General features: G+C 42.3%; 3 protein-coding genes across 16 annotated transcripts in view; 2 read left to right on the top strand and 1 right to left on the bottom strand.

The window, feature by feature from the left end:
- The window catches only part of MECOM (MDS1 and EVI1 complex locus), a 299,911-nt gene extending 262,038 nt beyond the window's left edge, over nt 1–37,873 (top strand). For 2 of the 10 annotated variants that reach the window (XM_048954823.1, XM_048954833.1), the window contains 14 exons: nt 2,967–3,069; nt 4,344–4,560; nt 7,171–7,318; nt 8,130–8,286; nt 13,428–14,784; nt 16,394–16,481; nt 18,952–18,978; nt 26,288–26,454; nt 27,696–27,773; nt 30,371–30,540; nt 31,575–31,719; nt 34,081–34,317; nt 35,127–35,313; nt 36,201–37,873. In XM_048954823.1, the coding sequence (XP_048810780.1) occupies nt 2,967–3,069; nt 4,344–4,560; nt 7,171–7,318; nt 8,130–8,286; nt 13,428–14,784; nt 16,394–16,481; nt 18,952–18,978; nt 26,288–26,454; nt 27,696–27,773; nt 30,371–30,540; nt 31,575–31,719; nt 34,081–34,317; nt 35,127–35,313; nt 36,201–36,335 (3,216 nt within the window). In that variant the 3' untranslated portion in view covers nt 36,336–37,873. Of the gene's footprint in view, nt 1–2,663; nt 2,687–2,794; nt 2,883–2,966; nt 3,070–3,659; nt 3,793–4,343; nt 4,561–7,170; nt 7,319–8,129; nt 8,287–13,427; nt 14,785–16,393; nt 16,482–18,951; nt 18,979–26,287; nt 26,455–27,695; nt 27,774–30,370; nt 30,541–31,574; nt 31,720–34,080; nt 34,318–35,126; nt 35,314–36,200 lie in introns of those variants that run through there. The other 8 variants (XM_048954829.1, XM_048954830.1, XM_048954824.1 and 5 more) reach the window with 8 other exon arrangements.
- A 37,453-nt stretch (nt 37,874–75,326) lies between these two features.
- LOC125697653 (multiple epidermal growth factor-like domains protein 6) lies at nt 75,327–235,775 on the bottom strand. Of its 4 annotated transcripts, none has more exons than XM_048955128.1 (35): nt 235,675–235,775; nt 222,317–222,451; nt 221,930–222,039; nt 220,013–220,117; nt 147,249–147,371; nt 129,928–130,050; nt 121,052–121,174; nt 117,828–117,950; nt 115,600–115,737; nt 113,338–113,460; nt 112,785–112,907; nt 111,971–112,117; nt 109,936–110,067; nt 107,867–107,995; nt 107,387–107,515; nt 106,304–106,438; nt 105,322–105,456; nt 104,952–105,077; nt 103,167–103,295; nt 100,882–101,013; nt 98,914–99,042; nt 96,710–96,838; nt 92,418–92,546; nt 91,387–91,515; nt 90,586–90,714; nt 90,311–90,439; nt 89,305–89,433; nt 84,919–85,050; nt 83,816–83,941; nt 83,230–83,358; nt 81,340–81,468; nt 80,993–81,121; nt 80,225–80,350; nt 77,371–77,499; nt 75,327–76,883 (listed from the first exon to the last, which is right to left on the bottom strand). In XM_048955128.1, the coding sequence occupies exons 1-35, from the start codon at nt 235,761–235,763 to the stop codon at nt 76,804–76,806; spliced, it is 4,392 nt and encodes a 1,463-aa protein (XP_048811085.1). In that variant the 5' UTR covers nt 235,764–235,775; the 3' UTR covers nt 75,327–76,803. The 4 variants fall into 4 exon arrangements, 3 of the variants coding, with proteins under 3 accessions (XP_048811085.1, XP_048811086.1, XP_048811087.1); XM_048955129.1 differs by having other exon boundaries at nt 84,919–85,047; XM_048955130.1 differs by lacking the exon at nt 235,675–235,775 and adding an exon at nt 235,204–235,657.
- A 24,786-nt stretch (nt 235,776–260,561) lies between these two features.
- GOLIM4 (golgi integral membrane protein 4) lies at nt 260,562–287,848 on the top strand. 2 transcript variants are annotated; one of them, XM_048954751.1, is made up of 16 exons: nt 260,562–260,904; nt 271,864–271,938; nt 272,718–272,767; nt 273,561–273,614; nt 274,124–274,274; nt 275,453–275,535; nt 275,960–276,043; nt 278,837–279,001; nt 279,328–279,657; nt 280,587–280,825; nt 281,285–281,364; nt 281,828–281,940; nt 282,895–283,062; nt 283,786–283,854; nt 285,557–285,637; nt 285,983–287,848. In XM_048954751.1, the coding sequence occupies exons 1-16, from the start codon at nt 260,718–260,720 to the stop codon at nt 286,142–286,144; spliced, it is 2,091 nt and encodes a 696-aa protein (XP_048810708.1). In that variant the 5' UTR covers nt 260,562–260,717; the 3' UTR covers nt 286,145–287,848. The 2 variants fall into 2 exon arrangements, with proteins under 2 accessions (XP_048810708.1, XP_048810709.1); XM_048954752.1 differs by lacking the exon at nt 275,960–276,043.
- Nucleotides 287,849–288,358: the final 510 nt, after the last annotated feature.

Below are 288,358 nucleotides of genomic sequence, written 5' to 3'. Positions count from 1 at the left end.
AGGCTGCCTCCTCAGACCCCTGAACTCAGAAAGTGCTTCCAGACCTGGATCCGATGCTTCTCTTCATATATAAACTGCAGTCACACACCAGTGATCCCAGGGCATGTGAAAAGCGCGTCTGGACTTGGCCTTTTTTTTCTTTCTTTTGGTTACATTTCTCCCTTGCATTTCACAGGGCAGGTCGGTGCCTTCTCAGAGAGGGTAGTTCCTTTGAGGTTTTAGGTGGGAAGAGTGAAAATAAAGCCTTAAACAATAAGGACATGTGTTGAAATCAGGCTATGCTTACCTGCAGGATCATTTTTTTTTTCCTGATGTTCAGTATGTTTCATTTCTGTGGAAAGCAATTGGATATATAAACTCTTGGAGCAGGTGGGTTTTTTGTATGCACAGGGCTTTGCTATTTTTAGTAATCGTTATAGTTGTTTCTTTAATAATAAGAATGTCAGAATGCCAGAGCTGGAAATCTGAGACTCAGACCTTGTTTTAGTGGGCCTTGAGGTGCCAAATAAAACACTTCACTCATCCTCATCAAAGGAGTTTTGCCCCTCAGTCTCTCTCCCCACAGAGGCTGGCCTGGCAATTTCTGATCAGTTGCTTCATCATCTCTGATATTTCAGTATTTTTGAGTACCAACACAGCCAGGCTGGACAGCTGGCTCCAGAGTTTGCACCCTGTTGAGTGATGCGTCCCATGGCTGCAGGGAAGATGCTGCATCACACCAGGACTTTACAGCTGGATGAGATGCAGCACAGCACAGTGCTGGACAAAGAAGACCCTCCTTGTTGGTCCATGCGTCCTTACCTTGCAACAAGAGGTGAAGAGATCAGTCAGAGTGCTCTGGATGGGACAGCAAGAGCACTGGAGGAAAAATACTGGGGAGAGTCACTCTGGTTTCTGTTAATGACTTTGTGCGGATGCACTGCTGACCTCAGAAAAAAGGTGTTGCTTGAAGCACATGCTCTCTGCAGCACTGACATCAACAAGGAGCTGCAGGACCGTGAGTGTGAGCATCACCTGTGTCCTCTTTTGTGTGATCTCAAAGAACATTAACTAGACACCGTCGGCATTATTTTTGCTCATGACTTAGTGGCAGGGTGCTGAATGCTCTGATTTGGTTCTGTGTCCACGTAAATTAGTGAAAAACAAGATTAATGCAGGGGGAATGCCCCGAGTCTGCAAACACAGCACTGTTGACCTCGGAACCACGCTCCTGATTTTTGGGAAGCTGAGCTGGGATAAGTCTGCAGTGCCCCAGCAGTGCTGCTGCTGTCAATGAGGGCTGCAGGGTGCTGGGGCTTGCAGCACCGGGGGCTGGTGTGTCACATTTCAGAGTCTAATGTGCTTTCAGAAAGGAAGCTGAAAAGTTGACAAAAAATGGTGTTGTTTGTTGCTGAGGGAAGCCCATTGTTTTCTAAGGGGAAACAGAACTAGAGAATGAACCATGCAGCTTGTGTACAATTATCTGACTGACAAGGGGAAAAAAGAGCCCAAGCAAGCCCTTCTGACAGCTGGGCAAGACAATGTGGAAGAAGAAGAACATCCTTAGGAGGGGAGGTTGCATGTGAATGCCTGCTCCTGTCTTTTTGGAGTGATACTCCCTGTAAGCAGGAGGCTACAGTGCAAGTTTGTTGTGCCTGACATGGGATATTGAGTGGTGGGACACAATGACTCCAGCAGTCTCTAGGCTAGCATCTGCCAGAGCAGCTTTTGGGGCAAGGCAAAGAAAAGAAAACAAATCAGAGAGGAAATGCGTCTTCTTTAGTTAGTTTTAGGCAGTTAGCACATATCTATGGGCTGGGGCTGCCTGTGCAGCAATAACCATTAGGCTGTACAGCCACCTCCTGGAGGCCCTGGGTAGCTGCTCTGTGCTGTGTAGAGCTGGGTGATGTGCCGTGCAGGGGGAGTATGCTGTGCAATAGGCTGTGCAAGGGAGGTACGCTGTGTGAGTTACTCTGTGCAAGAGGGATACCTGCATCTGGCCTGTGGCAAAGCAGCTGCTGACTTTTTGCCTTTCTCTCACAGCACTAGAATGGGTCTTGAGAGTTAGTAGTTTGAGGGTAAAACCTTTAAAAATACACTAGACAGAGAGAATGCAAATATGTCTTTTGTTGGGGTAGGAAACATAGCTTTTGTGTGTTTTTGTTTAACAAGGCCTGAGAAAGTTACTAATATTTATTTGAACGGCTTCTTGGAGATTTTTAGTGTTCCTTATGTTTTCTCCTGAGAGAAAAAGCAGCCAGATGGATTTTTTAGGAGCTTCCTTCTGGCAGAGCCTGGCAGCAAGGCACGATCTTGCTGTGGGTGTGTGGTACCAAGGGTGCATGGCCCCTGCCTCGCTGCTGGACTCCTTCCCAGTGACAGGCATGGGGCTCATGGAGAGAGGAGCAGCTGCCACTTGTGGCTGAGGCTGCTGACAAGCATCTGTGCATATCTTCATCCTGGATGAGTTGTTCCTTTGGTTTCCATTTGAAACTTAAGAGCAAAGAAGCATGCTGCATTGTACAAGCCCCCTCCCTTGTTACTGGCTGAGCTACCTAAGTAATAGAAGCAGGTGGGGTTGGATGCCCACACGCTGATCAGCAGAATTTCCTCAGGTGTGATTTAATTACTTTCTTCAGTGCAACCAAGAGGAGAAATGTTCTCTATGTTGCTCACTCAGGGACATGTTTTATGGGTGCCTTGGCTGGTAAATTTAGTATAATTGAGCATGTGAATTGCTGGTGATGTTTGCAGTCATCATGCAGCTTGCTTGCAGCAGAGGCTGTTGAAAGCAACTTTCTCTTTATCTTCAAGATAAGGCAGAAACAGCTCTGGGGCTGAAAGAGCCTACCTGCACAGCCCAGGCCGCCCATCCCCAGCACTTTGCAGCCCCTGTGCCAGGGGTTGGTTGGGCACTCAGTGTCAGCCCTGCAGCACTAACTGCCTCTTTGCCTTTCATGGTATTCACCTCGCTTTCTCTTTTTCAGATATTCTACAGAGTAGTGGCAGACATTGAGCCAGGAGAGGAGCTATTACTGTTCATGAAGAGTGAAGATTATTCACATGAAACAATGGCTCCGGACATTCATGGTTAGCCACTTCTTATCTAACATGAAATACCATTGAAATTAAGCAAAAATGTAGCAAGATTTCTCCTCTGTTGCAATACCTTTGAATTCCAGAATAGCCTGCCAGCAGCTGAAGAGGACAGCTGGACCATGATTGCATTTGTTTACCACCTGCCCTTAGCAGACCTGCCAGTCTGCTAAGCTCTACTTTTCAAAGATGACTTTTCTCAGCATTGCAATCCTGCACCTCTTGATGTTTTTCAGTCCTCATATACTCAAACCTCCATGGCAGAAATGGGGTTTGCAGATGTAACTGAAGGCAGCAGTAAGGCGTTGGAATTGAAACTTGATCTGGTTTTGGGTATTGCAAGAGGAGGAATGGAATCCATGTCATTATCTCCAGGCTGTGCTGGTCCTTCAAGACTAAAATGTTTGGACCCCAATTAGAATCTGGTTTTGGTTGGTTGTGGGTTTTTTGATGTTTATGTTGTAGTTTTGTCAAAAAAGAGAAAATCTCAGGTTGTTAATGTTGCTGTCACTTTTGAGAGCGCAGCCAACCCTCCTCCTCGTGCTCATTCATTATTCAAGCAGCACACAGGTGTTGCATCTTCAGTTCCTGAGCTGTGCCCAAAACAGGGCATGTGGCTGCCCATGTGGGCCGTCAGTAGAAAATCCTACAGAGCACTGTGAGCTGCTTTTCTTCACCTCTTCATTTTGGGATTTTCTTCAGCGAATTAATTATTTGGTAAGAGCTAATAATTAACGGAATGAAATATTCACCCCTAAGTAGTACTCCAGTGATCTTCGTTTTCAGTGAGAAAAACTTTGTGACTGTTTTATTGGATATCTGGCTCACCTTGGGTGCTGGAAGAGAGCTCTAAAGGAAGTAGAAAGATTTCTACAAACCGTAAATGCCTTTTTGGCTATTGCAGTAGCTGATGTTTGTGTAAGTTTGCTTCATTCAGGAAGTCAGAGACTGTCAGCCTCTTGTAGATATCCACCTCAGGACATGGATATCCCCTTTTAAAGTAACTTGAAACACGCTGACTTCTGTCCCAAGCTAACGTTAGGGGTTCCCATAGGATGTATCACCCAGGCAGTTAACAGGTAACACTGCATTTATATATTACAGAATTGAAGTATTAGCATCATAAAGCATATTTTTTATTATTATTACCAATAATATTTTTCCCAGAATAACTCTTTATTTAACTATACAGTCGTGGAACTGCTGAGGGTAACTAAAAATGACCCCAAACTGGTGTTACCTCCCTATGCCAACCCTTTTTCTTGCAGAGGAGCGCCAGTATCGCTGTGAGGATTGCGACCAGCTCTTTGAGTCCAAGGCTGAGCTGGTGGACCACCAGAAGTTCCCCTGCAGCACACCACACTCCGCCTTCTCCATGGTGGAGGAGGACTTCCAGAAAAAGCTTGAGAATGAGAGTGACCTTCGGGATGTGCACGAAATCCAGGAGTGTAAAGAGTGTGATCAAGTCTTCCCAGACTTACAAAGGTAGGATTAAGTGCTTAGAACGTGACTGAGTAAGGCAAATCCTCTAATGGCTTCAGTCAAATCACAGGGCATCAGGCAGGGCAGAATTGGGTATCTTGTGTACAAACCAATAGTAAAGGTAAATAAGTTTCTGTGCTCATTGGTTTTAGAGCATGGAAATAATGGTGTCTTGATAGATCAGAAATTAACCCCTAATAGGTAACTTAAATTAAGAACTGGATCTTCTGATAATGGCATGTTTAGTTGGATTGAGTAGGGCTGGTGGCAGTGAAGTCAGAGGAGTCATTATAGTTCAAGTGAATTGAGGTTTGGTCTCCTTATTTTTAGGTAGGGATAAATTAGAGTACCTCTGAGTGGTGTTCATTTATCGTTGCAAACAAGGCATGCTAGGCAGAAGCAAGTTGGTTAGATTGTGTTCAAGATATTAACATATGTGAACATACGTATATATAGACATACACGTGTGTATACACAGCTCTTCTGTTTTGAAACACTGGGATTCATTGTTTTCTTGTATATTCCTGTTTGTTTAAACAGGCAGACCTATATGCCTACATCCCCAACATATGTATAGGTAGGAATGTGAATAAAAAGTTCAGCTTTATATGCTGAAGACGATTCCCATCACTGTAGTTCTTTTGTGGCTGCTTATAATGTATCACATTGTAGGAAAGTTTGCAAATTACTGAAAGATATTAGGAGTGCTCAGGAGCTTCTGTAGTACATTGCTCACAAATTCATGTTTTGGTAAGTTCAGTCTGAGAATGCAGGAAGGTTGACCTCAGCCAACATATAGCAGTTGGGCTGAGCTATCTTAATAGGCAGATCCTGGATGAGATCCCAGCTGTGAGGATGCAGTGTCACACAACTGCTTGTTACAGTTGCACAGAGTGAATGATAACAAAATGAAAGCACAGTGTACCAAACACTGCTCTTGTGCATCAGCCCTGTGTTTGTGCAGGTACAGTGTTATCTTCATTGGCTGCTTGGGCTGTATTCAGTTCCACATGTCTGATTTTCAGTCTGAGTGACTGATTCAGGTCAGTAGATGAAGTCAGAAGAGCTGCAGCAGTGGTGGGTGCAGCATAGGTTGGGACTGTGACATCTTTCCACTCTGTGAGTTATTTGGTGTTGAAGTTCTTTTCTGCCTGTGAACCAGAGGACAATATCAAACATATGGGAATCATTGAGCAAATGTAAATTTAGCTTAAAATATTAAATATTGAAGAGAAAGGGCAGAAAACAAAGAACGAGTCATCATAAATAGATGGGCAGTACTGTGAGAAAGTGAAAAATGAGAAAGAATGCAGTCATTCTCCAAACTCTTGAATTATTGAGAAGCTAATACACCACAAAGACAGTTCACAGCAAAAAAAAAAAAGTACAGAAGCATGTTATATAGGGATTATATAAAACAAAAGGCTCGAATGAGCCGTGCTTGAGGGTGTGTGTAATTAAATTGAGAAAGAGCTGAGTGTGAAGATTGAGGTCTGTGGGTGGTGCAGCCACATCAGGTGCCTGGGTGCCTCTCTAGGTCTTATGGCTGGTTCGTTTACCAGGGCGTGATGGAGATACAACTGTTAGCTGAGTGCTAGGAAGTGAAGCAGGAAGTATTTTTCCCTGAAGGAGAAAGCCTAACAGGGGTAGAGCTTAGGAGCATCAGCAGGATGAAAGAGTTTCTGTTGCTTGTAGCTGAGCGTGCAAGTTGCCATTTGGACTGCGCAACAGAGGGCAAACCGAACCCCTCAGGTTTTGTCTACAGATTCAGCAGAGATCAGTGGGAGCGTTGACAAGGAAGCACTGATCTGTGTTGGCTGGAAACCCTTTTCCAATGGCATTTCTGTGAATCCCCATCTATGTTATATATGGATCTCTCTGCAAGCAATAGTGTGAGCTGTGGCTTGATATATGAGCAATGTATTCAAACGTATATTTGCAGCTGATTAATTCTAAAAGAGAAATTCAGAAAGCTCAGAGGTGAAAAAGAATTCAAAGATGAACAACAGAAATTAGGTGAGGATTGAGCATGCTACTAATAGACTGAACCAACTGCTAAGAAATGAATGAATAAACAACTAGAATTGAACGCACTTAAACATCTAATATAACTTTGCATTAAGTGTTCTCCATTCAGAAGCTTTGCTCTGTTCACTTACGCTCCTTGTGTTTCACTAGTGGAGTTATTTCTGATCTACCCCTGCTGCAAGAAAAATAGACTCTCATCAAAGGAGTGAAGCTCCATCAGATAGTAGGTTCCTAGGTGTGTTTGGAGTGAAAGCAATAAGGCAGAAACGATTCAGACTGCAGGGAGGAATTACCGGGGTGAAATATTGAGAGGTGTATGAAATAGTCTCCTTTGGGAGTGATGGAAGCATAATCTTCTGGAGCTTTTGCAAGTGGCCTGGCGAAACATCAGACAGTGTTACTGTGGGGTGGAGGGGATGCTTTGCCTCCTGGTGTGGTGTGCCTGGGGCTCAAAGGACCTGGGTTTGTCAGGAGTGGGCCTTTGGGGCTTGGGTTTTTTTTCCTCTTTTTGTTGTTGTTTGGAGGTTATGCACTCTGCTGCCTCCTCTTCCTGCTCTGATGTACTGCTCATTCCTGTTTCTGCAGCCTGGAGAAGCACATGCTGTCCCACAGCGAGGAGCGGGAGTACAAGTGTGACCAGTGCCCCAAAGCTTTCAACTGGAAGTCCAACTTGATACGTCACCAAATGTCGCATGACAGCGGCAAGCACTACGAGTGTGAGAACTGTGCCAAGGTACAGTGAATTTGTAGGCTGTTTCTGTGGCACTGAGCACATGGGGGCAGCTGAGGGTGGGTGAGGGCATAGAGCTTCTGCAGTGCCTGTTTCTTAAGGATTTAAACCTTCAGTTTGTATATGTTAGCTTTCTACCCTGTTTGATTTAGAAGGATGCTGCTGCAATAGAAAGCAAGATAAGAAAATAATGCCAGGTTCTGGTTGTTCTAAGTGAGTGCAACCATCTCATCTCCAGAGCATCTGCTTTACCTCCCAGCACTGGGCTTGCTACCTAGATTATTGGTAGAAGATGTGGTGCTCTGTGTTTCTTTTCACAAGATTCTTAAAGCCTGGGCCTTTTACATAAGGGCTTTGTTGTTTTTAAGTAGATTTGCTGCAATAATGGAGATTTTACATTGACCTGATACTCAAAAGATGCAGCCAAGCCCTAGATTTCATGCTGCCATGCACTCAGCCAAGCATTTCTATTGCAGTCGTGTTTGGAGGTTTCAGATAGCTATGTTTTGACTTTCTGTGAGGATGCCAAGCAGGAAATCACTGGCCTCAAAGGCATGACTTCCAATTGCAGGGGTAATTGCATCTGCTGTGGTGGTTGCAAAGGGGTTAACCGCTCCACCAAATATTTGGCTGACCCTGGAAAAATGAGGCCCCATTTTGTAGGCACAGCTCCCATTGATGCCCTTTGGCCAGGCTGCAGTGCAACAAGCAGCCACTGGTTTTAGTCCTACAAATCTCCCAGTAGTTGTGGATTTTGTGCTAAGTGGCTTCTTCCGCAGTTAAGTTTCTTGGTTAATCAGTACTCATTTCCTAGCAGGTTTTCACGGACCCCAGCAACCTCCAGAGGCACATTCGTTCCCAGCATGTTGGGGCTCGTGCTCACGCTTGTCCAGAGTGTGGCAAAACCTTTGCCACATCTTCAGGCCTCAAACAGCATAAACACATCCACAGCAGTGTCAAACCCTTTATATGTAAGTCTTCCACTAAGCGTCTTCGGTTAAGTGTGGTTTTTTTTTGGTCGAAAAACAGTGTAACCTGCGAGCAGGAGGTTGTGTTGTGCTTCCTTGGCATTTCCCACAGGTTTCATGGGGGCTGTGAGTTACTGAATGAGAACTGAGTAATTCACAGTCTGATGCAAAGCATTATTTTCATATGATTTTCCTTTCCAGGCAGACACTGCATGCTGTATAAATGTACCTTTTGTCCCTGGGATATTTTTCCATGCATAGATGCAAAGAGCAAGCGGGGAGGGAGTTTTGGCAAGGAGGAGCTGTGCTTTGCACCGTGCTGAGCTGGCTGATCTCTGTGCTCCTTTGCAGCAGCACCAGCCCCTGTGCTGCAGGCGGTGCTGGACCCAGATGCATTGGGCATTAGGCAGAGCCAGCAGGACCGGAAAGGCTGCTTTGCTTTAGAAATTAATTAATTTGGGGCCACTGAATCTCAACAGCAGATAGCATGGCTTTGGTGGGAATTGGAAAGAAAACCTTAAAGCCAGTGTATTTCAGCCAGAGGAGCTTGCCTCGCTCCTCGAAGCTCTTTTGCATGCCCTGAAGTTAAGTATTGGGTTTAGCTATAAGAGCTTTGCCAACAGCTGCTCCAGCAATAAAACTTGCCTCCCATGTGGGCCTGACTACACTGGGCTATAAATCAGGTCCTCAGAGTCCTCCCAGGCGTTATGTTTGCTACTTGGCCAGATTCTGCTATGAGATGGAGGAATCTGGGTACACAGTAGTGTTGCAAGTTGCTTTCTCTTCCTTTCACCAGGAAAGGAGATGCAGAAAATATTTCAAGAGTACTGTTCTGGCAAGTGCTAATCTCCACGATGGTCTTCTCAGGCACGTGTTATGGCTCAGAAAGCACTTTATGACCTTCTCTCTTTGTTTTCTAAACTTCAACTTTTGCTATTCTCAACAAGAATTTACCAAAATGTCACCTTGATACTTTTTTCCAGCTGACTGTATTTTCTGTACTCGTAATGCACTCTAAGTCTGACAGAGGTGGCACCTCACCCAGGTGAGTTGTAGCAGCAGAGGACAGCAAGGCTGGAGTTCTACCTCACACTGCATGGTCCCACTCAATGGAGTGGGCACCTGTAGCTGATGCATTTAGCTCCTCAGTGAAAACACCTGCTTAGGAGCTCTACAATGCTGCTTTGACATGTGCTTTGAGTCTTATAAAACCTCAGTGCATGGCTTGAAAGAGTCGTTTGTGGGAAGCCTGTATATCTGCCAGTGAGTTAGATAATCTTTTTGTTTGGGCTTCTTCAGTAAGAAAATGTATAACTAAGTCTAATAATAAATGTCACTAAAAAATTCTTACAATCTAGGATTACAGGTTAAATAATTGCATTTTACATTAATAACTATTAGACCACATTAACTTCTGGATGGATTAACATGGATGAAACCTTCGGCTTGTTCTCTTGCAGTCCATGCCCTACAAAGAAGTGTAAAAGTGGTGCCTATCTTAAATGAAATAATTCCTAACTTGTTTTTTTTTGTGGTTGTTGTTACTGTTTACTCTGATAAATCAAACCAGCAACCAGTATTCTTGAAATGCACAGAATGAGAGATGAAAACCCACTGAGCAATCTCTGAATAATAGCCATGTAATTACAGAACAAAAGGGTTTGGAGACCACATGTTCAGTGGGCTTTGCTGAGCAATGGGAGGGAGGTAGGGTAGGGTCACCTCAAGGAGATATCTGTTTTCCACCAGGAGGCCACACACCATGATTTACTCTACCAGTCTGTTTATGGCAACTGTCTCTTATTACAGTGCACCGCCCAAGCTTGAGTGAAAACTCACCAACACTAAGGTAATTACTCACTGCCTTTGCAGAATGTCCAGCCTCTCCAAATAGAAACCACATGCCATAATAGGTCAAATGCACTCAAAATAGTACTTACAGTCATTTTTTTTTTTTAATAAGCAGAAAATATGCAAACTTAACTGCTAGCTAATTCGGGTTCCAGAGATGATTGCAGTGCAGAGGGTGCTTTAGCATATGATTTTTTTCACTTTGGGACACAGGCTGGGAGTTTGTGTTAAACCTGGGCCTGTGCAGCAATAAAAGCTGCGAGGAGGGAAGCTTCCCTTACAAGTTAGTTGCTTAAAAGTACGGTGCTAAGATTTAAAGGATGTAATAAGGTGTAACAGGAGAAATCAAACCCAGCTTCTGTTGCTTTGATATGTGGAAGCAATTAAAGTTGATAACTGTCCCCCATCTACTAAATTTTAAGCAAAGCTTTGCTTGGGAGTAAAAGTCATGTGGTGAAAAAGAGGGTCTTGTAACAGGGACTTGCCTGGGCGGTCCTGGCTCCTCACGCTTAGTAGAAGTCAAGGCAGTATGGTTGACTTGCACCCTTCATCTGCAGAACCGGCAGCTTCTGCCACATCCCACCTGACTTCCCCAAGGTAGTTCCCAAGAGTAAGGCACCTCTGGAGGGAAAGAACTTTGGGCCTGGCTCCAAAACTTCTTGGTCAACCTTGAAAGCCCACTTTTTAATAGACTGTTAAATGGAAGAAACCTCCCTTCAAATAGTTTTAAATAACTGGTGGGCTCAAAGAGGTGAACTCCTCAGTACAGCTGTTAGTTGTTTGATCAAGATGATAGTAAAGATTTCCATATTTTAATGTTATTGCCATTATCAATTTAATTTCAAAGCTAAGATCAAATATATTAGCTAAGTGGTTAATTTGCATCCCCCTTTAACAGTCTGTAAGGATCTCTCTCAATTCTTAGTATGTAATTTTGCATTTCTGCAGAAGTAGAATATTTCTTGGTTTCTTTGACTTTTAATGGAGGATAATAAGTTTTAATGGAGAGTAATAATTGATAATTATTCATGTTCCTTAAAAGAGAACGTTCTGAACTTCAAGGAAAACCAGATCTGTGCCATCCTCTCCTCTCCTCTCCTCTCCTCTCCTCTCCTCTCCTCTCCTCTCCTCTCCTCTCCTCTCCTCTCCTCTCCTCTCCTCTCCTCTCCTCTCCTCTCCTCTCCTCTCCTCTCCTCTCCTCTCCTCTCCTCTCCTCTCCTCTCCTCTCCTCTCCTCTCCTCTCCTCTCCTCTCCTCTCCTCTCCTCTCCTCTCCGTTGTTTTTTTTTCTTTTTTTCCTTCAGTTTCTTTCCTTGTGAATGAAGATTTCCAACAGGAACACTGACTGATACACAGCAACAGACATTCTTCCTGAATTACTGCATTGCAAATTTCCTGTCTTTGGGCCTAATTCTGCGTTCTTTACCCCATGAATTGTCAATGAGACATGAATAGGGAAAAGGGGTGGGTGCAGCATGGGCAGGATCAGGCCCTCAAACAATGGGAGCATTGTTGCAGAGATACGGAGCAGCCTGCTGAAGAGGTAAACAGTTGAGACATGACAACAAGTGGTCAAGTTTCTCAAGGGCAGAGATTAGGACGAGCAGGAAGGTTAGTGCAGGCCCCGGTGTGAGTGGAAGTCAGAGGACGTGATTGCAGTTCATGGGAACCAACAGTGCAGGATGGGATACATTCAATTCAGTTTCCTCTGCGGGCTTAAAATAGAGCCATTGTAAATTATGTCAGTCTGTCTCAAATCTTGAAAATGATTGTTAAAAAGGCCTCAGAATACACAATGTGTATTGTTGTGTGGCTTTGATGTGTGAAAGATGAGAGCTTATGATATAACGCAAATTAAATAAAAATACAGTAACCACTTGCTTTTTCCTGGCTGGAAAAAAAGAGGGGGGGGGGGATTTATTACAGAGGGATAATCACTGCTTACCGTTACTGTTGTTGCCTTGTTTTCAAACAAAGCTAGAGCTGATACCAGTAGAAGCAAGTTAGTCCAGAGGTGCTGACAAATGTTAATGTATTGAAAGGGCACAGCCCATAGCACAGCCTGGGGACCTGCCTGCTGTCCCGGCTGGCCAAGAGGATGGGAAAAGAAGACAAAAATAATTAAAATGGTAACCTAAGTTAAACGCAAGAAGGAAAAGAAATGTGTTATGAAGCTGTTCTAGGGAACTAAAAAAATCCCACTTGGTTCAGCGACGTGGTTCACTCTCTGTAGTTGTGTGCCTTACCCTGTACTGGTGATGGAGATGCTTTCAGCCTCTTGCTACTAAAGCTGCTGTCTGGAAGCTATGCTGTGGCACAGTGAGTGTTGCAGTTTAGCTCAGGCCTCCCCTCCAGGCCTTCAGGCTTTCTCCAAGTGCTTCGAGGCTGAAGTTGCTCTCATCCCAGAGGAGTTTGAAAGGAAATCCATTGAGCTGTTCCAAGTATTGGACGTGCAAATAAATACAGCTGCAATTTTAAAGGAAAATGTTGTTGAAATAGAGTGTATTTTTTCATGTGCAAAAGAGAAATATGCAAAATTAAGACTAGTAAAGTTGTTAAGACATGGAATTCATAGTTATGGCTTCCAAGGCGCCGTGTGCGTTGCATGTATAGAAATGCTTTGGGCATGTGAGAGTACCAGACTGTGGTTACTCTAGAAGTTATAGCCTAGACTTTCATGAGTTTAATGTCATTAATTGTAAATGGAAAATGACGCTTGTTGATAATGGTATGCACTTGGAAATATCTGATTGTCTTCTCCTTCACCTCTGTCATATCTTTGGGTATTGCAGGCCAAAGGCTCTGACAGGCAGATCTGTCTGTCACATTCCTGGTCTTGCAAATGTTTATGACTAACTTCTCATTTGTGCGTAGTGACACTGATGGATATCATTTGGAGGCATAAGTGCTCACTCAGGAGCACCGTGACTGTACAGTGTCAAAGCACTGAGCCACAGCTCTTGGCAGGGCTTTGGGTGCTCATGCAATGCAAAATAATGGTATCAGATGTGCAAAACTGCAATGAAAGGAGTAAACGAGGAACAAAAATGGTATCTTTTAGTCACTACATGCCTTTTCTGGTTTGCTGGAGGGATTCTTTGTTGCTATCTTTAGACATTTGTCTCCTCTGATGCCTTGCTTTGGAATAGTACAATATCTTTTGTGCACACAGGCTTCTTATGGCTTCCTGAGAGACACTTGGAGGGTGAAAAAAATGGTTTTATTTGCAGAATTTGGAGGGTGGGGGCAATTATCATAAAGCCTGAGATTTGTTGTTGTTGTTGTTTACATACAGGTGAGGTCTGCCATAAATCCTATACTCAGTTTTCAAACCTTTGTCGTCATAAGCGCATGCATGCTGATTGCAGAACCCAAATCAAGTGCAAAGACTGTGGACAAATGTTCAGCACTACGTCTTCCTTAAATAAACACAGGAGATTTTGTGAGGGCAAGAACCATTTTGCAGCAGGAGGATTTTTTGGCCAAGGCATTTCACTTCCTGGAACCCCAGCTATGGATAAAACGTCCATGGTTAATATGAATCATGCAAATCCGGGCCTTGCTGACTATTTTGGAGCCAATAGGCATCCTGCTGGTCTTACCTTTCCAACAGCTCCTGGATTTTCTTTTAGCTTCCCCGGTCTGTTTCCTTCAGGCTTGTACCACAGGCCACCTTTGCTACCTACTAGCTCTCCTGTTAAAGGACTACCAAGCGCAGATCAGACAAACAAAAGTCAAAGTCCCCTCATGACCAACCCTCAGATACTGCCAGCCACCCAGGATATTTTGAAGGCACTAAATAAGCAACCATCTGTAGGGGAAAATAAGCCAGTGGAGCTTCAACCAGAGAGGTCCTCTGAAGAGAGGCCGCATGAGAAACTCAGTGACCAGTCAGAGAGTAGTGACCTTGACGATGTCAGTACCCCCAGTGGCAGTGACCTGGAAACCACCTCTGGCTCTGATCTGGAAAGTGACATTGAAAGTGAGAAAGAGAAATTTAAAGAAAATGGTAAAATGTTCAAAGACAAAGTAAGCTCTCTGCAGAGTTTGGCTTCAATAAATAATAAGAAAGAACACAGCAATCATTCCATTTTCTCACCATCTTTAGAGGAGCAGACTGCGGTGTCAGGAGCGGTGAATGATTCTATAAAGGCTATTGCTTCTATTGCTGAAAAATACTTTGGTTCAACAGGACTTGTGGGGCTGCAAGACAAAAAAGTTGGAGCCTTACCTTACCCTTCCATGTTTCCCCTCCCATTTTTTCCAGCATTCTCTCAATCAATGTATCCATTTCCTGATAGAGACTTGAGACCGTTACCCTTGAAAGTGGAGCCCCAATCACCCAGTGAACTCAAGAAGATCCCAAAGGGAAGCTCTGAGTCTCCCTTTGACCTCACCACTAAGCGTAAGGAGGAGAAGCCAGTTACTCCCATACCCTCAAAGCCAGCAGCTCCTCCTGCAGCAAGCCAGGACCAGCCTCTAGATCTGAGCATGGGCAGTAGAAGTCGAGCCAGCGGCACAAAACAGGCCGAGCCCCGGAAAAACCACGTCTTTGGTGAGAAGAAAGGAGGTGACCTCGAGCAGAGGAAAACGTCGGAGGCCTCTTTGCAGCACGCCCGACCGACTCCCTTCTTTATGGATCCTATTTACAGGTAACTGACCATGTGCTGTGTCCTGGCACCCTTTGGCACAGCAGTGAGGTCTACCAGGCTGACCTGCACTGCCTGGCTCCGGTAACGTCATAATTAGCAAGTCTTCATTACTGCCTTGCTTTCAGTGGGTTACCAGTTAAACCTGTGTAGCATGGTGTGCAGTAGTGTAGCCTCTTAGCCAAAAATGAATTGGTGTCATTGATTTGTATTTACTGTTTATTTGGCAATACCAGTTGGCCACAAATTGCTTCTTGCCAAGTGGCTTTACTGCTCTCTGCATCTTCCTTCCCCGGGGATTAGAGGGCGTCTCGAAAGTCGCCATTGCACACCACCTCTTTGTTCTTCCTAAATTAAATAGCAGTATCTCAAATAAGCAGATTTGTCCCAGGATGTATAAACCTGTGGAAATTGAGAGTGATTTCTGCCCTTTATAACACTGATTTGAGTAACGGGTGGATTTATCTAGGCATTGCATTAGTATAATTGGAGGCACAATGGCCTTGTGTGTACAAAGCCTAACCAGTGGGTTGGTTAATCTGATCTACCTTATTAAATCAATGGGAGCCTTTGTGTTGGCTTCGACGGGCACAGAAGCAGACGCTGTTTGTCAAGTGAGGTTTTAAAAATGAGTTGTAAAATCCTGACCCCTCGGTGTCTTCCAGTAGTGCTGACACCGAAGCCACTGGGAGCTGGATTTCACCTACATCCCGTGTGCGTCAGCCCCTGGTTGCCCTTTGCCTTTCTGCTTGCATATCTGCAGTCAGCTGAAGTCATGCATCTAAATTAGTCCAAGGAAATATTAGCCAAAAAAATAAAATGTTTATTACCTAAGTGACTGATTTTACAGCCTACTGTTAAAAAAAAGGGCTGTGAAAATGATTTTAATTTATTATTGCTTTATCTAAGAAAGAAGTGCTGTAGGCAGAGCTTTTGCAGAATGCTCTTACAGAAGACAACAGGCATTCATTTTGAAGAAATGTAACGTGATGCTGTTTATTGAGATGATCTTGCTTATGCCTGTTTGATATCTGTATTGGACCATAGATTCTCTTTGTGTCTTTAAATACTTGAAGCAGTGAAAATGAGTCGTGTTTCATGGTCCTGTGCTACGAACTAACAAGAGCCATAGAAATTCTGGCAACATAGCATGAGGTTGTTAGAGAGCCTTCCTTTGCTGTGAGTTACATCTGCATTAGGACAGCAGGATCACTGGTCACAGCAAGGTCTTGCACGGGCAGCACCTCAGCTCAGAGCTCCTGCTGCCTTCAGTTCTACTCTCCCAACAGAAGAACACGCTTGGTTGCCTTATTTCTTCATGAAAGTCCATAGTAATTAGTCATTGGTTCTTACTGTCATAATTACTGGCATTTTGAAGTGGAATTACTTCCTCTGTAAATGGCACCATTGCCTTTAATAGCAATTCACAGCCCCCACCATAGCAGTGGACTGTGTGCAGGAACTGAGAGCTGACGTACTGTCCTTTTTGGCCATTACCTCTGAGAAACAAATTGCCTGATATGTAACTGGACGTTTTAAACATGAGTAGCTGTGTAATTATTAATGTCTGAGACTGATTCATCATAAGAAAATCTAATTTTAACATTTACAGAGTAGAGAAAAGAAAGCTAACTGACCCACTCGAAGCTTTAAAAGAGAAATACTTGAGACCTTCCCCGGGATTCTTGTTTCATCCACAAGTAAGTATTTTGGGAATTTCGATGTTGTAAACAAGCCTGTTGATGCTTCAAAGCAGGTGCAGATAAATGAATGCAGCCTTAGTCATTTTTGGATTTCCTAAAGCACAAAGTTTTTGCTTCACCATTGTGGTGGAAAAGCGTAAGCATTGTTCTGGGCTTCTTGATGTTTTGCAGATGAAACAACATGTTTTGATTAGAGAGGAAGCCAGATTCAAACTACATGCATGTTTGAGAACTGCGTTCTTCCAAAACCAGAACATAACCACCAAGACTTGCAGCTGCCCTGTCTTCTTCAGGGCCGTTGTGGTGGAGTCCATATTACCTGCAGGGAGATGATGTAGGTTCAAGGCTGGGCAAGCAAAGCTGAGCCTTCCAGCTATTTGCCTGCTCTTGTAAGATCCATTGCTTTTGTCAGTATTGAAGGATTCTAAGAAAGGAGATAACACCTTCTACCCAATGCATTCGGGCCTCCTAATGCAAACACTCCATCTCTTTTAGGCAGTAGTCACTTGCAGTGATCTTGTAGGATCCCTTCTCTTTCATGCCCAAAGCCATGCTATACTAGAGCTGCTGTCTCATTCGTAGGCCTTAATCATACTTTTTATTTGCTGAATAACAATAATTTGTAAGTCTTTTTTTTCTTTTTCCTTCAATGACAACAATAGTTGTAATGTTAAGTTCTGTGGAATGTATTCTGAAATATGGGACTTAAGGAGTCCTGGGAAGGACAGCTGATGAGCTGATGGCATGTGTAGTTGCAGGTATGCAGTCATAACGCTCTTCCATGAGGGGAAAGTGTAGCAAAACAGCCCTTTTCAGTTCCAGTGCCTGTGGAAAGTGAAGGGTCTATTAAGTATTAAAATTGTGGAGAATTTATGTACAGGATTTAATAGCAGCTCAGCACCTCCTGCTGAGTTATGTTTTTTTGTCAGGGTTGCAAAGCGATCAGTGAAAATTCCTATTTTGTAGCAGACAGGACTAATGCACCAGTGCCCAAATGAGGCCTGAATCCTCCTTGTGTCCCCTGGTGTAAAACTGAGCTGATTCCTCTCCATCAAGTGAGTGATCCTGTTAGAGCAGATAAATGGTTGTAAATGAATGGTGAATTATTTAAATGAAGATACTTAAAGTGGAAGAAATGATACAATTTTGACGAGTCCCTTGATGGATCTTCAGGTGTGCATCTGTGTTGTTTAATTAAATTGGGTTTGAGGGACTTTGTGAGTTTTAGCGCGTGATGGTGTGATGATGCCAGTGGTTGGTGGTGTGGAAGGAGGCTGCTTGTGCCAAATTGCCTTGCTAGGAGGGTGTTTGGGGGTGAGAAGGAGTTGGGTACTGCCTTATGAAGCCAAGGAGACCTGGAGGAAGGTCAGTAGAGGATGCTGGGAGAGGTTAACGTGGTGAAATGGAAACAGCAGTGGGTGCTCTACTATCAGTGAGCAGGACCTGCCCCACTGTGCTGATGCATGAGGACAGTGCCAGTGTGAACAGCATGTCAGGTGTCAGGGGCCAGTTCTGTGCCATGAGGCCAGCAGGGATGGCTCCCACTGCTGAATGCCACCCCAGGGTTCTCCTGTTGCGTGCACAGATGGCTGCGTTGCACCTCTTGGCCCATCCCTCCACATTTCTCATTTGCAATAGAAAATAATTCCATGGTATAGTACTGGCTTTTGTGTTACCAGTTACCTGTCTGTTAGGGTAACCTCATGGGAGATAGGTGGATGGAAAAGTCCTGAGCGTAATGTGTGCTCTAAATTCGTTGTAAAAGAAAAATAAATCACCATCACGTGTCATGTCAAAAAAGCAAATGTCCAGATCTGCTTTCTTGCTGACTTTAATAAAAAGGAGCCTCTTGTTTGCAAAAGCAGAGCTTGGCTCGGTGTTTATAGAGGGCTGGGGAATGCCTTGCAGAAAAGCTGCTTTTGTTTAACAGCCCCATTCACCCCTGTAAAGTACAGGTGTGGACTGCCCCGTAACTTTTCATTTTCTGCTGGCAGGTTCTGTCTCTGTAAGATAGGAACAAAATATTTTTATCATTCCTGTCCTACAAACGTGTATTTCTGTAGGTTGTTTCTGGAACAGTTTGATTGAACTGAGTCTAACCAAAAGTTTGACTTCGTTCTTTTAAACTGGATAATAGGAGCAGTAACAGACTAATCATTAAAATAGGCTTTGGAGTAGAGATGAAGGTCATAAACTGTGCTGTCCTTACCCTGCTTTTGCCTGGGCAGAACCCTCCCAGTGCCGGTGACCCCAAAGCTGTGAGAGATTGAGGCAGATAATTGTGTGTTCACAATAATTTACTGTAACAAGGATTGCCTTTTTAGGGAGAGAATGCCCCAGTGTAACAGATCATTCAGGATAATGTCTTAATTAGTATCTTTAAATGCGATCTTAATTAGTAGTTTGATTGCAGTGAGGATTCCAGCGCAGGAATAATGTGTTGTTTTTGTTTCAATTTTGCTCCCAGTTCCAATTGCCTGATCAAAGAATTTGGGTAAGTTCATGCTTATATTTTTGATTTAATCGCTGTGAAATAAATTGCATAAGAAAAATATAATATGAAGGATAACTTCCCACACAATTACAGAGCACGCCACGCTTTCCCACAGAGCGCTGTAGCGGGTAAATGCTGTGATGTCCAATTGGCTTTATTTTCACTGATCTAATCCTGCAGCTTTTATTTGGTGATGGCAATGGGAGCTTTACCTAAGTGAGGGTTTCAGAATGCGCTCTTTGTTTGTACCAAACTGAAAATGTTCCAAGCTGTTTTCCTTCAGAGATTGTAGTGACAATTTTCAGGCTGAAATATTGTTAGCTTGCAAGAATTAGAAATATTTAATCTATGTTCTAGAACATTAAAACACAGAGCCTCGGAGGACTTCGCACTTGTTATTGACTTCAGAGGGAGTCAGTCACTTTAATAGCTTCGAAGTTTGGAGTTTAATTGCTATATTTAAAGCCCGAATAAAACACCCACTTATTTGCAGTGCTGGGTTCAAACTTGTCCTGTGTGTATAGTTACACACAGTCCCCCCTCGTGTGAACAGAAATTCTGCTTTTAGTATCTGGGATGCATTCAAGCAGGCTCATCTATTTTTATAAAACTTATTTTTAATACATCTAAATTGCTCTTGAAAAAAAAAAACAACAAAAAAAGAGCCACAGCAACTGCTTTTACAGATGCAAGTGGAATAGCACCGAGATTTGCTCCTCTTATCGCTGAACCCATCAATACTTGTCCCAGATTTTTTCCACCCTCACGGCTGTGGGTCTCAGAGGGAAGACTTGGGGCTGACTCATGCTTGCTCATGGCTTGCAGTGGGATGTGGGCTGGTTGCATGAGCTGAAGCCAGGATTTCCCAGACAGAGATGGCAATGTGCTCCTGCCTGCATGCATGAGGCCCCAGGGATGTCTGCACACTGCTCTCCTCCACGGCAGCCATGGGGCTTTGCTTTGTGCACATGTGGCTTTGGATGCCCGTTTTGTCTCCTTGAAATGCTGGTGTCTAAGATCCTGAGGACAGATCCTGAATGAGCTCAGTCACAGAGAGGTGACTGGAGCTGTGGGAATGTCTGTACCCAAAACCCCGTTGCAGCGATGCTGGCCTTAGTGAAAACCAGTAGAAGAACCAAAGGGAAAGCTGCAGGGATTTCCATCATTAGTCCTATGCAAGCAGATGACAAGCCCCTAGGACGTAGGATCGGGTGCCAGGCTTGGAGGAGTTCCCAAGCATCTTCTTTGCAGCAGTTCAGAGCGGCCATATCCAGAGCCCATGGAGGGACGTGATTTGGTCTGTGCACCCTGCATCTCAGAGATGCTCTGTTTGGGGATATTTGGGGAGCTGAAAACCCCAGCGCAGCCTGTTTCTTCGGTCTACTTTCTTTGGCATTGGCTTGGTCTTTGGATTTCCTTTGTTCTGTTGTTGTTGTGTGAGCGTGAATCTCCAGGCCATGCTAGTGCTTGAGCAGCTGCAGCAATAGGTATGTAAGGCATAAAATGCCTTGCACGGGATGCTGATTCATGGGTGAATCTTCATCTTGAGAAATCTGAACGTCACATGTGCCTTTCTGTCTCAATTCACAGTTGCCTGTGCCGCATATTTCAAGATTATTTCACATTGTTTCTCATTGTTTGGCAGGAATGCTGTAGTCTGACTCAATGGGGAGCATCCTCTCTTGAGCGGACCATAATTTATTTAGTCTGTGAACTTTTTCATTCCCTACTGGTCCCATCAAGAGAAAGTTGCTATAAAGAGATTGTCTAATGAGATTCAAATTTCATTTGCGATCCCCTTGTGGAGCATAATCATTAAGTAATTAAATTAATTTAAAAATAAATGATAAGAACTTTAATGAGTACATTAACAAAGCTTTTATTTTACGGGATGTATTTTAAGACATGATCCATTCTGTTAGATTTAGATAAACGCTCACCAACAGCATTAACCCAAGTAGAGATTTTGTGGGTCTGAGCTGGAGGTCAGCTGAAGTTTTTTACAGCCATGTGTGAGTTCAGCCATGTGTGCAAGGCCTTTGGGCATGGTACAAGTGGCTGGATGGCCAGATACATTACAAGCAATTCACAAGTTGTAATTTTTAGAGAAAGCAGCATGACTTGAACTGGGGAGGAAGAAATTCTGAACTTCGGTAGTTGGGTCTTCAGGATTTCTCTAAATAACAGTAGTAAAAATAGAAAGCAAACGTTTGAACCATTTTTTTCCCATGAGTTGTGACCATAAAGTCAGTTGTTTTTATGATAATAGCATCGAAGGAGTCTCGTTAGTAAAACATTAGGTCATGTAATTGATGACATTGTCTGCTAGATTATTTCATATCATCAGGTTATTCTTAAAAAGCAGCAACAACAAACCTTGCTTTATTTATGCCACTTTCTCTGTGGTTGGTTAATAAATTTTAAGACAAATATTCAGGACCCCTGCTGATGGTATCTTGCCCGTTGAAATGTTTATAAATACTTGTTTTAGCCGATTATGGTAATGTCTGCATTTCTGAGTCTGAGCTGGGGAATTGTGACTACATATTAGTTTGCGTCAGTAGGAGGTTAATGGGCTCTCAGGGAGCAGGAGGGAGGTGGGGGGAAGCTGCTTCCTTTTCCAGACATCTGGACGTAGATTGAATCAACAACTCCTATATGTAAATCAAAAGTTACTGCTCCCTATAAAACGCTGTCAGTCACCAATCTCAGATTAGGAGCAGACATGACTTGTCCGTAAGGCCGTAACTGCAGTGTAAAATATGTAACGGGACCTCCTTGCTCTCCTGCCTCCTCAGAGGGCTTTCTCCATGGATGTGGCAATTAACTGATCCCCTCCTTGGGGTCATACCTTCCTCCCTGTGCCCAGTACGGGATGGTTGCAGCCCTGGGTGCCTGCTGGGGCTCAGATCCCCAAAAGTTTCCATGCCTGGTGGTGTTCAAGCACCATCCCTGGAACAAAGCACCCTGCTGAGGCTTGATGCTGTAGCAGTTTGCACCAGGAGCTCGGGGTTTTGGAGGAGTAAAGGCTGCTTGGGTTGTGTTTCAGCTGAAGGAAGGGTTCTCCCTGATTGCTCCTAAAGAAGCTCTGCAGAACAGGGAAAGTCTTCTGGATTAATAATTATCTAAACAAACAAACAAAAACCAAACACACCAACAACAGGAAAACAAAGGTAAGAATACATCAGCAGTTTTTGCAGCAGTTGGATTGTATCACCAGCTTCACCCAGGGGTGTCAATAGGATGTGAAGGATTAAATCTGTTTGTAAACAGCACGGGAAAGGGAGCAAACAGGCTAAGAGCAGAGAGCCAGCAGTTTATTGAGAATAGCTAAACGCAGAGCTAACTGCAGGAGTTCCACCAAAAGCTGAGTCACCAGGGATTAAAATAGCAGAGAAACTCCATGTTAGTAAGTACCTAGTTACACAGAGGGGAAGGTACAACTCTTAGCTCGGGTCATTCAGGAAAAGCATCTTGAAGTCAATGGTTTTATGAAAATATTATCTGAGTGCTTAACAGAAATGAACTGAAAATGTCATTATGTTATATTGTTTTCAGGTCTTGAATACAGCTGAAACCCCTCTCAAAAAAGGCAGAGTAGAATTAGAAAAGACGCAGAAAAGTGCAACAGTGATGATCAGAGGTAGGGAACAGCTTCCCCACAAAAGGAGCCTTAAGTAGATCTTGATTTTTGAGCTTGGAAAAAAAATGCCTGAGAGCGCTGTGGCACAACTCTGTAACGTGGTGATTGGTGAGCAGGACCTGAGTGAGAAATGGTTATTCATTAGTTTTTACAATACAGAAAAAATGAGGGACACCCAGTTGAATTATCAGGCAAAAGGATTTTGTTCAAAGGAACAAAAGCCAGTGTATTTCATATGCACCTAATTGTGCTGGTGGACTCCTTGACAAAAATGCAAATGGATTCAAAGTGGGTTTAGAGAGATGAATGGGAGCTAAAGCCATCACCTCTCAGTGCAGTAATCGAGATGCAACTACTAATTAAAGCTCTTACACGTCTCATTTCTGGCATGTGACAGACAGTGGGCAGAAGGTCTGGTCCTTGGAGGACCCTTTGTGTATCCCTGGGGCCACTGCTTAAAACCATGGCACTGGTTCCCCAGAATTGTATGTCAGAGTGTTTGTAATTCCTGCTTGGTCTTACTACTTCTGTCCTAAGCACCACAAATGCTGGATTTCACATCACTCTGTTCAGATTTTGCAAATGGATTGATGACTGGTGGATGTTAACTGAAATTTAAGTAGGTGAGACCCTGTTGTTGGGCAGGGATGACAGATTTTGTATGGGCTGTAACAAACCCATGCTGCATGTGTGTGTATCATCCCCATGGCAGTTTCTGTGCCAGGTGCTGTGCAGCACTGGGGGCATCCCAAATATGCTAGGGAGAGAGGAGCAGAGGGCAAGAGCTGAGAAGCAGCTGGGATGTGACAGAGAAGAGCATCCTGAAGGTTGCAAACCCTTCAGTGGTTTGCAGCTCGCTTCCCTATATCTGCATTGTTGATGCCTTCCAAACTTTTGTGTAGGATTTCCTTTTCCTACTGCTGGTGTCAGCTTTTAGCCTCGGGGTTCTTAGCCAAGTTTTCTGTGGAGGAGCATCAGCTTCTGCATGGAGCTGGTGACCTTCACGGTGGTGCGCAGTCTGGGCAGGAAGGCTGACAGGGAGCAAACTCATCTCTCATCTTCACCCTGCTTTAATCAGAGCTGGCTTGTGTGATGTTGCAACCTCTGCAAAAAGAATTTACTGCCCGTTATTCTTAAGAAAATGCTCCAATATTGTGAGCCCCATCTCCATCGGATAGACACTGCTGTAATCGTACCGACAGCAGCGGAGTGACACTGATTCATATCAGGAAAGACTTTGGGCTGAGCATTTCCCTTTGTTGTATTTCTTGAAACACATAAATCATACCAGGTAACTACAGGGATCAGTCTTTAAAAAACACAATAGTCATTCCTGTGGTGAGAAACATATTTTAGGAAATCTCGTAATGCTTTATAATAATTGGAAGTGCTTGTATTTCCTCTGAATGAGGGATTTAAGATTAGATCCTGATTTCATACCTGTCTCAGGACTGATGTAGTCCTGGTGGCAGAGAAGGGTTGGTACTGACCTACAGCACTGTACATGAGAGAAGATTCATTCTCCATTTCTCCTCTGCAAAATCCCAAAGATAATAAAAAGAAATAAGCATGACTAAGCCATTTTAAATGGAAAGGGGAAAATAGTTGCTTTAATATATTACTGAAGGGAACCACGTACGTGAGAAATGATGATCCAAAAATGATTTAAAACCACTAGATAATGAAACTGACTTGAATATTAAATATACATAAATAAAACATTTATTATACTTCTCGATGCCCTTATTATTCTTCACTATAAATATGTGCTATCATAACCCATACACTGTCTTGTCACTGCTAATCAGCCTGAAGGCCAAAGGTCATTTTTCATTCAAACCATTAATTTTCCACAATTGCAAAACTGATAAATGATTTCTTGCAGGGAACAATTAGAAGGAGTTACAGGCAGCGGAAGAACTATTATAAAAGGTTTAAGAATCAATTCTTACTGCAGAAAAATATGAAGTCCTATAAAAATAAATGTATGGTAATGTTGAGTCATATGGGTTGATAATGACATCTCTCTGCCGAGATAGAATTACCTCCTCTCCCAGCAGCATCATCATTACATATCTCATGCCTGTGATCAGTACATGTCAAAATCCTTCATATTGACAAATGTGCTGTCCACTTGCATCTGTGGAGAATGTTTTAGCAGCTGAGTGATTATGAATCAAACCCCAGAGCTTACAGCCCCTACTGCCTCGCAATGCTTTCCCATTTGTTGCCTGACAAGTAAATGTATCTTGACTTCCCTCTGAGATTTTCTTTTTTTTTTTTTTTTTTTTTTTTGCAGTGTGTTTGATGAAAGACATTTGGCAAATTGGCAGTGGTACTCTGTACATTGCAATTTGTACTCAGCATTAGGAGCCTGAGCATGAAATGAGAGGGCAGGCTGTGGGCTAAAGGGAAAAAAAAAGACCAAAGCCAGAGCTAGCCAGCACCTGCAGAGCCCTGTCTGGAGACAAACGTGCAGTTCTTCCCATTAAAATAACAGCAAAGGGAATCAGAGTAGTCCTCGTGGATTCTGAAGAATGTGCTGCAGAGGTGTTCTGATAGATAGCACTTGATTAATGCTGTGGTTTATGATGAAGCAATTTGCATGCTCGTGGCATGGGATCTCCGGTGCACCCACCTTCTTCAAGTGCAGTTCTTGCATTTCTATTGTTTGTTTATTTTTTTCCATTTGTTTATGGTGACAGTAGGAGGCAGGCAGCTATTTTACCTGTCAGGAGGCTCAGCAGCGATCTTCAGCTCTTTACGTGACAATGTTGGAAGTTTTGGAGCCATTTCTTGTGGTCATTTCCAGACACTTTGAAGGGAAACAATCTTCAGAAATTATTTAATACCCCCTCCCTGAAAATAAAAGCCGTTTTGTACAGCTACAGGAAGAGGCAGCATCCCAAAGTGCATAGGGTTTACAAGCAACTGAAGGTAGAGTAGAAATATTAAGAGGTTGTAAGAAAGCCTGACAGGCATCTAGTGGGTAATGTGAATGAATAAATAGCACCAAACCCACCAGAGCTTCATTTCTGATGGATTTATGTCATGATGTTTGACTCTGATCTGCAAGATTTGACTGAATGCTTGGATGTGGCTGGGACAATGATGGAGCTTCTCGGCTTGTTGCATCTGCTAGTTTAGCTGGAGTGCTTTGTGTCCTTTGAGATACTTGTCCTCTGAAAGTCCATAATTTAAAAAAAAAAGTAGGAATTCATCTCTTACCGAATTCTCTATTCTATTGATTTGGTCTAAAGAGGCCAATGGTTTCAGTAGATGGGCTGCACACTCATACGCACCCACAGAGTACGGCTGCACAGCTCTGTTTCTGTAGCTGTTGAGGCTTAAAAATAACATGAAATGGCTGATTTAGACTTTGTATGGAAGCAGCTTTACTTGTAGCCATTAGAGCAGTTCTGCTGTGTACTGGTCTTGCAGTGGATCAGACCCATTGCAGCAGTTATGGGGGTTACTCTGAGAGGGCCATCATCATGGCCACCTCATTGCATACTCTGCCCAGTAGTTTTTGTGACTGCAGCTCTACATTTGCTATTTTGTATGTCTTCTGGGAAGTCTGTGTCCTTTATGCTTAGCACTTTGACCACAGACACAAACCCACAGCGGTACTGACCGTGCCGACTGTTGTGCCATCTTCCATTGCAGATGTCAGCTATAGAAAACATGGCCGAAAAGCTGGAGAGTTTCAGTGCCTTGAAGCCAGAGGCCAATGAGATGATCCAGTCAATGCCATCCATGTTCAACTTCCGAGCCCCTCCAAGTGCTCTGCCTGAGACCCTCCTGCGCAAGGGCAAGGAGCGCTACACCTGCAGGTAACAACACAAACCTACTCCATAAACAACTCCTTGTCTAGATTGCCTTGTCACTTTCATATTCACGAGTGTGCTTTCGTTATTGATTGATGTATTTTTTTTAATTGTAAACTACAGAATTGTTCTTCTCATGTTTTCCTCCCTTTGGCATCCAAAGGAATCAGTGATAAAACAGATGACTTATTAGGACATAAAATGAAGATGACTGTACATAGAACCAACATGAATAGGAGCTTTGTCAAGGAGAGCAGAATTAGCTGTCTTGAGGGCTTGCACGTCATGTAAAAAAAGTAAATGCAGTCTTAAAAACTAAGGAATGCAATGTTCAAAGCCAACATGTTAAGCAACCACCAGCCTCATTCTCCTGTGAGCTGTGTGTGCTCTGTCCCCATACAAAAATGAGCTGAATGTGATTAATAGAACTGGAACAATTATAAACTGAATAGTAATATGCTTCTTAAATGAGCAGGAAGGGCTCACGTTATCTGTACATAGATAGATAATATCTGTATCTATCAGGATGTATCCACATTATGTATTTTACATTATATAGTATGTATTTCATGTATCACATATATTTATGCACGTTGTATATATAAAATCATTATTATTCCTGTGCCATATTATAGAGTTTGGAGATTTTTTAAATGTAGATCTCTGTATCATCTCCAGAATGCACAGGTATTTGACATTGGCATATTGGTTTATCTGATCTTTCTGAAAACATGCAACCTTCTTTCAAGACGTGTTGTTATAGAAATATACCTTGATGGATTAAATCTTTGAGTCTTGTCAGGTCTGATCCTATTCAGTGCACAAGATGGTGTCACGTTTGCTGACACGTAGAATTGGCTGAAAGGTTTGAAATTTGCTTACATTGAAGTTGAAATCCAAGACTTTAATAGCAGATCCTCATGATTCCAAATCTGAATGTGACAGATAAGCACTTAGTGAGATTAGAGATTTTGTGCAATCTCTGAAACTAGTATGTTTCCACGTGCCATTTGCTTATGCAGAAAAAAAGCTGGTTGGTGCCAGCAATTCCAGTTCCATTCCTACGTGTGTGTATGTCTCAATCACTTATATTTATTTGATGCTTTTATTGAGGTGTCATTACACCAAAGCAGTGCCAATAGTACCACGTAGCTGTGATTCCATTAGGGCTGTGCCTGTAGCACATCTCAGACTGGAACAAAGCCAGCATTGCTTGCATTACCTTACGGAACCTCTTCTCACCACAGATACTGTGGCAAGATTTTCCCCAGATCTGCAAACCTAACCCGCCACCTGAGGACGCACACTGGAGAGCAGCCCTACAGGTACCACAGCCAGTTACACACATTGGTGGTTGTGCATTTTATGTGAATAAAGCAAGGGGACACGTGTGCAAGAGTGGATATTAATGGTGGCTTTGTCACTGACCTCAGTGAATTCGGGGGGTGGGACACATTGCCATTGGAAAAGGCATGTCCTCATGGCTAAGCAGAGCTGTTCCCACGTGGTTGCTGTCGTGTCAAGGTGTGTGCATGATGCTGGAGAGGTGCTTCAGCATCACTCACCCGTCTGCTCAGCTGTGGCACCTTGTGCATGAGCCTGAGCCCTTTCAATTATCTAGATAATCCCCACTGATACCAGCAGGCACATTTTGCTGCCCAAACCTTGGAAATCTCATTGCTGCCCACCATTGCATTTTGATTTTGTATCTAAAAATAGGCAGTCCTTGCTAAGCAGGGTTGCCTGTGGTCAGGCAGGTCACTGCTAGGAGAGCTGGGGTGGACTTTTTGACTTGATGTTGGAAGTGGGCTGCCTCATGCCAGCGGAACATTTCTCCCCAATTAACTCACCAGGAAACTTCTATTCTTTGTGGGAATGTATCTTTGTTTCTCAGAACCTTTTGAGGATGGCAAACATGAAAACTTGCCTTTGTTTAAAAAAGGGCTTTTTAGAATCATAGAATCATAGAATCACCAAGGTTGGAAAAGACCTAAAAGATCATCCAGTCCAACCGTTCACCTATTCCCAACAGCTCCCACTAAACGATGTCCCTCAACACAACATCCAGCCTTTCCTTGAACACCCCCAGGCTCGGTGACTCCACCACCTCCCTGGGCAGTCCATTCCAGTGCCTGACCACCCTTTCTGAACAGTAATACTTCCTGATGTCCAGCCTGAATCTTCCCTGCCGTAGCTTGAAACCATTCCCTCTGGTCCTATCACTAATGACACGAGAGGAGAGGCCGACCCCCAGCTCACTTTTTGTACTCCTCTGGGCAAGGGTGGCTGCATGCAGTGCTGCTGTTCTGTATTTACACTGCAGAGATGGCGGGAGGTTTTGGTCATAGCCTGTGGAATTCTTTTGGCATAAGCAGCCACCCAGGCACCATTTGCAGTCCTGTCTTTGCCATGTGGGATGGATGGCACTTTGAAGGGTGTAGGGCGAAGTGATTTTGAAGAGGGTTCACAGCCATGTTTTGCCTTGCAAAAACCAAGTGGGCTTTTGTTGTTGTTGGTGTTTGTTTGTTTGTTTTGGTAAGAACTCTGTGGTGTTGTTTTAAGCCTAAAGTTGGGTGTTTTGTCAATCATTTGATTTCTGAAAGATCCCAGTTGCAAAAACATGACTGCATTTATATCTGGATGCTTTCTGAGGTCTGAGTAACCAAAACCCATGTGGGTGTACTCTCTTGTTGATAAGGATATGTATGTGATATTTTATCCAGGACAGTTACACACAGAAATGCATATGGAAGCTTTGCCTTATTGAAAATGAAAGATTAATTTAAATCAGCTGGAAAGAAGCCAGCTCATGTTCCAGTAAAACAAATGCACAAATTTCTGCATCACAGTTTTATGACCTGTAAAGAGCAGACTAAGCTCATTGTTTGGGAGGAAACAGTATGGTGGGGTTGTTGGTTTTTTGGTGTTTTTTTTTTGCCTCCAGTCTCTTTGGGAAATGCGATTCACATCTGATTTTATTGAAGAAATGTCTTGATGCACGTAATGCCTGTCCGTGACATAAAAGCCAGGAACAATTAGTAGCATAATGGGTGATTTCAGCACTAAAAAATTGACATCATTGACAAGCATAAGAGACATGTAGAGAAGTACAGGAGAAATGAAAGATTGAGAAACTAAAGTGGTGAAGACTGCTGGCTGGTTGCCAGCAAGAGAATTTGGAATAGTTATAGTATGACTTAGTAATGGCTTAAAGAGCAATGCAGTAAAGGCTTTAGGGACTCCAAATCACTGCCGAGTATGAAAATTGATGCCTCTGGTACCAGAGTGATAGACTAAACTACTCACATTGGCACAGTATTAAAGGTTGGAATTGTTTATTGCTGGTTTTTGCAAGATAACCAAATTTCCTCTGGGATTAGCAATCAAGCAAGCTAATTCCTCAAGAAAAGATTTAATCACACAGTATAATTTAGAATAGGAAAAGAAATAGCCCTTTTTACCTTATTTGAGCATTAGAAGAGATCTGTTTCATGTTTTTTTCCAAAAGTGTTTAATTGTATTGTATTGGCAGCACATGAAACAATAGAGTTATTGCTCTACTGTTTTCAAACTTCCCAACTTTGCGTGCAACAGTTTAAAAAACATGGGAATCAATTACCCAGGCTAATTCGATGCCATTAACTCTGAAATACGATGCTCATTCCTAAGAGTAGTATTGAAGAGATAAAGACTAATGTGAATTAAAGATTAAAACCAATTGTAAAAGTGATGTCTTCTTTCCAAGAGCACGGCTCTCCAGTTATTCAGCCAGAACACTTTGGAGGGAGGGTTTTGGCACAAGAGGGACCAAGAGTTTGAGTAGTTAGGCAAAGCTTGGAAGGTGCTTCATGTCTCTTAGAGTAAATCTGATGTTTTAAGCAACTAACAAACGCTTTTCTCCCCACCTGTTCTGCCTTTTTAGATGCAAATACTGTGACAGGTCCTTTAGCATATCTTCCAACCTGCAGAGACATGTCCGTAATATCCACAATAAAGAGAAGCCATTCAAGTGTCACTTGTGTGACAGGTGTTTTGGTCAACAAACCAATCTTGACAGACATCTAAAAAAGCATGAGAATGGCAACATGTCTGGTATGTATGCCTTTTCCCTTTCCATTGCCCCCTGTGTGCAGCTCACGTATGCATACAAGGACTTCACATTCCCATTCAGTGCTGACTTTGAGCTCTGAGAGTGTCAATAGGCACAAGTTATTCTGCACTGTCTGCTCTGGTGAGGGGATTTTTGGAAAATATGTAAGTGCCTAAGCTCTGCAGACATTTAAAGTGCTTTGAAAATCCCAGCATTAACTCTACCCTTGTATAACTTAATACCACTGGATGATGACTTTTCTTTTGGCTTTAATTAAGCCAACCAGAACATTGTGAGAGCAGTCTGGGAAAATTGGTTGAATCCCAGCGATTTGGCTGTCGATAGACATCCCAGCTTTAGAGTCTCAGGGGGTACCCTAAAAGATTTTCTTGGCACACTGTAAAATATTCCCACTGTCAGGAGCTGAAAATCCCCGTGATGGAGGTAAATGCCCCAGAGCAAGTTTGTCACCTCACAGCAGCAGCAGAGGCAGCACTCTGTGCTGAGAATCGTTGGCCTGGTTTAGGTATCTGCAGGGTTTCATAAACCTCTGCAGTCTTTTCAGTTTACTTTTTGCTCCAGTGGAAATAACCAGGTGCACGTACTGAAGGCAGAGCTGTGTGTTCCCCAGTTCACAAAGATGTCTTCAGCTGGTCTCAGTGCTAACAAACCTGGGTGATGATGTCAATGCCTGCTTCATACTTGATGGAAACCTACAGAATTCATAACTAAACTTAAGCTCCATTTGCTCAGTTCAGCCATTGGTTATTGATTGATGGTTCTGAAGCTGCAGGGTAATGGGGAAGATAAGTGGAAAGAGTCATTTTGACTGGGAACCACCTTCATCTGTGGATAGTAACTCTTCCCTTCAAAATGCCAGTTTTACAGCTGAAAGCTGGCAGAGCACCATGAACAGCTCTCACTGGGTCTCACCCAGTTAAAACATCATTTCAGTTTTGTTTCAATTTGATTTAGAAGATTCAGCATAGCAAATGTAAATGAGGAACAACAGATGTCCTTTATTTCTCCTGTTAAGGTACTGCAACATCTTCACCTCACTCAGAACTGGAAAGCACAGGGGCCATCCTAGACGACAAGGAAGATTCTTACTTCACAGAAATTAGGAATTTTATTGGAAACAGCAACCACAACAATCAGTCCCCCCGAAACTCAGAGGAGAGGTAAGTTGTGACTGTTACAGTTTCCTTTGTTTTACATTCACAGCAGAACAGGTGGACTCTACATCCAATAGCTAAACCTGGAAGGATTACTTAAATGTAATTTAAATGTGTAGTTAGTAAAGAAGGGTAAGCTGAATTCTTAAATGAGATGGAGCATTATATCTAAGAAGTCCTGTTCTGCAACTGACTCAGTGCCTAGAAGGATGCTTGCTAGCAAAAAGTCAGTAAGGCTGTGGGTAGGTGAGAACACCTGGTAAGATTTATTAAGTGTACGTGTTTCGGTTCTTTTAAGCTAGTAGAAGAGAGGCCATTTCGAAGTATTTTCAGCTAATAAAGATTACAGCTAAGCTAAAAAGGCTGTAAAGGGATACACATATCAACTATACATATTTCTGTGAGGCTGGTTTTGCGTTATGAATTATTTATGCTTTTGAGTTGGCATTACATTATCGACATCAAAACTTTCTTACTGTTGGTGACAAACTTCACTGTCTTCTCAATTTCCAGATGTCTTTGTGAAGGAATAAAAATGGTGGACGTAACAAAAATTTCCCTGCAAGTATTGGATTAAGTGATTACATGCATATTCAAATTTCATTCCTTCTTGATTGGCAATGAGGGCTTGGGATTTTTTCTTTGCACATCTGGTCTCAACATGTCCTCCAACAGGAAGTCAGCAAAGTGAAAAGGTTGCTGGGTTATGCAGTGTTTCCTTTCTAAATTTGGCACTTCAGACTGCTTTTGATGGATATTTTATCCCTGGCAAATTGCTGCATTTGAAAGCATAATTAGAGAATCTGTTTTCTTAATCACATGGCTTTTGTTACTTTGGTTGTAGTCCATCTCCCTTTCATTCCTTGCAGCCTCAATCGAGCATAACAAGCAAGTTGGCAGCCTAAGCTATACTCAGCAATTTCTTATATCTGCCTATTTAAATAAAAGATGATAAAGAGATACTGCCCTGATTAACTTAGAGAGGGGGTGGTTGCTCCAGCTCTCCCGACTCTGGATAGCCTCAGATGTTTCAAAACTGTGATATAAACAGACCATTCCCTAACTTTTCTTAATGCTTGTCACAATCAGCTGGAATTTGCTCAGAAAATAGATGAAATTACGCTATTGTGTAATAAACTATCTTTCACTTGTATGTCCTCCATAGAGAAGAAAAGTACATCTGTTATGACTGTGAGTCTTACATTAGATATCAAGCATGTTCATAGGCCTCATCCTTATCTAGCTAAAACTTTTGCTGTATCCCACACTGTCCCACACAGTTTGAAGCACATGCAGTCACCAACTGTAGGCAGACAATAACGTTTCCATTTTTGTAACTGTATTCCTGGAAGAGTAGGGACCTTTAGCACAGTTAGAACAATAGCTGAATCAAGGCCGCCATGCTACGTAAAGCAGTGGAGCAGATAGGCTGGTGGCTGCATTCATGTGGCCCCATCGGTTCAGCCCAGTCGTATCCTCAGCTCTTCTGGCCTTGTGTTTGCTGATGCCACAGTTGTGCTGATTACTGTTGGCCCTCTATGAATGCAGTGGATGTGATGTGGCTGCAGATAGATCCAATCCTGGTGGTTGAGGCCGTTTGCAAGTGAGCCCCTACTACAGCGTGGATGTTATACCCTTGAAAAGATCCCATAGGAAGTAGTTGAGGAAAGTTTGGATGCAACAGACAATGCAGTAACCTTGTGTGGAGCAAAGGGTTCTCCACATGCTCGTTTTGTAAGACTAAAGACTTCTCATTTCAAACATGTTATGATCTTTCTTTAATTCTTCAAATCAGTCAGTAATGCAGTTCAGTCTGGAGGCAATATTACGGACAACTGTTTGGGTCTTCAGCTGAATCACTTAGGTTCCCATGTATGTAATCCATACGTTTGGTTAAGTAATATGGCTTCCAAATGGATGGTGGTGTGCAAAATTAATTATGCATGTAATTTGGACTTTAAAACGCTGAACACGGTATTGGATGTCACTGCTGAAAATGCCAGATCTGATTTTCCGAGTTTCTCGACCCCTTATGGCTTCTGCAAAAAGTCAATGAGTTGTTTTGCCTAGACTACATACATGATTGGAAATATGAGATGAAATAATGCGTGAGAAAATTTGGAATGGATATCTGAACATCCTTCCTCTTGAACAGTGGTTTAGGCTCTCAGAATGACAGGAAAATCTCGTGCTGATTGCACTGTAATGCCCCACTGATTTCTAGTGGAATTTTCTACAATAGTGCCTAAATGAAATGCTGTTATTTTACTGGTACATCTTTTTTAGATCTGTCTCTGGCAGCCCGTTGGCATGGAGTTTTCATGAGTGATTTCTGATGATCGCATTTGTTTCTTTTGGTACTTTCAGAATGAATGGCAGCCACTTTAAGGATGAAAAAGCCATGGTAAACAGCCAGAACTCAGATTTGTTGGATGACGAAGAGGTAGAAGATGAAGTAATGATGGACGAAGAAGAAGAAGAAAGTGAAATGGCAGGGAAAACGGTCAAAGAGCCTGTTACAAGTGACATACACGAGGGGACTCCTGAGGAGGATTATGAGGAAACGAGTACTTTGGACATGAACTGCAAAGCTTCCCCTGGCAGGTTGGTTCCTTCCTAGTATTGGTTTGCTCAATACACAAATAAAAACAATAAACCATACAAGAGTGCCAGCACCAAACTGTGTGCCGTGGGAACCTGTCTGAGGTAGCCAACTTTCCCGTTACGATAGCAACATCCGTCCGTGTTTTGGTCAATACCAGCCCTGTTTTCAGTCTCTTCATGCAAACTGTGGCCTCCAAGGGGAAAAATAAGTTTGCCTAGGGAACTATTGTCATGTTCTGGGTGAGACAGGAAATGTTCATGGGAGATATGTTATCTGCTCCTTAAACATACCCTAATATTCCATAACGGTCTCAAGAAAGGCTGTGGAGACACCACAGAAGAGAGACAGCCTCTCCCACTTCTGCTCCTGCTGCCCACTTGCTCCTTTTTAGAATAGAAAACGTGGTTCCTTTTGTTTCAGGACCATGGTGCCACAGCACAAGGTGGTTTATGAACCTGTAAAAGGAGAAAAATCAGAGGTGTAAATGTGAGAGGAAGAGGGATTGCAGTTAGGATCAGCCTTAAACGCTAAGTTGGTGATGGTGGGCAGCACTAAATGCTACCAAGGGTGGTTTGGCCAACATGACCGTGCACTGCAGTTCACCAGCAGGACATCAAGGGGCTCTGGGGGCTCCTTCCAACCTCCTGCTTACCAGGCTGCTCTGCAGCACACATGGTTTTTGGTGCAGGTGGTTAAAAACCTGGGAGTAAACGTGAATGCCTGAATAGTGTTGAGTGGCAGCAGTTCACTGGCAGCCTCCAGTTAACTGATGTTAAAAGTCCCTGTAACCTCTGTGGTGTTTTTGTAGGTATAAAGAGGAGGAATATAATAAGACTGGACTTTCAGCTTTGGACCACATAAGGCACTTCACAGATAGCCTCAAAATGAGGAAAATGGAAGAAAATCAATATAGTGAAGCTGAATTGGCAGCTTTCAATACTTCCCAGCTGCCAGAGGACCTAAAACAACCATTGTACAGGAAATCCAAATCCCAGGTAAAAGCTTAACTCAGTTAAAATGTTATTGTCACCCAATACCTAAAGGATTAAGCTGTTAGTCTGTGGCAGGCAAAGTCTTTTCAGATTGGTCAGGCAGGGCTGGGCTTCACCTCCGTTAATCTGAGCGTCCCTCAGCTTCCCACTGCACTCCCACTACAGTGAGACAGCACAGGGTGCTCTGGCCTTGGTACCAGGGGATTTTCTTACTTCTGTGTTGCTTTTCTTCCTGTCTGCCACCTGCCGTGATAAGAAATCTGCTCCCTGCTTTCAGGCATCCCACGTGTTTATGTGGATGCTATGCAGTTTAACTGTAGGGATGCTACTTGCTCTTCTGGCTTGTCTTTGTGGTGGTTTTTTTTTATAGTCTGTTAATGTTACCTCATCGAGCATGACTTAGAGACAGTGATAATTGAGCTAACATTCAAGGGGCATTTCTTAAAAAGGATCTTTTTAGCCCTTGTGAAAGATTTGTATTTTAAAAACTGCGGAATATAGCTGTGGAGAAGGTCACAGCAAAGGAGACTGTGGTATTTGGTGAGATACCATAGCAGCCAAAAGATAATGTGATGCTTCAAGCTCTTGAAAGAAGCCTATTTACTGTAACATGAAGGCAAATGAGAGTCTCTGGGACCTTGCCTTTTATCAGCGCTTTTTTCAGAGCTTCATGAAGCCAGGGGAAGGCTCAGATAATTAATAGTATCAGTGGGGCAAAAACATCAGTGGAAATGTTGACAGGTTTCACCTGATGCACTGCGATTTTTTTGCCATTGAACTTAGCAGACCAGTCGCGGTCTAAAAGACGCCGTAAGCAGATGGAAGCTGAAGGTTTTAAGCTCAGAGAACTTGCAGCATGACCTCTTCTTTTTCCTTCTTTCCCCATCCAGGCGTACGCCATGATGCTCTCTCTCTCTGACAAGGACTCCCTTCATTCTGCATCCCACAATTCTCCCAATATGTGGCACAGCATGGCGAGAGCTGCTGCAGAATCCAGCGCCATCCAATCCATCAGTCACGTATGACATTGTGAAGTCTTACCAAGAATGGGACCAAGTCCAAACCAGTAGCATGGCTCTTTCATATATGACTATTTAAAAGACTGCTGAGCAGAATGCCTTATAAATCTGCAGGGTCACTCATTTAAAGTCCGGTGACCTTAAACTGAATAATTTTAAAAAGAAAGAAACTATTTATTCTCAATATTTTGTTTTGCACAGCAAAGGCAGCTGCTGACTTCTGGAGGATCAATGCGACTTAAAAAAAAGAGTTTCAGTGGATTATGTAAACTGGGGCCAGGAAAAAGTGTCTTCCAGTTCACCCGGCTTTGAGAGGCAGGGGCAAAAGGGTTAAGACTGCATTGATACACACACGGGCACTCCTTTAAAGTAGGAACTGAATTGATTTTCTTTTTGTGTAAAATAGTTTGACACAGGATTGGGAACAGTTGCTTTTATGTACAAATCTCTTCATTAAAGCTTTATGCATTTTAGCCCTTCAGAGAAAGAAAGAAAACAGCTACATGAAATGCACACTATCCATCAGAAACGTAGAAAGAAGTAACAGGGAATATTTTGTTCTCTCCGTAATTCTTTTGCCTTCTCAACTGCATTGTTTAAAAAAAAAAAAAAAAAAAAAAAGGAAAAATGAGGAAAAAAAAAAAAAGAACTATGAGAAACAATACATAGGAGGCTTGTGTATATTGTAAACTATGAATGTTCACTACTCCAAGAAGCTGAATCATCCCGATAATTCCGTGGAAGCACCGCGTCCATCGACAGCACCACTAGTTCCAATCATTGTAAGGAGGTTTTAATTTTAGACAATCATGTCGCTCTTCTGTTGTGTCGCTTCCTTTCCCCCTTCCCTCTCATCTCTTCTTTGTGTTGTGTGTACCATGTATTTATTTGTTGGCAAACAAACGTTTGTTGGTTAAGAATAGCACTGTTCCTGTAACAAACAGCACTGCTCCAGTCCCCCACTGCGCTATGATGTAGGCACCCATGTACTTAAAAACACAAGTGAGGTGAACTGATCTGTGTATATGGGAGTGCAAAACAGTGTTTGAAATTTTCTTACATTCCTCTTTTATTTTATTTGTTTTTTTTTCCTTTTAATGAACTAAATAACTAATAGATGCGACTTAGTTTTTTGTTTTGTAATACGGTAAATTGATTCAATTGTATAAACAGTTATAATTTCTTCATGAAAGCATGATTCTTCTGATTAAAAACTGTACCCAATATTTTATGCTGGTTGTCTGCGAGCTTGTGTGATGTTATGTTCATGTTAATCCTATTTGTAAGATGAAGTGTTCCAAATTTATGTTTAAAAAGAAAATAAATAAAGAATGGAAGGCATTCAGTTATTTTTGGGGGTTTTTTTGGCCTTTAGTGAGGGACCAGATTTCTTTTTCCTTTTGTTTATAATCTCATTTTGAAATAATCGGCAAGTTGAGGTACTTTCTTTAAATGCTTTGTACAATGTAACTGTTACGCATTTCAGTACATTACTATGGGAGGATCAACTTTAAAAAAAAAAAATAAAGGACTACAAAACTGAAGGAATCTTTTTTCTTTTTGCTTGTTCTTGTTTTTTTACCTGGGTCAGGTCGGAAATGTCATTTTTCATCTGCAGTTTGGGGAGTGAAGAGCGCACGCCTGTGTGTCTGCAGCGCTGTGAGTAACCAGTGCTTGGGGTACAGCAGCTTGAGTCATAGAGTCATGGAATCACAGGATGGCCTGGGCTGAAAAGGAGCACAGTGCTCATCCAGTTTCAACCCCCTGCTGTGTGCAGGTCGCCAACCAGCAGCCCAGGCTGCCCAGAGCCACATCCAGCCTGGCCTTGAATGCCTGCAGGTATGGGGCATCCACAGCCTCCTTGGGCAACCTGTTCCAGTGCCTCACCACCCTCTGGGTGAAAAACCTCCTCATATCTAACCTAAACCTCCCGTATTCCAGCTTAAAACCATTCCCCCTTGCCATGTAACTGTCCGCCCTTGTAAACAGCCATTACCCATCTTCTTTATATGCTCCCTTCAAGTACTGGAAGGCCACACTGAGGTCTCCCCAGAGCCTTCTCTAAACTGAACAAAGTTTCCTCAACCTTTCTTCATAGGAGAGGTGCTCCAGCCCTCTGATATCTTAGTAGTAAGACAATCTCTGCTCTCTGATCATCTTAGCTTGGTCTTGGTCTGGTCTTTTCAATCCCAACCTCAAATCTCAGTATACTTCTGGAGGGCTGAAAGGGAATAGTGAGGATGACCCTCCCCACCACTCCCCAGTGTTGCCCTTTGCAGCTGCAGCACATGGCTGTCCTTTGTGTTTAAATGTCGAGTCTTTTTTTTGCAATAGGACCAAGGGTTGCTGTCACCAGACGGAAGGAAGCTGGCATAAGACTGTTCACATTGTCCCAGTGCAGTAACCGCATGCAAAAAGCAGCGCTGTTCAGTGGGAAAGGAGCATTGAGGGGCTATGATTTGTGGGAAGTTTGGTTAAATTTGGCACCAGCGAAGCCAAAAGTACTTCCAAAACCAGAGGCCTTTAGTTCAGTGCAAAGGCATGGGAAGGTGCTGCTGGCCAGATATCCCCCCAGGCAGCACAACTGCATTTGCAGGTGCTAAATTGCATTTCAGAATACCAGGGTGTCGTTCTTGCCTTCTGGTCTCACTTACTTGATATCACCAGGCAGAAACATGGGCGTTGTTATGGCTGAACACAGCAAGGACAGGCGCGGGCTGCCTTGGGTAGCACTGCCAGCTCCTGAGCGCATGTCAGTGGCAAGCTGTGACCTACAGGCCTGTGATTTTCACCTAAACCACACCTGGAAAAGAAGGAAAAATCAATTAAAAAAAAAAAGCCAGCTTTCATGGTTTTGTCCTCACTTCATTGGCTTGAGCCAATGGTCAGGTACGTGCAGACAATTGCATAAATAGCCCATTATTTTTCATGCAGTTCAAGTCACTGAGGAACTCGGTTTTAAGTTTCTGCCAAGTAAAGGGAACAAATAGATTAATCAGTCAAGTTTTATCTGCAAACAACTTTCCAGATCGTTTTCTCCTTTAATTTGATGCAGTGACAGTTCTTATCAGCTCTGCCCTCACCTGACCTAGATGAAAGGGGGTTTTTGGAAGGTGGGGATAGGGTGGGACAGCTTCCCCTGGGTTTCATGTTCTGGGTTACTTAGCACCCTCCCATCACATAACTGTCAAGGAAAGGCCTTGTTTAGCTGAGCTGCGGGACTATTTTAACCTATGCATTCCTGTGTCTGCAGACCCTTGGGGAGGTTCCCCATGTAAGGGGAGGGTCTGTGTATGGGATGGGGTAGACAGAGGGGGAAGACAACATGCCAGGCTTGGAACCATGTTGAGAAGGGCCAGTTAAAACATAGGGATTTCAAAGAGAAGGAAGAAAATCCACCACTTTGATCATCTTGATGTATGACTGTTATTCACCTAGGCTTACTTGAGAAGGACTTTTTTTCTCCTTAATTTATTACGGTCCCTGCAGGGCAGTAAAAAATATTTTGCAATGTACCAAGAAACAAATGAGTTTGTAGTATAGAAAACAGTAGTGTAAGCCTGTCTTGTACTCCTCTAGTGCTGGTGAGATACTTTGAAATGAAAACACAAAGCTTGGAACAAAGGGAGACAGATTTATCTGTAGGGGTCCTTCAACTTCATTCAGGTACCTTACCATGACCTTGACTTTCATTGCCTTTTCTCAGCAGCATTGTTAGTTACAGAGAGGAGCAACTGAAATGCAAACCAGGATTTCATCAGCTACCTCACCTCACACATAACTGAAGAGAACTGGGCAGTTTTTTTGTTTGTGGTAACTTCCCTCAACCTCCCCTTGTAGATAGGAACAAATGCACTTGTCCAGACGAACAGCTTGCTAAGCAAGGACCCCAGTTTCTGGCTTTTTGTTGCAGTTATTACTTTTTTTTTTTTATTAAGAGTTATTTGAGGAGTAGTTTAATAAAAAAAATCCCTTCAGCTTGTTTCAGCATCATCCTACCGTTCAGCCCACTGTAGTAGTTTTCCATAAGTCAACAAATCGTTCCCATGTGATACAGCAGACTCACTACAGGATGGAGCAGCGTATTAGCGCCTCAATTTCCATCTACAGAATATAACAAAGCACCAGCATGACAAGATGATTAATCAATAGCTCACCCTGGCCCAGACCCTCACCAGCACACAAGTCCGAGCCGCTGCTCCTGTGTCAGCCCCACTGCCTCACTGCGTTAACAGCCGCCGTTTGCAGCATAATGGGAGGGGAAGTTATTATAAAACCATTTGAGAGGCTGCTTTAGCTCAGAGGTTCAGTTTGGCCGGTTGCTGCGTTCACGTCTTGAACTTTAAAGCTTTCTGTCAGTTCCCCCTTTCTCAGGCACACGCAGGATCACTGCGAGCTCCTGGATCCCTTCCCCGCACCGCGCTGCCTTCCAGCCGCATTAAGTCTCATTTGTGGTTTTGCTGGTCAGTCACGGAGCGGCGCAGAAAAGCTGCTTGAGTTTAAAGATGCTTCCAGTAATGATTTAAACAAAACACATCCATCTAGCACCAAACAGAAGATCCTTTCTCCATGTCAAAGACCACATACCTTGCCAGGATTCCAGTTGTAAGAAAAATGTATCCTGAATCCTGGCCAAAACCATCCTCTTCCCATCCCATTGAAAGTCTGTGTAAGTTTTATGAGTATACCTACTATGCGGCTTCCACTCGTCCTATTAATTCATCTTTTGTTTCGATACAGAAAATGGTGCCAACATTAGGAAATGCTCAGCTTTACAGTTCAGATTCACTTAACGAAGGCTGGGGAGCGGGATAAGGGGAGAACAAGCAACAAAGCCTAAAAAATATTACTAGGATCCTTTTTTCTTTTCCGTCACTTCTCCCCAGTTTAGATCCATTTGTTATTAGAGGAACACAATTTAGCAAAGCAAAGTTTACTATTACTCCTGAATTGAGATTTTAATCAGAATAACATTTAAATAAGCCTTCAAATGAGGCCCTACTGCCAGGAACATGCAAGACTGGAGCTGATGTCCCATATCTGCGGCAGGATTTTTTGGGGACTAGCTGCCCCTGAGGACTACCATGAGCCACACAGACCTCTGTGCCATGGCATCCTGCAAGGAGAGGCTCCTTTTAATTTGATGCAGGATGACTGTGTGACAGCGGAGGCTGTCTGCATCTATAAATCCACTCTGGGAAGTTTTTAGAACCTCTTATTGTGAAAGGTGCTGTGGAAATAAGAAGCACTGAGACAATTGGCTGGGCAGGAGCTGTAGCAGTATCTGCCCTGCCTGCTTGACTCGAGGATCGGCAAGAAGGCACCTTCAGAAAAGATCCTTCTTTTTCTAGCTTTATTTGAATGCTAATTAATTCCAGAAAAGCTAAAGAAATGTGATGAAATGTTGCACTGCTAAGGAGAAGCTTTGCCTGAGAGCCTGGAAGCAGAACTCCCCTCGAAGGAGGGTCTAGTGGGAGAAAGGGGTTAGTGGTCATTTTGATGCTAAATTATCAGTAATTAAGAAGTTGATTTTTCTGGGATTGAAGAAAATTTTAAACAGCTGCTTCTTTCAAGCCCTTATTCCTCGTTTTCATTAGCATGCGCTGAGGCAATCTGGGAAATATATTTCAATGTGCATTATGCTATGTCAAGACCTCAGCATCTGTACCTTGGGGCAGATACGTGTGAGATAGCAAGGGTGGGTTTGCCAGCACGCACATGTGGAAATGTTCAATTTGTAATATGATTATAGCCCCCAAACAAAGCCCGCTTGATACCTGTGGCATATTTGTTTCATGGTAAGTGCAGAAAATTCTCAAAATCGTGTCATGTTTCGCATCCCCAGCCAACTCAAACTGTAGAAGTAGCACTTCAATTCCTGGGGAGTCTCTTTAAACAGGCATATGTCAGGCCCAATTAAGGTCTGGGAAGCCCCATGCTAATTGGGCTGAGGCCCACAGCAGCAGGACGTGGTCACTCAGCATCGTGGCCCTGGCCCAGGCATGTGCTGGGGTTCTGCTTAGCCATGGTGCTCCTCAGGGCTGCTGCATGGGAAGCCGTGCTCCAAAAGCACCTGGAAGAGGTTAAGTGGAGTGAGAACTTTTACTAGCAGTGGATAGATAAAGCAGCTCAGGGTGGTAAGCCACCAGATCGCTGTGTGGTCCTGCATCCAAAGAAGCCTTCAGGTACCTGCGGCAGGATTTGGGGCTGGGCTTTGTGCCCCCCACCCTCCATGTCTGTCTCTCATCGGGAGTGTGGGCTGGCCTGGTGACATCCAGGTGTGAGCACAGCCTTTTGTCACAAGTCAAACATGTGAAACATGACATGGTTTTGAGAATTTTCTGCACTTCATTTGATTTCCGTTTCCCGAGACATGTTGTCTCATCTACTCAGTAGGCTCCCAAAATATAGGGTAACTGCTCTTATTGCAACTCACGTGCTAAGGCACCCAGAAAAAAAAAAGGCAAGAGCTAAGATGTGGAGATGAACTGAAGCATACTGAGATTTTAAACCCAGAATTTCATCAGGATTTGTGTTGGAACCCCAAGCAGTGGTCTCCATTTCAGATCCCTACAAACAACAAACATGAAACCGAAACACTGCAGGGCAGAGACTCAGGGTCTTCATTTAAAGATGAGTCTTCCAAATTATGAAGCCACGTGTTTCATTGCACCCAAACTTCCCTCCTGCTTCCAGCAGGCCTGTTATTCACCCACCTGCTGCATCTTCTCACTTATGTGCCTGTAGGCTGAGCACGGCCGAGGATCTTTTTGAGCTTCCACTCTCTCCTGGCTGGCACCAATCAGACAAACAGCGGCTGGGTTCTTCCCAAACGTCCCCACAGGCCCCAAGAGAACACGGTGTGCCTTTGTCCTTTCAGAGGAGGAAAACATCAGCAACAAAAAAGCAAGGACCTCTTACGGCATTACATTGTTCCTCAGCAAAAATTGATCTGCGAAAACAACTTCAGTACTTTTAAACATTGAATAGGACACAAGGCCAACATTAAACTTAGAAGAATCATCCTGCTGCAGCTCATTCCTTACGATTCACTGAACAAACTGGATAAAAGCAAAATATTCCAAAGAAGACATAGAAAACGTGCCTGTAATATCCAGCACCATGCTCACACCTTAAAAGAAGATCTTTGCAACCCTAGGAGCAACCTGAAGTCCCTGTGCTACGTAACAGTGCGATGCACTGCCGTGCTTGCCCTATCTCAGCAGGGGACTGCCAAAGATGTGAAGTCTATTCGGCTGCAATCACAACTGTGCAGTAAAAACTTCATCCAAAGGGTCCCCAGAACCTCTGCTCAACGCAACCACAAGCCACAAAACCCTTTGCAATTCACTCTAACAAAGTAAAGACCTTTATTACTTTTAGAGTTGATTCCCTGGTACTCCTTTTGGAAGCCGTTATGCTAGTTTTATTACTTAAGAGCTATTAAAACCTTAACCACTGCATGGAGCAGCTTGCTCCAGCTTTACACTCATCCATAAAAACCTTGAATGGGAGATCAAGAACTAGCTTTTGGAGCTGACACCTTGTCAGCTGAAGAATGCCAGAATCAGGTCAGAATTTGTCCCTGCCCCAGCTCAGTATACAGACCAGGGTGAGAAGCTGAAGTGGAGGAGCAGGACTGGTAACTGGATTTTTGCCATGCTTTCCTTCATTGCTTGTAAGGAAGGACAAGTGGAAAGTCGTGGTGACCTTTCCTTCCACCTGGAGCCAATTGTAAAACAAGCTCTGCTTGTGCCACCCTCTGTTAGCTTAGCAAGGAGCAATGGTGGAAGGAACTTTGATGCAAGATCTAGGAGAGCAGGAACAGGGACTGGGGCGCATCTAAATACTGACACCACCATAAAACAACAGAAATCCTTACCCAGTCTGAATGTGGTGTGCTGCTAGGAGAGAAGAAACGTGCTTAAGTCATCATCAGGATGGCACGGCAGTGTTGGAATGGCTCAGCCACCCCCAAATATCCCTCAAAGGCATGAGTGCAAAACTGAAGCAACCTGACATGGTGTAATGGAACTGGTACGGGCCAAAAGCATCTACAAGGGAACTCCTTATATCAGTCTTTCTGTTGCTCAGATACTGGTGGTGTGTGTAATACAGGAGCTAGCTCAAAGCCTCTCATTATTTTCACTTTTTATTATAGAGTCCAAAAATCTGGCTTTCTCAGCTTGCCGTTGGTTCCAAAACATAACTTCCTTCTCCTCTACCCTGCCACTGAATTTTTAATATTTCCTCTTTGGAAAATGTCAGAAGCCTCAGCAGGGTGTTGGTTTCTGCTATAGCACAGCTCTGCTGGGGATGAAAGAGGCTGGGGGCAGCACTTTGCCATCAGAAAAATTCTTCCCTTTTTCCCCACCATAACAAAAAAAAAAAGAGGAAAAAAAAAAAAAATCTCCCAAACCTGAAAGACCAGCCTCACAAATTATCCATTCATCATGTTTCTTCGTTTCAGCTGAAACAATGATCCCGGTACATTTTCTTTTAAACTTTGTCTCCCAGTCAGAGTGGCCACCTACTTTGTTGTCCAAATTTCTCGTGCAGCTCGAATCCTACAATGCATAATCTCAGTAGGGTTATCAGTTATGTCATGCATTATAAAGCCTCCAATCAGCGTAGTGGGAAACAACATTTTCATTTAATACCAGGAGAAACAGTGGAAGTCAGCGATTGATACCAACACAATGATGGGAAAAAGTGTCCAGAGGTGCTACTCACATAATCTCACTTTACAACATCTTGAAAATTCAATAGAAAGGACTTTGCTAACAATACCAGAATGACATACCACTGATTATTGTTCCTAAAGCTCTTAACAATAAGAAAGCTCTCTAAATATATCTCAACAAAAAAACATATAACAGTTTGTTTCTTCTCTCTCTTTTTTTTCCTTCACAAAGCACACAGTATTAGTCAACAATTGCTCTGCGGTGTAAACCCATAAAGGCTGTTGGCTGGCAATGTTCTGGGAAATGAGCTCTTGAAAGATCCTTTTTTTCTTTTTTAAACATGCCTAACAATTGTATCTTGAAACAATCCTGGAAGCACAAGTATCTGCAAGCTGCAAGGACCCACTCTAACTTATTTTCTCGAGGCTGAGGAAAGAACCAGCTACTCACGCATTTTCTTCGCACACTTCAGAGTTCAGACACGAGAAGTAATGTTTAGCTCGGAGCAGGAATGAAAACCTTTTTAAGCACCAAGTGTTTCTTGTTAAGCCCCCGGTCTCTGCAGAGTTGGGTGAGTTATCCAAATGACACGTGAGCGCTTTTCTGCTTAATCTCAGCAGCCAGAGCCCTCAGTTTAACAGGACTTAAAGAAAGGGTTAAAATGCAATTAAGCATACATTAAATACACCAGGACGTTTCCCTCGGAGGCGAAGTTGAAACAGGCATCTTTACTGCTAAAACCACACTTAAGAGCCTGAGCTAGCAACCACTTAGTAGTCAGTGTCTGCTGCACAAGGGCCCTAAAATAATTCATTGCTCAGCACCTTCCAAAAGCAGCCCCTGCCTCTGGGGCCACTGCTGCTAATACAGAAGCACACATGAAGCCACGTACAGCAATAAATCACTTACTTGCCTTGCAGCATCAGGCCTGCAGCAACATTTCATTGCGGCGTTATTGCATCGGTGCGTATGGCCATCCCAAAAGTGGCTGATAAAGATTAAATAATAATTTAAATTCCTTTGATAGTGTTTACATTTAAGAAAGCAAACCCAACCCTTATGTCACGCGAATCTCAGCTGCAGTTATAGCATTTATGGCATTAAACGACCAACGAAAGGTCTCTAAAAATCATTAACTGAAGTAAACATTGAATCACGTTACAGAGTCAACAACAGAGGTTTTTTCTGAAGGAAATAAACGTGTCGCTCTCGAGGATATCGAGTGAAATATTCGCTGGATCTTCTTTTATTACGGGCTCTTAATCTCTCTGTTTACTATTGAAGTGGTTAATAAGCAATTCCTAAAACAGATCCAGAAGGTGTGTTTAGCAGCCTGCCTGTTAGCCCACACCATCACCTACCCTCATTTGGCAATCCTAGCTCCATTCCACCTTAAGCACTTATTGGGACCATTATTTTTGTTCTGTGAACACAGACGTCAGTTGTATAGATTCAGTTAAGATCTGTTTGCTGTTGATGTATATAAACAGCATTTCCTGGCTACAAGATATATCTGAAGGAAGAACTTCTGCAAACACTGCAGGATGATCCAGCGGATGGAGTGAGAAATGTGAAAAGCCTTCCTCGAGCACTGGCTGTTTGGCACTGCTTTCCCTGCAGCATCACCTGTGGCATTTGTTATTGCTGTTCAGTAACCCCCAAATTTATGTAACAAGGTAGATTCATTATATATTCTCACTTGGAGAGTTTCTCCTCTTCCCAGTAAACATTATGGATGTCTTTTAAAGCACATTCTGCTACGTTTTTTGGAGCCTGGTATTGAATCAACCGTACCATCTCCACCAGTTGAATATATCTACACTACTTAAACCCTTTGGATTAAGTAAGATCTTGTTTTCTCATCCTCTCTCTAATACGCAAGTACAGTCCTAATTAGGGGTCTTCCTCCATACAGTACATAACAGCTGAGTTAGGGGCTGACTCTCCCAAAGGCAGGATTGGAAATACTCCTGGACTTGACATGGTTTCAAACACGGCTTTGCACGTTCTGCAGTTTTTCACTCCTCTCTGATTTTATAGACTTACACTTGCACATTTTAGTAGATACCATTCACTGCTCACCCGACAGACGGCAGCAGCTACAGCGGCTGGGAGTAACTCCGGGAGCAGGGAGATGCTTTCAAATTAGCCCTGCTTAAAGGTCCCTGTGCTCATGCCCGAGTGTGTGCACTGCTGTACCAGTGCAGGCAGGTGCATGGCAGAGCTTCTGATGGTGTTTTGTTTTGAACTCAAGTATAGGAAGCTGTTTCAATAGCAGGAGCCAGAGCATCTCCGCAGTGGGCAGGCAAATACAAAACGAGCTGTATCTCATCACTTTGCTGTTTTAAATTTTTTTAAAATTCCTGTTGAAATGTTCCACCTTGACATTGCTGGACAGCAGAGCTGCCAAATGCTCCTCACCAGGAATCGGGTGCCTTGAGGCTGTGGGGCAAACCATCCCATCTCCTTTACAAATCCTTCAGCCGCATGCATCTTCTCTCTGCCACACCGACCATCAGTGCTCCCAACTTCTGACCCAGGAGAGCAGCCACCTGCCCAGCAGGAGGACAGGGAGCCCAGCCTGGCCTCTTGGTGATGCTCGGGGCTGGCACGGCGTTTGGCTGGGCACCAGACCTGCACTGCAGCCTCACAGCCACTCTGACATGCCTGCAAAAATATGTTCCCCACTGACCGCACGAACAAACGCGCACTTCGTGAGCAACATGATTCATTTGTGATCTGAGGTTTAGAGGCAGAGCTTTCTGCAATTTTTTTTTTTTTTTAATGCTATCTGGCATGTTTGAAAGCACTGTCCAAGAACATGAAACCTTTATGTAAAAGATTTTCCATTACTTCTTATTTGTGCGTCGTCTTCTCGGTGCTCACCCCAGTCCTTACGGTAAAACTGGCATCAGCTTTTTGAAAACAACAGAGGCTTTGGCTGCTGCCACGAATGCTGCAATTCTTCTTGTGAGAGCCCAGAAATGTGCCCCGTGGGGATGGAGAAGAGTGAAAGACCCTTCCTCCCTTCCTGCCCGTAAGCACAGCATTTCTTGTCTGTATCGACGTATCTAACATGAGAGAAATAAAGTGTGGAAAACTTCTTTCAGCTGCATTTCATGGGCAGGCTCTTTGATCATCTGATGCCTGAGTTTTATTCAGCACACAAGAAAACGGACAAGTTAGGTACGAGCTAGCTGCTGCTAAACGGCTGTCGACGTTGCCAGCAGTCATTAGGCAGCATTTGGCTTTGACCAGGAATACCATAAAATGGGAGCAAACCCTTCCACCTCCTGCACTGGGGCAGTATTTCACAGCTGCTGCCCCGATGTGCAGCTCCACAGCTAAACCTCAGAGCAAACTGGGTCTGCAAACAGGTAACGAGGCGTTAGTGAACTGTGCCTTGCGTGTCTGATTGCAGTTTGGTTTACAGACAGTGGTGCGAGGATGGAATCCTGTGACAGATTTCTCTTAACGTTGTCTGTGGTTTATTTTTCTTTGCAGAGAAGCGCGGCACCTTCCCAGCCCTAATTGCCGGCTGCTCTCTCGTGGCTGTTTGGGGGAACTGCTGGCGTTCCCTCCTGCGGGTCAAAAGTGGCTTTTTTCACAACAAATTACAGTAAAGAGCCAGTTGCCAACTGGAAGTGACCCTAGGCAATTACACATTCTCCAGAAAGAGGATTTCCAACTGTTTTCAGGGCTCTTTACAGCCGAGTACACAAGCTCTGGGCTACCGCAGCTCCTTGTTGGCTGGTACTGGGGAGCAAATTCATTTTTTTGCCTATCCACTGCCTGCTTGAGAAGCCAAGAAACAGGCAGGAGCTAAGGCACTCCTGCCTGCTTGCCTTGCTGGGCAGACAGCAGCAGTGATGCACTCGTGATGCTCCCAGGCATTGGCAGCAAGTTTTGCTTAATTAGCTGGTAGCAACTGTCCCAATTTGGAAATCCTGCCTTGCAATTCTTTTCAATTACGCCAAGTATAAGAAACAGAGCGTGCATTCGTACGTGGAGCATTACACACGAGCCAGACCTGAGCAGTGCAGAAAGGCTGCCTTGATTCATTGCACTCATATGATTTTGGCTGCAGTAAATTCACTCTCCCGCTACAGCATGCAATTTGAGGGATTACTGAATACTGGCACAAACAGAAGGAATCATCAAAGTCTAGATAATTGCAGGCTTTTTTTTTCCCCTTCCACTGTCATTGCTTTACCAGCTATTGTCTCTCTGTTTGGGAAAGCACGGCCAAATACCTCTCATAAGAAATAAAATATTAAACAAGTAAATTTTATTCCTTCTTCTGTTTCTTTTCCTTGTGGTAGGACTCACTCTTATGTGCCGTCCTTTACAGCCTCCAGGAAGTTTTTGGTTTCTTCTCCTATTTCAGTATTCCTTGCTTCATCTCTGCCTCTGAAAAATGTTATACAAGATCTGGTCCTTTTTTTTTTTTTGTTAGCACCAAAACTCTTGGCCCCTTTAAGTTACAGACAGAAATCCAACACCTCTTCTTCAGCAGAAGGAGTTTGCTTTTTATGACCGTCACAGCAGCCTGTGAAATCACTGGAAAAGCTTTCTGCTCACCCCAGTGAGCAGCAGGCTGACAGACAGGAGAGCGCCTTCCCTCTCAGCCTTCGCCTGCCATTTGTCTTCCCTGCAATCCCCACACTTCGGTTCCCCTCAGAATCACTGGGAGATCATTGGCCGTTTCAGAAAAGACAACTGCTCCATCAGAGTGGAAATCTGAGCTTGCACATATGTTTGAAGTTAAGGTCTTCTTCCCAGAAACGCTTTGTGAAGCTCTTCTCCAGGCAAGCCTTTTCCAGTAAGATAGTGTCTCCTTGCCTGATATTTTGCTTAGTCTCATTTTCTTTTATCTTCCTTGTCGAACTTAAATGTCGCCATTCACTGCTAGCAGATGTGGTTTGGGATTCCTACATTCTTTTATGCCTTTATTTCAGAGCTTTCATCACAGCTTCTCTTTCAGCTAGGTGAATCAAAGGCCTTTCCATAGTCCAGTCAATGCAAGCTATACATGATGGCTTGTTTTATTTGGCAATCTTCTCCAGTATGTGATTCATTGTCTGCAGGTGATTCATAGTTAGGAAATTACTTCTGAACCCTGCCAGTGCTTGTGGTTGATTAAAGTTCAGAAGTCCCTGTAGTCTGTTCACCAGTGCTTTTTTGTCAACTCAAATATTTGTGTGCAGTAAAGAACAGTAAAAAGTGGATGTGCTATTGACATGAGCAATTTACTTGAATGCTTGCATCTTTAGAAAGTTCTACCAGAATCTCTAGAACTGGCATGAAACTGTTTCACAATGTCTGACTAAATGAATCACGTTTTACAAATAAATATCTGTCAAATTGTTCAATTACTTGAGATCCAGTCATTAAGCAATAAAATAAAGCAGTAAATAGGAGACATCTGCTGCAAAGTGCTACAGAAACATAAGCATCTTTCTCAAGTTACCTTCTTTGCATTTCGGTATAATGATTCACCAAAAATGTCTTACCCAAGGCAATCAAATGTCAGAAAATTGTCCCCCGCAAAACAATATAGGCATAGCTTGGTATCTTACCCAAAGCAAACAGAGCTGAACGTCTTGGTGGAGCCTACCTAGGAACAAAGACGGCTGCACCGATCGGTCGGCGTGCTGCAGCGTTATTAGGTGAGATCAGATAGTTTGGATTGCTGAAACCTGAAAAGAAAAATAATACTGGGAGTCATTCCTTCTGATCTTGAATTAATTTTTTAAAGATGTAAATGCTCCCTTTCCTTTGAAAGATAATATTTCCCATAACGGCCTAGAGAGAACCCAACCTCCTCTTCGGAAGACTGCTGTGCTTTACATCAGAGCTCGTAGCAATAACATTAATATTCAGGGCATGGATGGTTGAAGAGTTTAAACACCGAGTCTCTAAAGACTGCCTGGTCAAATCCACTGCAGCAGTAACTGAATACTGAAGTTTGGTAACTCATAGGTGGCTGCTGCCAGACCGAAGGGGATAACAGCTTGTTCCCATCAGGCACATCTCTGCATCAAGTCTGCCTCTTTCCCCAGAAGGACAACGGGCGTTTTTGGCAGCACCAGCACTCAGTGATGATGCAGAAAGCATTTTTTCCAAGAATACAAATTCATTAAAATATTTTTGGAAACGCATCTCCAGATAACAGAAAAATTAAAGAACTGCAGCCTTTTCCATAGGCTTTCAGGAAGCTCAAACTCATTGCTTCATCTGGAGTATCACTTTGCAAGCACTGCTTGATTCATGTTTCTTTGAAAAAGAAAATATTTTCTAAACTTATCTTGATAGTTACAGAATTTCCTGTCAAAGATACATTTTTCCTGCCAAAAGATTCCTACCATGCTGAAGAAGTACTTCAAAAAACTGTAACGCTGGCATGGTGCTTGCATATTTTACTTGTAATGGAGCATATTACAAATATAAATGGAAAGAATGGTCAAGCATCCAAATCTGCATCATCACAGAAGTATTGGTTTCTTTCAGATCTCTGAGTACAACATTTCAGCACCAGCTCCATCTAGTTAATGGCTCCCAGTTAATGGTTAAAACTGGAATTGCACAACTTCAACCCAGGCAATGCAAAAGTTTCTTTGCATACGTCACAATTCTTTTCTAAACAGAATCGCTGTTACTTCTCCACGCTTCAGGTTGGGACAGTTTCTCTGCACGTACCTCCATTCAGATATAAAAACGTATTCAGTGACCATAGTTGTTTCCATATCCCTCACACACCTCTCTCTGAACAGACAGGAATGCTCCCACGTAGGTGATGTTTTCCAAAAGCCATCAGCTCCTTTCCATCGGTTGCCATTTGTGTTTTCAACTCTTGCTGGCTCAGCAAAACTTCAGCTTGCGGTGCGTGCTGAGATGTGGCTGCTTTTGTAAAACCTCCTGCAAACAACAACAACGAGCTTTTTTTTCTTTCCAGTCTTTCTTTCTTTTAAACACAGTGCTCAACATTGAATTCCTGCTTCATTTTGCCAAAGGTATTTGGCTTGGTCACTCAGCCGCTCTGATAGCTGAGATATCAGCAAACTTTGCCTTTCTCCAACATGTGCTTTTTATTTTAGGCTATGCAAAAACTATGTCATGACACCAGGGGAAATATATCCTCCCACGTCCTGGGAAAAAAAGGATGGTAGTTGATTCAAATTGGTATCCACTCTTCCGTGACATCAAGTGCATACACATCTAGCTGATAAACATATTTATCTGCAGTGTTTCTCTGTGGCTCAGACACCAAGAGAAGCATGAAATCCACCATGAGCAGTAGATGGACCTCCACAAGGAACCATAACTCTGGCTCATTGACTTTATTTCTATATGTCTTGTTGTTGTTTTGTTTGTTTGTTTTTAAATTAACCCAAAAATGTCCAAAACAACAAATGTGTTGTTTTTTAAAGTAGGACTCAAAAGACAAAGCATGTGCACAGATAAAACAAAAGACCTCCGTGATTTTGCCTCTATTTCTCTGAAATAGTTACTGTAGAACTCCAGTCTAACTAGTTATAGCATAGGGATGAAGCCTCATCACACACTAAGGAGAGAGAGGAGGTGGAAAGATGATTTTCTGAAACAAAACCGCATGATTGCACATCGTGCTCAATTACATGCAATAGGAGAGTCAGCCTGCACATGCAGACCAACACCACCAATGTTCACGTGTCTGCTGGCTTTCCAAAGGCAGTGATGCAGGAGGAACTGACCGCTCTCACTGGCACATTTCTAGGACCTGTAAAATAATTCCATAACCGTGAGCCCAACCCACTAGAGTGGTGGGATCCCTTCTGAGAGCCTGGAGATGCTTCTTCGAAACAACAGCTCTTCAGAATCATTTACAAATGTTGCCCCATCTGTAAACACAAGAAACATCCCTAATATAAACAGCGTCCCTCGCTCTGCAAGTGAGAGGAGAAATGAACAGGAAGCAGTGCACTAGAAGGAGGAATAAATCAACGACAGACTTTTATGAAACAAGACATCTTGGTCCTTATGCATGCACTCACACACCAAAATCACTTATTAACTCCACATGGATCAAGCAAACCCTTTGGAAAAGAGAGCCTAAAAAGATGAAGAACATGAAAGGAGCATCTAGAAACAGATGGGACATAACGTTTTCAATAAACCCTAACATAGATGGGAATCTCACATAGCAGCAGCTAAACTACCTCGTGCTGTGAGCCCATCAAATTTCACAAGCTTAACAACATTGGTCCGAATCTATACATGTGGATGAGAGTTTGCAGAGGATAAATCTTGCATGTTATTCAAAGCTGATGAGCTGTGTGGTTCAGCAGTAGGGATGCTCCCCATAGGTTAATACAAGGTGCTCATGTAGCATAGCACTGGAAGGAGCAGCTTTTCAGTGTGATTTGAGAGCAGGGGTATCATCATTCATCAGTGCAACTTGCCTGGTTTATGACTGATTTACCCATCTGCCAATTTTCCATTCCCTTGCTCTGAACTTTGACTGGGCCAAATTTTTTTTTGTTCTATGCCTCAATCTGGGCCTTAATTTTAAATTAAAAAAGAAAAAAAAAATCCCCAAACTCTGGTAATATTTTGTAGTTACTATTTTCATTACAGAAAGACCATCAAGCCCCAAAATAAGACTGGAGCCAATATGCTCAGCTCTGCACAAACAGAGTGCAATTCTCCTTCCCTTGAATACTTTGCAGCCAAAATATGCAGACAGGACCAGAAGTTCAAAACACAGGTAAAGAATCATAGAATCATAGAATCACCAAGGTTGGAAAAGACCTAAAAGATCATCCAGTCCAACCGTTCACCTATTCCCAACAGCTCCCACTAAACCATGTCCCTCAACACAAGAGCAATACAGAGAATAAAATTCCCAGTTCCCTGTATACTGCCCAAGCTATCTGTTCATCCAAGCCCTTCTAATGCCTGCTAATAACTACTGAGGGATAGTTTTTAATTGAGAACTACTGTAGTACTGAGGAATACATGAGTTCCCTATGACAAAGATGAGAAACATTCTTGACTGAGGAGAGAAAGATGCCCCAAGGTATGATCATATTTCCCATTAAAAAGCTTTGTGTATCTTCCGATGTAACTGAACATTAATAGTCACCAATTAAACCTGACAAAACAGATAATAAAAATCTACAGATATCTTTAATAAGCGACAACTTAATTACCTTAATCACATTTTCTGTTACTGCATGGCTGGCAGTTCATAACCAACCACCCCACCTACCTCCTCCAAGTGTTTGGTATAAAGCACCTTCACAAAAAGCCTTCACTTTGCAGGAAAGCTCTATTCATCTGTGTATTAAGCAAGGAAATTTGTATCCAGGGTCAGATCACTTTGGTATTATTTGCAATGGAATGGGGCTCCCTGGCAATATTATCTCCTCACAAGGTGCTTGTTGCCAGTGCTGGGCCAGAAGTCAGGACCTCAAGGCCAGACTGGAAGATGCTTTGAGCAACCTTCTAGAGGAAGGTGTCCCTGCTGTAGCAGGCGGTTGGAATTAGGTGATCTTAAAAGTCCCTCCCAACCCAAAACATTCTATGATTCTATGATGCATCCTCTGCATCTAAGGCATTAGTGTGAAATCCTGGGAGGTGTGACAGACCAGGTCAGCCCTTCCTTACCATGCCCAACAGGTATGGAAGAGAAGAGCATGGTGATGGGGATGGCCACCCTGCTCGAAGATCTTTGTGGGACTGCTCTTGCCACCCTGCATCCTTCTGAGAAACAAGGTTGTGTTGATGACTGATTGTCTTTTACTGTGATTCCCTGCAGTCCTGACCTATTTAGGAGGGGAAGGGTGATGCCAAAGCAAAGAGCTCCCAGTTCAAAGCACATCTGAGCTGCTGTCATGAGCAATCCCCAATAGAGCTGGTGCCTGGATCATTGTGCTGCCTTCCATGGACAGAATCTGGGAAGCGACTTGGCTAAGTCCATGCAGTTCTGCAGTATGCATTCATTCACAATAAGCTTTTGGGAGAAAGAACAGAAATTATTTGTTTCCCACTTCTGAAACCACATACCAGTCAGACGCAAGGATGTTTCTGAAAATAGATGGCACAGTGAGAATAGTTCAACAAGGAAATCTATTATTACTCTCCTAATCAAAATATTAGCAGGACTTAAGATTATGCCTTCCACTATTGTTGCTACAACTGCTGTTTCTACACAGCCTATGAATATTGTTTTTCTGGGGGGAAGATTTAAGAGTCTTTCATAGGAAATAAATACAATTATCCTCTTTTTACTATTGGAGAAACAGAGACAGAGAGCAAAGACTTCAGATCTTCCCCAGAACCTGGTCTGTGAAATGTCCATGCTGGATAACCACAGTGCTCAGAAAAAAACAGAAGACATGGGATCTAAGAAAGCTTCAACTGTTTTATAGACACATTTACGCATATCAGAACATTTCATCTCAGGCAGCTGACACTGCAGGTAGCTGCTAATTAAAATCTGGTGTGCTGTGGCTACTGTCTTTAAAATTCTGGCCAGCACATGTTTTATTTCTCTTCATATTTTCTTGTTGTTTTAGTTTCTGAGCTCATCTGAAGCTATTTTCAAAAGGCAGGTTTATGTTTAAAGATTGAGTTTAATAAGCTTGTACAATATATAAAGAGATTACAATTTATTATTTAAAAAGTTTCCTGACAAGATGTCTACAAGAAACATGACCCAAACCACACCGCCTTGTAATAATACCTCTTAAAAATTCCTGACCTCCCACTAAACACTCCTGCAGACTTCCCTGGTTCAGTCCTCACTGAATATCTCATATATGTCCCCTATAACATTACACAGGAGGAAATGAAACGGGAAAGCCATCAGCTCAGACAGACACAAAAATGCTTCCAGGTCGGTCTGCTATCTGCCAGCCACCTTCCTGACTGGGGCTCACCAACCCGAGCCAGAGCAACCTGCACAATCACATCGTACCAGCAACCTTCTGTTAGCTAGGAGTAGTGGCCAAGCACCAGCAGCATGGCAGCCTGTGGGAGACCTGCAGAGACACGGCTCAAGCAAGGACACCTAAAGCATGGTGCCCAGGGCCATGGCCAGGTGACTTTTGAAAGTCTCCAAGGGGGGAGAACCCACAGGCTTTCTGGGCAACCTATGCCAGTGCTCAGTTACCCAGACACTAAAGAAATAATTCCTGATCCTCAAACACAACCTCGTGTGTTTCTGTTTGAACACAAAGCTTGTCATCCTATTGTTAGGCACCACTAAAAATAATCACAGACCAGAATCGTAAAATGGTTTGGGTTGGAATGGACCTTAAACAGCACCTAGTTCCAAACTCGTGCCATGGGCAGGTACACCTCAAAGTCGATAAGGTTTGAAGCCCCGTTCAACCTGGCTTTGAACACTTCCAGGGACTGGACATCCACAGATTCTCACCAGGAGGATGGAAAAGAGCCTGGCTCTGCTTTCTTTGCATTCTCCCTTCAAATTGCCATCACTGCTGGCCCCGGTTTTCCATCCTACACAAATCTGAGGCGATGAGTCTGTGCCCTGACCACGGCCAGCACACAGCTTCAAGTATGCAGAGCTGGAACCAGTCGAGATCTGGTGGGGAAATAGGGAAGGAAACAATGCTGGACAGGGCGAGCTGCTTCCCAGCCTCCAGAGATTGCAACCGATACACACAGCCAGCCTTGGTGCACCATGAGTGCTGATCATGGGCTGGTGGTTCATGGCCCACCTCAGCCTCTCACTTGAGCTTCATTGTCCCCGTGGGTCTCACAAGAGCTAAAAGAGACTTGCTTTTCTAGCTGGAGAAGAGCCTTTATCTACTTTTTTCTTTTTAATTCCTCACGGCAGGATTTTGCAATCTTAGCAATGTTGCTGTGAGGGGACAGCTTGTCCCAAAGTCTGCCAACAGCCATTCATGATCACTAATAGGTAAAATCTACTCTGGGATTTTTAAAGCTTTTAAGCAAGACAGCGTCTAGACTGGTATTTAGTGGCAATACAATTAAATCATACTGAAAAAAGAAAAAGAAAGAGAGATGAAATTATTTTAATTACTTTTTGAAGCCACTTCTCCCCTGCAGAAGTCAGGACTTGATGTGATTTAAATCAGTGCAAATCAGGTGTTACTCACTGACTCTGCAACAGCGTACAGATTAAAGGGATCACAGTGTCAGCCTATAAGCCTACCTAAAGCCTGGTCTACGTTACAGCTACATTTACAATAAATTATTTTATGTGCTTTTTTTTTTTTTTGATACAGCACTTGCCAAAGCAGTGCCACAGCACCATGCGGTGACTCAGGAATTCATGTAACATGCCCTAGGTGCAAATTCCATGCTTAAAGCCCCCCAGTGAGTCATGGACATGCTTTCTCTGCCTGTTCTCAATAGGCATCTCGTCCCCTGAAGTACCACCCTGCCTGCTGACCCCCAGCAGGGAGCAGAGGCCAACCACGGCTGTGCTGAAGGCAGATGCCAACGGTCTCTCACCAGGCGGCTGAGGCCCATTTTTTGTGGCACCAACCCAGGGACTATTTCACAACTGAAATGGACTCGTAGTCCCCAGCCCGGATATGGAGAGGGTTGCTCCTTATATATTTCCCCTATACTGTCACATTTATTGTTTCCCCTTTATGCTGGGGTGGATGATCCAATGGCATTGATTTACTCCTTGGGCTTAGGCGACCCTCTGCATCAGATGCATCTCCAATGCCTAATGCTCTTCTCTTAGATAATTAAACCTTCTTTTGTTGCTTCCTTGCAATTCCAGCTTTTAAAATTAGACTATTTTTTTTTCCTGTTAGGTTAGGATCTCTTCCAACTTCCAATCCCCAATTTAGATTACATGCTCAGAAACTAACTCCAAACATTTACTGCGTTTGAAGGTCACAGTGCTATTGATTGATTTCCAGTTATAATGTATGTTGTCCTAACATGAGTTAAAAACATTCTGGGCTAAATCCAAAAATGCTGGGATCAAAGCATCTGGACTTGTTGCTTTCATGTTTGGCACTTAAAGGGGCTGGCAGTCACCAATGTGGTCTTGGCTGGGCTATAGTTGTTTTCATTCTCTGATGTGAAACAGTTGGGAATCACAGACCCTCCAACAGTTATAGTGGACTAAATAAAAATTGGCTTAATAACCTGCCAAGCATTTGAAAGTGCCAGTCTCCACAGTTTTTCACAACTTATTGGCCATGGCATGTTTTTCTTTTCATTTCTCTCTCTCTCTTTTTCTCACTTTTCTTCCTCACTTTTTTTAAAAGAAATAATTTTCTATAAATTACGCTTTTTAAGTTGGGCGTTTGAAATAGGTAAACTCTTCATCTCATCAGACTCAATTTGTCATCTTTGATCTGACTTCACTCATTATTTTGGCTGCGCCATCTGATTTTTTAATTTTTGTAAAAAAAAAAAAACAACATATATATATATATATATAAAACATTTTTCCTATCTAACTTATCACATAGGAAAATAAACAAAGTCCTATTTCTTGGCTGGCCTGCCTTAAAGATATTCCTAGTAATGCATCTGCACATCAGCTTTTCACTTTCAAATGCACTTTAAGCAGATTATTCCTCAAGTTTTTCATTAGTCTCCCTAGAAGTCTTCTATTTATATTTGTTGTTTATAAAATAGTATCCAGAGGCCATTGTGCAATGTGTTGCACATAGTCAAAAGCCATCAAGCTCTCAAGACAAACAATGGAAATACTTTGCAGATGGGAGCTACTTTACAGATGGTGTACGGGGGCAGGAGAGCCATGAAGGTTGGAAAAAGAAAGAAATATGGCTGTTGGCCATGGTTACCAAAGAAGCCAGTGGCAAAGCTAGGCACTTAACCCATATTCCCAACCGATTGCTTCCCCATAAATTAATTTTCCTCTCAACTTTACAGTCTCAGTGTAATTTCTAGACCGTTCCTTCATGTTTCTAACAAATAAATATGAAGTACTTGTGATAGTGTGCAAAATCTAATTATTCACGCATTTCACACTTTTTTTGCTTTTGTTTTTCAGTCATTTTGGTTAATTTCATTGAAATTCACATTGGCTTTGGGAACAAAGCTCTGGAAAGTCCTTAGCAGTTGCCCAACGTGGGGCCAGGCTGTCAGCAGTGACACACTTGGGCAACGCCAGCAAGGTCAGTGCCTCCAGAATGAAAGAGTAGCTCCCATTATTTCCAGCTGGGCAGTGGCATTTTGTTGCACATTAGGTTGGGCTTTACGCTCAGCCAAGTTTTAGTGTAGCCTATCGGTCAGAGAGAGCAATGCTACCCCTCTTGCTTCCCACTCTTGACAGCTAATCCACAGCAAAACTGGATTTATTATGGCCGCAACAGCAGTACAGCCTTGCACTATACCTCAGTGTTCACAACTGATGTGATAAATGTTCTTCCCTCAATCTCTGGATGGCAGCCTTACGCTAGGCTGCGGACTTTTAGCAAACATCTCCAGAGGGACCATGCCCTGTGAAAAACCAACGTAGCCGCCCAAATTACAACTGTGATTCCTTGAATTCATGCAACCAGTATGACACCAATAGCAACTAAGTGAAAAGAAACCTCTCAGCTCTTGATCTCTGAATGAAAAGTTGAGGTACGACCAAGTGATTAAGTTATCACACCCTCATGGCACAAGCCACTGCTGTAGGTACAGCTAGTAGCTAGCAAACAGCTTCAAAATGCACATAACTCAGCCTTGTCATCCCCTGTGTTTTGCATCTGATAAGAAGTTAGGTCTGCTGATGCAAACATAGGAGTTTGGTTCTGCAGCACTGAACAGACTGACTTGCCATAGCTGTGCATGGCCGCCTTTTCTTACAGTCCCCCTGCAATTTGTTTTCTTATTTTTGTGCCAGTCCCACGTTCAAGCACACCCACTTACCTCTGAGCTCTACTGCCCCTCTGATGGCATCCAGCAGAGCTGCAATCAGTGCTTGAATTTTGCTGTTTCTAGAGGGGACAGACCTATTTTTAAGCAGCTCTTTCCCAAGGCCTTTGTGAACCTTCCAATCACTTCTGGGAGGGTGAATTCAGACTGAAGAGAATAAAAGCAACTAGAAGTAAAATGTTATAGAGACAGGAAGGACATGAGGGATGAAGTGTTTAAGTAAAGAGATGATTTCAGTTCTGGCACCTCTGGCAGTGCTAAATATCTCTTTGAGACTCATAATCAAGGAAAACTGAACCTACAGCTAAGAAAAGTGACATTCAACACACGCACAAAAAAACATATTTACTATTAATATGTAGTCTAGAGACATTTAAAAGTAAGATTACTTTACAGTAAAATTAAAAGAAATTTGGCCTGTAAAGGATTTTAAGGACTTTTTTTGTGCTCAGGTGAAACATTATCAATCGGTGCTGTGTGTGGTTGCATTTATTCACTTTGCTTTTCATATCACCATTAGAAAACCCCATGCACATTCTTTCCATATAAAATAATTTTGTAAAATAACTTAGTCCAACAGTTACACCTAGTCTGAGTATCAATTTTTTTTTTTTAATGTTTTGATTATAAGTGAGTAAATGAGCATATGTGCAATTATATTTTGGGTGCAATAGCTTTAGCCGGCACATTTTGGCATTGTATTTTATTAGCTAAAAGCTCACATATGGTTTCCATGTTTCCAATCTGGCTTTAAGGATGCAATGGCTGAATTAAGCAATGGTTCTCCTCACTCCAATTCCCTTAGATACACTTAAAAAATCCATTCAGATTATAAAAAAAGTAAATTAAGGTTTATAATATTCAGAAGGTGGCCCATGGTAGTGACTAATACAGCGCTATCTTGTAAGTGCCCTTGCACCCTGCAGAAACTGTTAAAAGACGTTTCACAGCTTAAAATATTAAATCACTTCTATGATTCTGTGGGGGAGAGTCATGCCTGGATGCCAATTTTTTTCCTCTAGGAACAATGATGCTGTTGTATCAGCATAGGCACCACCAGATACCTGGTTACCTCACGTGGCCACTGGGACTCGCAGGTCCTGCAGCACCCGATGTTGGACTTGAGGGGATTTGGGAAGGACTTGGAGAATAACAGGATTGAGCTATCAAGCTTAGGAAGTCCAAAGAGAATTAAAAAGATGCTTCTTTTTTTTTTTCACATGGGAGACGTGGTAGCTGTCTCCCAACACAAAAAACCTGGTTATGAAAAGAGCAATGATCAACTCCGCATCTCGTGAGGAAAGAAATCACTTGCATTTTCAGCAGAGGTGCTGTGGTTTGAATGTTAGGCAAAGCTTCCTAACTGCAAAGGTCGTGAAGCACTTAATGAAAAGAGTGGAGTTAGTGAGTCCCTTGAGAAGAGGTTTTCAATAACAGTGAAGGCAAACACATGTCAGGGATGGTCTTGGCATCAACGCAGCAGCTTGACTATGTGACCTCCCAAAGTCCCAGCCAACTTCACATTTCTGTGAGCTCATGAAAATCCATCAAGCATGTCTGGAAGCACAAGAGTGCAAGACTCCTCTACTGCACTGATACAAAAGAAAATCAGACACAGGATATTCTTCATGTATATTCTTCTTCATGGTACAAACATCCAAATTCCCGGCCCCTTTTCTGGGCTTCCTAATTCACTTTGCCCAGCACGCTTCTGCTGAAGAAGAACAACTTCAACATGAAGAGACAAGAACATCCTCCCACTGAGCACCTGTGCTTGCTGTTGAATGTAGAAGTGACTTCTGGGGACTTTTCAGAGCCATCTTCTGAATACAACCACTCTGTTTTATGTGAGATGTTCAGAGATTGAATTACTGTGATCAAATCTGCATTGCATCTCACAGACAAGAAAAAATGAGTACGTGGATAGTGGGCTCTAAATTCTACATTTTATCATTGCAGGGTGGAGAAAAGTAGTCTCCTCTTTCAGTATTCACCTGGCTGTCAATTGGCTGCTAAGTATTCTGCATAATTAAAGACCAAAACTTCGGAAATAGAGGTTTGCTTCTACAGAATCTTCAAGTTTCCAACTAAATCCATCCTAATTTAGCAAAACAAGCAAGTTTCAACGTAAATCATGTACTTACGTACACTTAAGTATAGGATTCAACAGTTTGCTGAGTAGGGTTCCTACATTACTAAGTCACTGGCTGCTAGTCTTGGCTCTATTCTCAGCTAAATCAAAATGGGAAAAGGTTTCCATACTGGGATTAAGCCAAAATCTTCAAGTTTTTTTCTCTCCCTTCCTCTCTTCCTCCTCCCTCCCTGTCTGTCTACCCCCACTCTCCAGCTGAACAAGATAGATGCTTGACAACTGTTTCTATCTTGCTAATAGCCTGGAATTTAGGTCTTTGGGTGTGGAAAATTCAAGACCAAATCTCTGCTCTGATGCACTCAGTGTAGGTTTGTAATCCCAGTTCTTGCTCATTTGAGATATGCTGACCATGGCGCTACTTAAAGCTGCAGCATGCTTGTGATTTGGGTACATCGTGGACTGAAGAAACTCTAAAGGTTCAGATGATATTTTAGGGAGTAGCCAACATTTTTTTCCAGCTCTTCAGAGATATCAAACTCCCGTACGTCTGCTTGGAGTCGTGGAGAAGAAGATGACCTCATCTTTTCTGAAAATCAGCTTTACTTTTCATGTTTGAGAACAGAATCACTGTCTGCAATCTCTTAAAAAAATGCAGACCTTGGAAGCCTTTCCTTCTTAGTACCCGTGAAATGAAATAATAAAAACATTGAGAGCTTGGAGAACAAGTGAATATTGTGTTGAAAATTCCATGTAGTGCCTGGAATGGTCCACACGGACATGCGATCTGCAAGATCAAGAGATGCTTCAGCCCTTCTGCTGACACTTGAAAAAACCATTACAAGTCTTATGGAGGAAAACAAAGTAATGGAAACATCCGCTTAAAAGGAACTTTTCCAATCACTGGTACTCCATTCATTATATGCCTGAGCAGTTCCAGAGACAACAGAAAACTATGCATTGTTGCAATGCCAAGAACAAGAGAGGCAATACGGATGTTGTGTTGCTTCTCACTCATGGCAATCTGAACGTTTTTTCATACCTTCTCCATTTTGCCCAGCTGAAGTCATCAGGCAGGAGGTTGGTGCCACTGTCTCACTTATGCCCAAGCGTGGGGCTGAGCCAGGGCAGAGGAAACATTTTGGGGACCTGTCCAGCCAGAAGCAGGTTGGGCTACAGGGCTAGCACCACAGCTGTGGCTGCCTACAGCAGCTACAGAAGGCATTGGCTCAAAAGCAGGCACACTGGGCAGGATTTCTGCCTGATGTTTTGTCAAGCTAAAAAGCTTTTACAAGAGTTAGAGCATTTTATAGGAGGTAAAAACACAGCAGTCATTTAATTAACAGTACCTCAAAGTCTTTCCTGTAGAGAACTGCACGGCCAAAGTTTTCCCAGACCCACTGTGATAACCTTATTAAACTTTGGACAATATTACTTAATCTTTGCTCTGTAAGCCAGACTTCAGCTATTTCCCCAGTGTCACTGCAGTGTGGCAGTTGCCTACATTACAGTCCAGACTCTCCAGCATGGCGGATATTTGAAAATGTCACCATCTGTTACAGGTATCTCAAGTGCACTTTCAAAAACCTAATCCCAGGACCCAGTAAGACAGACACAATAATGTAGTGCTCTGGCCTTTTTCAGAGAGAGAAGCAACAGCTGTTAATGAGAATTGCTTCCAATCTGTATCTAATGGAGGAGAAGGCACGCTCTTTCCAAATAGAAGCCGAGGGGATTCTGCTCAAAATACTCTTTGTGGCACCAAGTAAGGAAGTAACAACTCTGCATCATCTGCATTACCTACACTGAGACCAATGGGCCAAAGGTCCATGGTGAGGAGTAGCTGCCACAACCCAATATGAAGTCTACCTCTACCCGCTGCAGTCATCAACTTATGTTGAGTTTTGACTACTCCAGAAAGGGTTAAGTAATAGGTACATGTGATGAAATTGTGTGATTTGTACTTTTTTGGCTCTGTGTGCAGTCTAAACTAATGATCTTGGCTGATACAGGCTTTTTTTGATCTTTCCTTTTTGGCCTCTTAAAAGTTAAACTTACCCAGAACTTTATGACAAGGATACACATCCACTTAGTGCCAGTCGGTGCAGATTAGCATTTGCAAAGACTATTTTTGTCGTGCTATTCTGCATCTTGGTGCAGTTCTCTACATCTCTTAAATGTAAAAATAAACAAACACCCCTACATCTGGGACCAGATTTTCAAGTGGAGCTCGGAACCAGATATTTTTCCTCCCCCAAGTGCTCAGCACCCATAGCAGGGCCAGATTTTAAAGCCAGTTCAGCTAAACCAGGGCCAGGTTTCCACAGAAACACAGAGAACCAGAGGCTGCCATTGAGACAAATCCGCACGGATTCGTCGTTTCACTCATCCTCCCACCCAGGAATGAGAATATGACACAGTGCTGCAGCAATAACAATATCAGCTATTGATAACAACAGCAGTGACCCTATGACAGGCGCCTAAACAGCTGGGAGGAATGTTGGCTGTGGAGGGCAATTGCTCAAGTCCCCAGTGAAGACCTGAGTGTTTGCTTATGCTCTCACTTGGCAAGACACAGCGCTATCAAGATGCTATTTAGTGTTTGAGTAAGATTATCATTTCTGACATGCCACTGATTCCTTGAAACATAAGAAAGCCATTGGGAAGGGAGATATGCTTTTGCTAACTGCTCTTCCTTGCCGATTTACTGGGCCTAAGCCTGATTTATGAAGTGTAGCACTGGACAGGATGTTGCCAGTTGAGGTTGTATATAGTATGTCAGTTGCAGAATTTACAGACGACCTAAGTCCTGTAGGGAAATGGCTCTGCACTGGATAGAGGATGATCTGAGCAGGTGTTTTCCATCTCCAGCTTCTATGGCAAATTGAGTCTTTCAGTCTGATGACTGCCAAGTGCACATTTAATTGGATAGGAGAGCTAGTTGGGTGAACAAAGCTGGGAAGTCCTGCCTCTAGCCATACAAACAGCCTGATTAATTTCTTTCTGCTATAATCCCTCCTGTTTTGCATTTTCTTTCCACAAACATCCAAGTGACCCACATTCAAGGAAAAGCAATTCCACAGTCTCATGCACAAAACGTTAGTGGAAATTGTTTTTGCACATAAAAAGTCTTGTACTGGTAATCATGGGACGAAAGCACCAGGTGATAAAGTGGCACAGTTGGGTACCTGAGCAACATCCGAATATCAAACCCAGGAGCAGCGAATGGTCACACCAAAAAATACCACTTGAGAAACCAGTAAGAAAAAAAAAATATTATGGAATAATGATTGCAGATCATCCGCCTTGTAAGGAATGACATGGCATGTCAGGAACAGCATTCATCATGGTAACTGTTATGTGTAATGTATTTTTTTAAGGCTTTCTTTTTTTTTCTCTCCAGTATCATAAAGCAAAAACACCACTTATTTGCTCACTGCATGTAACCATCTGCAACTTTAAAAATCCTTCCTGGTGCAACCATTCCTCCTCATAGAGGCTGCAGCAGAGCTGCACTAAGATGCTTAAGAGGAAGTCAAGAAAAAGCCATTTACCAGGGAAATCTCTCTCACTCTTCAATACAGTTTTGTGACTACCTATGCACACAGTAATTCTCTCAGAGACGAGGTGAATAAACATGTGTCTTTCAAGCAAACATTTATAATGTATTTGATCATGGGGGAAGGACAGTTTCAATTTAGAAATGATGCCAACACTATGTTGACATTTTTTTTTTCCCAAGCTGCAGTTAAAATGAAAATGTCCAGACAGACATTCAGCATAAGGCCTGGGAGAGTGTTTCTTTTGGCCAGTTCTACCACAGAATTTCACCTAAAACTGAAATACAAAAGAATGGGGTTGGGGAGAAAATACCAAAGAAAAAATTGTTTGTAGATGAATTATTCTGTGCGAACCCATCCAAAAACATCAATGCAATTGTTCGTTAATAATAGACTTGGAAGATAGTTAGAAAAGTTTCACTTACTTTGAACTTTTTGAAAGCAAACAGGGTCCTTTAGCCAGCCATGTATTTGCATATGTCCCTTGCGTGGAGCAAATGAACATACACAGCTACCTGCCTCCTTCACTAATCCAAGTTTAGATCATATGGCAGCGGTTCGTTTTCTGGCACTTTGGGCTCACCCTTGGTAGCAGGTCGGCCCTGGGCAAGGAGCTCGCTCCCTCTTTTTCACCTTTTTGCATTCACATTTGCAGTTCCCCAGGCCAGAGAACAGCAGAGGTTAATAGGACAGAGGCAGGAGCTGGGCACTACCTCAGCAGAGTTACTCACCCCCATTTAAGAGGACTCCTCTCATCCTAGAAGTCAAGCAGTGCTTAAAGGCTTTCCTGGCCGGGGACGGAGCGGGGTAATTATCCCCTGTAAGGATCCCTGTCCATCGAGCTGTGAGAAACTTCAAATCCCACTGACTTCACTGGCACTTCAGGGCTCTCAGCACCTTCCAAGATTAATTCCTCAAGCAGGGAGAGGTCTAGAAACATATATATTAGAGCACGTTACATCTTCAGCTGCAGTAGGGCTCTTTCTGGTGAGCTTGACAAAGGACAGATTATATGTTACGCCGTCCCATAAACTTCAGCAATCTAAGAATTCAGAAAATACCCTGTTCTATTACTCTCCTCACTTTGACATGAAATATTAAACACCGCTTACCAAAGTAACCTTATTGAACACAGATGTCTGCTATCACATTCAAATTGTTCAAGTCAATCTGGGTTTATATATTTTCCTTACTTAAGTGTTCGTATAAACCAAAGTGTGCCGTGACAGTAATGATTTCACAATATAATATATTCAATTAAGGAGACAAATATGCATTTACATTTTTACTGAACTCATTTCACATATTCATCAGCTTCAGCTCCGATTTCTTTTTGACTTTTGGTGGAAAATAAAGGAATAGAAAGGGTGCCACCTACTGAGATACTCAGACATTTTTAAAGGCTGAAAAGTTGTGCAAAGAGCCAGTTTGCTCATTTCAGATAAAAACAAACAAACATGAAAGCTAAATTCATAAGCTGGTGGGAAGAGAGCCATGGATAACTGTTTCCTTTCATCAGCTCACTTGATGACAAGAGCACTTACCCAAGGTGTAGGAAAAGCCAAATCTATCTCCCTCTTGTATCTCAGCAGGTTTGAATTCACCTATTCCCCCGGAAAACCCAAGCAAAATGAATCAGTCTGTCAGAGTCTGTGAATTTTTTTTTGTAAGAAATGTATGTGAAACTCAGCAAATGAGAATCTAGGAGAGATGCATCATCAGTGCAAACTGTTCCGTGGGACCCGTGTCATTTAGCATCCAGTCACTAATTGGAAATGTAAGCTGCTAAACAGCAGCACATAAACTGAATGCAACAGATGAGATTTAAGCATCTACTTACATCTAAATACCCACATCAAGCCTGAGGATGGTATTTTTAATACAGCTAAAGACTCAAGAATGAAGGCAGGTTCTTAGTACTGGTTTTAGAAGCCAACAGCTTTGATTTTCATGAGCAGAAATCTACCATACGTGTAAAGATCTCTTTGCATGAACTGATGGTTTTCTGGAGTAAGGAATCAGAACTCTTTGTTCTTTCTGCATATAGAGCAGAGGAGAGATGGTACACAACGTCAGGGGAATGGTGTAAAAAGCAGAAGTCGGCCATTTTTCATCTGTAATGAAGTGGCCCACTTTGGAACTGAAAAAGGATAGTTCCAAAGTGAGAATTCAATGGATGGGCAAACAAACTAGTCTGTGATAGATAATGCTATGGTAAGGAGGACCTGGAGTAGATCATTTTTCACTTATGGACAAACATCTCTTCCCCAGCACAAGTTCCCAGAGGATCTCAAATGTGTGCCCAACACACTTCATTAATCCCTCCCCGCTGGGTACAAGCTTAGCTCTTCCAAGCCCTCACCAGACTTGAAGGTACAGCTTTATCTTGGTCTTTGCAGATGCAGACAGACCAGAGGTTTCCAGAAGTATTGTGTGCATTTAATGTTTGCCAAATTTTCTGGTGTTGGGAACTAGCGTAGCAATAACATACTTGGGAAAATAATTGTGAAATGTTAACAAGTCCTTATTGTTAACAGGTGTTTCTGGCAGAGATTCCTTCAGGGCAACTTGGACAACACACCATAGTTCAGTTGGTAATGGCATTTTTCCCAGAGGGACCTTCAAAGTCTCCTGTGTGGTGCTTTGTATTCTTGGCAGCACAGTCAGGAAGAAACCCAGTTTTCAACGTCGTCCTTTATGCCTACTCAAAATGAAACATGCCTTTATCAGCTGCTATGTATTTCTCATCTCACATGACTTGGCACGCACTTATCACGTGATTGCTTTAGCTCAGGGCTCTAAAGCACCATTTATGTATTCAAGATAACGTGCGCTGTGGATGGGCCCCTTTTTCAGTGCCTGGAGTGTTCAGTGACTGTTCTCTGCCTGCACAAGCACTCACCAAGATATACACTAAATGAATTTTTCCTGCTGCTATGGCTTGGTGAAATCATTCTTTCCCAAACCTTTATAGACTTGCTGCGTTCTCTCAGGGAACCAGCCCTGCATCTCTGGAGAACCTCCCTTGTTAGCAAGAAGCTTTAGGATTTATACTGAAGAGTGACTTAAAAAAATCAGGTTTTTTTTTTGAGGGGGGGAGTAGCTAGGAATCAGAGCTAATAGAAAATTGATGACAAATTCATCATTACAGCATACTTCCTTTTGTTTTGTTTTGTTTTGTTTTTAAGTGAAAAACTGACTTCAGAGTGCTGGAAGCGCAGCCTAATGAACACCCTGGAGGTGTTCAAGGTCAGATAGGATGGGGCCCTGGGCAGCCTGGTCTAGTATTAAATATGGAGGTTGGTGGCTCTGCCTGTGGCAGTGGGTTGGAGATTCATGATCCTTGAGGTCCCTTCCAACCCAAGTCAGTCTATGATTCTGTAATGGCTCGCCCACAAATCATGTGTCTCCATTATCCCTTGTAGATGGAACTTTATGAACTAAAGGCGCAAGACTATCAAACTAATGTGCAAAAGGAAGAAATTAATGTCCAGCGAAGAAAAAAGCCAGGTGCCACTCCACTGAAGAAAACCTTTGCAACAAGAAACCAAACCAAAACAACCCTGCCAACACCCTTTTCAATGACATAAAGATTTTCCAGGCTCTTGACTTCCACCTTGACTTTTGGAATAATATATGGTGGAGAAAAGAGTCCCGCCGGATCAGAGGGGAACCTTTGCTACAACAATAGCTGTGCTGGCAAAATGTCTCCTTTCAACACATTCTTGAGTTTGCATTTTAAGTGGTTTTGCCACATTGGCAGCCAAAAATAACTATTTTCTGATCAAATTCACTAGCTCTTGTAAAAATTTAACATGTTAAATGTGTCTGTGAACAGTTCTAATAGTTCTTGATGGTGTCTGGTCAAACTTCTTGCTTTCAGAGGGGGAAAGAGAGTGGGATAGGGCACAACAAAAGGTTCAAGTAGAGCAGCACCCTGACCACAGCCTTCGTTATCCTGCAGCCATCCAACCCTTTGTTACCCAAGAGTACATCCCATATATAATGTAATGCTTTTATGCTTGCTGTTCTGTACTTCATACGTACCCTTAAGGTTAAAGCAATAATTAAGAGCAGATTTCTCATGTGCCTAGTAGAGCAAGGCCAAGATCCACACTGGCTACCACAACATAAATGTCAAATAGAAAAGTAAAAAACAAAAAAGCAAACCGACAGGCAGGAATTGCCCCTGCAGCCTCTGCTCATACTGATCTTACTCTCTGTTGATGACATACAGAAAGGAATCGCACTGCACATCTTACAAGACATATAAATCATTCAAAACTGGATTCCTGGCTGAAAAAAAAATGCCAGCTGCAAAAACTGGAGCATTTTCATTAAGTCACTTTGTAAGTAATTTATAGCACTCTAAGACTGACAAAATAACAAAGAAATGACAGGGCAGCTTCTTATTAATTGGAACAACGGGACAGAATTGGTGCGAACAGTGCAGTATTTCAACCCCAAATGGGGCTCCACTAGAGCAGGAAACGTGCACTCACTTAACCCTGGTGCCCCCACATCTTCTGAGCAGCACAGGAATGAGACAAACCTTGAAGTTTCACAGCGGGTTTCCTTCATTCTTCTGGAAGAACTCTGAAGGAGTTGTAGGCAGATGTAGAAAACATCAACGCAGAAACTTCCGCAAATTGGAAACCTGCAAATTCTGTATTACCGCTGCTAAGAGGTCTGTGCAAGCACTGGGGCCGTATGAACAGATGGACTTCTGCTGCTTAGGACGAGCAGAGTGGCCTCAGGCAGGACCATCAGTGCTCCATTTGGGCAGCCTTTGCTCAGTTGGACCATGCTCTGCTACCAATGCTGGTAGGTTGTAGCTTACAACAGTCATCAATTAATCAAAATTTCACCTCTGGGCAGCAGAAGCACTAGCTTGGATCTCTTACATCAAGCAATCACAGCCCTGAAAGTAACTAATTAAAATCTCATCAGGTCTTTGGAGTCACTAGAGGGAGACATGAGAATATGCCTTACGCCAAGATGTTACATCTGGACTGGAGAAAACACCCTGTAGATGGTGGTGTGAAGCATTTTAAAAATTAACTATAATATCTACACCACATGCAGCTTCTCAAGATGTTTTGCTGTCATCAGCTTACTAAAAGATAAAGATTTATTGGGCTATTACTGAGAAGGAAGCTAGATACTGCCAAATGGCATGGACAGTTAAATGACTAGTTGCTGACATCTTTATTCCTATATAAAACAACAGAGTTGAGCAGTGTGTTTTGTTTTTTTTTTTTTTAACTACCATGCTTGAAGAAATCAACAAAGCAGTATCTTATCGTACTGAACTTATAAGTTATTTTTAAATCATTCCTGGGTTTTGGACAGTTTGGTTTTTATTGTTATTTTTCCTTCTTTCTGTATATACAGAATACTGCACTATCACTCTGTGAACTTTCAGAGTGGGCTGAAATAAGAGATAAACAGCACTGGCTACAGATGGGCTTAACATTTTCTTAAGATGTGGAAGGGACTGTGACGGGGAGCAGTGCTTCCAGCATCACAGTCACATTACTCTTATTCCCATTGACATACCTCTACTAAGGATACGTGAATTTTTCAAGCAACATCTTTTTTAAAAGCTTATGATGCAGACCAACGCTAGCTTTGCGCAGGTTGGGTGCATTAACTCACCATGTCTACTTTTGATCAGCTCTTAACAGCAGCCACTGGGACTGAAGGTTACTGCAATAACTTCAACAGCTTCTCTAAATGGTTTAAATGTTGCTTCTAATAAAAAAAAAAATATGGAACACGTTACAAGAATTACTGGACTATCTTTACAACACATGTCAAAAAGATGACAAACCAAATGAAGTTAATTATTCTACTCCTTACTAAAAACTGTATGAAAAATGAAGTAAATCACATACATCAAAATCCTCCAGTACTGCAGAGCTCAGTTTAAGAAGTGTTTGCTCTGAAATTTAAATATAAGCCCAAGACTGTAAAGCTGTTCTCCCAGGGTCTAACTCTCCACATCTGTCCACTTCTTCTCCAACAGCTTGATATACTGTCACCCCTTTGTTACACATTTTGAATTCAATTTAGCATGCTACTTCCAATTAAACAGCACACACTTACTGCATTATTTGGCATTAAACAGGCCCATGTGTTCCTTTAGCTCCTGCCAATGTGAGAAGACAATACCCTTAAGGTGAACAAGGCTATATGTTCAGAGAGTATTAGGCTCTGGGAAGTGTCCAAGAAGTCTGATGGAAGCCTGCAGGTGTGCGGTTTCAAATGCCTTCAAAGTGCTTAATGCCCAAGTCTTCCAGAAATGTTACACTTCATAACCAGCTTCTTCCAACAAGATTTATGCTCTGTTTTGAATATTTCTTATACTCTGGAGTCCGAGTGCCAGAAACCTCTATTTATCAGGCTCGGTCACAGGACAAGTTGCTCTGGTCGGGGATCTTTATATAAACCCACTTATACATAAGGTCATTACTTATTCCATACAAACCACTAAAAGCAGATGTGATTTCCAAGTGCTTGCCCTGAATGTAAATTAGTTTAATACATTTTCATCTACAACGCAATTCTATTGCACTAAGACTGTCAGTAAGGAGAAAATGAGCAAATTTAATGACATCTTACCATAAAAAACAGCATCCTTTCACTACGATACGGGTACAGTACAGATTTGGGATATACCCCACATATTCTTTGTAAAAGGCTACAAACCCATAGACATAATACTGTTATGCATGTGCTTATTAATAGCAACAGAATGAGCAATACATACTCTAAAAGCAGAGAATCCTCGCTTGCTACTGAAAATTGCTTTATAGCGTTTGAATCTAAAGCTTTGGCCCTGCAAAATAATTGCTGGGCACCACTGTGGCAGTCAGTCGTAGGTCAACACACAGGAAAAGTCCTTCAGGAACCCGGGTTTGAGAAGGCTTCCAGCTTAACTACAAAAAAGAAGAGGGATGGGATGATGGAGGTTTCTGGTTCCACCAGTTCTTTTTAACAACTCTTTGGAATTCTGCTCCGATAAAAAAGAAATCTCTATCAGAGACGTTGTTTTTTGTCATTGTTAGATCAACAGCATGAAGCCACGATGGCTCCAAACTCTGTCTTTTGCTCTTCTGGAAAGGACATAAAGGTATAATTTCCATGTTTGTCCTGTTGGCAACTTCTGATACTATGATGGTTATTACTTACACAAACAGAAATCTGCAGCCAATCAAAATAATATGGTTGGCAAGAAATCTGGGCAAACTTTAATAGCTATGGTTCTTCAACATAAAAAGGATAAAAGTAGAATAATAATTTTTGGCAGGAGAAGCGGGGAATTTTTAAAATTCTGATTGTTTTCCTATGAGGATAGTGTTATAAATACTGAAGTCTAACTTAAAACATGTTGTTCTGGTTTCATGAATTCTCATTGAATAAAATTCTGCCGGACCCACTGAGTTACACTCAACTCATTGCCACTCTTCTCAAACTGGAGTTATCTGGAATGAACAACAAGGTAAGAGAGTGGCATCTGGCACAGAAACAGCATGTTCAAAATAATTGAAATGTCTTTCTGAAAGGAGTTATCTGTGTGTGCAAGTGTGCTACAGTGGAATACACAGCCCGCTCATTTCAAGAAAGCATAATTAACTTAGGTCCTCTGGGACACAGAGCCAAGAAAGTTATTTACCAAGTGGAAGACGGACATAAATTTAAACACAAAAAGCATTTTCACTGAAATTTTTTGCTTTCATTTTCAACAAGTGCCAGTGCTATGTTCAGGATGCTATCATCCCGACAGTCTTCCACTGATGAACAAAGTAAGGGGAGTTATATTGTTTCAGTAGTAATGAAGCTCACCTTCCATAACGTGAATCTACTAGGATAATAATTTAGTGGATTTTCCATTACAAAAAGTACATGCAGTCTAAGAGAAACAAGTTAGCATGCACAGAATAAGGTAAATTTGTTAATATGAAGAAAGGAATAGCATCAAAACATAATATTCATATCACAAGCAAGTAAAATTACTTAATAGCTAATTATGAGTATCTTTAGCTTTTCTCTGACATCCTGTAAGCATTTTTCCCTGCCTTGTGAGAAGTGAAAACCTTCACATACAGCAAACCAAGAAAAGACAACAAAAAGTACTCGATCAAAAGTCTGCTAAAATATTTGAAATACATAATTTTGATTCATAGTTTTATACAGTTGTACTTTATTCTATGTTTTGGAACCAAAACTGATATCGAAACCCAAATCAGGACAGTCTGTTCTATGGAACTGAAGTAAACTTCTTTCACCAGGGCAATAACGTTAAGTAATTAAGAAGTATTTTGAAGAAGGAGTTAATAAAAAAGACTGCTGCATATGAATAGTTTTGTATGAATTGGCATTTTCCAATTAAAAAAAAGTTTGCTGAAGTATTTCCCAAGCAGATCTTCTTGGCCCTCTGATTCATTGGCACAGACTCAGTGTCAACCACTTAAAATACGTGTTTCATCATGTACCTAAAATGGTGACATTCTTTAATAATACTTCATACAAAATCTTTTATTTCCTTTATAGTACATATTTACAATTCTAATATCAAGTTACTGTGGAAAATGTAAACAAGGTACACAGGTGTAAAGAATATGGCTTGAGAAAAGTTTCCCCTTTGATTAGCTGCTCCAATCACATATAAATATACTTAGATATGTAGATAAGAAAAGGCAGTATTTTTTATAAGCTGCTGTCAAACAGTAAAATGTAAGCTCTCAGGTTTTATGCATTAGCTGCTGAGTAACCACATCAGACATTGAGTATCTTTCCAAAAACTTCTATGTCCAAGAAACTGTAACAAGGCCAATGGAAGGTCCGTAAGGTGAGAAGAAACTGGGGCACACATCGTGCAAGGTGAGCTGAAGGAGCCAGGTATCTTCAGTCTTCGGAAGAGAAGACCATGGGAAGGTCTGCTGCTGTCTTCAACCACCCCATGGGGGCTGCAGACAAGATAAAGCCAAGCTCTTCTCAGAGGTGCACTTGAAAGGACAAGAAGCAGTGGATGGAAGTCAAAATGTGGGAAATTCTGGTTAGAAACCAGGAGAAATAAATCATGGATATGAAATACACATTAGGGCATGGTCCCAAAGAGGCTGTGGGCTCTCCATCCACGGAGATACTGGAAACAACTGGATGAATCTCTGAGCAATTTCATTTAACCTTGGAGGTGGCCGAAGAGAAACCTGGACCTCCAGATCTCATCCAATCTCATTCTTTAATATGAAAAATCTTGAATATGAGGCAGTGCTTACACTACTATTATAGTTTGGCTCTGCGGTAAATCCGTAGTTGAAATCAAGAGATGCCTGTTGCTGGACCTGGATGCTTTTTTTCTCCATCAGTTACTATGATGATATCTAATCGTCTTGCACAAGATTTACCTAAACACTTCCAATTCAGTGAAACTGCCCCAGCTTCACAGTTAGAGATCAGACCTAGGCCAGCACATCTCCAAAAGAACATTTTAACTACCACAGCTTACAGAAAAAATCCTGCCGAGAACAACTTACTTCAGACTAGTTTGGGAACAATAGATTTATCACATTTGCATCAGGAAAAGTTTTTTTTTGCAATTTACAGAACTGTCATAAAGAAAGGACAAGAGTTCAGAACCAGCTCCTGACATTTTCTGGCTGAAAGCACAGTTGTTTGGTTCATCTGGTTGCGGTCACAAATATCTCTACTGAGTTTAGAACGGCTTCCAACACCCATGAAGTTTTGAATAACAACAATAAGACTTCCATGAGGCTTGAAAAAACACCTAGTAAACCTTTATTGCTTCCAAAAGATCACAGCTTGAATTGCAGTTCCAGGTGAGCAAGCATTACTTGCTTCGAACCAGACATACTGGTTTAGGACTTGAGGAGAACCAAGAGGTAACTGTTGCTTCACATACTCATTATCCAATTGCAAACATAAACATTATTCAAAATCACAAGTGAGCTTCAATTATTGCCACTTTCTCTCTTCTATGACAAAAATCCCTTGCGGAGTTGTGATTCGTTGTGGTGTGTGAATGGTAATGCTAGCATGAACACAAAACCTGGAAGAGCTTGTGCTACCTGGCCAGAGCCCGTGGTCCTGGTGCCTTTAACCAAGGGCACCCCTGATTTAGTAAGACTCAAGAGGTTACTGAGCACGTTTTGTAACCCTTAATCTAAGGAGAAGTACTAAGAGTTACTCTGAAATCTTTTAGCCTTGTTAACTCAGAATACTAAAATAAAGAATATTATTTCTTAATAACGACTTGGTCCTATATTAAAAACCAGCCTGTCTAAAGAGACAAAAATAGCACCAAAATGCCATTGTTGTAGGTGACCAACAGCAGCTGTTGAGTGGTATCAGGACTTGTTAAAGCTGATAATTAGATTACTGTGTGGTAAAGATCACATTATAATCCTTTACATAAAAAGAACTCAGATTATTGTTACATATCTATCCTCACTATCGTCTTTCTCCATCCAAGATACAGCTTCCTCCATTGTAGGAAAGTTTTACAAGAACTGCTGTACAGTTTGACTTCACAAACTGCTGAGAAACTCCATTGATGAGATGGGAGAACACAGAAAACCAGAGGAGCCTGACAGTTAACATTGTGCTCTTTAGAAAGGAGCCTCAGATGCAAACAAGATATGGATGGAGACCTTCCAGCCAGCCAATTCACACTTGAAATGTGATACGTATTCTCAAACGAATGCATAACTTATCAAAGATGGTGGCAGATTCTTCATCAGCTGTAACTTTAAAACTGGATCATTTTCTAGAACATACAATGTTTTTCACAGACTCGGTGAATCCCACTGGTTTCTGAGCAACGTGATTTTGCAGTGAACTTGCATTAGCTTCATAATCTGTTAAATGCTCATTTAGCATGCCATGGCTCACTTTAAATTGGTGTGTTACTGATCCTCTTTGGAGCTGGTTTTACAAAAAGCAAAAAGAAAACAAAAAATCCACATGTCCAAGCTTTCAAGCAACGAATTATACTACTTATCAGAAAGAATGTCCCAAGTAGACTAATGGAGAGGCAACAGGCTAGGAATAAATACATGAAACAGATTCAACTTTTTAAAAGGAACCAGCTACTAAAAGGCCTCTGTAGTCTTCCATAAGAAGTGTGAATACTTCAGTACAATTCAGGCTGAATTGAATACCTGTTTTCATATCCAAATTCAAATACCTTCTGTGCATATAAAAGAGTTCATTTATTAGTCCAAACGTTACTGTTGTAGAGCTCTCGGAAAAATATTCCCTCCTTCTTGAGTTTGTTCTTCATAAAAAGGAAGCTTTGGAGGGCCACCTAGAGAATTAAGTAGAAATGCAGCCTTAGGTCTATATAACATAATACTGCAATATAAATCATAGAATTTACATGTATATAATTTAATGAATGATAACCTTCAGAGGAAGGTGGAGGACTGAGTTATGTTGGCCACCTCACAGAGACAGGCAGAGCAAGCAAGACATTAAAAAAGTCCCTCAGATGGAAGGTTCCACAGTATTTCTTAAACTAAGGGAGGGACTGCATGGCATTACCAGCAAGCTGACCATGTTTAGATTATAAGTGGGAGAAAAGTTCCGCATGGTCTTATGCACCATTAAAATGAGCAATCATCTAAATGAAGAACCAAAAAACGAACCAAATGAAAACCTTTTGTTGAGCATTTTGTCATCCACACAGATCAATCCTCTGATGCTTTATCTTCTTACCCAGCCACTATTTCACCATGCTCTTCAACACACAACCAAAGCACAATGTCTGTAACACAGCCAATGTCCAGTGTTACCTTCCTTGCAGGTTGGCCCCATCCACGTGGCTGGACAGACACATTTCCCATTGTATGGGTTGCACTGGGACTTTTTGGCACACTGGCATCGCAGAGAGCAGTCGGGGCCATACTGGTCCGACCGGCAGCCTGGAAGGACAGAAGTGTTTGTTAGAGGATAAATGCTTTTCCCTGCTCAATGTCTGCGCTACGCTGAGGAGCATCCTTGAAAGTGCATGCAATAGAAATTCAGACCAAGGTCAGCATCCAGGGCGAAATGCAAGCACAGGAGGAAAATTAAGGATGTTTATCTAGGAAAAAAAAAATATATATTTAAATCCCTGGATTTTCACTGGGAGAGAACGTAGAGCTCACACAGGTTTCAGTGAGAACTCAGACCTCCATCAAGCTCTGCAAACTAGGGGAAGCTTTGTGAGGCTCAACAGATGAACTGAAAATAACATTGTTTCTTAAAAAACGCCTTCATATAATTTCACATGAGGTTAATTCTTCTAACCCAGACTCTCACTTTGCCTAAAGTTATATGCTTATCAGTATGAAACTAAAAAAAGCCTCAGTAAGTTATTAGTATACTGTATAGGAAATTGTCCTAAATTATGACATGCTTTTGCTGTATTTCTCTCAGGAGGTACAGATTTGGGATTGGGAATCTGCTTTGACACCTACATCTGCTAATACTGAGCCATGACGCTTTGGAACACCTTGCAATCCTCAAGCATTGTCTGCTGCACAGCCCACCCAAACTGTGACCCACCTGACCAGAAGAAGTTCCTGAAATGGGAACCATCCCTGGCATACACCCAGGGGCTGGCAGCACAAAAGGAGAGGTTTTGGGGCTGCTTGGCTATCAGTGTGGAGCAGAAAAGAGCTTTCACTCAAGCAATTTCCAAATGGAAATTAATTCATTTTAGGTATATTTGTACATCATGCCCACATTGCACAATTCAGTTACCCCCTGGCAACGTAAACTCACAAAGGTCTCACTCCCAGCTCTGCAAAGGATGGGCAAATATATTTTATGGGCAAATCCTCATTGCAATTTTTTTTATATGTGGCGGAGCACAGGTAAGAAGGAAAAGCCCCCAGCATGTCCCATGGCAGGGTGCTGAGAGCCCTGCACACAACAGCCTTCTTTCCCTCACCTCACCAACAGTGCTGTAAGTAACCCAAGCTGCCTTTCTCACATAGCACTGCAGGGTTAACCCAAGCCCCCAGCCCCACATCAGCTGCAGCCCCAGCACGTGGGACAACCCTCCCCAAGTGCTCAGAGCTCAGCCTTTTCAATTAGGAAATGTTATGAGAAAAGGTCTCCACAAACACCTCTGGACCTGATTTTAATTTATGTAATACCACATTTTCATGTTAATAACAATGTGTATTTAAGACATCTGTTTGAAAGTCTGCAATGTTAATTTACTACAGAAAAGGAACGCCCATAAAAGTCTGTTATATTCTCTCTCTCTCTCTCTTTCTTTTTTTTTTTAATTAACATTTTGCCTGTTTAATGGGTGCTTTACCAGAGTTCAAATTAAAATCAGGCCTTTTATCTTTATGGCTGCTGCACAGACACAGCTGCTCACAGTTATATCACAGATGAACTGTGCCTAATTGAAAATAAAAATGCAAATAAAACCTACCCCATAACAGCTTTTCATGGACAGGGGCGACCCTAGCTGATTTAAGAAAAATAAAAATGACTCCTAGAGCTTGCAAGAAGCAAAACCTTGGTTCACATCGTCGGTGCTGAGCTTCCCCCTTGTGTTCCACTGCTGCTAGAATCGCACTGGAAAGGCCTCTGATGCACAGTGCTGAGTGCTGGGTGGCTGAAGCCCAGTGGCACCAGTGCAGGAGGATGGGCTGCTCAGTTTCTAGCAAGATGATGGTGCAGGTTGGCAAGCAAGTCAATCTCCATTTTAGTTTTTGGGATTGCAGTAGCCTTCAGGCTCCCAGAATTTACTTGACTTCTTGCTTACATTAATAACAGCATGTTCAGAGCTGTTTCTTGCCCTATCCCAGAACAAAAGGATGAGGAGAATATTCTCCCTCTGTGATACTGGGGATTGGAACGAATGTGGTTCCTTGCGTGATCCTTCAATGTTAGCACATGGATGCTCACCACCCTGTACATTGCTTGTTGGGATCACACATCCCTTTTCACACTTGCTAAAAGAAAAGTGCAGTTCTCTTAACTGACTGCCCTAAATTTCCACCAGCACAACTGAGATCAGAATCTGGCTCAAGAATCCCTGTCCTTACTGCCCTCTCAGCCCTCAATGCTTTTGACAGTTTGCTCAGTTTCCTTCACAGGAGAATTCTCTCGCCTATTTTTACAACCCTGTTGCAAAACAATTCTGCTTCTCTGGGCCAACCATTTACCAAGCACACAGCTCCTGTGTTGTGAATGAGGTAACACTATTTGGAGTCAGTGTTCCCAAACTACTGCTGGTTCTCAGAGCCAGGAACACTGCAGCAGCTCCACCACCCTCACCTCAAATTAGACACTCTTTGAGCTCTTTGAAGAACCCCATAAGTGCCCCCGTGACAAAATCCCCATGGAACCCAGTCCCTTCTTGCTTGTCGCAGAACCCTAGAGCCCTTCCTGTTGTGCTGTGCTGCCACTCATGACATGACATTTTACTGCTGGCCCATACATGGTTTTCCTATTGATGCATCAATTTAAACACTGATTAAATCAGAGTAAGCCTGTTGATAAACCTGGCAACCTGCAGGAGAATACTCTGCTGCAAACAGTGTGTCCTTGAATACTTTGTACTGGCACGCGTCCTTTTGCTGTTGTGCTCAGACCAACCAATGGGTTTCACTGCACGCCAGCACACAGGAAATACTCCCTTACCAATGTCACATTTGTCCCCAGTCTTTCCAGGTGGGCAGAGGCACTTCCCAGTGGCTGGGTTGCAAGGAGCTCCTCCGCAGTCACACCGGTGCTGGCACTGCTCACCAAAGCGCCCACTGGCACAGCCTGGAGGGAAGAGCCCCATAAATGCCCCTGTTAGGAGAACTGCACACCAACATCACAACAAATACATCGGCCAGAGCAGGGCTTGAAGGATGGCTCAGAGGAAAGTTCGTAAACTCTGAGCTGAACTCAGTGCTAATGCCAAGTTTAATGAAGGATTGAATGCAGTGGATAGGCATAATATTTATGTGCACTCTCTTTAAGTTGGTTTCATCTAATCCAACTTATCAAAAGTATTTGTAAATCTGTCCCAAAACGTTACTGGCACTTATTTTCATTTTTAATTAGGGCTCTTTAGAAGACCATTTCATAACACTCAACTGGTCTGACATGCATCAATTTAATAATCTTACTTGGAATTTTAGAAGCAAACTTAAAATCAGTAAAAGAAACTTATTCTTAATAAACAACATGTGCAACTCATTGCTGCAAGACACTGTGGAGACCAGGACTTTCACTGTGCTAATCAGAACCAGAGTGGTTAACGCACAAGGAACTGAGAACACCCAGCTACAGAACAGGTAAGCAATCACAAATTCGGTGTTTCAAGAAACGTGAAAAATATGGAAGAAGTGGTTCTGAACAAACAAACATTTAGATAAGGATGTGGTTTATTTGCTTTTTAAACCAGGTGGGTGTAAGTACCTTTCTCGCAGTGGATACCATGGTACCCTGAGGGACAAACGCACTGCCCCATCACGGCGTCGCAGCTCGCTCCGTTTTTACAGGCACATGCATGAAGGCAGCTCAGCCCATAAAACCCGGGGGGGCACCCTGAGAAAGGAAAAGTGTCAAGTGAGGAAACAGGAGGAAGAAAAACATGGATCCGTTTGAGCTCCTCTATATTTGCAGCTACCTTCTTTGGGAGCCAGCAAAATTGATATTTGCCACTGCCAGTAGTAACCCCATTTGCTCTACAGGAACATCTCTGAGTCCCCATTGGTCCCTGCAGGAGGACAGGTGGTGGGGCTGTGTGGGCTGTGTGTACTCACCATGCTCACAAGAGCGGCCGTAGAACCCTGCTGGGCAGTGGCAGCAGCCCGTGAACCTGTCGCAGGTGCCGTTGTGCTGGCATGAGCAGTCCAAGCTGCAGCTGGGGCCATACTTGCCAGGAAGACATTCTGCTGGCCACGTGTGGACAGAGAAAAAGGACAAGAAAAACACCCATCTCACACCAAAATCTGATGGCTTTTACAGCTGAGGCATGACGCTCAAACAGTAACTTGCAGAGCTCAGGTGAATGCTCATGAATTTCTTTCTCTGCATGCAGTCGTGCTCACTGAAGACATAGCATTTCTGCACCATTATTATGTATTTACATACTTTGATGAGGATTTATACTTCATAGATGTTTGAAGAGTTCAATTTCCTTTCACTATATTGTTTATATTGAGCCCTTCCAGTCCCACAAGTGTTGTAAAGGCACATAATAAATGCTATCTTCTTTTTCCACCCTCTACATCTACAGCAATGCTTTCTTTTAGACACATACGAAGTGTGAAAGAAAACATACAGCTTTTCCTGCTCCATGTTATCATTGGAATTCACAGTATTTGAACTCCTCATAAAAAAGGGAAGGTCTCTTTTTCACACGTAGACTTTCCATGTATAACTAGATATCTACTTGTACTGAACTAAGTGCATCTCAAATTGTCGAAAACCATGTCATGCAAAAGTGACTGGTCAATATAACTAATATGGGCATAATTTCTGCAGAAGTGATAACAGGATGCAGTGCAGACCGACTTAACAGAGCATGGCCGTGTACATATCAGATTCATAACTGCAAATGGCATATAAGGTCTTTGGAGAACATCATATCTAATCACCAGAAAGATACCTGATTAGAGGTCTTTGATTTCTAGTCAAAACAGATTCAAAACCACACTGCTGTGGAAAGAAAGATTCAGTTTTCCCTTAGCTCGGTATGTATGTCAAAAGACAACCATGAAGATCTTCCTAGCAATACAGCACTCCATCCTTTATGCAACATGCACATCTCTCCCAACTATTGGACACCAAAGTCGTTTTGTTTAAGCATATCTAGAGGATGCACACAAGACACTGTTCCACATCTGCACCATCCCATCACAGTTTGCAGCCCAAACACAGCCCATGTACGGTTATACAAATTTCAAGGAGCAGGCAGAGATGCTCACAGTCCATGCAACACTGTGTTTGCCAGTTATTGGTAAATAGCACTAATTTGGAGATGAAGAGGAGAGGTATTTTAGTGCTCATCCACAGTGGTATTGACATCATCACTCCAGTTGGTAGCTATGCTATGTACATAAAGCAGAGCTCTGAATCTCATGCCTTTCAGGAGATGGAAAGAAAGAAAAGACACACAAAAAGACTGCGCTCATTCTGCTCGGTGTGCTTTGAGAGCTGACACAGAGAAGTGAGGACAAGATAGCATGATAATTTCAATTGTTTCGGACAGATGTTGCCGGAACATCAAGGAAGTCAATATGTGAGAAGTTTAACTGCAGTCCAGTGCCAAAGGGAAGAGAAAACGGAGAGAGAAGGTAACAAGATGGGATTGAGATGCTGGCTTCTGCTGACCTCGGGGGAGCAATTCAAAGAAGATACAAAAAAAATGTTCCCATGAACAAAAGAACAAAAAGTTGGATAGGAGAAGAAATAAGAGTCCATTCAAAGGAATTTACAAGGATTACAGAGCGAGACTCAAGAGGAAACTGTTTCTAAAAAGAGACCTAAAGCTCTAACTTTGGGCAAGGCAGCATGAGAGAAGCTACAACGATGAAAGCAGCTGGTAGTGAGATTAATTAAGCAAAACCTGTTCCTTTTTTGAAGGCCCACAGCCACTGCAAACCCCTGCTTGAATGCATGTGTTCACTACTACCAAAGGAGGACATTACCTTTCTCGCACGATTTTCCTGTCCAGCCGAGTCCACAAGTGCAGCTGCCATCCACGTGGTCACAGATAGCACCGTTCTGACAGCTGCACGTCAGGCGGCAGCTGGGGCCGAACCATCCCTGGGGACACACTACAGAGAATTAACAAAGTTTGGAAAAAAAAAAAAATAATAAATTTAGCATCCCCCCAAAAGATGAAAGTGACAGGGAATAAATGCAAACACATGCTTCCCGCTGAGTGTCCCATGTAACATCCATTCACAGCGCCCTCCCTGTGTGGTAAGAACACTTTCCCCATCTTTAGGTTCAGGCTGCTTGAGCTGCAGTATTTGAAAGAAGTGACTTTATCTTTGCACAGAAAGCAGTGCAGTGGTGCTGGTGGAAGGGCAGTGAGACATGGGCAGAGATGGGTAGGAAAAGGGCAGGGCAGAGGAAGAGAGGGACAAGGCTGAGATCCTGCTAAATGCAGCAAGCATTATCAAGCCAATATTGGCTTCAAACACAGTGGGAAACACAGTGCTTGGCACTGAGTTTAATTTGCAACTATGAGCCCAGCTGACGAGCTGAACTCTGGTCCCACTTTGTTACCTTGTTGACAGCCAGGTCCCATTTGGCCAGGAGGACAGGTACAGCTGCCAGTCCGTGGGTCACACTGACCTTTACCACATGCACAAAACAGGGCGCAGTCTTTCCCGTATCGATTTTCTGGGCAAGCTGAAGGAAACACAGACTTCTGTTAAACACCTTGGGTATGCCAGTTTTCGTTTCCAAAGAAGGCAGGATCTATAGACGGGAGTTGGCTTCCTCTTTGTTCCATCTAACACACTTCAAAACGACTATGAAAACAAATCCCTTCCAAAGACATGACTGCCTCTTCCTCTGAAACCTTTCTTTTAAAGTTGTAAATATAGCCTACACTTTCACATGAAATACTTAGTAGGTTTTCCCCCAGTAAGGCAAGCGTGCATATCAGCTGCTCATGCTTCAAGCTAAAGACTTCTTTCCTTCCTTAATACTGATGCTCTCCTATGCTGAAGAGCAAAGCTACCAACTACTTAGCATTAAAGCATTGTCTTTCTGTGAATAAGCTGAAAGAAGCTTCAGAAAGGGACTGAAGATGATAAAACCTCAGTTAAGCTCTGATTAACACTGAAACCTCTATAGTTGGTACAGGTATAGCAAGTGGAAATCCCAAAGGCTCTATATTTATCCATATTAGGAGATCTTAACTTTGGAAATACCACAGAAATTCAGCCACATGATCTAGCCCTGAAATAGAGAAGTACGAGAAGTGTTGCCATGGAGCCTTCACCAGTTTTGCCATGACAAAACTTGTTCTTTTTCCCATTTATTGAAAATAATGGCACCGTAGCATGAAACAAAATATTGAGACAATTTCTCAACCTAGAAATTTTGGACAGGAAGAAGGAACTTGAGCAATTCATGTTGAGTTGGCTCTCGAAACAAATTTGGGCAAGTAGGTTGTAATCCTGGGATGAGTGTCCTTGCTTCTACTCATACAGAAAAGAAGGAAAATATTTTGCAAGAGAATTTTTACAAAGCTGGAATCCCGATTTACAGTTCAAGGAGGAGGTAACTGCAATCTGTCTGTTTTTATACTGACAAATTCTTACGCAGATTATTCTCTCTGCTGTTTTTTTGAAAGAAACAGAACATGAATGTTGGCTTACTTTTACTACAGTCGGCTCCAATGAAACCAGACGCGCAATCACAAGTTCCCGACACTGGGTCGCAATGGCCTCCATTCATGCACTTACAGGATTTTTGGCAGTTTGAACCGTAAGTACCTTTTGGACACCCTGCTTTAAGGAAAACAAAAAGGCAATTAGGCTATGCTGCTGCTGGGACTTTCACATTTCATGTCATAAGCCCTTTGTTGCCTTCGTGCAAAATTCGATTTTCATTTTCTAACTCTATTTGCTTTCAGACGATCAGCAGAAAGCACTGACAGGCAGATGGCTGCCTTGGGCAGAGGACCTCTTTTTGACTCCAAGCCAAAGCCCCAGAGAGCCTGACTGGCTCCTCCTTCTATTTCTCATCCTTGAAGGTAGCAAGAAAAGCAAGCCCAGAGATTCTCCTCCTAGAGAAGTCTTCAGAGATTCTCCTCCTAGATTTCCACACCAAATCAACTTTCTCTCTTTTCCTTTCCGTGGCAGAGGAAGGAGATGGGGCTCTGGTCTCTCTTCCATTGGGCAACAGCAGCCTGCTTTATCACGAGGAGCCATGAGCAGCATTGCCTCATTGTGCTCTTGTTTTAGCTGAGCTGTTCTAGAAAGTGGGCAAGTCTCATCTTGTGAAAACGTTCAAGCAGCAAAAGTTGGATTCCTCTATAATCTACTCTTTACCACCAAACTGGAATTTGCAGTGCTCTGGCAAACCTAGTGAGCTGTAGATGGAAGACTTCAAAGATGTGTGTGTGACAGTAATGCGGAATTTCAGGTGATGCCTTCTCAGAAAGTAGGTACAGGAGTGAGATGCTTTAAATGCAAAGCCAGAAAATTCTCTGAGAAAGATAAGGCTTTGTTTTGTAATCACTCAAACACAAGACCTGGATGGACTACTAAGCCAGTGTTATATAGCTTTGAGTTTCTCCCAGTTTTCAGTATACCAGAGGAGTGAAAAGCCTGTGCTTCTAGAGCAATCATTGTTCAACAGTTGCATTCATCTCCCTGCCTCCGAATGACATTTCTTTGCTCCTTTCTTCCTTCTCTTAATCTCCACCAAAGGAAAGCTTATGGCTACTTTGGCAATCTGGCTGAATGTATATTTGCACGTCTCCAGGCAACAGATTTCTTGCAATCTCTGTATGAGGAACTTTATATTTTTTTTTCTGTTTTCTGAAAGCATCAAAGCATGGTCTGAGTGCCTGGAGAAATCCCTGGGTTTTTCAAACCATTCCATAGAGAAAGAGAGCTTACGGTAACGCTTTAAAGGGATGCCTTTTAAAATAAAGCTGAAAATTGGCTTCTGCTCAAATCAGGATAGCAGATCATCAGGGCTAAACAGATACACACTTTTCCAACATGCAGATACTCTCCTCAGCCCTTCTCATCTCCATGAATACTTTGTCAGTGCTTCCATCTGTTGGTGCAGAAAATCTGTTTCATGTGCAAACCCTGGCACTGAGGTGTGAGCCCTGCAACATCTATTTCATGGAAATGAAGCTAAGGGCACACCCTGATTCAATGATTTAATTGGACTCTGAGTGAGTTTCTCTCTTCATCCTCCCTTTCCTTTCAGTCATCATTTGGCTTTTCTCTTTTTTAATTCAGTTTCCCACACTCCCACACACTTGGCTTCTCCCTGGCAAAGCTTTCAGGGCTGTTCCTCAAGACTAGAAAGAGCTGTTCCATTAACAAAAGGGGATGCAGCAATTCCCCCCGTACCAATTTATTTACCCTTGCAACATTTCACTTAGTTCTGTTCAAGACGGAGCAGCACAAGCAGGGCAAAACTGTTGGCTACGTGACTGCTACCAACGCCATCTCATCTGCTGCTGCTTTGGGGGAGAACGATGCAGACAGCTACAGCAATTGACACGCAGTCCTGCCATTTATAGAGGGTTAGCCTCTAACCACCAGTTATCTAATAAAGACATTTTCTAATTTAACAGTTTCCTGTGCATTTGACATGTTATTCTGAGAATGGCAGGAGAAGCAGACAGATTTCTAGCTCATTTCCTGAGTTTTCCCTTCTGGTTTGGGTGGTTTTGCCATGACCAATAGTTCCTAAATCTTTTCATACCAACCACATACACTAAGTCTTTCCTTACCGCTATTATTAACGCACCGTCAGAAATACATTTTGGAAGCATCCTGTTACCCGCAGCTTGAAGGTGAGGTTGGTGATGTCTTTCTGGCTCAGGGTTCACCCAACTCAAGATGTAGCATGGCCTTTCTGCCCACGACAACACCCCTTACAGGGTTTTGTTCCTAACACCACTCCAGTAGATCTGCCCATCCTCTGAGTTACAGACAGATGATGGGAACCTTATTGCTAGTTTGTCTGCTTCCTCAGGATCCTGCCTGAAACAGGAGACTGTTTCAGCTCTTCACTCCAAAATTTGAGAACATGAAAGCCTCATTGCTCTTGGCTCCTGGAAATTTGACTTCCCAGCCAACTACACCTTTTATAGATATTTTCTTGAACCTTTTTTCACAGTGCTATAAATACACCAGTAGTTGCCAGAAACTGATTCCAGCAGCATCCAACCACATGTTGACTGGCCTGAAGCCCATTTCACGTCTCAGGAGCAGCTCCCTATGCTGTTTTTAATATTATGTCGAAAGCTTCTTCATCCTGGAGCAGCCCCAGCTCTCTCTGCAGTGAGGACGGCAGGAACAAAGAGCGTTTCCACCAAAGTCACGCGAGCTATCCACAGTTGTCAGATAAGCTGCTTCAGAGTGAGGTCCGTGACCTCTCACTCCATTGACATAGAGCTAAAAAAGCCTCAAGCACGAACTGCTTTCCTTCCATTTTTGTGTCTCTCTATGGCTTGGCCTGAACAACATAAGAGAGAATAACAAAAAGAAATGATAGATGGCAGACAAGTTTTCTCCCTCAGTGAATCTCTGCCATTCCACTGCCTCTCCTGTCAAAGTTTAACAAAACTCATAATGACTGAGAACTTGCTGAGCATTTATGTAGGACAGCAAAATGCATTGAAGGATCACATCTCACATGATGTAGATTGATCCCAGTGGCACCAAAGTCCATGACAAAACACCCTCCAAATGCAATGAAACACAGATTTGATTTTGTAAGTAATTTCTTCTGTAACAGAACTGGAGTATAATTAATGTTTTAAATTTTAAATTCTCCAGCGAAATCTTAGGGACCTAAGCAAACATAAGGACATTTATTACAATCTATGGAGAATTAGTACCATATGCACGAGTAATCACTACTGAAAGATTACTACGTTAAAGGTAATAGGCTAACCATGATTAAGTCTTTTAAAATGATGCTGTTAAATAGTTGATCTCCACTACTGCTCTGCTATAATATTTATTATAATCTAATGTATAATGGATCCAGATGGCTTTAGTCTAGATTTTGAAGGCTGAATTTCAATCACTCACAGTGAGAACTGATGTACAAAGGAGGATAGAATCAATCCTTACATTTACATTTATATTTTAAAGAATAACTTTTGATGACAGGGTGGTAATACAAACGTCTGTCTCCAAAGTGAGCCTCTTAGCCATTTCTGCTCAAAGAATAACGCACAAGTTTAACCCTTACCAGAGCTGCCTATGTTGCAGCTGCCCTTCGTGCTCTGTGAAAACCAAGCAACCCAAACACAGCCATACTAAATTCCTAAGAAAGGAAAATCAGCATTTTCCTGAGAGAAAAAGACTGAGCTTGAAAGGACAGACTATTACAAGCATAGAATAAAAACAAAATTAAAGTTGTAAATAAAAAGGCAATTAACTGTCTCCTTTCTCTGGATATTTTGGGATATGTTTCTTATCAGTTGTCACATTCCACCAGAAACAACTTCACAGATGTCCTAAAATACCAGCATGAGGCATGTGGATCTGGGAATATTTTTTATGATGGAGCATTCAGCCAATTGGCATTTCGTCCTCTACGCTGCTCACCGTTTTTCAATCCAGACTAACAATTTGTTTAATTTGATTGTTCCTCAGAAGGCCTTTATGAATCGCTTAGATTTACTGCCAATCGCAGCTTGTTGTTTTATCATAACCATTTGTCCCGACTTCAGCACTCAGAGATTTCGGGAAACATTTTGGCCAAGGTGTGTTGAAATGAAAGAGCTATCAATATCCAGGTGTAGCTGAAGATGAGAAGTGTGCACACAGAGAATTACACTGACGTTCTTCAGCACAGCGTGAAATCAGAAAGAATTTAGGTAGCAAACCACGCTCGCCCCCAGGAAAAAGTAAATCCCCTGCAACAAGGCAGGCACAGCTATTACTGTAAATTAGCACTCTGCTTACTGTGTCTCAGTCAGTGCTGAAGGACAAGATGAACTGAGCGCTCCTGCATGTCGGGACCCCCCAAAAGATGAGCATCCCATCTGTGATACTCACGGCGGTCGCACAGGGCCCCGTGGTACCCCGGGTGGCACACACATTGCCCAGTGATGGGGTGACAGTCCTCCTCAGCACGGCAGCGACAGGTTTGGCTGCAGCTCTGGCCATACGTGTTTGGTGGACAAGCTCGGGAAAGAGGAAACGTAAACCAATAAATTCAATTTGCCTTGGTAAATATAGCACTCAAACAAAGAGCAAGCTGAAATTTATTGAATAAAACCCCTGCCCACAGAACGACACTGTCCTCTGGGACTTTGGGTTTATTGCATTTACTTGGGGGTTACTTCACTGCTTGATTTTGTTTCGTTCAGTCAATTTGTGCCCAACTGTCAAGGGCCAGATACAATTCTCTTGTCACTAGAGAAAATCATAGGGAAATGTCAGGTAAAATTGACTGAAATAACAGTATAACTCACCAGGGACCAGACATATGGATAAAGACATTCTACCTTTTGCAGAGAGTTTAAACTTGCACAGCTTTGGCACAAACATTTCTCTGGGCTTCACTTTGCCTGGTGACAAGGACATCATTTCCATTTTTCAGACTTCTCATGTCTAGTTCTTAGTGGTGGCTCTGAATAGAGGCACAGCTGACCTTCATGTTCCCCTAGGCTTTGTCCAGGCTACCTTGCCCAGAGGACATTAAGGGATAGGAGGGGCAGCAGGAGCACTGCTGCATCTGTAGGTTATCCAAGCAGACACAGGAGTGGCAGCTTTTACTGGGAGGGGAAGTCATATTTATCCAGTTCAGTCTCTGTTGGCTGTCAGAAGTCTATGGACCTCCAGAGGACAAACCTCACCTGCCCAAACCATACCAGGCACAATGTTCAGAACCAGCCAAACCATTTGGGTGAGTGACATATGCATATGGAGCGCAGCTGTGCACCGCACTCCTATCCTTGTCCAGCTTCACTGCTGCAAAGGTTGCTCCTTCTGCCTTAGATGCTGAAGAAACTAATTGTTACCCCCACAGATTTTAGTTATTTGCATCCTTGTGACTTACTTCTCTCGCAGCCATGGCCAGTGAATCCTGGAGGACAGCCGCACTCACCGGTCAGGTGGTGGCAGGGGATGCCTGCAGGGCAGTGGCACCGCCGGGCACAACCCAAACCGTAGTGGCCAGGCAAGCAGGCTGCAGGAGGACACCAAATCCCATTAGCACCAGGGCAGGATGGCACCAAGCTGCTCCCCCCGCTCCTCTTTGACAGGCCCTCAAAACCAACTCGGAGTGCAAGGATCCCAAGATGGCTATGGGATGCGTGCCCCACAGACACTCACGTTTGTCACAGTGCCTGCCTCGCCACCCCCTGGCACAGCGACAAGCCCCTGTTTGGGGATGGCAGGACACGCTGTGAACGCAGTCACATTGCTCCTCACACCTCTCTCCAAAATATCCTGGGGGACACGCTGTAGGGAGAAGCAGCAGAGAGCATGAGTTGGTGCTGCAGCAGGGACAGTGTGTTGCTTGTTGGTGATAGGAGCTCAGAAGGCTGCATGCCCACAAAATGTAATTGAAATAAATATTAAAAATATAAAACCATTCAGCATTGGTTATTAATGAAAACTCATAATGATGTCTACAGTACATATACAGATGATCTCTATAGATATGAAAGCATCATCTATTTTTACAGCTAGGTGCACAGAGGGGGAGCTGACACTCGTGGGTCCCTACAGAGTGATCTAGGAGAAAGTGAGGCCTGAAGTGGTGTGAGGTTGGCATTACGAGGTGTTACATGGTGTTAAAGGTGACCCTTGTGTCCCTCAGCAGTTTACAGTGCAGCAGAACAGTGTTCATGGCTTACAAAAATCACACTGTGCCAAAGGAGAAACTCAATGTACACTGCACTCATCTGATACCTAGTGCTTGTGAGATTGCTGTTAAGGGATCTACATAGATGTAAACGCACAAACTACATTAAATCTGGGCAGTCTGAGTGATCTAAACCATTATGGCTGCAGCAGTTCTGCCTGCAGCCCACTCCGTACCTCACATCCTCACACTCAGCAGTGAGACAGCACAGTGACAGCTCAGTGACATGAGGCACAAGAGTACCAAAGGACTGAGAAAACACCCACCAAGCTCACAGGACGTCCCTGTCCGGCCCTTGGGACACTGGCACTCTCCAGTCACGGGGTCACACGCAGTCTGGCCAGGGCAGATGCAGCGCTGCAGGCAGCCGGCACCATGCCAGCCCTGAGGACAGGCTGGGGAGAGGAGAGAGCAGCAAAGTCATGGGTTAGGAGGGCAGGAGGACATGGGTAGGACACAAACTTTCACTTTCCATTGCCCCAGTGGCTTTGTTGGTGCTGCAGGAGGTACAAATGGGGACCATAACTTGCAAGTAATTACATCGGTGTAACAATGTAACACTGCTCCAGGAATGAAACAGGAGAAAGCACGCCTGATGAAGTGAGCTAACTACGAGCCACCAAACGCCCTTAAGGCTTTCTGTTCACACCTATGGAAAACAAGCCTTGGTTCCACCAGCTTCCTCGAAACCAAGGACTAGAGCTACTGATTTCACAGCTTCCAGCATCTCTCTGTACAGTGCTCTTATATCACAATTACTTTTCCAATGGGCAATTGATCTTGCTATCCACAGCTGCCAGATAGCAGTTTATAGTTCACCTAATTTTAAGTTAAACGGGTTTACTAATGCCTATCACAGCCAGAACTGATGGGCAGAGCCTATTTCTCTGGCATGTACCAGACGGACAGATTTTTTAGGATGCTAACAGGAGCAAATTCTCCCTCTGTCAAAGCAGTGACTGGGGGGATGGCTTTCCCATCCTCAGACACTTTTTCTACCTCCTTCCTTCCAAAGGAAAAAGAAAAAACACAGAAATCTCCAAACATATCATTAAAGAAAAAGGGTGTGCTTGACAATGTCCTCATCATTGACCAAACGAGGACATTTAGTTTGCCAGCCTTCTTCCTTAAGCCTCACTGGAGTTGGGCTCACTTGTTCTGGATTTAGACTGAGTCTGGAAGAAGACACCGTAATGATGTGAATCAGTCAAAGGCATGGGACAATACAGTAGAGCATAGAAAGTGTGTGCCCTGGTGTCATAAATGGAGGTTTATGGACTTTTCTCCCTGGCCATACCTTGTTGGCAGGTGGCTCCTCCCCAGCCCGGGGTGCAGGCACATGTTCCCGTTACATGATCACAGATTGCTCCGTTGTGACAGTTGCAGGTGTGAGCACAGCCCTGCCCAAACCTGTCCCCCTGGCACGCTGCAATGAGAGGAGTCCCCAATCAGTGAGCATCCAAGGAGGCATCGCACAACAAACCCAGTGCCAGTTGCAAATTGCCTTCTGTCAACATGCTTTTCACAACTTAATGGTGCATAAGTCCGTGCATTAACCACCCCTGACACTAAATAATGTGCCTTAAAAATATGTATCATAGCACATTCTGAGGAGACTTCCACAAAAGGGTAGGATTGCTGGGGTGATGGATCAGCTGTCATCCCCCTGCCCTGCAGAATTCCTTTGTGCTGAACTAATGGTCCAGCAGCACCACTGGCCTGACAGCCTGGGTATTTATTTGCATCCTGGTAAGAGACCTGACAACTTCATTGTTTTCATTGTTCATTTTTCACAGTTGGGTGCACCAGCTCACCCAGAGCCTCATTCTTTGGTCAGAGAGGAGTGATATTTCCAACACGTTCAGTTAAGCAGCTGGCTCCCAGGTGAAAGTTTAATAAAACCATCTCGCTGCAGTGCTGCCACCCATGAAGAATGGCAGTGTTAAAATTTCTCTGGTCTCCATTGCTCTGAAGGTTTGGATATATGGTGGAAAACAGGCAATCCTGCTGTTCTGGTTTCTTGGAACATCCCCCACAGCGTGCAGAGAGAGTTGGTGAATTTGGAGAGCCTCATTGCACGGCTGTGTCTGCATCAAGCAGCTCCCACTCACATGCATGGAGCCGTCAGAGCCTCTCCTCCCTGCAGTCCTGCTGGCATGTGCTGTAGGGACAAGAACAGCTCAGATCCCCGAGCCAGAAAAGTGTCCTGCACTCCCTGAATAGGACATCTCCCAGGATCACACCCAAACTATCTCTTTCCACCAGAACCTCTGTGTTTCTGAGGATGCCAGCTGGCGAAGCATGATGGAGTGCTGCAGGAGGAAATGTCCCTGGGGACAGGATGGAGGAGTGAAATCATCTTGACTGTGAGAGCATGTTTGGTTGACAGTATCTGACCCATTCACAGCCCTTCTCTTCCCATTTGAAGACTTCCAGCTTCCAGACATGGTTCTCACAGACACCATTTCTCCCAAGGCTTCCCAACAATTCATTTTTTTTCTCACATACCTGGAACCCATCCACATTAAAACCACAAGGAAGTGCAGGAGCGCAGTCCCATCACAGTCAAAGACTGTTCTGCAAACGCTGCCTGATTGCCAAGTTCTAGTTGATGGGATCAGCCCATCTTACAGAGCTTTGGCTCAGTTTTGGGAGCAGAACTAAACATTTCCACAATACAGACCAGAACTATATCACAACCAAGCCAAAGGAAAAACCAGCTCATAACCATGTCCCCTGACTGGTTACTAGTGGTTTGAGTGAGGTTTTTGGAGCATGTGTGCTAAGCTCTTGTTATACTTACCATGAAGACAAAAGAGTTTTCTAGTGAAAACTGTAGGAAGAAAGCAGAAATTTCTGGAGGACAAAACTTTAAGTATTCTACTGGGTGCAAACAAACTTATTTTAGCTTCCCTCTAGGACAATCTTAGTTATCAAACCACTTTTCTGAAGAATAAGATAAGTGATATGTTGCAGTTACTTTCACACAGCTCCTCAACTGAGTGTACGAACATCCCTGGGGCTTTTCCTCCTCTCTTTATGATGAGTGCAAAGGAAAGCATCAGCAAGGCTTAAATTATTACATTTCTTCCTGCTTCAACATTTTCCTCTCAGTGCCTTTCCTCCATGAAAGGAGAAATTATTCATTCAAAGTCTTTAAAATCTGCTTTCACATGCAGAGAGAGGAACACACGGAACTGGAAGCCAAAACATTCAGTCTGGAAGTCAGCATCTATCAAAAGCGTAGGGGAGCGTGGGGAAAAAGATGTGCGCTAAGGCTCAATGGGGTGCCCAGAAGATTGGATTTCATACAGCTTCCGTGGATTATGCTCCCCAAAATGTTGTAAAAATATCAGGAAATTTGCAAAGTCAAGTGTTCACATACTGTGAAATGTCACAGCTCTGGTTATCAGTGCCTCTGAGCAGAGGCTCTTGGAAGAGCCAATCTTTCTGTACTCTTTATCTGTAAAACCAATGTGGTCTCTGTTTACTATAAGGGAAACTGATTGTGAAGGTCCTGGGGAGCCATGGCTGCTTCAGAAAGAGGCATTTTTGTACAAAAAGAAGGGCAGAATACCTTTGCTGAGTGTCCATACATAATGTGACACCATTTTGTTGTTATTTCTCCTCTTTTTTGGAGGTCACAAAATTTGGATGAGTTTGTATGCAGAAGGAAAGATTACATCCCTGGCACAAAAAGATGCCAAGTGTCAAGTCATCACTTCTATATCTTTGTGGCATCATGATACTCAACAAAGTGAAGCTGAAATGTTCTCAAACATTGGTAATGTATCTAGAACACCTTCTTGGATTCCTAAAATATCTCAGGTGGACATTCATGAAAAAATACAATTGCCAAAAACATCTGTAAGAGGAGGGAGAAATCCTAAATTATTATAAATCATTTATAAGCAACTGCAAAACATGGTCTTGTAATGGAAAGTGTCGGGCAGCTTTAACAAAAGGCATTACTGTCCATATCTCCTGTAATTAGATACAGTGTATAAAACTCACTGCATGGCCACCTTAAGATCAATTCAAATCCCATATGTCAAAATTATTCCTCAGTATCCTCCAGCACATTGCCTGCAATCTGATTACTTGAAAACAAATGCTGATCTCCCAGCTGCCAGAGCTGGCAAGCCCCAGGACAGAGTAGGGTGAATATTAACACCAGGCAGGGACAGGGAGGGGTGCACGACCAGGTGATCTGAAAAGGGGCACTGCCATCTATTTTAGTAATAACTGCTGTAGTGCGAGGTGCTACCAGACAGCAATTAAAGGCAGAATGGAGATGCACCATCCAGCCAAGGAAAGAGTAGGATGCCTTACCACACTGCTGGCTGACCTTGCTCTTTTACTTATAGGCAGAAGAGACCTTGTAGGATTTGCAATCTTAAACCAAAGGAGAAACAAATTAGCTGGCACAGGGCTTTAACAACTGCAGTGCAAGTGGATGGATAGCTTCTAGGGGCCACAAGGCCGCTGACAAAGAGATGTATTTCCTAAGTGAATTTAATGAACTACGAGAGGAGAAAGCTTCCCATCTCCAGCACAGCCCAAAGAGCAGGGAAGGGCCAAAGGGACAGACTGCTGGATCAAAAGGGCCAGGGATCTTATGGGAGAAATTCTTTTGGGGGACATGTTGGGTGGTGGAGGGCAAATGAGGGAAAGATGCCAGGAGTAAATGCAGCCCTCAATTAGGGCTGGATATATTGCAGTGGAAAATCAGACTGCTTCAATGCAAGTATCATTTCTCTCTGTTTTCTAAGTTAAACTTTTTTCTATTGCAGAAATCTGCAGCCTATGGATTAAAGAAATCTTGGAAATAAGCATTTACTATCAGCAAAATTTGGGTCTGTGTATACTGCTGCTTCAGACAGCAGTTCTACAGCACACTGCTCAGAAAGCAGTTGTGTTTTCAAAAGGAAGTACAGACCATGGCATCACCCTGACGTGAGACTAGGAAATTAATTGAGTAGTTAACACCTGAAAACACTTGTAATGCCATGTAGCTAAAGAAAATAGCACCATTTCCTATGAAATTTGGTGACTAATTTCTCAGAAGAGCCAATTTTATATGGTATACACACAGACATACAGAAGTCTTATCAATCCCAATACTGTGGGATGATCTGCATGTATGAAAACCCAAGAAACTGATATTTAAAAAAAAATAATAATAATAACTTTTCTAGGAATTACTTCTATAATTACTTTCTCCTGGCTATATAATGTAACAGTCCCAGCTCTCATTTTTCCACACTGTACATCTGTAATGTGCCACATTATAATTGAAAGCTACCTGAGCAACACAGACACAACACTTTGTCTCCTTATACTTCTCAAAATGTAAAGCTGAGATCCAGTCAGATAACAGCACTGCTATTCAATAAACGATGCCTAAAATACTTGAAAAAGTCCCAACATCAGCTAAAAACAAGAAAAAAAAGTGGATTATTTGCACTGCTGCTAATTGTTTCTTTTTTTTTTGCTACTGTTGGGCAGGAAGATGACCCATCTAATGTGTGTACCAGCCTGTAGCCCCCAGCCCCACACCCAGCAGAGCCCAGCTGTCACTGTACTTACGCTGCTCGCAGGTCTCGCCCCTCCAGCCCGGGAGGCAGCGGCAGGTCCCCAGGACATGGTCACAGCCTGCAGCGTTCTTGCAGTTGCACACCTGGTGGCAGTCAAGCCCAAAAAATCCTTCTGGGCAAGCTGAAATTGCAAAACAACTTTTATTTTCTTTTTTTTCTTTTTTTCTTTTTTTTTTTTTTTTTTTTTTTTTTTTTAGCATTTCAGCAAATGCTGAAATATTTTTCTCCCCTCTCTGAGATCTGAAAACATTATCATAAAATCATAGAATGGCTTGGGTTGGAAGGGACCTCAGAGATCATCAAACTCCAACCTCCAGTCACCGACAGGGCCACCAACCTCCACATTTAATACCAGCCCAGGCTGTCCAGAGCCCCATCCAACCTGGCCTTGAACACCTCCAGGGATGGACAGGCCATCCACAGCCTCTCTGGGCAGCTGTTCCAGCACCTCACCACTCTCTTGGTGAAGAACTTCCTCCTGATCATCCAACCTAAATCTTCCCTCCTTCAATTTAAAACCATTACCCCTTGTCCTGCTATTATCTTTCAAAGAGTTGATTTACCTCCTGTTCATGGGCTTCCTTTAGCTACTGGAAACATTGCCATCTCCTAAGACTTCAAAGTTAGGAGGCTGCAAAATTGTCACGTTCAATGTGATGGTGGAAAAGCCTTCCCAGCCCTGGGATGAAGCACCAGCAGTTTGCTGGGAGCACGAGGCAACTTGTCAGCTCCAGTCTGCATCTCTGCATCCTCACACAGGCTTGGCCCATGTGGGTGGATTGTCAAGAGCACAGCAAAAAGCACATCCCTGCCAAAAGGAAGCCAAACCACTAAAAACAGAAGTGCTACAGCTCCTGGGAGAAGTCCCGGAAAGCTGTAGCAAGGGCAAGCCACCCACACGTTTTCCTCTGCCTTCACTTTTTTGGAGCCAACCTAACTGTTCTAGCTGTAATTTTCTATGCGAAAAGGTAAAACAGATCAGCACAGAGCAAACACTCAGCCTGCCTGAAAGAAAACGTGGGAAACGGGGTCTGGTGGCAACTCAAGGTCATGAGCAACAGGCACAAAATTCTACTTTCACCTCTACAGTCTTCCAACAATTTAAAAAGCTATGTCCAATCCGATTTGGAAACTGGAATTTGGTTGTTTTTTATTTTCTCTCCCAATTGTATCACCCAGGTTTCCCCCTGTTCCTCACACCTGCTTTGCAGAAGGATATTTAGCCAGTTTGTCCTCCTTCTGATTCCTGCCGAAATGAACAGAACACCACACAGACAACAGCATTGCTTTTTCAGTATGGTCACAGTCCAGCAGAAACCAGTGCTTTTGATGTATCCACAACTAATATTTCTCAAGTAGTATGACTTAATTTCTAACTAAACAGACCCAAACCAGGTGATTTGGCTTGTCAGCTCCTGATGTCATACCTATGACAACATAACAAAGGGGTCACAGGATGTGCACTGTCTTTCTTGGGAATGACAGCCCTGTATTCATGCATTACAAGGAATTTCTGTGTTCTAGAGCAAAAAACCAACAGAACAAAACAAAAATTTATGAAAATAGGGTTAAAAAAAAAAGTGTGACTTTTAAAAGGGTCACAATGTAGGTACCATGAATTATGAGACACGCTCGGTAACAGAGCTTTGGAAAGAATATTCGTTTCATAGAATAACCCCTGGTAAGAATAGGAGGGAAACACTAAGCCCCATGTTGCTATGTGAGCAGGGAGGCTGTGCAGCATTTTCCCATCAGAGGGCAGTAGGGTCCTGCGAGTGCTGCCATTTCCCTCTAATGCTACCATCATAAACTAGCTAGTAAGGTTTTTGGAATAAAATAACTGTGGGTTTGATGTAATGATCATCACTTATAAAACTTTCAATCATTAAGAAACAATCTTTTGAATGTCTGACTATGTGCTATTCCTGCTGCACCCAAAGCTGTATATTTTTATGATCTGCACAAGGACACAATACAGCAGCAGCCTTCCTTAGGTGATGCCACGAACTGGCTCAACAACGTCCCTGAGAAATCCATCCAGTCCTTTCCAACTCTAGCAAACTGTCACAGGAGATGACCTGTCAGATTTGTTAAGCTGAAAGGTTGGTTGTTCTTAAAGAGTTCCCTTGGAAGATCCACCCACAGATGCATGGTTTTCAATGCACAAAAGGATGGGGAGCAGTGCAGGCACATCACCTTTCTCACAGAAGGTCCCAGTCCATCCAGCACTGCACGTGCAGGCTCCGCTCACATGGTCACACACAGCCCCATTCTGGCACTGGCAGCTGTGCTTGCAGCTGGGACCAAAGCTTCCTTCAGGACATCCTGCAGCGAGGAATCCAAACCAGATACGGGGTGAATGGTGGAACAGAGAGAAATTTTTAGACAAATGAATTCTTACTGCTTGCAAAAGAGGATTCGAGGTGTTAAGGTAATGCCTTACATCTGATATCATTAAGTGCTCTCCTTGGGCTTGTTTATTAAAACTCCGCTGTTTAGGAAAATGTCAGGGTGTTAGAAGGCTGAATTCCGCTCAGGAAAAAATATATTGATTGTGAGAGCAGCAAAGCCTGCAACTCCACTCTTTCTGCTTCATGGTCTAGCACTGCTAACATGCCCAAGTCCTCTGGGACACCCATTGCCGGGAGGGGAAGGCTCCCATCCCCACTGCCTCCTTGTGAGCCATATCCTCTGTTTTCCTGCAAATCCTCATTCCCTAGAAAGCTGGAGAAAATATGGAACGTGATGGACTGCTGCAGACAGCTGCATAATTCACTCTCGGGCTCTGCTTTAAAACACATCACATTCATGGGACAGCCTAACACGTTACATCTGTGGGACAGATTAATGGTTACATCTCCACAGCAGTTCATGTTCAGAGTTTGAAAAGATTTGCATGCTGCTATCTATCTGAAGGAAAAGGCAGCACTTGAGAACGAAAATAACTTCTTCCAGGGTTATAGGAAAATTAGTCAAGAACAGGGCCAGTTGCCTAATTGACATTAGATATTTTGGACAAGCTGAAATGTAGAGATGCCTAGGCATCAAATACATATAATTAAAGTGGAACAAAACACAGACTGAAGAAAACAGCAAATCTAAAGAGGGAATATCGGGGGTAGCCAAAAGCTTTGTCAGAAGCAATGGCTTCCTGCTTGCATTGCCTCTGTCAGAGAAGATGAAGACCAGCTCTTTGTCTGCTTCCTATCTGCAGAGATGGCATTTTTAGAGAGGTCAAGAGAGAAGGACAAGTGGAGTTGGCAGCTACGGCCTTCCCATAGCTGTCCTTTCACTCCCTGTGGGCCAACAGCAATAAGAGCCCTAAGACAGTCTTTTGAGGGTTTTTGCCTTTGGGTCACCACTCCAGATTAATTGTTCTGACATTTGTGTGTGACACCAGCAGATAATTCTGCCTGCACTACTGAGATTCTGGCAGCTGGTTCTGTGCTACTGTAAGACTGTTTAATAGATAAAATCTTCATTTTCTTCAATAGCAACAATAACAACAATAACAAAATAGCTTAACTATGCAACTTACTGCCACGAGACGAGTGGATACCAAATGTTTGCATGGAATCAAAAAAGGGAATAGGCACATTAGTTGGAAGAAAATACCAAACTGTATTAAATATAGACACATTGCTTCTGTTTTAAGAAACTTCCAAATGACAAATTGCTGAAGCCTGGGAAAACGTATCAGAAATCCTCTATATGACTGTTTTTATCCTCTCCGGGCATCTGCTATTGACCCCTGCTGGAGATGGATTCGTGGAGATCCTGGGTCACTGGTAAGGCCATGGGACATTCTTGTTGTTAATTATTGGAGGATCCTAAATCTTCTTGATCCTGCATCTGTTATGTCCACACAAAACATTTCTCAATGCCTGTTCTTAAAGAGCATTTATGAAGATATGCATACCTACAACTAAATAAATATAACCAATATGGAAAACCTTACACTACATACCAAACATACATCAAATCTTATTACTCACATTAAATCCTAAGATTCAAAACAGCCATTGAGGCCTGAAAATAACTTGTCTGGGATCCAAATCAGTGACAGCATCAGACCCTGCTGAAACCCAGCAGGCGGCTGTGAGGAAGACAAATTCCTGCTCCTTGCTTTTCCAAATTCCCTTTGCTGACAAAAGGGAGACTCACTCTGCTCGCAGTGCTCCCCGGTGAATCCTGGCTCACAGAAGCAGGACCCGGTGACAGGATCGCAGCTCCCATCGCTGTTATTGCAGGCACAGGAGTTTTCGCAGCGCTGTCCCCAGTGGCCGCTATTGCAGGCTGCAATGCAAAGCAGTGTTTATGTTGAGAACGAGCTCTGAGCTCGGCCGAGGGATGATTTCACTTATAAATAAGAGAACAGAAAGGATGCAAAATAAGCACAGAGACGTTCGTAGGGATAAAATATCAGCTGTTAACTGATACAGCAAAAATAGGCATAACTGGGATTAGCTGGATGTACAACATGTAACTTGTTAGCAGCCAGCCGCCTGCAGAAGTTCTGAATGAGAAGGCAGCTTCTCCCCCTCCTGAAAGCTGGGTGTCTTTCTGCCTTTGTCAAGGACATGGAAATGGGCTCGGCAGAAGTGTGACTGGATGAGATTGGCTGTCGTGTTTTAGGCAGGGATTCAGACTTCAAATAATCTAATAGCTGGCTTTCTGGCCTTGAAATGACAGAAGAAAATGGGAGCCTCAGAAGTGGGCTGCCTCTGAAAATTAAGCTTTTTTCAGGTATGTACGAAAGGCTCGAGTGCCTGGTGTTGGAACACTCGCCTTTGACTTTTGGCAAGACAGATAAGGATTCCTCATTTCTGTGCAGAGGGATATTTTTATTTTAGTACAAACCGTTTATTGAATGGGAGGGAAGCAGGGACAAGCAAAGTCCTAAGAGAAAAATATATGCCTCTTTTCCCCTCTACTGAGAAACGTGTTTTATCTCTCTATCTCTATACGAGTGCCTGAACTCTTCTAAAACTCAACGAAAACAAAATCAAAATAAACAAGAAGGATCTCCATACTTGAGAATTTACAGGGAAAGGGGGAAAAGGAAGCTCAGCTTCATGGGATCGCCTTCATTGTCTGGAGAGTTTCTACAGAAAATCGTAGCAGATTTTCAAACGGTTGCAAATCACCCTGAAGCAGTTTTTCTCTCCCAGCTGTGTGTTGACAGTGGCTGCTGGAAAAGAAAAACACCCCTTGTTTTAAGACAAGCACAGCTAAAACTGGAAGCATGACTAAGATTTCTTTTCAGAATACGGGGAGATGAAATGTGGACACAGAGAAACCTCAGCGTCTTTGTTCAGGCATCGCGCTTTCATTCTGAAAATCATAACACGATTATGACAGCGTGCCACAGCCAAAGCGCAGCATCTCCTTCCTTTCATGTAAGAGTAAGGATGAATATGTCAATTAGGACCAGAAAAAATGGTTTTGGAGCTGAATATCTGTTTCATGCCCAGGCTGCAATAGCTGAAGAGCTGTCTGACTGAGAGGTTTCTGCAAAACAACTTTTGTCATAGCTCTTCCCAAACAGAAATAAAAGCTTTTCTTTGCCATGGTCACGTAATTCTTTAGACAGCCTGAGGATTTCTGGGAAGTTATCTAAATGGCTCCATGTATTTCTTACTGGTTGAACTTAAAATTCACAAATTGGAGGAGGCTTCAAATTCTCCCAGAATTTTCTTCAGCATCAGGCCTGAGAAGCCAGATCCAAAACTTACTTCCGTCAACACCTGCAATTAATTGGTATTAATTTCAAGTTTAGAGAGAGCTTTGTGCTCTCTTGGATTTTTGCAAGAGGGATTGTAACAGATCAAGCAGAAAAGATGTAAACGGAACAAAAGGAGAGAATCAACCAGAATGGGTTGGCATTCCAATAGTGCTGTCCAAAAAGGGCAAATCTGGGCTTTTACACTGCCACCAACGCAGAGAGCTACACTAAAGTCAACGGAAGGATGTGCTTCTCTTCCAGAGAACAGAGCTTCTCCCAGCATTTGTATGCACAAGTTAGGGGGCAACCTTAAGACACAAGACTGTACATGTCACTCACTTGTTGGATAAATCTCCCCTAAACAGTGTGAAAAATGGAGGAACTAATCTTTAAACTAATATGTGCAGGAAATGAAAAACAGAACTGTCAGTCAAAGTGCCGACAGTGGGCGAAGGGATCCACAGTGTTGAAACAAGAGCTTATATCAATACTTGGTGCTTCATCGGCCATCTATTTCAACACTTTGAACCTAGATAATTAAGGATTATATCCATCCAGGCTGTGCAAACCCACAAATACACCATTTCAGGAGCAATAAGATTAGCAAAAGTATATGAAAAAAAAACGTAATAGGCTAAGAACAAACAGAGCTGGCTCTTACAGTAGCAGATGAGTCTCTGTGAGATACCACATGTGATGGATAGCAAGTCTGTGTTTGACTTACGGTGCTTGCAGTCGTGACCAGTCCAGCCAGGGGGACACATGCACTCCCCAGTGATGTGGTGACAAAAAGCATCACTGCTGCAGCTGCATGGCAGCAGGCAGTTTTGTCCATAGTATCCAACAGGGCAGGCTGAAAGCAGAGGAGCAAACTGCAAGTTCGCCTAGATAATAATTCAGGCACAGATCTTTTCAAACAAGACAGCAACAGCTTGTCCCCTAAAACATGCACTAGCCGGATCCAGGAAGCAAAATGGTGAAATGAAGGAAGCATCTGCAATTTGTGTACTGAGTGGCTAGGGCTGAATCCTGTAAGCGGAACAGTTTTGCCTTTTGGATACTTCTGCCCATGAGTATCAGCCAGAGGAAAAATCTTCTCCAAAGCATTGGGTGATTTTGTGATGAACAAGGAGAAAACACATGCCAGCATGGAAGCCTTGCATGAAGCACTCTGTCCTGAATGTCTGTCTGTCCTGGCAGCCTCAACACACTCAGCTGAGGAAGGAGCTGTGCTCCAGCAGCATAGACTGGGGGCTTGAGGGTATTCTCATGGTCTGTGATGGGTCTACACAGACAGTGCTGATATCACTCTTTGTCCTCACACTTTAATACAAGAATTAGTGCAATAAATTTGCATTGCTGCCTATATAACCCATGGGGCCAGTTGCTCAGCACCTCTCACCAAGCAATCAGAACTACAATGCAATTATTATGGCTATTTAATACTGCCTTTCTAACTAAATATGGCTTTAATTATAACATCAATTTGGGATGCAGTTTAGCCTTTCTTTGGCGTTTATCTGTTACCTGCCTCTGTCTGCAAAACACAGTCAAACTCGACCTGGGAAACATCTCAGGCTGCAGAGTGCTTTATTTTGGGTCAGTGTCCCTAATGCCACAAAAATCTCACAGAACAGAAAGAAGGCAAAATCCACACCAGAAGCTGAATTTTCACCCAGGCATTATGTTATCTCTGTGGACTGAAAGCGCTTTCAAGGGAAACCCTCTGAAAGAGCCAACAGAACCCTACAGTGCAGCATGCAGGAATACATCTAAAGGCAGACACAAAGGCTCTCTTCCAGCTTGCCTTGCATGTCTGTTTTGTGGTTTGGTTTCTGATCCAGTAACACTGTGAGCATATGGGTATATATGAAAAATGAATTTCCACACTCAGCCAAGGAAAATCTAGACTGAAGCTCAGGAGAAGAGGGCTGCATTTGTATTTCTGCTGGGCTGGATGCAGGAGGTGCTTTGAAGAGCTGCATTTCTAGCTGGTATAATTGGCATCCTGTTTTTCATACCCAGATTCACCTCCTATGCCAAGAGCAGAGGGGAAGCCCCTGACCCCTTGGCAATGCAATGTCCTGGAGAATTTATTCACTCCTTTATCAGTTTTCCAGAGTAATGCATTCCTTTTTGTTACCTTCATTGATTCCAAGTCCTATTCCGATTGGACCAAGTGACCTCCAGATGTATCTTCTAGCCTGAACCATTCACCAACTCTCTGCAAGAGCTCCAAGGGCACACTTTGTGCACCCAGGCCAGCATACAAATCACTGTTATTAATGGAGCTGGGAGGACATGATAGGATAACTGCACAATGCTCCCTTTCTATGAGCAATCCCACTGAGTGGATGTCATAAGTTCTCCACCAAGACTCACCCTTTACCTGTACTTCAAGCAAAGCACATTGGGTTGCAGCAGTTTTGGTAGACAATGCCATAATCCAGCTTTTCACCCTCTCTGCCAAAGCAAAGCACTCCCTACCCTAACCCCACATGGAACGTACCTCTCTCACACATGGCACCAGTTTTCCCAGCTGGGCAAATACAACGCCCAGTCTCTGGGTCGCAGGGTGCTCCCCCGCAGCTGCAGCTCTGCCTGCAGTCCACCCCAAACCTCCCGGGCTGGCAAGCTGTCAGAGGAAACCCAAACAGCTGATTAGTACAGCAAAGCATTTGAAAGATAACAGCATTCACCCTCTATAGCAATTTTAAACAGAGCTGTGCTGGCACAGAGTGATCTACGTCAGCGTCACTGTCTTATTCTAACAACAACTGTACTTTTTTATCTGCAGTTTCTGCATCTGAACATAAGGTACATAGTAAGCTTTCCCACCTAGTGTGTACCTCCCAGGGAAACTTGCAGTGAGTACCTACAGGAATGGCATTTTTCTCCATGGAAACCAGGCGGGCATGGACGCTTGCAGGCTCCCGTCTCGTGGTCACACAAAACGTTGGTGGAACAGTTGCACCTCAGTTTGCAACCAGCCCCATAAAAGCCTGGTGTGCATGCTGGAAAATGCAAGTAAAGGCACGGCATGTGTGAGGAAATGGAAGAGATAAAGAAACTTAACAGAAGTCAGAACAATAATTAGCAGAACTTGACAGAAAAATCTACTGTAACGCGTATTTCAGAGGTGTTGATAATGAAGTGGAAGCAACAATTAAACACACACACACTCACTGCTAAGAAGTCGTTGCTTAAATGCAACTCAGAAACAGAATGAGAGTACTTGAGGCTATATTAGACTACAAGGATATGAAATATCATCACTCCCATTCTTCACCAAACTCCCAGACGCAGTGCCATGAATCTGATGTGCTACTGTGTGCCCAGGGAGGAACTGTGAGGGAGAATATTGCTTTACTCCAGCTCTGCCTACAGAGACATACAAACAGGAATGCAGAACACAATTCTTTCTGAACTATGCCCAAAACTACACAGAATAACCTGAATTCAAAGACCTAGAAAGCTAAAGGAAAACCAGCATTACAAACCATTTACAAATGAGCCTCCTTGTGTAAAACACAGTTTTTGCCACTTATTTGCTGTCTGCACGAAAAAAAAGAGCAAAAGTGAAAACTCCCACAATCTTCATTATTTAGAGTTGTAATAGAGTTTGGTTTCTAGATTGCTGAAAAACAGCACTGTTGCACTGCATTCCCAGTGGTGTCCCTGCAGGCTCTGTGATATTGGGCACTCACAGAGGCTGCAATATGAAAAATCAGAGACAAAATAATTAGTGGAATATGAATTTACCATTAGCAGCAGCGCAGTAAAGCTCATGGGAGGAGGAAGGAGGCATGCAGAGAGGACAAAGGAATAAACAGACAGGGGGAACGTCCCTTCCTGCTGTACCTTTCTGGCATTTCTTGCCATGATATCCAGGCTTGCAGCTGCAGGTCCCGTTCTGTGCACTGCATCCCAGCGTGTGCTCCTTCACACACTGACACTCCTGTGAGCAGCCCACACCGAAAGCCCACCTGGGACAGGCTGCAGGCAGGTTAAAGGGAATCATTAGGTCTGTAATTAGGCATGAGTTATCTGAAATCACACCCTTGTGCAGGATGCAATGACTGCGAAAAGTGTCTACTTTCCTATGGCAGTGCCTATTAGTGTGTGGGTGTGTAAAATGCAGTTCATAGGATTCCTATATAAAGTAATTAACTCCATTCCAAGCAATATGTGGCAAATGCAAGAATCAGAAATGTTTTGACACAAACTTAGTTAAGTTTTGGAATGAAAAATATTTGGATATAGCCCAGAACAAAAGTTTCATGACAAAAGAAAAAAATCAAGCAACTATTTTCTATCTTGCATGGATTTTCCAAACAAAAACTGTAAGTGAAAAGCAACTGCACTGCCTGTTTTATGACGCTTTTGTGTTTTGATCCATTTTATTCCCATTTAACATTTGGTTGCATTCATGGCTGTGCTTTTGTGCTGTGAGCATTCCCACTTCGGGACAAATCCTGGATGTCTCAGCTGGGAAATCCACGCAGGGAAAGAGACACAAATTTAGGGAAAGCTAAAGTTTGTGCTTATGACTTTTGATTTACCATAGGGTGAGCAATGAAATTATCAGACTTGAACCTTATCCACAACCCTAACTTTAACATGCCCAACCCAAATCACCCTATAGCCCTCACTTTTACACATTAACAAACCTCAGCTCTTACAGCAAGGATTAATTGCTGCAGAAGAAGGCAAATGGAGTTTCTGGGGACTCACAGAGTATCTGAGAAGTCTTCCATCTTCTGTTCCTCTCTAATTGCAGAGCTCATGGACTATGAACATCCCCAGTGTGAGCTCTCCTGCTAACACCACCCAGCAAGCCCTATCCCAAAGTCTTGCTCATTTTGGACACATGTGGAATCTTTGTAAGTCTGCTATGCTGTGCACACATTACATAAACTGATCAGGAAGGCTGCTGGGACTTACTGAGGTGGCAGAAGCGTCCGTACAGCCCAGGGTCACACAAGCAGGCTCCATAGAGCCGGTGGCAGTGGCCGCTGTTGGCACAGTTGCATGGTTTGTTGCAGTTCTTCCCAAAAAATCCCTTGGGACAACCTTTGGAGTGAATAAATGCAGGCAATGCATCAGTTGTTAAGGATTTAAATGAACACCAGGTCAGCTCTCTTTTGAAGGGTGCTACAGAAAATACCGTGTTGATGGCCTCAGGCTGAGCCTCTGCACAGGCCACTGGAGCAAAGCCCTTGCTTTCCCTCATCCATTTTCTTGCCTTTATTTAAACAAACATCACTTGAGGCACTCCACAGGGCTGCACTATGTCCCACAAAATGGAAACTATTGTCACGTGGCCAAGATGTACCACACGCCACATGACAGACAGGGAGAAATGATGGGAGATGGCAAAGCCTCAGGCTCACGCTACACCTGGCGGGATGAGGGAGCTCATACCATCTTCACAAAATGGCCCCTGGACTCCTGGTGGGCAGCGACACAGCCCTGTGATGGGGTCGCAGGAGCCTCCGTTCTGGCACTTGCAGGTACTTGCACAACCGTCACCGTACGTGCCCTGGGAGCAGGCTGCAGGGAGAGCAGAAAGAGTGAATGGGCCTCGACATCCCGCCCCTGTGCTCCACATGGAGCAAAATGAGAAGGCAGGCATCAGAACTGGGAAGAAAATAATCCCTGTAGTCAAGCAGTCTCTGAGCACTGTCATAGTCTTTCTATATAGGACAAAAACATTCCCCTAATGTTTACTAGATGGTTCTAAAGCGATGTCTGAAACAACCAAATTAACTCAAGTGAAGAGTACCCATTGTGTGGTACCCATACTCTCCCCTGTGCATGCTTCACACAATTCATGGGCTCAGAACAACTGCCAAGGAAGTACCAAGCTTGAAAATACAGCACAGTTTTATACAGTTGGAAATACATGTTTTGAACACCTCCCATCCACCAATAACCATTACGAAAATGCTGTGTTTTTAATTATACGTTCTCCAAAATTCCACGGCTGCCCATATACAGAAGTGGGTCCACAACAGCATGGCACTCCTTATTGCTCTGATTACTCCGGTGCAAAAAATAAAATAAAAAAAATTAGTGGTGAAATAGAGCACTGTTCCTGTTTGCACCTTCAGCCAGTTGAGTAACTGCAGTTGCTGGAGTCATTTGACTTAACTGACATTTTATCAATGTACATTAAGAAACTTGACATTTCACATCCATTTTCATTTGGTTTCTATGGTGTATTATTATAGAAATACAGTTCCAGATTTCTCAGCTCCTTAGCTTACCCTAAGCCCATGAACTACGCCATTCTTTTTTTTTCATTTGAGAAAGAAAGAAAAAAGAATGAAAGCCATCACATTTGGTTACTTCATACAGATTAGATGTTGTATTTATTCTTGTCAGTGCTTGCTTCGTTGAACTGCAGGTATGGCTTAACACAGTTCCATTAGTCTGCATTCTCTAAATGCCAAAGTTAAATTCCAAAACATTACATGCATGGATATCTAGTGTAAATATAGAGCAAAAATGTTATTATTATTTATGAAGTGAACTGAAGAATTTCCTGTCCTGAAATTTTTGTAATCTCTCTAGAACCTCTACAGCACCATGAATGTCAGTAAAATCATCCTAACATAGCAGTCGTAGGTAGAAATCATCATTTCAATTCTCTTCATTCCTATTCCTTCAGCTCCCCTTGGTGTTTACAAACCAAATCTCGATTGGTCTCCAGAAGTAACTAAGGGCAGACTGATGATTTCAATCATTTTCAATCATTTCTGTCTCTGTGATGATGCCTTCTAAACAAACAAGATGGTGATTAACCTGAGGACCGCTGCCTATGGATGCAAAGTAACGTTGTCTTTCCAGTTGGTTTGCATGCATACTTCTGAAACAGAAAGATCTTCTACCAGGAGGCAAGAATAAGAAGAAAACTCTGAAACATACAATGTGCAATGCTAAAAATTAACCAGTGCCAGAAAACTATGTTAATAATAAAAAGGATTATTAGAATAAACAAACAGCTCAGTGTTACTAATACAGTTAAAAAAAAAAGGCAATGTCTTGGGATTCCATAATGGAAAACCCAAGTTTAGCACATTTGCCCACCCAGACAGTCACACCACCTGCCAGGACAGCCCTCTGAAACTCAGCTGGGTGAGCTGGGGAGTGGAGCATTGCAAGCACACTGCAGCACCTGGCACCTCTTGCAGCAAAGTGAATAGGAACGGTCCCAAAGTGAGCATTTCGTATGGGGCGCTGCACTGCATGGGATGGCAGAGACCTCGCTGTCTGAAGGTTTGTGTCATTTGTTGTAGCATCCACACAATTTACACCTCACGTGTCATACTGTAATAAAATGTTGATCTGGAAGTGAAAAAGCTGCGCTCCTTGAAGAGCTTCTTGGATTAAATGTACAGCAGTTTATTCCCGTTTCCTCCCTATGTTCAGTGTCACAGCTCCAGGACAAAGTCACTGCCTTTCAAATGAGTTCAATGCACTGTACTCACTTTCGTTGCAGGTAATGCCGGTCCACCCAGGTGAGCAAACACAGCCACTGCTCTCACTGTTACATCTGCCTCCATTCATACAATCCTCACAGCTCAAGCTGCAGTCATTGCCAAAAGTATTATCAAGGCAAACTGAAAGGAAAAAAATGCAGAAGGCTCAGTGAGCATCAGACAAAACACTTCTGGAGGCTCTTAGCTGTCCTTCCAGATGCACAAGTACAAAAGGGAACGTGCATGACATTGACAATCAGAAAAAAAAGCCTATTCAAGTCATTAGCGTTCATGCTGGAAGCACTGCAAATATCACCAAGCCGTGCCAAAATGTACTCCCAAGTGGACATTTCCAAATTTTCCGCCTCAAATTTTAATCTGAATAAAAGGAAAACTGGGTCTGCAGCTGGAATTCATGCCCTTAAATACTGTGATTCCCCATCAAAGAGCATTTAAAAGTACTTTTTAAGAGCAAATAGCCTTCAGAAAAATTGAAATTGTGCTAACGCTAAAAATAATTGTGTACAACAAAAAATATTTACTGGGAGAGAACCTTTTCTCCTTGTGAGGCTCACCTTGTTGTTCTGTGATTTTAGTAGGTGCATTCTGTGCTGTAAAGCACAGACAAGCAATATTTTTAACAGCATAGTTTGAGTTATTCTAGGAAGACAAAGGATAATACACATTTATCACTTCTTTGTTTCCTTTTTGCTCTAGCAAGGGTAATTCCAGGCAGAAAAACTAAGAAATACAAAAATGCATTTGTGCCTCCCCATCCTGCCCTCCTTCTCTGCCCAGTTATGAACACACACAGGCACACACTCTTCTTTGTGGGCTCTGTTGACAAAGGAAGAGAAAAATAAGGGTTCCTCTTAGCTAAAATGCATTGGTGACAAGAAGATCTTATCCATGTGGTCAGACTATTGCTTTGCAGGCTTTACAAATGTGGCTGGAGCCTTTTTAGAAGGGGATTTTAGAAAACATCTGAGAGCAAGCTGGCAGATTACTTCAGCTTGCAGCAAGTCAGCAGACTGGTTGCTTTTCACCAGCAATTTTCTGTGTGGGGCCAGATTTCCTTAAAGTCTCAGCACCCGACTGTTCCTCCTTCTAAAGCTGAGCAAATGCTCAGGTTTGCAGAGGCATTGAGAATCTCAGTGCTCCCACTCGGAACAAGCTGAAAATGCATACTTCAGAAGAAGAATACAAATTACCACTATAAACTTCAAGCTCCTACATTAGAAAGTCATTTAGTTTATAGAAAATCATTAATTATTTGCTCCATTTAATCATTTAAAGCATATATATTTTTTTTAATAATATAGATTCCAGCACAAAAATACAGGGATATTTGAGAAGTAAAACAACTTACTGAGCCATGAGTTTCTTTCCTTCCTCACCTTTTCCTACAAACCATCACATGCTGTAAATCCTCAGCTTTAGAAAAAGAGCAGGTGTTCACTATGACTAAAAATCCCCATGCTTGTGTGGCTAAACATAGATAAAACATACAAAAACTTGTTACTAAATATTTGGTTGAGGTTTGCCCATGGTTATCTCATTTACCAGTTTCCTAATTGATTATCAGCATTGTTGAGTATACCTGGATGCTATGTGATCTTGGAGGCCTAAATGGTTTCTTGATCATAGCTGAGACCGGTTCCTGATTCATTGCCTGTAGGGCACAGCCCCCAGATGAGTAATTAGAGCTAATACCAAAATCATAGGGCATATGTAACAAGCATGAGTGAGCCATCAGCGCTCATCAAAAGGTTGAGAGTTGGGTTTGAGCCCTTCCTTGGTGCAGTTTCCATTTCCTGGGGAGAAACTGATGCTGTGTAGAGTGCAGAGGGTGCAAAGTTTGAAGCAGCACAGGACATGGTGTTCTGCACCCAATCCTATGGCTATGTGCATTCGTGGGCTCTGCTGCCTCATCTCTATGTAGTTACCTCCCTGAGGACGTGCCCCAGCCACCACCAAAGCATCTGAACCTCCAGAGGGAAGTCATGTGTGTCTTTTTAATTCACAAATAAGAACATGCACTCACCAGCTCTGTGCACCAGCGTCAGCTCCCCTCGCTGATCCTCATCCTCACGCAGGGCCCCGAGCACGTAGTGCAGGAGCTGGGGGGCACCTCTGAACTGCAGCCCTGGAGCGCCTGCGAAGCCCGACACTGCTGAGTCCCCTCCTAACACTGACACACAAATGCATACAAGGTTAGGATGGCATCCCCAGACTTTCTCCCCAGCACCCATCTTGCATTTGTGCTTTGGTGCTCGGTGACTTCCCAGCTATGCTTTGGTACATCGTGTTGCAGCCGATTCGTTTTCTGGTTTATGGATATGAACCATTTTTGATGCCCAAGGTAAGAGAAGGAGAAACAAAAATACTTCTCTTTTTTCTGTAATTGAACCCTGGGCCTCAGATGAGACCATCCCTGTTACTGTGCCATATTTTAAATGGGAGTTTAATTTTCTCCACCTGAAGTTCATGATTGCTGATAGTGAGTGAAGGTCATTACTCTCACTCATCTGGGAGATGACAAAGACAGAGCAAGTCTGACTGCCCATTTCCAAAAACTACAACTGAAGTGTTACCGTGATAAGAAATCAGCTGGCTTTCTTTCAGTTGGTTAAATCAAACTTTGCCTAAAATTTAGCAGCTGCTAATATAGGTTATAAAATTAGGTTGCTGATCTGGTTGCTTTGGCAGAAATCCAGAATCATGCCACTGACTCCATCACAGCAGAACCTGGACACCTCAGGTTGGGCTCCCAAAATCCCAGGACCTGTGAAGATCCCAGTTCTGAGTTCCCAGTTGAGAAATACTGACCAGCCCTTCAGGATGCAACAGGAACTCACCGATGCAGGAGCGCCGGTCAGCGCCCAGCCAGAACCCTTCCTTGCAGGCACATTCATATGACCCCAGGGAATTAATGCAGACGTGGTCGCAGTTGCCATTCTCAAGACGACATTCATCCACATCTAATAAACAGGCATAAAGGCTGGTTAGTGCCTCTGTTGGGAAAGTGCTCTCTGTACAGGGCCAGAGCTATTCTGAACATAAGGAAACCAAATTTTCTTAGTACTTTGGGGCTATTGAGGGTATTAAAACATTTCAGCTCAGCATGGAAGAGATCATTCCACCTATGTTTTTGCCTCAAGTGAAAACAGCTGCTTTAAGCTGTTAAGCTCTGTTGATCCTTTGGCTATTCTGAAGGCTCTCTTTTTGCAGAAGTAGTCTTTAAAACACATCCACATACAGCATGCACAGAGAGGGGGAAAGGTCCCTGATTCATCTCCCATGGCCCATCTGTCCTTGCTGGATGTTGGCTTACTGTATTCCAACATTACAAAGTGGAAATTTCATTTTTAAACCATGCTGAGCTGGGCGGGATCAGTGCAGGGCACTCACCATTGCAGCCACAGCCGTCAGCACTGGGCTGGAAGCCTGCTCTACAGCTGCACTCGTAGCTGCCCACGTAGTTGATGCAGAACTGGGAGCAGCACGACTCGCCGGTCTCGCATTCATCCAGGTCTGCAAGGATGGGGCAGCTCAGTCAGCGCTGGACTGAACTCTCACCCCAGCATCAGAATGCAATGCACACACATAGCAAGCAGCTATTGCAAGGCAGTTTGCTTTTAACAGAGCTCTAGCCTAACAGCGCAGCTGCTGGGGGGCCAGCCTGCAAAGTGCAAATGTAGCCTCTTGAGAACTGACAGCTTTCTGCTATACATAGATGTGGTACATATCTATAACTGGTACCCTGGGCACAGATGCACCTGTGGTTAGATCTTAGAATGATAGAATCACAGCATGGTTAGGTCGGGAGGGACCTTAAAGCCCACTCAGCTCCACCCCTGCCATGGGCTGGCTGCCACCACCAGCTCAGGCTGCCCAGGCTTTGGGCACCTCCAGGGATGGGGCATCCACAGCTCTGGGCAGCAGTGCCAGGGCCTCACTGCCCTCTGCACTAAGAATCTCCTCCTAAATATCTAAATTAAATCTCCCTCTTTCAGTTTAAAACCATTCCCCCCTGTCCTGTCACTATCAGACTACTTAAAATGCTGATCTCCTTCCCATTTATTAGCTCCCTTTAAGTACTAGAAGGCAGTTATGAGGTATCCCTGGAGCCTTCCCTTCTCCAGGCTGAATAAGCCCAGCTCCCTCAATCTTACTTCTGAAGAGAGAAGCTCCACCCCTGTAAGCATCTCTGTGGCCCTTCTGTGGACCTGCTCCAAAACCTCTTTGTCATTGTCATCAATGTCTTTCTCACGCTGGCATCCCCAGGCCTGAATGCACTACTGCTGCTGGCATCTCACGAGGGCAGAACCCTCTCCCTGCTGCCAAACCTCTGCTGATACAGCCCAGGACACATTGGCCTTAAGGGCTGCAAGTGCATACTACAAGCTCAAAGATTCAAGAATCGAGCTGCTATCTTCTGACTGCAGGCTCCTGGCAGATCTCCCCCTCCCAGCCTGCTGCCCTGCTCAGTGGCCATTGAAGGCCATTTTGTCAATGCTGAGTTTGCAAAACATTTCTGAACGTTACCCAGGCGAAGAGCCACAGATGGGAAAGGTCTGTGTCTCAATTAACCTTGGAGAGAGCACCAACGTTATTAGGAAGCACGGGAGGAGAAAGAGGAGAAGGAAAATGTAATTAATCAGTCGAGGTGAAGAGGTCAGCACAAAAATTATTAATGTAGGTTATTTGGACATGGAGTGTTTTCCAGAAATGTCACAAGCTGAGCTTCTCTGCACTTTGTCAGATGACACCTTGCTCTGGGGTGTATTAGCAGCCCATTGTCTGTGCAGGAATGCAAAATGTGCCTCCAAAAGAAGGAAATTTTTGCTGTTAAGAGCAGCTTTGCACTACCTTGGCCTTGCCAAGCCCTTGACCTCTGCTCTCCCTCCCTGGCTGTGGCCAGCAGGGCAGTTCTCACATTGACATCTCTATTAGCAAGTCACTGCCTCCTCCTCAGCACAGGAATGTGGCTGAAGGAACCTTCTCAGCCCAACTCATTGGCTCAGGATCCATGTCTGCCTTCCTCTCTCCTTCCTTTTTATTCTCATTTTTTGTGCCCCAGGATCAGCCACCCTTACAGAGCTGTGCTTTCCTCCTGCCCTGCCCATCCATCCTCCTTGCTCTTTTCTCCTTTGAGGACCTTTGTCCATGCTGTCCCCAGAGCTCCCACTCCTTGCCTCTCTCTTTCCATCTAACTGTTCTTTTCCACAATGCCTGCTCCTTTTTTTCCTCTCTCTTCTTGTCTATTCCTTAAAATTTTAATGGCATAGTGATAATAGAACAAGATAGCATAGCAAAAGCTGTAAAGAAAAACAATCCTGTCATAAAAACATATAAAACATGAAGGAATTTTTAAGCTCTTTTTGAAGCAAAAACAACTGTAATTCTATGGCTTCCACTTCCTAAGTGACACTTCACACAGCTCACCACTAAGCACAGAAACAGAATAACTTCCACAGCACAAAGCAGAGTCTGCACGTGCAGCACTGCTGAAAAACAGCTAACTTAATGCAGCTGTAACCTAATGCAGTCGTAATGCTCCCATCCCAAAATGGCTAGAGAGGGAAGGAAAACAAAACAAAGCCTCAGCAATGTGTTAATTGGGCTGCATGCAGACATGGTCTTGACAGCATGAATTGTACCCTGGCTTACCTGTGCATGCCTTGCCATCTGAGCTGAGCACGTAGCCATCGTGGCAGGAGCAGCGTGGCCCTGTTGCCGTGTGCTCGCAGCCGTGGGAGCACCCACCGTTGTCCTTCTGGCAGCTGTCCACTATCTCCATTTCAATGCCTTGCAGAGAAACAAATAAAAGGGATGGTAAAAATGAGCACAAGTGGAGAGGCACTGGAGAACAAGCAAAATGCTGGCAAGGAAGAGAAAGCCAGCTCACACCTACATGCAGAAACAGCACAGCCCTGAGCCACTGAACTATGCGGATAGGCAGCACACTCTGCCCTTGTCCCAGAGGAATGGAAGCATTTGAATAGACCAAGTGAGTCAGCTCTACCAAGCGTGCCTGTGCTTTCCAAAAAGCTGCTTTTAGTTGGTTTCCAAGCACAAATTCAGTATGTTTTCATCACAGAGTTCCACTACCGGGCCCGATATCTAGCCAACAACCTACAGGCTTTGACCCTTCAATGGGGAGACAACACGATGCTGACATCAGTCCCCTTCACCTTGACAGATCTCCCCACTCTCCCACACTTTTCTGGGCACAGACATTTTGGTCAGGTTCAGTGGAAACCTTCATATAGGAAGAGGAACATCTATCCATCTCTTTCCTATCCAGCTACTTCATGAAATGATTTCTTTAGGAAGAAGCTCGATTATAAAGCCTAATTCTCTTCAATTAACCCTATTGCTGCCTTAGAGGGCAATCTAGAGAGGAATTTTCCATGCTGTGCAGGGGGGCTGAGAAACAACACCCCTAAAGGAGCCATTGTACAGCCAGAAATGTTGCTCAGAGCAGCATGTGGCAGAGCTGGCACAGATGGATGGCATTTCCCCTCTTTTGCACCTCATAGATACATCTCCATTGGTGGCACTGATCCTACTCCATTTTTCCTTTCAGCTTACCTGGAAGAGGACATCAATTTGAGGAAGATATATGGAAGGCTACATCTAATCCACTGTGTGATTGTTTGCATCAGGGAAAAGAAATCTAGGCTGCTGTCCAGTATGCTAAGTTGGGATTTACAAACCCAGCCTTTATGCATTATCTTTGCCATTTACTTTGTCTTAGTTGTTCATTAGTAAAACACGGATTTCCCTATGCTGCTGGGGAAATGAGAGAATAAACAAAGACTGTGAATTGCTCAAACACTGTGATAATCCTGATCACAAAAATATGCAGAATGTTTGTGTTGATATTGCTTGCTCCATAGCTTTGTGCATAAGGCACAGAGAATCCCCATTCACAGAGACCTGCTGAACACTGAGGTAAAAATATGATATATTGTACATTATTATATTGCTTTCCATGTACATTGATAGTTTCAAAGCGATTTTCATCCGTATTAAATATTTCTTACACACAGATTCTTGAAGTACACATTCACTCTCTGGCACACCATGTATTTTCCTAAAGAAATCCTGCTGAAAGTTCCTGCACTGTAATATTGGACTGAATGATCACTGCCCAGCTCTGCTAAAACAGGTCATGCTTTTGTCTGCATTTCAGTGAGCTTATGTTATGTCCATAATAACACCAACTCTCCCACACCATCTCTTTTATTAACCTAATCTTACCCTTAAGGACAGTGCAGGGATCGCCTCCCAACAAGCCAATCCCCCGCTCAAGGACGGCACTGCAGCTTAGGAAACCCTGCTGTGCGCATAGGGAAGAAAACAGGGCTCACTTACTTTAGCTTGGGAAATTTTAGCTGTTCCAATGTATTTTTTTTTCATTCTAAATCTTGTTTTATTTCCCCTTTTTAAGTATCTACTTAACAGTGTCAGTAATCTCTGCAGAAACATGAGTAAACCTATGCAGATGAAGACAGGAGCAGAATGTCATGTTGGTTTTCTTCCGCATCAGACTAGGCATGTAAGAAAATGGGGAGAGGGAGGGCAGAAATGAATACATTTCATAGAACAGCAATATTTTGGTGGTGCTGGAATAGAATTCACCAGGCTCTGAAGATAAACCAACAGGGAGATTTGCTCTTTGAAATGCAGTAATTAAGGTCGGTGAACAGAGGCTTAAGAAGGTATCAACCTGCAAAAATGGCAATAGCAGAAGATGAAGAAAATAATATTAAGCTTGAGTTTTTGCATATACTTATTTTGCTGGGAGTGTTAATCCAACTGAATTAAAAATGAAGCATAGCAGTTGGCAGATAAGGCAACCTGAAAGGCAGAGCTGTAAAGCTGTCACTTACGGTAGCACTGCTTCCCATCAGCCCCCAGCTCGAAGCCGGGATTACAGGCACAGGTGAAGGATCCCAGCGTGTTCACACAGCGATGAGCACACCTGGCTCTCCCTTCTGCACACTCGTCAATGTCTAGGAAGCAGAGAGAAAGGCAAAGACACTAACAAAAATATCGCCTTATGATCACGTGGCTGCGTTTCCAAACGTCCAGTGGAAAGAGCATCTTGATGCGGGTCTACAAATGACAGCATCTGACGGATCCAGGAACACTGAACTCAGCATTATTCTCCAAAATAATAGTTCTTTTCTACTCAGTGCTGACCTTGAGCCCCTCACCACGAATTTTTACATCAGACATCATATTTACTGTATCAGCCAATGTATGAGGGTTGCCCTGAAAGCAATGCCTCCTATTTCATTATGTTGGCTCATGATGTCAGAAGCAGATGGTGATGGTATGTTCCACTCAGAGTATGGCACTCATTGACATTCATCGATGTTTGTTGAACATTTATGGGGACCAAATGGTGAATGGGAGCAAACTGAGGCAGTGGACGTTGTGTTTCAGCAGTGGCAACATGATCCAGATGGCCATGCACAGCTGTCACACCGTGCAATGAGAAGCACCTCAATCAGCTCATCACAGTGCTGACTATGTCAAAAAAACAGTGCTTTGTAGATGAGAATTTGCTCTATTAAACAGTGTAATTGTGCTCTTTGTATCTGCTGTAGTTTCCGTGGTAACAAATAGAAGGCATTACTTTTGGAGCAACCAACATAACTTCTCTGTATTTCCTCTAACAAGAGCAATGGTAACAGAAGCCATGTGAAGAACGCAGACAAAAGTCCTAACTCTTTCTACCCTAAAATTAGCAGTAGGTCCTCACAGCCATTACATTCAAAGTAGTGGAACAAGAAATATTTATTTCCTGAGTGTTAAATGATTTGGATTAAATGGCAGCAAGTACAATGGAGACAGATCCTCTCTGTCACATCCACAAATCCTGAAGTTCCTTCTGCAGAGAGGAATCCCCTCTCATCAGAGGAGAAAATAGAAAAGGCAAGGAGCTGTACGCAGGGAGTTACATGCCACTAAAGGCATATATCTTCCTAAAGTCTCAGTGGAAGGGAAGGGAACTTTATTTGTACTAGATAGTGCTGCCATGTAGCACAGCTGCACACCCCCAGCCTGCACGCAGACACAGCACACGCCTACCCACCTCCTGCTCCTGCTTTGGTTCTGACACTGCACTTGCAAAATGCAGATTATACCCTGCAACGATCCAGGGACAGAGCACCTCATGTCCAGGAGCTGCTGCCAGGCATGCAGCTCCTTGCTCTTTACTCCAGAAAACAGCTTTCTAACAGCTCCACTCCATATGTGCTGTAATCAGACCCGTGCTCACAGACTCCTGCACTTGAACACAAGAAGCTTTACGAATGCAATCAGCCTACTTGCAGAAAGAGACCCCAGGCAATGCAAACACCATACACTGACCCATGGAGATTGCAGGATGAATGACAGCTGCTCTGAAGTGGCCATGTGTGTAGCTGCTGTTTAGAATAAAATGGATTATTTCTCCTTATTTTGTCATAAAATGTCAATTTGCAAGTAGAAAAATGTTGGCAGTTGCTGGAAAAGTTCTTTTCTCTTATTATGCTTTTCAAAAAAGAAAGCAAAAACTGGAGAGCCATCCCACAGCCACCATGGTGTACTCATTTCTTCATATCTGGTAAACACAGCTAATAGCTAAAGCATGACACCTCCCTGCCCTGATTTCCTTCTAGCTCATTTTACAGAGTCAGATACCAGCTTGAATTTGGCAAAAAACATGGAATAGTTTCTAAGAGAAACATATATATATGTATATTCATGTTAGGAAATGATGCCTAATAACTCATGACTGTTGCCATGAGGTCAGAAAGAAAATTTGTTCCAGTATGTAACATTGCTAGTTATCTAGTGCTTCATTTTATACATAAATTAACAGAACTGTCAACGTTTATTCAAGATAAAATGAGGAATATGTTGACCCCAGTATCAAACTCACTGCTGTTTCACTAATTAATCGTCACCATAGAGGCTACACTACTTGAAACTACTTTTTGGTGTTGAAAATGCTTTTTCAGTAACCTTACACATGAGTCATCCCAACAGGACTGGGATCATCAAGGTGCGCTGTGCTCCCTAAGGAAGGGTTTACAGGCAGCTGAGTAAAATACTTTGTATGCAACCAGCATCCTGTACAGAGACCCATAGAGATAACACAACGAGTCCAGTATTGGTACAGTCTTGGCCAAGTGTTCAAAAAGAGGAGTTTAAAATTAATGTGTCTGAATGCGTGCCCTGATCCTGACAAGGCTGTTAGAAACCTGCACATCATGAAGTCCACGGGTGCTCTGTGCTTCATTAAACTGACAAATTCTTGCTTCCAAGCACCATATTGAAGAGAAAAGCAGCAATTCTGGTTACTAATTTCCACACATTTCATGTCATAAATGCTTCAGATCCCTTTGAAAATCCCAGCCTAAATGCAGGACTTCGGAATTCAACTTTTTAAGCTCCTCTCTTTGGAAAAAGTAGACTTCGTGATTTCTTTCTTCACAGTACTTTCTTTATGAATATGGAAACAGTTCTCCAGCTAAAAAGCCCTTTGAATTCTAAATAGGTTTTCGGTGACCTGGTTCAAAGTGTTACCTGAACCAATTTCTCAGGAGCTGTATCTGGGGCATTATTTTAAAGGGACACTACTGGAATAACACTACAGCACTGCGAAATCCCACTGCTAGAAACAGTGATTGAAGAGATCATGGAATAATTGCCATCATGAAGGTGCCCCTCCATGACTACTGGCTGATGCACATATCACAAAGAGAAATGCTGCTTCAATAAAACATGTACATGTTTTTCCAACATATTTCTTTTACACAGAATCACAGAATGTCCAGGGTCGGAAGGGACCTCAAAGATCACGAATCTCCAACCTTCCTGCTGCATGCAGGGCCACCAACCTCCCCATCTGATACCAGACCAGGCTGCCCAGGGCTCCATCCAACCTGGCTTTGAACACCTCTAGGATGGGGCATCCGCAGCCTCTCTGGGCAGCAGCTGTTCCAGCACCTCACCACTCTCTTTCTAAAGAACTTAATTAAATAGAACTTTTTAATTCAAAGCCCAATAAGCCAGAACACCGAACAATATTTTCCTTCTAATAGAGTCCACAGTTTCTTACCTAAGCAGGACTTCTTGTCTGTAGAAAGATAATGCCCTGGGTGACACTCGCATTTGGCAGTTCCTCTCTCATTTTGACAGATGTGTGAGCATCCTCCATTCCCACTTGTGCAGGGGTCTATCACTGAAACCAATTAGAGCACACTGTCAGCTTAAAGGTCACGCCTGTGCCTGAAAACAGTCTTACCTGCCATCGCTGCAACCACAGCTGAGATTACGATACTGTGAAAGATTGGACTGAGAAAACAGCTGACACAAGTTGAGGTATGGTTAAATCCGTTGTTTTTCTGTCTGCTATTTTCTCTGATCCTGGACAGCATTTTCCATAGATCAGCAGCACTATAAAATGAGGGAAATTGTGGTTGTATTACTCTCCGTAAGCAGGACAGGAGAGTAGCTTTTATCCTTATTTCACCATAACTGAGTAGATTTCAAGAGTTGTTCTAAACAATAGCAATTAGTACACCAGTGTTTGAACCCATAAGCACACTTAACGTGAAGTTTGCCAAAGAATAATGTATATGTAGAAGTCTCCAAAGAAAATACTTGCTGAAGAGCACCAGAAGACCTCCTTCAATCTAACAACACGTGGCATTAATGTTATACATCAAGGTTTTTCACTCTTATTCAGCAATAACATGCAGTTTCAAGGATAAGCAGTTCTAAGTGAGGAGTACTTAAAAATACATTTATAAAGTGCCTGCAGAAGTCTCCACCTCAAAAACTTCACTGTGGTTAATGTGTTTATTTCTGAAGTGCATGGCTGCTGGAAGCAAACTGATGTGTTTGCACAAAGACTTTGTCCATACACAAACTGGCCTACTGGGACTGCTTGGACAGCATGATTTGGGTTAAGAGCCAGAGTCTTCATACTAAAATCTGATATTTTGCACAGAGCTGGTGTTCCAGTTGGAGTTCAGTTACATTGACACGCTGGTAAATAACAGCATGCAGGCAAATTTGTGGGATGTTTTTGAAAAATGAGTCCTTCAGCATTCTAAACCATTTAAAACTCAAGGCTATTTCCTTACAATTCATGCTGTAACATAGTTTTAGCTTCTTACTAATTACTGACTGATTCGAAACACTGGACCAATGCTCCACACTTGCCTCCAGCCTGACTTCTCCTTCACTTCTCCTTCATCTCAAGTTCTATTCAGAGTAACTTCTAGAGGGGAACTGGGAAAGAAAGCCAGCATCAGTTGAAGGTGTTTTCTTCCAGACTTTGCTCCATTGGCTACCCACACACATATATGTTTAGCTATGAAGAAGGTGCTGGGAGAACAAGACCTTTATTTTGCAGTGGTGGTGCATTAAATATGGTGGTGCATTTTTTTTTCCCCACATCCTCCAAGTTTTGCTTTTTTAACCTATGTAGCCAGTGGTATTTTATGCCACTGTTGGCAACAGAGGATACTGCCCCAGAACACCTTCAAATTTCCTCATTTCACCTCCTGACATCCCAAGAACACAGCCACTCGAGTGTGCAGGCTGAGAATTTGACAAGATAGCATAAAATAATAACACAGTTAAGGATTTAGAACTGAATTTTTCTGTTGGACTTTCAGCACGATAGGTTGCAAATAGGTTTTCAAGGGACAGCAGCACTTCATCTTATGTGACACTTTCAAGGCTGACAGCTTGGCTCTGCAGTTAAACAGTTGCCTGTCTACAAAGGATTTAGCTTCAAGCAAGAACTCTTTCTCTGACTGATACGAAATATTATTTGTTGATTCTTTGTTATTACTATTATTTGGATAAATTAAGTGAAATCACTATCACACAGCATCTGTTAAACCTACATATTATAAAGGTTTTCAGGGCATCTAAAGCTTTAATTTGAGAATGATTACAGCAGAGAGCAAGACTTGTAATAATCTGTGACATGACTACAAGCAAACAACAAATTATAGGGTACGTGGTAGTAAAATGCAGTAATTTGAATAAAAAATAGCAGCCTTGGAAGTCCCTAGACAAGATAAAAATTCGTAAAGGAAAGAGATTTTCAGAACATAAAGCAACTACAGATTGACTTGTTTTACTTGCTTTTGTTTCATTCTGACATATCTGTTTCTTGCTGTCATGGGCAGGTTTCAGGAAAAGCTAGAAACATCTCATTAGTGTTCTTTCTTCTAAGCATTTGTCTCATATTGTCTGACTTGTTAACATTATTGGGTAACAGACTACATCCTATGAAACTCTATTCCAAGCTGTTAAATGCCGTGTTCAAAAAATGAAGACCAAGAAAACCTCAAACAATCCCAGAACTGATCTGTTCCCAGGCTGTCCTGAGACACAGAATCGTACCATAGAATCATAGAATGGCCTGGGTTGAAAAGGACCACAATGATCATCTAGTTTCAACTCCCCTGCTACGTGCAGGGTCACCAACCAACAGACCAGGCTGCCCAGAGCCACCTCCAGCCTGGCCTTGAATGCCTGCAGGGATGGGGCATCCACAGCCTCCTTGGGCAACCTGAAAAAGCCACACCAAGGCACTGATTTGAGGCAGCAACAATGCTCTTGGGAAAGCATGTGTTGTATTGTGCTGGGAACCCTTCCAGACCTTCACTGCAGGCTGCAAAGGACAAGGTCTAGTTCTACAATCCTACTGGTTGTGCACTCTAGAACAGCAAAAGAAAGAGAATTGGGTCTTGTCACAGATAGCTTGCTCGTGGCAACTGTGACCTTACACAGGAAAAAATCCTCATCACTCCTGGATAGCCCAGTGTAGAACTCACTCTAGCAGAGATCTCATACAGCCCTGCACCTTTACAGAAGTACCAGTGTTACCACAGATCCCGTCCACACACACGTGGTGCTTCAACCTCATCACTCTGACTCTTCACAACTCCATCCCATTGCCCTGCCTCTGTGGGGAAGGCTTCACCCTGCTGCCTCTCAGGATCCTGGCTGCAGCGTCAGCCCTGGGATGACAGCCCTAAATGCCAACCCAATGCACTCACAGCTACTTTATTCTCATTTGTTCTGCAAAAACCTTGTCCATCAGCTTAACTAGCACTTTTCTCCCCTGAGTTTTTACTCTTTAAGGCATTTATGGGAGAAAAGCATCCCACTCAGCCTTCATTTTGCCAGCTAAGCTCCTCTTGCAAGACAAATCTTCCTTCCTCTGCCCACAGCTGCTCTCCTGGAAAGGCTATGCTTCTCCATTTCAATTTCCATCACCTTGCATGCAGTTTAACAACAGGCTCCAGCTCAGATCTGACCCACAGACACAGCCATTGCTCAGGAATTCCGGTGGTGAAGCTCACGCAGGCCAGACCCTGAGGCCAAGAGCTCTGCATGCCACGGGAGCTGACGGCAGGATTTACTCACACTTTGTACACAGCGTAGAAAAGCCCTGAGGAGAAGCAGAGCCATATGGAAACAGTTTTGTGATGGGAATTTTAGCACAATAAATCCACGAGTTTGGACCCATATTTCACTGGCACATCCAAGGGTGCCATGTATGTGAGACTGTTGTGGTGCAGGGGGAGGTTTGATTTAAAAAACGATGGATTTGCTAAAAAAAAAAAAGGCAACAATCAAACTCAAAGGTAGCATTACTATTCTGCTTGCAAGTGCTCTGTAGCCTGAAGGGGAGGAATGAATCAGGCTGTGATTAGGAGCGAGATAAGCCAAAATCAGATAAAGAAAAGACATCATGTAGTAGAAAATTGAGAGGCCAACTCTATACACAACTTGATGAGTAATGAATGTTGGGATTAAAACGTGACCGTGTTCCTCACTTATGCCATTGCTGCCAGAGTGCAACGAGTGGCCAGGAGTCCATGAGGGCAAAAGCTCTGTGACTGTGAAAGAAGGCAAACTTCACACCTCAGCTACATTAATCTTTTTACCATCGATTATACAAAATGGGATGAATGCACACGGTCCTGTGCTTCCTACATCCTCACCAAGCTTTCACTGCAGCACCTATCCCATCCCCTGCGTCACTCCATTGGCACACACAGGGCTGCCTGGCATCGCAATGTTGGCCAAAGGCAGTGAATAGAGGAAAAAATGATTGAAGTGCAGCCACTCTTTGATCTGATGGCAGCAAAGGGCCCAAGGGTCTGTCAGGAGAAGGAGGGGGAAACAGAACAGCCCCCCTGGCATCGCCCATTTCAGGCTCTGAAGGACCGTAGCACAGACACATGGAATAAACAACAGGGACTGAGGTGGACTTGAGCATCTCTGAAGATACCTCTCCTTTCACCCAGGCAAATTAATATTCTTTCTGTTCAGCATAGACCCCCCAGCCTCTGGAGAAACATTTCTCTTCCTGCCAAAACATGTTAGCACACACCCACACCTATCCGCACACTGCATATAAAAATAAGATCGGTCCTCTGAACCCGTTACTGTGCTGCACACACGTACGTGTGAGCGTATGCAGGGCTGCATCTATCCATACTAACAGCAGGGATGTATTATGCTCTCCATCAGTGGCTGGAAAGGCTATTTTGTCCTCCATGGAAGGCATCAAGCTCTGGACCCACTGATGCCAGCAAAGAGCTCTGACATTTCCGTTACTAATATTAGTATAAATTCAGTTCTCTCTCGTAGATATTCAGAAAATGTTAGCTACAAAAGCAGCTGTAGGAGGCATTTCACCCTATGCTATCCATTAGCACACAATTAGTTTCTGCATGGCAGAAAAGCCAAGCTTTGACCTATAATATATATTTCTCAACATCCTATTGCCTAAAATAATGCTAAAAAATATATGAAACCCTGAGCATGGAACCCTTGCTGGAAGATTGATAGTAACGATGGAGTCAGAGCACGCAGCCTCCTTCTGCCTATGTTTTTCACCAACTCAGATTATGACAAGAACATAACCAGACATACTGTACTTCTACTTGTGTGGTAAAACAAAGGTTATAGATTTGTAGAGATACCTTCTTCGTTACTTCCCCTATTAAGAGTCACAGTGTGTGAAAGCCTGCACAAAACTGCATCCCAACAGCTTTGCTACACAAGGCAGACATCAAAGATAACAGCTGGCACCAGAGATGAATTGGGCTCCAAAGCCTGTGTTCTGCTTTTTCTTCTTGGAGTTCAAACAAGAATAAATTCCAGTGAAAACAATGAATTTACATCAATCCAAAAGCACAGCCCAGTGCTGCAATAAATATGTTTTCTGTTTGAATCTCTGCTTCCCAGACACCAGCTGGTTAAACTTTAATGAAGTTAAATTCGTGACATTAGCATAGTCAAGGCACTGACAACCAAACAGAAGAAATGGACTCTGTTACCTTTGGTTATTTTAATTGCCTAATTGGTAGTGAATGCTCAGCCTGGCACATATAACTAAAAATGAATTCAGTACTGAGCAAAATTTTGTGGGACAAAATGCTAATGGAGAAAAGGAGTGTTGTAAAAGACGTGGCATACTGTGGCATAACACAAAGTATCAGAGATCATCAAAATATTCAACAAGAAAGAATTTTGCTCTTGGATGCTGTTTACTTCTGAAGATAGTAACCCACTTCAGAAGTTATCTGCCTTGGAGAATAAGCATAAGTTTCTCATGAGAAAAGGCGAAATGACAAACAGATTTCTTCAGATCTCTTTGATGCTGGTGGTGCCCCAGGGACAGATGGGTCCCAAACACACCACGATGATGCAGTAGGAGGACTGGACTTGCTGCAAAGAACTTGAGTAGTCTCCCATGCAACCTCACAATAAAGTAGCCTATACCAGGTTTCCAAGTCCTCAAATGTGGGCTGAATATCTTAGAAGAAGAGAGATCCCCTTTCTTATGTATGGGAGAATTCCAAGACACTGAGGTACCAAAATCTGCTTCCCCCAAGTCATTTTGGCACACTGCTCCCTGAAACGTAGGATTTCCAAAAATGGAAAGAATAAGCAAAATAGAAATGTGAGCTGGGTGCATCTGAAATCCTGTCTAAAGGGATCCTTGTTTCTAATTTCTGTAGCGGAGATAATAACCTCCAATAAACAGCTCGTTTCCAGAACGCAGACCCTTTTTATTCTTTGTGTGATTGAGAGGCTGTTACATCCTCTAATGTATTCTTCGAACAGATACTCTTGCTATTATGAGCCCTGCTGCAAATGTTAGACGTTCTGCTCAGCTGCACTAGGTTGAAGGAGACGTGCACTGCTCCATTTACCTCTTGATCAGATGAGTGCTCAAAATGTAGAAACTGGAGCAGCAGGCCATGCCAGCCCCATCCCCACCTGCACCTGGGCAGCATGAGCTGTTCATGCCCAAATCCCTGGGCTATAAAATGGTTTTATATGAAATGCTTCTCCCTGTCCTCGTCAGCTAGCATCTGTCTTGTGCTCCAGCACATGAGAGTTTATTATATCCGTTTATTTTCGTTTCCTGTCTAAATAGCTGAAATGGAACTCAATATTCCCTGCTCGGTATTGTGTACATCCATTACCATGATAGCAACTTCCTTCTGTCTCTCCTCTCAGGATTTATTTCTGTTTCTCTTTGATAATTTCTGAGATATTGAGTTGAACGTTGTGTTAAGTATTTTTAATAACTGCTTTTCAATGCTTACATTCCCAAAATGAAAACTCACTTTCTGTTAATGTTCATAGCTAGGAAAACATAAAACTAAGCTTTACGATCGGTGCCAAGAGCAAACAGCTACAGATTGCCCACAGAAGGCTATGGGTGTTATAAAGGTAAACTCATTTAATCCCCTCAATCTCTACTTTTTGTATTTATCGTTCACTTCTCTATCACTTCTCCCCCTAAGCCACATTAGTCATTTTTAGTATGAAATTCCCTCTCTACCAGTGCTGAAAATTAGACAATTCAGAGAGAGCAAAGCAATTCAAACATCCCGTCTTTCACTTTTGTGTCAGACCTGCTCATATCCGATCAGAGAGAGATGAATTTCTCTCTTCTCTTGTAATTCATACACTTCTGCTTCTATGTAAATATGAGACATCTTGCTTTTGCCTTAATTTATTTCTCACACCCTTGTGCCTCCTCACGCACTCTCTACCCAACTGAGAGAGCGAAGAAAAGATTCCGACTTGGCCATATTTTTAATTCTAGTTCATTACCAAAATGCTGAAAGTCTTTGTATGCAGTAAACCCAACAAATCTGAAATGCTAAGTTCCTTAAATTAAGAAAAAGAATGTCATTACTGCAGCCTGAACACGAGTTCATTTTGTGTTCTGGCTGCATCAGTAAATTTATTGCTGTGATAATACAAGAAATAATGAATGACATATTTGGTTGAATTTAAGCACAACCAAGGGAATTCACTGCAGTACAGAAACAATGACAAAACTGTGAGTGAATTGATTCTGCAGATGTGGTCTGACTACACTTGACTGTTCTTCTCAAATTACCTGAAATCAGGCTTCAAAATTCAAACAAATTACGTTCACTTCTGCTGAAGTGACAGAATATTTTCATTATTTTTGCAGAACTTGACAACTTGACTTTTATACTATTTTAAATGCAATACAATGAGAGTATGTATATACATACGAGGATTTTCTAAGCAAGATGCAGAATTAACTCTGCCTCTCTCACTTCAGGGCCCGGAGTCCAATGTAAGAAGCAAAACATTCATTGCTAATGGCAGAACTGCTTATCTTCTCAACAAACACAGAAATGACCACTGTTCTACATCACTAGGACCATATAATCCCTCTTCCTACTGTTTTCTACTCCTTGATGCTTGGAATGGGATTCTTCCGATCAAGAGGAGAGATCTTCAGTATGATATAAAGTGAACAAATTGGTTTGTTTTGCAACTTCTTCGGTTGTTGACTTTCATTTCTTGTCTTTTGTGCCATAGAGAAGTACAGCATGGGTTTTGCTCACCGAGCAAAGGAAGAGGAATTCAGTATGACTTGTAACAGAGCTACTAAAACATGACTGCAGCAGATTAAGACATATTTCTGACAAACAGGAGTGATGTAAACCTTTAAGACAGATTTAAACTCAGGAATGGATGAAAGGAGACAGAACTACTGATGGAACAAGGAGCTATCACAAATCCATAGCACCCACATTATCAACCTGCAGCAAGAGCAGAACATCCAAACTCTCACCTTCATTCATATTCATGAGAACCTCCTTCGTGAGCTAAAAAGATTAGCACAAGAAAACATTCCTGTGACATGCCTTGGAAAAGAGTTTCCAGCCCACCCCATGCATACTTCTCATTTTGCCTAATGATTAAAATTAAAAGCAGACAAATTTGTGTTACTGTCTTACCTAAAAAATATTAAAAAATTAAATGTACAGCAGAGACTGAAGAGAAGTGGCAATCAGAAAGGTTTCTTTTTAAGCAGTTCTTGAAAACAGAAAAGATCTCTGTGTGCAAACTTGACACTACTTCAGTATTTTGTTAGCTTTTTATCACTCCCTTTCCAGCTACCAGCCCATAGCACCACATTCCTAAAAGTATCTTCATTATTCACAAGTTCAGCCTCTGCTCTGGGTCCTCCACTCACTGGAAAATACTGTCGGAGATTCTCCTTTATTGTCACAGTTCTCAGCAGAGCTGATGGTTTCCCTCTGCTCATGGAACCACCTGGGAAACCCACAGGACCCACAGCCCATTCAGTCTAATGGAGATCTCACTTACTGTGGGCCAAGTTAAAGCCAACTTTAGGGTGGCAACCCCAGCCCTTTATTTTGACTTTGTCACCAAATACACAAGATCTAATCTGGGACTGATTGATCAGAACAAGAGCATTGCAAGAGAGCTTTGCTATCTGCTGTTTGTGTTTCTTAAGGAAAAACAGGAAAAAAAGACCAAGAAAGAGTGGAATAATTTACAGCAGAAAAGCCCAAGTCTACAAAGCCTTGCACTTTTACAAGAACATAGGAGATAAACATATATCCATGCCTTGCAGCATGTACTCACTCAAGCACGTGCGTCCATCGGAGTGCAGCCTGTATCCTGTCTGACAGTGGCAGTGGAAGGAGCCGTGGGTGTTGATGCAGCCCTGCTGGCAGCCTCCATTCACCTCTGCACACTCATCCACATCTGTAGGAGAAAGAGAGATGGCTGAAATTACCAAACAGCAGAGACATAGTTCAGTTCTCCTGGAGAAGCATACAGCTTGGACATAATGCAACCACGATGCTCCAACTGTGATGCTGTTTTCTTTTTTTTTTTTTTTTAATGGTTTGTTTTGCAGCCACACTGTAAACAGAGCAAAGAAAATTGAAATTTTGATGGTGTTTTTCAAAGTGCCCACAGGCACCATCTCTGTGGTCTCTTCTTTTGAAGCGCTGGCTAATTAGAATGATCCGTGACACCAATGCTTCCTCAGGGGCAAGAGAAGAGTTCAGGGAGATAAGACAGAATTTAAACATGTCTGGGTATGAAGGTGTCCCTGGTCAAACATTTGGCTACTGCAAAATTATGCTGAAAATAGATTTCTTTATGCATCAGGTCCTTAATCCTATAGAAGGTCTTCTTGAGGATACAAGCACATACAACTGGCATGGCAAAGAGACGTGCAAGATCAGAGCTCGTGCTCCCAATCAATGAGAGCATAGGCATTACACAGAAGTGCTTTTTGTGCCACGTTTTCTGTGACTCCAGTCCCTTGGGCTTTGGCCAAGGAGGTCAGCTGTGCTGGCTGTGCCATCTCCCATCTCCTTACGATTCCCAGCCCCTCACTGTCAGGGCAGCACAAGAAGCTGAAATGTCCTTGGATCTGTGCTCAGCAACAAGTAAAATATTGCTGTGTTCCCAACAGTACTGCCTTCTGCAGCACTGTATCAGCTACTAGAAAGATAATTAACCCAACTGAAACCAGGACAATCAACTTGAGAAAGCTGCTGTAACACTTCATCTGAGAAGGAAGACAATGGTGGACAAAAAAGAGCAACAAAAGTTGAAGTAAACACTTGAATGTTCAGCAATAATTCACAAGACTGAACTTACAAAAGTATCACATAAGCAGTTTCTGTATATTTTCTGCAACACCACACTACAGTAAACAGCATTTGATTGGCATGTTGATACCATTACCTTAAAAACTGACACAGAAATCACTGGAAATAAGGGCCAGTTACCCATTCCCTGACCTGGCAGATCCTTATCTTGGGTCTGTCCTTTCCTCACAGCCCCCTGGGACAGCAGCTTCACATCCCTCCATCTCACCCAGGGGCAATGCTGGAGCCAAGTCATGCTGACCGCTGAAGATTCCTTCTTGTTGCTAAACCCAAACTTCCCTAAATTCCCCTCTGCACTCTGTATCTGTATCCCCTACTGTGACTTTTTTTCTCTTAAAGATTCACACTGATTTAACATCCCTTTAGATCAACATTCTGAAACCACCTGAAAGGCTTCACTCGTCCAAACAGCTGTGAATGAGGAGAGTGGAATGGAAAGAAAGACAAGAGTGGCTACAAGGAGAGGCCATCTGCTAATTGCTGCTGCCAGGGCAGGGGATGGTAGCAGAGCCAGGAATGTGGAATAGAGTGGAGCATGGAAAGGAGAGCACAAGGAGGGGATCTTCCCCCCTGGTATTGCACTCAAGGAGTATAGAGGTCTGGCTTTCATATTTTTGCTGTCAATGTATCTGCTTTACATTTGGCTTTGATGGTTTACATTTGTTACGCTTTTATGTTTATTCCAGTCTAGAAAATCTAATCAAAATTAAATGAAAAAGGAAGTTTTAAAGATGATTTGGAAATGCACGACATCCTGGTCCTAAGGAAACATATTTATCAAGTTAAATTTTAATATTTCACATGTGAATTTCACTCACCTAAAATGAAGTCCTGGTGCTGAGTAGCATTTAAATTCAGACCATTTGCTAATGTGTGCCACTTTTTAATCCTCCTGCTATATTTGTTCTTTTATTGGACTGTATACTATGTACATTTCCTACTGCCTGAAGACATCTGGAATACTTAAAAAAAACCAACAAACCAAAACAGAAGTTTCATTTTTTTTTAATGTAAACTGTAAACAGAAAATGTTATTCATCTTGTTGGATGTTATGCAGTTAAGAAATGCTCTGCTGAAAAATCCCAGGATGAAATCAAAACCAAGAAACCATTTGTCTTGAGTATCGAAGAAATAAAGTACACAAAAAAGGCTCAGAGAAATACAAGAAGGAAGAGGATGAGCTATATAGTTCCTCTTATCCCAGTATTTATACCTCCATTAACTCAGTTACTACAAGCTTCAATGTATTACCTTTATAGGCTGCAGTCAGCTGCAGAGTTTCTCCACGCACCAAACACAGCTTTACATTAGGACATCAGTGCTTACAAAGGAGAAAAAATAGCCAAGATAACCAAAACTAGCAATTACACTTAGGCCCACCTGTTAGACTCTCTTGGAGCATTTTGGGGCCTGGATTTCCAGCACAGCACCTGGACCTCTGCACTGGCCACAGCCCTTCTGCAAACCTCATCCCCAAATGTCCCAAAATGTCAGCATGCCCCCTGCATGGCCAGACCCTTTGCCCACCTCCTTCTTTTCCAACCACTCAAAAAGCCCCTCTGGGGCTTTCTGTGGGAGATCAGCATGGCGAATTAAACACTGAAAGATCTTTCCACGTGCTGAGGATATAATGAAGAAATATGCAACAAGAAGCAGCCTTTGGTGCCACCTACGTCTCAGGAAACAACTCTGCCCCCCAGTTACAGAAGAAAAACATCTTCATTATGTTTCCTAGGGAAGCAGGCTGAAAAGCAGACCTAATGTAAATGCTAGAGCTGAATTAAGAGTTTTACAGGTGTAAGCTATTGGCACTTTTATATTAAAATAGCGACACGTGTAAAGGACATACACACCAGGGAAGCAACAGCTTACATTGCCAGAAGCATATGAGTGGTGTATGACAAGCAGCCATTTCTTTTTCTGCACAGAAATAACTGTAGAAATCTAAAATTATGAAGTCAGTCCACACAGGATTACAGGAGATTGCATCTGTTCAACTCTATTATATAATTAAATTTGGATTCATTTCTACCACAGATCAAACTAAAATACCTATGTGCTACACTGCCTATGGTTACAATTGAGGCTGCTTCTCCAAATAACCTGAATTTCAAGCCACTTTTTCTCTCTTATTTCTAGTTGCCCTGCAATGAAAGCAACTACACTTCCCCTGTTTACAAGGGTGGATAGTGATAGGACAAGGGGGAATGGTTTTAAGATAAGGCAGAGGAGGTTTAGGTTAGATATGAGGAGGAAGTTTTTCACCCAGAGGGTGGTGAGGCACTGGAACAGGTTGCCCAAAGAGGCTGTGGATGCCCCATCCCTGCAGGCATTCGAGGCCAGGCTGGATGTGGCTCTGGGCAGCCTGGGCTGCTGGTTGGCGACCTGCACACAGCAGGTGGTTGGAACTGGATGAGCATTGTGGTCATTTTCAACCCAGGCCATTCTATGAAGACAGAGGCAGAGCCATCCATTGAGATGAGTGGAGCAATAGATTGAGACTGAGAAGCAAAATGAGAAATCTGTGCCATCCCAGCACTACCTTGAACATGGAATTATACTGATGGGTGAAAAAAGCAGAGTCAGTGTGTGAATACCCTACAGTTCAGCTGTGAGAGTTTTGGCAGAGATGCACATTAGTGAAATCTCCCATTGAGAGTCTCTGCTGGCAGCCCACAGCCTACTGGGGATGCACAGAGATGATGCCCTGACTTACCCACTTATCAATGGGAATGGTCTTATGGTCAAACCAAAAGTCAATGCTACCTGGTGCCAGGATGAAAACAGGCAGACCTCTGAGGTCCACACAGCATGGCTGCATGCTACCCATTCCCACACCCAAGAGGATGGGGATGCACAACACCAGTTCCAAATGTGGGAGCAGATGCTGGGCACACAAACCCATAAAATGACACATCACCTTGCCCTTTCCAAGGCAGGTTTTACTGACAACATTAAAGATTTTAAGCCTCCACATTTCTAAATGGGGGCTCTGCTAATTTTCAGGGAAGTCTGCCCCCAGCTGCTTTGGCAACAGACTGATTTCCCTGCCAAATACCCATTTAAACACACTTTCAAATTGCATTACAAACAATTTAAAGCTGTGTGATTGCCTGTTTGGAATTCAAGGTCATCACATCAGTAGCTTTTGTACACAGCCTGCAGGATTGTTTTTGTATTGCTACTTACAATCTTTAGGAACAGCAATGATCAATCAGTTCCTTAAAAATAAACAGAGAGCAGTGCCAGACACAGATAATTAGTGGACCTCCAATTTTGTTTTTATAAAGAAGAAAAAAAAACAACAAGGTGTTTCCAGATCAATTTCCTGCTAACAAACAGCTTCGCTTTTTACACTAAGAAACATAACATGCACAACTAAAGAAAGCCCAAAGAAAGAGAAGAAAATGAGTTCTGACAGCAGAAGGACCAAGCACTGCAGGATTTTCTCCATTCCTCTGACCCTCCTGCTCCTATCAGCTGCACATTACAGTGGGTTTCCATTTGCAGTGCCCTAGGCTGTACATGGGTTGGGGTCAGGCAGCACCTTTTGCCATCCCAGGTCCTCTTTGCTTTTAAATCCTTTTTTTCCCCAAGGGAGCTGTTTGGAAATGTCTACAGCCACTACTCCCACCGCCAGTGCATCCCCACTCCCACAGTGGTACATTCACATCCCTCTTTCTCTGCTATAGTTACACACATAGAGTTGAGCTGTGGTGCAGGGATAGGATGGCCACTATGTCAGATCTCAAAGTGCTTGCAGAAATACTAAAAATTCCTCCCACTGAGGGAAACCACCATACCTCAAAGGCTTCCACAACTGCACCCTTGTTCCCAGATGCCCAAGAGACACTGCATGCAGTTGGAATGAATGACACGTGCACATCACCATTTTCCATTCACCACAACCCACCAGAAGGGATGTAACCAAGGGAAACACAAAATCCTGCTTCCATCTACTTGGAGAACGTCTTATGTCAGTAGTTTTAAATTTATAAAGTCAGACTCTAATTAGAAACAATTACAGCAATTGTTTATAGATTTGATTTTTGCAGCATCATCTTAGAGTTTAATGAAGTAGGAGCTCTGTGGGTGCAGATATGGTACAGAGAGGATTCAGTGCAGTAGGGATACAGGGAGGCAGGGAGAAGTAGGTAAAGAAGCACAACGAGAAACACAAAGGGGCTGCATTTAACATTACCAGAAGTGCACAAACTGTTTAACCTGTGAATTTTCTGGATTGAAGTTAACAAAAGTCCTGCTGCACTGGTTTGGTTAGTAGAATCCAAGGGATGTCTAAGCCTCACACAAGTGATGAAGTGAAAACATCAAACCGTCTTTCCCACCAGTTCACAAAGTGGATTTTATACATTATTTTCACGTTTCTAAGTTAAATAATTTATATAATTAAGAGAAGGGGAGGAAACAGGCTTAATATCCAGTGGTGCATAAGCTGATATTCAGAAATTAATTCTGTGAGAATGAAACATAAAGTGAGAACCACTGTCAGTAGATAATTTTATGACACATTCAGCTCCCTTTAAGTCACGCAGTCTCCCCTCACGTCTTGTGTTTGGAAATGCCTGCAATTTGACAGCCAGTGTGAATCCATTCACAAATGTACTTACTATGAAGCGTGACATGATTTGCTCCTTAAGCAGAAGTTTTTAAAATGATCTCCCCTGCTTTACGGCCATTAAAGGGGTTTTGAGGTTTGAAAGTTTGATTCAAGGAGTTTGGGACCTCCCGGTGCTAGAAAAATATTTGTTCAATTTTTCCACTTTGAAGGTTGTTTGACATTAGCACCAACTGTAAGGAATAAAATACAACAGGTTTTAAGTCTAAAGTTCAACAAGAAAAAGCAGAATTCCTGCTAATTTGAATTAAAAACCTATTTCTGTTTCACTGAATCAAACTGAGCTGCAAAGAGAGCAATTTTTGATAGATTTTACGTTGCAAAATCTTCCATGAACTTTATTTTCTACTACACCAAAAATGCCATAAATACCTGACAAGCTCTCTTGAGTGGTCCACTGGAAACTGATGTTAAAACACCTCAGTGAAACAGCTTTCAGCAGAGATAAATGTGCTCCCGTAGAGTTAGCTGGGTCATTTCAAACTGCTGCCGCTCCCAGGCTTTTATTTTCGCTCCTCAGGCATTTGTCTCTGCCCTTTTCTGGCCCCTCCAATGGATTATATGAGCATCCATTGTCTGCTTCACTTCAAAGTCAGCCAGGTTAGCTCAAATCACTGCTGAAGCTTACTTAAATTTCAGTAAGTCACAGGTGTCCGAGGGAAGCAACAAAATTAATTAATGGAATAGCTTGAGCAAGTCATACTGAAAGGAGCATGTCAAATCTGATAAGGGATTGGTTAAAAGGGATGGTTAAGAGATTCTTTACCCAATTTAGTCGCTGAGAACCAATTGCACACTGAATGAGGACCCTTGTTAGTGCAGTGAGTTTTGCACAGTATTTCTTCTTTGCCTGGGATTAAGCACAAAGCAGCTTTAGCCAGCACCTATTTCGGCAGGGCTACCCAATTAGTCATGCATGGAAACAAGCTTTCCGTGTTATCTAATTACTCACCTTCCTCTGAAAATGAATGGTATTAGAGAAAGACAGAAGGAGAGACAGAAAGACAGCTTTCCGGAGAAGGTTCACTGACTCTCAGTCTGCCTCCTTTCTTCAGACCTCCCTGCTGAATCGGTCACCTCAAAGAGGGGAATTTTCTACCCTGTGGTTGATATCTTGCCTTATATTTCAAATGCTTTTCCTCATAGATTCAATGACTTCAAGCTGTGATTAGGTTGGCTTTCCCCTCCCATACCCCTCGTTTATCTGTCTTTATACTGAGAACACCAGAGGAAAATACTAAATGAAAGTCATATATGGGACACTAGTCATGTTGGGTAATACATATTTATGCTCAGGTTTGAAGGGAGATGCATTTCTTGATTTCTTGACAGTTTTCAAAGAGGGAAGAGGAAAGAGTCATCTCTAAGGTACAGATTGCTCAGGGAGGAACGTGGGGCAGCCAGAGCAGTCACCCTCGATGTGGAGATACAACACCTGGAGCACTGATGGATGCAATAATTCACCCAATCAAGTCCTAATTTCAATTTCCTGATCTGTCACTGGCCTTACTGGACAATAATTGCACAAATAAATTGCTGTGAGATGGCATGCAACCTTATTAGTGGGTCCATGGCTGATTTGAGAGAATGGCATTTGATTTGACGAAAACTCTGGTAATTTGAATTCATTTTGGGGCCTGGTGGTTTTGTTGGTGGTTGCTGTTCATTTGTTTGTTTTAAATATTGTCTTTCATGTGAAGACTGACACAATGCAACCGCATTGTGGTGGGCAGAGACTTGTTCTTCCTCACCTATCCTGGTCCCACCATCTCAGTTCACTCCTCAGTGAGGAGCAGATCTCGTGGGCAGAGGGATGTGAAGACAAAATGGCCAATAGCTGCACTGCTGATTTCTGCTTAATTTCAGTGCCTGACACTCCAGTCTCTCCTGAGATATTTAGTGGTGGTTTAACTCAATAAACAGTCAAGAGCCCTTCATCCACAGCCCTATATACAAACCATATGTTGCAGCTGAAAACTCTGAAGATTGTAATTAGAACTGTCCATTCAATTTAAACAAGGTCAGGAATGAAAACTATTTCAAATTCAATAAACAGGCCATTTGAAAGCATAGATGCTGTGGAGGACAAGCTTAATAAGTTAACTGACAGGTAAAGTTTCATTTCTAATCCTCATTTTGATACCATCTATAGCCTCAGGAGTCAAAACACATCATTGCTCAGTCCTCAAAATATGCAGAGAAAATGAAAATGTCAGCTGAATGAAAAAAAAGGAGAAGCATCTGTTTGATAGCTGCGTGAGCCTGCGATATGTAAACTGCTTTGGAGTCAAGCAGCCCTAATTAGAGTTTCAAGGCATTCCTCATTAAATATACGCACGCAGACATCTATACGTGAGCTTTAAGGAACGATTGGGGTCAGATGATTTGAAAGAAAGTCAGGGTATAGAATTAAAGAACACTTGAATTCTCATGGGCAGCCTTCAGACTACACTGAACGCTTGCATTTAGCAGCGAATAAATACTTTCCATCTCCTTTTTACAATGCAAATCTGCACATTTCTCTCGCCTTTTTTTTTTTTAATGAAAAAAGAATTATCCATTTCTGAATCTCAGATCAAAGTACATGTCACAGAGAATTACAGCCAAGAAGGAAGACTGATAGGGTTACCGGCCTCCGTGCTGGGTTACACTAATAGATATTTTGGCAGCCAGACCCACTGGATGACTCCAATTCACATCAATATGAAACCCACGTAGATGGACGTAGGCTTGCAGTGACAAACTGCTGCCAGGATAAGTGGCTGTAAACAGTGAATTTGGAAGAGGACATTTTGCCCGTGCACTGCCACAGAGTGGGCTGAACACTTGTGTAACTTCTGCTTAAGAAAGAGGCTTTGAGATCACTTGCATCAGAAGGTACAGGGCAGTGCTATGGAATAGCTTGTGATGTGAGGCACAACAGCAGCAGGACACTTTGTTGTGGGACTGCATCATGCCATCAATTTTTAAAGACAATTCCTCTGCGCAATTCAGTTAGGCCATGCTGGGAGGTGAGAGGGTGGCAAAGGAGGAAAGGATATACATGAGGAGATGCATTAATAAGCAACAGCATGACGCAGCCGAATTTCTTGTGCAGGTTTGAATTGGAGAGGTACTAAGGAGGTTTGTGTTGGAACATCAGCATCTTCTCTTAGCATGATACGTCACTGAAAAAAACCAACAGTCATGGAATAAAAAGGGAGAAAGGACTGTTATGATGAGAACACCTCTGTTTTGTTGTTGTTCGTAGCAGCATTAATGCACACTTGCTGTGCCCAGTGAGCATCTTCACTGCAGTAGGACACAGAGAGATGTCTTTTCCACAGTAAGTAAAATATGCAAGAAAAAGGATAATGCTACAAATACCTTCATAATCTGATGTTTCCTGCTTACTGTGCATGCACTCTGCTCATCTGAAACATAAATGCTTATTTGAGACAAACGTCCTGCATGGGTTGGGATGCAGCTTTCTGCCATCACCTGGATAGTCCCATCTTGCTAACTGAGTGGAACAGAAGTCAGTCCTGGTGATAATTGGTTAGGGTGGAAAAGTTGCCAGTCAGATCTGTTTTGTTCAACACGTGAAATGCTTGCAGTGCTGTCAGTATTTGAAGATAGGGAAAGAAATAACACAATATCGAGCTGAGCATATCTCATCCCCCAGGTGAGACCACAGTACTTCCCACACTATTACTGAAAATCCAGCTCACTGAAATTGCTCTACAGCCATTCATTCATTTGATGCCTCCTCAAAATGCTCCCACTAGAGCTATCGTACACCAGACTGAACTTCTAAAACATAAATTGTCAGCAAGGAAAAGACAGTATATTACAGAGATTTTCTTCCTGACACTGTATGACATATGTTAGCCGTGACTGCAGAGATTCCTCCATAAGAACAGGTGAAGAGGCATCAAACATCCCAAAACACTCCTCCACTGACACCGCATCCCTTTTGGGATAGGAACAGTTAACAAGGTGTTCAGGTGGGTCTTTCAAAGATCTGGTATGCACCACCAGCAGGTATATTTCAAGTCAGTCTTCTAATAAATCCCAGATAAAACCCTCAGGTACTCATGTAATTGAAGTTTAAGTAATCCAATGCGATGTTGATCACACTACTGATCTTTTAATAAGGAACTGCAGCCTTCCCAGCAGTTGCTATCTTGCTGACAGTCACGTCTGGATCGCTTCCTCCAGGCCAGTGCTTTGAACAGAGAGGCTGACAGATTTCCGCTTTAGATTCTATCACAAATTGTTTTAAAGTTCCGTGTTGTTTTTTTTTTTCCTGGGACATATCAGATAGCTCATAAAATCCAGGCGCATTTCAATAAAAAGTGGGATTTCTGTTATTGTCCCCATTAAAGATGACATTAAATGCTTCTAAAGAGGAATATAAACAGCGCTGGGGAGCCATACTTCTGCATATCTCTGTATCTGCTGCTCATCGCTGTTTACAAAGCCTGTAGGCAAAGCTATAGAGAATGCAATAGTTACCCTGCACAATGCTCTCCACTGAAAGGCAAATGTGCACATTTTTCCTTTTATAATTTCCATTTAAAACACGAATTGAAGGTTTCCAAGCCTTGCCTCTCTCCGCAAGAGTAATTCAGGAGCAATTTACATTTTCGATGTGCTCAAAACCAACACCAAGATGACTCATGTGCTGTTTATAAGATGCTTATATTTGCTGGTAAATACCTTGCTACAAACAAGCTATAATTTAAGTATTCAAAACTCTTAGTTCAGCATAAAATTACTAACTGTAATTTCGGAGACCATGAACAGGGCTTCAATTTCAGGCTTGCAAAACTCTTCCTACACAATGGTTCTTGAAAGTATGAGTGTATTTTCTTCTCTGACAGCAGCAATCATTGTATCTCCGTAATTGCAGAACAGATTACCTCGCTTTTAATTCACATTAGTCAGCTGCAACAATACCGTGTTTCTTTCCTTTCCTTTAAAATAAACTAATTATTGTCAATCAGCCCAGTGGAACGTTAACATGCTCCGTAACCTGCCTTTCAGAGGTAGTCACAAATACCAAAAACTAGCTAATATAAACTAATCAGAGCCCTAGAAAAGCCTCAAAATATATTTGTACTGCAGTCTATCATTTTTGTCATATTATTTCTAACTACTTTATTTTGTCTGGACAATAATAGGGCTGTCATGTACTGTGCTTTTCGTCTAACTATTCAAAGCTCTTTGCATCCACTAATTAAAACAGATGAAATCCCTGACTCGTGTAGTAAATACTACAGTGTTTCCCAACCTCCAATCTTTTCACTGCCTAAAGACGACCAGTAAAGCTTTGTACATTAGTTGGCACAAAGAGAAGTTATCACAGCAGCATGTTTGACCACCCCCAGCATTCTGCACAAATGAACAACGGTACAGATCAGCGCTGCATGCAGAAAAACCACGAAGGCAACGACTGCCATCCTCCCAGCATTTTACACAACCACTTCTTTCCAAAGATAGTAGCAAGTTATGGTTCCAGACAGTACTTCCACCCTGCTGATAGAGCCCACAGCCAGCTATGAGACACGGTGAGCTTTCATGTGCCATACGGACCTGAGCAGCAGAGCTGGGACTCTGAGCTTGCTGTTACCTGGGAGGCCTGTGCCATTGAGAAACAATTTTTCTCTTTCAGTCCGTGTCAGAACAGTGATCAATAATTCATCTGATAGCTGACACGCAGAACAAGGTGCCAGTTTTCTGTGCTTTATGAATAATACCACGCTGCTTAAAAATCATGCTGTTTTGGAACACAGCAGAAGATGTGCTGTAGGAAACATATTACATATCAATATATAATGCATATATGCGTATGTATATATGTAGAACTACACAAGACTCAGAGCCATCCTTACATAATTTTAAAATTAAACTGCTTGTTGCATTTACTTCATGCAAATGGCTTATTGAAATGCTGCAATTGAATTAAACAGAAACAGTCAGGAAAGAAAAAAAGAAAAAAAGTCTTCCATGGAAAAGAAGAGAATAGGACCTGGGATCCAGCCTGCCCAGGGAGCTGTGTAGGACTCCTGTACTGAAGCTGTTGCTTTGGAGCCCCTTGGTAAGGCGTTGCTCTTGACTCTACCTGCTTGCACCCAACTGGTTAGTGTGAAACTCCTGCTTAAAAAGTGACCAAAACCTTCCAGTGTGTGTCCTTGACTCCACTAAGCACACATACCTGGGGTAAACAAGTGCACTCTTCAATGGTTGTATTTACAGCTGCTAGCTCATCTGCCTCGAGGGATCCGTGATTTCACTCAGCCTTCTCTGTCCCACAAATTAGAAAGGGGAGATTTTTGCAATGGCCAAACGTGAATCAGGAAAAGTGTAATGCAATGCAATTGAAATTCTAAAACGAATCGATTATCAGAGTATCAGGTTCTCTTCCTGGCTAAAAGTGCCACACTGTTACTCAAGATATAGGCTGGAAGTCTCTGGTCCTGTCTGCCCTGCTCAATTCGAGCTCTGTGTTCATCCCCCACCCTCCCCAGTAGAAGAGAAGCAGGTCAGAGCTGAAATGAGGGTGATTTTGCTAAGTTTAGTATATGATACATTTTAATAAGATGGAAAAGGCATGTGTGAGTAATTGAGCGGATCAGGTTTGGAGGGGCACACAGAATGAGAGGGCAGTGACCAAACCAACCTGCAGCACTCACTGTGTGCTGTCAGCCTTCAATTAGCAACCCAAAATTCAGCTCAGGTTTCTGCCTGCCTTGGGCTCGCCATTAATCAGGATTCAGGTAATTCACTTTAAAAGTCCAATAACCTACAATTAATGCTACCTTTACTACGAATCCATTGTAATTTTTCCTACTTATTTCTGAGTATATTTTTGGCTGTAATACTGTCACAGAGAGACAAATGCAGAAAGATGACACTATTTGCCTAGGAGAGTGCAACAGCTCCCAGCATCTATCGATCCTGGCTGGCTCCTAATGCAGCACGGGAGTGCACAGGAAAGGACGGTTGAATGACCTCCAGCATTCATTCCTCCAAAAGAACCAGAGGTAAAACAAAAAGAGAAGCGTCAACTTCCAAAAGAATTACTTTTGAATTGGACATTAAGTGGGCATAGTCTTTAAGTCACAGATAATTAGATAACCGTGGGGCAATTGCTACGACTTAGCTTTATTTCCATATCTCAGGACAGAATCTTGAAGTAGAGATAGATAAAGAGGGATGGGTGGCTTCTGCACATCAAGGAGTGCCTTCACTGGGTTACTCTAAGATTTGGGTTCAAGCTGAGTGGCACTTATTGCATGTGTAATCAAGTCTGATCTATATTTCTTCTTGTAAATTATCATTTCTTTTCCACGTTCTCCTTTGTGCCATTGCACATCACGGCAGTATGAAACCACAAACTTTCTGAAATAAGACACTGGATCCCTCCCACAGACTGCATCCTCTTCCTCAGTTGAAATAAGTAAATAATTAAGAATAAAAAGGAAAAACAACTACTTAGCATTGCTCTGCAGGTGCACAGTGTTATGTCCTTCAGTTTCTTCACAGGACACAGCAGAAGTGTGATGCATTGATTTGATGGCAGGGAAACCAGTCCAAATACAGAATTAGTGTGCTCATTCTCTTTGGCAAAAACAGAGTATTTGACAAGAATAAGTTATGACCAAAATCTCAAGCTTTACAGATTAAATAAATTCTGAGGTCGCCCTAATAAACACTTTCTTTAACAAATCCTTCACCATTCCTTTTAGTCAAGCTATTAACTTCCCTGTGGAAGCAGTGTTTAGAGAGCTCCCATCAGACAAGAAATCAAGATAAATGATTGACACCAACAACTATTACATTACTTGGATAAACAGCAGTGGCACTGCAAAGTCACACACGTCCTCTGAAGGTGGCCATTCCTTGAGCCTCTCCTGCAAAGGTCAGGGATCTGCCCAGACTCTGGAGCTGGGCTCAGCCCCCAGGGATGCCCAGGGACTGGGCTGCACTGATTGCAATACTGTTCTGATCAGTAAAATAAAAGCTTCTTTTCATCAACAGCTAATCATAGGACTTCGTTCATCTGCCTTGACAGATGAGAACACAATAATATAAATAAGAAATGACATTTTACCAAAGAAGGTTAACATAAGGTCACAACATTTTTCGTTTGACTTCTGTAGCTTACTCATGTGTGAAAAGATGCATTTGTAGCTCCAGCCTCAGCACGCTTTACAGATCTGAGCTTGTGCTGATAGGTGAGCTTAAAAATGGTATTAACGTTTAGAAAATAACATTTTTTGCTTTTTTTTTTGTGATGCTTGAGTAAAATTGTTTCAGGTTGATATACAATACAAATAGCGAATACTATATGTATCACAGAATACCATGTAGAAATCAAGGTTACTTCTGCCCAAGAAATGAGGAGCTATTGCACAAAGATGGAGCCAATTTCTGTATACAAATATGTGTTTTTCCTCCCTCACTCAGACCAAGCTACAACTTTCTGAGCAAATTCCCTCACTGGCATCAGCCAGGCTGCCCCCAGAAATATTGAATGCTGCTACAGATGCACTGGACACAGAATAAGGTCTTCAGCCATGTACTAATAAATGTCAAATATTAATTTATTGTAAGATGCAGAGATTTAAATCCAAATCCTCTTTCATCATTAATTTCAACAGGCTGTGTGAAGAGTGAGAGGCAAGCATGAGCTTTATGTCAAAATCCGTAATGCCTATGTGACTATCTGCCAAAAAATATTTCTCTGTCAAATAAGAAAACTTAAGTTCTGTCCATAAAGACTGGAGATTAAAGGTGCATTACAACATGTAGTTAATTAGTCTTGAAAGGCTAATCAGCTCACCACTTTGGTTGGCATTTCCATATAGATGCACATGCCTTCATCTTACTGTAACTGCCTATTAATGCCAGTAGCCCTCACTGAAATAAGATGTTACATACCGTATATGAATCACATATCATTCCATAAGAGACCACAACCAGTGAGAAACATTCCTTACAAGTTTTGGAAGGGGCACAGCCTGGGGTACCCTGGGTTGTGTGGCCCTTTCCCATACAGCTTTTATAGAAAGAACCACCCCAAGGCTAGGTTTGCTGAATCCTAACTGCAGCAACCTTTTTTTTTTTTTTTTTAAAGGGATGATGCTTGTTTGTACCGTTGTCTTGTTGATATTCATGTAGCCTTGTGTCCTGTGGACACCTTTGATGGCAAAGAAGGTAGAGATGCTGAGCATCTCAAGTCCTATTAACTGCCCACTGTCAGATTCGGCTCTTGAGTTTCCTAACACAGCTCACAAAAAGCAGCTATTATTGACTAATCAGTAATACAATTCATTATGTTGCCAGATTAGTGAATTTTTATTCACCATTCTCCTCCTCAATGTTAAACAGCTACAAATAGCTAACAACATTTCTTTTTTTTTCTTTTTCTTTTTTTTTTCTGGTAGTAATTTCCTGGCATCTTTTCTTTCTGTCAGATGGATGCTCTATTTTGTTTCTGAAAAACAAGATCAATCTTTGCACTAATAATGACCTACTGAATAAAACCTACACTTCTTCCATGAGCTTTTGTAACAACATGCCTTGTTTGTACTCTGGCTGACAAAAAACCCACACTCTACAGCAATTGATCATTTCAGTTACCAGTGAAATAAAACCAACCACGAGACAGATAATGGGGGCAGAACAATAGAGCGCAGCCATTTAATGCTACAGTTTAGACTAAGAGCTGACATAAAGCACAGCAAAGCTATAAAGAAAGAATGTAACTATCCAGAATGACTATCAGCCTTCTTCCCCCCCCAAAACGCTGGCTAACCTGAGAAACTGCTTTGCCTTCATCTGCAAAAAGAGCCCTTTGAGCAATGCAGAACCATTGCATCAATAAAGCACCAAGTCCTGAAAGATCAGCACCTTCCAGCAACACGCACAGTATTTTTGGAAGCTCGTGTTTCCCTCAACCTCTGAGTCACTTACATTGCTAAATCTGATGGCTACGAGTTTGCTGAAAGTGCCTTGCAAGTATAGCCATATGCTCCTTGTTGTTACCTGCACCACAAAAGTTCAGGTGCAATTATCATCACTGCTGCATTCCCCTTGATCTATGACTTGAGTGGCTTCAGCTCGTTGCACGTTTCCATTTTTGTTAGAAGGTTTCAAACAGAGGCTTCAAAATGGCTAACAGTACTTTCTTCTCCCATTCCTATGTAACACATGAATCAAGTATTTCTAGCTCTGAATTTTTATAGAACGCCAAAATAACACAATTTGAAGACTATTTTAAGAATAGCAGATTCGTACAGAGGAACACTAATCTAACTGATACAAACCCACGTTAACCAAAGCAGTACTCTCACACGCTGAACAACTAGGATTACAATGAACAGGACCCTTGCTTTTGAAAATTACAAGCTTTGGTAAACTTCTAAGCAGATCTGCAGTCAATATTCATCAACAAACAGACCATACACTGGCTCACAGGAGCATCACCAATTGGCCACCAAGAGGGCAAGGGAAGACTGAGCTGAAGTAGCAGGGATCTGGGAATCATGCGTACTATTTCTAGCTTCAGCCCTCAAAAGACCAAAAAGAAAGCACCAAGGACCATAGTGAAAAGCTGTGATAATAAAATAATGTATAAATAATAAATACAAATAAATAAAATACATTGTCAAGCTCAATATTGAATGATAGCTTACCTTGCAAAATATTTCTACAAAACTTCTTGAGGAAAGAAAAGGAGTGGAGATGGATAATCATAAAATTAAAATAAGGAGTGTGATCACAGTAAGAAATACATTGCTTTGCAACAAGTCCTAAGGAACATGTTAAAGGGCAATAGTAAAACGAAATCATGGAGGAAAGGAATTTGTGAGATATGCAACAGGAAAAGTCAGAGGCTTCTTGTAAAGAGATAACGGCTCACAAAAACGTACCTAACATCTCTCCTCTTGAGAAAAATCAGAAAATTATTATTACATACATATATAATGATTGTAGATAAATATAAAATGACTGTAGATTGACTGCAAATTAACAGATCCAATGGTCTTTTTTTTTTACATCCACTCCATGTTTACCAATATGACTTTAGTGAATCCTTAAGCATTCTAACATAAGCTTACGTGATGTTTCAGTTTGACAGAAAGTCAAACCTTTGCATAAGAACAAATTTTACCCCATAATGCAGAAACTGGGTTCCTATTTCCCTTAGGAAGAAGACAAATGGGTTTACGTAGCATGTGATTTTAAATCCTTTTTTATTCTGTTAATCTCTAGCTGTGGAATTGTGATTGAAATGCAAAAATGTATATGTATTTTCCGATAAGACCCATTTTGTTTTAGAGACACAAAATGCTATAAAACATACACACTTTCTTCAGGTTTTTAAAACTGATGATGGAAATTCCATAATCAGAACATGGCACAACCAATCCAGGTTAAGCGATAACCATTTTTCAAAAGAAAAAAACACAACCCTTTGAAGTGTTCTTAGAGTTATATCCTTATAATCCAGACATGAGACGATCGGTATTCTTAACAGCTCTGAATGCACACTCTTGAGCTGGCTCCAGATAAAAGCTAGCACTTCAATTTCTTTTCCAATACCTTCTGTGATTCCTCACTAGCAGTAAGGCACAGGACAGCACATTACCTCCACACGATTTCCCATCTTCCCCCAGTTTCTGGCCAGCTGGACATTTGCAGTGGTAGCTGCCAATGGTGTTACAGCATTGGTCCTGACAGCCTCCGTTCTCAGTGCTGCACTCGTTTACATCTGTCAGTAAAAAGATTAGGTGGTCAGTAAAAGGGGCTGTGACCAGATTCTATATGCTTATTTAAGAACAACTCATATGATTTTGGTTCTGCAGAATGAGAAAGCCACTGAGAAATAAATAAGGACCCTTCTGGTCACCTCTACTCCCATCTGTGTTACTGTGACTCACAATTCAACCCGCAATGGGAGAAACTTTCCTCCTTTGCTTGAGTGCAAGTTGCAAAGTCAACCAGCATTCAGGTTAGAGAGCAAAAGAACTGGGAGGAGGATGATTAAGCAACAGAAGGTAAGCAATATTTTGACTGTACAAATGGAAGCAATTACTTCATTGAGAGACACTCTGCAACACCAATAGGGAAATATGGATTTTTTTCCTCTCTTTTTTTCTTTTTTTAATTTTTAAATCTAACTAGATTTTGTCCAAAAGAAATACAGTTATGTTAAAAAAAATAAATCAAGAAAGAATGAATTTCCTATATGTACCCTAGAGAAACAGCAGTCAACAACTGCTTTCAACAGCAGTCCTTAGCTGCTAATGACTAAGGTTTACCAAGGTTTGTTCTTTGATGAGCTTGAGATCAATTTTACTAATTGGCTTAAGATTTTGGTTAAAAAAATCAAAGAGTTAAAAGAAATTTTAAGGAAGGCTTCAGATTATTCAAAACCAAACCAACAAACATACAAAGAAACATCAACATTTGACAATGTGTACTGGGACCAGCATAAGCTCAAAGACCTCATTACTCTACAGCTCTAAATTCAGTGCGATGCAGTAAAACTTTCTTCACCCCCAGTGACACTGGCAGGCTACACTAAAAAATATTCAGTTATGTCAGAGCTATACAACAACCCAAAGCTTATCCCACACAAAGCCAGCAAAGATGCTCTCGATTTGGTGATTTAGAGAGAAAATTTTCTGAAGAAAAACACTCGCACACCCTGAAATGCAAAAACAAACCATACCAAAATAAGACATTCGTCTGTTTGCTTCTCAGCAAGAAGCTGGGAGAACATATGACAAGTGACAGATCTCAGTCCTGTTCCTCAAAGCACAGGAAGAAGGCACGGCAACGCTGAGCATTGCGCAGAGGGCTGGCAAAGCGGATGTGTTCTAAGTGATTTTCTCCTTCTGAATAACACACATCTCAGTGCCTCGTGGTAATAAACAGTGATAAGCTGCACAGTAACCCCACTCCACATCTTAAGCACTAATAGTGCTGCAAACTAGTAAAATCTCTTATTCTCTCTTTTGCAAACAAAATTATGTAAGGAACTCATGTTTTCTAGTTCAGCATCCACAGTACCACATGATCTCCTAGCATAAAATATTGACATAAACATTACATCGTGTGGTCTACCAAGCACAACCCAACTGATTAGCACCAATATACAACTGGGAAAATACCAGTATTTTCATCCAAAGCACTGAAAGTAAACCTTTCCAGATGAGTAATCATTATCCCCTTGATTTCACAATAATAACTTCCACGGAAGTGTATGGTGCTGTTGCATATTAATGTGCAAAATGTTTTTCCTCCTGATTGTGACACATTTTTATTTTCAATCAGGAATCTTCTTATTAAGCATTAAAACCTGTGACCCATCTGGACATTTTGCCCCAGTAGCAGCACTTGCTGTCCTAACTAACAAACTCCTTCCATCTCTTTCTCATCCTGTGTCCCTTATTTCCTTCTCTCTGCCCCAATATTTGTTTTCTTCACTGCTTTATACACCAAATATTACTGCTTTTTATATTATATGATTACAGATTTGTCAGTTAAAAAAAAAAAAAAGGGAAAGAAAAAAGGAAAAGACGACAACAATTCTGTCAAATGATAAATTTCTGTCTGCTTTCCATGTTCAATGTCATTCAAGGTTGCAAATATGTTTGCCTTTTGGATAGCAAGAAAAACGACAGGAAATTTCTGACATGTAACAAGTCTGCCAGGCTGGGGCTGACGAAAGTTCAATGTTATCAGGACTATCAATCCATCTGTAATGACATGCTGTAGGCACCTCAGAAAAATAAATGTGATGCTTTCTACTGCTATTTTTCACATTTATTTATAGATCCAATGTTGCAACACAAAAACGTTATCCATGGGATGTGCTCCATGTGAGCTTTCAATCCTGCAGTGGGAAGTCTTAAAGAAAAAAAGAAATTAAAAAGAGCAAACATCTGGATGATCTTAATATTAACTTGCACGTGACATCTGCCACACGTGGAGAAAAAAATGACGCTGCATTTTAAATCAGCAGCATTCATGGATGGAGATTGTAGGCATATCCCTATGTCCCATACTCACAATGTGAGGCATTACAGAACCACCCTACGTACAAATGGATTTATTTGTTCAAAAATCTCAAATATTTGATATCTTCACAGTGGAGGAGCATGTCTGTTTGTCTTGAAATGGATCACTTTTGCTCAAATAAATATACGTAAGAGCCATGTGCTGAACAGAGAAGGGCTGATCCCAATAGCCATCTGCATTCCTGCTGGATGCCACTGTCCCACAATACCCCAAAGCAGAGCAAACCTGAAACATGCCCAGCTCCAGAGAAAACAAACTTTCACCAAGGTTTTAGGTAAGTTGAGATGACTCAGGATCCACAAATAAATACAAATTTTATATAAATGCAGGCATTGGACAAGAAGTTTTTCACCAGTAATTCCAAATTTAGACCTAACAGAGGTGACCTGCAGTATTACTAACTCTGTGCCCTGCACACCTCTACTGTGTATGGGCTGCTGAGCTGCACAGCACAGAGTTCAGCATCTTCCACAGCAACGAGGTACAAAGCCTGCCCTGCCTGCAGGGATGGAGGCTTGCTCAAGGTCTGCACCAGACAGGGAAAGCCCTGCAAGCAGGGGCTGCTGCACTGCAGCATGAAATCAATGTACTGAATGAGAGTGTAAGTATATCTAGTGGAACTTAAACGCACCTATATGAGTATCTTAGGACAGACAAGTGCCTGGTACATGAACAAAGAAGTACATTGGCATGCATGCTGTTTGTTTCACAAGGAGGTGTAACAGGCGAGTGCCTCCAAATTATAATGCACACTTGACAACTTTTCATTTACAGATCTAAATAATTTGATTCCAGTTTCAAAAGAGCTAAGAGATGCAGAGAATGCGTAACTCCACAAGGCTTTAGACACTGCTTTTAAAACTGCAGCCCAGATGGTCTGCAACCAAAACCATATGTCTGAATAAATCCTGAAGCCTGGGAAAGTTGATTTGAACTTTATAGGCCACTCTGTGCTGTGACATCGCACAGTTCATGTGAACACAGACGCAACGCAGCATCGTTACACACAGAGTGCACAATGCTCACACCCAGCTCCTGCATCTCTCTTTTTCTTCATTTCATGCAAGATCTATATAACAGTCAGCTTTGGACAGTAATTGTCTTGAAAACATAAATTCCATCCATCACTTCCAGCGCAAACTATAGATTATCATCTGAATAGAAAACAATGCTGCTCGTTCTGATAGCCAGGCACGGTTCTACACGTGTATTGATTAAGCACTCTTATGCTTTATTAGGTTTCCTTTCTCCACAAAGTCAATAACTGGAGGAATAGTTCTTCTTGTGCTGTTATGAAGTACTGTAAATCTGAGCTGTTATTAACAAGCTCCCGATAAGTAGAGCAAACCTCTCTGAGTTTGGCACAGACTTTTCTCCAGCCAGCTCTCAGAGAGCTTCCCTCATTGCCACCTTATCCCCCAGCTGTCAAACCTGTGCTTCCACCAGTTAGCACCTCCTTTTATACAGACATCTTTTCTTCCCTTTCTCAGAGAAAAATTAATGCTGCATGCATTCCTCTCCAGCCCTTTGTCACATTCTTATACACAGAGAGCATCAACCATCCAATTTATCTGCTGTGCTCGTGGCCCACCCTTCCCCAGGGAGGTGGATCCTTGAAGAGCTTGCTTGCCTTTGTTACTGCATCATTAAAAAAAACCCTGATCTCAGGAAATCTTGATGTGAAACCAAACAAAAAAATAAATAAATAAAACTCCTTGTTAGACATCAACAGTATTAATTTTTTCTTATTAAAATCATACGCTGATGATTGAAAAGAGCCAAAAGATGCATCAGTGCTTTGCCCCTGCATGCATCAAGAATAAGTCCTTTAAAATCAGAATGAAAACTGGTAAAAGGAAAAAAGAAACCACCAAGCTTAGAGTTTAAATAGCAAGTTAAAGAACAGCTTTAAAATAGCAAGGCACTGGCCAGGGCTGCTGTGCTGGGCTCAACCTGCCGTTAATCTGGTGCAAGATCAGGAAATGTTCAGTGTGTGCTCTGAGATGGAGATGGCCCACTCCAACACCTGCTCTCAGGACTAAATCCTGTAACCTGGCATTTAATAGTCCTTCCAAATCTTCCTGCTTATCCTCCAAAACCACACACGGCTGGTCTCTTTCACTCTCTTTTTTCCTTCTCACGTTCCTAAGCTTCAATGCTATTTTGCAACAATAACTTCCAAACCAAACTATTGGGTGAAAAAAAAAAACACTGCTTGGATTTTTTTTTTATCCCACTTCATGAAATCACCTTTAGCATGAGCAGCGACTTCCTCAAAGTTAACTGAAGGACCTACATGAAGTTTTCTACACCAACAGGAATGACTACAACGAAAGGAAAAAAGCCCGTCAGTACAATGGAATCCCGTAATAGTACTCATTTTTAACTTCAATTTTGCACACGAGGTACGAATAATGAAACTGAACATCTCAGAACACCTGAATTAAGCAACAACAGACTAACGACTGCTAATTGGATGTGATTGGAGATGATTGTGGAGCACAACTAGAGCTATGATTACAAACAGAGCACCCAGCCCAAACTGCGAGTAGCACTGCTGCAATTAAAGATATTTTATTAAATTAGACAAGAGTTTGCCTTCCCCTGCTATGACAGTTATGAGCAAAACATAAAAGAAAGCCTAATTTGCTGTAATGTACCTTTTCTTACAGCAGAGCTCTTCTGAGACGGATTTCTTTCTGCTCAGACTTTACACGCCACAAAATGGAGCCTTTTTAGAAAGAACACAGGGCTCTGCAGTGACATCCTTAAAAGCCTTTGCTTTTGTCTGAAAACACAGTTGTGTTACAAACGCCTTCTCTTTGTGCTATATCTGACTTCCATTACCAACAAGCGGTGGCTATACGCATGCAAACAGGAGAAAAGACTCTGAACTTTGGAGGTTTGATTTCACGACATAAGCTCTTATCTAACTTGCAGGCAGGTAAACATTCTGTGAAGATCATTTCCAAAGCAGTTATTATTATTGAGACTTCGGGAGCCTGACCGACTCAATTTCTGGCAGGAGTTGAAGGCACCAGTTAGATGTTGGGTTCCAGCCAAGCCAAGTGCTGGAGCCTATTGGGGAGCTCACCAAGAGCAACTCGACCCTGGGACAATCTGGCAGCCTTCCACCCCTTGTTTCATGGGTAAGAAAATCAGGTTTTGATCAAAAATGAAGGCTGAGATGTTCACAGTAATTTTTTTTTTTCCCCATTGAGCTGTCCAGCTTCCATCTTCTGTATCTCAAGAAAATTTATATGCAGAACTACTGCCTTATGCCCTCCTTCCCATTATCACCCATAAAATGGGTCATCAGACTGCACTTGTATAGAAAAAGCAGATAAGCTAGGTCATTGCTAAAAGCTTAGCATTTACATTTATTAATCTCAAGTGGTAAGAAGTAGTTCGTTTGACACAAAAAAAAAAAAAACAAAAACAAAATAATCAAGGCTATGTAAAACCATTGGGGTTCTCAGGCCACAATAGCAGGAGTGTGACAACTGACATACATGTGGAAATAACCCAAAGGTAGCTATAGGTTAGCTAACACCAACATCTTCAGGAACAAACACAATCTCAGAGGTGAACAGCACTGACATCAAAGAAGCAAGACAGGAATGTGAAGGCACCTTCTGCTCAACCTCTATTTTCAAGAGATTTAAGATGTCACCTCCTGCGTAGAGCACTGCGAGTTGAGCACGGAAGTAACAAAAGCAGAGATAAAGAGAACACTGTGCAGCAGTTTCAGAAAGAAATAAGTACTCTGGATTCCAGGTAAAGCCTGTAACAATGGGTCAGAGCCAACCAGATCAGCAGTGGCACACACTGGGTGTTTAGATGCCTGCAATGCTGTTACTTCAGCATCCACACATGGCAGCAAGCAGAGGTGGTGACAACAGAGCAGGGCGAGCTGAAGGCAACAGGATACGGGAGCAGCAAGTGGGGCCCTCTGAGAGCAGCCTCCTTGGAAAAGGAATTCCAAATAATATAATGGAACTTTAAATCATGATTATTTTTTTCTCATTCCAGGAAAGGCAACAAGGAAGAATACCGTTATAGATGTAAAGCAAAGTATTTATTCCAGCTTTGTCTCTCTTATTTTCCTGTGCTCAGGAAAAGAATGGATTGACAGAAGCAAATGCACAACTCCTTCTTTTCAGTCCTACAAAATAATTGCAAATTTGGAACTTCAGTTCACCTTGTATGCATGTAGGAAAGGGGACACAGTACTGGAAAAGGTGGCACACAGAGACCTTTCCAGAAAATGCTTGGGACCATTTGTTTCCTCCACCAAACAAAAAAGCTCCTGCCAGCCAGAATAGCGTATGAAGATACAGATAACTGAAGAGTGGAACAGGTGTATGCCAGGCTTCTGGTTTAGAATTAGAATGATGATTGAGTTTTAACTGGAAAGTTCTATTTTCTTTTCTTCTCTTTTCTTAATAGTTGTCCTTGCCATTCAATGTCTATCACTGGTAGGACAGGCTCTGCTCATCACTAGGGATTAGATCAGGCAGCAATGAATGACAACGCCTCTGCTTCTGCATTAAACATTTCTTTCTTCTTATTTCCTCCTGAATATTTCCTCTTGTCTTTTGTCTTTCATTATTACAAGACTCCCAAAATCTCTCCATGTAGAATTACTCGCTACCTTGTCAAATAACCTCTGCAAGCTACGGTTGTAAAGCCATCTCACTTTTTCCTACTATGGAAAATAACTTTTCTGTAATTATTCTCCTGGGTGGCTGCAACACGACCATACAACCAGGTCACCCCTTTAATAACGAGCATAAATGAGAACTCTTCATTTGGACTGCACAGACGTACGTCGTTGCCACTTAGCTGTGCTCACTCACAGTGCCTTCTTGTAACAGATCTGGCACGTCAAGGGCAAAAGAATCCACAGAAATAAAAACAAATGATTAAATCTTCATCAGTTTAATTTGTAAAGAAACCCCAGGGAAGTCATTATTCCCAGAGACCTCATTGCCTAATTTGTCTTCCAAATTCCTCTCGCTTATTTGGCACAAGTGGGTGCTCATTAGCTGTTACTCAGTGTTCCTGCAGGGCAGGTTTCCTAAGAGCAGCATTGTGCAGCACCTTGATGGAAAGCCACAGCTGCCTCGAATGCTTCTAAATGGGGGCTAAATATTCCAGAAATACCCAGAATCAGCAGTGAGGTGAGCACCCTTGTACTGAAAAGGAATCCCTGCTGATGCATTCAAGCAGGACACCTGAGCCTGGGGATGGAGTTAAGCAAGACTGAAAACAAGCCATGTCCAAACCGCTACCCTGTTTTTTCCAGGGGTATAACCAAAGAAATTCACATTTGTGCTGTCAGCAAAGCATTGGTGAGATGGTGCAAAACACTCCTGCCTTCACAAATCCAATTGGTCTTCTCACATGTGATCCTTTTACACTTTTAAACATCCATTCCTTCACCCTTCTCCCTGCAAATGTTAGGCCTGTTTTCACATTCCTGACTATTAAAAAGGGTTTACTGCTGTAAAATCTTAAATAACAGCACACAACTATTAAGTTACTGGTTTTAAGATAACCAGTTGTACTTTGTCAGCAGCAGTAAGGTCACAGTATTCAAGTTAATACTCTTAAGTAGAATATTTATTAGAAATATATTTAATATTCTTAAGATTTATTATAGATGTCCAACAAATTAAAAACAGACATCAAAGGGCAACAACTGCTCGGGGTGGAAAAATCAAAGCATGGCCATGCAGGCTGTGCAGAAATAAAGCCATCCACACAGCATCTGTGTGCAGAGCATGCAACCTGGGCAAACAGAGACGTATTCCAGAGCCATGTATTATTTGGAGGCCTAGTCCTGCTCTCAGAAGGTGATGAAATAAATCTATATGTTTACCTTCATCTTTCACTCATTCTTACGGGCCACTCAGAGCTTCTGATTTATCCAACTCTCTTCAAGCCAAATGCTGATAGCTCTCCAGCACGTGGAATAACAGTAGTATGATGCACATCAGAAGAAACCAATGCACAACAGCCTGCTCTGAGCCTCCCTCACACTGCACTGTGGGCTCTTGAGACCCAAGACCTGTCTTGCTGCATGCATCCATTCCTCCTAAGTGTGAGCATCAGTGAATTTGATATTTCACATCCCACATTTGCAACTTCACCCTTCAGCTCCAATCAAAAAATAAATTCCTCACATTCAAACCAGCCTAATTACTGTTTTTGCATGGAAAAGACAGCCAAAAATCGTTCTGACTCACAGAAGGAAAGTGTGATATATAAGAGGAGCACATTTAGTGTAGCGTTTTGGATGGTTCTGAAGATCTAGCTGGAAACAAGTTGCTCCTAACATCATAGCAGTTGCCAACAGTCACCACCTAATGTTGCCTGAGAGACTGCAGTGACTGTTTAAAGGCAAAGGATCTGGTATATGAGGTATCACGCTCCGTTACTGATGGTAAATGCTGAATTTTTACAAGCTGGAGAACATTCCTGGGATGGCAGCAACCACATTTTTATCACAAGGGATGGATCTACTACACGAGTCTCAAAAAAGCAACACATTGCCCCCAAATCCTGACAGCTGGCCATGGGGACTTCTGAGGTCAGAACTGATGCAGTATCCATCAAGTTGACTTACAATTAGTGGGCAATTCAACTTTCTCTGTACACTGTACCACCTTCTTGGCCCACTAGAAGCTTCATTATTGCCCCTTCCGAAGGGCAGAGATGTGGAACTCTCCTCTAGTGTAAGAGACCAGCAAGTCCCTCCTGTGCAAATCAGCTGGTATGGGGGAATGACTGACAGCTCTTCCTTTTCCCCTTTCTCACAGCCATCCACTTCTGGTTACAAGTTACAGACTGGCCATCCAAAGTTTGGTGGGGTTTTCCTCTCAAATGCTAATGTATAACAATAAGAAGGGGGGAAAAGAATTATAAATTCTACCAAGGTCATTAATGTACAAAATGCAAATTGTCTCCCATTTGTCAAAGACCCTGGGGAAGTCTAGAGATAATTGAAATGATATATGAACAGAGGAGACTAACTGCTAATGGTCTGTATATCAATGAATCAATGTCATATTTATGAAGGGCTTTGGGAAATTATTTTAAATACTTCATCTATAGCTGAAGTTTAGCCTACTTTTTCTTTTTAATGCTGAAAAATTAATGATTAAGTTCAGTTTACAGTTACACAACTGTAAACCTACAGTAATTTAGGCTCAGTAGCAAGATATTGAAAAACTACTGAAGTTTGTGCCAGAAGTAACCAATCTCTTCTATTACCATGGATTATGGTGTAACTAAGAGCAATATACATTTCAGAAAGAATCAAATATAGGACCAGCCCTCACTCTCATAGCATTCAAACTCATTTATTTTCCTGTGCGTCTCCATTTCTCCAGAATATGAATAAATTGGAAAAACAGGGAACATTCCAATTATTCTCCTGCTTCTCTTTCTTTCTCTCGAATTTTTAATTACAGAGTAAAACGCAGGGACTATTTGCTGGTGCATTTATGGGATACTGACCAAAAGGGCAGAGGGGAACAGGAGAAAGAAATATTTCCTTTGCAACCAAGAGTGAAGTAAATCTTGGAGGCAGTCTTGGTGCGGGGGCAAAGAAAGCCAGATTCCCTCGTCAAATTCCCTCATCAGATTCCCTGCTCAGCCTTCTCCTAGTTTTGGGGAGAAGTTTGTTCCCCCTGCACTTTTCTGCTTTCTTTCCCATACAACAAACAGAAAGATTTCAAAAGGAACCAGCTCAACTCCAGGCTTCCCACCAAAAAGCATTTTTCTAGCAGAAAACCCTGTAATATCCAATTTAACTGGCAAACATCAGTATGCTGAGTCAGGTAGACTCAGTGCAGGATTACCTGAATGAGAGTCCCCTTCATCCCCTTTCTCACTGAATGAAATCACGAGGGAGAACAGGGAGATGAGGGAAGTTTCCATGAACAGCATAGGATTGGGAGAGATTTGTTTCATCTGAAAACGGTGCCACAATAGCTCAGATCATTGAAATATGCTACTAAGCTGGAAATTACATCTGGATTTCTTCAGAATTTGAGTAATATACATAGAATTGATACCCTCATGATACGAGAGGCAATGGCATACAAGCAAATGAATGCGGTTGTCAGCAAAATACTGCTGTCAAGCAGTCTAAGAAAAGATAACACGCATTGCAGGTACAGAGCTCACACTCAGTTTTTTAGTCATCACAGCAAAAACGTACAAAAAGAATTGGGAAGTCCCATTGAGAGTTCCCAGGGGTTGGAACCAGTCTTCATGATTACACAGTAGCACTGGGGAGGTGCTGAGGATCCGAGCCCTTGGGGTAACAACAAATCCTGAAGGAAAACTGATCAGTACACAAGACTACTGCAAAAAGGACCCTGAAAATCCATCTGTTGAGAACCAGCACTGGGCATGCTCTTCTCATATAGACTTCTGAACAAACACTCCAGAGGTTAGTATTATTGGGCAGAATGAAATTCTCAGTACCTAGCAGCTAAGAGCACAAATGAAACAAGGTATCTCAAAAATCAAGAGACTTTCATGTGAAGAAAGTGTGGTTTGGTTGGAACATCTGAAAGTACATAAAAATATCTGCCAAAAATACCTGCCTTTTCTCCCTTGTCACCACTCTTTAAATCTTCATTTCTCTATCAGTCTTCCTTTGCATGAGCTCAAATTAACCACTCTAAAAACAGTAATATAGCATCTTGCCTCAGTTAAATGAAGACATATTTTTCTCCTTTCACCTATCTTTAAGCATTCACTGATGAGCAAGGAAGAAGAAAAATGCCTGCACAGAATAAAAGCTCCAACAAAGAATTAAAGCTGAGTTTTTAGAGAAATCTCCAGCTCCTCAACAAGATGGACACCACATTTTCCCTCTGAGCACCTCACCACTGCTTTCCAAGAACAGCTTCAAGGAGACAAGGAGACACCAAGGGAGGGACAAACCATCTTTTATGGATTTTCAGGGAACAGGAACATCAGCTCTCCATCTCTGTGGGCTCTGGTGCTGTGTAATCACAGAAGTCACTCACTCACTACACAGGTGTACAACAAGGCTCCATTAATTGCTCTCTTGCCTTGTCCCTCTCGGTGTTGTGGAGGCTTACTAAGCAGCCGATTAATATAACGTTCTATCCCTCCATTTCTTGAAGGATTTTTGTTCCTCCAGATATTCATATTTCAGTCATTCAGAAAATGAAAAAGATAATTCACAAGAGTTAATGATACAGCACATGTTAACTGATCGGATGGCTCTGCATGAGATCACTATTAGATCACTATATGAGAGCAGTGAGGTGCTGGAACAGCTGCCCAGAGAGGCTGTGGATGCCCCGTCCATCCCTGGAGGTTTTCAAGGCCAGGTTGGATGGGGCCCTGGGCAGCCTGGGCTGGTATTAAATGGGGAGGTTGGTGGCCCTGTATGTGGAGGGGGGTTGGAGCTTGAAGACCTTTGAGGTCCCTTCCAACTCAAGCCTCTGATTCTATTTGCTGAGAACACAGTTTGTAAGTGGCTTTTCAGGGACATAATTACTTGCAGTGTCTCAGCACACTTCTGTTTGTGTTTTTGCTGTTTTATCCATGTGTATCTCATGAAATCTTAAGTGAAAGCTGGTTACCTGCCACTGACTGCCCTGTGCATGCACAGAAGGAAGCAGGAGTGCATGTCTCTCGTGGTAAGCCCTCATTACGGGCCAAAATTCCCCTCTTAAGTCATACTTCTGCTAAGGAAGTCTAGCTGAAATCTTGTGATAAATTTTCCCCTATGTAAAGTTTCACTCCAATCAGATCTTCCATTGTCTTTCTTATTTCATTAAAATTTTGAGTTATATATACAAACTGTTCATTATAAACATTCATTCTGGAAATACTGCAAACGCAGAAGATGTCACAGTCATTTCTTCTTCAGCTTTTCTTTTTGTAGGTGACATTCATATTGCAGAATAATTTAGACAGTAATTTAATCACAGGGTTTAGAGGTCCAGCAAATGTTACATTTACATAATGTCAGTCTTTCAGCAGATAATTTGGTCCTTTGCATGTGTTAAAAGACGACACGGCTTGTTAAGATCTTGTTAGTATGTTTAACCCAACAGATGAATGGCTGGTTTGTTAATCTGCCATATATTTCTAATTTCCTAAGAATGATTAGAAAATTGTATTTCGAGCTCTTTCATTCCATCAGAGTGACAAATCAAAAAGATTATTAAATCTTGGCATCTAGGAATCTCCATAAAACAGTCACAATTCTGTTACACAGCACACAGCAAAATGTCTCTTACATAAATATTACAATAGCTATTACTTTACTTATGCTTACATTAAGCACATTTGACCTAAAGCACTAAAGTGTGCTACAAACCTTATTTTATTTATATATATATATAATTTTTTTTTTTTTTCATAAGGAAATAGGGTTATTCAATTGTTTGAAAATCTATTTTTTTTGTTGCTTTCCATGTCGAACACTGCTAAGGAAATAGAGGAAAAATTATTTAGTTTTAGTATGGTAATGCTGCTGCCCTGCATACACGACAGATGAAATAAAAGCTGCTAATTTGTTATTACTCAAAGAGAAATAGCATGCCTGTACAAGTGTTTTTCAAGAAGTTCTACTGTGTGTTCAAACAGAAGAGCAACAACCTGGTCAGTTGAACTGTATCTCAGGAGCCTTAACAGCAAATATCTGTAGCTAGAACTCCTTAGCTTTTTCTGTCAGTTTATTCTTGCTTATTTTCAAGTTGCCCATTGTACCCTTGCTATTTAGAAGACCAGAATTTGCAGTAGAAAAACTGCTGTGTTACTCAGTCAGCCCATGCCAGTGGAGGATGTTTTCCACTGCCTCCCTTGTCTGGCTTTAAATGTGCTGTATCTGATCGCAGCCAAAATCAATAAGCCAAAAATTACACCAGCAGCTGATAGCACGTTTGGTCATTTACTTGTATCTTGGAGCAATTTCACCACTCTTTAAAACAGAAATGTGTTTACCTAGAGGACAAATTCATACAGTTTGCTATCAGTGAAGTACATACACTCATCCAGAGCAAGGGATTGAAAGGAACTGCAGAACTGAGTAGAACTATGCAAGAAGGGAATTCCTCCTTATTCCCCTTAATCCACTCCATTGGCCATTTTCTATTCCTACCTTTACTCTGCAGAGAAACATTTGCTTTCTCCCCTGGCATAAGATTTTGAAATGACCATATTGCATTTCTTAAACAACTTTCCATCATACACTGATGGAAGTACCATACAAATACGCAGGAGGTGGCAGTCTCACCTCCTCACAGCATTTTAGAGATACAGCTCTAGCCCTTACTGAATGATGGATAACACACCTAATCTGAGCTGTGATGCAATGGATAGTCTAAGGGAAGGCAGAGAGGGTACATCTGTTTTCCAATACAAATTACGAGACTAGTGCTCAAAATTCCACAAGTCACTATTTTGCAATCTGTTTCACTTAAGAATTATTTTCATTTAATGCAGCAACTGAATGGAATTTTCAATTCATTGTTTTTAAAAGTAAATCTGAACACCATTTCAATTATGGTGAATTTGGGCTCAAAACTTCAAGGAAAGTAAGGAAACCCTGTCCCTTCGCGGCCTAACAAAATTCTGTAGAATCTTAAACAAAATTGGAATTGACTTTATTTCCAGGAATAGGGTGAAGACAAAGATTTAAAACCATCAGACCTAACAGATTTAATTACCAGTGTGGTTAAAAAAAAAAAAAAAAAAAAGGATTATTTTTTATTAACACCTAAATTTGAAACTGCATGTTTCAAATTTAGAATTAAAGCATAGCATCAATGGGCAGTAAAAAAAACACACTGATAAACTGGTCATCAGAGTGATACAAATCTAGGCTCATGACACGTCCTTTCCTCATTCCTTAGCCTAGTTTGAATTACAGCACTAAGCTTGGATGACCCAATGCCATGTATTTCCTTACTTAGTTCCTAAATCCTTAGACAGTTTAAGGAAATAGGCTAACAAGGGAAGATTTTCTTCAGTCAGATGGTCAATCAAGTTGACCCCTTTGTCAAATAGACTGGCAAAGAAATTCTGACTTGTGGGTGTGTGCAAGGAACAAGTTGAAGATGTATATAATGTTAAAGCTGTCCAAAAGCAAAGGTGTATCACTCCACTTAATGGAGTCATAAGGAAAAACTCGTTTAGAAGTCCAAAACCAAACCAGATCCTTGTACAAGGAAAGCAGACGAAAGCCATAGAACTTACTCCAAAATGACCTCATCAATGACATTTCTTTACTCATGAACAAGAATCAGAAAAGAGAACTAGCTCTGTGAGGAATGCACGCCCCTTCTATTTAATATTAAAGGTATTATAAGCACATCAGTGGCTTCTTTAATTCTTGTATTTCATACCTATATCACCATAAAAATCTATTCCTGAAATCCATATTCTCATCCAATCACTGTCGAATACATTCTTTCCCTGAAGAAAGATAAAAGTTGTGATTTTACTGCAAATGAAATAAGAACCAATTCAGAAACCCTTAATGTTTCTGAACCAGTGCGTGCTGGGGAATTGCTCAAGTTTCAAATATCTTTTTAAGATGGGCAGCAGCAAGTACATCCTTCACAGACAGCCATCAATGAGCTTAACTCAAAATAAGAGTCTGAATCAGGATGAAAGAATACAGGGAGTATACTTACAAACTGGAGAAGAAAAAAGTCTCAAAGGGTCAGACTTCCTTCACAGTGAATATATAGTGAATTGGGACACATGGAATGCTCCAACTTATATCTTAACCCTTACAAAGCCACAAAAGATGAAGATGTGAATTTCATGCTATGTATATATATTCCTTACGCCTCACAATGTAGCACCTTAGGAAGTATTTGATCAAATTTATTTTTTCAAACAAACTTCATCCAGCATTGGGAATGATGAACCCCTTTGGTTTCTATTACTAGTGTTAGGCCTGGGATGAGTGACAGCAATCCCCCAGTACCAGGAGAATGCACATCACTTGTCTGCTTTTCCTGGGAGACCCTCAATTACAAATAACCATCAACTGGCACCAAAGCAAACCTTGGATAATCTTTGATACATTGCTCACCTTCCTCTTGCTGTAAGAGTCACGCAGTTCAAAATGAAGCAAAGCCTTTAAGATATGGATGCTCTTCACGCACACAGGTTACACATTTAATTTCCTGCTTACTGGAGTCTCCAAACTCAGCAGTAAAGGGAGAACGCAAGATCACCAAAATAATTGGAGAGAACTAAAGCTAGACAGTAGAGTAGTGACAGAAACCTCAGGAGAGGCCGCACAGATGTTTCCTGATCCTAAGCATAAACTACCTGCAGTAACAACTAGTAAGCAATTAATTGATTGGTCAAATTACCTCCTCGTGCAAAAGGGAAATACTTAAGTGACTCAGTGTGCAAACATCTCACCTGCTTCCACAGCCACACACAAGGCACATGAGACCCCGGGATGGTGAAGTCCCGAAAATGTCAACCTCACATGGGCAAGGAGATAAAAAAGACCTGAGATTTAATTAGGCCACGACTTTATTAATCTATTTCTTAGGGGAAGCACTGGTGATAACTTGCATGTTGTAAACCATGATTCATTTTTTAATCATTTCTGTCTGTTAAAGAGCTGTGTCAATATTTCCTTCCCTCCTATTCCACACAGCCAAATTCCTCTAAGTGATACCAAAGGGAGGTGGGTGAGGGGATATCTTTACTGCTATTAATCTCACATTGTACTCCACTTTTTTTATTTTTTTAAGGACAACCTCAATTCCATGGGGAAAAGTCCTTGCCCGGGCAACACGCAGTTATGACATTTTAGTTCACCTACTTCTCCTGGATCACAGATGAGCATGGAGATAATTAGCACTTCCTCTGAAGAATGTCCCCATTGGGAAGGTTGACACTAATACCTTTAACTTCACATCAAATACAATCTATTCAGAGGGCAATTATCCATTTGCATCACCCTTGTTGCCTTCTGGGCTCGTCACCACCTGAAGGGTCGTGTTCCAGTAAATCCCAAGAAATCCACTGCATGCATCCTCTCATCAAATCCCAGGAGAATTGAGCTTACATGGTGAATAAATGTTTTGTTGAGCTCTTTTTGGCAGGTATTAACCCATCCAGCCTTGTGCTGGCCATTCAAGAATTGTTTTTCCTTTGAGGAACAGCTGCTCATTTCCAGGGAAACTGCCTGTCCATTTGAAGACCCAGCACACAGTAGATCCAAACATTTGCTCTCACTATAATTTTTTTTTTAAATGCAATTCTACAGCCCAAGACATATCCAGATAAAGATATGACAAACAACTGTTATGGTATTTACAACCTTTGGGCCAAATATTCTGCAGGCATTACTCCACAGACTTCAGAGTTACACCACAAGAGAATACGTTAATTGTCTGGCTAAGAGCACTAAAGAAAAGTTCCTGTTATTGTTGTTGGAAACCAACTGACAAGCAATTCATTACTGCACTGTAATGCAATGTAATTTATTGGTTGATTTGCTGTGAGGGATTTTAGCTACATACTAATACACATACTATAAAAAGAATGCAAATTCAGTAACGCAAGACCAAATGAATGAGAAGTAACATTTTCTCACAGTTGGCAAGAAATTAACCTTTAACGTTTTTCCTGTGCTTTGGGAACAGCACTTGGCCAAAAGCTCTTACAGTAATAAAGCAGTGACCCACAGCAAAGAATAAATGTCAAACTGAAATGATAACAGCAAGCCTACTTACCAGAAAGTGGTAATTTATAAGATTTTAATTTGAGATTATCGTGGGGGGTCAGCCTTATCAACTAATTCAGAATGTAGGTCACAATTATAGCCCTTGAAGTGTAGTTCTGCTCTGAAATGTGACTGTAGAAATGGCATGTTTATTATTTCTAAATGATTTCTTTATCAGATATATCGAGTTTACAAGTAAAATGGTAATGGAACTTGTTTGCTTTTCACTTTCTCCAAATTTTACAGTTCTGTAGCTCACTAATTTCAGCAGTTATTTCTGATACATTACCCTAAAAGGGAAAGCAGACCCCCTACTTCTCACTTTCCTATTTCAAGTTCTGCAGAGCCAAATTACATCCTAGTTACTCTCTGCATCACCAAAAGCTTTCAACAAATTTGCACATATCTAAGCCAGTTGGAATTTAAAGCACGACTTCTCCTGATAATGGGGATAAAAAATGCAACCCACCTTTCACTGGAGGGAAATTCCTTGGGCAGTACCAATCAGCACCTCCCTACCAATGTACCACCATCACACCATCTCTCCCTGAAGTTTTCTATAGGCTTTATAGGTTCTCCAAGCTTAATGATTGGAGGAGAAAGGGCATTTAACAGGTTTCACCCTGCCCAAGTGCTAATAAGGCACTAATACCTGTCTAGAGCAGATTACTACAATAGCTAGAATCCAACATTTATTTAACCCTAAATCATACTTATATAAAATGGCCAAGGAAGAAGAAAAGACCTACCAAGCAGGTTTCTTGCCTTATGTCATAACATTATACTCCTGTGAGCTCCCAGTTCCAGGTGGATGGACGTTACACAATGTAATTGCTCATTACTCCCATCTGCTCAGCCTATTTTTAGGGATGCATTTGGGCCAGCTCTCAGCTGATTTACAGAGAAACAAAATTAATTCCAATGGGGCAGCAAAATGAAATCAAAGGCATTTGCTCCACCTGTACCCATGTAGGGGTACAGAGACAGGGATGTTGTTTATGAGCAGGAGGGACCTCACCTGTCAGTAAGATACAGCAAGATCATTCAATGCTACTGATGCCATGATGTCCCATCCACACTGTTACATCTTGAGATCTTGTACCTACTGTTTTTCCTTTTTTTCTCTAAACTTCAAGGAATGAGGCTCAAAAAGCCCTTATCCCTCTTTTTGGTGGAACAAGTTGTGAACAGGGAATAAATTAATTCAGAACAACAGGCTTATTTCCCTTTCCACCACACAACCTAGAATCAGGGTGTGAGTAGATCAGACCTGGACACAATGCAACTGAGAAGATGACATATGTGACTTCAAAACAAGGTTATGTTCTGATGTTTTCACATCCCCAATTTTATTTAATAATTTTATCCAATAACTATACGTTTCCTCAGTAATTCCATCTTCTGGCATTCCTCCTGTGCCACAACTTTCTCTAAGCTGATATATGAACTTACAGAACTTCATTTTGACATGCAAATAGACGCTCAAAGCAGACTGTAATCTGTTTTTGTCTGTCCTAAAAATTGCCACGGACTAAGAAAAATAGTAATGCACAGATGTGCGTTTCATGAACTTTACTATACCAAAAAGTACAAACCTGCCAATACTTCAAAATACTTCATAATTGATCTCATCTTGTCTGAGAAATATTACCAAGAGAGGGAATAACTGGGCAATTATATAGACTGAAGGGTTGATGGCATTGTCTAGTGGTGACAACTGAACAAAAGACAGCATAATGTTAAGTATAATACCTTTCATTACAAAAAGGGAGGGGGTGGCTGTCGAGAAATTATTCGTTGCAGACAATTTGTTGCTCAATGGCCTGAAGCAATACCAAGGGCTGTTACAGCTGATATGACAGTCCTTAACTGCATAACAATCTACACGTTGGGATTAATGCTATCATCAAATTCAAGCAACGGCTTATAACTCCAAATATTGGCAGAAATAACCAATTTTCTGTCTCTTGGAAGGCAGAATATCTTACCTTAAGTAAACCGTAATTCAATAGCAAGGGAAAAAAAAATCCTGCCCTCCAAATGAATAGGTTTCACGTACTATAGTATGTGTGTTTGAAAATATATAATTACATGTCAGGAACCAGACCGAGAAGTAATGCACTGAAAACACCTTTCTGCTCTTTTCTCCCAGGTTGAGTCAGAGTTCAGACAACCTTTTAAGGCTGATGCAGCTGGCTCAGCAGACACAGAAGACTAAGCCTGCCTTTGGGAGGCTTGGCAGGACGTGCTTGATGACAAATTCACATGAAATGACTGGAGGTCTTCCAGAGTGAACAGATATTTTGTCTAATAACCTACCAATGTAAACAGTGTGAAATACCCAGCCTCTTTAGTGGTGTCTATCTCATCAAAGCTTCAACGGACAGCAGTCCAAATCCCTTGAAAAACTAAGTAGGAAAATCAGAATGTGGACAGAGTATCAAAATGAGCCTAAATTCAGTCTTAATAGATACTGCTTATTATTCAAAGCTTTTAAGAAATTCCAGCGGGGTGCCAATTCCCACCATAGCAAGCTATCTCATTAAATTTTGAACATCCAACTTCTGGTCCAGACTGGAAAAAACTCAAACTAGTTACTCTCTCCAAGTCATCTACCACGTTGGAGTTTCCAGATGGCTCTAGAAAGGCTACAAGTTCAGGAGTAGCAAGAGCTGGATTCCTCTTAGAACGGATTACTTTTTCTTACAAAAGATCAAAAAGGTTTAATTAATATTAGAACGTTCTTGTAAGTTCTCCCACACAATAAGAACATTGAAATGAAAGCACAATATGTTTCTATTAGGACACTGGAGTATTTTATATCCTTGCTTTCGCTAGAGAGCATAAAGGAAGTCAGCATCTGTTGCACCATTTGGGGTTATCCCTACTCCCTCCTTGGTCAGGGTTTGCACCAATCTTCTGTTTGTGACTGGGGCACCTACACAGTGCTGAGATATGAGAAAAGCAAAACAAAACGAAACAAAAATGTGCTCTTATTTTTCCTTTTGCTACTGTAATTTGAAAAAGAAGAAATGAACACAAAAAAAACCAGATATTTTAAGCAGAAAACTTTCAGAAAATATAGAGGCCTTTTGACATCTCAATGATTTGTGCATCATCATCTCGCCGCCTTCTTCTTATTAAGAGGCTACATCACTCTTGCAAACCAGCAATGAGTGTGGAAGTATTTATTATCATCTATACTTTCAGTACAGATCATCAAAATTTGGTGAGAATTGTCTGTGTGCGAGAGAGGGCGAAAGCAAAATGTAATTACTACTTTTGGATCTATTTATTTCAGAAGCTGGACACAAGTCATTGCCGTGACATTTTCATTTTCCTGGATACACAACCGTATTGTAATCTCATTTACACTGGTGTAACTGCATGAGGATCAGTGAGCTTTCCCCCAATTTACACTGCAGTAAGTAACAGCAGGAATCAGGCCTGTGACTCTTAATCGCTAATTCTCGTTCACCTCTTGCATGCAACAGTAGCTGTCAAAAAGCTTTTGGAAAACTGTCAATCTCTGGTAAGAGATAAAATCTTGATTAATAAAAATAATTTAAAGCTGAGTTTGTTCTATTGGAAAGAGAGGTCATTGGCACTATGGTGTCAAGAAGCCAATATGTTTCAAACACATGGTATTCTTAGGGGAAATCAAAGCAAAGTCTGCACAAAGCCTCCTGCCAAGTGAGCTAACAACTCCATTTAACAAAACACAATCATCTCAATGCTTGGAAGAGCTCCTTCCTTAACAAACAAAAAAACAAAGCAAAATGAAGACCAAAGGAAAATTATTTATGTGATCAAAATCAGAAGCAAAGACGGAAATGGTGCGCTTTGAACAGGGGCAGATGGGGGCAAAGGAAGGGGAGTCTAAGAAGAAAAATGGAAATGATCAGCAACAAAAATTCAGTTCTCCAATCTTCTGTTCAGTCAGTCCATGATTTCACAGAATCACAGAATTGTAGGGGTTGGAAGGGACCTCCAGAGATCATCGAGTCCAACCCCCCTGCCAAAGCAGGTTCCCTACAGCAGGTCGCACAGGTCGGCATCCAGGCAGGTCTTGAACGTCTCCAGAGAAGGAGACTCCACCACCTCCCTGGGCAGCCTGTTCCAGTGCTCCGTCACCTCACTGTAAAGAAGTTCTTGCACATGTTTGTGCGGAACTTCCTATGCTGCAGTCTACAGACCTGTTCAACCTGAGAGACTCAAAAGAGACTCTGTACAAGTTCAAATGACTGTACTCAGCCTGCTTGTCCTTTTATTTTCATCCATCCTATGTATGGGTGCTCCATGAGACCAGCTGTTTGAGTAACACCATCATTGCTTTGAGAGCACCCAATGACTCAGTGCAAGAATCACAATCATGAGGTTACTGCATCTGTACATGCACAACTGCCAGACACCGCTGGGCTTGGCAACTTTCTCGTTTTGAAAACCTTTCTCCTCCAAAAAACCCAAACCCAACCGCTGTCAGAGGGCATTCCCATATAGAATAAACATGGATGCTAAATATCCTTTCCACCTCTGATTATGGCTTCAGTGGATGCAATGTGATTCAAGTCACTGGGTCACCTTCAGCTACCTTCTGAGAAGCTGGGAGAGCATATCTCTTAATTCTGAGGTTGAAAGCTGAAATGCCTTTGCATCAAATTTCCCTTATTCAAGTTACTACATGATACACCCAAGAAGAAAAAGAAGCCAGGACATGCTTCCATTAATATGAGTATGTGTATATGTAGCAGCTAAACTAACTAGCTACATCACAATATGCACTGGAGATGAAACCAAAGCAAATGCCAGCATGATATATTGTGTCAGTAACATCAAAGGAGAAGGGGAGGGGAAGCGAGTGTGGAAATCAAATACAGTGCTTGGGAAAGAAAGCTAATTTTGAGTTTGATGTGCACGAGTGACACTCATTAAAAATTGACGAGTGCATGTTGGAGGATGCCACCTGGGATTATGCAACTGCTAATTAACATTTAACACCATTTTCTAACCTTATAAAATATTCTTATCCTGCTGAAGGCTTCTTCATAACAAGCACACTAGAAAAGAAACAACACCCAGCACCTAGCAACAACAAATCGAATGGGAAAACTTTACAAACTTTATATAGCAACATAGGATTCGTGAGGGGCTTGCTTAAAGGGGCACTGCCAAGCCAACTACAGCCTACTAACAGCTGAAAATGTGTGTCTCTGACTCTGTTCTTCCCCACCTGGGGCACACAGGAGCAAAGGGATGCGTGGTGCTTGCAGCTACCTTTGAGTGAGCTGCCAGCAGCCATGCCTCCCAGCTGCAATCTCCCTTGAGATTTGGCACGAGCAGCATGACAGCTGGTGTTCTTACCCCAAAATCTGCCCCATGGATTTACATCGCTACCTGGTTGCTGGTCCTGGTGGGGATGTGGATTCCAAGGCACCAACATTTGTTCTTGCTTTAAGTTCATGTGGCTTAGGGGTCCCAACCAGTAAATTTTAGAACTGGGGTAGAATACAGTGGAAAAGAGAGAAACTGAGAAGAGCAGAGGACAGCAGGAGTAAGAGTAGACAGAAAATAGCTAAAATGACCACAAAACCTGGGCCTGGTGGGATGGATCATAGTAGCAGGATGAAAGGGAAGCATCTGCTGATTCAGCACCAGGCGTAAGGAGTCTGGGAATTTGCACTCCAGAGAATTTTAAACAATGAAGCCCAATGCAAAAAAAAAAAAAGTTTATAGATGACATTTGGTTTGGGCTATTTATACTGGGTGTTTACATTGCAAGTTTCGTAGTTTCAACAAAGAAAGGAGACCAGATGGACAACCCAAACAGACTTGCTTTTACGCTGCACAACGTGCGGGTGTCTCAGGGTCTCCCTGCAGGAAGGACAATTTGATTCTCTGCAGCTTGAGACTTTTGTATAAACCCAGGAGCCTCCGGGCTTTAATGTGCCTCCAAAGGAAAGTGGCTCTGTAAAAGATAAACATCATTTGCTGTATGTGTACACAGTAACTTTATGAAAAAAGATGGCCCCATGATAGATGTGGATCCAACTGCAGAGTAATGACACATGTAAAGAGATTTTAATTAATGCATTGGCATTCGCACTGCATGCCCCAGAGGATTCTTGGGCCTTTCGTCACGTGCCTCCAGATGAACGTGCTAATTGCATGGTTAAATGCTTTCCACTTAGGCAGCACAAAATTTCTCCCTCTTTTCACTGGGAAAAGATGACGGGGTTAGCCCTTACCAGCAATTCTTCACCAAAACAAAAATCTTTTAAAATGGAGTCGTACTTCCAGCACTTTCAGATGTGTTGTAGTTACCCATGGTCCATAAGTATCACAGATAACAACAGCTGTTAACATAATGTAATTTTAATATCTCCATACCCAACATTTATGATGTATTATCTCACAGTCAACAGTAATCAACATCTCCTCCGGCATTTCCATTATAGAGCAGTATGCAGAGCAGGACATTACTACACATCCAAACCCAAAGGGCTTCTGTGTGCACACATTGAAGAGCAGATCTGCTCTCTTAATAGCAGTTGAAAGAGGCATCAGCATACCAAAGAAAAAGGAAGAATGTCAAACTTGTGTTCTCCTGGTAAATAGAAACACAATCCTTTTACTGGGCCCAATTCAAAGAGCCACCTACTGTATAATCAGAAATGGTTTCCCAAGATAAATCAGAGCACGTGTTCAGAGCCAGTGCTGTGTGCAAGACCAGCATCTGTGTTCACATCTGAGTGCCACTGCTCTCAGCTTTGGGTTTATAAAACGCATATACTGCACTGCCTTCATCCCAGTGAACAGCAAAATCCACACTGAGATAACGCGGAAGGTAGAGAATGAACTTTGTTTTTTCTGTGTATTGAAAGAATCGTCTCTTACCATTATCATTGTTTTAAAAAGTTAAAAAAGCATTTCTGAAATGGCCCCCGTTTGAAATGTAAAAATATACTTTCACATAAAGAGATACTTATTTTGCAGAAAGCCCAGAGAGATAAAGCGCTCTGATTGCCGTGAACTGTCAACTTCATAGGAGAAAAAAGATCAAACACAGACTTTAAAATCTGCCCAAAGCCTCTAACCCTTAAGCTAAGAAAAGAAAAACAGTAAATCAGCTTTAAAAATATAGTACGGAAAACCGTATATTCCTAGAAGAGCATGTATCTGAAAATTATTACACCACAATATGAAGGAAAAAAACATAAAGACTCTGTCTTATATGCCAGAAGGAAATTGAGCAATTAAAAAAAGAAACAGGCTTGAAAAGCCTATTCCAATAATGGGGGAGCAGGTTATTTTCATTGCCAGTATGCAAATCAGGAAGGATAAAGATAAATGGCATACATAAATGAGAATTTTTCTTTTTTTAAAGGAAAAAAAAAAACCAAATCTCTTCACCAGAGCCTTCCAATGTATGAATTCTCTGTTTATATCAAAGTACCATTTTGGAGTTTTTCTTATTTCTAAGCATTTCAGATTAAAAAGATGCTGATGGTGACTTCTGGGGCATACTCAGAGCAGGTGGCTCGTTTTAAGATTATTGTTAACAACTGGTCATATTAAAGAGGCTTATGTTTGTCTGCACGTCCTTTATCCATATGCTTCTGTGTACCTGGAGGCAAACCAAAATCAAAGCACAAGACTTCAAATGCTCTTTATGTAGCAAAGTGCTGATTACTCAGTCCAGCCCATTGGCCAGGTGTTTTGAAGAACACCAAATCTGAGATGTATTAGAGTAACTGAAAGCAGAACCTACGCAGACAAACACGATCAGATTCACTACCAGGAGAAACAGTACCATGGATTTGCTGTATTTCTCCTCAATGGCACTGGACAAGCTGCTCTGGCTCTGGTTGTTTCCTGCTGGCTTTACCCTGATTCACCTGCAATTCATAAGGGCAGCATTCTTTGGAAATTTCCATTCTAATAGGACAAATGGAAATTTGGGTACGTTCCCAGCTGTGGTGAATGAAAACTCAATAGGTTTGTCCAGCATGCTTAAGCAATGAAGAGGTTTATGTAGGGAAGATAAAAAGAACTTACAGTCATTGCCATATTTCTTGTTCTATTTGAAGGGATGCGTATAAAGCCAGAATTCAAAAAAGGAAACCTAATTGGAATCTTCTACTCTTTGAGAAAAAGTAGGGACAGCCCAAAAAATGTGATTCCCTTCTTCCTCCAAAACTAGAGTAATAGTAAAACTTAAAAAAAAAGGATGAATTCATAAGTAATGGGCTAGTCATAGTTGTGAAACAACTTTCCTTTTTAATTCACAAAGATGCTAAAGTCAATGAAGTCGAGGTGCTTCATATTTACCTTGTGCAGCAGGGATATATTGTCATTTTGTTTTTAGTTGCCATGCTACAGAACCTCTCTGTGATTTATCACCAGTGCAATCACCAGTGAGGTGAGAGCTTCACCCTTCACCAACAAAAAGCGAGCCTGATGTTTGCGAACGCAGAGATGGCCAACGCTGACGACAGCCACACAGCCCCTGAAACCAAGTATGGGTCGCCTGCCAGTTGTCCTACGAGGTCTTACCCACCCTTGATTTCTGGAGCCATGGGGCAGCTCTGGTGGAGTGCTGCTCCCTGCAGCACCCAAAACATGAGGATGGCGATGAGCGCGACGCCTGTCTGCACCAGCTCCTTACAGACTGATGATAAAACAAAGGGGTTTTGGCCAAGAAACACATATGCCTGATCTAATGACTTAAATTTCCTGCACAACGTTTCTCTTACATCATTCGTACCGTCTCCACTGCACTTTATTGGGACTAATAAACATTCCACACTTACTCTGCAATGTATTTTCTCCCTGCAAGACAGCCTATTTTCTATTAGCATCTAAACTGCACACTTGCCAGTCAGGCTAACCTCATCAATCTTGTCCAAGGCAGAGGTGCTCGTACCCTCTCACAATATTTCTAGGATTGCACTTTGAAGATATTCACCCATTTATTAAACAGAAATGTTGAAGATTTCATCTCTAGGCTTTAAAAATAGCATATATTAGTGGAAAGAAAAAGGATCACTTGAGTTATTTTTAAGCTCAAGCTTGATTTTTTTTTTTTTTAACCCAAAGGAATCCATTTTTATGCTTCCCAAAAGAATATATTACCATTTCAGCCACGCTTTGAATTAAGAAAGCAGAAAGAAGGAATTAAGATTTAAAATAATAATAATAATAATAACTATTGGAACCATGCCTTGGATTTCTGTGTTTATATTCTCTCTTAATAATGACTTGCAACTCGACCCCCGAGGAGCAGAATAAATTAAGTGTGCACCACATTAATGCAACTCCCTGTGCTGGGGCTCACAAGTATTCCTGCCAGGCCCTGCACCCCCACGCCTGCAGAGCTGGGCTCCCAGTGCCTGCTGCCAGAGTACATGGCCACAAAGAGCTTGCAGCTGAAAGAAGAGAAGGAGAGATGCCTCCCCTGTGACCAGGACCTGGTTTGTTATCCTGGGCTGGGAAATCACTGTGTCAGAAGAGTTGGATCTCTTCTGTTCTGCTGTGATTTCCTGGGACAAAAAGTGCATCCTAGTTAGTGATGGGCATGGCATTTGTCCGAGCCTTCCGAATTCACCTCCACTTCTGTCCTCCTCATTTTGCAGAAATGAGTTCTGTTGTTTTGCTTGTTAGAAAGGACTTGTTCATTTTCTCTAAGGAAGAAGCAAGAAAGGGAATGTTCCCTTTATTTTGCACAGCGGGGAGAGACAGGCAGAGAAAGATGACGAGTGTCACTGAAGACTGCATCGGAAGACAATCAAAATAATAGAAATCCATTGCTTTTAAATTTCACCTCAGCTATTTTAAACCCAGCTCCTACATTCCTCTAGAGGATTTGTGAATGAGGAATTCCACTATGTGATCTACGTGTGAGTTAACATGAGATTCCATTAAACAGAAGGAAACCTGAAACCTGAAAGATTAGATCTCAACATGCAAAACTATTTGCCATTTCAGAAACTCTGCTCTTTAGCAGCTCTGCTTCCTAGCAAAGCTTTTCCAGATGATCCTCCACAAACTGAACATCGCTCATAACAGGAACAAAAGCTTGAGCTATTAGGAAGGGAAAAAAAACATTCACATTATTTCATTCTGAAGAGTAGCTGTTGTACAGCAATTACTTTGCATAAAATCTTTCATAATGAATTAGGAACACAGTGCAGCAGCCAGTCTGACATAACAGGCAATCCATCATGGAAATGATTCATAAATTAAATCATCCCCAACGTAGGCCATCGCATATCACTGTATAATAGCTCCTCAGGAGTCGTTATGGCTATTCTGTCAATAATGCATAAATTTCATGACCCTTTTAGCTCCAGCCACTCCTCTGATCCAAACACTAGCAGCCCTCCACTCCTTTCCCCCCTCACGATTGCCATGCGCTGATTCCTTGCCCTGGTTGGCAGATCACTGATCTCCAGCAACACAAGCTAGCCTTAATTTTTACAAAGAAATCCAGACCCAAAATGTGCACTTCCATGGCTGAAAGTGGGGAGAAAGCAAGAACAGAGGAGGAGACACGAGGACCTGTATGGGCTTTGCCCATCGTTTAGGGGATACACACACGCACTTGTTCAGTCAGTTTACTATTGGTTTTCTTAATTCTTCTGTTTTTCTGCTTTCACATCATGACTCCGCATACATCTTTGATAGGGGTTGGCAAAGCCAGAAGAGGAAGGCCCATCTGATATGGCCTATGGGATGTGGTGGCTTTCTGACATGCTTCTCCATAGCACTGTAAGCCCCTGGTTGAGCTGTGGAGCTGTGTGCTAAGTGCCAAACACTGCCATGATGGAAACAGAGGAAGGCACCTCCCAGCACATAGAGCCAAGGAAAGGCGTTTTTGAGAGTAGTGATTCCTGCCAAGAATTAAGGGAAACCGAAATGTCAAATCTGAAATATATTGGATATGGAGTAATATAACTCAATGTGAAATTTTGAGTCTGATGCCTTATATGTATATCTAAACCTTTGTCTCCTTTTGCTAGAAGAATTATGGTCAAATTCGGAAATGGGTATATTGCTACTAAGCAAGATCACAGCTGCTTTCACATGCATTAATTTAAGAGCTACTTCACAAAAGTAATCTCTTTTCTTTCTTTGAAGAACTCCAAATATGACAGAAACCTGTTCTGTTATGTATAAGAAGTCACCTTGGAAGTTGGTATGAATCACAGAATCACCAAGTTGGAAAAGACCTACAAGATCATCCAGTCCAAGTGTCAAGAAACCTACAGGTCATGTTCCAGATGCCACCAACTTTTGTTTAGAAGCAAGTAAACACGTAAAAAGTGAAAAACAAATGAATAAAAAATGTGTGTGTATATATATATGCATATATATATATATATATGTTTATGCCCCTTTCTTGGCACAATGTGCATAAAAGACAACTTGTACTTCTGATAAAATCCCTGTTCCAAAATACTGAACACTTTTGAAGCCGATTTGAAATAAACTGAAGATAAAATGTCGAGTTTATGTCTGGACACCTTTTACTATGTATCATAACATAAAGCAGGGCAATCTGCAGCAGTGTACATCTAGCAAAACGGCCTAAAATACAACCTGCCTCATTACCGCAGCTTCTGCAATTTCACCACTATACATCTTACACCGTGCAGAGTTCACGTGCAGATCAGTCCCATCAATTACTGCTTTATGCCATGTGGCTCCAACATCGCCTCAAGGAGAGCCCTGTGCATCTACCTGCAAAGGTTGGCGAGGTGCAGTTGTGACTTAAACACTGGCATTTCGTTTTCACACTCAACAAAGAAACCTGTCATTGTGAAAAGGCAACCAGCCAAATAATCTCGCATACACCTCAATTATAGGTCAGCAGTTTACAATTCTAAAACCTGAGTGCTTCGGTGTAAATATTAATGATAGTTTACTGGAATCTTCAAGGAGAAAACAGAAACAGAATGAAAGAAGGAACTCATACGCTGCAAGAAACCACCCATACTTGGTTTCGTTCCAGTGCTATTCTTCAGCACGGTTCAGATATTTCTCTTTGAGGGATTTTATGCATGGTAAGCAGTAACAGCATGCAGGAATACTTTCATTCCACCAGCCTTCTGGATCCACTGGGATAAATCACCGCTCATAATAGCAGCACCAAATACTTCATGTCATTTTAAACCTCTGGATGCCTAAGCCCATCCTTTACCTCACTAGTAATTACTTTTTTAGAAAAAAAAACAAGAAATATTACCTGCTTGACAGTTTAAGCCAGCACTGACACATTAATCTTTCTCTCCAGGTAGTGTCTTAGATTCACTCCATCGTAAGAACCAAGCGTTGGCTTGGGAGACACTGACCAGCAGGGCACCCTGACACAGTTTCAGTCCAATACTGGGGAACTTCAGTGTCTGGTGACATTGTTTCAGTCCTTGAGTGTGTAGATATCATACACTTTTTTTTCTTTTTTATCTTTTTTACCACTTTGCATGAAGATAAGTTCATTTTCATTTCTGTTCTATGTCTGAACACCACAAGCCTTGAGTTCTACCACAGCAATCCCAACGTCATGCTGCAGACCATGGGCACGAGCAGATGGTCCTGAAGGACAGATGACAGATTTCATCCAAATTTTGGGGCAATTCATCCTTTCACTATGAAGTGCAACTCAGGCCTTTTTCTTCTAAACACATGCAGGCTTTGTTAGAGATAATAGCTGGTAGACCCTGGGGGTGGCAGAGAACGTTGGGTGAAAGCTTCTATTTTTCCTGGTTTGTGGCTGTTTTTATTTAACATGAAAATACGCAAGTATGGAATGTGACCCATATTTATAAACTCAGAGCTCTATGGTCTCAAGTGCTCTCTGCTCAGCCCTGAGAGAGGTGTAATTACCTTTGCCACAGTCACTGAACATCAGTTCCTGTTGCAAGCACTCAAGTGCCCATCGCATATCCTGGTGCAGGACTGAACATAAAGCCACAGACCCTGTTATCCCTTGGGTGAAGCCATTCTTTCTGTCACTTTCTGTACCTCAGTCTGTGCACCCATGCACTGATTTGTACGAGGAAGAATAGCTTCACGCAATCAATACAGTTTAAAGAGTTGTTTGGTGAAAAATTACGTCTGCAATTCATCTCTGTGCTGAATCGAGTTTCCTGCAAACGTGGATCAAAAAGGTACTTACATATCTGAAATGTAAGATAAACAATTGTGCTGAAATGTAACTGCTTGACACACAGAAACTACTTGGGTTACTTAAAAGAATAATACAAGAATTTGCTGAAAATAAGAATTTTCTTTTCACAGAATTTGCTGTGTACTCAAATGCAAGTCAAGCAAGCCTTGCTTCATCACTTTATTCTGTGTGCATTGTTTCTTATTCAGACTAGAACAGAAATGCAATCTACTACCTTCACGTCTTTACTTCTTAAGCATTGACTTTTTTATACCCTTACCTAGCCTAGTTCCATTTATTAGGAGCGTATAAAAATGACTGCCTCATATAACTCTTCTTCTAAAAATGCCTCCAGCCTGAAGGCTTCATAAAGTTATAAGCAAAGATTTATATGTCATAAATTATTGAAAACAAAAAAGATCTTAAATAAGTTCTATCTTCAAAAAAGTGGTAGTATATTTCAGATAACAACGACTTTCCTAGTGAGAAGGAAGATAAAAGTGTATTTAACAGGGATTTTGCTACCATAAACTAGAACACATCATTTGCATATTCAAATATATTACAGAAAAGTATGCTAAATCAAATCCCACTTTGTGAAATTCCTTACAATTGTCAATTGGAATTCCAAGTACAAAAATAAATTGCACTACGGACTTACAGCTGCACAATCTAGTGGTGAAACAGAACAAATGAGTATTGCTGCTGAAAGAATGAGAGGAAATGCCCGAATTGAAGTTTCCTGCTTTTACAGCATACACCTCTCTCACATCCACTTCTTGCTTTTCCCATAGGAGCCCTAAATCCACACCCCATCACTCAGTTCATAAAACAGGTACAGCTTTCTTACAGAGAAGCTACTAAGTGGAGTAAATCCTAGTTTTAGTGCATGCCTTCCTGCTTTATTTTTTACCTCAACTCAAAAAATTAAAATATAATCAAAACTACTACAAAAAATTATTTGAAACACCAAGCACTACCATGCCTGAGCACTACATAAGTGTTCATTTTGGAAGATTTTAAACATATTTTCTCTAGATTTCACAGGGAGATGTGGTAACATGTAGAAATGTACATGACTTTTTGCTGTACATTTTCTTCACGTTGTGGCCTTTCTCCTTGCATCTGCTTCAGAAAAGCAGAAGAGAGAGAGAGAGATTCCTTCTCTTAAAGCAGACCCAGCTCCAGAGCCAACCCAAAGTGATGCTGTATCCTTAGGGTAGCAGAGATTTCCTTCCAGTTCTGTGCCAGCCCACACTTACACCTCAGTACATTTACCTTCTAAACCAGAACACTGTGCGAGAGTATTTTGTAAACATTCTTCCTGGACAAAACTTGGCCAAATTCATGCATGATTTGGACATAATTTTCCATATACTAACGCATGAATAGATCACAAAGCCATGCTGCTTAGATTCATTAGACTGGAAAATAACTCAAGAGAATCAAACTCCGACTATGGTCCTTAAGAGCTGCTATCACATCCTTTTCAGTGCTTAAATGTTTTTATTTCAAAGTATGACACCATTCTCTCTGTACTGGTTGTTGACTTTGGCTGGCCAGACAGTTTAGAATCAAATTCAACTACTTTTCAATACTTTATTTTTGTATCTTAAGTCACAGTGCCTGCAAAGTACATAAGGCTGTCCAGATGGAATTTGTACCTGTGCTACGTAAACAACACCTCAAGCACAGAAGCCCAAACAAGAATAGTGCTACCTCAACCACAGGAATTAAACAGCACTGAAACAATTAATACAAAAACCTGATGGGCAGTTTCCTCTCCATTACAAAGTCTTACAAATCGCACTATGATTTTATTCTATAAGGCTTAAATCCTGTATATAGACAGAAAAAAAATCTAAAAAATTTGCTTTCACTTGCATCACATGGGAGGAAGACAATAGTGTAAGACAAGGGCTATATATGTGCATTAAAAGCCATTAATCAGCACAGTCAGCTTACTGCTAAAGAGCAAGTTGCCACTTCTGTACATGGAAGAAGTAGGTTCCTTAATGCCAGATGAGAATGAGCCCTAAGGCTTGAATCTCAACCAGCCCACAGGTGTGAAACTTGCTGTGAAAGCTTTGCACCTCTCTCTGCAAAGTTCTCAGAGAATCATAATACACAGAAACGTTTTACAAATTCAATTTAAATAATTTGCTACCTATTTATAAAAACTAAAAGGTGCCTATCAGCAACTCGGATTAATTAGAAACCAGAAGGCACTGCTGCTCAGGGGCTAACAAGGGCAGCGAGTGATGCTTAACCACCTGGAACAGATTTCCACCTCCTGGGTTACCCAGCCTTACTAATTCAAATGAGAAGACAGAAGTTTGGTATTTGACACCAGTTTCAAAAGCACAGCAAACACACGAGGGTACATTCACATGGCTCCTAGGAGTACAGCAGAAGAACCAGCCTGTAGTCCAGGGCTTGGTTTTCCTTTCTGGCCTTGTATACTGCTGACTGCCCACCGAACTCACAGCAGATCAGATTTGAATATTCAAATAAAGAATATTATTTAATTAAAAAAAAATCCCAATGACTGTACATTTTTGCAGGAAGGAAGAGGATTTCCCCAATGACATTAATTTTTGAACATTGAAATGCTGTTTTTCTTTATAAAAATGGTGCTCTAAAAGCTGTCCAGGAGATCCCCAGATTCCCAGGAAATCTCTAGATTTCCCATGCTTGGTTTATGGGCTTCCTTTCATTGATTTCCATTAGCCTGGCAATTTCATCTTGAATCTAACCTTGATTTTTTTCCCCCTTGCTGAATATATTACAGGTCACGAAGATCCTTCCCTAATGAGTATGGTGGATTTGCTTAGCCCTGAGAAAAGCCCAACTCCCATTTCCAGGAGTTTGCTGACTACAGAGCTACCAGGAGCAAGCAGAATCTATTTTAGTTTCTTCCATTAGCAGGTTGGACTATGAATACATGCAGAAAGTAGAGCTGCAAGTAAGAAGGTATCATCATTATGTGCTTATTTTCAGAATAGTGCCAGGCTTTAATATCTTCATAATCAAGATTTACCATTTAAAAGCTGCCCCAAGCTATTGCCAATGTACAGTGGATACTCACGCTGAGCAATAATGGCTTGTACTGTGATAAAAGATTTATTCTCAATACAAGTATGCTTACTGAAACAGGTTTTCTTAAATCTTTATTTATGAGATGCATCAGACTAATAAATGAAAGGAAATTTCTCTGTGTATCAGACATTTCACTTTGTTTCATTTCCTGGCAAGATTAAAGAACGCCATTGACACAAAGATCACACTCAAGGCCTACATATTTAGAAAAAAAAAAAAACCACCCATAATATTTTCAGAGGAAAAAAAAAATAAATAAAGCACTAGGAAGAAAAGTAGCTCTATGGAAATATCACCATATACCCAAATTGCGTTTTAAATTGTGCAAATGTAGCTCAGACTTCCAAAGGAACAGAGTCCAACTGATGGACCTTCCAGAGATATTTACCCAACCTGAGTGTCTTATAACAGCCCCCTCCCCTTTGATATTCACACAGGAGTGCACTGGGATGTTTTGAAATTAATAAATAATACAGCCACTAGCAACGCAGTATTGATTTTCTGCTGGGTTTGTCTATCTCCTCAGAATTTTAAGGGCTCTTTAAACAGATATATCCATTATGTGCTGGAAAGAATCTTAAAACTCCCCAGTAAGGCTGCCGCTGATGACATATTGACAGTATCTCAGATTGAAATAATTTTGGAGACTCTGCTTATGTCATCTGGAGATACGGAGCCTGAAGGACCCTGCTGAAGGGCAAAGCAAAGGGCGATGCCTCCAGCACTCACAGAAAGCAGCAATGCTACAGCGCCGCTGCTCCAAGCCTTGGTCATCAGCTAGCTCAAACAGAAGCCATACACCAGCCGTATAAATACAATTATTAAAGCATCAGACTTTTTCCATTCAAAAGAGTGCCCTGAGGACTGAGATTTTAACTCTGCTGCTATAGAACTGAGCAGTCCTTATCTTCATTTGCTAATACAAACAGAATACCTTCGCTAATTCCCAGAGCAGCTCCCAGCTCCTTTGCAAAGCTTTCCTGGTCCCTGTGCTCAGCTTCTGTTGGGGCAAAACTTAATGCCTTAAATCTTGAAGCGTTCAGATTTTCCATTTGAAATGTAGGATGCCAAAACATTGTCACCTCGTTAACAAAATGGAATGACGAGGCTTCACTCCCATTTACCAGTCCCCTGGAAGACAAGGTAATTTTTCTACATTTTGTTGAATTAGTTTAATAGGAGAACGTCTAAGAGTTTTGGCTAAGCTTTGGCAGGAGTCTGAAACAAGAACATGTTCATCAGCAATGTAAAATGTTCATTCTTGTCCCGCTCCTATTTTCTGCTCCTTTGCTTGAGTAGAAATGTTTTCCTCATTATGGTCTTGATTAAGAAGTTTGATGTGCTGACCTTGAATATCAAATTAAGCTCCATGCTGCAAGCAAAGCATCCTATCTTCTCTAGTGGCTTATAAACTCATTAGACACTTCAGACATTGTTTTAAAATTTGCTGACACTAAATCCATTTAATATGGAACAGAAGTGCTACGATTGATGGGAAGCGAATTTGCAGTTAAGTGAAACACGCAATCTCCGGGTAATTTCCACCAGGAATCCCTTCCATCTCGCTTTTGCCTTGTTTTAGAACAAATCCCTATTAAATACCAGGCCGTTAATCATCTTTTCATTTTCCAGTCAAATGATCAATACCAGGGAGCAGACAGTAGTCTGACAGCTGCTGCAAGCCCTTGCCAGCATTGGAAGGCAGAGATTGCTTGGTGCCCGATGGCTTGAGACAGTTGCATTGCTCACCATGCAGAAGTTGAAAAGGAATAATTTCAGTGTAAAAGTTCACTTGCTGGTCTATAGTGAAAGTAATTTATTTCAGATGCCACTTTTTTTTTTTTTTTTTTGAAGCTGCTGTATCAGAATTTTAAATCTTTTTGCCATCTATACGCCCCAAGGGCACACGAAGTGAATCAAGGCTCTTTTTTGCTTTCATGAATTCTAGACTTTGACAAGAGTTCACAGAGAAAAAAAATAACTTCTGAGCATCTGTCAAGCCCTGTGTGCCTGCTCTTTGCTTAACACGCTTTGTTTTCATTTTGGCAGGATATGTTTTGTTTGCATTTAAAATGGGGCATTTGATATCAAATACAAGTCATTAGCTAAAAAACAACTCCACCACCACTGCGAATCGCCGCCAGTGCACAGGACAGGAGTCACGAAAGAAAATTAATTCAGTCGTTTGTAAAGGCACTTCAAGGGAATGTCAGGATGTACAGTCCACACACAACAGGAAGGAGAGATGGGGAGGGGGAGGCACAGGGCAAAATTTATTGCTGGAGTGAAATTCTCATCAGGGTAATTCATCTGATATAGGGAAAAGTACATGTCACACACCCTCGCACTGAAAGGTTTAACTAAGCAGATATACTGCAGAGAAAGAGTCAATATGAGGTCACAGAGGCACCTAAATTCCCCATCAGCCTTCTCTCAATACTCAGCTGGAACCACCCTCTCTTCCTCCCCATGGCGTGTGACCCAGGAGCCTCAAGCTGTTTTTGTGGCACCATGGGGCAGCTGTGTCCACAAGGACATCTCCTCTCTGCCACTGATTGCTGTGCTGAGCCCTCTGCAGGGATTGCTTGGCTCCTCCTCTACTGTTTGGGAAGTCTGCTTGTGAGAAGAGGATCCAACGTCAGGTTGGTAGACAAGATGCTTAACCCAAAGGTAACCTTGAGTACAGAAATAATTTTGTTATGGGGTACCTCTTAGAGCCAATTCTGGCTCAAATAAATATTTCAAGCTGAAATATAAATGTAAGTAAATATTTAAGAAGCTGATAGAAACCACGTATAAATGTACTGCACCAAAATATGTACCTAGAGTGATTCAAATTGGCCCCAGGAAAGAAAATAGCATCACCAGCACGTGATATCACTATTCAGTTGGTTCCTCTGTTCTCACAACTGCTCAAGGAGAAGCAGATACACCTAATATTGACGTGAACTGCTGGAGCTGCAATTCAAACCAAGGTGGGGAGGTGGAGATGGGGGTCTTACAGTCACCTTGTAAGGAAAGTAAGGAAAATTGAGAGCATAATTTCAGTCCACAACAGATTAACATGTAAATCCAAAAGGACAACAAAAGGACTTCATCCTGCATTCAAGCTGACATTTCTAAAATCGATCACAGAAACGTAGGTATTTAAAAAGAGTAACGGTGCCAGAGAGGAATGTGACCTTCATTAACCCAAGGAAAAGGGAACCAAAAATGGGAAGAGACCCCCAAGCCACTTCTTCTACTTCTTGAACCAGACTGTAAAAGGGAGAGGAAAGACCCTCACTCAGCACGGAATGTGGGGAGGTGTCAGCAAACCCCTCCCCCCACCATTGCCTTTCCCCACGCTGATACAATCAGCCTTAGCAGGCACTGACAAAGGAGTTTGTGTTTCGCATCTTGGCTGCTGCCCATTTGATAAAGAACCAAGCCGTGCTTGACTCACGCAACAAGAGTGCCGTCAGAAAGCCAGGAGAAGCCGTGATCGTCCAGTGACAGCATTTAAGAGCTGAATCACTGAAGAGCAAAACAGAAAACCACAACCTGAGCAGTCGTGCCTTGTGTCCATGTACGTCATGTAAAAAATCAAGCCTTTTAAAATTATTTGTAGTATTTTGCACTTCGTGTGCAGCGACATGTCTAAATTTTTAAATAAAGCATCACAGTTGACTATAAATACTCTACTTAAACATACTTTTAGGTTTTTCCTATTTTCTTCTTTGTTGCTTGACATTCCTGTAGTCACCTGCTTTTGTTCTACAGTAACACTGCAGCATTGCATTCCCACATTGTCTCCCTTCCCAGACTTACTGCTATCTCATTCCCCAGTAGCACCCAGTGCCACGGACTGGTCAGGCTCATCTACAGGTATTTTGTCATGTTTTCCAATTAGCATGAAGTTGCTTTATTTTTTCTTCCTTTTTTTTTTTTTCTTTTGTCTAAGCAGAAATAGAACATTTCTTAGCTTCTCCACTTTGAAGTTGGTTAAGAGTGTTAAGATTTTTTTTTGTCCTGTTCTACAACAAAATGGATATTGCACAGCACTTTCAGCTCTGATATCAGAGGGCTGCTTTGCCCAATTCCTGAGAACACTTTCCTTTGCAGCCAACTCTGTGTAGAGAAAAACATTCCCATGGGGATGAAGGCAGACAAATTGTGCAGGGAAAGCAATAGGATTTCTTTCTTTCTTTTCATACTTTTTCTGCTGATTCCCTGAACAAAGCCCAGACGGATTTTACAGAAGTCATCCAAGATCTGTGATATTTTGTGCTCTCAAAGGTTTGTTTTAATTAAACACAACGTAAAAGCAGAATTTCCATCACAACAGTCAAGGTTCTGTCTATGCTATAAATCAGAGCTGCCTGTGCATAGGTCATAAAATAGGAGAAGTAACAGTGTTTTAGCCCTTCAGCTCTTCATTTCTTTGGATTTACGTCTGCTGTTAAACAAGAAAGCCAAAATCCAGCAGGAAGAGACAAGGAAAACCTGGGAAAAAAATAGAGCTCTGCATCCACAGCCAGATGGTTTAACAACAACAGCACTGAAAAATATTTCATGACAGCAAGATATCCAACAAAGATAGAAATATGAGAACATCAGTCTTTTTTAAAGCAACTGCTTAAAAAGTTTACAGAGGAATTAATAAGACACATCTGTTCATGTTAGCTGGGAGCTCTGTCAGTGGCTCATGAGCTTTCTTCCAATCCTAAATCTGAATTATTTGATAGCAATCTCTTCATATTAGATACATTTACCATCACCGTTTAGCACAACCAGTTGGCATGCTTTCTATCCCACTTCTAAGCTCTCAAGGGGATGCTGTGTTCTTCTATCACAAAACAATCCCATAAACAAGGATCTCATCTCCTACTTATTTACCTTCACGAAATAATTAGCTATTCTCCTGCCTTTTCCAAGATCAGTGAATCTCAGTCAACCCTCATTAGTGTAGCTCTTGTGACACACAGTACGATCCTCTATAAAAATTATTTCTTGGATCCTTTGTACTCTTATCAGCAGGTCAAGAGAAGCTTTTGGATGGAAGGGTGCAAGATACTGCAGCGTGGTGTGCAGTTTGGTTTGGCCACAAGTTCATTGTTGTATTAGGACAATCCTGATAACAGATTTCAGAAGAGCTCAATGTTTTAAAAGAGCACATGGAACTCGGGTTAATCTATAGGCAATCCTTAATGACTTGTAATGCAAAGACAAATAGCACCAGTGAGGCTCAAGATGTATCATAACATTACTGAAAATCATCTTTTATCTTGAAATATTAAATGTCAACATGCTCCAAGGAATTGCTGTGTTTCCATCTCTTCTTTCCTGCCCACATTTCAGACTCATTCGTGTTAATGAGAACCATGGATCAGACCTTTCCTCACAGCACAGCTGCAGCTTTCTGTAACAGAATTGCCCAGGACAGTCAGACCAGATCTCCCCAAAAGCCACATCTATTTCAGCATGAAAGTTCTGGTTGGATCAGAAATGAAACTCTGTTACTCCCTAACACATTTTAATCTACCAGTCAGATTTCCAGGTGCCTGTGCGTGCTTTAAATACAATAAACATGATATGTGTTTGCTTTCTCCTGAAGGAAGGAATTCCAATGAGGAGAAAAAATATCAATTTTTAACATGAGACAACTTTAACTTAATTTAACAATATTTCAGGATGACCATGTGGGAATTCTCAGACTGTCAACTATAGCTACATTCACTTTACAGCTTTACTCTGCACCTTGGGAGCTACTTGTTTTTTTTTAGGATCCTAAAATTAGTTTGGAGGCCATTCTTGAACGAGATATTATTCATTTGCCCTAATTTCCCTTGAAAAATTATCCCATATGTGTTCTTAAGTGTGATCAGTACTTATCATAGAATGGTAGAATGGTTTAGGTTGGAAGGGAAATTAAAGCCCACCAGCCCCATCCCTGCTGTGGCCTGGCTGCACCTCCACCTCAGGCTGCCCAGACCCCCATCCATGGCCTCAGGCACCCCCAGGGTTGGCATACCATACTTAGAAGTTTCAGCTTCTAAGATCTGAACTCCTACTAATAACTCCTTAATTCAGCAGCAGGAGTTTTCCCAATGTCCTGGTAGCACCTCGTCCTGCAGAAGACACATGCACCTATGTGCACACTTTCTGCTGTTCCTCTGCTTTTAAGGTGCTATTATCTACAGCTCAAAATGTGCTTTATTTAGAACTATGAGTGATGTGGACCTCAGACACCACATTTGCCTTCCTATTTTTAACGTTCATTTTTGACATCTTCAGGTTCTGATGTACAACAGAGTGAACTTAAAAGCAGATGGTCCCACCTATGCAATAAAGAGTCAGTGTTCAAGGATATTTATTTCTCCTTACATTGGTGACAAAGGGATATAAAAAGTAATTTGTCAGCAATCAGCAGCAGAGAAGTAAGGGGAGGAGAGTCTAATTTGAATTCTTAGAGAAAATTTAGACAAATTGAGCACCCACATTTGGATTTTAGATGTTTAATGGCAAACAATTGCATAGAATGGCAATAATAATAAAGTCTGGGGCTCAAGGCACCCAAATCCCATCACTACTACTCCTCTCTGCCTCTTCCATACAAGATTAGGCTCTTCTTCAATGCTACAGTCATGACCCACCACAGCACCTTTGAAAGCAATTCCTGCCTCACCATATTTGCTGATCAGAGCTGATTTAATTAAGCTTTAAGAACTAACATTACAGTTGGGTTTCTTTGTACCAGTTTTTCCAAGCTTGTAGAGTAAACTCTTCCTTTGTTTTGTGTTTTTTTTTTTTTCCACTTTTGGAATATTTTGCAACACGATAAAACATAAATAAATTTGAGCTATGGGATAGATGAAAGAAAGAAGACTGAGGATAATGTGATGGATCACCTTCAATCACCTTTAAGGAAAAAAAAAGATTTATTACATTTTTTTCCCAGCAGAACACCACATGCACTGCCTTTAAAATACACTTAAAAGGGTAATGGAAATCTCAAAGAACACAGTGACCAATGAAGAGATGCCAAGCAGAAGCAGTCCATATGCAAGAAGGCAGTATGTGACTAGAGATGACTATGTGCTGCAAATCAGGAAAAAATAGATATAATTGTTTAGTTAGTGAAATGATGAGCAGGAAGACGAGGAATGGAGGCATTCGAGGCCAGGCTGGATGTGGCTCCAGGCAGCCTGGTCTGGTGGTTGATGACCCTACACACAGCAGGGGGTTGAAACTAGATGATCATTGTGGTCCTTTTCAACCCATACCATTCTATGATTCTATGAAAAATACTACCATGCACTACAAGCACCAAAACCAGATCTTTCCAAATATTTCTAGTGATCTACTCTGTAGTCCTAAGAACATTAAGCACTTGCAGAGTCTCAGAGGAGAGATTCTGAAAGTACAACTGGAGTTGTGCCCTATCACAATGTTCCAGACTGATCACCGCCTGCCTCACGTGCTACTGAAAGCCCAAGATTTTGGAGAGGGCTTTGCTCATGGATTGGTGGGAGAGGTGGCATTGGCTTGGGAGGATCTCAGGCCTCCCCCTGTAAATGTTATCAATGCCCAAGTGTCAGGAGGCCGTTCTATCACCCTGTGTTCCCTCAGCATTTCTGTACTGTCACATGCTGCAGCTCTGGCTCGGTTCGCTGGTCTAACATCAATGAATGCATGAGAAAATTGTCGGGAGTTACTGCAGAGCCATACCTAGAAACAAAACGTGGGCCATAATGGTTAGCCACAGACAATCAAGCTAATTGAGCATGTTCTGCTTGCATCAGTACTTAAGAGTCAGAGCCATGGAGCGTGCTGGGCAATGAAAAGAACATCTGCCTGGCAGAATCCAGCCCATGTGTGAGTTACAATTTGTGGAGAGCAATTACGCAGCATTTTTGCTTCAAACCCAAAGCAGACGTTTAAACCACGCGGTGATCACACAATTAACTTGCTGTACAGGGCAGCCCAAACATTGCTTCATGAGACTGGAGCACCACACCATATTTTACATGTACTAAAAAAATGCAGAAGCCAAGGCCCCAAAGGTGAGAGAGTAAGAAAGTTTAACAAGGAAGAGCTGAAAACGTGAACTGCCAAAGGCAGCAGGGGGGAGGGGAGCCTTTTAGGTCCAGTACCACTCCCACCTGAACTCACTGATCTCTGTTAACTGGATCTACAGGAAAATAATCCATGTTACAAACCAGCATGGGGAGCAGCTGAGAGCTAGAAAGGGACTTCGGCAGGACTGCATCCCTTGCTCAGCTGCTGTACAGCCATGAGTTTTCTCATCCAGACCTCATCCAAATGTAAAATGAAGAAGGAAAATAAGCCAGATGCTGCCTTGGAAAGGGAGAGGCTGAGTAGACAAACATAGTTCTGTTACTTGGGAATTAATTCTCACCAAAACATATTTCTGCCACTCTGAAATTGTAGTATCTCGTTTCCAAAGCCACAACACTCATTCCAAGAGTATTCGGTACAAATTACATGCTTTGATTTATCACATCTCATTTATATCATCTCCTTCTACAGTCTAAAGTTAATTTAGCATTTGCTAACAGAAGGTTTCCAGTGTTACTGTACTGAATTAAGCAATAAATCCAAAAAATCCAGCCCCTGAAGCACTGGTTGTGAGCAGGACACCATAAACCAGACTTGGTGCTCACTCCAGGAGCACAAACATTGAAACAGTTCCCACTGTGCAAAGAGGGAACCCAACAGAATGCTTTTGAATGAGGGAAGTCATAAGCTGACCATGATCATACAAGAAAATAGGTGGCTGTAGGGAATTAAGCATGGTGCTTATGGAAACCCAGCACAGTGCTGGGACACCTGCCTGAGTCAGGCTGACTTGAGAAACGTTCTCTGCTGAGCAGCAGGGTGATTCTCAGCAGCATGGGACGCACTGAATCATTGGGATGCACCACATAAACGTGTTCACAGGAATTACACCTCTGTACAATTTTGCCTGAGGGTTGTCTTGCAAATCCATCAGTTAAACCAGCTAAAAAAATCACAGTCCTGTTCTCTTTGATAGTTTCTTTTTTAAACATTTTCACCATCACAGAAGCCAGCAGATGCTTATGGCAAGCATGAGAAAGAACATGGCAAAATGTCTTCTGTGCCATCACCCCCCAAGCCTCAGCGCTCTGATGAGAAACCACTCCAAAGTGGGGAACCTTGTGGAGCTCTGGCTTGCCCTGGGGCTGCTTAGTCCTCCATAACTACAGCACACAGCTCACAAACCAAGGGACTTGAAAATCCTTCCACTTCTTTCTTAAGGGGCTGCTCAGAGCAGCAAACCTGTGTCCTGCCCCGAGCTCTGCCAGCCCTACAGCTGTTCTGACCATGGACCAGAAGGATTGCCATTAAATTTCACTGCAGCCTCATTCCTGGGCTGGAGGTGGTGGGAGATGAGCAGGACTGCTGCCTGCAATGGAGGGCTGCATACACAGGGCTCTTGGAGGGAAATGACAACCCCAAACCTCAAAGATTGTAACCAAAAACAGCTGATTAGTTACTTGTCTGCTATTAGTACTCTTAGTAAAGAATCACTACTCTATTCGGTCTTATGGTCCAAAAAAAAAAAAAAAAAAAAAAATCTTTCATGGAAGCAGAATAATTTCTTCATTGCTCTCTATTTAGGAGATTTGAGGTCCAAGGGGCACAAGACTAAAAAAAAAATAATGAAATATGTACCATTTTTTCTTCTGTTTTGCTACCAAGTCCATTTTCACAGGCACAGCACTCCGACTTGATCTCCTTTCTGCAAGGACTTAAAAGACATATACCATAGGAAATAATCCTGCATTAGTACAAATGCAGACCAGATGACTGAAAGGTCATTCAGAGCTCTAACACCCTGATTTTCTGGACTGCTGAAGGAGGCTATGTAAGCATACATAATTTGCAAACTCATTTCCTCCTGAGTCATCTTTTATTTACCTTTTTTCTCCTCGCCGACTTACAGAAGTAGCTTTGTGACTAAACAATTTTGGTAAGCCTTGCAATCAACAGGATTAAACAGTGTGTGCTGGGTGAACTACAGACAGATTTCATTTGTCAGCTCCCCAGTGCTCTGACTCTAATCAGGGATAATAATAAAGCCAGCAGTATTGCTAATCCAATCAGCAACTCCAATGAAAATATGAATTTGTAAATGCAGTTCAAAAACTCCCCGGTCCCCCTGCAAAGCAAAAGGGCAATGCAAATCTCTCTTTTTTTTCCTCTCTCACTCCAAAGGTCTCTAATGAACAAAAAAGGGAGAGGCAGAACAGAGGAGCTGCATATCAAAGCCCAGCTGTCCCTTGAAATCCAACTTTAATTATTAATACATGAAATATTCTGAGTAAGGAAAACATGCTTTAGGTCTTGCAACCTTACATTGCAAAAGGGTCTATTACAAAGCTAAAAATCAGCAAGACTGCCTTTTCAAGGAGTTCTTCCTATTAAACTGTTCTCTTGTATATGACATTTCCGTACCCTTTTCTGGAAAAAAGTAAGTTCAAAACTTGGGATATTTCTTTTCCCAGCTGCTTCTGTTTTCTGCTTGCAGCAGGACAAGGAACAGATCGGAGCACTGGGAGCCTTGGAAGAGCTGTAAGGACTGAGCAGCCCACAGGGATTAATGGGCACCTGCTGCCAAGGGCATCTCCTGGTCCCTCACCTTCATCCTGCACGCACAGCAGCACTTCTTCGAAGCAAAGAAGCCAAACTAAGGCGGCCATTCCAGCTGCACTGCACTCTTCCAGGCATTGTCATTATTTTAGGAAGAGCTAGGATAAATATTTCATATGCTAATGACGTATTTGGTCCAATCATTTATTCTACGCAGATCAGCTGTTTGAGGACTAAAGCAATTACCTCCTGGTGGGGACAAGCTCCCAAATTTTATTAGATTCTGGGCATTTCTCAGCACACTGAGAAGTTACTCATCTTCTTAATGGCATTTGCTTCAGAGGCGTATCTTAGCGAGGGCAAAGACTAAAATAAGAAATATTTTATATGTTGGAACTTTAGAGAAGGAGAACTTCAGACCTCCCCTACCTTAGTCCACGTGCTCCTCACCCTGAGCTGCTTGCCTTCAGATCTTCTGAAATTTAAGCATTTTTGCAGCTTTTGAAAGAAAACTTGGTTTATGCCAATCTCTCAAATGGGGTGCTTGCCTTGAAGCTGCTCTTGTTTTTATGGCCATAGCATTCTCAGTGTTATTCCTCTGGCTGATGCTTTACCTCAAGGTAAAACAGCTCCTCCTGAGAAGTCTGGACAAATTTGAGACACTTGAATACACTTGCAGGGATATTTGCCCTCTATTATCAGGCTTCCTCACCAGGCAACACGCTTCAAGATTTCCCAAAAAAGGATGAAATGGGTGCCTTCCTTCCACCTTCCATTTGTTGCCTTAGGAGAGTTTAACTCAGCATGGTTCCAGAGACACACGACTTCCCTCTGTCTCTCTATCAATTTTTGAAACAATAGACTCCAAGATTGTAGCCCAGAAGGGAGAACTCTTTAAAACTTCAATATTTAAGCCTTAATACAATCTCCCCCAAAAACACAGAAAGCTGCAGGATTTTTAAAAATGCATACCAAAAGCAACACGGGTTAGGAGCAAACACACAACTACAAGATTAGATGCTCCGAGTCCATCTTTTACATCAGATTTTGAAGAGGTGGAATAGTGATTTTGAACTATTGTTATATCCAGTAATATTAAGATGTGTTTGCATGAATGCCAAGATTGTAGCTGTAACTATCACTAGATGCTACATTCTCACCTAACTTAATCTGTGCTTTGAGCTGGATAGGTTGTTCCTGACAGCAACTAAGCAGTCGCCATAAAGTAACCACTGCTAATACTTTAATTATAGTGATATCATCATTAACTTGTGCTCCCTCAATCTGTTGCCTCCACCTGTTATTGCTCATTTTATATTTGTCTTATGCTAATGCATGGAATGGAAGTCATCCTCCTGCAATGTAGCTTTACGTGGCTCAACAAAAATGGGCACCAAGTGACTAATACCTTTACATGCTTCTTTAAGAGGAAAATAATGATTTTTAATAAAATGCATATCAATATTTTTCCAGTTGCTACTAGTAGGTGTTCTAATATCTGAGGCACTCCATCCTTACGCTTAATGTATTTTTTATAATGAGAGAAACAAAGAAATTCTTACATGTAAGGAGTTCATAAACTCTTCATAAAGCCCAAAGTCACTGATGATAAGCTGGATAAACATCACATATAAAACCTTACGCAGGACGCCAACTGCTTAGCATGTAGGCACAGACTATTTGAGAGGGTATTTTTTGATGTTGGTTTAATGAAGCAACTTTCTCTAGCTGTTAAAAGAGAGATAAGTGTCTTTCCATTCTCTCTTATTACTGCAGCCTGTTGATGGCTGTGAAGTGGATGCTCTTTTGGTCCTCTGAGTCACAGCAGGGAACAAGCAGCAGCTGAGCCAAACACACAAACCAGCAAGCCAGGGTTTGATTGAAAGCCTGAGATACAGGCTTTGGATCAGCTGCTGAGCAAAAGTGTGTTGTTTTTGGGAATGGTGACAGGCTGTTTAAAGCTTAGAAAAAAGAAAATGCTGTCTGTTACACATGACAACCCCAACATGAGTCCAGGACAACTTTTCTGGGATCCTACTCACAAGATCAGGGAACATCACGAAAAGTTGCTGAAATTCTCTCCAGACAACAAAATGACTTCAGATTTTCCCCAGACATCAAAATGACTTCAATTAATCTTTGCACTGATAGACTGTTTCAGGGTATATTTGTAAATGGCCTAGGGAACAATAATTAAGCACTCAACTTGATGAACAGCTGTGCTCTGTTGAAAACCAGTCATTGAAAGTAGGGACAGAGTTACCTGCCTCATTGGTTAACAAGATCTATTAGAATAAAAACATGAAATAGTAACCCTAAGGGAGAAATCATTCTTCATAAAGTATTAGATGCTTACGTTTGGTTTCCCCACAGAATTTCTTTCCACGTTGTGAATTTCTCAAGGAGGAAGGAGAAAGTATCACTGCACTTCTCTTTAGCTTCAAGGAAGTGGATGACCTCTTTCTTCTTGAACATAAAGATTCAGAAAAGAAATAAATAGGATGAGGGATAGTGCAAGGGATGGGGAAGAGCTGTATTTTTGCTTCAGATAGGCTTGTTAAGGTCTTATTTATACCACACGGTACGTCACTCCATCCAAGAAGTCTCAAATAAATATTTGAATTTATGCTCAGCCACAGCACTGATGAAAGCTACATCCATTTTCTAGAATTAACTGAATTTTGGAAGACAGTGGGTAACATCCTGCATCCCCAGAAGCCACGCTTTCGAATACATCAAGCTTACCTACACAGTTGCCTTCTCTAACAATCTGGGAAGCCAGCACTTCTGAGAAATGAAGTTTCTGCAGCTGACAGTTCTGCAGGAAGACAGGCAGATTTCCACCAAAATACAAATCTGTCGAAGGCAGTTTTTATCCTGCACGAGCTGCAGCATAGGAGCTGAAAAAATAACCTGAGATTGGGCAATTCTGCTTAATTATGGCCATTTCAATAAGCCACAAACATGTCCACAATCCCCAAACACCAACGTGCCCCAGTTTCTCTCATTTATCACAAAGTTTATGCCACCAAAATCTGCCATGTGCTTCAAGATCAGGTGCTGGCGGGGCATTTAGAAACCATTACTGTGTCACCTCTCAGACAAGTGGTAGGCAAAAGCAATTCAGCAGCCAGCCCTGCAATCTCTGCAGAGTTTGTATTAACTGGGGAGCTGCAACAGATTAAGCTACGCTTTGTGCTTTCCTCATACCAGAGCTTTAGTTGGAAAGGGAAACATCCCTGAAGATTTAACCTTGTGTGAGCAGGAAAGGTTAACAGGAAAAAAAATCAGGTCACATAATGAGAAACTGAATGAAGGTGAAAACTGCTTTGGCCAGGAAGGGTTCTGTCTGCTCTAGAAACAGAAAACAGTCAAAAACAACAATTTGTCCACAGAAAGTAGAGTTTTTGGTGTCTGTTAAATATGAAGGCTTGTGCTTTTCAGTGTAATTCTTTTCTTGTATTTGGTTCCCTTAGGCAGTAGAGATCTTTCCTGTGTTTAGTTGCTTGGCTTTATTTCTCAATATGCCATGTGTCACAAAGGCAACCGTTCAGAATCCAGAGGTGATGAAACTCCTTATCTTTAATTTGAAGGACAGCTCACACCAACCACACACACAGGGAACATTGTTTAACATAAAGCATATGTGCCAGTTTGCCCAAGAACACGAGTGGTGCAGTGTGTGGCACACCAGGAAAAGGAATATCAGAAAACCATCAGCATGCTTCCAGGCACTGCGTGCTGCCTGATTAGTAAAGGAAAGCAATGCAAAACACTGGTCTTGCTGGAGCTCTCAGCCATTTATTAACATTTACTTTAAAATATATATATATATATAGGCATCAGAACAATAGATCAAGATTCATTTGCATAAGCCTGATTATATTAACTATTAAATTTCTCTCTGCCTAGACTGAAAGCTCCTGGAATATTCTGACCAAATCCAAAGAGGAAGACAGATCTTCTTTGCTCTGGAACAGATTCAGGTGCCAAACCACAGGAGCTGCTCTGTCTACAAAGAATCAAGTCTTGTAAATTTCCCATTACTGACGAAAACAGCAAAAAGTACATCAACCTCTATGAAACAAAAGGCAACACAAACAACACAACTTCCCAGAAGACAAAATTCCAGGGCCTTGTCTGTCATATATCAGAAACCTCAAAATCAGCAGAGTAAGCATCCAAGAGCACATGGACACCTGAACCTTGTAATCCCCCATCCAGGCCTGGCTTGGGATCACCAACCCCAACCAGACAGCCCAACAGCTGTCCCAGCAACAGGCAGACATCAGGGCAGCCACCCTTGCTCCCCACCAGCTGCCAACCCGGCTCGCTCTGACCTCCAGGCTGTGCCCAGCAGCTGCTTGACAGTGAAAAACAGAAATTTTGCAATAAAATGAACTTGCTTGTGTTTTATTCAAGCCCAACTACAAATTGTTTCTCCATCACTCTTTGAACCAGTGGCTACTACAGTTCATTGTGCTCATTTCCCTCTTTTCCTCTGGAAGGGAGGAGAGGAAAGAAGACTTTCTGCCTGCTTTTGAGGGTTATACACAAAACGGGTATTCACACACCACAGTGCAAAGTCTAAACCTTACTGCTGTTTTGAGGACCGCATTGTTTTGGGCACACTGACCAACTCCAGCTGACCAGCTGAAAGCTGCTTGCCTTGAAAGCATATAGAGATATGAAATCCTACTGTGGACCTACACAAAAAACGCTCAAAGAGAAAAAAGTAGGCTTAGTTATGGGAGAAATCTCTGTTCTCTTCCAATTTCAGCTCTAACCTAATTTCATTGAAGTTCCAGCCTGAATGACTATGCGGGAAAGAGAAACATTGCCTAAAACAGAGTTGGCTTTATCACTCTGTGATTCTATGACTTTCTGTGTACTCTTAGAAGGAATACATGCCATTTCATAATCACAAATTTCCTGTTTCTCCAGAATCTCATGGCTTCACAGAAGAGGGCACATGCCATTAATTCGAACCACCACACTGTATTTCTTTACAGGAAATCAGTAATGCTGAGAAGGAACGTTAAGCACCAAAGAAAAGTACAAAAAGACACAAGCTGCTTTAATCTTAACCAGCCCATCTAAAAACAGCACAAATATTATGGTATCATCTAGAGATCTCAGCTGTAGCAGCCTGTACAAAAGCAATTGAGGTGTGCCTACACGGCAGGGCAAATTGCCATTCCCAGCACCTCCCACGAGCTTCCAGTTAACTCAGCCACCAGATGCAGCGTGGCTAAATGAGCTGCAGAAATAGCAACAGGTAATCTGGGGAAAAATCCAAGCTGACACAGATGAGACCACATGGCAGGGTGAAACCATCCTCGTTATGAAGTAATTCAAATGAATGTGAAAGAAATGATAGGAGGTGGAAAGCAACAATGCTCCAAAGCAAAAAAAAAGAACGCAGTAACGCAGACTATGCAAAACAATTCTACAGCAAAGCCAAAGCAGAGCCAGGTCTCCTGAGCCCCCTTGCTTGCCCTAGCAATATATATTGCTATATCACTCCCTTAACATATGGTGAACTTCTGCAAAAACACGAGATATAAAAATTGTAATTTTTGAAGCTAATGTATTTCTGCTCTTTTTGCAAAAGGGGCTTTGTGCAAGCACCTTCTGTTGGACAGCAAAAGATCGTAACCTTCTTCACAGCTACAGATTACCATTAAAGTCATTCCACAGCTGTTGCTTGCAGATGAAAAAGAGCTTTATAAAATGCCCACTCTTTTCCGAAATATGGGAGGTTTTGGCTTGCAGGATTCACAGCCCCTTACTCACAACAGCTTGGACCTATCAGCCACTAAAGCTCTCTTGGACTGCCCCATCACCTCCTCCTCAGGGCTTTTGGAAGCTGTCCTGTGTTCACAACCCTCATCAGCAGGGTCTGCCTACCAGACAGAACGCTTTGCTGTTTCCTCTGCAAAAACAACTCACTGCTTGTCACCAAAGGCCAGCAATATTTGGTCCGGTATGAACATAAAGATCCTGAGCAGAGAATAGAGATTCACTGTCTCTCTACAAATAGAACAGATAAACAGATTGACAAAATACCCTGAAGTAACCAAACATCCACATAATAAAATAAGACAAAATACCAACCCATGGCCTATATGGTTTTCAACTATCATAAACAAGAAAAGAAAGCCTTTGATATGCAAAATATACAAGAAGTACTCTTGAAGACTTGAATTCATTTAAAATGGATTTTGTTTAGAGTCACTTTCAACTCCTACAGCTTTCCTATCAGCCTCAGGTCTTCACTTTTAGACAACGAACCCTTTGTGTTCTGTCATACATCCACAGTACTAAAAGCCAGATGTGAACTGCAGTCTCATTAAAGGCATCATTGCAAGGAGGTGGTGGAAGAGGAGAGGGCTTATGACCAAGCAGGGAGGTCTGAGATTTCACTAATTCTTTTGGTGCAAAAAAAAATATTTTCAGAGAATAAAGCTGCCTAATAAGAAACAGCTTTTAGTATCTAAATATGTATAGCGCTCAGAGCACCATTGTTTGTGACACAGCAAGAAGAAATACTCACAGATAATCAGAATCAGCATTTGTTAGGTTGGCTTCATTCTACACTTGCTGAAAATCACAGGTTTCTAAGTCAGTCCTGTGCTTACTTCCACACTTAAAGGATTTCAACTCAGATTTCAGCGAATATCTCACCACACTGACACCCAATTTACACATACTGCCTTATTGGAAGTCCAAAGCAGGAACAAACAGCTCTGTGCTGGGAAGGATTCCCACCAGTGACTGCGTGATGGAGGCATGTTAGTGGACCAGTGGCTGGGAATGTCAGCTTCCCTGCTCCTGCTGTGGGACACATGCTTTATATGCAGTTAGGATTTGCACTGTGACTGCTCTGTGTAATGCCTACAGGGAGCCTTTGCTGATAATAAATGTAGTCTGAAGATGGGAGTAGGGTCTTTGTGAGCAAGTTTGAGGCTTAGACGTTCTGTAGTCAAGGCTTGGGGAGAAGGAAGCCATACACAAACAAAATTAACATTGTACATCCAGAGTCAGGTAAGTGCCCAACCAAACACTGCACCTTGCAACAATCTAGTTATTTCTGTAAAATAGCATGCTCTTCTCCAAGAAGGCATAGAAAAACTAGTTGCACCTCTGCTTAGCTAACATTCATGTTAGATAAACCCACATCTCCAAATTTCTCTAAAGCAAGAAGAAAACACTGCACTACAGAGAAATTAGACAGACTTAGTAGCTCAATTTTATCTCCTTCTTTAGGAACGCTACAAATGATTTCAATCCAGACAAAAAATGTATTATTAATATGTGCTTGCAGGCATTCCCATGAGCCTTCAAGTTTGGGGAATGGGTAATGGTATTGAAACTGTAAGTGCCAGATGGTTAAATGGGTGTTGTGAGCTCTGTGATTACACATTGAGATAAGGTGAAGGGGGAAAAAAAAAGTCTAATTTCCACATATGTAAGTTCATTATTTAAAAATAAGTATTAAACTTACCAGCCTTCTCAACGCTGCTGTTTGACTCCCCACCTATTAATTCCGCTAACAGCGATTAAAAGAGATGAATTCCAATCCTATTCTTTGTGAGAAACTGAAACAGATAGTGATGAATGAAATATTTCCGTCTGGCAAGCAAAACTGCCACAAGCCATCAGTGTCACTGTCACTGCTAGCAGCAGCAGCAGGCAGATTCCTGTCCCACCTCGCTTTGTGTCTAGCTATCTGTAGCACTTAACATTTCCTTTCACTTTGCAGGCAGCTGCTTGGAAAGGAAAATAATTCAGCGTTCTCTATGCAGGAAAAGAACAGAACTATCTTGTCCTAGCAAACAGTGATTTTTCTTAAAAAGTGAGTTCCTAAATTTCTTATACAAAACCTGCCTTGAACACACCGCTATCAGAAGTGACAGAGGGGAAAAAATTGATGGGGATTTCAGCAGTGATTCAAATGCAACACAGACAGGACAGACATGCATCAATTTTAGATTGAAGGGCCTTACTTTTTTCATTTTTAGTGGAATGTCAACTAAATTATGTGGATGGGAAGGAGGGGAGGGCATACAGCAGCAGACGTGAAACAGACAGTGCATCATTGATGTTTGTTATTTACACCTTCAAGAGGCAAAATACAGTTGTGAACATCCCTCTTGGTTACAGCGTGTTACAATTCTCAGTTTGCAAAGGTTTGCATAATATTGCAAAAGCTGGATAGGAAATGCAGCAGAGGGAAGACATCCCTGGCCCAAAGGACTGGAGAAATTCCTCCTCTGAGACTTCCTGTGCAGCAAAGAATAATTCTGAAGCACCTGATAAAAGACATCCTCGGGTACGGAGAGCAGAGGAACACTGCTGACAAAGACAAATTTCCCACAGGCTGTACATGAAATGGGAAAACTGCTTTTGTAGAGCTGATGATCATAAGGCAGAATACCAAAACACTGAGCTATTATTTCCACTCAGATCAGAGTCTTCCTTAGCTGCAAAAATGTACACGTGTTCCTGAACAAACAGCAGTACTAGGCGTGCAATCAAAGCTCTCAATTAACCAATTCTATCTCCAAACCAGTCATGGCACAATCACTGGTCTACACAATTCTCCATTTAAACAAATTCTTGCAGAAAATTAAAAAAAAAAAAAAGAAAAAAAGAAAAAACACAGCACATTAGGGGAAGAATAGAAAAAGAGTTTTGAACTTTCTATTGCCAAGCAGTAGCAAGTGAAAGTAATTATAAATGAGGATTTGCTTTCCTGTATAATCACATTCATTCCAATCTGTATGCATGTCTTGTAGAGGAGGATCAGGCAAGAGAAACAGGCAGAGAGCTGCACAGGTCAATTCAATTTATCTGGAAGTCTCAGTGGACATCCAAAATAGAGAAACCTTATGGAGGGTGAGTGTATCAGCCACGCAGGTCTGAGGCTAAGTATATTTTAGCTCTAGGAAAAAAAAGATATGAAAATAAAATGATGACGCACAGAAGATGAGTAGTTCTGATTTGGATTCATTTTTCTCAAACTGAAAACGTGGGTGAACGAAAACAAAAAATTTCTTTGCAACACCAACAAAATATATACAGATAGAGAAATAAAATGGTAGGACTGACCCTGCTGCAGCTAAAAAAAGAGAACAAACATTTGGTAGTGAAGCTCCTCTGGAAAAAGATCTAAGTCCCTGGGGCAGCTTCTCCAGTTAAATGAATTGCTTGAGATTTGGTTTACCACTAGCTTTGTTTTTCTATCTCTCAGATGCTTGAAGTGGGAGCTAGTGCACTGCATGCTTTTGTTTAGATTTAAAATTCTGAATCTGCTTCTCCATGGAAACTGGAATTCCAGTTATTCCAGTCCAATTATTCCATACTCTCTTAGGTGTATCCTTTTGAACAGATAAGCTAATTAACAAATTGTTTTGAACGCTTTAATGAGCTAGTCTCCAGTTTCTTTAAGAATTAAATTGCAATAGGCAAAACAGGGCTGCCCCACTTTCTGTCTGGGTGCCATCTGCAGTAAGGAAGTCGTGCTGCATCTCCTCTCACCTATTGGGTACCACACCACCAAGCTGCCAGCCAGCTGCTCACCCACAGCACCGCAGTGCAGGGCTCTGCTCTGCCTCCCAGCTTCAACAGAGGCACTCACCTGCATGGCTGCACCTCTGTGGAAGGCATGCATCGTCTTTATGCGTTGACTGCTTTAACGTCATCACATCCTTTTTATTTATTTGTTGGTCCCAAGTGCTGCAGTTTCCCTGTTGCTATGTGTACAGGCTTGTGAAACCAGCAGTGGTATTTACAGCCAAATATCACTGCTGTTTCCCCTGCAAATTCATCCCTCTCTGCAATATCAAGCATACATTTTCTTGCCTTACCATACTTCCAAGGTCCCTAATAGCTTTGTTCCATCAGTCAAGATGTCAGACTTCATTACCCACAGGACAGAAACGAAGGCAAGTGTCCCCTCTTGCATATTGTCCTACGTTGTCCCTCACCCTGTATGAACACTCAGGGACACAGCTCTCCCAAAACAAAACTGAAGCACTGACTGCCTTCAGAAATCTGACAGCTCCATTGGGCCATTGGCGTGACCAAACCACAAGATAAGCAATAAACAGTGCAAACAAACAGGAAGATGCTGCAGTGTGCAAAGTCTTTCACCATTTGTTTCAGTGGTACTTCTTTTTTTCTGAAGAGTTTATTCAAAGAACTGTAAAAACTGAAGCAGAAAACTTTCCCATGACTTCCCTTCCTCATTCGGTGTACCTACGTAGCATTTGTCAAATATTTCATTAGAAGATAAGCTCAGTTTTATTTTAGAAATTGAGGAGTAGTTAATTAACTGACAACCTGAAGAACAAGCTGGTAGTAACAAATGGGACCAGGAGCTGCGTTTCATGATCCCATGAAATACATATCTCAGGAAAGCACCATTAGTGATGTTTTCAGAAGCAGACTGTGCACTCTATATGGTGAGCAATGCAAGAATAAAAATAAAATAAAGTGGGCATAAAGCCTGGAGTATCGTCAACAAGTTTCAAATCTTCAGATAAAAGAGAAGGAAGAAAACAACACAGGAAGGGAAGACGTTATAAGAACAGTTCAAAATAGAAATGCTTTAATGTTTTAAAGAAGACGGTCCTTTACAGGATGTTAGGAATAATCCCCACTTCAAATAAACTACACGCTGGACAATTTAAGAGCCATCAATGTTTGTTTTTTTTAATGTATCTGCTCAAATCTATCTGAAAACGTCACTTATTCTGCCTAGGAAATGGACTGTAAGAATGATCCTCTCTTTGAAATCCTGTAAGAAGCCCAATTCCTGGGAGAGAGGCTGAGGGAAAGAACATCTGTGTCACATCTATTAACAATCCCTCAAGTTGTTGTAGAAATACAACCGCAGCAAAGCAGTATCTATAGACAGGAGGCTTTTCATGTGCACCTTTGTAGGATCTGTCTGCTGAGGTTACCTAACAACAGAAGCAGTGCATCAATTCCCTCCTTACTGAGGCATTACAAAACCAGGACTTCACAGAAGAACAACGCTTGCAAAAGCAGCTGCTCTGTTTTACTTACTATGTGTAGACTTAGAAAACATTGCTGTCTGGTTTCTTCGAGTAACTGTTGACCATTGGAAGTACAATGAATTCCTTAAAGAAGGCACGCAAAAGTTTTAGCAGGGGAAGTAAAATACTATAGGCAAAAATAGCCAGCAGCACTATCAACTATTTAAGGGCTTGCAGCATAAGCTAAAATCACCTTTAATTTCAACAGGACAAATGACTGCTTCATAGGTTTCATATTTAGTCAGGAAAATATTCCCTCTGAATTTTAGTCAAAGCTGAAGAGATAAATAAAAAACTTGCTCAGGGCAAGTGCTCACCAATGAAGGTTCATAAGATCTACTAAGGCAAAATATCAACTTGGGCTGACAACGTGAAAGCCTTGGACAAGTACCTGCCTTTCCCTGCTGTAGAAGAATGCTCCCACTCAGAAATCCTCCAGAGGCACGGGAATCTCTGAGAAAGTTTCATCACCCAAAACAAAACTTGTTACAACACACAAGCTGGAGTATTTCAACATAATACAAATGAGCAAAGATGGAAAGCCAAGCAAGGGGAGAGAAGGCGGCAGAGAAAACAAAGAGGTTTATTCTTTATCATTAAATACAGATTTTAGGAAGAAAATTCAGTTTCACTACAGTCAGTGAGAGTTTTTCCATCAACCAGAGGGGAGCTGAGGATTGAGCTCCAGACCATCCTGCAGTACAACCACTTACTCCATCACTTTGGTTTTTTGGTGGAGAAATAGCAAAATGAAAAATCTTTGGCAAATCCCAGGGCAGCAGTTGAATATAAATGAGGAGAAAAACGATGAAAAGTGCATTTAATGCCATTTTTCAATATGTTGGAACAAAACAAGTGGTGGTAATTTAACTCCACAGTCCAAACGTGTTTTGGTGATTTTTTTGGGGGGAAACTGGAACCAGAGAAATCTTGATTTGTTACGGGGAGGTGTCTCATTGAATGACTACACAGCCTCTATGGATTTGATAAGCAATTCCTAGAGCGTGCCTGTAGAAACACACGTGTCTGTGTGCTGCTCAAATGCATTTGCTAGAGAGAGGCTTACAGTGCTGAGATGAGCAGTGTCCAAAAACCACAAAGCGCTCCATTCAGAATTAATCATTTCCAAGTCCAGGAGGAGATTTTTTTTGTTGTTGATGTTTGGTTGCGGGTTTGTTTTTTTGGCAATGAGATTTTTACAGTATTCTTTGGAAAACCCAGCTACAACTGTACTCTATTTAAAAATAAATAAATAACATTCTTTGGCCTCCTAACAATTTAAGTTATGATTACATCATGTGTTATGTCTGTGGCAGTTTATCAGATGGGATTCCTGCCAACCTCTGACTAGACCACTAGGAAGAGTGCAGACAGCGTGGCTGCACTGCTGTAGTCATCTTCTGGCCAATGCATTTTCAGGCATTCAAAACCATTTCCTTGCTGGGACCGACCTTGCCAGGACGAGGACCCAGCTTAAAAATAGAGGACGATCACTGCACACCTACTCAATTAAAGGAGTTGATCTAACATGCAATGTATTAAAAGTGCTCCATTCTGCAAGGAACAACAACAAAAAAAGAGGTGACTGAATTTTACCATGAAGAAGCAAATTCATTTAATAGAGAATGTTCCTACTGCATTTAATTTGAGAAATAAAAGACTCTACCTTTCCTTTGTAAGTTTTCCAAATGTTCCATTTGCCTTTTTCATCATTCAGAGACGTGGACTGTCTTTTTGCTTGGCTGTTGCCTAGCCCTACACACAAGCCTCCTGCTACACGTCAAAGCACCTAGAAAATCCAGTTCAACACTGACAAACTGAGTTCTCTATTCAGTGCTCTAAAAGATTCTAAAAAGTTCATTTTTTCCACAAAACCGATGCGAGGAAAGACTTGTCCCACAGCTCCAAACACATCAGTTGTGGTGATTCTTACATCTGCATCGGTTACGATTACACCAGCAATTGCACGTCTAGAGCTGGCTTCACTTTTTGAAGATATTAAAAAAATTAAACGCCTTAGTTTCATTATGCTATTCAGAAGCTGCTCTTGCTTCTTCTCTTTGCCAACGATCTGAACTACAGATTAATCTCATATACCATTTCCTCTTTTAAACACCTGAGCCATGGACCAGAACGGAAATTCATCCGCAGTTCCTCACACCTATTGTGGCATTCTCCAATTCTCTGATGAAAAGATTTCAGACTCAGAACAGCCTTTTATTTTCTTTAATGGCTGTAGATTAATAAAGCAGATATAATCCAGAAAGGCTTCAAAAGAAGATGTTCACTGGATAAGAACCATGTATATTTCAGTTCTGTCCAATAAAAAAAAATTGTTTTCACTCATACATGACAAAATTTATGATGAACCACTCTTGCAAACAATTCCTCACTAGAGTCTTACAGAGTCTCGACAGCACACCCATAACAAATATTACACATTCACACAGCTGACTGATGAGCATAAAAATCTGCTGTCCCTGTGTGTCTCACCAAGCCTTATCTAAACTCATTGCAGCTATAGAATTACTCGGGGAATCTCATGGAATTTCTCTTATTTTATGTCCAGAAGTAACAAGGTTTCCACTTGCCGCTTTGCCCTCCAGATGAGCAGGAATGCAGGTGTGCCAAAACCTGAACTAAGCGGTACTGGACCTGCCCAACCAGCATCTGATGCAGTGAGAGCTGGATCACATGCACACGAGGCCTCAAGCAAAAGTCAACCGGGTTCTCTCACTTGTTCCATGACGTACAAACTGGGTACTTGACAATTTTTTCCCACAAAAGGAAAACCCCCTTCCTTTTGAGCATAGATTCTGCCAAATTTGCTGATTGGTTTTCAAGCACTCCAGTCATCCCTTCAGTTACACGAAGGGAACTCAGACTGGCATTGCTAAGGTTCCTTCTGATTTATAGTGATGGAAATGAAGGAAAGTTTAGGAGCAAAGTTCACCAAAAAAAGTTAATGGCTGAGCTTACTTGTAGACAGTATTCTTCTATCAAGCTATTAAAGAAAATATGGAATTACACACAGTATGATTCCTGAACTTTAGAGCCTAACTTTGAGCCTGCAGGACAGAGGAAAGGGGACAACACTGAGTGATTAGCTCCAGCACAAAGCCAGTGCCCATCCCCAAATGATCCAGAAAGCAACCCTTCACTCACAGCTAGTCAAACTACCAATACTTTGCAAGTGAACCACAAGCAAACCAAAGTGTCAACAGCATTACATAAGTCAATAATCATTTTGCTTAGGACAACATTTACTAGTGCTTGGAAAAGCCTCTTCCCTTCCTAAAATCTATTTGACTTCTAACATGAAAGGAGTTTAGAGGAAGAAGTGACTTTTTAATATATATAAGAAGTAATGCTATAGGTTAAATTGTGGTAACCTTGGAAACAGCCTTTCTCCTCAGATGTGCCTGTGTCAATTAAAGTAATTGGGGCACTTCAGTTAATGGTGTCTAGATTTTGATGTCCAGGCTCATGCTGAAACATTAGCCCTAGAGGACACTTGGCTGAGAAATAGTTCCTCTGAAGAAAGATTCTGCTTGAAATGTTACAAGGTTCTTTTTTGGACGAATTTCTCAGAATGGTAACTGGAAAGAGAGGATAGCTTAAAGGGATGCCTTTGTACATATGCAGGATGCACAGGGGCTGGTTAGCACTAGTGAACTCATCTAGTACTTGGAGCTTATTTTATGTGTATGCAAACTAAGCCATATAAGCAAAGCAGAGGAAAACCATTTCCTTAGCTTTAAGATCTTTCGGTTTAAAAGAAGAATCAAAAGTCATCAGATATACAGATCTAGGAAACCAACTCTCTCTTCCCCTTGATATGTGACAGGCATATATACATACACACAGACCTCCATTGAAATTTATGCATCCGCTGACAGACAACGTCTGCACACAGCAGGGCCACAAATATCAGACAGTAGTACCTTCACTAAGCATCTCACGTGATCCTAAATTGGAACAAAACTACAGAATTACCACTTTGACACACTTGGGTAGAAAAAAAATCAAGAGGAAGTGAATTTCAGAGAGGGTCTACAAGCAGCTTTTTCCAGTATCATTATACTTAGAAAGAGCAGAACTCATTTTTTCATGAACTTATTTTGAAAGCAACACAGGCGCCAATCAATCACTCAGTTCAGTGTCATCCATCACCAGCTTTCTGCAGAGATGCACATGCATTTTTCTGAAATGGCTTCTGCTAAAGCATATCTTTCTAAGACCCCATTTCCCCTTTGCAAAAGAAGGCATCAAATCAACAAATCAAAGAAAAAAAAAAATCTTTCTCCCCCATACGATGTTCTCTGGAAGAATATTGACACAGTTTTTATACTTAAGAGGGACAGATATTTTGAAAAAATATTTGCTCATTTTTTATGTAAATTACCCTATGACAGAAACAGTGACTTTTAGCAGAAGTGGTTGCTCACTATGCAAATGGTAAAGCGAGGAGAGCACATCTAATATTTGTCCTTTCTCCCTCTATCGAGAGGAGAGAAAACAGAGAAGGAATTAAGCAAAGTTTGTGAAAAAGCTGTCTAAATAATGGCCTGAAAAGATTATTATTGGCTTTTTCATTTGTCACACACAATAATGACAGAGGAAATGAAATGAGTCAGTCCAAGCCATTGTTTTTTTTACGTTAAACATCTACTTTAAGTCAAAGCCTGGATGGTCCCAGTCTGTCAAGCTGAAAGACTAAAAACGACCTGGGCTGAGGTGACGATGTTATATGCTTTGATATTGTTAATGTACAAAGGAAAAAGCAGCCCGAGGAGGGCAGTCGCTGAGTCAGGACTGACGTGTGCACTCACTGTCAGCAAAGGAAAAAAGATCAGAAAAATCACAATCCAGAATTGGCCGCCACATCGGTTGTTTCAGCCTCTTTGAGATTTGAAGTCATTTATGTGAGAAATCTGTAATGGAATACGGAATAACTCGATCAACAGGATTTAAAATGAGAAGTGTACAAGTCTGCAGTGGAACAGCTGCCAAGCTGGACTTGGGACAGCTCAATTCTACACAGACATTTTTCAGTTTAAAGAGTACAGTAAGTGAAATCCTGAAACATTACACCTATAAAACAGTTTGGAAATATGCTGCAGTCCTCAGTAAAACCAGCAAAGGTATTGCAAGTTTCAACTTGTAACTTATTACAGCTTGAATACAGGAAACGTGTTTTGGTCACTGAAAAAATACAAAGAGGTTTTCTGTAATGGTTTGTTCTTATAAAGCAATCGCTTGTGAGAGCGTTCTCATTCCTAAGATGTGAGGAAAGGGCCCACTTCTCCTTCCACTGACAGAAGCTAAGTTTGACATTCCTATCAACAGGAGCAGAATTGAGCTGTGAATCTAAAGTTGCATTTAAACAATTGTCACTTTGCAGAACAAACAACAGAAACTTCAGAGTCATTATTCATATAGGCTGAAGTGAGATCAGCATTGTGGTGGGTTGAGTTTTTTGGGAATTACAGGAAGCAAATGAGTTCCAAACAAATAGATGGAACACAAGGAGGAGTAAACACTAGAGAAGAACAGAGAGAATAACGAGATCCCATCTTAAGGACTTTCTGTAAGTCTGACCTGGGACATTGCTGGGAGACAGACATCCCTTGGATCTAGGAGCTGTGCTGGCCAGGCCGAGATAGCCCAGCTGCAGGCATGTGCAGAGCCAGGGACGCGTCACACTGGGCAACATTTTGGTCTTTTGTTTCATCCATGAGAATAATAGAAGGGACAAAGACCATTGGGGGTTCATTCAGTACTGCCAGAGGAGATGAAGTTGCATGTATACTCAAAGAAGAGCAACAGAGATCTTCAGGTACATATAGATTTGAATTTTGGCAACACGTTCTGGATTAGAGCAAGAGCAAAACCACTCTCTAAACTTGAAGATAATCACAGAAGTGAAGTACTGTTGCCTAGCCAACCCTACAATATGGTACATTTTCTCTCAGGCTATTTGTGCAGGCCTCTGCAGTCCCAGCCCTCACTATCTCTAACATTCAGTATTTAGTTCACTTAAACTACGTATAGAACGATAAGTCATGAAACGTAGGAGTGCCAGAAGATAATCTGCACTACCATTAATTGCTACACAAGTACATCAGAACTGTCATGAGCAGTGATACACCAGGCATAACAAGCATTCTGAAGTCAAACTCCCAGTTTTACTCTGATGCAGAAGGAAGGATGCTGATGACAGATGGGCAGAGTACAGCAAGTCATTGGGCCAAAATCCGGACTAGATGGCTGTAGCTGCATCTCACTGCCAAGACTTGAAACCTCAGTTTGCATCAGAAACCATCAACTTCCTGGATTCAGTCAGGAAAAAGAAAATCTATGAAAAGATAATCAGTCAAATATTAAGAATATGTATTAACCAATCATCCACTCTGCTGGCTGCTCTCCCTACTTTTCTGCTCTGGTTCAAGGCTGTTCCCATTGCCTACAAAGCCCCTGATTTATGTAATTGTGGAACTACCACTCTGTACCAATTAACATCATTATTCACTTAAGGAAAAGCTCCCTTACTTGCTTCTACCCAGACTATTTATCCTCTCTGCCTGAGCTGGTGCACACTTCAACCCTTCTAGGTTGACTGGACATCAGTTCAGAGTCACTGGACAGAAAGGGTCAGGAGTGCCTCTATCTCCAGTTAAAAAAAATGATTACTGAAGACGTCCGTAAAGGCCTGTGAAAAAAAATCACATCATTAAAAGTATGCTACAATCAAGTAAAACAGCAAGATGAGAAAGCTTTAAATTGGTCTCATTACTGGCAACTTGTCTAGACCTATTCTGCTAGTCAATACCAACTGGTCAAGATAAAAACAATGCTCAGTGCATAACAGCTATGAAGTTACCCACTCACGTAGCCTACAGTCACTACTGTTATGGGAAGATTGGCACATCTATCAAGACAGATAGTACATTTTGTAGGCAAACGTTTGTCATCATTGCTTGTTAAGAACCTAACAGGTTTCCTGTTAGCACTGGATAAAGTTAATGATGACCCCACAAAACCTTTGAAATGGTGACATGAAAGTGAACCTCCCAGACTAAAAAGTCTTGTTTAGAAATACTAAGTCTGGAAATATTATATTGGAAGGGAATGAGTCCAATGCAATAAATCAGGAGACTGTTACTAAACAACTGCGTCAAGATGAAGACCAAAAGAAACTCACAGCATTGTACCCAGTGAGCTGTACAGACAAAACAAACTGTTGTGGGTCAGCTGGGCTCTGACCTTCAGTCTAATGAACTGTATTTCAAGCATTCAATTTCTGAATGCCACAGCACCATGCTGCCTTATATTCTCATCTGTTTATAAACATGGAAGTATTACTCCAGCAGGCACTTTCCTCTTGGTGCTACAATATGTCTATTACAAAGAAAGGAAAGATCCAGGTACCAAGTTTGCATTTTGTAAAGCTTTATGTAAACAAACATGCAGAAAGAGGCCATGAGACCAATACACCAGGTGGTAAGGAAAACTTCCACTGAGAGAATATTTATTTCAAGAACTTCTGGTTAACTGAACATGTGAAGTCAAGAGACACATACTGTCCAAATATCTGCTTGAACAGTGTTTCTGGACTGATACCTAAAATCTCCTGTGAAATTTCAGTGTGTTTTTATGCTTCACACACTTTTTAAGTCAGCTGTTAGCTTTCCCCTTCACCTCCAACACGTTGCTCACATCCCATTACAGACTGATCACATTTCATTTGTTGGTGAACTCAGGTTTTATTTGCCATCTAATTTTCTTGAGAACTTATGACAAAACATTAGAAAATGTTTTTAGCACAGTTAATTCGTTTTTGAGGGGGCACAGCCTCCTCAAAAAAATTCAGAATATTAATCACATACACAGCAGTTCATCAGAAGACACTCTGCTTTATTGTGCACGTCAGAATAAGCGATAACGCCAAGGGGCTAGCAGGATAATGAACAACTGCCACGAGAAATGGATCACTGCACAAAGCCATCTGAAATACAGCAATGATGGGGAGAGCAATGCTGAGCTGCACCCACAGTTTCTGCTTTCCTCCATCGCAAGTTTGCTTGGTTAAACCAGGGATGGAACACGAAATCAACTGTAACCGAGTTCTCTAGAGATATCTCTAGAGATGTCAAGTACAAATCCACTTCAACCACCGAATATACAGTCATGCCACAGGTGAATTTGCCCTCCAAGCAAAGAGTTTAGCAAGTCTTGTTCATACATGCAGTTATTTCACAGTTAAGCGTGCCCTCTGATGAGCTTCAGACACAATGTAAAACTGAAGTAAAATGACCACAAATGGAGATTGATCCTTTACTATGCCAGAGTCATAAATAATTCCAAATTCAATTCCCAAATACCTTCATATAGAAGCTATGTGAAAACCTAGTAGAGCAGATTTTAAACCAGACCTTCAAAAGTGGTTCTCCAGCTCATAATTAACCACTAAGCAGAGAAATCAGGGAAGAGTGGATTGAATTGAACTCTCAGCTTCCTTGATTGTGCAAAGATGCAGAAGTGATGTACTTTATAGCCAAGCTTTGAGACCATCACCTACATAAACAGTCCTTCAGTCTGTGACACGGTGAGCAAACAAGGCTATTCAGCAGTTCAGTAAGCATTACACAGTTTCAAGAATATATCCATCAATGTTCCAAGATGAGGAAAAAAGTATTCAGGAGGCTTAACATATTGGGTTTCACTGTTGATTTTTTTTTTTACCCAGTTATAGCTTCTATTTTGTAGCATAAATGCAAAATTGGAATTTAGAAGAAATAATAAAAGGGAGGGGTGGTGTGAGGGAAAACAAAATCACATTTTTATATGCAGGTACATTTCATGCTGAGGGACAGCTGTGTAGAAAAAGGAGATGGAAGGATAGCTGAAAGATGAGTCCTGAAGTGTCCACTGAAATGGTCTATTTCCCCCCACACCCCCAGCCCATCATCACTCATCTTTTGTCATATATTAATAGGATTTATAGTATTTGCAAGTGAAGTAAAGGATGTAAAACAGTAACAGATCAGCACTGCCTCCTCCAAATCCTGTCAGCTTTCCTGAGCTCCAAACAGTATGAGATTACCTTGAAAGAAAACAGATTCAGGCCAGCAACCCTGAACACAAAAGCTGTATTGCAGAATGGCTGAGAGAAGCAATTGCCCATGAATTCTTGTTGAACCCAAAGCAATTAGATTTTACAAAAAAGGAAACAGTTAGAAATAAGCCTTCTGTGAAAGGATAGGACTGACATCTTTACCACCGTACCCTACAAGTGATGAATGCCATCAGAACACCTCAATCAGCTTAAAAGAAAGAAAAAAAGAATGGCAGGTGGCCCTTAAACAAAGCTGACGTTACCCACTTTGGTTGTACTTGGAACAGGTTATTAGAAAGCTGCTGAAGAAGCAGAACATAATCTTGAATAGCTTGAATGCAAAGTTTTAGTCACAACTTCTGGCTTCAGAAGCGGTGAGGACACGAGAAAAAGTGAACAGGGAAGACAGGAAGGACAACTGAGACAAGAAATAGAAATGACAGAATTTCAGAGAATCACGGGAACAGAGGGCTTCCATCTCCTGAGAACATTTTATCTGCAGCCTTCTCATCCCCTGCAGGAGGTGACAAAGCACAAACAACAGATACCTGTCCAGACAAATAAAAGCCATGCTCAGTAAGCAGCATATTCCTGCATTTCTAGAGCTTGCTATTATTGAAAAGGAGAGAGAGGGATCTAAGAAAGTGCCTAAAAATTGTTGTGTAGGATAGCTTTGAAGCACATAATATAGAATGTGAGTTATTGTTGTAGGTTTGCGTGCCCAGCAAAACATACTTTAAGAACACAGCTTATTTTCAGAGAACAGTGAGCTTCACATTAGTCAGAAAAATAAAAACAGATTTCCAGTATTCCAAACCATTAATCCTCTCAGCATTGAGGAGAGCATGGGAAGTCATATCAGGAAGGATTTGCGATCAGTGATGCTGAAAAGTGACAACAGGGAGCATCCGAAGTGAGCTGAAGGCTGTAAGCTGTGGAGTTTGTACTGCACAACTATAATCCTTTTAGAGACAGCAGAAAGCCCTTCTGAACAGGGGAAACCTAAGTACAAGCAGTTAAACTTACTGCACCCACAGTTAATGTGTAAATCTAATGAAGTGACAGATTTGCCTTTCCAGGAGAAAGGAATTCTAGTTCTTCAGATGTAAAAGACATCATGCTGAGTGGTACCAAAACAATCAGGTTTGAAACCAAGCCTATGATCTGTACCAAACACAGAATTCCACATCACTTAGAGCTGCTCTTGTTCCCATCTGGGTTGGAAACTACTACTTTCTCCCAGGCAATTGGAAATTCCCGTTACAGTTTTCCAACACTCAAATCAAATTCTAGGAGAACTGGAAAGTATCAACAAAAAAAAACAAGAAGATATCTTTTATAACAGCTGCATTATTTACACATGCTGGAACAGGTTGCCCAAGGAGGCTGTGGATGCCCCATCCCTGCAGGCATTCAAGGCCAGGCTGGATGTGGCTCTGGGCAGCCTGGGCTGCTGGTTGGTGACCCCAACTTCTCAGCTGTATGGAAGTCATTCAAACGCTCACATCACTGTACAATGCATTTGGTGATCGGATATTTTAGGGCTTGTTTGTGAATAGCTGCATATTTGCAAACAGAGTAAAATACAGCATACCTGACATACCTGAGCAAGTGCCAGAGAGACATAAAAAACAAACCTCGCACTGCAACCTCCCTGGGGAAATCTTTGTTCATTTTAATACTTGTTCTGTCAGCTGTCTCTGTGAATGACAAGGTTTTATCTCTAATGTGAATGGCTTTGAAGGCTACTTGCATTATCCATTCTTCAGCAGCTGCTGCTGAAACCACGGGGTTGCAGACTTATAATTAAATCCAGCTGCCAGGACTGTGAGTTCAGTTCTATCGAAGGGAGCAGCAGTGCTGAGTGGTTGCTGGCAAGATTCTGCCTCTGTTCCTAGACAATGTAATTAACTCTTTTGCCTCTTTTAGATGAAATAAACATCAGCACTAAAGAATGTGTTAAATGACTAAAATTGTATTTATTTACAAGAGTTCTATTGCAGTCATTAAAACCAAGAAAAGAAAACTCTAGGTAGATGATGGCCCAGAGCAGATAGCTCTTCCCAAAAAAGCACTCGTAGGACACCCAAGGACAGGACACAGGATGGAAAGAGTTTCCTGCAGGGCACATATTAACTGATCTACTCTTAAGCCTTAAAACACAGACTGCAGAATACAGCAAATATCAATACCCAGTTTGAGAGAACTGCAGGTGAGGTATGGCAGACTGAACCACAGGGCTTCCTTCGAGGGCAAAATCATCTCCAAAGCCCAGTGCCCATGACTAACATTGCTTATAGATAGCCCAATCTTGACTAAATAGCTGCAGATGTACTTTTAGAGTATAGCTTTGTTGTAATTTTATTTTTTCCAGTCAAATGGTTCATATTCATGTGTCAGCAAAAAAGTTAGCTACCTAAACTTGACTCTCTCATTCACAGCCCTTTAAGTGCTGCTCAAGGAAGTCTCTGCTTTTGTGAAGAAGTGACTGAAAGCTTCTGAAAAAACACTGCACAGAAATAGAAGCAATTGGCAGAAACACTTCAGAACAACATCACCAAGGTAGGAAGTAAAACATTCATTTCAGCTTCGTTTGTGAGGAGTTGCTATTTGTACCTCTTTGGAAACACGCAGCAACCCAATCACATCTGAGGACTGGTGAGAAAGCCCAACAGAAGCCAGAATAAAGGTGAATTTGCTCTCAGGTGGTTATACTTAGGTTCATTTACTTTTGACATCTGTTTGCTGTTCCCTCCTGCCTGCCGCTAGCACTAATGGCTGCAAAGCCCAGGCATGTCAGCAAGATGGGCTGATTATTACATCCTGTCATACCTAGGTGGAAGCCAGTTGTGATTTTGCTTTTACCATCCCCATTTTAAAATGACAAAGCTTTTATCTCTAAGCTTTTTTAGTGGCTTTTTTTAAAGGGCTTTTTTTTTTTTTTTTTAAACCTGTAGAGGTTCATATCTTCCCAATGCAGAAAGGGGTTCCCAAAGACTGCAAAGATGAAGGTGAGATGCATGCAAAGAGAGAAGTGAATGCAGGGAAAGGGCAAAGAAGGAGAAATGGAAAGGTTGGAGGAAGCCACGCTTTTGCTTTTTAAATCCTTTATGAGGTCCTGCTTGCAACTGGAGTTAAATCTCTGAATCAACAGCTATCTGTCAATAGAACAGATAATGTCACTTTATCTCATCCATAACTTTTTCCTTGAGAGATAACGGATAGCTTGGACCTTCTGTGCTATTTTGTGCAGTAAAGTTGTCTTTCAAAAGCATCTGCACGGAAGAACTTTTGACTCATTTCTGTCCTATATTTCTAATCAGCCCTGGCATTTTGTATTTAAGTCCAACTTTACCTCTGTATTAATTTGTGACTATATATGCATATAGTTTATTACTCAAAGCACAATCTGTTTTAAGTACCAGACTATCTATCAGTTGCCAAAGGAGAGAAGACATTAGAGAATGGGATGTAACCACAGGATCGAAAACAGAAGGCATTTACTCACTGTCATCAGATGACTTCCTATGAATCTACATGTAGGAGCTGACATTGTACATTAAAAATGGATCCTAAATAGGGGAAAAAAAAAATAAAGCTGTGTTTTCTTTCCTATTTGAAAATATTTAAAAAGCTGATACGAGGTTTGTGTTTGCTATATTAAGGATTAGGTTTAAAAGCAAAAAAAATAAGAAATCATTAGAAATTTGATCCAGAGATTTTCAAGGCAATTAGGTCACTGATGTGCTGGAGCTCTCCAACTTTTCACCAAGAGGAGAATCTGCTCAAAGGTTATGTCAGAAGACTTCATCATGTCTCAAACGTCGTTCAAGTTGGTAAATTAATTAAGGACTGAGAAAGCAAGACAGTGTTTTTCCTGCACATAAGATGAGATCAATTACTTCTAAGCAGTGTAGGATATAGCAGGAAAAAACAATCAATTCAGTTCACTAACTATAAATAGCTGCTCTGATTAATATACTAATTTTAAACACCAAAGGTATGTCAGCATACTTTCTCTTGCTAATACTTTAACTACATAAAACTGCCTGCAGCATATAGTTTTTAATGCTGTGCCTGTCCAAATTTGCACTAATAAAGCATAAATTAAGATTGTGCACTAGAAAAAGCCAAATTCCATCCACCATTTTTCCCCACAGGAAAAAGCATTCTGAAATACTTAAATAAACATACCTACCTAACACTGCTTCTCACAGTCAGTAGGAGTGACCATGTTAGGTGCCAAGCTTGTGACATCGCAAGGCAAGAGCTGGCTCTGTGTCCAGCCTGCTGCATGGCTCCACTGAAAAACTGAGTATCCCTGTCCTTCAGTTCCAGTCAGTTCCTTCCCTCGAAGGATTCTAAACAACCTCCACACAAGTAAAGGCAGCAAAGCACCAACAAAAGGTATTTCCTTGTGCTGCTCCTTTCCCCTATGCTCACACAGCACAAAGGACGTGCCAAAGTCTACTGTGAACATCTGATGAAACACCTTGCTACCTGCAATTGTGCTTTAATAAGGCATATTTTTAAAGTTTCACTACTTTGAAGGGCTTTGGATCCTAGATCTGCCTTGCAATCAACTGCACCACATAAGCAGACAAAGAATTAATCTACCTTCAAAACCACAAATATGATGTAGTTCTCCTGGGAAAGATGAAATCTAAAGGCATCACTGTGGGTGACAGATCCATGGCACTTTAGGTTTGATTTTTACCATTTTAAGTGATTTCAAAAAGAAGCAAAATGAGTGGCACAGCCTTATGGATATATATACTGCCCTGTAAAGCTTATCTAGGTCCTCAGTCTCACAGAAGGAAACACGCATTTCTCCAAGAGATGAGTATTATGCAGGAAGAGCATTCATCATGCAACTCCTAGAGATATTTACTAGAGAAATAGAGAAGGAAACATTCACCATGAAAGAGTATTCTTAAGTTGCAAGAAGATCCATCAGGCTTCATACCATTTCATTCAATATTTATAAAAAGTGTTTTCTTTAACTAGTTCTGCAGTGCAAACTCTTATCCATCCAGAGTAGGAGGTGCTCACAGTTGTTTACTAAAATCTTTATACAGTTCAATACCTTAATAGTGTGTGACCAAAGTCAAGGAATAGATTGACAGCTAGTCAATGAACTGATAAATATCCATCACATAAGCATTTCATTTTAGCTAACCGTGCAGTGGACATTCTGCCTCTATATACACATTCCAATGCTATTATCTCATGCTTAATTACTTAGGTCTCAAAGCACTTTACAAAGAAATGAACTATTATTATCAGCACTTCACACACAAAGAAATTGAGGCACGGCAGTATAATTTGCCAAAGTTATTGAATTCATATCCAAGGTCAGTGACAGGTGAAAAACAGCTCTTATCTCACACATCAAGCAAGCACTGCATTCATAGACCACACTGCTTCCCAAGCATGTAATATTTAGCAATTTACATTAGCTAGTGTAAAGAATTTAAGTTTCACCTGCATTACAGCAAGTACTGCACTGTGAAATTGAAGCATCTGTACTTTGAGTCTGTAAGACACTGGAATATTCCATCCTTGCATTCAGCCTTTCTCCAATGATTAAGACAGAAAATCTCACTTTGTGAGGAGTCTGCCTTGGTTGTCCCACACCTGTTTTTAAACATCTGAAAATACCCATCTTCTCAGAGATGCCCAATTTTGGTCACCTTGCCAGTCACAGTAGCTTTTTGCAAAGTCATTGTAATGGAAAGCTTTTGCTTTGGTCAAACCAACAAAGCCTGTTCCTTTATTTTGTGCATTAATATCAGAGGAGGAGGAACTCCAAAAAGCAATAAACCTTTCTTCATCAGATCTCAGTTTAAGAGTCAAAACTAAGGAGGGAAGTTACTCCTGTTTGTAGAACTTGGAATGCTCTCACTAGCTGCATGTCCAAATACAACTTCCAAGTCTGAATTAAAAAAGCTAAATCAAATTAACTCATTTCTAAGTCCAGCTCAGGTGCCTGAGATTACCAGGACAGCTAGCAAATAACAATGAAACCAGCACTGAAGCTGATTTAATTCTTGGCACTGGGTTTTGTTAATTATTATTACAGGTTTTCTGTCCCTTTTTCTGGGCTCAAGAGAAATGAGAATCTCAACTTCTGAACAAGTCAAAAAAAAAAACCACAGCTCGTAAGTTTATATTGTAATTGATATAAGTCTATTATTACAAGACAAATTGCAACAGACAAAGAGAGAGACAGCTCAATCTGTTACTGAATCCTTGTAATGGCTATATGAAGAGCTCAACCATTTCACTCATAAATCTTCCTACTAAGTTTTTATTGCTGCTCGTGTGGATAAAATAATAAAACTTTGAGGTATACAAGAGATGCAGTAATGCATCTCTTCTAGTCACAATTACATGGAGTTTGTTACAGGAATCATAACCTTCTCAGCATCTAATCAGAAATAACATTGTGCTACAGGCTGCTAAAGCACCCTGAGAAGTCATTAGATTTGATTGTGACAGTTGTGAATAATCACCTCTGCTGCACATTGTTGTGATGCAGGGGGCCATCGTCAGTCATCCCCAACGATCTGCCACAAACTTTCTGTGGGACAGACCATGCAGAGCACATAGCAGCTGGATCTCCAGGAGGACGACCTACTTACTAATAAACTTAGGGGCAAACGTTAAATGCAACAGAGGAAAACAGATCAGGAAGGTCTTGAAACGTTTCCATTTGTTTGTGTGGGTGTTCTGTTGTTGTTCTTGCTTGTTTTTTTTGTTTAGTGGGTCTAATTTTAATTAACTCTCCTCTTTTTGTTTTATTTTTCAGTAATGTTCTCTCTGTTGTCTGTAGAACACAATGCTAAGCATGGTGATCATGAAGAACACTTACATATACTAAACTTTCAAATCAGCTGTCAGTGCTGAGCAGCAGAAGCAGAAAGCAGGTGAGCAGAGGGGCTGAAGGGTTAACAGATGGGATACTGCAACAACTCAGAATGCAATCAAATGAGTGTGTTGTCAATTGCTAATGGATTTTCCTCTAACAGGACACTGAGAGGTGGCCACAGCACCAACAGTGGCCAATAACCAGAGTTACCAGAAAGGATGCCATAGTGTAACGCCATTGCAATTAACATATCTAGATTATATTCAAGAACTGTACTTTATGGTCTGACACTCATTTGATTCATTGAAACCTCAAAGCCAAAGCCTTTGGTAGATCACCTTGTCCTGTATGTTAAGTGTAGGAAGGAAAATTATTTATTTTCCAGTAAAGCTGCAGGGAGGATAGAGGAGATTTAATGACCATTTAAAAAGCAATGTGCTACAGTTAAGTAACACAGCTGCATTAAAACTCAGGCTACCTAAAACGGCAGTGCTCCAACTTCAGCCAGAAAAATAGAATAAAAAGCCCTTGGAAAAAGCCCAGATGCTAAGGCTGCTAGCTCCACAGAACATTTTCTTTAGTTTTGTTTGCAACAAATATGATATGAGCTTCACAATCATCTGACTGGAGATGCCTGCAATGGTTAAGAAGCCTTGCACTCTAAATTACCTTACTTTTGTTAGGCAGGTGAAATGTCCATGATGTTCTTTCAGAAGAGAGGTTTTTCCCTTCAGAATTTAATTTATAAACGCACTCCTGCCAGGCTGCGATAGCAGCTACTGTATAAACCTGAAAATGATGACTGCTGAAATTCCATTCAAAGCCTCGGAATCAATAGAAAGCAGACAAGCCACCAAGATAAAGTTCCACCCGACTGCAAAGAGCAAGGACTGCAGGATGCCTCACTTTGTTTCTGCAGTGTCCGCAGCCACCAACCTGTGAAATAGAGACTGCACAATCTCATTTCAGGCCGAAAATCTGACCTCTGCTATCCGCGTGCTACGACCACATAATCTGCTGTTAGAAGTGCTTTAATGCTGTAGGTATTTCCAGACAACAGAAGGAAGACTCAAAAGTCTAGTGAAGACAGTTCAGAATTTGCTGAGAAATACTGCATTTGGTTAAAGCTTCTTACATGGGCTCCATAGAGATTCTAATCCTGCTTACCTCGAAGCAGCAGCTCTACATAACAAAGCAATCTCCATTGGTGTCACACTGGTTCATACCAAGCTACGTGTAAACTCATGTATTTCTTTCCTGCCCGTACAGAGAACCACTGCTAGGGTCTGCTTAGCTGAGTAACACTGAAGGCAGAGGTTGAAATCCTGCAGCCTGGTGTCAGAAGTTTCATTGTGAAGGGCTCTGCATCATATTTGTTTGCTTACAAATGAATAAATGTTCTCTATGACCAGGGACTGGAAAACACAAACATGTTGCAATAATGCTTGCTGACTTTTCCAACAGGGCTGAGAAGGAAATTGCCATGTCTGACACTCTTTGCCCCAATCACAACAGCCAAGGGTAACAAGGTATTTCTGTTTATAAGTGTTCCTCTATGTGCATTTTACTCAAACAGGGAGCAACACTGTTCATCACAGATGCATTTGCAATGGTTGACATTTGACTCACCATACTGGCAGTGAGGACCCTGAAATCCTGCAGGACACTGGCACACGTGAGGTCCTTCTTTAGAACACTTCCCTCCATTGAAGCAAGTGTCAGCAGCACACAGCACTAGAACAAACAGAACAAAGCAGAGTGGGTTTTGTTTGTTTTGTGCCAAGGATTCTCCACAATTACCTCCTCTTTTCATAGCCTACTACAACAGAACATCCAAATAAAATGAAAGTCTTTTAAAATCAGAAACAGATATTTGTAATGTTGATAGCATTAAATTTAATAGAGACTGAATATGAGCCAGCAGTGCGCTCTGGCAGCTCGAAAGGCAAATGGGATCCTGGGCTCCATCAGGAGAGGGGTGGCCAGCAGGGACAGGGAGGTGATTGTCCCTCTCTACTCGGCTCTTGTGAGGCCCCATCTGGAGTACTGTGTCCAGGTGTGGAGCCCTCAGTACAAGAAAGACATAGAGATTTTGGAAAGGGTCCAGAGGAGGGCAACTAAGATGATCAGGGGGCTGGAGCACCTCCCCTATGAGGACAGGCTGAGGGAGTTGGGCTTGTTCAGCCTGGAGAAGAGAAGGCTGCGGGGTGACCTCATTGCAGCCTATCAATACCTGAAGGGAACCTACACCCAGGAGGGGAGTAAACTCTTCAAAAGGGCTGACAACAGCAGGACTAGGGGAAATGGTTTTAAGTTGAAGGAGGGAAGATTTAGGTTAGATGTTAGGGGGAAGTTCTTTACTAGGAGAGTGGTTAGGCCCTGGAACGGGCTGCCCAGGGAGGTTGTGGATGCCCCGTCCTTGGACGTGTTTAAGGCCAGGTTGGACGGGGTCCTGGGCAACCTGATCTGAATATGTATGTTGGTGGCCCTGCTAGGCAGGGGGGTTGGAACTACATGATCCTTGGGGTCCCTTCCAACCCGGGTGATTCTGTGATTCTGTGATTCTGTAATTCTAATGAAAATAAGTCTAGGGCAACGTGGTTTTACCTGAAGACACTTCAAAGGTAGAAAACAATTTCATAGGACTCAATGTAGAATGACAGAAGGGATGAACTGCTGAAGGGCAATGCAGCAGTGGGCAGACAGCACCAGGGTATTAGAAGATGTTATGTATGTCTGAGGAAATGAAGGTACTTTCTTTCAACTCAGAATATTATTCACTTAGAACAGCTTAAATTCCACCTCCTTGAGCCAAATTTGCTAAGAGTATCAAATGCAAAAGAACACTGTGGCTACCTTTGTGCCTTAAATGATCTGCAACAAGTCTCAGCTGCTCTTCAAGAAGAAAATGATTCTGTATTGCCACCAGTGCTCAAATATGTGACATTCCTTTATGCCAGAGACTAATATGCAGATTATAAGCATGCCTTTGACTTCTTGCAACAGAAGAAACACACACTAAACATGCAGATTCACACTGACACTAATAGGCTCTCAGGTGGCTGGATTTTGTTTTGGTTTTTTTAAGAATAAAGAGGAAAAAAAAACAAAAGCAATCTCTGAATGCAGTCCTCAAGTTGGTAGAAAGATTAAAGATACATAGGAACAGATGCTTGCTTTTAAACTGCAAACACAACCATTGATGAAAGGAGCAGCAAAAATAAACAGTGAGTAGATTGTCTTTTACTGATGTCTTGTTAACAGTGGACAAAGTGCTTCCCAACCATTTCAACTTAATTCCATGTTTCAGTAAAACATCCAGTCATGCTTAAGAATTACTGATAGGAACAGGCTCTCATCAGATGGAGAACCTCAGGGTGGAAAGATAACTGCAGCTTCTTCTCCATTCATAGATCACCTCTTCATAATTAGAACTCCCAGTTATAAATAGCAAGAAAAATCTTTCTAGAAAGAAGATGCAGAAAGGCCCAAGGATATGATCTCTTCAGTCATTGTTCTGTCACAGTTTTGCCATCATCAACTTACTATGCAAGCAGCCAGGTTCGCTGTTGTGTTGAGCCCACCCAGGGCAGCACTTATAGACAGTCTGGTGCTCCATTCTGTACACCTGCTTGTACACAGTGTAGTAACCAGACCTTCAAAGAGAATCAGTTTGAGAGAACAAGTCAGCTTATTCACATATCAGTAGCAGAGTACAAAATTGTGATTTAAAGCTAAGTCAAGAAGGCCATGACACATCCAAAACACTCAAGTCACATTTTCCACCCAGTAACAGACTTAAGGACTCAGCAAGATGTGATATGGCCATAACCAAATTGCATATATCTCAGGAGATTACACAGACTGAACTCTCAAAGTACAAAGAAACTGCTTTCAATGTCAGTACCAGAACTCATTTGTATCACTAATTACCTCCTCTCGTATCCCATGCACCACCTCCTCCCTGTGCAGCCCTGTTTCCACATCTTCACCATGCGGCTGAAGGCCTGAACACATGGCTGTTGGTGCCCCACCAGCACCAGCTCCAACACGGGGCAGACATTTGGCCTTTGGGGAAAGAAAAGAAAAGAAAATCATCACATTTCATTCTCTCCAATGCAATATCTGAAAATCTGAGAAGAACATACAGAAAGCTAAGCTACCTGCAACAGTTAAGAGTTAGAAACATTACTAAAAATACTGTGGATCTGTGACTTTTTCCACCTTGAACTGATCGCAACAAGAGAGCAGCACCCATCAACACCCGACAAATCAGCCCAGAGAATTCAGCCTGGCAAGTGTCACAGACCTGAACAGAGCCAAGATTTCATTACTGTTTTGGTTGCATAAGCCACGAGCAGGAACACAATCCTGGTAGCAATTTTTTTGCACAAGAGCTGGCCTCTGAACAGCTAGGCCAGCAAAATGCAATTGCACCTCATTCCCAGAAAATGAGACCTGCAGTGCCTGAGCAGGATGTGATGGACGACTCAGCACTCTTTGCTGTCCATAGATAACAATGGTCTTTCAGATGAGGCTCTGCTGACAAAGGGTGGTGCCTGGTAAGCAAAAAAGCTGATGGCTGAGGTGAGGAAGCCTGAAAGGCGCTTGAGGCCATCCATGCCTGTGCTAGAAATGCTGGGAGCCCCATTGCTCCTTATGGAGCACACAGCAACCACTATCGAGCTGACAAAGCAGGGTAGGAACAGGCACTGACCTCTGCAGAGCAGCTACCAGATAGCCAGACCGAGTATAAATAATAGAAACAGATTCTGCCTTAGAAAACAGCATGTAAACCGAACAAAACTTACAATGAAATTCAGGCTGTACAATTCAATGGGAGCTGCTCCATTGATTCAAGTGCAGATAAGATGTATCTAAGCAATTGTTGTGGGAAAAGGGCATTCTGTAAGAGCCCCCCTCTGCTATCTGCCTCCTCAGGGAAGCATATGAGATTTGAAGAGGAAGCATAGCTGTTCCCTGCTGAGGATACCAAAAACAGCAAGAGCAAAATAAAAGTGTTGCTTTGTAGGATGGTATGTAATCCTCATCCTGCTACCAAGCTCTGGTTACAAAAGGACTGAGGGTTTTGCAGAGATGCTGCCAGCCTTGCTTTAATTCTATTCCTGGTGTAAATTAGAAAGTTCTGAATAACAGAAAATAATTCTGCATAGAGCATACCAAGTCCAGCTGAAGCTACAAAGTTCTTTTTGGTGACTTTCAATACAGTGGTCTCGTGTAGCAACACTGAAATAAAGCTATTTCTGGAATAGCATGCAGACTGCTAATGTAATAATTAAGCTCCATCAGAGCAGTGAGCTCTAGCCACAGAGCCTTTGCAAATGTAAACCTCTACGATCAAAACACAGAGACAAAACCATGAACTTTGTATATCTGTTCTCATTTAGCATTTGTAAACATGTAGCAGGTGTGCCACACAGCTAACAGGGGAGTTCTTCCAGTTTGAGAGGGCCCTGGTCAGGCTATAAAGAATACACACAGTCAGCTGACAGAGGCATAAACGTGAGGTTGTGATAGAATGGATAGAAAGCAACTTGCTTTCACCATTAATGCAATAAATAATATTTCTAGCCCAACAGCAGCCTGGCAGTTAGAGTTATCATTAGCTACACTGGATATTGGCAATATCTCTTTCAGGATTTACTGGGCTTTTTACTTTGGGGCCCCAAAGTACTTTGCAGCCTCGTTATGTCTGAACACCACACAATGAAGCTTTTCTAATGAGAAGTAGATCTTTCATCTGCAGGTCTTCAGGTAGCTTACCAACATCATTAAATTAAGCCTGTGCAGAACAGGAAAATCCTATAAGCAGGGTCATTTCTACCAATGAGTTAAACACTTGGAAATAGCTGCCTGCCTAGATCAAAGCCACTTTACAGTGTAGCAGAAGTGTCAGGTGTGACTTTGGTTACCAGAAGAACAAGAGGAAGGAGCAGCCACCAGCTCATCTAATCAGCACTGGTTTTATTTGTTCTACCTTCAATAAAACAGACCAAGGTTCGGTTGCCAAATCATAATCTTATCGACACCATTCTAGTGCATAACCTGCCAGCTTCTCGACAAGGAGGCCAACCAGAACTATGGCGTACCTAAGGCAAGCAATATAAGAACTGAAAGATCAGGCACCACAATTGAATCATTTCCCCCCCTCTCCATTTTAGTACTGCTGGATGATATCTCCTCAACTGGCATGAAAAGCAGCAACCCGTTCACTGCTGTTGGAAAAGACTCAACACTAAGGGATCTACAGTCATGCAAAACACCTCGAATGAGAAACCCAAGCAGGTCTGTGAAAGGTGCTGCTGATAAAAATAAAAAGAAACAAACAACCAAATAGTTCCAGACTGGACAACTGGGGCACAGTTTTGGACGTGACTTTCATTATGTAGGCTGTCTAAATAGTACATTTGTCCTAGATAAACTTACCTTGATAAAAAGCAGTCCCCTGAACTAAGATACCTAATTCCCCCAGGCACTGAAGTAGCTGCAAATCTCCATTACCCCAAACCACACTTTCAGTGGGACCAACGCACACCATCTACAATGCGACCATTTAAACAGACATGTCCTAAATTATCATATTTCAGTTTTTTTCCAAAATGAAAACATCACAACCTCCATCTCTTGCTTCCACAGAATGTAATACATGCTTCCATCACTGTGGATCCTCCTGGAGACCACAGCTGCAGCAATCAACCACAGCACACCAGACAACTCACACCAGAACACAGAAAGATCCATCAGCCCCCCAAGGCCTTCCCCCAGCTTTCAAGAGAACCTTTTAGTCCTTTTCCTCACAGGAGACAGAATTCCTGTCAGCTCTGAGAACTTAAGCTCTGCTGCTGACTGAGTGCAAGACACAGAATTAAGGCACATCACTTTCCCCACATCCCATCCCTAAGGTTCTTGAGAGAAGGTTTTTTGAAGATGGCCCCTTCAGACCCCTTCCCCACTACCCCATATATTTCTTCCTCCGTGGGGAGATTGCAGTTATTGATGTTTGTTAGATGGCTCCATGCTTCCTATTCTTTGAACCTGCCAACACTGCAAAGACAAGCAGAAGACAGCAGTGTAGTTTCAGACTGCCTCAATTCCTCCTGGAACCACCCTTGCTCTGCTTCCATGTCACCTCCACTACTCAACAGCCCATGTGTGCCAGCTATTCCTTCCTCTCACATTACCTCAGCACTCAGTGTATTTAGTTTAAGTTCAAAGCAATTGTTCTCAGCCCATTCTCAGCACAGTCTGCTGTTTGTTTCGCATCCAAAGCAGCTCTTTGTATGCCCAAAATCTTGCCTGCTTTCTTTTTCCATTACGTCAGTTGGTCTAATAAAACCCTTGCCTTACTTAGCAACCATGTCTCACTTAGCAGGCTTTTTTTAAAATGACTCTCCCTCTAGTGAATGGAACATCATGTACTGATAATTCATGCATATCTCCTTTTATTAGAATTGCCTAAAATTTCCAGATAAAGGTACATTCGTCTGCACCACACTTCCATAAATAAAAGAACGAAGCTGACAATTGTTGTAATGACAGACGGAGCCCATCCTATAAATTCCTCTCGTGTGCTGTTGCCACGTGTCCAGGAATGGCTGTATTGACTTCTATGATACAGTTAATAGGAACAAACAGCACTCACAGAATAAAGAAAGGCAGCAGCATAAAGTCAAATGCTTATTAAGATTTATTCAAAGCAAGCCATTCCCCCAGCATGCCCTTGGGATAACGTAAAGGCAAATATCGAAACCTCTGCTACATTGCAACTCAACTGCAGCAGTTGCATAACATGGAATCCTTTGCAAAACCAGGGGCAACACACATCCCCTCCTCAAACACAGCTCCCAACACACGAAGTTCAGCCCTCTGTCTCACTGCTCTTTGATAGATAACACATAAGCAAGCTGCTGGAACAGAAGTACCACATAAAACACAGTTATGTGTTAAGGCTCTCTGCTCGATTGGTGCCACCTAAGACTAAAATGAAGCTCAAGTGGATGAAAAGCCAGAGAGGTTGTGGATCTCCTGTCCATCCCTGGAGGTGTTCAAGGCCTGGTTGGATGGATGGGGCCCTGGGCAGCCTGGGCTGGTATTAAATGTGGAGGTTGGTGACCCTGCCTGCAGCAGAGGGGTTGGAGCTTGGTGATCCTTGAGGTTCCTTCCAACTCAGGCCATTCTGTGATTCTGTAATGGTACACTTAGGCAAGGAGAGCTCCACTTTTACTCTCGTGTCCATTGCATTCAGAATATTTCTTAATGGAAGTTTAAGTGTTAAAATAAACCAAACACGTGTCTATTATGCTCTCTGATTTGATTGATACACCAATCCCTTAACACCTTTATACACCAGTGCTCTCTGTTAGCCAAGACTAACACCAAGGCTATTATTAGCTCCTCAGTCTGAGTCAGGCAAGCCAGAAAGCTCTAGCTTAATATTTGCATTAAGAGTCTGCCCTTTAAACAAAGGCACCCTACACACAGCTCAGGACTTAAGATTCCAATGAACAGATAATTGGATCAACATGAAGCAAGAGCCACTGCACAACAGGAAAAGATCAGAGAATTAAAAGCATCTCCAGAAGGAATATAATTCATTCTTGGGTTTACATTTTGAAAGGGGAATATACATGTTTGTAGAAAAAAAAAAAATGAAGTCAAAATAATCAACCACATGGAGGTCTGTGAAGTAGGAATGCTGCTAAGCTGGCTCAAGGCACCCCTGAATCTCACACTGAGGCTGAAGTAAAGCTCTGCTGCACACTCACACTTCTCTTGTGCCTTTCACTGGCTGCCTGTGAGCCACAAGCTCAATGCACTCTGCTCTCATCCATCCCAAAAGTTTTATTTCACAACAGTTGCATCTTTCCTGAAGGCACCAAATCCCAAAGGCGTGCACCTACACAAGTCTCAGCTTCCACTCAGAACAGCCTTTCTAGTCTTGCAATTTAAGATTAAATATTCTAACTACTAACCCTGTGAGCAGTAAAGGGGAACAGCATGGGGACAAGGCAAGAAAAGAAAAAAAGTTGTAGGCTTGGTGACACAGACTAAAGCATTAAAAAGAAAACAGAGCAGCAATTCAGGGCCTTTGAACCTCAGCAGCATCCCAAACAAGCTCCCCAGTGAAAGACCCACAGGGTTCCCACAACTCAGGGCAGAGGATGGATGACAGAAGCACCGGATTTACCACTTCCAAAGTGACTTACACTGGTTTTATTCCTGCCCATGATTCTGGCAGACAGGGAAGGATAGTAGAGCAGTTATTTTTTTGCACATTATCACCCAACCAGATGTAATCTCATATAGCAATAGATTGGTTCTTTTGATCAAGTGCAATACTGTTTCCATGTAACAAGGAAAGAGCAGTTACCAGCACAGCCCATCTGCTCCTGGGAGCGTGGAGGCAGCTTTCTGCACACTGCTGGCATGTGTGCTCCATAGGGGGAAGAAGGGGTGAAGAAAAAGGAAGACAAGTGAGCACATGGGAGCAGCTCTGCCATTCCAGAAGGTACATTGTCTTCATGACAGTTTTAGTCTGCATAGCACAACCCTAACACCTGGACCCCTGAATGACAAGGGAAGTCAGCCTTTCCTTCCATCAATCCACCTTCTACCCTGTCCCAGCTTAAAAACCAGAAAGCTGAAGCTGGATCATTTTAATGGCAGTGAGAGAGCAAACAGACATTCAGATATCCCTGAAGGTTTCTTTCAACAGTGCAATTAAGACAAAACAATATGAAGTAAAAAACTGATTGCAGGTCTGCCACAGAGACCGAGTGAATGACATCACTTTCACACTAAAGCAGAAGGCTGTTAACATCTTCCTACATGCAAGGCATCGCAGACTGCATGGCCTCAGCTGAAGAATTTGCAACCTGAGCACAAGAACCAGCAGCTTCCTCTGTAAGAGTGCTCCAGAAGGAGCCTTGCAGAAGCATGCTGTGCTCCAGAAGGGAACAGCTCAGCACTACAATGCTGTGTGCAAACAGGATATTGATCAGGGTTTGTTATAAGGAGCATCTCAAGCGGAAAAGGAAAAAGTAAATTTTGTCCAAATGCAGAAATCAAGTTAGGAAGTAAATGATGAAAAGGTCTAAAGAGCAAATCAAAAAATAGTTATAAATTCTGTATATGGAGATATTTTGGTTAAGAGCAACAATAGTCCACAAAGACTGGAATGACAGAAGAGACATTTCTTCCCTTTAAGAACTGCCACACACTCTTCTTTCCACCCTTCAACTATTTTAAGGCTCATTTCCCCACATTTCTCAGATAAAATTAATCAGCACTACCAGAGACAATTAGGGCATCCTGCTCCCCTGACCGCTAATCAATCCCTGCTCTCTACTGATCCCGTATCAATATTTGTGATGTTTATGTGCCCTCTGGGATATAGATTGGGAGCACCGGGCTCATTTAGATTAGGTCTCATTATCACTGCTGTGCTCGGGATCTGTGGATGCAGGTCTGCCACAGAAGACTCTTAACCCCACGGGTTACTAATGCACTGCTGTGTCTTATTCACATCCTCTCTCTGATTAGATGGAGCAGCTAAATAACACGAGAGTTCCTCCAGCCTTTGTGCACTGCATCCAGATGCAAAGCAAATCAATATGAGATGATTAATTACACACTCAACTATTATAACAACAATAAGATTTTTAGTTCCTACTGCTATCAGGCTGCAGCGTCTGTCCTTCAGCTTCTACTTAACTATCCTCCTCCTTCCCCCAGGGTAGGATAATCTGTTTTGTTTAGCAAGAAATGTAGAAGATAAACATGTACTGATTATTATGCCCAGTCACTTTTTCTTTTTTTTTGCATCTTTAATCAAGGAGTTATTTTATTTATTTGAACTAGAACCAAATATTCCCAGCAACATTCAGTTTCACACTTTCTGCTACTTTCTGGCTGGCTTCTGCAGGATCAGGTAAGACATCAGGTAAAGCACAGACCCAGAGGGGATGGAAAAACGTAGCATCATCACTTCAGCATGCAACTCTAATGAACTCCTAATACCCACATCCATTCACGTGCAGGGAAGCTGAGCACATTGCTGTGTGTACTGCACCCAGAACAGCAGGTTATCCCACAGCAAGGCTGGAGTGAGGCTTAGTCTGAAGAGTTTGCTACCCAAATAAGAAATAATTGCAAAATGACCTGTTAGCATCTCCTTAACCCCTCTGGTCTTCTTTGTGGTTGGCTTGTGCGTTGCTAACTGCCTTCTGCATACCTCCTCACATCTCTAAGCTGGGGCTATTTATTTTTAAATAAGAGATTGGAAAGGACAGCATCCAGGAGCAGCACTGAGAAACCCTTCCAGCAGCACAGTGCCTTCCAAGCAGCTCAAGGACCTGTGCCTCAAGGATCCAGCTCCAGTCTAACAACAAACCATGAGAAAAGTCAGACAGGAGGAGGCTAACAGATAGTTTGCATGTACACAGCACTAAGACAGAGCACACAGTTGTCCAGAAGTCAGCTGTAAGAGGAAGGCACGAAGCAGCAGCAGGCACTTCTGGATGAAATTTCACTTGAAATACACCCAGGCTCAATTATCATTCCACTGCAGAAGAGTGAATAATAAAAGTATCCCCATCAAGTCTGCCAGGTACGCACGCTCAAGTTTCTCTTGGCAAGAAAGCACAGGAGGATCTAATGCTAACATACTAAAATGAAAGCCATTGAAAAAAATATCACACCACTTGAGCCAGGAGGAGGAAAAGCTCAGATTTTGTTTACAGTGAATGCTGCATTGCTTGACATTGAAAGCAGTGAAGCCAGCAGAAAGCATCACTGCTGTCAAACTACCTTGGTCTCAGCCATCTCCTTCATGAAGGATGCCAGATTTTTTACTAAACCACTTTTCTTCAAAGCTTACTTCCAAAGTAATGTGTAATACATGCAGGAAGACTTCAATTCTTACATGCTGATATCTTAAAGAGTTGGAATATCCCAATTATTTAGCCCTGACAAACACTGAGGTTGATACCACCGGTGCAAGATTGCCACCAGGCAGTTTTGCAATTGATGATGCATCTGTCAGGTGGGCAGAGCATTAGCAGCCACACAGAGGCAGAACCACAGACTGGTGTGAAGGGTTGAAGTGCACAGAAACTCATTTCCTACGCAGGAATAGCCTGGCTGAAAAAGACCAGGCACAAAACAGATAAGCGTAGGGTGATTTGAGATGCATTTTCTGTTATAAAACCATAAGGAGCGCTACAAGAAGCCTGCTTCTCAGCCACAGCCTGAGCTATTGGGATATATTTTCCATGTAAAAAACATGGTATGGGCATGGTGTTGTCTGCTGCCCAAAAGCTGCTGTTGATTTATTAAAGGAAGGAGGCATGATACTTCCTCTAAAGAATCCAAAAAAAGGGAACTCTGGCACTCAGATTCCTCTAACCCTCCTCTTTCAAATGCATGGATTGAACACTCATCCAGAGGTCAATGGCAACCAAAAAATACAATCTTGTACAACCAACACAGCTGAAAGCATGCACTGTAGAGACAGGAAAGTCTTCAGTGCACTCCCAGAACAATTAATGCTGACTTTCAAACCAAGAGCAGCATGGAACCCAAAGCAAAAAGAGCAAGGCTGCGTGTGCTCAGTACATAATCTTCAAAAGCTTTGATTCAGCAATAATGAAAGGAAATTTCTTTCTCCTCAGAAATAAATTAAAAGCAATACATTTTAGAGAGAACATAAGCAATAACAGGCTTGGATTTCAGAAGGAGGAAATCCATTAACTGTGTTCAAAGAGGGAAGGTATTTAATTGGTGAGTAACATGATTTTGCAATATGGGCTGTTAACTCTCTGAGATCCAAAGCATCCTTTCCATCACCGAGGTTCCATGGAGGAGTCAGACCAGGTTTTCCACTACTGTGACTGATGTGTGCATAAATACCTGAGCCACGTCAACATTTCAGAATGACACTTAATTAAACCTGAAGAAGTGCTGACAAGTTCCTCCTCCTCAGGGTGTTTTTGAAGAGTAGCTTAAACCAAAATCCCATTGGGAGTGAGAGGAAGGAATGGCTTCTTTGCCTTAAACGTGCAGACTTAAGGATCATACTGTGTGTACATAGAATGGCCTGGGTTGAAAAGGACCACAGTGATCATCCAGTTCCAACCCCTGCTGTGTGCAGGTCGCCAACCAGCAGCCCAGGCTGCCCAGAGCCACATCCAGCCTGGCCTTGAATGCCTGCAGGGATGGGGCATCCACAGCCTCCTTGGGCAACCTGTTCCAGTGCCTCACCACCCTCTGGGTGAAAAACTTCCTCCTCATATCCAACCTAAACCTCCCCTGTCTCAGTTTAAAACCATTCCCCCTTGTCCTATCACTGCCCACCCTCACAAACAATTGTAATTGTATACACATACATATATAAGCTATTGTGATCACAGGTAGCAAGTTTCTAGATCTCCCTATGAAAGCAGGCATTGATGTAACCAGGAAATATTTTACAGTAAATCAGATCAGTTCCCTCTTACAAAAATACACCATCTTCAGGCTATCAGATTTTACGACCACATATTTCCACTGCCAGAGTTCAGATGGAAGTATCTTGATCTCATTCTCCTCCTGAATAAAGTGTTATAATTTGGGAAAGGAACTTCAGAAAGTCACGGTCATCCACTTCTTTTCATCCTCCAGCCAGTGAACATAATGGGGGACAGAAAGAGAGCCCTTCACTATCTGTTAAAGAGCCTAAACTTTAAGTTAATTCCCCTCCAGAAATTCTGCTGAGAAGAGGCTTTGCACGCCAACTTTTTGTGGCTGTGGTTCTGTCAGGGAGCCGACCAGCACAGCTCGATCTGCTGGCAGCACGCTGTAGTGCAGCAGCTAGAATGGCAGAGCTGATTTTTTCGTTTGGCGTGACATTCATATTCACAAAGATGAGAAACCCTTCCATATTTATTTTCTTTCCTAGCAACCGCTACTGGATACTGAAGAGGGACAGCAGGATTAAAAACAGCCATCTCTGAGAGCAGAAGATTTTCCATTACAGAAGCAGAAGGGAATTGTACCACACTGCTTTATTTCAGCTCCCAAACCTGAACACACGTCAGGCCCCACAAACCAACTCTCAACAACTGCAAATGGGCATCGCTGGAGCTTAAAAACCCAACATACCATCTAAATATGCTGGGATACTGTCTCACCAAGACATGACTACACAGCCTTCTTCCTTATCACCCAGAGAGCCTTGTGACAGAATTCCAGGCTCCCAAACACAGCTCTACAAAAAATTATACAAAGCAACCTGGTCTAGCATTAAATGGGAAGGTTGGTGGCCCTGCCTGTGCCAGGGGGCTGGGAGATTCGTGATCCTTGAGGTCCCTTCCAACCCAAGCCATTCTGTGATTCTGTACCACCACACAGCTCATGGAAGACTTGCATTGCTTTGTTATAGCCAAATAAACGGCATGTCACTGCAAATATATTAAAATTCAGTGCAAACAACAATTAGGATCTAAATGTATCTTCTTGTATGGAAGCACCCTGTACACCACTAGTCACAGTGAAATGCGTTCCAGTCCTCAACAACACAGACTTCAGCTTTTTAATTGCATCTACTTGCCTGAAATAATTAAGGGTTGCAGTTTGCACTACTCTTAAAGTGTCCACAACCACCAGTGAAGCACTGCAACAACAGCTACCATTGTTACACATTCACCTTTACAGAAGATGGGCTGAGTTTACTTGACCACTGTATCAATGCAATACAAAGCTGAATGTTACAGCTTGCTTTTGGGGAATGATTTATCTCAAGGAGCCTACGCAGAATTAAAGAAGCCTGAAAAGTGTTTCTAAGGCAGGAATCCAGCTCTAAATCCAGGTGTTCCTTGAGGTGCACTCAAAGTGACTTGCCTATGGGTAGCATGATGATATGCAGCTGCAACATCTGAGAATTGAAAAAAAAAAAAAAATGGAATAAACTGGCTTTAAAGATTGTGGTGAGATCCTTTAAAACCAAAGCAGACCCCTGATGTATCATCCTGGGCCTGCCCAGCCACAGAGCATGGCACTGGGCTGAGTGTGCAAGGGGACAGGTTGCACTTTGTGCAAAGCAGCCCTCAGTTCAGTTAGCTGGGAGCAGGAGGAACCATTCACTGCGCCACATCTCAGTTCCTGCTAAGGAAGATCCCAAGCAGTGCACAAAGTGAGGGCCTTGGCATTCGCCTCATAGCCACTCCTTCCTCCTGCTCTGTGTGGATAACTATGGGGAAGCATCTATACTTCTAAAACACACAGTGAATACTTCTTGAAGAAAGGTTTTCCTCTTCTGACAGCAGCTGAAGCCTTCTGGTCTCAGTTCCCACTTCTGCCCTGACCCACAATAACTCCTGCTTTCTGTTAGGCACAATCCTGAATGTAAGCTCAGCGTTACACAGCTACACATCACCACTTAAATGTCATGATGTGCCACAGTTTTAAACCACAGGGCTTACGGCAGCAGAGAAAACTATTAACAATAAGCTTTTTTTGATGAGAGATGGTTGACTCCTCATTTCAAGGTCTAAATGCCATGGTTTCTAGTGAAAATGTGTATTTGGACCCTGGTTGTTCTCTAAGTTCTAATATAAGATCATCAAGGGCTAATTGTCTGGAAATATGGTTGATGGAGTTAGTCATCCCATGATCTGTTCTGCATTATGCCTCCTCAGGGGGCTTGAAAGCAGAAAGCCAACATGCACACAGACCCTGTGCATTTCTAGATAGGAGTAAACACTCAAAGTCAGCAGCAAAACAAGAACAATTATGAGGAGAAATATCTTTCTTACCCTCAGCCACATCAGATCCTAGGCAAAACAACAGCAAATGGCAAGGAAGAAAGCACCCAGCACAGAATGTGCCAAGGGATGCATTTGTTGTACTTATCCCATTGACCACAAGTCATCAACGCCAAAAGAACAAAACTGAAACAGCAGAATGATTCATGGCAGTGCAAGCTGGGCAGGCAATGACTTCTTGTATTTCTGAGGGCACCAAAGTCTCTAAGCAGGGCAAAGGGAGAGGAGAGGAATACTTACACTCGCTCTGACTCAACAAAAGCAATGCTAATTAGAGTGATTGCAGGGATATCCCACCTGTGAAAGCACTCAGGGCACTGCTGGGGGGCAGGGTCCGTGTTTTTCTGCACAGCTGCTCCCAACGGCTCTGACACAACGGCAGATACTCTCATGTGGTGCCATTTACAACAGAATTTGTTGGGGGCAATTCACAGCTGGCACCGCCTCCAGCATCAGAAGTTCTGGATCACCACTGTTAGTGATGGAGCAACCGCAGGTCTGTGCGGGCCAACGGTGCTCTTCTAGGAGAAGAATTGCTTATAGAAAGAGAAAGCAGCCTCAAAGAAACTCCACGAGAGCTCCAAGCACATTAACCTGACTTCTCTACACAGCGTGGCCCTACAAAATGGAGTAAGGTTTACCAGGAGTCTGCTGGAGGCCGTTTATGTGTGTTAGCCTGACACAGCCTGAGAACACGTTGCACGACAGACTCAGACATTTCACTTCTGCAACGCGAGAAGTAATGGGAAAGAACCAAAAAGCACGCATTGAATTCTGTGAGAGTGGGATGGATTTGAACGGAGTACGAAGTACAAATAAATAGAAGGGGGAACAAAGAGGGCAGGGATGGAGGTAGGAACACCTCGGGACGGCTCTCAGCGCTTTGGGGGTGGGGAGGACGGGCCGTCCGCGATCTGCTAACAATGCAGGGGAGCTCTGCAGGGGGAAGCGCTCCACACAAAGCACGCAACAGTTTCCAGCCATCATATTTCCACTTACAGCGAGCATAAAACTTCGTCCGTGGGATTCCGTGCACGTTTCCGGCTGTCCTACTCAAGAAATTGTCCGGAAAGATAAGCGTTTCGCTTCACATTCCGAAACAAAGGGCGCTCACCGCCGAGAACACCTCACAAACTTGCTCAGGGAGGGCCGGTCCGCGCCGCGAGCCGTGCGTGCAGCTCTTTGTGTCCGCGCACCGCCAACTGCCGCGGGCTGCAGCTGCTACGGCACTCAGCTCCGCCTGCACGCGGTCCGTGCAGCACCCGGGGCGGCTTTGAGGTTTGCTCCGTCGCTTCCCGCAGGTAACGCTCCCGCAGCGAGCAGCACCGCGCGCGGCTCAGCGCTGCCACCCAGCAGCGCCGGGAAGAAGAAAACCTCAGCCCCGAGAGCATCACCGGAGAGCTCCGGGTCTCCACCCGAACTTTCTGCCCCCGAGCCTTCGAACAAAGCGCCTTCCCAGCCCTCACTCACATGCCCCGCTGCAGTCTCGGCTCCTCCGCTCTGCTCACTCGGGCCGCCAGCGCCCAGCCCAGCCCGAGGCACAGCCACACCGCTCCCATCGCGCGCTGCTCCGCGCCCCTCTCAGCAGCAGCCGCCCACCACCCTCCAAACCCTATAAAGGGGCGGCGAGGCCCGGCCCACAGCCCGCCCCTCACCGGGGCTGGGAGCGGAGAGCCCCCCGGCGAGGAGCCCCGCGGACCCCTTGGGCTCGCACAGCCCTTATGCTCACGTACCCTTTCGGCTCCTCGCTGTGGGGCTCGGAGCGCCCTGCCCCCATTATCTCGTTTTAAGTTGTCCCCGATTAACTCCTGAGGCGGAGAGATTTCTTCACCGTGGCAAGGAAACACGCAGCCCTTCCCTGACCTTAGAATTGTACCCTGAGATCCGCACCGCACGGCTGAGCCCTCCCCTCCCCTCCCCTCCTTGCATCTGGAGCAGTTGGAGCTCCGCAGGACCCTGGGTCGGGCTAATCTCATTACCTCCCGCAGAGCACATCGTTTTCTAATCATTTTATTTCTTAAAGCCCAGGAAATCTTTCTTCATAAAATAATAGACCTTCATTATCTCAGAGCTGAGTGTTAATTATGTCCCGAGTCATCATCCCGATTTGGACCACTTTCAGGATGGCATTATGGCCAAGTAGCAAAGGATCTGATTGCCTGGCCGTGGTTTCTCCAAGAGAGGTAAATTAGTATTTAATTTTTGTTCTATCTTAAGGAACTCAACAATAAACCATTAAGAATTATTCAGTATTTCGAATCTGCGTGTGATGGCACTGAACGATGCACAGTAATTACTGCACCCAGTTACTAAGAAGAGCAGCATGCAAACAGGGGCTATTGAAGTGCAGAATTCCCATTGCCTCGCTTGGTGAAGGCTGTTTAGTGGATGAAACCTTTATGTGGGGGCGCAGGGTGGAATACAGCTGAGTTCTGAGGATGGAGTGGTTTACAGCCCCTCGTGATCAGCACAGGACAGCATGCAGGCTTTAGGAACTGACATTATCCCACACTGAAACGCAAACCCAGTCTGCTCGATGTGCCCTTCTTCAAATATTATGTAATGTTTTGTTCTCAGCCGTGTTTTAACTGAGAACATCTAGCAGGGCTATTGACTTTAATGGGACGATTCACATGAGTAAGAGTTGCAGGGAAGCAGCATTTGTGAAGGCAGCTTCAAAAGCCCATTGGGATAATTGATCTGACTGAGCCCAAGTCGGTTAAATCTTCAGGCCTGATACAGACAATGCAGACATGAAAGCAAACTCGTTTATTCTAGTTCTTGTGGTGGGAGCAGTGGGAAACGTCAGGGAAAAACGGTGGTGTGCACAGAATTAGTGACTCCTTTTACATCACACAGCCCTGCCAGGACCAACCAGATGCAATCAGCCACGAAACTTATTTGCTACAAAATGGTGTATCTTTGAGCTTGATTCCTACCAACTATGTCGTGCCCACCACCAAAGCAGTGTTGGCGAAAGAATTCTGTTCCTGAGTGGTGAAAGGAACAAATTAAATCCAGCGTTGGAACTGAGCAGCCAAAGTCCTGCTTCCCCCAGGCGACTCTGCAGGTCAGCTATAATCTGAGCCAATCGCATAGAATAAAAGCTGTCAGAAAAAGAACACCTCATGTAGCACTGCAGGACTTTCTGTCAGATGGAAAATACGTAACTTCCATTATTCTCCTCTTTCATTGATCAGGACGTTCTTACATTTTCAGGTGCAGCCCTTTGCTAAGCATTATCGAACGGCGTATTGCTCACAACAGAGTGGAGATCCATGAGTTCTGCAGAGAAGCTGGCATCTCTCGTGGAGTCTCATACTGTCGTCTTTATTCTGAAGTGTGTTTCTCTCCCCATCAGCATTCATTGATGATTATTTTCCTTCAAAGACATCGTGAAAGCTGCCGTTTCTCCCCAAGTGTGGATGTGTGAATGATTACATCTACAGCTTGGAGTCACACCACCCCGTGCCATTTCCATTTTTCCGCCCAATCCTCAGTATCTCCAAGCCTTTTTAAATCGCAGTTAGTTCCAGGATTTAACATCCCCTTCTGATTGGAAGAAATTCTCGTGCAGAGACCGTAATTAGAAAGGCTGTGCTGTGTTCTGTTATTAGCAGGAATTGTGATTTTTGGAGTGGTGGGTTAATTGCTAATAACCATATGCAATGCTTCTCTCAAGATGTTTCCCATTACAGTAATTAACTTAGCAGCTGGGGTAACAGACATTTACCATTTGTCTTCACAGTATCCCTGATTTAGGATTGTTCCAAAAACCGATTTGGACTTTGTTCAATTCCCATGCACAAGATGAGAAACAGGGATGCTGAGAGAGAGAGAGAGACTTGGGAAAGAACCAGCTGCAGAGATGGTACCTGTTTGTGGATGCAAACTCTCCACTGGTGCATCCTCAGGACTTCTGAACTTTGCTACAACAGTCTCAGAGTGGGACTGCAGCCTTCGTTGCACCAACTGGAAGGCAGACCAGCGTGACCAAAGGACATTAAAAAAAAATAAATGTATTGATTGCTGTGTTGCTCAAAACATCAGTTGATTAACCTTTAGCCTTTTTGAGGATTTATTAATTGAAAAATGCAGAATGCTTTCTTTCCGACTCGTATTCTTAACCTTGAGATTCCCTACGGTTTGTGATTCTTTTCTTCTCCACGTTTCACAGTCAGCTCTACAGATACAAACATTTTTAGGTAAATATTTCCTTTCTGAGCTATCTCACTGGAGTTCCTTCCTCCACAACAAGTGGTAAGAGCCAGGATATAATTACAGCAATATTTGTAAGTCTGTGGCTAACCTGAAATTTAAGAAGGAAACAGAGGTGGCCTGCAAAGCCAGACCACCTGACAGAAGAAAGGCAGCTCTGTAAATTTAATTCGTCGATGGAAGATGTTTAAAGGATTCCTTTTGCTTACAAGTTCATAGGAACACAGTGCTAGACTAAGTCCATTTTTAAATTGGTTCTGGCCAAACAGAGCAAGTTCTGTGCAAGGCTGAATTAAAGAAGGTTTGTTAATGCCCTCAAAGATGTGAAGCAGTGTACCAAGGCAACTGGAAGCTTCCTCTGCTGCAACAAATTGGAGTTGCTCCATTGCGAAGAATGGGGGAGCACTAATCTGCGGTAGCTGAGGATCTAGCCTGCACAGATAATCCTAATTATGGACCTATTACAGAAGTACATTCTCTAAAGCAGCTGTGTAAGGTGAGAAAATGTAGTTCAAACTATTTTATTCAACAGGAAGTAAAAGCAGAGCATAAATACATACTTGGTGTTGCACTGGGTCTTAACATCCAATAGCTTTCTGGCACTGCGTCACTCCCTGATATTTTTCCCTACATCACATAACAGCAAGTTTCTGCTAACAGCGCTCACAGACAGTTTTGATTATCACCACTTGTCTGGGAATGGATAACTAGAAGAATTAACTCCATGTTTGACTGAAACAGTGCTACCTGAAGTGCAGTGCTCGTTCCTACTGAGAGTTTTGGTTTGGGTGTGAATTCGCTGTCACCATCCTGCCTATCTCCCATCTGGGGTTGGAACTAGATGATCCTTAAGGTCCCTTCCAACCCAAACCATCCTATGCTCTCCTCTACCCCATCCTTCTGACAAGCAGCAGCTCTACTTTCCCATTTGCCCGAATAACAGAACTGTGTGCTCTCATTCATGCTCAGTATTTGGGCTGAGGGGAGGGCAGGAAGGGCTGAAACAGATGAAAAACAAAGTTTGACCCCCAGTACAGCCTCTCTAAAAGGAAAAAAAAATATTAACAGGTATTTCTTTTAGACAGAATAAGTAGAAATCTATTGATATTCAAGTCAAGTATGTATTTCTGTAGGGAGCTCTTACATCTGATGGAGAAAATAAAATGTTACCCACGTTCACAATTACTTATATAAAGGCCACTGACCTCATCTCTTAGCTTTTCACTTTAACATTAGTTAACCAAAACCCCAGCAAGAACTGACTATTGACATTATAATCCTAAAGTATGTTTTATGTTGGCAGGCAACAACAACTGGGAGTACTTCTATCTATTTCTGGATTTGGAGTAATGACACTCCAATGAGCGACTGATCCAGCGTACTTACACACACACACAGATTAAGATCACACATCTGGGAGACTTTGCATCTTCCCTGCCCTGCACAGGTGAGGGCCAGATGGATCTGAGGCTCAGCAGAACTATCCCAGCTGCATTTCGGTGCAAAGAATGGGGGTGCAGGCACTTGAGAGTTTCACAGAGCAGTGCAAACATTACAGATCATTTTCGAGGAGAAAACGCTGGAATTTTTATTTTTCTTTTCAATTTTTAACAATTCTTTACCAATTTAATTTCATTGGGCCATCCTGTTACCCACCCGTAAATCTGCAGACAGCTGAACCAGCAGCTCATTCCAACATGCAGCAGGGTACCTGCGTGCTGTGAGCTCCCTGAAATCAAATCTGGAGAACTCGTGCTAGGAGTGTTTAAAAGCTCATCAAGTGAGGAAATACAGCGAGCACCCTGAGGTCATCCCAGCAATGGCAGGTAAACAACACCATGTGATTTTCAGCTATTTTTGGTCTATCCGAGGGGTAGGAGGTCTCCAAGTGTTATTCTGTTATTCTCTAGGAAGATTGCCACAGAGAAATAAAAAATAAAGATGATAATAATAAAAAACGTGTAATGAAATCACTCTCTTTTGCATAATGACTTCTTGTTAGCTCATAGCACAGTGCAGCTGTGCCAGGGCTGTGCTGGGATCACAAAGGGATGAACTCAACCCCACAAAGCAGGCAGTAACAACACTGCAGGAACTCCTGTATGTGAACTACTGTCTTAACCAGCGCTAATACTTCAAGAGCTCTAATTTATCCTCTGGGGTAGGCAGCCTCCTCGCAGTTTGGTTTCAGATGTCGGGACTGGTAACTTTAATCTGCATCGCCAAAAATGCAGTTGCAAAATAAATCAAAGACAAGAAGCGCTCAGAAGTAGAGCTCTCCTCAGGGTTTCCCCGTCCCTTTGGATTTGCTCACATATTTCAGATGTGAGCTCCTTGGAAAGTCTGCGTTTTCTTCTTTGTCTAACACAGTGCTGAGCATATTGCTGCTGCCGAAAATACGGAGCATTCAAAGGAATACAACTTTTGTGGGTTTGCTTCCAATTAGGAGCTAACGAAATCCCAGGAATGCACTTTCACACAACTTGTCACAGAAGAATCGAAACTCCGCAGTGCATCTCTGTGTATAACCGTGCATAAGTTTCCTCTCAGTTCTGCTGACACAACGAGATCACACTTCGTTCTGAGATGTGAGAGCTGTACTTGGCCATTTTTCCCTCTGAATTATCTGCTTGGCTGCTGTCACCATTGATCTCTTAAGGCCTTGACTGAATAATCAGTCAGACAGCTAATTAATGTAGTGGCTTGGAGGGAAAGAAGGAGGGAAGGATGAAATGAAAGAGGAGAGCTTTTTCCTCGTTCTCCATGTTTTTCTTGCCTTTGAAAGATGCTGTATGTATGGCCTCAAGGAGCCTTGCCTGTGCTTTTCCATTCCAAGGTGAATGCAGTGAACTCACTGACCAGTGGGAGGAATCAGGAGGATTTCATGGGAGTTATGAAACTTGAATCCAAAATCTAAACAAAACATTTGAATGCTTCATGATTATCTTTTCATATTAACACCTGAGGACAGCACTATGGATTTGGAATGAGTAGCAACCACAGGAGATGACCCTTATTTTCAGTTTTCTTAGAATATACTGTGATTTAAAATTCAGATAACTTCATATTTTAATAGAAAGAAGTTTTTCCCCTCCTTCCCTCCTCCTGGTCCCTTTCACCATCTCATAAAACAACAATCCACAAGATCTAGACAATTAAAAATCCCTTCGAGTTTGTTTTAATCAAAATGAGTCAAACTCGGATTCCTTCACATATTCTCTAAACAGCGCTGCTCAGTTGCCTTTAGTAAGAGATCAAAGATGTGAGGAAAGGGAAACCCGCACAAGATATTTGCAAGCATCCCTCCATCCTTCCCTATCACTTTAGTAACCAATATCTTTTGAAAAGATAAACGAACTATTAAAAAAGTTGGCAATAGAAGGATTCTGTTTTCCTAAGCGTGGCTACATGAAAGGCACAGAGAACTCTTCTTTGTGACAACTATGTACATAAAAAGGCTTTCATTTCCTTTATTCTCAAGAAATCTTAAGTATCCTTGAGCAGCTCTTTGAATACGTTGAGTTGGCCTGATATTGCTGTGCACATATATATTGGTATTTACATATTACAAGGCAGGATTTTCACATTCTTGTCTATGGGGAGTTGATGAACTGAAAACGGTTTAATAAGTTTTCTTTTTCAAATCTCATGGGAGACAGATATTAGCATCAGCACTATTTGCTGCTCAATGCAAATAAAATCATTCCGTGTACGGGAATTACGCTGACCAAGCTTCCTCAAACAGCGAGCACAGGGCTGCAGCACCAAGGTGGCAATCAAGTATTTCACACATGCCTGCATGGCTGTTTATCTGCAGCTTAACAGGTCACGCTGTGATCATACCAACCACAACCAAACGGTGTTGGAATAGAATTCCCAGCTGCAATGCCCAGAACTCCCAGCTGCAATGCCCACTCCTATTTCTGACTTCCAGAGAAGTCTGCAATGCTACAGAGACTTACAGAAGGGTTTCAGAAGAATAGACAAGGGCCCAAAGTGCAGTCATTGCTCCGACAAAGTCACCACTGAGTGGATGAAGTACTGTAGATCAAACCTGCTTTACTAATTTGAGTTTCAAGAAGGCAATAAATCAAGCAGCCAGATACACACAGGACAAGGCAGTGTCATTGGTTAGAGGTGCTTTAGACTGACTTCAAAACCTGTCTAAAAATCAGAAATTTCTGAGGGCTATTTCTCAGGGATCCTATAATTCATGGACTCAAATTCCAAAATGTTATGAGGAAAAAATCATGCCAAACTAAATCAACATTCTTCTTTTATAATTGCTTTTTAGATGCAAACTCTAATCTGGACAGCTTCAGTGAAGCATTTCTTGCATGTGGAGCATCATCACCTTGGCCTCAAGCAGCCTACAGAACATGAAAAGATAAGGAGAATGTGATTGTGAGGGGTGGTCAGAAGGGAACTCTTCAGTTATGGGAAGTTCAGTTATGGGAAGTCCAGGCTCTCAGGAATGAGCCTGGTGGGAAGAAAAGCAGTGCTGTCTGCATCATGGGACAAGCAATAGGCATGGCCTCATTGCGTTTGCTGGTGAAAAAGCTCAGAGATGCTGTTGAAGAGAATAAGAATATCATGCTGGAAAAACAAGAATACTTTGAGGCTGGCAGGATGAAATCAGGAAAAACAAGATGTTAGGTGGTACACCTTGGGGCTAACAGCAAGCTTTGCTATGGCACACAAAGAAATGGAATCAACTGTCTGCCAGTTCTGTAGAATACCACAGGTAGACTTTGGTTTGCTGCTAAAACGGCTTGTTCATGTCTCTGCTGGGGCAGAGAAATGGATCTCTGTGTCTGACCTCTTAAAGCACTCTGCAAAGGAGGTGGGACAGGATAAGTATCAGGGACACAGCTAGAATGTTGGAAAAGAGAAAAGACAATGCTGGCAAAAGAATAAGGCAGCTAAACTAGCCATACATATATATTTAAGCAGGAAATTATGAAGGAATGTTTAAGCCTTTAACAAGAGTGTCTAGAATAGCTTCCTAATGCAAGCAGTTGGAAAAACAAGGGAAAAAAAAAGCGAGCTAAACAGTGGAACTTTGTAATTAATTAAACAAATTCTAAAATATGTTTTTGTGTGATAACAGGGAGCTGGATTTGGTCACCAGGTGATGCCTTTCAGTCCTGTGTTCCTGGCTGTTTTTCAGTGTTTTAATTAAGAATCCTATCACCATAACCGTGGTGCATTGCAGCCTCAGGTACAAGAATAGCACAATGATCTTTTCTCTGGTAATTCATGTGCTAAAAATGAGGTTCTACTGTAAGCAGCTACACGAAATAGCTTCAGAAGATGGAAACTTAACTAAGGTTTGCTGACTTCCAACAAATGAACCTTTTCCTTCTGAAAGCGGGAATCATCTTTTGGTTTTGGTTTGGGCACAACAGAATCCTGGACCTTGCTTAGGGATTCTTATCGTTATGATAATATAAATAACAGCAGCAATAACAGGCAGTCTGACCCCCAAATCACAGCATGCTGTCACTTTTCCCCTTCAGAAGAGAGCAATGTTTGTCCTTTAGATCACACAGAAACACCCAGAGGCTGAATAAAAGCAAGGCCCAGATATATTTTTAAAACATTTCTCTTGAAACCATTCATTGACTGATAAATGCTTTCAAGAGAATAATATCAATAATATAATAATATTTATAAGTAATATAAATAACACCTACCAAGGTTAGCACTATGGGTAAGCAGGAGAAGCAGGCAGGTTCTGTAACATCTTCATGCAACATCAGCTAAGTTGCCTCCTAAATTTGCTTTACAAGACCTTCACCTCCAGCAATGAGGCATGCAGGGAAAGCTCTGGCTGATCAGCAATTGCAGAGCAGATTTCGGGCACTATGTACTTTTGACCTGGATACTGTTTCCTATAAAGGAATAAAATCTCATTCCTACTCCTTCACTCTTTGTAACAGCATTTTTTACTGTTACAAGTAAAAAATCTGGGTAGGAAAATATGAGAGAAACATTTAATTTCATAAAGCTGATATGGTAGACAACATTCACTTAACATCAATTAGCTTTTATTAGAGCTGGTAAGCTGAACCCGGGCAGCATGCCACTGACATTCAGAGCTTGGTCCAGACATGATAGGGACAAAGTGGGATGGCTCTGCTGATCTGCTGCTCCTCCTGGGTCACTTAACTATGGGTAGCAGTGCCTGGCTGCTGGTCCCCATGCTGCTCCCAGTACCAGAAATTACAGCAATGTGCTAAAACCCAGCTTGGAAAGTGATTTCATATTGATTTTCTTTTAATTCTCACAGTTTGTTTCCTGAACTGGCTACGCTGGCTGCTGGAGCACTTCTGAGCCAGAATCTTTGCATTGAAAGAACATTTCTTACTTCTTCTCTTTCAGGTGGGGATCACAACAGTGATAGTCTTCAGACAGATTTTTAATGGATAAAATATTCTGTTCATTTTAAGGCTTGCTTTCACTTAGCTGAAAGTCTGCACAGGAACCAGAATTCGAAGGTTCAGATATTAAAACAAAATCATGGAATCACCAAGGCTGGAAAAGTCCTCCAAGTTTATCCAGTGCAACCATCCACCTACCACCAGTATTTCCCAGTAAACCATGTCCCTTAGTACAACATTTGAAATAGGACTTTGGGTTTATTTTCTTGCTCTCGTTGCTCACAGGTGACCTAAAAAGAGTCATGAAAAGAGTTGTAAATGCAGTCAAAACAGCTTTAGGCTGTTTAACTCTGAAAAGAGAGGCAGCATGAAATTTTGCTGCACTAAAAACAAATGGACATTCAGCATACGTTTGCTGATATCTATAAGGAAGCCATTTAGATTATCCAACAGAAACACAGAAGACAAAACTCATCCTAAATCTCTCCTCCCTCTGAGCTTAAATACAGCCTGTGACTAATTAGCTAGATCCATTTGTTAGCCAGTGCTCAGAAAGCTGTGGCTGCACGAATAGAAAAGATGAAAGCCATCAGAGTTGCACTGCCATACAGCTTGTGGGCTCAAGACAGAGGTTTGCAGTGAGGGGCAGGGAAGTGGGGTCATCCAAGGCTCCTTCTGCTCCTGCATCCCATGGTTAGGTGCAGGCAATGAGCAGGAACTCCCTGCAGCCTCCCTTGCTCATTTCTAGAAAAACAGACCAGAGGAATAAGGCAAGTGAAACAGGAATCAGTGAGGGATGGGTCAAGCTCTCCAGTTCTGTGCTGTGACAGTCTGGAGAAGATTTAGCAAAGCTAATTGTTTGTTTTCCTCAAAGGTCTCTTTCTATGGATAGCAATGGCAAGAGGACAGTGGACAAAGAGCTCTGATAGCTGCTCTTTGAGGATTAAATTATCATACTTAAAAGCAACAATCAGTATGACAAAATCTCTACAATGGACTTTTTTCCCATACAGATATGCTGTATTTCAGAGAACAGAGATACTTTTAAAGGGAGAGGAAATAAAATGTCTGTTTCTCAATAAAAATGGAAATCAAGAAAATGCTATTTATTACTGAAGAAACCAGAACAAAAAATCTCGGATCCTTCAGGGGTGAACATCAACATGCAAATACAGCTCACCTGAACAAGAGGAGTAGTTAATGATCATGATTTATCCAAAGTGAAATTTAAAAAGTCACTTCAGGAAGTACAAAATTCATGTCACTGCACTCCCAGCAGGCACCCAGCACGGATTCCTGCGTCGCTTCTGCTGTCAAACAGGGGCTTTCCATCCTCCCCCATTCAACAAGCCACTGATCCTCAGTGCCTGGTGAAAGACATGATGTGATCCAGCAGAGCCACCGTCCTACACCAGCTGAGAGCCAGCTGCTTTGTGTCTCTACATTCTATCCAGAAACAAGATGCACCACAAAGATATAATTGGCAATTACAAGGTCACATTAAATGGTATGGAGCGAGCTATTTAAATACATCAGAGTTAAGTAAAATTGATGCAACGAATACAAGTACATCAGGTAAAAGGCTATAGTCATGAATAAATAATGAAATAAAAATATCACAGATCAGCTCGTTCCGTTGCATCACATTGAAATTTCAGTGTGGTTTCAGACATGTGAAAGAACAAATGAAAGGCAGAGCAAAGACAGGAGCTGCACTTGGTGAACGACTCCTTGCTGATGCTGTGTGAGCTGACTGCAGCTCAGTGGCGAGCACAAGCGTGTGAGCAAAACCAGAAGGAACTCTGGTTGACATCTCTTCCTTCTGGCTGAGATGCAGGTTTTTTGAATTAAGGTACATTGTTACCTACTTTGAGGGGAAAAAATAGACAATAGAAGTATGCTGAAGCAACAGGGTGACTTTGTGAATGTGGACAGCAGACTGTACTCCGTCTTTTCATGCTGTCATGTTCCTTTGTTGATGTCTCTCTTTTAAGATCAGCTTGCTCCATGCATCACCACTTGTCTTTTGTTTTCTCGCAGCAGGGAAGGCTCAGTTAATCCATATGTCACCACAAAAATTCAGGCTTCTCTTTGATAGGAAGCAAGCATGACAGCAATCTATTGTAAAGGTGTTTGGGACTATCATTTCTTCCAAGCTAATTTATTGACTGGGTGGCTTTCAGAAATAATAGGTCTATTTCCCAAGATAATGAGTCGAGATGTGACTCATGAAGGCCATGTGAGCACTCGGATTGCCTAATGATGGGAAAGAAACTCATAATAAACTACTGCTCTCTAGAAATCACTCTCTGCTGTGATATGCCACTCCAAACTTGAGAGAATGTGAATATTTCCACCCGTCCCCTGGTGCAGTGATTTTGTTTGATAAGCCTTAGCCATGTAAAACAAACTCCTAATCTGAAGCCTTTGACAGATCAGGATGCCAAGAATGTATCTGATCTTAGTGCTGAGGATGACAGCTTTGCTGAGCAAACTGCAGCTTTAGCACTGTGGCCCTATGGGGCAGATGCGATCCCATTAATATTTAGGTAGGGCTCCAGAATCCACAGATTAGTAAATCAAAGCTGACAAAGTGAAGCATCCATGCAGATAAAAGACCTTCAACACACTTCACTGACCAACCTTTTCCTAGGATACTTCAATTAAATATATGTACCACAGTGCAATCGTGTAAACACTGCATCATTCCTGTAGCATTTGGGGAATCGTTTTAACATTTGTTATGAAGTGGTTTCTGTTGTTCCTGTTGCTATTTGTAGGAAAGAAGATGGACAACACGCAGCTACATCTCCACAGAAGAAAGAGCAAGCAAAAGAAATGAGCCTTCCTTAAGGAGCGGAATGAACTCTTTGAAAGGATAGATAATGGCAGAACATGGGAAATGGTTTTAAGTTGAAGGAGCAGTGATTTAGGTTGGATGTCAGGGGGAAGTTCTTGACTGTGAGAGTGGTGAGGTGCTGGAACAGCTGCCCAGAGAGGCTGTGGATGCCCCGTTCATCCCTGGAGGTGTTCAAGGCCAGGTTGGATGGGGCCCTGGCAGCCTGGGCTGGTATTAAATGGGGAGGTTGGTGGCCCTGCCTGCAGCAGAGGGGTTGGAGCTTGGTGGTCCTTGAGTTCCCTTCCATCCAAGCCATTCTATGATTCTATGATACCCAAACACAACAAAAAAAATATCCAAAAAAATGCCTCCAGAAAACGGGGCTGTGCTCAGTGTCTGCAGAGGCTGTAGGAAATGCCACTTGTCTTCAACTGCGGGATGCTGAAGAAATTGCTTGATGCACAGAGCTTTTCTGGCACGTTTGCAACATTCAGAGAAAATGGGTATTCAAAAAACCCGTCATAAAGTTTTCATGCCTTTAGGTGTAAAGCCAGCAGGGCTTTTTATGATTGCTGCCGACCCGTGCTCATTCTGGAGTAATCAGCTATAAAGCGGCTGAGCACCAGAAAGCTCTGGGCCGTTCTGTGTTTATGGTTCTTTTAAGGCTAGCACTCTAAAGGCTGACCCTGAATCATCCTGACCTTTACGGAGGTGCTGAAATGTCTATGCTTTACATCATCAAGGAAAGAAATTGCTGCCTTCAAGTGTTCTTGACCTTGTTCAACACATTTCTCGTGTCTTTGCTGATTTGCCTTCAGTTGCCAATAAAGCACCGTCAATGAGTTTAGAGATGAGAAATAAACTGCAGAAGTTACATTCCAGGAGCATTTATAATTTCTTCTAACAATTGGAGTTCCCTTCCAGCACTGTGAACTCCAGATTGCTGTGGATGCCCTGTGCTTATATTCCTATGAATTATGATGTGATTTCTACAAACACACTTCAGCATATTGTACTTACATCAACACTTACTAATGCTTAGCAAAACTTTTGACAAACATGGTCTGTTCTGAGAACATGCAGAGAAAATAATATTGAGCTACAGAGTCATCAGTATTTTCTAAGCCCTATTTTCTCTTTAGCACAACAGATGTCCATTGAAAAGAAAAATATGTTTTCGATGCAGTTACAATTAGTGGGATTTTTCCTCCACAAACATTTCCCTTAAAAGCTGCTTATGAGAAGAGCGGGTGAGCAAAGCCTCTGCTTGGAGCTGCCCTGCTGAATCTCCATGGATTCAGAATTCCACTTTACACCCCAGTTGGAGCAATTCTGGTCAATGTGGGACCACGCCGTAGTAAAATTTCTGTTCAACAGAAATGAACAGAAGCAATTTGATTTGTGAAGTAAAACCTGGATTTTAAAGGGTGAAATTCTGAGGAAGAAATAATCTCTTACTATAGGTTTAAAAGCAATTTGCCTTAAATATTTGTGTGCAAGCTAACAGGCAGTCCAAGTCTTCTAAAGTGATACCTCGTAGGTCAGTTCTAACGAGTGCAGGTCAGACAATTACCTGTTGGTTTCAATTAAGCTTTGCGAAAACACCCCTGTGTCATGGTGTGCCATGAAGGAAAATAATGAGGCAACATAAACCAAAGGGCTTCACTTGCAGTGCTGACTCGGGGCTGTGTGAATCAAGTTTGCACTGAAAATAGTCAACTCAGCCACAAGTAAGGATAGCAGGGCAGTGAAAACAAGATGAAGAGCTGAGGGGCAAGATGGAAGGCTTGCCAGGGACACAGCCCAGCTTCCACCAGCTGTATACTAGCACTCCTTGACTTGCTTCCCCTGTAACGTTGTACTTGGCATTGCTCTGATGTGATCATCCTGGTGATCTCAAACACTTCATAACCTTCTGGCAAAGTCTGCCTTAAAGTTCTGGAAAAGTTTCCCATATCTTATAGACAGGGAAAAAATATTAATAAAAATCATGGAAGTCAAGTGTCATTTCTATTTTATTAACATCTAGGAATACCCACATGGATGAGCTCAGCTGTGAAAAAATACATAGTAAGAGATAAAATCTTTACAGTGTAAATAAATAATGCGTGGGAAGAAGAAGAGAAAAGTCATCTCTAATTCAGAGAGAAGCAAAAGGCATTTATGCAACGTGTCCAAATAAATCAGAAGCAGAAACAAGATGCTTGGAGCAGAACGGGGTGCTCAGAGCACAGACAGGATGCTCAGAGCAGATAGCTTGAGGCTTGTCCTGCTGTCCTTGCCTTGTGTGGTACAGTAGAATGTTCTTCCTTTTTTTCTAAGGGCGTGTAACTAGTACATGAAAGTGATTAGCTGTTGGGAAATTGAGACGAACGCTAACATACTGTTAAAATTCCTTATTTAGTGGCGTAGTAACCATCTTTGGACTCTGAGATGATTTCTGATGAAACTGGGGAAGGATTTTTTTTCTGTTTGCTATTTGTCATCCCTTTACTGGCTCTGAAATAATACTTCACAACTCCTTTTTCCTTCTCTTAAACAAAACCTACTCTCAAATCACGTGGAAGAAGAGCGTATTTACTACTTTGTGGAACATTAAATGCTGTTGGTTTGGGTAGCTAACATCTTCAGTCACACTGCCCACATAAAATGCCAGAATCTGCCCAGATAGGGGGATCACAACAGACAAAAGTTTTGCTTTACTTATGTGTGTACCAAACAGCCACACTCTGAGGACAGCATGCCTTGGTGACCACTTCATGCATCTCCAAATGTGCAAGTCAGTTTAAGTCAACAGAAACCAGATGTGCTTTTTAAGCCAGAATTTTGACTGAAGCTGTTAGAAACGAATCCTTTCTGACAAAATGAAAGCACTAACACCACAGCATCTTGCAGTGAACAGAACCTATTCAGCTCCATAGCAAGCCTGTGACACACAAGAGAACAAGGGAGCCAGGGTGGGTGAAGGCACTGGCTTCCAACAAAAGTGCCTTGCCACAATGGAAGGGTAAGATAGGCAGAAAGAGCCTCTCACAAAGATCCACACAACCAGAAGACTCCTTCAGGTCCCACCACCTTCACATATACCCATGGAAGACGTATTTCCTTAGAGAACTTTTGTTTTCAGGAACTTTGTGTGTCAGGGCTTTATTTCCATCTCTGTAGTCACCTTATGGAAGAGCAAAGGAAAACTTTTCATCGCAGTAAGTCTGAAACAAAAACAGACTGCTTCAGCTCTAGAAGGACTTAGCGCTGCCGGAGGAAAGAGAGGCGAAGATAAAGCCAAGGCACGTCTCGTTCACTTCAATCACTCGAATCAGAACCACGGCAGCGCCCGTCACAGTCGGCAGAAGGTTTTACATGCATCAGTAACTTGGTGCCATCTGGTGGACACAGTCTGGAAGCCTACAGCATCATCTACACAGAGGTTACCGAGCAGCACTTTCTCTCTGAACGAGGTTGTGACAGAAGGAGATCCACACGGCTTCCGCTTCTCCTGCACACCTCAGGGTCTGAAACACCACTGAGAGAATAGCCACACAAAGCAGGGTTGGCAGAAGTCTGCCTGCTTTTTCCTTAGGGTCATATTCTACTTGGCAGTACATTGGATCAGGACACATGCTGTTGTTGTTGAGGATTCATAGAGGGCAAATTGAACATAAATTGTAAAAATTCATAGTTAAAGAGCTAAGTCTGCCTAACAGGAAAGAGGGGAGGAAGGAAGAATCTCATACCAGCTTCAGCCCCAAGGCCTGGATGCAGGATGACTCCAAAAACCTCGTGTCAGTCAGAGAGAAGCACCTTCCATAGTCAAGAAGAGCAGCTTCTTCTGCAGTGAGCAGGTTACTCTGCCTGCTGAGAAATTCACACATCAATGCCATCCACAACTGCAATGAATAAATGTGAAAATTAACATTTAATCCCATCTGAGCAGTGTTAAAGCAACCAACCCATCAGGACAACAAACCAACCTAATAGCAGGCACAACTGCACTAATTGGGAGCCAGAACACTTCAGCACTTTATGCATAAGACATGTTTCTGTCGGTATATGTTCTCATTACAAGGTGTTACAATTGGCAGATGAATACACTGCTCCTTCTTAATGTATTACATGACTGTGCTACAGTGAGGGCTTCTTGTCTCAGCAAAAAGTGAACCGATTTCTTGCAAGCATGAACTCATTGGTGCCATTGATTTGCACAGAGGCTTCCATTCACTGCCACTGACATGCTGACAGGATGGAGAGCATCAGTTATGTTCTGGATCTCAGTTATAAACAGAGGGTTGACATGAGAAGGCAGTTAATAGCCCAACCATCACGTTTAAACAATTTCTTTTCCCAAAAGTTGCATTATGGAGGGCCATCCAGCCTCTCAGACTTAGTTGTGGAACCACAGTATCTCAGATGCTATTCACAGAAACCATTCTATGATTCTGTGGCTCTGTGATTCCCACTCAGAAAACATGGAAAAACACTTTCTGTGAAAAGAAAATCCTCCTTTGTTTCAGACCAGTCTGAGTGTCTGTGATATTCATAGACAAATGTTTGCATAATTGGCTGTAAGTGATGGATGAAGAGGATGGGCCATCCTCGCTAATCCCAGTGTCTTCAGGAAATCATATAAAACTTCTTGAACAAGTTTCAGTATTTGTTCTGGAACACACGAATGGAGCCCTCACAGACGGAGCACGCTGACCCGAGGGAAAAAAGGCAGCCTAGGAAAGTTCAGACAGCCCATTCTGTAACACGTTTCCAAATATCAGTGTGATAAATGCAGCAAAAATTCCATGTTTCAGAGTGAACAACTCTGGAACGGGCAAAAATCTTGCAATGCAATCTCATCTATGCTTACTATACCCTACCTCTCCAACTTCATTTATTGGCCCCAAAGCACAGACATCCCTCTTCCCTCAAAATACCCCACAAAAGTGAAAAATAAGCGTCTGACTTCAAAAGCTCCTCAGCTCTGTAACAGTAGACCAAGAGTATTTTAATTAGAAAAAGATCCAGACGGCGTGCTACAGGTCCAGCTCTGCACTTCAAACTGCTCCAAAACGCAGCTTGGCTGTCGTATTTCAGCTGGGGCCTCTTACTTTTACTGTGGAAATAAAGATGAAAAAAAAAAAATCCCCTCTGTAGCATTGGTGTGAGTCCAGATTGACAATAAAATCACTGGAGTTTCTCAGGATTGACTCTAACAGGAAGTTTTATCGCTGCATATTGACGTTAGTCATACATCAGGTCATGAGGCAAGGAAAAACAAAGGGATCACATATTAAATTGTGAAGTCAGAAGAAAGTAAAAGTGAAATCTTAAGTATATGATGTTCAGTAATCTGATGGTGAACTTAACAGAACTAGTATGTCAACCAACAACCATCTGCAGGCATTCCAGTCTTTGTCTCATATACGTAATATTCATCACACAATGTGCTTCTCTTCTGAGAAGAGGAATAAACTCTCTTCATTGCTGGTATTCAATAGCTAAGATATTCACTGATGTATTCTGATTTTCAGTCTTTTGGGTTCTTTAACCCCTTGGAGCAAAAGAGCTCTATTCCAGATGTACTTTAATCTTCCTACAGCTTCTGCCAAATTTCTGCTTTCTGTTTTCCATTCGCTCAGTGCCCTCATCATATGCAATGTGTCTGTGTCACTTCCTCCCTATGTGTTTAGGCTTTTTCTTCAGTAATGCAACATGCAAGAAGAACAGCCAAAGCAAGATTCCAGGCTCCTTATGGTTGCTGTGTATAAGTTGGGGAACTTCTACGGGGCTCGGTTTGAAAAGGAGATTCCATTGGAAGAGTAATGGTTACAACATGCTGCAATCAGCTCGCATGTACAGCTACGGCCATCAATTCTCTAGCAGGTGAGCACAAGCGAGGCTCCAAAAAGCACAAAATATCTAAAGAGAAACAGCAGGGAATTGGGTTGCATTGCAGGGATTTGGGGTATGTGCTGAAACGAGTGGATTGCCAACAGCCATCTGTCCCAGTAGGACGCTGGTATCTCTTTTCTCTGCCCAGTATCAGCCTCATGTATGGTAAGCACAGCTCTGTATGGGTGCAAAGCAAACTGCCCACAATTCAAACCCTCCTCACAAGCGTTCAATTGGTGGGGAGGAAGAAGGATTTTTCCATGTTCTTAGATGCTCCTTGAGACAACATTTCAGCTTTTCTCTCTCTGCTTTCCCCTCTCCACCCAGCCACCTCTTGGCATGAAGGCTTCAGGAACATCATATGCATCCTCCATCTAAGGCTGATAACACCAGCAAGTACATTTTACTCTAAAGGCTTGTTATTTATAATGCAGTACTTCCACACAAAGGTTCTTATTAGTGGCCACAGTGCTTCTTTATTCGCAGTGTAAATGTGCTGTGTAAATGCTTGTAAAACGTTACGAGCTCCATTGCCTCCAAGCACTTACAGTGCAGATGATGATGAATAAATCACACATGCACACTGCATCACATCTCCCCTGCCACTCCCAGCAGCACCTTGGCTGGGCTGTGTGTCACACTGCAGGCACAGAGCTCTGCAGTGGCTGTGCAGGGATTTCATTGATTCCCTTTTGTCACCCCTACAGCCCACCAGCTATTCCTTCTCCTGAATTATTGGTGCTTATTGATGCTTCTTTGCAGTCACATCCTCATCCATGATTTCTTAATCTCAAGGCCTGACCTGTGTGCAGCTTTTCTGGGGAGTGAATCTTAAAATCATAGAATGGCCTGGGTTGAAAAGGACCTCAAAGATCATCTAGTTTCAACCCCCTGCTATGTGCAGGGTCGCCAACCACCAGACCAGGCTGCCCAGAGCCACATCCAGCCTGGCCGTGAATGCCTGCAGGGATGCTGCAGCCTGGATGGTGCTGGCCCTCCCGGAGCACCCACTAGGTGGCACCGACTCTCTGACATTCCCCTCTCCACCCGCTATGCGTTTCCCTAGCTCTCCTCCAGGTTTTCTCTCCCCTTTTCATTATTATTATTATTATTAGATATATATATATATTACTTTTTCTGCAGCATTTCCAAACACTGAGCTCATCGGGATTAATCACTGCAAAACCAAACAGTTCCTGGGATCTTTTTTTCCTGAGCTTACAGATCTGCATGGACCCAAGCCAAACAGCAAGCTACACTTCCTCACAGACAAAAACATCAATTTCTGATGTCATTTCTACACCAGAACATGCCTGGTATAACTGTTAATTACTTCTGTCAGGAGCATCTTCATAGAAAAGGTTCTTGGAGGCTCCTGGCTTTGTTAGCCTCACTTACGTGTGTATGCAAAGTAAAGCCAACCTCTGTGGGAATTCCTATTTCCTTGCAGCTGGGCAGGCAGGGAGAGCTGCAGGAAGAACTGCAGGGAGAGCTGCAGGGAAAGCTGATGTGGCAGTGAGTGGGAGCTGCCAGCAGGTATCCAACAAAATAAGCTCATGAAATGCTAATAGAGTTGTTGATGGTTATTTGTTTGGGCTGTTTTTGTTTTTCTTTTTTTTTCTTTCTTTTTTTTTTCCAGTTGTTTTTGTTTGTTTGGTGTTGAGAATAGGTTTAGGAATAGAAAGAGCCAACCATGGTCCTCGGAATTTAGGACAGCTCTGTGAATCAGTTCTTGATTCTGGAAAATGCACACAGCTTTCTTCTTTCTCTCTCACTTTTTTTCCTTTGGGAGTGTGTGGGAGAGTGCAGAATCTGCAAAACCTCAAGAAAAGGGGCCTGAAAACATGGGACAAGCAAGGGATCTGAAGATGCAGCTTGTAGGAGACACAGTTAATAAGTTATGCTACATCCACATTGCTCAGTGCACCTTTTGCTGAATCTATGCAGCATCTTCACAGAAAGCTCACAATACACGTTATAAAATGGAGTACAAATAACCCACAATGACATGACCAGAAGACACAAATTGCAGCAGTTGTCACTGAGCTCTCCAACAACACTGGAACACTTACCCATGAAGTCAGCAGGATGCCACGGGGACAGCAGTGCTGTGCTGCAGGGAACTCTCATGCCATGCTGCAGGGAACTGCTGGCCCCACCGCACCTCTGCTGAGTGCATTTCTGGTGCATTTGAACTGCACAAAACTAGAAGTGAAGAAAACTGTATTCCAGAGATAACCCTGAAAGTAAAACTATCTATTTCCAGCCCTGGGAGGCCAAGATAATATCACTAATGGAGATGGCACTCCTGTGAACATGGAAATGAAGGTGAACACGGCCGTTCAAGCGAGTGAATTTTAGTTTCACTTAAAGTTCTTTGTCTACATGTCTTCAGATTTTATAGCTAGATTCCTGAGTGCTTGTTTTCTCTCCTTGAATTAACTCCAGAATATAAACAGTTCTCACCAAACTCTACTTACAAGTGCCATTTCAGGTCCTTAAAACAAAGCAAACTTGTCACAGATACCAATGTCAATGACACATGCATTAGTTCATCACTCACTGTCCTTATCTTGCAGTGCCAAAGATTTCTCTTTCCTGCAAGGTCAGACTGTTTCCCAGCTGTAGGATATCAGACTCTGGCTTTTATTCAGGCGCTAAAAAAACAAAAGATGGTGAAAAAAACAGACTCATCTGACAAGACTGGAAAAAAAACAGGGGATGGAAAAATTCAGAATTCACTGGACTATTTATTCCTCCATCTGCCATGGCTCCCAGTCTGGCCAGCCCAATGGGAAATGCACCAGGAAAACATCATCACTGGGGATTACTGTGTATCAGAAAAACACCCATGTCTGTAGTCACTGTTCCCAAGTTCAGCATTTCCCTCTAACTCATAAAACACAGCATCCAACTGCTATCTATTGAAACAGTAGAATGAGGAAACCCACTGCTCCCTCAGAATCATTCAGATAGAAAGCAGGATTCCCCACGCTACCAAACACAGTAACGCCACCGGGCTGCTGTGCCAAAATGCTTCTTATATCTGCACGGTGCTCCCCTAAGAAATTCTTCCTGCCTGCTTGCACTCACTGGAGGCACAGTGCATCTTTTGTGTGCAGCTGCTCTCACTGCACAGCACATCCACCTGCCTGAGTCAGACTGAGCATTATCACTGTTTGCATTTCACTTAGCTGTTCAGATTGATTTGTAGTGTAAACACAACAGAACCGAAGCACACAAAGATCCCTGCCTCGCAGCACTTCTGTGCTATGCAAATAACGTGCTGTCAGAGAGTGCCTAATAACTAAAATATCATCCCTTCAACCATACAAACATTCTTATTACCAGCACCGCTCAAATATTACTATTTTTCTTGTGGAAAATGCCAGCCCTCAGGAGTGCTGGGGTTTTCAACTGCAAGTTTCTTATAAGGTGGATCATCTGACCATTGCCTAAAGTCAATTAGTGATATAACAAATGGTTTTTAACTCATTTGGAGTCCTAATATTTGTCATAAGCTATTTCTGTTGAATAGTTTTTATGGCAGCAGTCAGCTTGAGAATAATGGGGCACAAGGGCATGCCGTGGTACAAGGAGTGCTTCTGCGATTGCTGACTCACATTCCAGTGTTTTCCTACAAGCAGTCAGTATTCAGGTCTTGCAGTGAGAATTGAGGCACCAGAAAACAAATGTCATAACTGGGTGTCCAGTCTGGGATACCCAATGGTGTAATTTTTGCATATTAAGAAGCACAGCACTGTCTGTATTAAAACACAGACCCCCTTGTCTTCATTTCAGATCACTGCATCAACTGACAGCGTTCACCTGGCTATTGAGGAGGACACTCAGACACAGACAGATACACAAAGCTTGGTTTTGGTGACTTCCCCTAACATCACAGACTGTGACCTCACACAAGGGCAAGCTCAATTTTACCACAAGCAACCACTTCTTGAAGTCCAACCTTTTTGTTTCTTCAGTTCCTGGCAACTAACAAGTGACACTGAGCGTTAAAACAATCTTGTTATGCATTAGAGTGCTTCAGTCACAGGACAAAAGGGTCCTAAAATCTGCAGTCAGAATGTGCTTTGTAGCTGGAGAGGCAATGACATACGCCTTGCCAGTACATTCCTTAAGTTTTGGCAACTAAATGGTTGGGCTGTGAGATGCATAGGACAACCTTCACTGTACACTTGTATAACTTTAGATCTCTAATTCACTAAAAAAAAACAATAAAGCTCCGTTGTCTGATCTATTTCACTGCTGTGTTCACTGGGTCATTCAGGAAAAAACTCATTGTTCTCCATTGAACAATTCTTATTAGGAAAATGGTATCCCTAGATACAAAAATAGTCAAGACTGACAGCGCAAAGGTGAAAGAAAGCACAAGAGAATTGCAGCAAGAGGAAAAACAATCAAAGGAAAAGGGCAAGAGTAAAAAGCGCAGTTCTCTTATGGCCAACCTTCTTGAGCTTCCCATGCATTGTGGTTGACAGTGAGAACCTGTGTTCTGAAGCAACTGGATGTCCTTCCTCCAGGTAAATCCTCCATTATCCAGTTGAGTCTGAGCACATTGTCTCTCCTTCTCTTAGGGCACTTATGGGGTTATTTTTTACATATCCCTCCTCTAATGTCTCCAAACTTGCAGGAGCTTAATTTTGCTCAACATTTTTCTGTCCCACTTAAACCTATCTGAAATTGGCCAATGAGCTGGTCAAGTTCTTGGCCCTACAAGGGAGAAATGGACAGATGGTTTGATTGCGTAAACCTCATTTTCTTAGAAAACCAGGCTAAAAATGAGAGAAAAAAAGAGTGTGCATAAATGTCTTACCATAAATTCCTTGCTGCACACTCTGAGCAGGCTTCTTGTGGTACAACATGGCTCAGGAAGCACCACAGCCCTTCTTTCCTTGATTGTATCAGTAACTTAGTAATTAGTCAAAGTAACGTTATTCCTCTCCTAGCAACTAATGTAATTTTAATATATTACAGTCTCTTTTAAGTCCAAGCCTTTCTATTTTGGGACTTCCAATTCAGATTTGCCTAATAGCTTCACATAATGGTCCCAGGCACCCAATAAATTCTTCATTTTAATTAATTGGTTTGCTCATGAAGAATCACAATTTACATGAGCAGAAGATGAGATGTATCACAGCTATTACTGAATGTAGGTAATATTTGATTAGAAAAAAGCAGAGAAGCCCTCGTTTCTTTCTTCTTCTTCTTCTTTTTTTTTTTCCCCACAGCAATTGTTAATGATATTGCCAATTTCTACAAGCAGATAAATTAGATTTACCACATAATCAATTAAAATATTTGGAATAGGTTTTAAATAACAATGTTAATTGAGTGTCCTCTTGAATTTACGATGTCTATTCAATGGGTATAAACCATAATGATAACCAAAAGTGACTACTGCATGCAGATGTAGTTGCTGGATAGCCAATTAATTATTCCTCAGCACAAAGCCACCAAAACTAAAGGTGGCCCTATAGAAGGTAATGTAGGCAACAAGTGGACACCCAAGAAGTTTCACAATTCAACAAACTGCAGTATAGCAGCATAAATCACCTTTAGAGATTTCAGTCTCAGTCCAAAAATAAAGAATTGTACTCATTGTACTCATCCCAATGACTTGGCAAAGCAGCAGAGTGCAGGATGTGTCTGAAGGACTCTGGGAGAGGAAGGGGAGCTGCATTCTGGGTGATACCATGAAGCCTACTGCGACTAATTTGAGGGAGTAATGGATATTCAGTGAAAATGGATCAGTTTGAAACACTCCTAGTTTCGAACCAAAGTTTCAACACGTAACTCGGAGACTTTCAGGAAGCTTCCTAAAGGCAAGGGAAAAGAAAATGATATATATTTTTTTAGGTATCACTATTTCAAAGCATTTACAATAACTCCCCAGTTGCCCAACTCACAAGTTTCAACTCTTCAATCCTCAATCTTGTTATTAGGAAAGCAAGGTATTCCACTACATTAAAAGGCAACAAATAAAAACATGAAATGCATTCCAGCAGAAGTCACACCAGCCTGTGGTACCGACTGCTATTATTGGTATATGTGGGATATTTGAATAACAAATGTTTAAACCACTTTCATGTTGCTTTCTTTTAAGGCCAGAATTATTCCTGTGTGAAAAACACAAATCAACGAGTTGGATGTGCTTAGAAACGTAACTTCAGAGCACGTCTTTGATATTTGTTCACACGGAGGGTGGTGAGGCACTGGGACAGGTTGCCCAAGGAGGCTGTGGATGCCCCATCCCTGCAGGCACTCGAGGCCAGGCTGGATGTGGCTCTGGGCAGCCTGGGCTGCTGGTTGGTGACCTGCACACAGCAGGGGGTTGGAACTGGATGAGCGCTGTGCTCCTTTTCAGCCCAGGCCATTCTACGACTCCGTGACTCTATAATTTGGCTTATTATTACACTCAGCTCAGCCTGAGGCGAGCAGGGTGTTTCTTTTTAATTTGCAATAAATACAGCAGCAGACAGAACCCCAGTCCTGCCAGCTCTGGTTAAGGATCGGTGCCGCGAGCTCCGTCCCAGCTTTGTGAGCTTTCATTCCCCTCCACCTCTTCGCTGCCCCGGGCCGCTCCGTGAGGTGAGGGGCGGGCGGAGGGAAGCGGAGCGCCCGGCGGGGCCGGACGGACACCGCGCGCACCCAATGCGCTCCGGCGCTGCCTTTCCGAAGGGAGGGGAGAACCCCGCGGTCGGGCCCAATGAGGCCGCGCCCGGAGCGGGACTTCCTTCGGGGATCCCGCGGCGGGGAGCCGCGGCGGAGCGGAGGTGACACGTAAGTGCGGGGCCGGGGAAGTTTCCTTTGTTCCTCTCAGGTGGCGTTGGGGCCGGGCCGGACCGCCAGAGGCGAGCGGGGAGCCGCCCCGAGCCCCGCAGCCGCAGCGCCGGGGGCCGCCGCCGTCCTCCCGCCGTCCCCTCCCGCCGCCCGGGCGGCGCAGCATGCGGGCCGGCTCCGCCTGGAGGCGCGGGGCCCGCGGGCTGCACGAGGCCGCCCGGGGCGTCGCGGCGGTGCCCCGGGGCTGAGGCGCTCGGCCGGCCGCTCCCCGCCTCCTCCCCACCCCCCCGGCGCGGACCCGGGGTCTCCGATGTCTCCGCCTCGTCGCCGCCGCCCGCCGCCTCCCGCCGCTGAGCCGTGAGGGGCGGGGGCGCCGGGACCCCGCGGGGGACATGGGCAACGGGATGTGCTCCCGAAAGCAGAAGCGGATTTTCCAGACTCTCGTGCTGCTGACCGTGGTGTTCGGCTTCATCTACGGGGCGATGCTGTACTACGAGCTGCAGAGCCAGCTGCGGAAGGCTGAGGCCACGGCGCTCAAGTACCAGCAGCACCAGGAGTCCCTGTCGGCCCAGCTACAAGGTACTGCTGCCCGCCTACGGCCACGCATCCCCCTTCTCCGTGTGGGCCTGGCTTCCCGCTGCCCCACCGCGTGCCAAGTTTTGCTCCTGAGGAGCTTCCCTCCCTCCTCTCCCTGCCGGCTCTGGGGCTGCCCTGCTTTGGTGAGACCCCTCAGCTCCAGCGGGGTCAGACAGCTATGATACAGAATCGTAGGGGTTGGAGGAGACCTCTGGGGATCATGAGTCCAATCCCCTGCTAAAGCCGGTTCCCTGCAGTAGGTCGTATAGGGAGGCATCCAGGCATCCCTCACTCCCATGCGTTGTGTAGAGTGCCTGCAAATCCCAAAGGCATGCACAGCACGCTGAAGTTGGCATGAGTGAAAAAGGCAGCTATGCTGCTGCTCAGCAGCACAGAACACCCCACTTCTGGGACTTCCATGCCTCTGTGCTGTCCCAGCTGTACTTGTTCTGTTCATAGAATCATATCGTAGAATGGCCTGGGTTGAAAAGGACTGCACTGATCATGGAGTTTCAACCCCCCCTACTATGTGCAGGTGTGTTCTGTGGTGCTTACCAACTGTTCTGCTGCAGAAGCACAAAGCTGTAGTTCCAGGAGGACAGGTAACATGGAAATAGCTCCAACAGAGGGAGGAATGTTGTAATAATTTACTCCCTGAAAAAAAAAAAAAAAAAGAAAAAAAAAGTTTGAGTGTAAATTTCAAATAAACTATATGGGAATGAAACAACCTTGAGTTTCTTGGCTTAAAGCTGTAGCATAAATGCAAGTTCTTATGCAGCTTGGTTTAAGGATGCATTAGATGTGGGCTTTGTGTACTTGGTGAAAAGCTGCTGATCTCTGACATGCGGGAATCAGATGCAAAGAGGCAAATACATATGCAAAGCATCAGCACTCTTGGGGGTGCAGCACCTCAGCACCTGTCTAACTGTGAAGTGCGAGGTTATCAGACCAACACATACAAAGTCCAGAGCCAGGTTTCAGAAAGCTTTAGGATTTTTTTCCCCTCAAAATTGTGTAAAACAGATGAATGAACTACTCTAACAACTGTAACACTACTTAACTTCAGGGTGATCTTCAACCAGACTTGTCTGTGTGGGAGCAGACATATGAGCATGCCTAGGAGCGTGTAGGTTTCATACAGAGGTAGCAGAATTAAGAGTCTAATAGAATAATCCTATGATGGTTTGTAACTTAAATGTATTTAGCTGTGACCTGAGGCCTCCATTGCTTTGTTTTTCAATTCCAAGCAGAAACGCTCTAACAAAAAATAATTAAAACTTTTCATTTTAGTTGCCAGCGAGGTGTACATGTTTGGCTGGGAGGTGGGTATGTGGCAGAGGGCTAAAAGGCTACTTTTGCTATTCTGTATATTTGCCAACAGTATTTGAAGGGGAAACAGGAACATCTTGTTCTCGGGTTAAAATTCAACAAGTTAGCTTCCTCTGTTGCTCTGGCAATGCCAAAGAGGAGCATGCAACAAACTAAGCAAACAGAGATGGGCTTTGGATCAGGTAGGTTAAATGCAGACTGTTAGTTCGTGTGTTCCCCTTTTGAAACGTACCGTCAGCTATCCCAGCCAGCTCATGGAGGAATCCCCGTAGATTGTGTATGGTGCACTCTGGAATGGACTTCTGGGTCGTCCTCGGTGTTTTTGCTGGAGAGGTTTGTTAGTGGTGGCAGCACGGAGGCCTCGGGGCTCTGCCCAGTTGACTTGGAGGTTCACAAACACAGAAAACCCAGAGCTAATTCTGAACGCTTCCCGCTTTGTTAAACTCTTCCGTATGGAGCGACAGGAGGGAATTAGTTCTAAACAGGGATGTGCAAACAACATGACGTGCTAACAGAAAACCTTGTGTTTGCAGGTGCAGCATCTGACTGCGCTTTGAACTTGTAAATAGTCCGGATTTTAAGTCAACAGTGTTTCTGCCACTAAACAAAAACAGCCCTAGACCAAAGCTGCATCTCTTTGCCGTCCTTTGTGACACAAGAGAGATTGTTTTTGAATTATTCTTTTATGAAAATTGCATTATAATTAAAGCAGCACAGCTTATCTCTTCCATGTGACATAATCGGTTTCTCTGAGATAACGTTGAGTCTTGAAGAGTGCACCAAAATCTTTTAAATGGGAAGTAGCTGGAAGGGCTGGTTCACTTGCATTGCATTGCCAGGAGGGAGAGAGTGGGTGTATTCACAGTGGTTGATTCCTCAGTGCTTTCTGCTCTTTTCTGGGTGATTGAATAAGACTTTAAAGCTCATTACCAGCAGAAGAGAGAATTGAGCCCCGGACTTGTACTTCCTGAGCAAACATTTCATCAGTAGGCTGCTATTTACTTAAAAAAGGAAAAAAGGCAACTTTCTGGAGTTGTCCTTTTGAGGATCCTTTGCTGGGCTGGCGGTGCTCCTGGAAGGGCTGCTGGGCTGAGGTGTTGGGATGGCAGTGAAATAGTGTCTGTCCTCTGTGTCTGGTTGGGTTCAGCTGGGACTGATCAGGCCTGTGGAAGAGCTGCTCTCCTGGCTGCACAAAGAGAAACACTGTTGGGGTTTCTGGGTGAAGTTTGAGCTGGTCTGTGAAATGCTTAAAGGAGCATAGGTGATTCCTAAGTTTGTTTATCTGGTCAGATTTCAATGCCAGTTGAAGTGTAGGCTCTCTTCGCTCCCTGCTGTGCCTTCTACACTTTTCTCTCTGCACATTTTTTCAAGGCTTTAATCTATGCTCGGTGATAGGAAGCTTCTTTTTGGTCCTTGCCAATTCTTCATGCCTGACAGAGCAGCGTTTTCTGATTTTGCTTGAAAAGCCAGTCTTGGATTTTTATGCTTTCCATGGCATTGCGTTATAAATGCAGCATGTGAAGCAGGCTGAGTCTTCTGTACAGCCAGGGGAGAAGAAAACGACCTGAATGTACGGCATGTACAGATAGCTGGAAAGTGATGCTGGACGAGGTGTCAAAATGGTTTAGCGTGTGCACTGGTCTGAAGAGCGGTGCATATGGCTGTTGCTGTCGGGTGTTCTGCTCTTTCAGGTGTCTGCAGCTTGTGGGACTCAGCTGAGAAGCATATGTGCTTGTGAAATAAGGTCAGGTTGTGATGGGAGCAATGGCTGACGTGGGCAGCATGGGAAGGTTAGCTGGTTAGAGGCTGGATCTTAGGCACGGCCTTCAGACAGCTCACATTGGGTCACCAACCAGCAGACCAGGCTGCCCAGAGCCACATCCAGCCTGGCCTCGAGTGCCTGCAGGGATGGGGCATCCACAGCCTCCTTGGGCAACCTGTTCCAGTGCCTCACCACCCTCTGGGTGAAAGACTTCCTCCTCATATCTAACCTAAACCTACCCTGTCTCAGTTTGAAACCATTCCCCTTGTCCTATCACTGTCCACCCTTGTAAACAGCTGTTCCTCCTCCTGTTCATATGCTCTCTTCAAGCACTGGAAGGCCACAGTGAGGTCTCCCCGCAGCCTTCTCTTCTCCAAGCTAAACAATCCCAGTTCCCTCAACCTTTCCTCACTGGAGAGCTGCTCCAGTCCTCTGATCATCTTAGTTCCCTCCTCTGGACCCTCCTCAAGAGCTCCACGTCCTTCCTGTGCTGGGGTCCCAGGCCTGGACTCAGTGCTGCAGATGGGGCCTCACAAGAGCCAAGCAGAGGGGGACGGTCACCTCCCTCTCCTGCTGGCCACCCCTCTTTAATGCAGCCCAGAACACAGCTGGCCTTCTGGGCTGCAAGTGCACATTGCTGGCTCACGTCCAGCTTCTCATCTGCCAGGACCCCATGGAAGAAAATGTCAAACTTTGGCATTTTTACCTCCTAACAAAGTTCTGATTGGCAGGAGAAAGTAGGGCTACTTCACATTGGGAATTAACCAGAGGCTACATTTTGAGATGAAACAGAATCTCTTGGCTGCTAAGAAAACCCAAAGCCATTGTTATCTGTGAGGTGTTCTGCTGAGAAGATGATCTTCTTGGTAAGCTGATTACTTTAAATCTCGTTCTCAGAGCATTAATGTATTTGAAACATGAAGACAATCTTATTTAATATTTCTTAAAATGATAAAAACAAAACTTGATACTGTTTGCCTCCTGCAGAGATGCCATCAAACTAAGTCTTAAGCTGCTGACTGTATAGGAGCAGACTTCATTGCTGAAACAGATATGTGTTGACAGCTGTAGACAAACCTGATCGTATCTTGGACTGCTTTGAGATTAATGCATCTACAAACGGGTTTTTAGCTCTCCCAACTTCTGTCTTTGCATCCTCTGGGCATTAGGTAATTCCTTGTGTACTGTTTTAATCTGTTTAATCTGTCTTAATCTCTAATCCTAATGACAGCATAAATCTAGTGTCTTTTACTACCTTCGTTTTCCTTATCTTTCTGTTGGAGCCTTAATGTATCCGCTGCCTTCAGGCGATCTCTGCAGTCTGAGATGTACTGTAATCTTGGGCAGCAACCCAGCAGGGGCTCTGAACTCAGAGGTCAGAGTTGGCACAGTTGCAGCCAACGTGTGGCTTTCCACAAAACTGTCTGATCCAGTACTGCAAAGCTCCAGCTGAAAAGCCAGTGGAGTTCCTCGGTGCTTCTTGGGCCTCTCAGCCTAAACTGAGGCCCCTCCTGGGAGGTGACCTGCTGGAACTTCATCAGACCCACAGCAGCTAGATGCACATACATGTGCAGAATGCATCAGCAGCATAGTTCAGGTGATGGCTTGCTGTGCTAAGCACACAACGTGGGAAGAGTGGAAGAGGGTGGAAAAGAACTTGCAATTGTATTGACAATTTTTTTTATAGTTCATGTCTGAGGTTGCACACTCCCTGAGAGGTTCAGTTACAATTGTAACATGATGTCTTACATATAACGTGCCAGACACATTGTCTCATCGGGCTGGATGTTTTTGCTGAGCTGGATACAGGATACTCAGTGTATCTGGGTGGGGCGACTGCATGATAGTTTCCATCCACTCTGAGCTTTAAGTATTCAGTGTAGCATCTCTTATATAGCTGTGAAGATACCTCCAGCAATTTGTGGCTAGTATAGTTCAGTAATTTTGCAATAGGATCCTTGCACAGAAATAACAATTAAATCTGTTCTGCTAGATGTCAGTCCTGTTCTGAGCTTTAATTGTAATGAAAGCTTAAATAATTGAAATTACTGGGGGAAAAAAAAGAATATGCAGAATGATTAAGGTGGAATCTTTTCACCTTTTGTTGGGTGACTCGTGTTGGTGGGTTTCTTGTTTGCTTTAATAATGAGTGAAAGGCATGACTTTCATGCCATGGAGGCTGAAGTCAGTGCTGGGGGAATGCAGCCTGTTTGAGCATTCTTTTTTTGAACAAGTCTTCTGTGCTGGATGCAATTCTGTTCTTTTTCTGGCCATCTAGAATAAACCAAAGTTCCTGAGGAAAAAAAACCTGCAACTATATTATCTCCTCTTCCACAGTTTTGCTTTTTTTTGCTTCCTCCAAGATGTCCAAAGTTGGCCTCGTTTCCCTATGGTGACTCGGGTCCCCATGTTCAGCAGTCATTGCCAGGGGCAATCACAGATAAGTGCAGCCTGCTCGTGCTCCTGGGGGCATCTGTTCCTATCCATGCCACCACACTGGATAATGGTGTTGTCAGTGTTCCAGTTAATCTATCTTACTTGGATGCATATTTTAAGGTTTTATAGGGATCTTCTGTTTAACAAATAACAAACAAATCACGAACCACTGGCTCAAACAATTCATTTCTGTATGCAGTTCTTCAAAGCATCCACCTGAAGCTGGCTCCTGGCCCCTGCATTACAGCACTCATGAACAAACTGGAGGAAGTGGTTGAGCAGTTTTGTAAGGTGATAATTACAGCTGTTGTGTCACTTTCTGCCACGTTCCGTTATGATAAACCAGCAGATGTCGGTGTCAGTTGGGATAGTTGGGCTGTGTGGGTAATGGACAGCATTTCTCTTCAGTGCCAGTTTTTGCTAATTTCTGGATATATATATATGAAAAAATGTACATGGAAAATATACATACATAGGATTTTAACGCCACTAGAATCACTGGACTTCTTCATAAAGTTGAAAGGAGGCCAAAATGATTTTTGAGAGCAAGAACTGGCTGTTGTTTCCTGGAGCTGAAAGATGGATGAGCAGAGCCAGACAGTCAGAGGTGACGTGAAGGAGGAAGCTGTTGTCTCTGGAGCTCTTCTGTGTGTTTGTGTGTTTTCTACAAAGGGATCTCCTGCGTTGTGACAGAAATGGCAGAATAACGGAGGAAGAAAACACAAAGGAAACAAAGAAATGGAGTTATTCTACAAGGGCATCTGCTAACCATCCCGTGTGGCTTAAAGGATAACTTGAGCAGCATTCAGGCAACTCACCAGCAGAGGAATTGAACAGTCATGTAATTGTGCGTGGCAGAAGGATGTCTTACAAATGCAATCATTAAAATAAAGTTAAAAATGTAAGTCTACATTCACTAAACAGGTTTTGTACTCGAAACAAAAGAACTAACGAAACCACTTCAGCATAGACAGGAGTAAAGGAAATGCCATATGGGAGGTGAGATCTTAATGTGACTGCGTGTGTCACAGCCATGTGTGGCATGAAAGGCTGGAAGAAATCTTTGGAGTGTACAGGAAATCTCCTCTGGGATGGAAAATATGATCTTTTTCCAAATAAAAGTCATGTCTGGAGCCTGGCAGCTAGGGATTAAACGTTCAATCATGTTTAATAATCCTTCTCAAACTGGAATAGCTGCTGCTAAAAATAAATGTTCGCTGCTCCAACATGATAAATACCTTCCCTCACCCCACCTCTTCGCTTGGTTTTTGCTTGGGATTTGTTTTCAAACCTTTTTGTTTCCTCGAGGTGGTCTTACTTCTAAGAGAGCACACGAGGCAGGCTGAAATAGGATTCTGTTAATTTAGATGTTTACTTCAGTTTGGAAATTGATTTTCACATCATCCTGATGGTTGAACGGAGGCCAAAACTATTTCTTAGAAACAGAAGCGTGTCTTTCTGGGGTGAACTCTTATTAGTGTGCCAAATTCCCCAGCACTGCCCCATTTCACAACTGCATGCAAGCAAAACCTTTAAGATGTGCAGCACTCGTGCACGTTGTGCTTTGGGTTTTCCTCTTTCCCGTTTGAGGATGCAAAGCTGAAGGTTTGATAAGCCTGTAAAAGTTTCATGTCCTTATCTAAAGCCTGCATGCATTCCAGAGTGCTTTTGAACTTTGATCACGATTGGTTCTGATGTCTTTTCTATTCCATTTCCACACTCAACATACAGAGGTTGGTAAAAGCCCCTGACGTAGGGCAGGTTCCACAGGGAGCATCAGTGATGGTTCTTGTCTGGCAACACAGCAGGGACTGAGTTGGATTTTGCAGAGCTGGAAGCAGGAGATCCCACTGTTAAATACAAAGTGCTTTCTCAGAATCATTAATGCCACGCACAACACAAATGACTGGAGAATTAGGTCAAGGCAGTGGTTATTTTTAAGTACAATTAGCAGCACATGGTTTAGTTGCCAGGAGAAATTCTGGTCCTTTGTGGGAACTGGTTGTAATTTGACAAAGCTGTTATCTGATTGTTCTTTACGTGTGAAAGCTGCAGAGTGTAGGAGAAAAGGGAATATAAATGTGATACTGCACGCTGTACTAGCTGTGGCTTGCAGTGAACAAAATGAGAGCAGTCCATCCCTGCCTGTGTACAAAACTGTTCGGTAATTAAGCCAGAAGAATGCTTGTTCTTCACGCACGATCAGCTCCGCATTATCTTGGCTTCTATTTCAGCTCTTTGTTTATAAATTAAAAACAGAAAACATACAGGGGCATAAGAAATGAAATAGCTTGGATATTTTGTTTGGTATATTGTAGCTGTCTGCTTTCGGTATAAAATACAACTCTTCTGTTTTTTGTGTTGGAAGCCTATGCAGCTCTACTCCAGCCCTTGCAGTAGGGCAGGGCAGTGGCAGGGAGCTCATCCAGCAGCTCCCCGTGCTGTAGGAGGATGTTTCTGGTCAGACAGTCGCTGGCAGATCTCGCTGTCTGAAGCCAGATTCGCTGCCTTCATGGCATGCAGAACTGAAGGCTCCAAGAGTCTTGCTGTATTCATCATGTGTTCTCCCAGCATGAAACATGAGCATCAGATGAGTCAAAAAATCTCATCCGAGATCTAAATTTTAATTACTGTCGTTGGACTAGAAAATCTGTACGGATTGAAGGGGCTCTCACTCGTCTAATTGAAATGGGTTTTCTCTGAACAGAAAAGTAATTTGCATGGGTTCACATTTTAAATAGTTCTGCTTGCAGTGATGAGAATTGGAAATGTAACAGTATTTTTATAATGAATGTCTGTGTTGTACAGATCTTCATGGCATTGCTAGGAAGGTGCCAGTGTGGTAGGGCACGCTCTGCTGGTTCCGTTCAGCTCCACCACGGTCTGAGATGAAACACCATTGGATGTTGCCAAGACTACTGGAATCTGCTGGTTTTAAACTAAGGGTGACATTAAGCTCAGAGAAAGGCTGCAAAATTACAGAAGAGATGATAACATTGCAATTAATAAGACTTGTTGAATGGTGTTTGTTTAAATCCCAGTGTATTCTCAGTTTCTCAGTGTGGAAGGTGATGGGAGTTGGGGTGCTTTGGATGCTCTCAGGTTGTACTTCTGACAGACCAAATACCAAAGTGACATAGCTGAAAAACTGCTGATAATGGCAAACTGGAAATAGTTGTTATGTATCCTATAACAGCGTATTCTTCTTAGTAGTTTGACTGCAAAGCAGAGGGGACCAACCATGAATATTAAATAACCTTGCTTTCATCAGAGCGCTCCACTCCTGTGTTGCAATTAACGTTCAGCAGTGATCGTGGTGATGTAAAGCTTCTGAGAACATCGTGAGCTTCTTCCCCTTATGAAGAAAAGAAGGTGGTGGAGAAGTCTTAAGTCTAAATTCAAGAACTGTTACATATTTCCTTATTAAACATAGAAGATGTCTTAGCTGTGATTTCGCTGGTTCTGTTGCTGGGCTTTGCTCTCTGAGGTTAGATCACCTTGCTGTGGATGAGAGAAAAGTGTTGCTGAATGTGTTTCAACCAGCAAATTAAGTAGGAGGTGATGGAGGAGAGGAACTTCCCCTCAGCCCTTTCCTCACTTGCTGTTCGGCCCTCTAAAAGGCTATTTTAGGACACGGTGAGCTTTGTTCCAGTGTTTCAAAGGCTTCAGCACAGAAGTGACAGAGGGATGTGCCACCCAGAGGGACGTTAATGGCACTGCTCTGAAGTGCCGTGTGAAGGCAGGGCAGCCAGAGCTTAGCAGAGCCAAAATTGGATGTGAAAGGTACAAAGTATGTGGTCCCTAAAAGCTGAGATGTGGCATTCCTTTTCTTCTTTCTTCCTGCCCTTATCATTATGGCTTTATTGTGCAGGGCTTCTCCCCACGCTTGTTAAAACACCGGGAGGAGCTGAAGCAGATCCGCTTGCAGACAAAGCAGTGCAGTGAGAAATGTTACCTCCAGATCCATTTGTGGTTTGGTCTAATTGCCAAGAAGCCTATTTCCACTCCTGATTGCGTGGGAGGGGAAACCATGATGGATTTTCATTTCTCTCCTGAGTTGCTATGCTACAACCACTGCTTCTTTCGCAATGCAGTTCAGCATTCACGATCTCCAGTGCTCAGATAAAACCATTACTGTCATGGTGCCATTTTTTTCTTCTTTTCTGGAAACTTACTTGCTGGTCACTTTGTGAATATTCATTAAATGCTTGTTTTGTTGCAGAGGATGTCGATACATTCGTTCATCTTGACTGATGCCCTTGGCTTTGGATGATGAATAGCAAAGCAGAGATAGAAGCTGGATTGCTAATCAATCCTTGTCACCTAAGCCAAAATGTAAACACTTTGAGATAAGCCAGGAGACAAAGAGCCTGCAGAATGCATCTTGCTGGAATTACGAATGCTTTTTAAGGTGCAAGAGGAGTTTTCTGTGGCTGCCAAGATAAAAATCCCTATTTGAGGCTTCCTGTTGAAGGCTTATGCTTGCCAATGGTCTACTTCTCAGCAAATGAGTTTCCTAGTTTTGAAGGAAAAATCACAGGTTCCATTAATTTGTACAATTCCTTTGACAAATGCAAATTAGAAATACGTTTTTGTTAAGTAAACCAATTAGATAAAATCATAAACTGAAACTGTCTTCTGGAATGTTGTAAGCAAACAGTTGCCTCAGATGGTCTTTGAGGGTCACAGGTCGCTGGGGACAGTGACAAGGAAATGCTGCATGCTCCATGTGTGCACTCCTTGGTAGGGGTCTGCTTGTGTCAGCTCTCAAGGGATGGCACCGTTGGTCTGTTGGTGCTGAGCTGTGATGCAGAGTGGCTGCCATGTGGTGCAAACCTACTGTTATCCGGGCTCTACAATTAAAAAGAAAACAAAGTTGCCCAAGCTTTCAGAAGAACTTAGGGATTGATCTTGAGTTTTCCACGTCTTAGGCTTAAACAGAAATCTAGTGTGCTGCTGCACCTTTCAGAGCCATTCTGCTTTGTGCGTCCATCTCGCTTCCCTCCCGTGGCCATTTGTATGCTGCAGGATCTCCGCTGGCAGTGCTGGGGTAGGGCTGTCCTGGTTATGTCCTCATCTCTTTACAAACAAGGCAGAAGAGAAGGAAAGAATGAGAAAATGTGTATGTCTATATCCTAGGAGGAAAACGGATTGGGTAGCTTTCCTGTAGAACAACTGTAGCTGACTCCCCATAAACAAATAAATTATAGTTACCACTTTCTATGGCTATGCAATGGAAATGATCCAAACTTCGGGTTCAATATCAGATGCAGAGATGTAAGGTCAAGTGTTGTAAGCAGTCCTTCACCCTGTGACCTCATTCCACTTGTATCTTCTGGGCACATTGTGTGTGGAATATTCTGGGAGGGGTTGGATTTCTTTTCTTTGCATCTATCACTTGTGAACTGAACTGTATACAAATTTTCTCTTCTTAGTTGTATATGAGCACAGATCAAGATTAGAAAAATCACTGCAAAAGGAAAGGCTTGAACATAAGAAAGCAAAAGAAGGTAAAACATCATTTTTCCCTTTATTTCTGTGATAAGTTGGGTATTTAAGAAAAAAGTACCTTTTGTTCAATCTTGAATTACTGATTTAATAAAGCAGTAGGACCAGATCTGCAGATTGTGTTTTTAGGACTTGTTACAGATCACCACAGCATGGCAAGCTATGTAAGTCTCTGTTATTCTTAAAACTGATGACTCAATGAATTAAATAACTGCTGTAGCAAAGGTTGAGAGCATTTCCAACAGTGACGTGGTTTGGTGGGGCTCCTGATGGCTGCCTGGTGCCATCTGCTGGACAGCTGCCTCGTGATGTGCAGAGGTAATTTGTCACTGTGAAATCCCAAACTGAAGCAAAAGGACCTTTTTTAAATGTATTTCTATACTTCAGCTTGGTCTTGACTTTCTCACTTTTTAAACTACGCCTCTTTACTGTGATAGAAAAATCACAGAATCACACGTGATGTCCTTTTCCTTTTGAATGACACTGCTGAGAGAGGCTGTGTGACAGATTTGTGCCCGTGGCCTTGAACTTCTTGCCCCTGTACCTCATACAAATACTTTAAATATGTTTTTATTTCTGATTTTTTTTTTTTTTTTAATGAAAATACTTTTTCAGCACTTGAGCATTTTGTTAAGTTCCTCTGTTTCTGAAGATCTTCTGGAAATTGTAACTGCACTGTATTCTGCTCTTAGGAAAGTTTTTCTATACAAAAGTTATTTAAGTACAGATTCCAAAGTTTTTGGTTTTGTTCTTAATGAGTGTTTTTCCTTTTATGTTGTAGATTTTCTTGTTTATAAACTAGAAGCACAGGAAACCCTAAATAAAGGAAGGGTAAGTCATCAGTCCTAGTACCAGCGTCTGAGATTTCAGTAATATTTGATGCTATGTGGGCTGCAAGAAAAAGGCAGTGCTCTGCATTACAGCTGTTCAAAGAAAGAGGTCTTACAAGTGCTCACTGAAGGAGCTCTCACTGCATTTCTCTGCTGCCATTCTTAATTATGTGAGATGCTGTAAGAGATATAACTAATAAGCTGTAATAATACCTTTCCAGAAAACTACTTTAGAAAATATCCTCCTGTTTATATTATAGTCGTTCAAACACTATTATTAGTTCTAAAGGGACAGGGGAGTAAGGAGGTGTTAGAAATCTTTTCATTGCTCAGTCCACAGGGAAAAGAACAGTGACAGCACAGTGACAGCACTCTAACAAATGGTCTTTGAGCAGGAAACCACATATAAATACTAGTAATTACATCATTAAGAAACCCAAACAATAAGGTGTTTTAGATATCAAATGCCAGAAGGAAAGCTGTCACTGGCAGGACCCAGAGACCTGTAGAGCTAGTATTTTATGGAGGCTTCAGGCTGAAAGTGGGGAGAGCTTTGTGAGCTGAGTAAAAGACATAGAAATGCATAGTTGCTGCAGTAAGTAGTAATAGTTACATATACACGCTTGTACGTACATACACACTTGTTATGTTTCAAAGCAAGTGAAGAGCTTAATTTGTTTCTTGATGATGTTATGTCCTTTGGTTTATGACTCCTGAATAACTGCATGTATTGAGGCTAGGAGAATGACAGTACTGTTCAGGTTAGTACTAATGTGTGCTTGTTTGTTTTACAGCAAGATTCAAACAGCCGATACAGTGCACTGAGTGTCCAGCACCAGATGTTGAAGGTGGGTGACCGAGCTGTCCAGTCTCACAGGACACTGGTATTCTGCAGCTTAAAGGGTGTATGGCCTCAGTCATCTCATTCCTGAATGTCAGCACACTGATGGTGCTTTCCTTGTACAGCAATGCTGCTGAAAGCTGATTTACTGTGGTTCTTAGTAATCAGGCTTTCCACTGGGTAATGTAATCTTTTCAAATGCAATTACCTGTATGGAGCAGTGACTTATCAGACTTCACATAGTTTGGCATCTAAGGAATTTCTCAGACACATTCAGCAGCTCCCTGTGGCACAGTGCAACTGCTGGGTGAGGTGACGTAGCCCTAGAAAAGGAGGCTGCTCGTCACAGAGATCATTTTGTGTTTGAGAGGATCCGCAGGCTGCATGCTTGGAGTAATAAACTTCCTGTTATGAATGCTTCGTATTCATTTAGACTTATTCAATAAACTGCCAAAGTCAATATTAGCCAGATATGCTAATACAGAGCTGTTCAGGTGTCCAACTTGGTATTTGCAGAGTCAACATGAAGAACTAAAGAAGCAGCACGCTAACCTTGAGGAAGATCACCGAAAACAAGGAGAAGAGTTCAGCAGGACGTTCAGTGATCACAAGCAGAGATACTTAGAACTGCAGCAGGAAAAAGAGCAGGAGATCTCTAAGCTGAAGGGTATATTGGCTGCCCATATTTAAGTGTGTGTCAGTCGTGTTTTGTGTGATGTGAGATAGGCAGGCACGATGTCTGTTCTCACTGATTAGGAGGTGTAAGCTGGGTGAGACCGATTAGTTACATTTTCTTTATGATTTTCTGTGGCCTCTTTCTGAAATCTCTTCTTTATAAAAGGAAGTTAATGATTTTTGTCACTTCTATCAGAGATCCAATTGTGCCCCTTTATGAAGGGCCTTCGCGTACCTCATTTCTCACAGATCTGCTTTTCTCTGTATTTCTCAGCTTCTCTGAAACGTTGCATCTGCATACTTAGAAGATGAGGTGTTCATTTTTATCACTTAGTGCCCAGTTTCCTATTGAAAAGATCTCTTGCAGTTTGCAGAACGCTCCAATCCTCATTATACAGTTGCATAAAACAGAAGGATGAGGGGCTCCCCATCATGGCCAATCTCTCCCATGTGTCACTAACACATGAGTTCGTTTTGGAGCTGTCTGCAGGTTTGTCTGCACAGTATTTCACAGGCAGAGGCTGTGTGTATTAGTTTTGCCTTGGCTCTGCACCAGTGAAGTCACACAGCAAGCTCTGGGGCTGAGCTGGACCGCAGCCTAACAGCTTGGACTGTGGGCAGAGCTTGCTTGTGTCTGCTTGCAATATTCCACATCAACATAATGTAAGAAGTGGGAAGAGAAGCCCCTCTCCCTGGGCCCAGAACGTGAAGCTTCTTAAATATGCTGGCCATCTGGGCACCTCTTCCAAAATAATAGCTTAGTCCTTTGGAATGAAACTCACTCACCAGATGCAGTGTGGGGGAAGAGGGAAGAGGGGAGGGTGGCTTCCTCTCTGCGTTTTAAAGATTCAGATTACCATAATGAATTTTGCCATCTGCAGTCCCTAGAATGAATGACAATGCACAGTTCCAGTTGCAGGCTGGGTGCACTGTAACAAAATTTAACCAAATATTATGCTTTTTTTTTTTTGCTTGCAAATGTAAGATTCTTTATAGGATAAGTGAGAGGTGTAAGGAAAGCAAATCCTACCATTTTGCTAATCCAGGCTTAATATTGGAATTGTGTAGATTCTAATATATATATTAGAATATTTGTAGTTAGTTCCTGATGTGGTGCTTTAGTGTTACGATACTAAACTGGGTTTAACCTCTGTTGTTTCTTTTAAATAGAATCCCTGTACAATTTACGGGAGGAGAACAGACAGCTGAGAAAAGCTCACCAAGATGTTCATACCCAGCTGCAAGATGTAAAGGTAGGTTTTCTTTTGAAGGAGGGGTGCCAGAACAATTAGCAAATAAAACAAAAAGCCCAAGATTTAATAGCAATAAATGGGCAAAGACTTGTAGTTTCTCTAATGTGGCAAAAGGGAGAGAAATATGGCTGAACTGCATTTGTTGTCTTTTGCCACCTGCACTTAAGGAACGTGATCATTTTAAATAAATATATGTTTATATATACTTAAGAAGAGACTAAATTGGAAGACAAGTATTTAGTATAGAAATTTGAATCGGAAATTTGACTGTAAGTAATGGATTGTGCATTTGCCAAAGACGGTGCTGCATTTTGAACTGCATCAAGTGATCTCCGTAGTTCAGAACCCCCTAAGCTTCCTGACTTACGTTTAGAATAAACTTTGTGAAACATGTCATGCTCTTTTTGTTTTTTTGTGTGTGTAGCAACAGCATAAGAACTTACTGTCCCAGCACAACCAGCTTGTAGTGACATTGGAAGACCACAAGAGTGCACTAGCTGCTGCACAGGTCAGAAAGGAAAGCAGCTTGTATTAGCTCTAACCTTCCTTCCAGCTAGTTTCTCCTAGTTCAGCTGACTGTAACGTTATGCATGTAGCCTTTCGCATGGGGAATTTGTAATTAGCACAGTGCTGCACACTGCAGAGAAATGCATGAGTTTAAGGGTTGCTTTAAAGAAGCTGCAGCAACTTACAGGCCTCTGAGGAGATACAAAGCTGTATTTGTAGGCCCCAGAGTGCATGTGTTATTGGTGAGAATCTCTGCGCTTATGGGAGCTGGAGAATTCCTTTCTTTCTGTCTTCTCTGATAGAACTTTTATTAGTTTAACATCTCTTTCTGACTTTCACATGCATCGCTTTTAAAGACCTGGATGCTGATGTCTAATCAAGTTTCTTTTCCTGTACGAGTAAGGCTATATACATCAGTGCAAGACAGATTGGGCATATATATGGAGATATAGAAGCTCCATCTGAAATTCAAATTAGTTTCCTTTTTTTTTTTTAATCAGCAGCATTGTCTTAAATGTTGGTTTCAAATGAACTGCCCGTGTAGCCTGAACTTTGCTAGGCTATGGCAAATCCAGTCAGCTGTACGACCTGTGTAGGTCACAGGGCTGGAAGTTGGGAGTAATGTTGGAGAAAGGAAGGCTCTGGTGAAAGATGAGGGGGAAGGTTGTGAGGCAGTGGGAAGTTGCTTTTGTTCCTGGCTGAACTTTCTTCATCTGAGTGCTTTTCAAGGTCCACAAAATCATGAGTTGCATTAAAAGGACTGGAGGTTTTTTGGGTTCTCTTTGTTTTGTGCATTGCATGCAGATATTCAAAAGACAGGGAGAGACCAGGAAATCTCTCATAGACTGTATAAGGATTCTTAATTTCCAACATTGAGCATGCTGGAAGCTGATTGTAAGCTCTGTTCCCACTGTCCTCGTTAGTTACCTGCTACGTATTTCCGATAACTGAAACTCACCCAGGGCAGACCCAGAGCCTGAGTTAAGGTTTACCAAAGCCAAAGGGAGGCTCCATTTACTTCTCCTGCTTTTGGATTTAGTTTTGTGTCACACAAAGCCTTTCTGTCTGTAAGCAGAATGTGGCATTTATCCTGTGGAGAACCTCCTTCAAGTGGAGGATCTCCTGTAGCCTTTCAGAACAGAAGGTATTCAGCACACTCACATAGTTTCTCCTGCAGATCAGCTACAGAAGGCGCACAAGGGATTATTGCTTAGAAATGCGGCTCTGTAAATTACCCTGCTGCTTCTAGGTGTATTCTAGACATTAAGCATCAGTAGTCAATGCAGCACTAATGTATTTGTGACCTGAATCTTCAAGGCATTGTAATCTGTGTCCTTTTCCATAGCTCAAACAGCCAGACAGACTCTTTATACATTTTTATAAATCCTGCCTTTCTGCCAGCCTTAATACCTTTTAGGCTGTGGCCTTGAATCACAATGTTCAGCTTAGAATGATTTGTATGGTGAGATGGAGCACTTGAAGTCTGATCTAGACATGCATAGTTTCAATATCCCAGTGCGTTGGTCTCTCTGCATGGTCAGTAAATAGGGGGAAAAATAGAACTCAAAGACCTACGTATCTGTTTTTTGTTGAGTAAATAATATGTGTTCCTCTAAAATTTCATATTGGACTCTCCAACAGTTAATCAGGAAAGAGAAGTATCCCTCTGGAATGGTGAAAGTAATTACTGTGCGTTCTGCTTTGCTTTTAGACCCGTCTGTTTTAACGGCTGCCTTAGTCTGTTGAGGATGCTTCGAGGTGCGCCTCGCTTCGGAGCTGTAATGCAATGCATCATGTCAATCTGTAGCACTGTGGATATTGTTCTGTAGTATGCATTGTTCATCGATGCATCGTGCCTGTCTGCTGTACTATTGATTGCTATGATACCTCTTAACGCACTGAACCACACACACAGGAGCCAGATTGTAAGCTGAGTTTTTAAATGACTTGTGAAATGCACTTCAGAGTTCAGAGTAGTAAATGCTTCCTCCATCTCCATGGAGCAACAGAGGTGCCCTGCTGTGGGGCGCTGCCTCTCATAAGCAGTTGGTCAGCTTTTATAAATCTTGCATTTCTCAATAAGTTTTACTGTGTGACAAGCTTTCTTCTATGCCTATTGTATAGGCAGCAACCAGTCTTGCTTCTCATGCTGGATTTCAAGGCTAGAGGAAAATATTCTGATCCTATACGGAGTTAAACTGCAAATCAGAATACATCCTACTGTTACATTTTAGAAAGACTTAAGAAATCTACATTTGGTCTTTTTTTTCTTTTTCCTTACTCTCTTTGCCAAGGATGTTCTGTGACTTTTGTTGCCTCCGTTCTGTATCTTGTCTGTTGTCTTTTGTAACACCTGTCTAAATGGTGAGGATTTGGCATTTTCATGATGTGTATACGTGCTAAAAGAATTGTGCTGCTTTTTACCAGTAAAGAAGCTGGGGTGCTCTGTTTCCCTCGCTTTAGTCTGCCAAGAAAACTGCATCGTCTCCTTCTGACAATTCTCCTGCTTGGCATGAAAAAAACAAATCTTCATCTTTGTCCTATGGGGATTTTTCCAACATTCTTCGCATGCACGTGCACTTTGGCTGAAAAGATGATGATGAATCAGTGCTGTTAGGCGCATGGAAGCGACCATTCTTAAAAGCTCTCATCCCTGCTACTCCTAGTAGTTGCTGTGATGTGAATATTGAGTCTTTCTTGCGTATATCTTGCCAGCAAGCTGACTCTGGTGTTTTTCACTATGTTTTATTAAGAAGTTGATTTGGACGTGGCATAATTAATGTGTTGACTTCAGTCCCAGGTAGAGGAATACAAACAGCTGAAGGACACACTGAACAAAATACCGAGTTTCCGCCAGCCTGAGAAGTTGGAAGCAAATGAACAGGCAGAGGAGCGGCCACCATCTCCCCACAGTGAGCTCCCAAAACACCACGAAGCTGTGGCTGGAGGGCATAAAGAGGTATAAAGCCTACAAGCCGTAGGAAATGGTTTCCATTTAGTAAAAATACTAGCTACGTGCTTAACTTCCATTAGAAACATACATATAGGGCTACTTGGTGATGCTGTTGTATTGTGTAACAGCTTGTTTAGGTATGCAGAGCCAAGAATCAGGTATTGATACCTTCTGGCAGGAAGGGTAGCATGTGTTAAGGCAGCCAGTTGGCTCTCCTGACTACAGTTTCACTATGCAGGTGGAAATAAAGGTGTCTGTATCTGGTGCTTAGCTCTCCTGAAAATATGAAATCTGTAATATCTTGCACTCGTATAATGTTACATGTTTTTCAGAGTGAGAAGCCAAAAGAGAGAGAAGTAAATAGCCAGGAGAGAGATGACAGAGCTGAGTCTTTTCATCTACAAAGAAGGGCTAACGAGGGCCAGCATGCCAAAGAACTGAATATTCAGGAGCAACAAGAAGCTGGAGAGGATGATGAGCAACATGTTGATCAGGCTGAAGAAGAACGCAAAAAGGAACTTGAAGAGGAAGAAATGGAGCAGGCAGGTCAGCCTCAGCACTTAGAAGAGGAACAGGACCAAGTGCCAGAAGAGCATGAGTGGAAGAAACAGGAGCAGAAAGAAGAAGAAACCAACATATTGGGTGAACGTCTTCCATCAGAGGTATGGAGCGCTTTTCTTACCTACTGGTCAATTAATTCACTGTTTAATTGGAGGCATCGCTCGCCATCGCTGGTCCTGGTACTTCACTTGCCTGTTCCCAGGTAAAATTGGTGTAGCATTTATAGAAAATTTGGGATTCAAAGCACTTGCACGCACAGGATCAGCACACGCTCACTGCTGTGCTTGCCAAATGCAGCTTAATTAGCATCAATTCTGCTGATAAAGAGCAACAGGTGGAAGAAAAGAACAATCATTCTGAATCCAATGTTCTATTTTAAATTTGAAGCCTGTGGCAGATAATGGAAAGTAGATCATGCTTATGAGCATGAATTGTAGAATAGCCCGAGCTGGAAGGGAATCGTGATCAGCACTTTGATGAGGAGGTGTCCTGCCATACTAATTTGGTGAATCTCAGCAAATTGCAGACTTTCCTTTTCAGATACAATTTCCCTCTATAAGCACATTTCCATCCTTGTGTTCACTGCCATTTAGTAGGGAATTTAAACTGCAAAGTGAACAAGACCAAAAAATGGGGGAAATGAGTGTGGAGCAGTGGCAGGTCTTGCTCTGTGCAGCTCTAAGTAAAACCACTGAGTGCTGGATTTATGTTCTAGATCAGATCTCTAGAGGAATACACGTTTTACTGATTTCTTTTATATTTATGAGTAGGAAAAGCGTGGCTTCCTGCAGTTTTTATCTTCTTTGCCACGTTCTCCACAAACACCCCCAAAACTCTCAAAATCTGTTCAAGAAACTGATTTAAATTTAAACAAAGACAAGAGGTAATGAAATAACTTTGTTATACTTTTCTCCGTTGCGTACTGAATCTGCCTAATTTTCCCACTTACTTTTGATGTCAGAAGTTTCGTGCTTGCTTTTGATCACTGAATATAGGATTTTAACCTATGACTAAAACGTTTCTTTGGCAGGTAACACCGACAAAAGCTGTCACAAAAAGATACAAACCAGCCTACGAGCAGCAACTGGAGCAGCAACAGCTTGCAGCCCAAAGAGCAGAGGAAGCCAATCAGCTCAGGGAACACCAGGAATCGCTGCACCAGCAAAGGCTGCAAACACAGCTGTTAAGGCAGCAACAGCTTCAAGAAAAAGAGCTTCAGCTACAGAGAGAGGCAGAGCAAGGAGAAAAATTCTATAAGAGCCGACTGAGGTTAAATTCTTTTCTGTATGTTTGTAATGGACTGTGCATTGCATGGTCTGTGCTCTGGGTATTATGGCATCCACCACAGCACCACTGAAAAGAGGCAAATCCAGTACTGAAATTAAATCAAGTTAGCCTCGACTCTTCCTTTCTATGGTTAAATCTGATTGCTGTTTTAAGAGTGGGAGCTGGTTGGTTTTTTGTTTTGTTTTTTCCCCTTTCACCATGGAAGCCTCTGAAATCTGTAGGAATGAGAGTACCCAGAAGTTAGCATAGGGAGTGCTCATTCTATAAAGAGCACTGTCTTTCAGGAAAGGTGATGCTAAAAAGTAACAGCTAATATAAAGCTAGACTGGAAAACATTCTGGCAGGAGTTGGAAGAGGCAGAGATGAGGTATGGTTGTTTGTTTCTTGAAGCTAAAATGCTTTCTGAAGCTGAAATAATGAATTTGCATTTACTTTTCTCAGTCAGCAGGCTCGTTATGATAACATGGACCATGATATTGTGCAAGGGGAAGAAGAGCAAGGCATTCAGGAAGAAGAAGGAGGTAAGGTTCCCTCTGAACTGCCTTTCATGCAAGGTTTTGATATTATTTCACATTCAGCTCAGATTCAGATGAAATATAAACAAAGAAAAAATAAGCAGTTTAAAGCCCCAAGCTCAAGTAACACTGTTGGAACTGATTGAAATACAGGTTTTACTAAAGATCATATCCATATTTCTGAAAGGAAAGGTGTCCTTTTGCTTAAGCTCCTTAGACAGGCCTTTAAGTCTCTGTTACATTTAGGGCTTTGCCTATGATTTTCTTTGGTGTCTTGAAATGTAATGATCTTTTAGTGTTAGTTTCCTTCTACAAGTAAAACAGCTCTGTTGGCATTACCTGTTTGGTAAGCTTTTTAGGAAGAAACTGCCTACTGCTAAAAGCACCCATGGAAGGTGCTATATGACAACTCTCTTTAAAAGGGCTACCTAGAAACTGCAGTCATACAATAATATCAAAAATTTGTCAGCTTATGAACATGACAACCAGCACCGGGATGAAGGTGAAGATGAGGATCAAAACAATGCAAATGAGCAGCACGAACCAGAACATCAAGGAGAAAATCAGCAGGCTGATGAACCAGTGAGTATGAATTAAGATGCTATGGATTGCAATTGCTACTGAAATGAAAACCCAGAAGTCTCATCTAACATAATTACACATTACAGAAATAAGGTGAAGCAGAGTTCTGCTGGGAAGACGAGTCTGACAGTTTGAAACTACATCCGAGATCTATTTAAAGTTGCTGCTTCTAATTTGGGAAGAAGTGAAAGAGAGCTTTCCAGTTGGAAGGCAGTTGCTTTTGTAAATTCTTCTGATCTGTGCATGAGGTAGAATAAAGGATTTGGTGACATTTTTATTAGATGAGAGAATGAGAGCCAACTTAATAACCACTGAAACCAGCTGGAGCCTTTCCACAGGAATCAGTGGTCACTAGATCAAAATCTTGTCAGTACCACAAAGCGTGAGTTCTTGAAAGGAGAACAGAACTTCAGCACTGAAAGCACTCACTGCATGCATTGCTCAGAGAGCTAGATGCAGGAGAATCAGTATCATGTCTTCCCCAAGTTCAATTTTTTTATAGTGTTGTGGAAAATAAAACTTGTCATCCTTCCTTCCCACCCCATAAGCAAATTTAGTGGTATAGTAAATATTTTTAGAGGACCTTCATATTGTTGTCTATAAAGATACTGGAAAGACTTCTACAATGAAAAGCAGAAAGAAAATGCTCATTTTTGAATGGCAAAGTGTGAAGACTAAATACGTTGTGGGTTTTTTTCCTCCTCATTCATATAAACACAGATGAGGTCAATATTGTAAAACAGACTGGTATCAGAAGATCTCATCCCTTTTAAGCTGTGTACATTAAATTTTTAGGGGTTTTTTTGTGTGTCAGTTTTCAGATATTCAGTAAACAGAGTCCAGCAGCCTATGTGGCTCTAACATACCTCATGCTAAGGTAGCTTTCAAGTAAAATGGCATTTGGCTGTGAAATTAAATGAATATGTATTTAACATTCATATCTGAAAAATACAGAAGGCAGCCATGGAAGATGTGAACCCTGCTGATGACCCAAACAACCAGGGAGAAGATGAATTTGAGGAGGCTGAACAAGAGAGAGAAGAAAATTTACCTGACGAAAATGAGAAGCACAAGCAGAACAGTGAGAAACAAGGGCATCCCGGAGTGGAAGAACACCTAGTGGTCAGTAAAGGGAAAGAAAGCACCTGTGGGTCCTCTGTAAGAGCAGCACAGCACTGCTTGATGAGAGAACACAGCTCCAAATGTAAAGATCCATTTTAAACCATACGTAGGTGAAAGTATGAAATTACTCCTGGTGATACACCAGTATGTCTTTCATGACTAGCTTTGCCCAACGAGGTTCTGTAATCTTATTCTTAGGGGCCTCTGTAATGACCTTCACACAAAGCACTGCTAGAGCCCCTGTTCATCCAATCTCCAAAGTGTTTTTGTTTTGTTTGTCCTTGCTGTGCTGTCTCCATGCCATCAGCACTCAATCACCTGTAAGCATTGGCATCCCTTTACCTCTGTGGCCATTGCACTGAATGCTGCACCTTTCACTTGTGTTCTAACTGTAAGCTCCTCTAGGCACAGATAAGCTGTATTTTTATGGCACTGGTCTTTATTGGTGGGACTATTTCATTCCTGATTAGCATGGGAAGTATTGCTTAATTTTATGAAGAGATTTTTATTATAATCATTCTGCTGTCTATCTTTTAATTTAGGGCAAATCTAAATCTTATAGCCAGGCTATCATTAATGCTAATGAATGCTCTGTAACTTATTATATTTTTCTACGCCTTTCTGTGAAGTTTTCACTTTTAGAACAAGAATCTTTAACCCTTTGTCTTCTAAAATTAATGGCTACGTACACAAAAACTGAATTTTCACATGATCTTTCTGCAGATGGCAGGAAATCCTGACCAGCAGGAAGATAATGTGGATGAGCAGTATCAGGAAGAGGGCGAGGAAGAGGTAAGAAAACAGATGTAAGGCATATGTGGATCAGATAGCATAGCAAACGTTCATTAACTTTCAAGGCTGGTATCTTTTATAACTGCAAAATGAACCCAAAGCACGTTGCCAACGGTAGTTTCTGACTTTATGAAACCTTGCTAGTGTTTGCTATTACTCTGCTGTGCACTGGTGGACACAGACACAGTTAGTGTCATTGCTGCTTATGTGCTGTGATTTGTTAGCCTTCCATGTAACACAATATTAATTGTGAAATAATTGAAAAGATTAGGCCATTGGCAATGCAAGGATAAAATCCTGCAAATCTCGAGCCCTTTGAAGGTCACTGCAAACCTCATTAACTCTGCACCTCTAATCACACATTGCTGTTCTGGGCAAACTGCTTTCCTGCTCAATTATTTACTGTTTAAGACCGACTTTGATTTATCTGTGCTCCTCCTAAGAATTGCAAGTTAGCCCCTACTGCTCTGCTGGTGTAGTCAAATAGGTGGGAAGCTGTTTGCACATTGCTTTGAGCTGGAGAAATGAAAGGAAGGGAAGGGAACTTTCCCCTCATGTGTTGAATGGCATGCCCATTAACATGCACTACCCTGTAATGTGCTCTGCAGTTCTTCAGTACTTACCTAATCAATTGCTATTTTCTACTTCATACATAATGATTTACAAAACGGCTATTCATTATTCACTAATGGGGATTAGCTGGGATGCACTTAGAATCAACAGTTCAAAATACAGTACTTAAATCAAACCAGTCATTAGGATCTGGGAATGGCTGGCATTTGGCAATTACTTTGGCTACAGGAAATAATTTGATGCATGTTTCATAAAGGACTAGAACCAGCGTGCCTACTGGAAGCATTAATTGTAAGCAGCAACTGAATGGGTAATCAAGAATGAGGTAAGATGCTGTAACTAGGAATAGTTTCTGTATGAGGTTGACTGAAATATTATACGCTGCTGCTGTTCAAATCTGTTTAAAATATCCCTCAGTGATCCAGGTTTGATGGCTTCTCATCTGCTAGCAGCAATAGCTAACCCCAAACAAAACGTTCACGAGCAGCTTTCACCTCCTGCTCCGAGAAACTGCTGAGCACACTGTCCTGCTACAATGAAGGCTGACAGAGAGAGGGACAGAAAAGCTAAATAATTTGGCTGTTGCTGCTGCTGTTCAGAATAATATGAAAGGGAGCCCTGCTGGAAGTAGCACTCACGTTGATGTTTGTGGCAGGGGTAGGAGGCAGCAGTGAGTAGCAAATGCTTTCCAGCTATGTGAAGTGGCTGTTTTCCACTGGGGGAGCTGAAAGGCCTTAGGGAAGCATCATACCCAACTTGTAGGTCACCATTTGAAGAGTGTGTGCACAAAAGCTTACAGTTCTTCAACAGAAAATCCAGTTTACTTCTTTGTAATTTGCACCTAAATACGCAAGGACATGGAAGTGAGGGAAAGTGCTGACAGAAAAGAGAGGACAGGGTTGAAAGAGATTGTTCTTCACTGCCAATCCCTGTTTACTCTTCTGAAGTTTTCCAAGAGCAGTTGTGAGCAGTTTCCTGATTTGTGCTTTCTTTCCTTTAACCTCTCCATGCCCTTTCTTCATTTTAAAAATCTTTCTTCTGTGAAGATGAGCACATTTATGCCACAGGCTACTTTAAAAAAGAAAAAAAAAGATGACTAAAATGTACTGAACAGCTCTGTGCTCTTCAGATTCAGGAAGATTTGACTGAGGAGAAGAAACGAGAACTGGAACGCAATGCTGAAGAGCCATATGGTGAAAATGATGAAAATGTAAGTGCTGTGTAAACCCATAAACTCAGTGGGTGACATGAGAGGATTAAACACTTGGCACAGCTGTGATTGTGTCACAGTGACATTGCATTATCATGCTTGGAACTTTCCTCACATGATAGACCTTGAATTTTCACACTTTACCTGAACTTACTTTTGCTCACCCTTCCACCTCCATGTCCACGGTTGGTGCTTGGACACCTTTGGAAAGCTTTTCCTATGCCTGAAGAACAGCAACAACAACTCCAGCTGCTTCCTTTTTTCTTTTCCTTAACCTCTCATTGTCCTAGAATGAGGAAACTGCCACTTTCATGGAATCTGATTATTTTTCTTTTAATAAATCAGGGAGATGAAAAGAATAACGGGGAAACGGATCAAGAGCAAGAAATGCAAGATGAGAACAACCATCAGAAGGAAGTTCATGAAGAAAACTATGAGGAGGAAGAAGAGGAGGAAGAGGAACGTGGAGCTGCTGCAGCAAAAACACGCAGACGAGGGGAGATGTAGTCCTCACTTTTTGGTAGCAGACACATTCCTGATTTTAAGAAAAACTTTTTTGGGATATTTAAGTCCCAAAATAAGTTTGTGTTTTACTCTTTTTACTTTTCTATTAGATGCTCTCATATGTTTATATGAATACAGTATTTTGATACTCTAGATTAGGATTTCTTTTCTATTAAAGATGTACATAAGCAGCCATCATGCAGGTTTCATTTTTCATCCTTCAGGGCATGTTTTAAGAGGCCAATCTGTAATACGCTTCCACTTCATCCAAGCCTGACAGACACTTGGTCTAATTTCAGTTACACTTAACATCTGAAGAAATACTTCTAGTGCCTAAGCCCAGTCAGCATTAGTCAGTCCAGCTCTGTCTCCCTTGACACCACTCACATGACTAATGGCTGGCCAGCTACCTGTCTGAGGCACAGCCTGCAGTGCTCCTGAAGGCCCACAGGTAGTTTCATTCATTATGATCCCATGAGATTCTTCAAATCCTTGAAGATGAGCACATGCCCAGCTGTTTATGGGACCAAGCCTCTTACAGATGCAGGACAGTTATAAAATATGCAAGTTTTACAAGCCTTCAAAATACAGCCAGGTGAACAGCTGTTCATTTTGGCAGCTGTTTATATACAGCTAAATTATGCATTTATTTTAATAAATATTACCTTATTACCTAGGTACTTCAATTACATGCACTACATAGCAGATAACGTAAACGGTGCTATGCTGGGATGCGAGCTGGGAACCTATTTAGACTTGATGATCCTTCATGACAAATCAAAACACTACAGCTGTCACACGAATTAAGATTTACAGAAGGAGCAATTTTGTCATCCTAGCTAATATATTAAAAATGTGACCTACCAGCTGTAATTAGATCATCTTTGTGACATGCTTTCTGGAGACTGGAGAGAGGGTTAAGGCATTTAAAATGAGTTGGTGTGATTCGATGCCAGATGCTGAACTAATTTATTTTTAAGTTTAAGCTGGAAAGATTTCTGTGTCCTCTAGTGTGAAAAATCAAATGAGAGACAAATCCCACAGAAGCTTTTTGAACAGCAAGCATCTCTAGCACTGCATGCCTGGGTGCAATGGAAAAGGGGTGGGGAATGATGCAAAAATTGTGCCTTGGTGTAAGCTACGATGAACATAATCACAGTGCATGAATATATACAATGTTTGTATTGGTACAGACCCTGGTTATTTAATATATGTTGTAAGGAGAGTGGGAATCTGGATTTCCTAGGCCATGCCCCATTGCTGGAAATGAGGCACGCAGTAGCTCCCCTTAGGAAGTGTGTGTTAATATATAAAAGGAGAGGGTTTGGGATTTTTCCCTTTTTAAATAACGATGCATAGCAATGGTTTTAGTTTAACTTTTGATATGAATGTAATTTAATTCATTTTTCTACTAACTCAATTACATTCTGTTTTATAGTTGGTTTCCACTCTCGGTAATTTTCCTGAATGTCTCAGACACAGTGCTTATGTTTCATAGGAATATTTTTGTCAGCAAGTACTTCGGGTTTTTAATTACCATAAATCAGAATTACCTTATGTATAAAAAAAGTTTACATGATACTGTAAAATGTATGATATGTACATAATCCTCAGAATACAATTATTTTGGTAAATTGGCCTGTATTTTTAATGTCACTGTTGCAGTATTTAATTATTTGAGGCATAATAAAACTTGACTGCAGTCAATGAGCTGGAATATGGTCACTGATTTTTCACAAGTGTGAAGTGATGTGTTCATACTTCAGCATCTCTTAACCTTTCTATCAAGTGAAAGACGACGACCAGCTGTCCTCTGCCCAAGCTGTGGTGTAGGAACCAGTCAGTACTGTGTGTTCAAATAGGAGAGTCCTCCCTCACCCTGTGGCTCCTTCGTTACCCTGTGGCAGAAGGCTGAGGCTGTGACTATGGAGGTGAATATACAAGTATTAAGCTTAACAGGGGAACACAAAGGGCTCTGTCTTGCACAATATATACTTCATTTATTTTAATGGAAACAGCATTACTTGTTATGGAGTGTATACGACAGCTTTAATGCTGGTGGAGAGGCAGAGGACACAGACTCATCTGTCTACCTACAGTGTGGAATGAGCCAAAGTCATCTGCAGATGCAAATGATCTACACTACCTCTACTTTTATAGTGTCCTCACATTGAAATAAGCTGCTGCTCCCTTCCCCAAGTCAAGAAAGCAATTGCT

The sequence above is a fragment of the Lagopus muta genome, chromosome 9, assembly GCF_023343835.1.
Source record: "Lagopus muta isolate bLagMut1 chromosome 9, bLagMut1 primary, whole genome shotgun sequence".
NCBI lineage: Eukaryota > Metazoa > Chordata > Aves > Galliformes > Phasianidae > Lagopus > Lagopus muta.
The sequence above is the reverse complement of the archived record's forward strand: the minus strand, read 5'-3'. Positions and strand labels throughout refer to the sequence as shown.

What these genes read in the sequence shown, in the direction of transcription:
- LOC125697653 (XM_048955128.1), bottom strand. Translation starts at nt 235,763, where the DNA reads ATGGGAGCGGTGTGGCTGTGCCTCGGGCTGGGCTGGGCGCTGGCGGCC. An exon ending in GGGACCTGGCTGTCAACAAG is followed by an intron (nt 83,359 to 83,815) that starts GTAACAAAGTGG and finishes AATTCTCTGTAG; the next exon opens with TGTGTCCCCAGGGATGGTTC. An exon ending in TGGGGACAAATGTGACATTG is followed by an intron (nt 77,500 to 80,224) that starts GTAAGGGAGTAT and finishes CTGTCCTTCCAG; the next exon opens with GCTGCCGGTCGGACCAGTAT.
- GOLIM4 (XM_048954751.1), top strand. Translation starts at nt 260,718, where the DNA reads ATGGGCAACGGGATGTGCTCCCGAAAGCAGAAGCGGATTTTCCAGACT. An exon ending in GTGCACTAGCTGCTGCACAG is followed by an intron (nt 276,044 to 278,836) that starts GTCAGAAAGGAA and finishes TGTTGACTTCAG; the next exon opens with TCCCAGGTAGAGGAATACAA. An exon ending in TGGCTGGAGGGCATAAAGAG is followed by an intron (nt 279,002 to 279,327) that starts GTATAAAGCCTA and finishes CATGTTTTTCAG; the next exon opens with AGTGAGAAGCCAAAAGAGAG.